Consider the following 288,358-nt stretch of genomic DNA (forward strand, 5'->3'; position numbering starts at 1 on the left):
GCTTGATGTTACTGTGAAAATTTGGATCCAGACCTATTATTCTCATTAGGAATCAGACTGCCCTACTGGCTGGAGGAAAAGAATATGGGTGGGTACCTGGGAGTAGAATAAATGACACTCTTTAAGTGGCAGTATTCACATTTTTATTGAGCAGTAAAAAATATATGTGGTCAACATTGTTACTTTCATTTGCAAATAAAAGAGTTGGGAAGTATAGAAACCTGTACTTAACTTTTTATCAAGAGTACTTATCATCAAATTACTCCAATCCAGGCTTCAGCAGGTCTGGAATTTTCTTTCCAATGGATAGGAGTATGTGGTGGGAATTCCAGTTGATAACATTTTTATTAAAAAAAAAAAAAAAAAAAAAGAATCAGCATAGTCAAGTTGTCTTAGTGTTACGGATTTCTGGATTTTGTCGTTGGAGGAGGTCAGGATCTTCCCAAGGCCTGGGTCCTCGAATATTCTTCCAGTCATCAAAAGCAGAGTCCTTTATTTTCTATAGAGCCACAAATATTAGAGGATAAATATTAGTATAGGAGCCCTGTGGGTTTGATTAGGACCTCAGTGAATGAATGAATAAATGAGTAGAAAGAATTCAACAGGCCCTCACTTATAATTCTAGTAAATAACTGCATATCAAGCTTAATAATTAAAGAAATGTCATATTTCTTAAAATTTTTCTTACTTCCTATTGATGTTACTGCCTATCTTTCCCCTCATCAGAATTAAACTATTAAAACAGAAAAAGTCTGTATTTTTTTAAAATTTATTTTATTAAATTATAGTTGATTTACAATGTTGTGTTAATTTCTGCTATACAGCAAAGTGATTCAGTTATACATATATATGTACATATACACATACATTCTTTTTCATATTCTTTTCCATTATGATTTATCACAAAATACTAAATATAGTTCCCTGTGCTATACAGTAGGACCTGGTTGTTTATCCATTCTATATATAATAGTTTGCATCTGCTAATCAAAAACTCCCAATCCATCCCTCCCCCATGCTCCCCCTTGGCAACCACAAGTCTGTTCTCTATGTCTGTGAGTCTGTTTCTGTTTTGTAGATGTGCTCATTTGCATCATATTTTAGATATCATAATAAGTGATATCATATGGTATTTGTCTTTCTCTTTCTGATTTACTTCACTTAGTATGATAACCTCTAGGTCCATCCATGTTGCTGCAAATGGCATTATTTCATTCTTCTTTATGATTGAGTAGTATTCCATTGTATATATTAACATGTACCACATCTTCTTTATCTATTCATCTGTTGATGGACATTTAGGTTGTTTCCATGTCTTGGCTATTGTGAATAGTGCTGCTATGAACATAGGGGTGCATGTATCTTTTAGAATTATAGTTTTCTCCAGATATATGCTCAGGAATGCTGGATCATATGGCAACTCTATTTTTAGTTTTTTGTGGAACCTCCATACTGTCTTCCATAGTGGCTACACCAATTTACATTCCCACCAACAGTGTACAAGGGTTATCTTTTCCCTAAACCGTCTTCAGCATTTGTTATTTGTAGATTTTTTTAATGATGGCCATTCTGACCTCTGTGAGGTGGTACCTCATTGTAGTTTTAACTTGCATTTCTTGAATAATGTACATGTTTTATTTTTGAGAGCACAAAGAAAGGGAAGAAGCTGGGAAAACAAAACTCCAGGTCTGAACACTAATCCAGCATAATAATGACTAGCATGGGTTAACATGGGTGATGGCAGTAAATGAAGAGAACAAAAGTGGAGACTCTAGAGTCTGCTAGAAGGAATAGAGACCAAGATGATTTGTTCTGCACCTAAGAAATGAGCCTGGGCTTAAAAATGAAAAGATATTCCCCATAGCTGCCATGAGCAAAGCTCTTTTGGGGCAATAAAAACTAGCTTCAACCACAGTTTGGATCACCATATCTTTTGTTAGTGTGAAGTGTCTCTCAAGCACAGGAATGAAAATAGGAAAAAAGGGAAGAACATAAACCTTTCTTTACCCTTCTGACACCACTCTGACAGTAACTTTCATATATCTGCTTTGGTTATTCTGGAATAATTAAGTGAACAAGATAGAAAAAGAAACACAGAGAACACAGGATAGCTTTTATTCAGAGACAGAGAAAATGATATCAATTTACCTTGACACTTGGATACTAAGCATTACTCTTTTACTAACAAGCTATATAACCCTGGGCTAGTGATTTGAGCTATCTGGGCACTAATTCTCTCAAAAGTAATAATGAAAAGGCTAGACCAAATGGTCTATATGATTTCTTCAGCTCTCAAACTCTACAGCTTCTAAAAGAACTTTAAGGAACGTCCACTCCCAAACAAACCCTCCATAGCTATATACTGACAAGTAGCAAATTAGAGGTTTTGACAAGATAATGGGGAAATAGTGAATGAACCATTCTCTAAATTTCACTTACAGTTTTACCAGGAGTTTACTAAATCTAAATAGATGAACAAAATTCTACTAATTTAGTGTTCAAGAACAGAGTAAATTATTTTCAAGTATAGTTATGAAATGATACAAAGTTATAAAAAGGTTTTAAGAAAGAATAATGGCCTTCACTCAGATAACATAAGACCTATATGCTCAAGAGAATTTGAGGATAATTCTTAAATGGGATGCAAGGTTGGCAGAACAACTTCATGCAAAAGTGGTCCAGTCCCAAACTAAACTAAAAAACAACAACAATAAAACAAAAACAAAAACAAACAACCACAACAAAAAAGTGGTCTAGTCTTAAGCTCTGACAAGATCCTCTGGGTAAACAATTTGGAGACTGAATGCCACAAAGTTTGAGGGGTTTAGGAAACATCAAAACCTTTCCACAGATCCCCCCTTACGAAGCATAAAATCAAGCTCAAAATGATCAGCCAATGATTGAACTGCTAAGATAAGAATCAACACTCTTCACACGTCTCTTCAATGTATATTATTCACAATGTCCACCTTTCAATCAAAAATTACCAAACATGAAAAGAAATGGGAAAATATGATCAGAGATGGAGAACACCCTCTCTCTCTACATCCTATAATAAAACATGCTATTAAGCTCTTTGATTTCGTTAATAAGATAGGTGGAAAATGACACCTTGTTATAATTTTAATTAACATTCCCATTATAAGTTGAGCATCTCTTTATCTGTTTAAAAATGATATTTATTTCCTTGTCTCTGAACTCATTACATGCTCTGCCCATGTTCCTACTGATCAACTGAGTTGTTGCAATTTTCCATACTGATTTGCTCTTCATATTTAAATAAATTAATTCATCATGTTAAGATAAACAATATTTTTAGAATTTCACATTTAACTAGTAACTTTATATGCACTATTTTTTTTTTAGATTGAACTTTTGAATTTTTTTGTATGAATTCTGCAATCTTTACTTTTAAAGCTTCTGGGTTTTCTATCATATTTAAATAGGCTTTTCTGACTCAAGACCACTAAAAAGAATCTTCATTGTTTACTCCTAGTACTTTTAGCCTTTTGTTTTTTATTTTTAAATTCTTGATCCATCTAGAATATGGATATGAAACAGTATATGAAATATAGATCCATCTTTATTTTCTTTTCAAATGACTACATAGTTGTTCCAATAACATATATTTAAGGTAAATATTTTTTTCCTGCACTGATAATAATTTGAATTTACCTTAAAGCAGATAGAACCAGTCACTGACCAGGAAGATTGCTACATTAGCATACTGTACCTCATACTCTGATTCCAATGACACTTTATTCATTTTCAGTTTTTTTTCTAACTCAGGATCAATCTGTAGAAAAGAAAGAGTAGCCATAAGTTATTTAAGTCTGTTAGATACCATTTTCAATTTAAAAAAGTAATATAAGGCATGGCTGGGATGGCATGGCAGATTACAAAAACATGGGAAAATCTCCACAAACCATCCGATTGCATAATGATAACTAATATAGTACTACCACCACTACAACAACTAATAGCAGCTAATATTTACTGAGGACTTGGTATATGCCACGTACTTTGACATTTATTACCTCCTTTAATCCTCAAAAAATCCTTTGACATAAGTATTAGTATTATGATCAAAGTAAGGATAATGGAATACAGGTAGTTTGAATAACTTGTCAAAGAGGCAGAACTTGGCTTTGAATCTTGGCCCTCTGCCTCCAGAGTCTATGCTATTAACCACTACACTAAATTATGTTATTACATAGAATCATTACAAAAATACTAATAAATATAACACTGCTCTTGAAAACAAAAAAGAACACTTTATATATACCAGAAATTAAGAAGTTAGCTATGAAGAAATTAGACAGGATTCCACAGTGGTAAACAGAAACTGATGCCATGTTATCTGTGTGTAGCAAAGTCTTTAGGAAAGAAGAATGTGATTGCTGAAATTAATTAACAACCATCACCACCAACAAAACCCAAATTAAATTCAGTGGAATAGCTGAATAATGACTAAACACAGCTTAAGACACAAGAAACACAACCTGAGGATTCCACTAGAATGATGCACAAACAGATGGGATAAATGAAAGAAAAGGCATATAATGAAAGCTAGATCCAAAACAGGTCTATTAGGGGTTTCAGAATTACAGAATAAAGAGAATGGAGGAAGGGCAATAACTAATCAATAATTAATGAATAATATATTAAAAATACATGATTCCTCAGACTGAAAGAGCACAATAAAAAATAACCACAACAGGAATTCTCTGGTGATCCAGTGGTTAAGATTCATTGATTTCACTGTTGTGGGCTGAGGTTCGATCCCTGGTCAGGGACCTAACACCCTATAAGCCATGAGGTGCAGCCAAAATAAGTAAATAAATAAAATTTTAAAATAACCACAACAAAACAAAGACAGCCCACTCTTAATCAACTAATAGTAAAGCCTTAGGATATTAAGCATAAAAAGAAAATCTCAAAAGTAAAAAGAGTGAAAAGACAGCTTACTTACAAAGAGATGAGGATTAGAAAAAAGACTGTTCATCAGCAACTTAAAACGCTAAAATAAAATGAAATTATATCTACAATGTTGATATTAAAAGAATTACTTTGAATCTCAGTTTTATTTTGACTATTTTCTCTCTTCTTCCTCGGCTTCTACTTGATTGGGTTTTTCTCAATCAGTATTTTGAGTGGTGGAAATACATACAAACATATCAACAATCTCAGTAACTGCTGAACTCGTCTATTAACTAATAAAGATTTTCTGACTGACATTTTTAGAAATCCAGTTACATATTACTTACAAAAAATGCACTTAAAAAAAAGAATGAAAACACAAGGTTGAAGGCAGAGGTTACAAAAAATGATACACTACACACACACACATACAAAACTGGTGGGGGCAGGAGGATCAATACGTAACAATATTTTTAATGGACAAAACAGAATTCAAGGCAAACAGCATCAGAAAGGAACATTTAGGACTTCCCTGGTGGTCCAGTGGTTAGGACTCTGCGCAATGCGTGGGTTTGATCCCTGACTGGGGAACTAGGATCCTTCATGCATGAGGCACGGCCAAAAAAAAAAAAATTCAATATTGGAAAATGGAACAATTTTTAAAGAAAATGTTAGAATTATTAAATATTATGTGACTATATTGATTTGAAATTTATGCAGCAAAATGGATAAAAATTTAAGAAATAAATACACAAAACAACCTAAAGGAGCTTAACATACCTCTCCCAGAAACTAACTGATCAAGCAGATTATAAATAAGATTACTGAAGATGAGTAAAATGATTAACAATTTCTTTCTAATAGATATATATAGAATTTTGAGCCCAGCAAATTTGGATTACTATTTTCTCCTCAAACACACAAAAAATATTAATAAAAATTAAACTTATTATAGGGCATAAAGGAAAACTAGGCAAATTCACATATAAAAAATCGTCATACATAACATACTCAAAGACTACAATCGATAACATTTAAAATCAATAGCAAAAAGATAACTGCAGAAAGAATCCATATATATGGAAGCTGAAAACGTTTTGAAATACATTAACATGTTAGAGAAGAAATCAAAATGAAAATTACAAAGTATTTACAAGTGAAGAGTCATCTGTTGCATGATCTTATTCATTCTAATAGGTTTAATCTTCTTGTGTATAAAATTTCTTGGTAGAGAACATTTCACACACATAATGACATTTTCGTTCCTTTCTATCTAAACCCACTTAGTTCAGATTAGCTCAAGATGGCAGAGTGGAAGGACGTGAGCTCACCCCTTCTTAAAAAAATGCCAAAATCACAACTACTGCAGAATAACCATTGACAAAAAAACACTGGAACCTACTAAAAATGATACCCTACATCCAAAGACAAAGAAGCCACAAGATGGTAGGAGGGGGCACAATCGTGATAAAATCAAACCCCATACCCATCAGATGGGTGACCCACAAACTGGAAAATCCCACAGGAGTGAAAATTCTGAGCCCCAAGTCAGGCTTTCCAGCCTGGGTGTCCGGCAATGGGAGAAGGAGTCCCCAGAGAATCTGGCTTTGAAGGCCGATGGGGTTTGATTGCAGGACTTCCACAGGTCTGGGGAAAACAGGAACTCCACTCCTGGAGGGCACGCATAAAGTCTTGAGGGTACCAGGACCCAGAGGAAAAAAGCAGTGACCCCAGAAGAGACTGGGCCAGACCTACCTGCTAGTATTGGAGGGTCTCCTGTGGAGGCAGGGGGTGTCTGTGGCTCAGTGCAGGGACAAAGACACTAGCAGCAGCAGTTCTGGGAACTACTCATTGGCATAAGCCCTCCCAAAGGCCACCATTAGCCCTACCAAACAGCCTGTAGGCTCCAGTGCTGGATCACCTCAGGCCAAATAACCAATGGCACGGGAACACAGCCCTGCCCATCAGCACACAAGTGGCTTAAAGTCTCCCTGAGCACAGCCCTGCCCACCAGAGGGACAAGACCTAGCTCCCCACCACTGGGAACCAGTCCCTCCCATCAGGAACCCTGCATAAGCCTCTTAGACAGCCTCATCCACAGAGGGCAGACAACAGAAGCAAGAACTACAATCCTGCAGCCTGTGGAATGGAAACTGCATTCACAGAAATTTAGTCAAAATGAGAAGGCAGAGGAATATGTCCCAGATGAAGGAACAAAATGAAACCCCAGAAGAAAAATTAAGTGGAGTGGAGATAGCCAACCTACTAGAAAAAGAATTCAGAATAATGATAGTGAAGATGATCCAAGATCTCGGAAAAAGAATAGAGGCAAGGATTAAGAAGATGCAAGAAATGTTTAACAAAGACCTAGAAGAATTAAGAACAAACAGGGATGAACAATATGATAACTGAAATGAAAAATACATTAGAAGGAATCAATCGTACAATAAGTGAGTCAGAAGAACAGGTAAGTGACCTGAAAGACAGAATGGTGGAAATCATTGCCATGGAATAGAATAAAGAAAATAGAATGAAAAGAAATGTAGACAGTCTTAAGAGACCTCTTAAATGCACCAACATTCCCATTATAGGGGTCCCAGAAGGAGAAGAGAGAAAGGACTTGAGAAAATATTTGAAGAGATAATAGCTGAAAACTTCACACAGTCATCCAAGTCAAGGAAGCACAGAGAGTCCCAGGCACATAAACCCAAGGAGGAACATGCCAAGACTCCTAGTAATCAAATTGACAAATACTAAAGACAAAGAAAAAATATTAAAAGTAACAAGGGAAAAACAACAAATAACATACAAGGGAACTCCCATAAGGTTATCAGCTGATTTCTCAGCAGAAACTCTGCAGGCCAGAAGGGAGTAGCACAATATACTGTATTTAGAGTGATGAAAGGGAAGAACCTACGACCAAGAATACTCTACCCAGCAAGCCTCTCATTCAGATTTGATGGAGAAATCAAAAGCTTCACACACCCCAATGTTCACTGCAGCACTATTTACAATAGCCAGGTCATGGAAGCAACCTAAATATTCATTGACAGACGAATGGATAAAGAAGATGTGGTACATATATACAATGGAATATTACTCAGCCATAAAAATGAATGAAATTGGGTCATTTGTAGAGATGTGGATGGACCTAGACACTGTCATACAGAGTGAAGTAAGTCAGAAAAACAAATATTGTAAATTAATGCATATTTGTGGAATCTACAAAAATGTTACAGATGAACCGGTTTGCAAGGCAGAAATAGAGACACAGAGGTAGAGAACAAACATATGGACATCAAGAGGGGAAAGGGTGGGTGGGATGAACTGGGAGATTGGGACTAACATATATACACTAATATGTATAAAATAGATAACTAATGAGAACCTGTTGTATAACACAGGAAACTCCACTTTGCTGTAAACAAGAAACACAACACTGTAAAACAACTATACCCCAATTAAAAAAAAAAAAAAAAAAAAAACACTTTACAGACAAGCAAAAGCTAAGAGAATTCAGCACCACCAGACCAGCTCTGCAACAAATGCTAAAGGAACTTCTCTAGATGGGAGAGAAACCAGAAAGTTAAAACAACCTTGTACCTACATAGACTGCTATATCAAAACCTCACAGCAGGGATTTCCCTGGTGGCAGGGTGATTAAAAATCCACCTGCCAATGCAGAGCACATGGGTTCAAGCCCCAGTCTGGGAAGATCCCACATTCCACAGAGAAACTAAGCCCATGTGCCAAAATTACTGAGCCTGTGCTCTAGAGCCCACGAGCCACAACTACTGAAGCCTGTGCACCTAGAGCCTGTGCTCCGCAACAAGAGAAGCCACCGCAATGAAAAGCCTGCACACCACAACAAAGAGTAGCCCCTGCTGGCCACAACTAGATAAAGCCCGTGCGCAGCAACAAAGAACCAATGAAGCCAAAAATAAATAAACAAATTAATTAAAGACAAAAACAAAAAACCCTCATGGGAACAGCAAACCCCAAAACTATAATAGATACACACACAAAAAAGAAAAAGCAACCCAAACAGAACAATAAAGATGGCCATCAAACCACAAGAGAACAAAAGAGGAAGGGAAGAAAAAAGACCTACAAAAACAAACCCCAAACAATTAAGAAAATGGCAACAGCAATTTACATATCAATAATCACCTTAAATGTAAACGGATTAAATGCTCCAACCAAAAGATATACACTGGCTGAATGGATACAAAAACAAGACCCGAATATATGCTGCTTACAAGAAACCCACTTCAGACCTAGGGACACATACATACTGAAAGTGAGGGGATGGAAAAAGGTATTCCATGCAAATGGAAATCAAAAGAAAGCTGAAGTAGCAATACTCATATAAGGCAAAATAGACTTTAAAATAAAGACTGTTACAAGAGACAAAGGACACTACATAATGATCAAGGGATCAATCTGAGAAGATATAACAATTGTAAATACATATGCACCCAACATAGGAGCACCTCAATATATAAGGCAAATACTAACAGCCATAAAGGGAGAAATCGACAGTAACACAATAGTGGGGGACTTTAACACCCCACTTATATCAATGGACAGATCATCCAGACAGAAAATTTAAAAACACAGGCCTCAAATGACACATTAAACCAGATGGACTTAATTGATATTTAACAATAATTCCATTCAAAAGCAGCAGAATACACATTCTTTTCATGTGCACATGGAACATTCTCCAGGATTGACCACATGCTGGGCCGCAAAGCAAGACTTGGTAAACTTAAGAAAACTGAAATCATATCAAGCATCTTTTCCAACCACAATGCTAGGAGATTAGAAATCAACTACAAGAAAAAAAACTGTAAAAAACACCAACACGTGGAGGCTAAACAATATGCTACTAAACAACCAATGGATCACTAAAGAAATGAAAGAGGAAATCAAATAATACTTAGTGACAAATGAAAACAAAAGCACAATGATTCAAAACCTATGGGATGCAGCAAAAGCAGTCTAATAACCAACAGGGTGGGAACACAGCCCCGCCCATCAGCACACAAGTGGCTTAAAGTCTCACTGAGCACTGCCCTGCCCACCAGAAGGACAAGACCCAGCTCCACCCACTACTGGACGGGAACCGGCCCCTCCCCTCAGGAAGCCTGCACAAGCCTCCTAGACAGCTTAGAGCAATACAATCTTACCTCAGGAAACAAAAAAATTTCAAACAACCTAACCTTACAGCTAGAGCAACTAGAGAAAGAAGAACAAACAAAACCTCAAGTTAGTAGAAGGAAAGAAATCATAAAGATCAGAGCAAAAATAAATGAAATAGAGATGAAAAAAACAATAGCAAAGATCAATGAAACTAAAAGCTGGTTCTTTGACAAGATAACAAAATTGATAAACCTTTAGCCAGACTCATCAAGAAAAAAATGGAGAGGACTCCAATCAGTAAAATTAGAAATGAAAAAGGAGAAGTTAAGATGGACACCACAGAAATATAAGGATCATAAGAGACTACTACAAGTGACTATATGCCAATAAAATGGACAACCTGAAAGAAACAGATAAATTCTTAGAAAGGTACAAGCTCCCAAGACTGAACCAGAAAGAAACAGAAAACATGAACAGCCCAATCACAAGTACAGTAAGTCCCCTACATACGAGCCATCAAGTTGCCAACTTTCAAAGATGCAAACTTATGTTCGCATGTCTAATCACATAAGTTACTTCAAGTGTCTGGTGTACATTGTCACATGCATGCATCCTCTACAAGTGGTTGTGCTTTTGTGTACCTTACTGTACAGTACTGTATATAGTACAGTAATACAGTATCTTTATTTCAAGCCCAGGATGTCTAGAAGCAAGTGTAAAAGCAGCGGGTGATATAGCTGGTACCGCTAAGAAGTGTCAAGAGATAACAATGGAAACAAAAGTGAAAAAAATTGAGAGTGAAGCGAGGTGAAAAGATGGTAGACGTCACTCGTTCTTATAACGTGAATCATTCAACCATCGGCACAATTCTAAAGAACAAAGACAAGATCATGGAATATAAGAAGTGTGCTGTGCCGATGATGTTGACAATAATATCGAAGAAGTGTGGAAGAATGATGGAGGAGATGGAGAAACTTCTCAGTGTATGGATGCAGGATCAGCAACAGTGTTGAGTCCCACTCAGCTTTATGCTGATTCAAGACAAAGCTAAAAGCCTTTACGAAAACCTGAAGAAGAAACACAGCAAAGAATCAGAGGGCACATCTTTTAATGTCAGCAATGACTGGTTTCATTGGTTCAAGGTTAGAGCCAAACTTCACAACGTAAAAGTAAGTGGCAAGGCAGTGAGTGCAGATACAGTAGCTGCCCGGGAATTTCCTGAAACTCTTTGAGAAATTACTGATGAAGGCATGTATTTAACAGAGCAGGTTTTTAATGTGGATGAGATAGGACTGTACTGGAAGAGGATGGCAGACCAAAGTTACATCAGTAAGGAGGAAAAGTTAATGCCAGGCTATAAAGCAGCAAAGGGCAGACTAACTCTGTTGTTTGGTGGCAGTGCTTCCCGCAATATGAAGCTGAAGGCTCTCTTAGTTTATCATTCAGAGAACCCAAGGGCCCGTTAAAACAAAGCCAAGGGATCACTTCCTGTTGTGTGGAAGAGTAACCCCAAAGCCTGGGTTACAGAGGCCATTTTCTACGACCGGTTTTTCCACCAGTTTATCCCGGAGGTAGGGAAATATTGCTTGGAGAAGGACATCCCATTCAACATTCCTTTGCTGCTTGACAGTGCTCGGGGCCACCCCCCATTCACGGATGACTTTCATCCCAACGTCAAAGTAGTGCATCTGCCACCAAATACTATATTGTTCACCCAACCTATGGACCAGGGAGTTATAGTGACTTTCAAGAAATATTATTTACATCACACTTTTCGCAGTAAAGGCGAGTGACAGGAATCAGGAACAACCTTGCGACAATTTTGGAAGGACTACAACACCTACAAGGCCATAAAAACACTGACTTTGCATGGCGTGAGGTTACGGCCATCACCATGAATGGGGTTTGGAAGAACCTTTGCCTGCAGTTTGTTCACGATTTTCTTGGATTTGAGAAGGTGGATGAGGAGCACAAAGAGATCTTCAGCAACTTAGTGACCCTAAGCGAGAAGCTGGAGCTAGATCTGCAACAGGATGGCTTCACTGAACTCCTTGCTGTGCAACACAAGGAGGTTACAGTACTAATGAAGACCTGATGGAATTGGAGGCCCAAAGAAAGGACAAAGAGAGACAAGAGGAAGAAGTAATTGAAGAACCGAAGAGATTCACAACAAGGGAAATGGCAAGGGGATTTTCTTTATTTGAGGAGGCACTGTTAGGTTTTGAGGCATAGGACCCAAACATAGAATGGTGCACGAAGGTTGCAGCAGACGTTCAGAATTCAGCCCAGTGCTACTGTATCATCTATGACAAGAAAAAAACAGCTACTACCCAGACATCAATGGATCGTTTTTTCAAGAGAGTGGATAGAACTGAATCCAGCAAGGAACCAGAACCTGTGCCATCAACATCAGGCGTGAGTGAAACTGCACCTTGCCCTCCATCTCCTATTGCTGACGATCCTTCCTCCTATTGCTCTACCATCTCCCACCTCCTCTCCCTCCTCCAGTCAGTAATTCTTCTTGCCTGTTCACTAGATGCCAGCCCCTGTATGTCAGCTGTTGTACTGTACTACTGTACTTTTCAAGGTACTGTACTGTAAGATTAAAAATGTTTTATTTTTTTGAGATGTTTGATTTTTACATATTATTTGTGTGAAAAGTATTATAAACCTATTACAGTACAGTACTATATAGCCGACTGTGTTAGTTAGGTACCTAGGCTAACCTAGGCTAACTTTGTTGGACTTACGAACAAATTGGACTTACAAATGCACTCTTGGAACAAAACTCGTTCATGTGTAGGGGACTTACTGTACTGAAATTGAAACTGTGATTAAAAAACTCCCAACAAACAAAAACCCAGGACCAGATGGCTTCACAGGCGAATTCTATCAAACATTTAGAGAAGAGTTAACACCTATCCTTCTGAAACTGTTCCAGAAAAATTGCACAGGAAGGAAAACTCCCAAACTCATTCTATGAGTCCACCATAGCCCTAATACCAAAACCAGACAAAGATACCACAAAAAAAGAAAATTACAGGCCAATATCACTGATGAACACAGACACAAAAATCCTCAACAAACTACTAGCAATCTGAATCCAACAATACATTAAAGGCTCATACACCATGATCAAGTGGGATTTATCACAGGGATGCAAGGATTTTTCAGTATCCACAAATCAATCAGTGTGATACACCACATCAACAAACTGAAGAATAAAAACCATACGATCATCTCAATAGATGCAGAAAAAGCTTTTGACAAAATTCAGCACCCATTTATGAAAAACACTCTCCAGAAAGCGGGCATAGAGGGAACCATACCTCAACATAATAAAGGCCATATACAACAAACCTACAGCTAATATAATATTCAGTGTTCAAAAGCTAAAAGCAGGGACTTCTTTGGTGGTCCAGTGGGTAAAACTCCGCACTCCCAATGCAGGGGGCCCGGGTTCAATCCCTGGTCAGGGAACTAGATCTTGCATGCATGCCGCAACTAATAGTCTGCAGGCCGCATCTAAAAAGTCCGCATGCCGCAATGAAGAGCCCGCGTGCTGCAACGAAGACCCAGCACAGCCAAAATAATAATTAAAAAATAAATAAATATTTCAAAAAAAGCTGAAAGTATTTCCTCTAAGATCAGGAAGAAGACAAGGATGTCCACTCTCGCCACTTTCATTCAACACGGTTGTGGAAGTCCTAGCTGTGGCAATCAGAGAATAAAAAGAAATAAAAGGAATCCAAATTAGAAAACAAGTAAACTGTCACTGTTTGCAGATGACATGATACTGTACATAGAAAATCCTAAAAACGCTACCAGAAAACTACTACAGCTCATCAATGAATTCGGTAAAGTTGCAGGTTACAAAATTAATACACAAAAATCTGTTGTATTTCTATACACTAACAACGAAAGATCAGAAAGAGAAATTAAAGAAAAAATCCCATTCACCACCACATCAAAAAGAATAAAATACCTAGGAATAAACCTACCTAAGGAGACAAAAGACTTGTACTCTGAAAACTATAAGACGCTGATGAAAGAAATCGAAGACGACACAATAGAGGGAAAGATATACCATATACTTGGATTGGAAGAATCAATGTTGTCAAAATAAGTATACTAACCAAGGCAATCTAGATTCAATGCAAACCCTATCAAATTACCAATGGCATTTTTCACAGAACTAGAACAAAAAATCTTAAAATTTGTATGGAGACACAAAGGACCCTGAATAGCCAAAGCAATCTTGAGAAAGAAAAATGGAGCTGGAAGATTCAGGCTCCCTGACTTCAGACTAAACTACAAAGCTACAGCCATCAAAACAGTATGGTACTGGCACAAAAATAGAAATATAGATCAATGGAACAGGATAGAAAGCCCAGAAACAAACCCCTACACCTATGGTCAATTAATCTATGACAAAGGAGGTAAGACTATACAATGGAGGAAAGATAGTCTCTTCAAGAAATGGTGCTGGGAGAACTGGACAGCTACCTGTAAAAAAATGAAATTAGAATGCTCTTTAACACCATACACAAAAATAAACTCAAAATGGATTAAAGACCTAAATATAAGGCTGGACACTATCAACGTATTAGAGGAAGACATAGGCAGAACACTCTCTGACATAAATCACAGCAATATCCTTTTCAATCCATCTCCCAGAGTAATGGAAATAAAAACAAAAATAAACAAATGGGACCTAATGAAATTTAAAAGCTTTTGCACAGCAAAGGAAACCATAAACAAAACAAAAAGACAACCCACAGAATGGGTGCAAATATTTGCAAACAATGCAACAACAAAGAATTAGTCTACAAAATTTATGAACATCACATGCAGCTTAATATCATAAACACAAATAACCCAATCAGAAAATAGGCAGAAGACCTAAATAGACATTTCTCCAAAGAAGACATACAAATGGCAAGAGGCACATGAAAAGATGTTCAGCATCACTGATTATTAGAGAAATGCAAATCAAAACTACAGTGAGATATTACCTCACATAAGTCAGAATGGCTATCATCAAAAAATCCACAAACAACAAATGCTAGAGAGGGTGTGGAGAGAAGGGAACCCTCCTACACTGTTTGTTGGAATGTAAATTGGTGCAGCCACTGTGGAGAACAGTATGGAGATTCCTTAAAAAACTAAAAATAGAGCTACCATATGATCCTGCAATCCCACTCCTGGGTATATATCTGGAGAAAAACATGGTCCAAAAGGATACACGCACCCCAATGTTCATTGCAGCACTGTTTACAATAGCCAAAACATGGAAGAAACCTAAATCTCCATGGACAGATGATTGGATAAAGAAGATGTGGTACATATATACAATGGAATATTACTCTGCCATTAAAAAGAATGAAATAATGCCATTTGCAACAACAGGGATGGACCTAGAGATCATCATATTGAGTGAAGTAAGTCAGACAGAGGAAGACAAATATTGTATGATACTGCTTACCTGCAGAATCTTAAAAAAAAAATGATACAAACGAACTTATTTACAAAACAGAAACAGACTCACAGACTTAGAGAATGAATTTATGGTTACCAGTGGGGGGAAGGCTGGGTGGTGGAAGGGATAGTTAGGGAGTTTGAGATTGACATGTACACACTGCTATATGTAAAATGGATAACCAACAAGGACCTACTGTATAGCACAGGGAACTCTGCTCAATATTATGTAACAACCTAAATGGGAAAAGAATTTGAAAAAGAATAGATACATGTATATGTATAAATGAATCACTTTGCTGTACACCTGAAACTAACACAACATTGCTAATCAACTACAGTCCAATATAAAATAAAATTTTTTTAAAAAAACCATGTAGTTCATTTTGCTGTCCAATTTTATGGGCTATGATATCCAAAATATTACTTTAAAAGTAGCTACAATTACAGATATTCCTTTATTGTTCCTAGCTTTAATAGCAATGTTTTTAATGTTTCTCTATTAAGAATATTTACTATGATTACTGCTTGTTAAAGAAAATTCAACAAGGTAGTTAGATCAACACCCAAAAATCAAAGGGCATGGATCCACATACAAAATTAATATAGTTTCTTTATGCAAGTAAACACCAATTAGAAAATGTAAGAGAAAGAAGAATACATAGCCAGAATAGTATCATCTATTTAGAAAATTAAATTCATAGCTAAAAACATTTTGAAAAAGTAAACGAGATGCCCAGATGGTTTCACTGGCAAATTCTATAAAATATTTAAGGAAGAAGTAACACCAATTCTACATAATCACTTCCAGAAAATAAAAAAGAGGAAACACTTCCCAATTCATGTTATGAAGTCAACATTATCCCAATACCAAAACCAGACTGTTGGGGAGGAACAATTTTCCCTTCTTCCCTTCTAGGGTCGTTGGCTAGTTTAATAATTAAATTGACATAAAACAGATTTAACAGGAGAAAAACATTTAATTATGTATGTATTGGAGCCCCACAAACACATGAGACTCACAGGCAGTCAAATTAGACTTATATGCCATCCTGAGCTAAGGGGGTAGGGGTCTGGGGCTTCAAAGAGGAAGCAGATAATCCACAGGAAGATGAGAAGACCAAATGTTTGGTAAACAAACGTTTCCATGCCATGCAGATAAGTCCTTCTGATATAAAAAGTTCTCTCTCATAATAGCTATCTTCCTGGTACAGGCTTCCTACCTAAATCCTTTTGGGCAGTTAAGGAAGAGATAAAAAGCTTTTCCTGAGTCTGTTGGGTCATAATTGCCTTCAGCTCAAAACAATCCACATGCCAAAGTGGCACATTTTGGGGTGGTGTATTCTGCTCCCCATCAAGACCAAAAGAGTAGAAGGAAAAAAAAAAAAAAATCTGTAGACCACAACAGTCTGTAGTGCAACTTCTAGTGGAAGAGTAAGACTACAGCTCCCAAACTAATGGAACAACAGCAAAATAATAAAATGTTATTAACCCAAAAGAGAACAACAAGACAGAAATAATTATAACAATAGAACATAAAAGGCATATTTAAACCCAAATATATTTTAAAATTACATTAAATGTAAATGTATTTAATGAGCCAATTAAAAAACAAAACTATTAAAACATATTTTCTGTTTATAAGAGATACATCTAAAACTTAAGTTTACACAAAGGTTGAGATTAAAAAGAAAGCTGGTGAAGCCATATTAATATTCAACAAAATAGGTAAGGGGAAAAAGCATTATTACCGCGCAAAGTTTCATTACAATGAAAATTCAATTCACGGAGAAGACATAATAATTCTGAAATTATATGTACCTAATACCACGGTGAAATAGGCAAACAGTCATAATGAGAGATGTTAACACAATTCTCTTGGTAAGAGAACAGATATAAAAAGTCAAAAACACAGAATTTTGAAAAAACACAAATAACAAACTTGACCAAATGGATGTATAAACTTTTAGTATGTACCCAACAACATACTTTTATCATGTACCCAACAAGCATATATCATTCATACCAACTGATCATGTGTTAGCTCATAAAGCCAGTCTCAACAAGTATCAAAAGAAAGAACTCAATGAAAATTTTCTTTGATCACAACACACTCAAGTTAGAAATCAATAAAAAATAGTAACTAGAAAATTCCCTGTTTATAAGTTAAGGAAAAACACTTCTAAATAGCTCATGGATAAATAAAAACAAATTTAATTTGATTGATTATGAATATATTACATATTAAAACTTTCATGAGATAGCCATGGCCATGCTTAAAAGGAAATTCATCACATTACAAGCTTATATTACAAAAGAAGATGGAATTAATCATTTCTTAATCGCAGTTTCGAGCGTCAGGATGTCTTTGGTTTATGATTCTCTGCCCAGGCAGTCCATGGCTCAGGGGTCTGTGAGCTAGTCTTGCCCTAGAGAAACAACCTGAGTTTCTACATTAATAATGATATCTAAAATAGCAGTTTTAGTACATTAATGATGTTACTAACAACAGCAATTTTTTAGTCATCTGACTCTGGTTGATTAGTGTTCAGTTAGCTCAAGATTGAGGTCAGATGGGACAAGAAAGGGAATAGAGTTCTGGATAGAGAGATTAATCAAACTCAATACAGGAACTTTTAGGGGGACTCAGTTTCATCATCACGAAAAATTCAAATTCACCACATAATTAGGTAACAATTCATAACACACCCACCAAAATTGCTTTAAAAAACAAAATGAGGAAAAAAAACCCAACCTATAATAGCAAGTATTGGCAAGTATTTGGAGCCTGGGGAACAAAAAACTGTTGGCAGTGATGACTGAAAGAAAAACGCACAATATAAGCGCTCTCGGTTGAGTATCCAGTGTCTCATTGAGGACTATAGCCCACGAGACAACCTCCCAGATGGATCTGAAGAACTGCTCTGAAGAGGTAGGGGAAGAGGCTAGTATATAGATAGCATATATATGGCTAAGGAATACGTGCAATCAAGCATACATCTCGGTAGAAGGTTATTGCTAGTCATGAGGAAGAGACATCTCAGTTAATGATTTTAGTGCTCTTCTGAGTATGGGAAGATGCAAGAATCCAGGTTCATAAAAAATATTTTCCAAAATATATCTAACTAAGGGCCTGTTTTGCCTGTTTTGCCAAAGCAGAGTGTCTCATCCTGTTCTTTGTCCTGAATTCCTTTCAGGGTGTATTGTAAAGTCAGTGATTGTAGTGGCTAATGACTTGATCCCTATGAGGCAGGACACAGATGGGCCCCAGGCTGAGCAGCTCGAGATTGTCCCGTTGGGGGACAGGAGCAATGAGGAGCTGAGCCCTGCCCAGATAAATGATAAAGAGACCACATATTTCTCATTCTCGAGGTCAAGGAGACCTTCCCGACTACGCAAGCGCAGAAAGGCTCCTCGGGGGTCAAAAAGGGAGGGGGCATCACCCCATAGTAAGTGATGTCAACCTACCCATAGCCCTCTTCGTTAGAATCCATCTTGGCTAAGAGATGTGCGTGCACACAGGGGAGGACCCTGAGATAAACAAATATGGACTAAGAGCCAGGCAAAGGCAAGATGACTGGCCAGAGGAAACCCAGAAGAAATGCCCCATGTAAGTGATTCAAACTACCACGGGGGCGCGACTCTTTCTCTGAGTCCACCCGTGTTAAGTTTTTTCACACATACTCTTTTTCCTCCTAATAAACACTTTGTTTCACTACTTCCATCTCTTTGTGGAAATTCACTTCTACAAAGCCGACTGGCCACTGGCCTAGTGGCTAGGATTCACCACTCTCACTGCCACAGCCTGAGTTCAGTCTCTGGCCAGGGAACTGAAATCCTGCTTCAAGCCACTGCTGTCCAAGGCCACCCAAGATCACCTACAGAACTGGATGGAGGACGACATTCTTTGTTTTAAAGCAGCAGTGCAGAATGTGAAAGGAAGCAGAATATGACACCCCAAAATATGTCTCTTTGGCATAAGGATTATCTTGAGCTGATTGTTTTTAGGAAACACCAGACACGCAAGCTCTGAAAACCAGTACAAGTTACCCTTTTGTGAGGGACACATACATTTATAAAGGAAATCTCTATTTATAAGTGTCTCCCTTCTAGTACCAGGAAGAGAAGGATGGTTCTAAATCACAACAAACTTCTACCAATCGAGAAGGCACCCACTTAAATCTGTGTAACAACCTTACCCTTTTACTGTGTTTTTCCCAGTAACCTCTCATAACTGCCCTCCCCCTCCAACATCCTTCTTCTGTCTTCAGATAGTATTTAAGGTGATGGTGGGGAAAGTTTTACTCACTTTTCCTGGGTATCTCCCATGTATACAAGAGGCATACATGTTATTAAACTTCTGTTTGTTTTTCTCTTGTTAATCTGTATTTTATTACAGAAGGATCTCAGCCAAGAATGTAGAAGGGTAAAGGGAAAATTATTTTTTCTCCCCTACAATTGATTCAATCACTCTGAAAAACAGTTTGGAAATTATCAAATAAAGGTGATAATCCAGCAATTCCTTTTTTGTACACATGCAGCAAGAAAAATATACAAGAATGTTCACAGCAACATTATTTTCACTAACCAAAACTGCCAAGCCACCCAAATGTCTTAAGAGTAACATGGATAAATAAATTATGGTATAATTAGTGGAATACCATACAGCAATGAAAAAATCATGGGGTCAGCAACTATGGCCCATGGGCCAAATCTAGTCTAATATCCTTTTTTGTCAGTAAAGTTTTATTTGAACACAGCCATGCTCATTTGTTTTTGTCCATGGCTGCTTTTATGATACAACACCAGATTTCAATAGCTGTGAAAGAGTGTAGCTCACAAAGCCTAGAACACTTACTACTTGGCTCCTTACAGGAAAAGCTTGCTGACCCTGAACTTAGAGCTAAAATAGAGATGAATTTCACATACATAATACTGGGGGGAGAAAAAGACAATCAACACAATGATAAGGCAACCTACTGAATGAAAGAAAATAAGTGCAAATCATATAACTCATAAAAGGTTAATATCCAAAATATATAAAGAACTCATACAACTCAGTACCACCCCACCCAAAAGCAAATCTGCTTAAAAAATGGGCAGAGGATCAGAACATTTTTCCAAAGAAGACATACAGATGACCAACAGGTACATGAAAAGATGCTCAACATCACTAGTCATCAGGAAAATGCAAATGAAAACTACAATGAGATATCACCTCATACTTGTTAGAATGGCTATTATCAAAAGGACAAGAAATGACAACTGATGGAGAGGATGTGGAAAAAGGGAGTCCTTGTGCACTGTTGGTGGGAATATAAATTGGTACAGCTACTGTGGAAAACACTATGGAGATTCCTGCAGAAAATGGAAAATAGAGTTACCATATGGCCCAGGAATTTCACCTCTGGGTATTTATCTGAAGGAAATGAAATCACTATCTTGAAGAGGTATCTGCACCCCATGTTCACCACAGCATTATTCACAGTAGCCAAGACATGGAAATAACCTAAGTGTCCATCGATGGGTAATGGATAAAGAAACTGTGATGTGCATATACGCAATGGAATATTATTCAGCCATAAAAAAAATGAAATCTTGCCATTTTTGACAACAGGGATGGACCTCCCATTTTGACAACAGGATTATGCTAAGTGAAATAAGTCAGGCAAAGAAATACAAATACTGTTTGATTTCACTTATATGTGAAACCTGAAAAATAAAACAAATGAACAAACATAACAAAACAGAAACAGAGTTATAGACACAGAGACAAGTAGTTGCCACAGGGAAGGGGGAAGGGAGGAGGAGAGAAATGGGTAAGAAAATTAAGAGGTACAAACTACCAGTTACAAAATAAATGAGTTATGGGTATGAAACATACAGTGTGGGGAATACAGTCAGTAATGATCTCACTTGTATGTGGAATCTAAAAAAACACACAAACAAAAAAACCAAGCTCATAGATACAGAGAACAGACTGGTGGTTGGTACTGTAATTATTCTCATTTTCATTATCTGAATCCTAAAACACATGGTCATGATATTTACAATGTTAAAAATTAAACAAGCACTATTTCTTTACAAACTACAACAGTCAAGCAAAGGTTTAAAAAAAAAAGACTGTTAATGCTCAGGATTACAATGCACTTAATTGTACACTTAAATCATATTACTTGGAGTGATGCAAAAGCAGATGATCTATTACTGTGGATCCACAGTTGTTAGCATTAGGAGTCAGGAGAAAAAAAGAGCAACAGCTATAATGAAGGCAGATGAGTTATGTCATATCTATTTCACACTAGAAATTGAAAGCTATTGCTTTCAGCTTATTTGTTTAAGCCCACCTCATGGGTTCTGTACTTTCCTTTCAACCTTCCACACCCACGACTGAAAAGCAGGAATTTTTACATCCTGGGACACTGGATTTTCAGTCCTAAAATCAGGACAGTTCCAGGCAACCTAAAATGGCTGGTCACTCTGAATCAATACCGTCTTTTTCCACCCTCCTCAAAACTTCTCAGCTGTACTTATCCTTGATCTTTCTTAACTGAATTTGTCCTCTCAGCCACAGTCTTGACCCCCAGCCCTTGACCTCAGCAATCTTTCCCTTGACTCCTCCTTAATCTCAACCTCTCAACCCGTGTAACAACTGTCAACCTCAACCAATCTTACCTTCTCAATTCCTCTCAAATTTAATCCACCTTACCCTCTCAACCTTATTTGAACTCAACCTCACCTAAACACTGACTCTTGACTTCACCTGAGTCTGACTTCTCAACAGCAACCAACCTGGACATCTCAATCTCAGTAAGTCTTGTTCTCTGATCCTTCTCACCTCAACTTTGTCCTCTCAGCCTCCTTCCATAGACCTTGACCAATCTCATCCTCTTAACTTCAATCAACCTCATTTCTTCCAACTTTGTTCTCTTTACTTCGACTCCCTCGTCTAGACCTCTTCTGTTACTGCAATCTCCCTCTCTCTCTTGCTACGAAAATTTACCCAGTCCTCAAAAGCAAAGCCTCAAGTCATCTGATATTTACTCAGATTTTAATATCATATATGTCACTATCAATTTGCTGCTAAAAATTTTTCCGGAACCCATTCATTTCTATCTTCATTGCAAATGTTTTATTTCAGATTCCATTATTGTTCATCTATACTACTGTCAAAGTGTCTTAACAGGTCTCTCCATCTCCACTTGAAACAATCTCTTCCCTCCTATCTTGCTCCCCCAATCTCCACTCTATGTTAGCCACTCTATGTTATATAATACTAATCATTTCCATCATTTACCTAACTCTTACTCATTCTTAACCTTAATTCAAAGGTTGATACCTCTAGCAGACCTTCTCTGATACCCCTTTCCCAAGTCTAAACCGTATGCCTCTCCTCGAAGTTCTCGTAATGTTTTACGCAGAGTTCTAATATAGCATTTCACTGGGCATTGTTATGTTGTATGTTTGGATACATGTTTATATTAGATGTCTCCCAGCCTTGATGATGCTATAAGCTTTATAAGAACCAGTTTCTTGAATCTTTATCTGTAGGATCTAACACATGATAAACACATGACAAATATTCAATTATTTTTCAAATATGTACATGACATCCCATTTCCAAAAGTCAGATTATTATAACTTTCATCTTAAAGCAAAAGGGAAAAAATTCCTTAATACAATAATTGGGATGCTAACAGAAACTTTAAAACTCAGTTATAATTGCTCTATTCCCTCATAGAAATTATATATTCCTTTTAAATTTACTATTTATTCTAATACCTACTGTCTTTAAGACTAGCTAGCGTTGGTATTTCTCTTAAACCATAAAATTAACTGAAAAAATGGAATAGGCCTTTAATACTCTCCCACCAACATTACTGAGGTCTGCTAATGAAATACAGCTGACCCTTGAAAACACGAGTTTGAACCTCAAGGGTCCACTTATACAAGGATTTTCCTCAATAAATAACAGTTGGCCCGCCATATCTGCGAGTTCTGCATCTGTGGATTCAACCAACTGCAGATCGTGTAGTACTGTAGTATTTATTGAAAAAAATCTGGGTATCAGTGGACCAGCACAGTTCAAACCCATGTTGTTCAAGGGTCACCTGTACTTGGGAAAAAACCCTCAAATATCAGATGTGTGCCACAAACAAAAGCTACATACTTATGAATGAATTAACCAGAATTGTTCTGTAACAACAGACCTGAATTTGACAGTAATTGTGTAATCACAGAGGTGGGAATCCTAGTTCTACCCCTAAATAGCGACATGACCTTAAGCAAGTTACTTAAGCTCTCTGAGCCTCAGATTCCTCACCTGTAAAAATAAAGACAGTAATATATCTATGCAGGAACCAGTATAGTCCTACCACAAATGCATACCTGTAAAAAGGATCGCTATGAAGAGATAGGTATCACTATAATGAAAGATAATTTTCCTTTCTTTTAGTATTAGTTACTAAAGATACACATCAATATAACTTATAATTTACTGGTATGAATACAAAATAGCTAATTTACAATTAGAATAATAAAATGGAGTGAAATTATTGTCCCATGTTCTTTAGTCCCTTCTAGATCCTAAAAATGGCTACACCAGAGCATATTTTGTGGGAAAAAGCTAACAGTACTGCAAGGTTTCTAGTGAGTGAGGAGAAAGATTACTAAATTCTTTACATTTCATGATTCACTTCCATGTGATCATTAATGTTATTTTAAAGAGTAAGAAACAGCCCAAAGATCATATATCAGCCCTGAAAAGCATGATAAAACTCAGACTGCTTAGTATATTGAGTATACATGATATCATCTCACACCTGTCAGGATGGCTATCATCAAAAGAACACAAATAACAAATGTTAGTGAGGATGTGGAGAAAAGGGAACCCTCCTACACTGTTGGTGGGAATGAAAATTGGTGCAGCCACTGTGGAAAACAGTATGGAGGTTTCTCAAAAAACTAAGAATAGAACTACCATATGACCCAGAAATTCCACTCCTGTGTATATATCCCAAAAAAAAAAAACAAAAACACTTGATTCAAAAAGATACATGCACCCCAATGTTCATAGCAGCATCATTTACAATTGCCAAGGTATGGGAGCAACCTAAGTGTCCATCAACAGATGAATGGATAAAGAAGATGTGTGTGTGTCTGTGTGTGTATATATATATATATATATATACATGTATGTTTTACTTAGCCATAAAAAAGAATGAAATTTTGCCATTTGCAGCAACATGGATGGACTTGGAGGGCATTATGCTAAGCGAAATAAATCAGACAGAGAAAGATAAATACTGTATGATATCACGTATATGTGGATTCTAAAACACATCACAAACTAGTGAATACAACAAAAAAAGAAGCAGACTCACAAATATAAAAAACAAACTAGAAGTTACAAGTGGGGAGGGGGGAGGGGCAACAGGGGTGAGGGCGTGGGCAGTACACACTGTTGGGTGTAAGACAGGCTCAAGGATATAATGTACGACATGGGGAATATAGCCAATATTTTGTAATAACTGTAAATGTAAAGTAACCTTTAGAAATGGTATAAAGACATTTTTTTTAAAGAGTCCAAAGATCATATATCAGAGAGCCTCCCATCAAGCCTCTTAGATAGCCTCAACCACCAGAGGGCAGACAGCAGAAGCAAGAAAAACTACAGTCCTGCAGCCTGTGGAACAGAAACCACATTTACAGAAAGATAGACAAGATGAAAAGGCAGAGGGCTATATACCAGATGAAGGAACAAGAAAAAACCCCAGAAAAACAACTAAATGAAGTGGAGATAGGCAACCTTCCAGAAAAAGAATTCAGAATAATGATAGTGAAGATGATCCAGGACCTTGGAATAAGAATGGAGGCAAAGATTGAGAAGATGCAAGAAATGATTAACAAAGACCTAGAAGAATTAAAGAACAAACAAACAGAGATGACCAATACAATAACTGAAATGAAAACTACACTAGAAGGAATCAATAGTAGAATAACTGAGGCAGAAGAACGGATAAGTGACCTGGAAGACAGAATGGTGGAATTCACTGCTGCGGAACAAACTAAAGAAAAAAGAATGAAAAGAAATGAAGACAGCCTAAGAGACCTCTGGGACAACATTAAACGCAACAACATTCGCATTATAGGGGTCCCAGAAGGAGAAGAGAGAGAGAAAGGACCAGAGAAAATATTTGAAGAGATTATAGTCGAAAACTTCCCTAACATGGGAAAGGAAATAGCCACCCAAGTCCAGGAAGCGCAGAGAGTCCCATACAGGATAAACCCAAGGAGAAGCACGCTGAGACACATAGTAATCAAATTGGCAAAAATTAAAGACAAAGAAAAATTATTGAAAGCAGCAAGGGAAAAACGACAAATAACATACAAGGGAACTCCCATAAGGTTAACAGCTGATTTGTCAGCAGAAACTCTACAAGCCAGAAGGGAGTGGCATGATATACTTCAAGTGATGAAAGGGAAGAACCTACAACCAAGATTACTCTACCCGGCAAGGATCTCATTTAGATTTGATGGAGAAATCAAAAGCTTTACAGACAAGCAAAAGCTAAGAGAATTCAGCACCACCAAACCAGCTCTACAACAAATGTTAAAGGAACTTCTCTAAGTGGGAAACACAAGAGAAGAAAAGGACCTACAAAAACAAACCCAAAACAATTAAGAAAATGGTCATAGGAACATACATATCGATAATTACCTTAAACGTGAATGGATTAAATGCTCCAGCCAAAAGACACAGGCTTGCTGAATGGATACAAAAACAAGACCCATATATATGCTGTCTACAAGAGACCCACTTTAGACCTAGGGACACATACAGACTGAAAGTGAGGGGATGGAAAAAGATATTCCATGCAAATGGAAATCAAAAGAAAGCTGGAGTAGCTATACTCATATCAGATAAAATGGACTTTAAAATAAAGAATGTTACAAGAGACAAGGAAGGACACTACATAATGATCAAGGGATCAATCCAAGAAGAAGATATAACAATTATAAATATATATGCACCCAACATAGGAGCACCTCATTACATAAGGCAATTGCTAACAGCTATAAAAGAGGAAATTGATAGTAACACAATAATAGTGGGGGACTTTAACACCTCACTTACACCAATGGACAGATCATCCAAAATGAAAATAAATAAGGAAACAGAAGCTTTAAATGACACAATAGACCAGATAGATTTAATTGGTATTTATAGGACATTCCATCCAAAAACAGCAGATTACACGTTCTTCTCAAGTGCGCACGGAACATTCTCCAGGATAGATCACATCTTGGGTCACAAATCAAGCCTCAGTAAATTTAATAAAATTGAAATCATATCAAGCATCTTTTCTGACCACAACGCTATGAGATTAGAAATGAATTACAGGGGAAAAAGCATAAAAAACACAAACACATGGAGGCTAAACAATACGTTACTAAATAACCAAGAGATTACTGAAGAAATCAAAGAGGAAATCAAAAAATACCTAGAGACAAATGACAATGAAAACACGACAACCCAAAACCTATGGGATGCTGCAAAAGCAGTTCTAAGAGGGAAGTTTATAGCTATACAAGCCTACCTAAAGAAACAAGAAAAATCTCAAGTAAACAATCTAACCTTACACCTAAAGAAACTAGAGAAAGAAGAACAAACAAAACCCAAAGTTAGCAGAAGGAAAGAAATCATAAAGATCAGAGCAGAAATAAATGAAATAGAAACAAAGAAAACAATAGCAAAGATCAATAAAACTAAAAGCTGGTTCTTTGAGAAGATAAACAAAATTGATAAGCCATTAGCCAGACTCATCAAGAAAAAGAGGGAGAGGACTCAAATCAATAAAATCAGAAATGAAAAAGGAGAAGTTACAACAGACACCGCAGAAATACAAAGCATCCTAAGAGACTACTACAAGCAACTTTATGCCAATAAAATGGACAACCTGGAAGAAATGGACAAATTCTTAGAAAGGTATAACCTTCCAAGACTGAACCAGGAAGAAGCAGAAAATATGAACAGACCAATCACAAGTAATGAAATTGAAACTGTGATTAAAAATCTTCCAACAAACAAAAGTCCAGGACCAGATGGCTTCACAGGTGAATTCTATCAAACATTTAGAGAAGAGCTAACACCTACCCTTCTCAAACTCTTCCAAAAAATTGCAGAGGAAGGAACACTCCCAAACTCATTCTATGAGGCCACCATCACCCTGATACCAAAACCAGACAAAGACACTACAAAAAAAGAAAATTACAGACCAATATCACTGATGAATATAGATGCAAAAATCCTCAACAAAATACTAGCAAACAGAATCCAACAACACATTAAAAGGATCATACACCACGATCAAGTGGGATTTATCCCAGGGATGCAAGGATCCTTCAATATACGTAAATCAATCAATGTGATACACCATATTAACAAATTGAAGAATAAAAACCATATGATCATCTCAATAGATGCAGAAAAAGCTTTTGACAAAATTCAACACGCATTTATGATAAAAACTCTCCAGAAAGTAGGCATAGAGGGAACCTACCTCAACATAATAAAGGCCATATATGACAAACCCACAGCAAACATCATTCTCAACGGTGAAAAACTGAAAGCATTTCCTCTAAGATCAGGAACGAGACAAGGATGTCCACTCTCACCACTATTATTCAACATAGTTCTGGAAGTCCTAGCCACGGCAATCAGAGAAGAAAAAGAAATAAAAGGAATACAAATTGGAAAAGAAGAAGTAAAACTGTCACTGTTTGCAGATGACATGATACTATACATAGAGAATCCTAAAACTGCCACCAGAAAACTGCTAGAGCTAATTAATGAATATGGTAAAGTTGCAGGATACAAAATTAATGCACAGAAATCTCTTGCATTCCTATACACTAATGATGAAAAATCTGAAAGAGAAATTATGGAAACACTCCCATTTACCATTGCAACAAAAAGAATAAAATACCTAGGAATAAACCTACCTAGGGAGACAAAAGACCTGTATGCAGAAAACTATAAGACACTGATGAAAGAAATTAAAGATGATACCAATAGATGGAGAGATATACCATGTTCTTGGATTGGAAGAATCAACATTGTGAAAATGACTATACTACCCAAAGCAATCTACAGATTCAATGCAATCCCTATCAAATTACCAATGGCATTTTTTATGGAGCTAGAAAAAATCATCTTAAAATTTGTATGGAGACACAAAAGACCCCGAATAGCCAAAGCAGTCTTGAGGGAAAAAAACGGAGCTGGAGGAATCAGACTCCCTGACTTCAGACTATACTACAAAGCTACAGTACTCAAGACAATATGGTACTGGCACAAAAACAGAAACATAGATCAATGGAACAAGATAGAAAGCCCAGAGATAAACCCACGCACCTATGGTCAACTAATCTATGACAAAGGAGGCAAAGATATACGATGGAGAAAAGACAGTCTCTTCAATAAGTGGTGCTGGGAAAACTGGACAGCTACATGTAAAAGAATGAAATTAGAATACTCCCTAACACCATACACAAAAATAAACTCAAAATGGATTACAGACCTAAATGTAAGACTGGACACTATAAAACTCTTAGAGGAAAACATAGGAAGAACACTCTTTGACATAAATCACAGCAAGATCTTTTTTGATCCACCTCCTAGAGTAATGGAAATAAAAACAAAAATAAACAAATGGGACCTAATGAAACTTCAAAGCTTTTGCACAGCAAAGGAAACCATAAACAAGACGAAAAGACAACCCTCAGAATGGGAGAAAATATTTGCAAACGAATCAACGGACAAAGGATTAATCTCCAAAATATATAAACAGCTCATTCAGCTCAATATTAAAGAAACAAACACCCCAATCCAAAAATGGGCAGAAGACCTAAATAGACATTTCTCCAAAGAAGACATACAGACGGCCAAGAGGCACATGAAAAGATGCTCAACATCACTAATTATTAGAGAAATGCAAACCAAAACTACAATGAGGTATCACCTCACACCAATTAGAATGGGCATCATCAGAAAATCTACAAACAACAAATGCTGGAGAGGGTGTGGAGAAAAGGGAACCCTCTTGCACTGTTGGTGGGAATGTAAATTGATACAGCCACTATGGAGAACAATATGGAGGTTCCTTAAAAAACTAAAAATAGAATTACCATATGACCCAGCAATCCCACTACTGGGCATATACCCAGAGAAAACTGTAATTCAAAAAGACACATGCACCCGAATGTTCATTGCAGCACTATTTACAATAGCCAGGTCATGGAAGCAACCTAAATGCCCATCAACAGACGAATGGATAAAGAAGTTGTGGTACATATATACAATGGAATATTACTCAGCCATAAAAAGGAACGAAATTGAGTCATTTGTTGAGACGTGGATGAATCTAGAGACTGTCATACAGAGTGAAGTAAGTCAGAAAGAGAAAAACAAATATTGTATATTAACGCATGTATGTGGAACCTAGAAAAATGGTACAGATGAGCCGGTTTGCAGGGCAGAAGTTGAGACACAGATGTAGAGAACAGACATATGGACACCAAGGGGGGAAAACTGCGGTGGGGTGGGGATAGTGGTGTGCTGAATTGGGCGATTGGGATTGACATGTATACACTGATGTGTATAAAATTGATGACTAATAAGAACCTGCAGTATAAACAAACAAACAAAACAACTAATACTAAACTTTCATTGGGTTATTTGTATGGAAATATGTTAATATAAATGTTTCAGACATTACATGAAAAAAAAAAAGATCATATATCAGTCTTTTATTTTTTTAACAGCTGTTTGTATTATTTTTATTTTATTTAGTTAGTTATTTAGTTATTTATTTTATTTTTTGGCATCACCATGCAGCATGTGGGATCTTAGTTCCTTGACCAGGGATCAAACCCATGCCCCCTGCATTGGAAGCGCAGAGTCTTAACCACTGGACCGCCAGGGAAGTCCCCATATATCAGTCATAAAAAGCAAGGTAAAACTCAAGACAGTTTAGTTTACTGAGTATTCGTGTCTCATAAACCAGAACATACATGTACACATGTCAAACTCCAATGACAGTTCTTACTTTAATCTTCACAGCATCATAACGGATTTGGGAAAACTCACGAAGACCAAAAGAACCTCCAACAATCAGCAACTGAAACAAGACAGGGAAACAATTAAACAAAATAGAAGGGCAGAATTCAGTCTATCCATACATTAATTATCTGAACACCAACAGTGGCAGATTATACAAAATCCTATAGATTATTTTCCCTGGTAAGTTACCATTCATCTTTTCAGGGTAGACATAGTACAGACTATCACTGGGAAACATTTTAGCACATGAGCAAATACCAAAATCATTACCCCCACCTGTACTTGACCTTATGATCTAAATATCACCATCAGAAGCATTATATTAGTTGATTCTTACAAAAGACCTATGAGCTAAGGGAAAAAAATACACTTAATAGATGAGGAAATAAAAGCACAGCCAACTAAATGATTTGCCCATGACTGTAATGGGTAAATCCAGGAATAAAATCCTGACCCTGCTTCTTCAATACTAGAATTCTTTCAATTTTATGATTTTGCAAAATAGGCCAATTAGAGAGCATTTTTCTCCATTTTCTAACCAAGTGATAAAACAATCTCATGAAATATGTTACCCTTCTCAGTATGTGGTACACCTTAAAAGAGCCCATGAATTGCCATTGCTGCTTTAGCATCTCCTCTGATAATCTAATGGGCTTTACTCTCATCCTAAAGCTGTAAAAGTCTAGCAATTTGGAAAAAAATTAAGTTTGATCCCTACCATCAATATATTAATATTACCAATTAAAGTAATACAAACAGATTAAAACACTGTAAAATATAAAATTCTATAATTTTGAAGTTGGAATACTGACAAAACCTTGAGGCTATGAATTAAAAAACCCAATAAATCTGACCACATAAAAATTTAGTCTCTTACCTGCAAATAAATGAAATAAAAATGACATAAAATCAAAAGATAACAAACCAGGAAAAATAGCTGTTATATATAACCAGCTAATACTTCCAATGTCAATATGTAATCATTCTTTGTATAAGTAAAGTAACTTTTTTGTTTCTTGGTTTCAATGAAAATGAGACACGCTGGGACCTGGAACCTGGGACCCTTTGCTGCAGTGCTTGCACCTGGACAAACTTCTCCAGCAACAAAATGCAAAGAAAGTATAAGGGACTAAAACTTACTGCAAGCATGCATAGTTGGGGCAAATTATGCACAACAAGATACAAAAAGACCAAAAACCCAACTGCCACTTCTGAAGAGCCAGGAGCAAAAACAGGGTGTCAGGAGCAAAAGCAGGGTACTGCGCATGCCCCTGCACTCACCACCACCAAAGGGGTGGGCAGACCACCTAAGCCACCCCTTTAGCCCCACCCATGGACACATCCCTACCCTCACCCCATATAAGGAATCAGCTGGCCCGCACCCTCGGGGATCAAGCAAGGGAACCTGTTACCTGTTTTTGCTCCCCCCTGCTAATAAAGCCTTGCCTGAATTTCTTGTCTGGCCTCTTATCAATTTCTATTGATTAAAGAAGGCCGAGAACCCCGGTTGGTAACAAAAAGACACACCTGTGATTTTCCTAACTCCTCTCAGCCTCCCTTTATTCATTCTTCCTCACCTTCCCATCTCAAATTGTTGGAGTATCTCAAAAGGCTCAGTCTTCACATCTTTTTTACCTATTCACAACCAACAGAGTCCCTAGGTGATGCCATTCAGTTCAACGGATTTAAATAGGCTCTATAACTTAACAACTTCCAAATGTACATTTTCAGTGGGAAACATCCCACTGAAGTGAAGACCTGCCCTCCTACTTGACATCTCCACTTGAAAGTTTAACAGGTATATATAAATTAACATGAAAAAAATTCTTGATTTTTTACCCCAACACTCTTTCTGCCCCAATCTGCTGCTACTCAATCTTCCACATCCCAATTAAGGTCAAATACTTTCATCCAATTACTCAAGCCAGCTTCTCTGGAGTCATCTTTAGCTCCTCTAATTCCTATCTCACATCTAATCCATCCCTGAGTCCTGTCAAAATATTTCTTGAATCTGACAATTTCTGACTATATCTTCTTCTAATATTCTAGTCCAGGCCACCATCATCTCTTTTCTGCACCACTGCCATCACAATACCCACATGTTACATAATAAAGAATTTGTCTAGTCTTGGTCCTGGGTTCTTGGGAGGGAGTTACTCACTTGGAATTTCCTGAGTGACAGGAGCATGTTTGTTATTGGGACCACATCTGAGTTTATACCAATGAGGTGACTCATTGTGGGTCCCTAGATAGTCACAGCATAGAGGTTGGCCATGCTGGAATGATCAACCATGTGACTAGAGGGTGGGGGCCTTGAGCCATGTGATAGCAACCTGACCTCCTGACCTCCAAGGAGGAAAGGGTGGGGCTGGAGATTGAGTTCAGTTACACAGCCAATGATCCAATCAACCATAGATGATGAAAATCCCAATAAAAAACTCTTGATGAACTCTTGGTTGGTGAACACATCAATGTGCTGGGATGGTGGCATACCCTGATTCCACAGGGAGAAAACAGGGAAACTCTGCCTTTGGGACCCTCCCCAGACCTTGCCCTAAGGGTCTCTTCTTTCAGCTGTTCCTAATTCATAACCTTTATGATAAAACACTAATCCTACGTATAGTGCTTTCCTGAGTTCTGAGTCATTCTACTGAATTACTGAACCTGAGGGGCTATTAGGAACCACTGAATTAGTAACCAGTTGATCAGAAGCACAGGTGGCCTCAAATCACAGAGCTTTCAGCTGGTGTCTGATAAGGGGAGCTTTATGGAGAACTGTGCACTTAATCTATGAAGTCTGCACTAATGCTACATAGTTAGTGTCAAAATTGCACTGTACTACCGACCACTCACTACCATGGTATCTACACTCCTAGCTAAATATCTTCATTTCTGCACTAGATTCCAATCATCTTATATACTGAAGGGCAGTGATTCATCAAAAATCTTGCTCACCACACTGCATGATTCATCATAAAAAATGTTATTATTCCTCCCATCTTATTAAATTTCTCTAGACCTTACTTCCCCATCAGTTATTATCCCATTTCTTTGTTCTTACCTGCAGTAAAATTTCTCAAACAAGTTGTCTATGCTTGCTGCTCTTTCCACTTTCTCTTAGACCCATTCCAACCATCACTGATATCCATGTTACTAAATGCAATGTTTAACTCTCTGTTCTCATCTTATTTCATGAGCAAAATTTGACACTGTTGATCACATTTTCATTCTCTTCCCTTAAACCTGGTTCTCCTTTTACCTCACTGAGAACCCTTCTTAGTCTCCTGTATTGGTCCCTCCTGTACACCCCAACCCTCTGAACTTGGAGTACCCCCAGGGCACAGTGTTTGGTCTTCTCTACCTACATTAACTTCTACCCACAAGCTTAACGCAAGCATGGTGGCTGCTAAAGTAGAAGACCTAAAGAGAATACAAAGTTTACTAACATACTATACAGAATGTCCAAGATAAAATAAAACTTCACTTGTTATAAGAAGAATTAGGAAACAGCAACTTGAATTAGGAAAGACTATCAAGTGATGTTAACAAAAATTTTAAAGGTACCATCATAAAAGTGCCTCAAAGAGCAATAAACAAATGAAAAACCAGAAAATTTCAGCAAAGACCAAAAAAAAAAAACCAAAGAAAAAGGTGACGTCAGTGAAACAGAGTAAGAATCTCCAAAAACCCTCTCCATTAAAGCAATGAGAACACTGGCAAAAGTTGTCAAATCTACTTTTTCAGAACTTTGGAAATTAAAAAAGGCCTGCAATAATGTTGGGAACATTTACATAAGAAGAATGACTCAATCTCAGTTAAAGCAGAAAGCTTGGTGGCATTTTTAACCTACCTATTCCCACATCTCGACCCCAGCTCCTTGGTAAACATGAAAAACAACAGTCTAAAATCATGATATAAAGCAGTAACCATTGGAAGGGGCATAATGGGGTGGAGCTCCTTAAAGTCTTACTCCCTGAGAATTTTCATTATTTGACCAGTCTGGTGGTTCCCTGGAAGACCCACTCGCAAGGCTGTCTTTAGTTTTCCTGATTTGGAGCTCAACTAGTGCAAACAGACTTCTCCCTGGAAGTGTTTGCTGAAAAAATTCAGAGGCCATTGTTTAACATCATACTGCCTGAGGTGGTAGATAACAGGGCAAGGAATAGTCTAACCAAAAAACTCAAAAGGAAAATATGAGGCATAAGGTGTCCATAGAGGACTCTGAAAAGCTCAAACATATTCCTGACACTCTGGAAGGACATGCACATAAGCAGAACTGTCCACATGCCCAGAGCAGTGTGTAAGCTCAGGAGAGATCTGAGAAGGCCCTAAACACTCACCTATGGCTAACCTTGAGGCTCTGAGCAAGCAAGAAGTAACAGCTTAAAGCAGAGTTTGTAACCTGCCTGAGTATTGAAGGCATACCCGATCAAGCACACAGAGCCCTTTGACAAACACTGGGAAACTTACTGGTTCCAGGTGTTTAAGAAAACCTCTGCCCAATAAAAAGAAAAACAGCCCCATTTAAAAACGGGCAAAGGACTTGAATAGACATTTCCCCAAAGAAGATATACAGATAACCAATACTCCATTGTATGAACAAATGTCCTGCATTATTAGTCATTAGGGAAATGCAAATCAAAACCACAGTGAGATACCACTTCACACCCACTAGTAAGGGTTTAATATAAAAAAAAAAAGTGGACAATGAAAACTGTTGGCAAGAATGGAAAAATCAGAAGCCTCGTATATTGCTGGTGGGAATGTAAAATGATGTAGTTTTTGGGAAACAGCTTGGCAGTTCCTCAAAATGTTAAACATGGAGTTACCATATGACCCAGCAATTCTACGACTAGGTATTTACTCAAGAGAAATGAAAACACATCCATACAAAAATCTGTACATGAATGTTCATAGCAGCATTATTCATAATAGCCAAGAAATGAAAACAACCTCCTAAATGTTCATCAACGAAAAATAAATATTCCAACTGATGGAATATTAGCCATTAAAAGGAATGAAGTTTTGATACTTTACATGAATGAACCTTGAAAGCATTATGCTAAGTGAACAAAGTCAGTCACAAAAGACCATAAGTTGTATTATTCTATGAAATCTATAGACAAAAGTAGATTAGTGGTTAACTAGGATGGGAGAAGGGTAGGGGACAACAGGAAGTGGCTACTAGTGAGTATGGTGTTTCTCTTAGGGTGATGAAAATGTTCTAAAATTAGACTGTGGCGATAGTTACATAACACTGAGTAAACTAAAAACAACTGAACAGAAAACATTAAATGGGCTAATTTTTTAGAATGTAGAAACCAGTAGTCACTGGTCAGATTAGAAAGGTAAATTCTGGGGACTAAATGCGCAGGTTGGAAACTGGAACAACAAATATACTCTCTTTTTCAAGTGGTTTGGGAGAGCAGGGAAGGAGCGTATTATTGGCCTATACCTGGTACTCTAAGTCCTCTTCTGTATGTTGCTGAATAAAGATTCTTATGAAGCAAGCATTAACATTTATCTAAGAGAGGAAATAATTTCAACTTGAAGTATAGTAGTATACTATAGTAATTACGGAATATTTGACTGATACATGATGAAGATGATGTATCTTTTGAGTTCTTTCTAGTAGTGTTGGGTTTCAGAGTACTGAATTCAACGTTTTCCTCTACAAAAGTAGTTATATGTCTAGGACCCATATTTTGAAACAGTACAGACCTAGGTCCAGTATAGTACAGGTCCAATATAGACACAGAGACCAGTATAGAGAAATACACTTGGGACGAAGTCTACTGTGGTAGTCTCCATTCCATGAAATAAAACAAATGTGGGAAACCTTAAAAGGTACTTTAATACTACTGGTTTTAAGAGCTTAGCTTTGAATGATTTTGAAAGATGAGAAATAAAATCAAACTGTCTTCCAGTGGGACATGCATGTGACCGCAAGTTAGTGACTACAATCACAGTATTTCTGAATGGATCTCTATTTTGTGGCAGGGGAATCTACAGGGAGGATAGTTTTTACACATTCCCTGTCAGCTACACAAATATAATTACTGCATTGTCTTATAAACAGTTTTCTTTAAACTTTAAAAAAGATAGATAAAAAGGAGTTTCCAAAGTTTAGAAAGAAATCCACATTCATCAAAGATGAGTAAAAAACTCATTACTTTTCTAAGGCCCTTCTTTCGTTTAGTCCTGCTTAAATGCAAAAGCTGGTAACTTCACCTGTACCAAATCCATACCAAAGTAATAAACTATTTAAAAGAAAGTGGACTTTGTCCACATGCTTTATATTTAAATTGTTTCATTTACTATGACATCAAGGCTTGCTGAAGCAAAGTAACTTGCCAAGGTCAAACTGAAAAGAAAATGAGTGGTCTCGCTCGACTCCAACTCGGGTTGGTGTTGTGTTAAGCCAACATCGATCTAAATTTTCAAGACGAATGCAACCTTCTGGGAACTCCGCGTAGGAGTGGATGCAAAGAAATAGACACCAAAACTGCTTTCAACGTGCTTTAAAAATATCAACTATAATTCAGCGACCATCTTTTGAGGGCTGCTACAATGCGCTACATTCAACTCACAAGGATTTAACTCATAACAATCCTGGAAGAATTAAGCCAGCTCACAAACTAAGAAGCTGAAACCTGAAGATGCCCGAAAATGTATAGTTAAATTAAGTAAATACAACTAGTTCCAATGATCCAGAGTATCGTCAAGCTGTAGCTAGGGGCGGGCGCGGGGGGCGGGGGGCAGGAAGGAAGTTTAGTAATCATCCAGACTTGGGTTAAAATCTGGTTCTGACATCACTCTCAGAAACACATCCAGGTAACTACCAAAGAGGTAAGAGGGGGCCTCGAGATCCCACTACCAGCGCGGGGAGAGACTAGGAGACTAGGACGGCCTAAACGCCAGCCCCTTCCTAGCCCAGACTGCCGTTCCGGGTCGCACGCGTTACAGTTTCACCGCACTCTCCTTCCAGCCAAACTTGTGGTCCCACCCCTTCCGGAATCCCTCCCCCATTTTTTTCTCACGGCGCTCACCAACATTGGAACTCCGTAGCGAAGGGTCTTATTCTTGCGCAGGGCGCGCTTCACCGCGTGGGCGAACATGACTGAACTCTCCGACCCACTTGGATGCCCACCCAAACAGGCCAGCGTGGCCTTCCGAATCTCAGTGGCTCTGGGTCCCTCCCGAGGAGTACGTCCTTTACTAACCTCCTTTCCTTTGCCTCCCAGTGCAGGGCCCTTCCAGCTAGGTCTCCGCCAGGCAAAAGCAATCGATCCGTAGTAACACACTCACGCTTCCCCCCGGAAATACGAGCGTCAGAGGTTTGGTCCGGCAAGCTGGTTTGCAATCGGGACTTAGGGACTTACGTCGTGTTTGTAGTAATCGTCAAACGATATAGAAACCTGTACCTCCTGTGTTCTGGGTCTCTTCTCAGAACACTCCCTGGCACATAAAATCAGCTCAATAAAATCTCTTTTAAAAAAGTTACTTTGAAGCCAGTACTCTAGCTTCTATAGTTATGTGTGGGATGGGTAGTTTACCAGCTTAAAAAAGATGGGGGGGGGGGGGGGAAAGTGCTGCGAAAGTTTAGGTTTACCGTTAACTGGTGTACTGTCTTGCTATCCGTGAATTTTTAATGCTAGTGCTTTTATTGCCAGGTTGCGTGTAATCTTCAGTCATTTATGAATGTCTAGTTTCCACTCATTCATCAACCATACAGCACACCTTTCTGTGGGACACAGAGAAGAAAAGATATGATCCCTGCCTTAAAGAGGCTGGCAAACTAATGGGCGCACGAATGAACCATGGGTAGCTTGGGAAACAGAACCCCCCCCCATGTGTGCATTTGCCAGGGTGAGTAAGAGAAAGTCTCAACTGTCAAGTGTTTGAGATGACATAATAGTATAGAGTGCAGGTGACATGACTCACATTTCCCATGCTATCCCTGAAATCTTTCCATCTATCCCTGCCTCTTTATTGCCACTGAAATATTCCTGGTTTAATCCCTTATCATCTTTCCATCTATTAAATTCGCCCCGAAGTGTCTCTAGAAAAGAAATTCCTGATCTCCTTCCTGCCTTTAGGCTGATCTAGTTAACACTCATATCTAGGCCCAAAAACAACAACACAAACAAACAAAAACCTTAATTATAGGGACTTCCCCGGCAGACCAGTGATTAAGACTCTGCACTTCCGATGCAGAGGGCGCCGGTTCTATCCCTGGTGGGGGGAACTGAGATTCCCACATGCCATGGGTGTGGCCAAAAATCTTAAAAAACAAAAACAAAAACAAAACCTTAATTATGAACTCAAGTGTATCTCCCACATTGCTGACAGTTATCTAAGAGACATAAATAATGATGAGATTCTCTTTTTTCTTTTCTGCCTACAATAGTCACTCCAATTTTCTTAGCAAGTAATTGAAGGGCGTTTGTAATATGACTTTGGCCTGCCTTTTCTGCCACTGTTCTTCATTCACTCCATGCTCCATCCTGGAGGAGATATTAACTCCCTGAGTAATGCATGAACTTCCACATCTTCCAGATGCCGTTTTAGGGACACCAGGTTCTTGAAGCCTCCCTTACTCCACAGGCAATGTAAATTATTTCCTCTTCAGAGCTCCACTAGTCTTTGACTAAAATATATCACAGAGCTCTATCACACTGTATTATCGGTTTTGGTGTACAAAGTCATTGTTGTCCAAACAGTATATAAGAAAGATGAAAAAAAGAAGAGTGGAAAGAATACTTCAGGGTTTGAATTTGAACTTTGGGGTTTTGTTTTGGGTTCTGGGGCTGAGCAAATGTATCAACCCTCACCCCTAAAGCATCACCTGAACTGAACCAGGAAGATTTTAAAGTGATCAGGGTAAGGTTTATTAAAGTAAGGCTGCTAATCCCTTCCCTTACCCCTATTTCTCCAATCTTCCCCTACCCCAATCTCTCCAAAAAAGAGACACCTTGCAAACCTGGGAACTGGAGCAGTAAGAAAGGTGGGAGACTTAGCCTGAGAGGTTAAGTCACACTACACAGTTGGTAGTGCTGAGAGAAAATTATTTAGATTCATGGGAAAGAGTCTGGAGCAGTTGTAGAATACAGGAGAATTTAGGATTGCAGAGATGGTCTTGTGAACAAGGTTGCTATGGTTTATGAATAGTCTCCTTCAGTGCTGTGATTCCTTTGTATTTTATTTTGAATTGTTTGACTTACACTTTTTGTTGTATGTTTGTTTGTTTAACTCATCTCTGTGAAGAGACAGAAACATATAGGGCCATAGGATTTATTAGAGAATATATTGTGAAGTGTGCAAAAATTTGTATATGGCATTGCCTCTCGCCTTATTCACTTCCTTTCAATACTTCAGAACTCATACAGCATCCAGGTTGGTCAAGTGTATTACTTCTCCAAGTTTTCCTCATATCTTAAATGTCAAGGACACTGTTCTAAAAGTCCAGACCTAGTCCTACCTTTTCACTACATAAAATGTCACGTTATGGATCTGACTCCAATAAAGGCTGGCACTCAACGAATAGTTAATAATGGATTAAATCATATACGTGTATTCTAGGTAATACAATAGCTAATAATCTGTTATCCTTTTCAGATAAAGCATATATTCAATTTAAGTGAATATAGGTCTTCAGTCTCCCATTTATTCCATCATCCAAATAAGCACTTATTAAGAACCTTGAAATGATCCCGAAGGAGCAACTAAATAGTAAGTATTACAAGTATGCTGGAAATTTTTCATGAGATAAAATATGGGACAGTGTGGCATTTAAGCACTTAAGAAATGTTTTGCCGAAAGCCTGCTTTCAGTTTTAAGCTTCGTTGGATTCGCTGGCAAAATTACCACTCATTAGACACAAATAAACAGCTTTAATCCACTCTTTAATGAAAGCTGATTTAACTTAATTTTAATATACAATCATTAGAAGGAAAGGAATAAGAATATTAGAGAAATATAACAGGGTATGCATCACTGAATTGAGCCAACACCTACTTCCAGATCCAAACAGAAGCTGGGAAGTCCTGAGTAACAGCAATCTGGAGCCCCAGTTGGGAAGGGTCCCGGGTGGTGCGTCCACCCCACGGGTGAGACTTCAGATTAGAGTTCTGGGGGCTTCCGTTTGTAATTCCAGGCCACAAACTGAAATCAGTTTGCGTGCAAAAATGCAGCTCGGGATTCACTTTAACAATGCTGTTGATTTCACCATGTGAGTCACAAGATTTTCCAGACTCCAGGGGACTGGCCAGGTCCTCAGGGCTCAAGAAATTGCAGGACCCACTCCCTTTCTTATTGTAAGCACCATTTGACTTGCTAGCAGCACTTGTTAGGTGTGCAAGCAGGCGCGCAGTCCAGGCAAGGTCACAGGTCGGTCAGAGGCCTGCTGCTGCCTCTGAAGGCTGAACAAGACTATTTTACTAGTTTTCCCAACAACAAATAACATGTATCCTCACCTTAAGCATCACTACTGTATACCTCAGTTTACCTATTTGTTAAATCAAAGTGATATTTGTCGTCATTTTTACAATTCTCACAAAAAACACAAGATAGCTCATCAGTATGGCTTCTGTTGCTTTCCCATAAATATGACTCAAATCCCATCTGTGTGTTTCTAGTGTTAATAAACAGAAAAATAGTTGACCCAGCCATCTTAACTGCCACACTTCCATGTGGCAGTTTATAAGAATTTACATCCAGAAAACAAGGCATCTCCACTGTCCATGCCAGTCCCTCAGCACTAGTATGTTCTTGATATCTAGCCAAGTTACATAATCCTCCAGTATCTGCTCTACCATCACTTAACTCACGCAAGTATATGGGAGTGTTGTTATCAAAATCACCAATCTTGAGAGCTTTAATAACGAAGTTAGGTTGTAGAACTATGGCCAAATTTAATGGCTGTGGTACAGAAAGATTACTTCATGAATCATCTGGTTTCATAATTGATATCTAGTATATAATTTAATTCACTAAAAATCTTAAAATTTTGGAAGAGCAAGATTCCAGACTCATTTTACAGGTGCACAAATTGAGGCTCAGAAAGGTTAAGAAGCTTGCACAATAGTTAACATTTGTACTATTTGTACACTAGTACAAATGTCCCAACTTGAACTAAACTTCCTATCACATTTGACAATACTGACTATCTCCTTGAAATTCTCTCCTCCCGTGGCTTCCATGAATGTTTGGCTCCCATGGATCTTCTCCAACTTTGAGACTTCTTTTTGTCTTCTTCAGCCTTACAAACCTTAAACTGGGGTCTTTAGCTCTCTTCCATTTTTTTTTATTTGTCCCAGTGACTCTCAAACTGTAGTGTGCACAGGATCCCCTGGAGACTTTATCAAAACACAGATTGCTGTGTCCCATCCCCAAGGCTTCTGATTCAGTAGATCTGGAATGGGACCTGAAAAACTGGATTTTCTAACAAGCATCCAGATGCTGCTGTTGCTGGTGGTGGTCCAGAGACTACAGTATGAGAACTATTGCTGTATCCTCTTTTGCTGGGTAAACTCAACTTTCACTTTGGCTTCAAATTTTATCACAGTGTGGATGACTTCTGGTACATTTCCAGTAACCTAAATGGTTTTCTAACACCTCAAAGTCAACATTCCACAAAGATCTCCTTCTGGACGGGGTAGGAGTCGTTCCCTCCATTCTATCTAATTTCTATGGCTAGAACTAGAGAGTTGGCTACTGAGTTTCCAATTCAGTCCAATTTCAAACCACTTAAAATTAGTACTTTGCATTATTCAACTAGGAAATTCACTGTTTTGCCCTTTATTGCATATTTCTCCTATGATAGTGATCATTAACATCTAGTTTTAGAATAATTCATGTTTTGTCTTACTATTTTTATATTTAATTATTTATTTATTTATTTATCTGTGCTGGGTCTTAGTTGCAGCATGCGAGATATGCGTTGTGGCGTGCGGGGCTCTTAGTTGCGGCATGCAGGATCTAGTTCCCTTGTCAAGGATTGAACCCAGGCCCCCTGCATTGGGAGTGCTGAGTCTTAACCCCTAGACCACCAGGGAAGTACCATATCTTATTACTTTTTATAGAGTATAGGCTATGGGATGAATGGGACTGTGTCTAATACATTTCTGTCCTCCATGACTTTTTTCATAGTCCTAAACCATAATTCATAATTTTTGGAAAAACAAATGAAATGGCAACTGGAAAGGTGGCAAGAGTTTCCCATACCATGCTATACGGTGAAGAATCCCCCATTACTGATTCCTAAACCAAACAAAAATCTGCTCCATAACACTTTGCAGAGAATCAAAGGTAACTCTTCTATACAAAAGTGCTAGAGATCTCTTCTGTACAGATTAGTGAAAGCAAAAGGAATTCAAAGTTAAATGCATTGTCTTGAAGTACACTTACTACCTTGGTTAAAAATAAGTTTCGGGCTTCCCTGGTGGTGCAGTGGTTAAGAATCCGCCTGCCAATGCAGGGGACATGGGTGTGAGCCCTGGTCCGGGAAGATCCCACATGCCACGGAGAAACTAAGCCCATGCGCCACAACTACTGAGCCTGTGCTCTAGAGCCCGCGAGCCACAACTACTGAAGCCCGCGCGCCTAGAGCCCATGCTCCGCAACAAGAGAAGCCACTGCAATGAGAAGCCCGCGCACCACAACAAAGAGTAGCCCCCGCTCGCCGCGACTAGAGAAAGCCCACGTGCAGTGACAAAGACCAAATGCAGCCAAAAATAAATAAATAAATAAATAAATAAAATTTTTAAAAATTCAAAAAAAAATAAGTTTCATGAGGTAGAGCAAATCAGGAAACTTCTAACTTTCCAATTGCCATGGGACTAAAGCCCATCTGAAAGCTTTCTGAATACTGTCAGTTAAGCTAACTAGGGCTTCCTTTTTGGGCAGGTGAATGTGTGCTTTTGTGATATAAGTCAACGGTGAAACAGAATCTTATCTATTGAAATTTATGTTAAAAAACCTTTGCAGGAAAACATATTTAGAAATGTAAAGACAAATCTTTGAATTCAGGGCAAGTAAAGTGTACTTTAAAATGAAGATAAATTTTTTGGAAAGGAAACCATTAAAAAATGGCCTAACTGTATGTGTGTTTTAAGTGCTTGAGTAACATCGGTTGCCCTGGTTTAAGAAAAAAGTAAAATATCATTGTACTATAAAGTTTCCTATACATCAAAACACAATGCACATCCAATAAAAATAGAACATGACACCTCAAAAGTAAATCGGCTTCCTAAAGTACCACTTCAATATCATATAACACTATTTTTAAAATTAAAATTTTTTTCAATTTTATGGAGATAAATTGACACATAACATTATATAAGATTAATGTGAACAACATAACAACTAGATATACATATATATTGTGAAATGTTTACCACGATAAATTTAGTTAACATTCATCACCTCATATAGGTACAATATTTTTCCTTGTGTTGAGAACTTTTAAGATCTATAACACTATTAGTAATACTACTTTGCATAACCCCCCAAATCAAAAAGGGTATCAAAATAGAAATTATAAGTTATATGGCAAGTAAGAAAAAGGAAAAAATTTCATATGAAATGCTATTATTTAAGATGACAGAAAATAAATATCTGACTTACACACACACAAAAAAAAAGAACCAAGAGAAAGTATAAAGAGAGAATTAGTCAAAAGAAAAGCTAAAATAAAAGAAATGGAAAACAAACAAAACCAGAAGAATGGATCAATAAAACCAAAAGCTGGTTATTACAAAGAATCAATTAATAGATTAAGGGAAAAAATTTAATGTTAGGGATGAGACAGAAAATAAAAACGTGTAAAAGAAAATAAAAGGGATTACATGAGAATTTCAAGTTATCTTCTATTACAGTAAATAAATTGAACAGCTAGAGAAATTGATGTTTTAGTGATAAAACATAAAGGATCATTTAAAAATCGAAAATTGGGACTTCCCTGGTGGTGCAGTGGTTAAGAATCCACCTGCCAATGCAGGGAACACGGGTTTGAGCCCTGGTCCGGGAAGATCCCACATGTGCGCCACAACTACTGAGGCCAACTGCCACAACTACTGAAGCCCATGTGCTGAGCCGGTGCTCTGCAACAAAAGAAGCCACTGCAATGAGAAGCCCGTGCACCACAACGAACAATGAAGAGTAGCCCCTGCTCACCACAACTAGAGAAAGCCCATGCGCAGCAGTGAAGACCCAACACAGCCAAAAATAAATAAATAAATAAATAAATTTATTTTAAAAAAAAAGATCAAACATAACAAGTACTATGGAAATTGCAAATTTACCATTAAGAAGAACTAGGCAGTTGGCTGTGACACAGGAAGAAACATTCATGTTAATTGAGCCAAACCATATCTTGCAAAAGTCTAGTGCAAAATTTTATTCCTCCTCTATTAAGATCTTCTTGGGAACTATTATATAGGTACTTTTACTGGTTCCTTAAAGGAATTTATCATTTCATGGTTTCAAGAGCCTTTTCCCCAACACTGTATGATCACAGACCTGATATCAACTTCCTTTGCCAGTTGTTTGAAGGTTTTTGGAAGAATTTGAGTTCTTATGGCTTGTCCTTTATGTCCTCCCTAGGTGCAAAGTTCTTTACTGTCTACATATGTTGGGTATCCCTCAAACAAAAAATTATCACTTTTTGTGGAGCCCCAGAGTTGATGCCCAGGGAAAATTTAGAAACCCAAGAGGAAGGATTGGAGTCTAGAGTGATAATGAGAAAATAAGGCAAATTTGAAAACAAACGTAAATGAGTAGTTGGTATTAGAATGGACTGATGGGTGGAGAATCTAGATGTTAAAGGTTTAATCCTTGGAGGTTTCTGCAGAGATGCAGGTTGGGCTATGGGGAGAAGGTCTCTGAGGGGCATTGTGGCCTCCAGGAGGCGGTGCGGAGAATGCATCTAGGGAACCAGGTCTAAAGTGCCCCCGGGACCAAACAAGCTTGAAAATACAGAAGGCATCTGAGGAAATAACACTAAGTTGAGAATTTAGCCCAAAAATCAGTGGGGGAGGAAATACACAAACTTTAAAGTTTGTAGGAAGACCCTAAGGTAAAGAATCTGGTATTTTTGAGTAACTGAAAGGCCAAGGAGGAGAGGGATCAGAGAGAAAGCATGGAGTGTGGAGTGAAATGAGTTTGGAGAAAGTAGGCAGGAATTAGATCATGCAGTGCATTATAAGTGGTGACGAGTATTTTGGACTGAATCCTACGGGCAGCTGGAAACTTCTAGGGGATTTCTAAGCAGGGGAGAGATGGGAATATAAGCCACCCCACCCCCCTCGCTGTCCCCCAGAGCCAGGTGAACAAGGGGTGTCCCATGGGTGGCAGCTGCAAAAACCAGGCCACCAGACATAAAAAACTAAGTCACCAGCAGTATGGTGGAATAAAACTCCCCTCCAGGAGACACTGGTGCACTGGAGTGTAGCAGAGGGAGAGCTTTAAGATAGTGCCCGCCCTCCAAGGTCTCTGAAAAGGATTATAGTCAGCCCTTAGATGAATGTTTAGTTAGAGGCCTGCCCCTCAGGTCGCAGTCATAATGATTAGCTAATAGGCTTCCTTCACAGAAAGATCAAGCTTTTGGGTCTGTTGCCTTTTGCTGTGTCCTGGGGGTGGTAGCTGTTTAAGAACTCTTTCTCTGTTGGCTACAATCCTGTGGGACCCAAGAGGTTAAGCCCCACTGTCCTCCAGAGCCAGGCAATGTAGAGGTATCTCCTGGCAGCAGCCACAAATATCTGGGTGCCAGACAGAGGAGTATGAGCTCCTTTCTAGGTGACATCAATTATTACAGTCCCATGGGACAGGAACACAAACTCCCCTGGCCTCCAGAGCCAGGCAGTTAAGATGCATGCCTTTGGCAGCAGCCGCAAAGATCTGGGCAGCAGACGCATGTAAGAGCTCCCTTCCAGGAGATACTGGTGCTCTGGAGCATGGCAAAGGGAGAGTGCAAAGATGGCACCCGCCAGTCTCTGTCCCTGGAGAGTATTCCAGCAGGCTCCCAGATGTATGTGTTAAATTAGATGCCTGCCCCTCAGGCTGATGCTTTAATATAAGCAGGTGAGCCTCCTTCACTTTATTTTTTATTTTTTTAAAGTTTTATCTATACAATTTTTATTTTATATTTTTTAATTACAATGTTTTCTTCCAAGGTTATTGAGATGTAATTGACATACAGCACTGTAAAAGTGTACAGTATAATGATGTAACTTACATCATGAAATGATTACCACAATAAGTTTAGTAAACATCCATCTCATAAAGATACAATATTAAACAATTAGAGAAAATTATATTTTCCTTGTGATGAGACCTCAGGATTTACTCTCTTAACGACTTTCATATATAACACACAGCAGTGTTAATTATATTTATCCTGTGGTACACTACATCCCTGTATTTATTGATCATAAAACTGGAAGTTTGTACTTTTTGACTACCTTCATCCCTCCCTGCAACCCTGCCTGCAGTAAGCACAAATCTGATCTCGTTTTCTGTGAGTTTGTTTCTTTGTTTGTCTGTTTGTTTTGAGGTATAATTGACCAACAATGCTATATTAGTTCCTGGTATATAGCACCGTGATTCCATATTTCTATACATTTCAAAATGATCACCATGGTAAGTCTACTTACCATCTGTCACCATACAAAGACATTACATGATTATTGACTATATACTCCACAGAGTACATGTCATACCCATGACTCATTATTAATTTTGTAACTGGAAGTTTCTACCTGTCAATCTCTCCTCCCCTGCCTCCCCTCTGGCAACCATCTGTTCTTTGTATCTATGACTATGTTTCTATTTTGTTATGTTTGTTCATTTGTCTTGATTTATTTATTTATTTATTTATTTTATAAATTTATTTATTGTATTGATTTTTATTTTTGGCTGCATTGGGTCTTCATTGCTGTGCACGGGCTTTCTCTAGTTGCAGCGGGCAGGGGCTACTCTTCATTGCAGTGCGTGGGCTTCTCATTGTGATGGCTTCTCTTTGTTGCGGAGCATAGGATCTAGACACGCAGGCTTCAGTAGTTGTGGCAAGCAGGCTCAGTAGTTATGGCTCATGGGCTCTGGAGCGCAGGCTCAGTAGTTGTGACACACGGGATTAGTTGCTCTGTGACATGTGTGATCTTCCCAGACCAAGGCTCGAACCCGTGTCCCCTGCATTGGCAGATGGATTCTTAACCACTGTGCCAACAGGGAAGCCCTGTCTTGATTTTTAGATTTCACATAAAAGTGAAATCATATAATATTTGTCTTTCTCTGGTTGACTTATTTCCCTAAGCGTAATACCACCTAAGCCCATTCATGTTGCCACAAATGACAAGATTTCATTCTTTTTTATGGCTGAGTAATATTTTACTTTATAGATGTATTGTGTGTATATATATATAAAATACATACCACATATATATATAAATACCTATATATATAAATACCAATATATATATAAATACACACATATATATATACACACACACACATATATATATATATACACACATATATATCACATCTTCTTTTTCTATTCATCTATGGATGGACCCTTAGGTTGCTCCCATATCTTGGCTATTGTAAATAATGCTGCAATGAACATTGGGGTACATATATCTTTTCAAATTAGTATTTTCATTTTCTTTGGATAAGTAACCAGGAAGGGAACTGCTGGACTGTACGGTAGTTCTATTTTTCATTTTTTGAGGAACCTCCATACTCTTTTCCATAGTGGCTGCACCAATTTACATTCCCACCAACAGTGCACGAGTGTTCCCTTTTCTCCACATCTTGCCAACACTTGTTATTTGTTGTCTTTTTGATGATAGCCATTCTGACAAGTGTGGAATATCCCTAATGATTAGTGATGTTGTAAACCTGAAACTAACAGAATGTTATATGTCAATTATACATCAATACAAATTATTTAAAATGTACTGGTGCAAGGGGCAACATCATCTTTAAGGAGTTCAGTTGAGTCCCTCATCTGTAGAACAGTTTGATGGTACATTGTCACAGACCAGTGTTTGTTAAGAGCTCTGAGGATAATGAGTTCTCCCAAGTAACAGAGGTCAGGGGCTGCACTTAAGAGCCTGAAACTAGGGGACCAGAATTAGCATCAAAATTGCCAATATTGGAGGGGCAGCTGAAGTGATTTACCTTTTACCTAAGGACTTTTGAGGTGCTAACAGACAATGTCATTCTAAGACAAACAGATGAGTAGCCAAAGAGAGTGCTGCTTAACATCTATAATCAGAAGAAGGCAAAGTTGGAGGACCAGGAGACTGAGAATGGTTGCACCAAAAAAAAAAAAAAAAAAGAAAAAAGAAAATAGTGACGCCTGCTCAGTTCATGGAACAAAGCCAATTTTCAAATACAAAATCTGTTGACTAAAGAGATCGCTGGGTTCCTAGGAGGAAGGACATATCAACATCATGACAAATAGATTATGTAGTGATTCTCCCAGTCCTTTCCTCAAGAAACCTACAACCATTTCCTTGGGAGACAATATGGTAGGGATAGAGAAACAACTAGAATTGAGAAGATTAATGGACACAGTGTCTGCACTGATATTGATGCTCAGACTCCAAAGCATTTTCATGGACCCTGAAATAGTGGGAGCTTATGACATCAGGAAATAAGAGGAGTCCTAGCTGGCATACATTTTACAATGTGTTCAGTGGTCTGCAGTCCAACCCAGTGGTCATGCCTCCAAGTCCCCAGGTATATAATTGGGATTGGTATCTTAGGCAGTGGGGATAATGTCCTTATAAGGCCCTTGGCATGCGGAATAAGGGCTATCATCATCACTGTGCAGGTGGAAGCCTCTTAAACATCCTTCTGGCCCTGGCCAAGATAGTGAATCAAAGTCAATATTGTGTTCACGGTGGGAAGATGGACACAAGGGTCACCTTTAAAGACAAAAAGAGGCAGCAGTGGTTGTACATATCATATCTCCATTGAAATCACCAGTCTGGCCCTAACAGAAACCTAATCAATCCTAATGAGTGATTGTAGACAACCAACTTACAATTTTATAATTTCTTATAATTTTAAGGGATCTAGATCAACAGTCAAAGATAATATTAATGACAAGCTGAAAAGGAGAGTTTCCATTATATCCAAAAGGAGGGGAGAAGTGGCAGTTTGATTACAGTGTCTATCTTCTGAACAAAAATATAGCACAGCTAAGATAACAACATGGACTAGGGACTCCAGACTTGAGGCAAACCCTCCCTAACCTGAAAAACTTCATGGAGCACAGACTAGTGGTCAGGTGCAACAGACATCACACCTCCAGTACAATCCCTGTTCCAAAGATACAAAGCTCCATATTTGGGGGTGCAGATGTAGGCTTCTCTGGGGGATCCCTTCACCAGACAAAGGACACCGGAAATGGGCTAGCTCAGGGAATGAGAGACGTGAGTACAAAACCCCTCCCCCCAGTTACAACTCGGCATTAGCCCAGCCTGTGACCACCATCCCCTCCACAGGAGAATCTGAGAGAAAGACAATGTCTCTGTCTTCCTCCTTATACACCTCCAAAGAAAACAAGAAAAAAGGGGTAGATCTGGGAGACAGATTACATGGAGGCCAAGTGAGTGTGAACACTAGCCAGGAACAGGGACAAGTCCTCTCGGGGTCTCCAGCCACAGTCAGCGGCACCCTCCTGCCCAGCGAGCAGACCGGCTCCTCCAGCACCCTGCTTCCGGAGACGGGGGTGGGAGGGGATTTCCACCCTGGGTCTGAAGACGAGCTCTGCTATGCCATGGAGCAAGTGGAAGAGTTCATCGGTATGAAAGCCACAGGCTTCACCTCAGGCAACCAGCTGGAAGCATTTAACTGCATCCCCGTGGACAGTGCCGGGGCAGTGGAGTGTGATGAACAAGTTCTGGGAGAATTTGAAGAGTTCTCCCCAAGGATCTATGCACTGAATGAAAACATATCCAGCTTCCGCCGGCCACGCAGGAGTTCTGATAAGTGAAGCGAGAGGACAGACAGTAGGACCAGGGTAGAGTCACTGCTTGAAATGAGGATAAAGCTGCACTGGTCACCCTTTGTAATAATTATGACACAAAATGAATATCAATGAAGGCTATTCCTCAGAAAAATAGACTTTGTGAATTGAGGAGGAACTCAGGATCACTGTGTATCAGTGGGCCAAAGTTAGATTTTGCTTGCAAGATTTGCTTTTCAGGCCTGACAATTGTTTAAAGGCAAAAGTCACTCTCTAGCTCGAGTCACTTTATAGGCATTTGTCTGCTTTTTTATTGACACTTCTATGTTATCTTCAGAGGGAAGATGATAATACATAAATAATATAGTGAACTCGCCTTTAGTTTCTCATAAGCATTTGCCCTCACCATAGTTTATGAAACTTTGGGGAAATTGAATATTCAGTAAAGGTCTCCAGGATCTTTGGCCATCCATTAAGTTGATGAATAAGAAGCACATTGTTCTCCTTATACACAGGCCCACGTGCCCCGTCCCTGCCCCCAGGCTCCACAGTCAACCTAGCTGTCGTCCCATCTGCAGAGTAGATGCTTGTGCATCTTGAACGACTGAGAACACCACATTCACTGGTTCTTTAATGCAGTCACCATGACCTTCCAGCTCTTCCAGTCAGCCATACCCTTGATGCAGCCCTCAGATTAGATGAAAAACCTCACCTCTGGTGGATCCCAGGGGACCCCCAAGGACCACAAGGTTACTATAGTCAGATGGCATCCAGCTCCACTTGGGAGTCAAAGTTTTTATGTGGGTAGATGCTGTTGTCAAAAGCTGGGTGTGTTTTCTGGCAATGCACTCACCATATAGAAATCCTTATATGTAAATCCCATGTAAATTTATCACATTTCAGTTGGAAAGGAAGGCATTATATATGATGAAATATATATGGAGAGTCAGGCTGTCCAATGTGCAAACTGCAAGGCAGTTGAGGTAGTTGGATTAAGAGACTAGATGAGGCATAGAATACTACTGGTATGTGTGCAATGGAATAAATACGAAGTTATGTTTTTGAGGTCCATTTTCATTCCTGGAGCTCAGATTTCATTTGCTATTGCTATGTACTTTATATACCCAAGGACATTGCCTCAGGGTTGCAAGCTCTTTAAGGAAATTTTGTGCTTATATCCATGTATTGTATAGAAGAACACAAATTGAGTTTTCCTCAAAAAAAAAAAGCAGTTCAAGATTTTAGAGATAGCATGATAACCAAAGAGAAAATCACATACACTCAAATGTATGAGACTATAAATTACATAGCTTGAGGGAAAAGAAAGTCCTTCACAAATGCAAACAGTTCCATAATGATACCAGCAGTTAATGGAAAAATGGAAGTAAGAGAGAAAAAAGGTTACAAGGACCACGGTTATCATGCTTTGGCAAATGGACTGCTCAATTTGAAACCAAAGTGCTCTCCTTCTGGGAAGACACAGTTTAGTTTCAACAAGTGCCTTTGGATCAGCAAGAAATAAAGGTGTTGGAGATTGGTTCAAGATGGCGGAGAAGGACGTGTGCTCATTCCCTCTTGCGAGAGCAAAGGAATCACAACTAACTGCTGAACAATCATCGACAGGAAGACACTGAAACTCACCAAAAAAGATACCCCACATCCAAAGACAAAGGAGAAGCCACAATGACACATTAGGAGGGGTGCAATCACAATAAAATCAAATCCCATAACTGCTGGATGGGTGACTCACAAACTGGAGAACACTTATACCACAGAAGTCCACCCACTGGAGTGAAGGTTCTGGGCCCCACGTTAGGCCTCCCAACCTGGGGGTCTGGCAATGGGAGGAGGAATTCCTAGAGAATCAGACGTTGAAGGCTAGCAGGATTTGATAGCAGGACTTTGACAGGACTGGGGGAAACAGAGACTCCACTCGTGGAGGGCACACACAAAGTAGTGTGCGCATCGGGACCCAGGGGAAGGAGCAGTGACCCCATAGGAGACTGAACCAGACCTACCTGCTAGTGTTGGAGGGTCTCCTGCAGCAGTGTGTGGTGGCTGTGGCTCACCGTGGGGACAAGGACACTGGCAGCAGAAGTTCTGGGAAGTACTCCTGGTCTTGAGCCCTACCAGAGTCCTTCATTAGCCCCACCAAGGAGCCACGTAGGCTCCAGTGTTGGGTCACCTCAGGCCAAACAACCAACAGGGAAGGAACCCAGCCCGACTCAACAGCAGACAAGCAGATTAAAGTCTTACTGAGCTCTGCCCACCAGAGCAACAGCCAGCTCGACCCACCACCCGTCCCTCCTATCAGGAAACCTGCACAAGGCTCTTAGATAGCCTCATCCACCAGAGGGCAGACAGCAGAAGCAAGAAGAACTACAATCCTGCAGCCTGCGGAACAAAAACCACATTTCACAAAAAGATAGACAAGATGAAAAGGCACAGGGCTATGTACCAGATGAAAGAACAAGATAAAACCCCAGAAAAACAACTAAATGAAGTGGAGATAGGCAACCTTCCAGAAAAAGAATTCAGAATAATGATAGTGAAGGTGATCCAGGTCCTTGGAAAAAGAATGGAGATAAAGATCGAGAAGATGCAAGAAATGTTTAACAAAGACCTAGAAGAATTAAAGAACAAACAAACTGATGAACAATACAATAACTGAAATGAAAAATACACTAGAAGGAATCAATAGCAGAATAATTGAGGCAGAAGAACGGATAAGTGACCTGGAAGACAGAATGGTAGAATTCACCGCCATGGAACACAATAAAGAAAAAAGAATGAAAAGAAATGAAGACAGCCTAAGAGACTTCTGGGACAACAATAAACGCAACAATATTCGCGTTATAGGGGTACCAGAAGGAGAAGAGAGAGAGAAAGGACAAGAGAAAATATTTGAAGAGATTATAGTGGAAAATTTCCCTAACATGGGAAAGGAAAGAGCCACCCAAGTCCAGGAAGCGCAGAGAGTGCCAGGCAGGATAAACCCAAGGAGGAACACACCATGACACATAGTAATCAAATTGACAAAAATTAAAGACAAAGAAAAATTATTGAAAGCAGCAAGGGAAAAACAACAAATAACATACAAGGGAACTCCCATAAGGTTAACAGCTGATTTGTCAGCAGAAACTCTACAAGCCAGAAGGGAGTGGCATGATATATTTAAAGTGATGAAAGGAAAGAACCTACAACCAAGATTACTCTACCCGGCAAGGATCTCATTCAAATTTGATGGCGAAATCAAAAGCTTTACAGACAAGCAAAAGCTAAGAGAATTCAGCACCACCAAACCAGTTCTACAACAAATGATAAAGGAACTTCTCTAAGTGGGAAACACAAGAGAAGAAGAGGACCTACAAAAACAAATGCATAACCATTAAGAAAATGGTAATAGAAACATACATATCGATAATCACCTTAAACGTGAATGGATTAAATGCTCCAACCAAAAGACACAGGCTCACTGAATGGATACAAAAACAAGACCCATATATACATGCTGTCTACAAGAGACCCACTTCAGACCTAGGGACACATACAGACTGAAAGTGAGGGGATGGAAAAAGATATTCCATGCAAATGGAAATCAAAAGAAAGCTGGAGTAGCAATACTCATATCAGATAAAATAGAATTTAAAATAAAGAATGTTACAAGAGACAAGGAAGGACACTACATAATGATCAAGGGATCAATGCAAGAAGAAGATATAACAATAATAAATATATATGCACCCAACATAGGAGCACCTCAATGCATAAGGCAACTGCTAACAGCTATTAAAGAGGAAATCGACAGTAACACAATAATACTGGGGGACTTTAACACCTCATTTACAATTATGGACATGTCATCCAAACAGAAAATTAATATGGAAACACAAGCTTTAAATGACACAATACACCAGATAGATTTAATTGATATTTATAGGACATTCCATCCAAAAACAGCAGATTACACTTTCTTCTCAAGTGTATATGGAACATTCTCCAGGATAGATCACATCTTGGGTCACAAATCAAACCTCAGTAAATTTAAGAAAATTGAAATCATGTCAAGCATCTTTTCTGATGACAATGCTATGAGATTAGAAATCAATTGCAGGGAAAAAACGTAAAAAATACAAACACATGGAGGCTAAACAATACATTACTAAATAACCAAGAGATCACTGAAGAAATCAAAGAGGAAATCAAAAAATACCTAGAGACAAATGACAACGAAAACACAACGATCCAAAACCTATGGGATGCAGCGAAAGCAGTTCTAAAAGGGAAGTTTATAGCAATACAAGCCTACCTCAAGAAACAAGAAAAATCTCACCTAAAGAATCTAACCTTACACCTACAGGAACTAGAGAAAGAAGAACAAACAAAATCCAAAATTAGTAGAAGGAAGGAAATCATAAAGATCAGAGCAGAAATAAATGAAATAGAAACAAAGAAAACAATAGCACAGATCAATAAAACTAAAAGTTGGTTCTTTGAGAAGATAAACAAAATTGATAAACCATTAGCCAGACTCATCAAGAAAAAGAGGGAGAGGACACAAATCAATAAAATTAGAAATGAAAAAGGAGAAGTTACAACAGACACCACAGAAATACAAAGCATCCTAAGAGACTACTACAAGCAACTCTATGCAAATAAAATGGACAACCTGGAAGAAATGGACAAATTCTTAGAAAGGTATAACCTACCAAGACTGAACCAGGAAGAAATAGAAAATATGAACACACCAATGACAAGTAAGGAAATTGAAACTGTGATTAAAAATCTTCCAACAAACAGAAGTCCAGGACCAGATGGCTTCACAGGTGAATTCTTTCAAACATTTAGAGAAGAGCTAACACCCATCCTTCTCAAACTCTTCCAAAAATTGCAGAGGAAGGAAAACTCCCAAACTCATTCTATGAGGCCACCATCACCATGATACCAAAACCAGACAAGGATACTAAAAAAAAAAGAAAATTACAGACCAATATCACTGATGAATATAGATGCAAATATACTCAACAAAATACTCGCAAACAGAATCCAACAACACATTAAAAGGATCATACACCACGATCAAGTGGGATTTATCCCAGGGATGCAAGGATTCTAAAATATATACAAATCAATCAATGTGATACACCATATTAATAAATTGAAAAATAAAAACCATATGATCATCTCAATAGATGCAGAAAAAGCTTTTGACAAAATTTAACACCAATTTATGATAAAAACTCTCCAGAAAGTGGGCATAGAGGGAACCTACCTCAACATAATAAAGGCCATATATGACAAACCCACAGCAAACATCATTCTCAATGGTGAAAAACTGAGTGCATTTACTCTAAGATCAGGAACAGGACAAGGATGTCCACTCTCGCCACTATTATTCAACATAGTTTTGGAAGTCCTAGCCACAGCAATCAGAGAAGAAAAAGAAATAAAAGGAATTCAAATTGGAAAAGAAGAAGTAAAACTGTCACTGTTTGCAGATGACATGATACTATACACAGAGAATCCTAAAGATGCCACCAGAAAACTACTAGACCTAATCAATGAATTTGGTAATGTTGCGGGATACAAAATTAATCCACAGAAATCTCTTGCATTCCTATACACTAATGATGAAAACTCTGAAAGAGAAATTAAGGAAACACTCCCATTTACCATTGCAACAAAAAGAATAAAATACCTAGGAATAAACCTACCTAGGGAGACAAAAGACCTCTATGCAGAAAACTATAAGACACTGATGAAAGAAATTAAAGATGATACAAACAGATGGAGAGATATACCATGTTCCTGGATTGGAAGAATCAATATTGTGAAAATGACTATACCACACAAAGCAATCTACAGATTCAGTGCAATGCCTATGAAATTACCAATGACATTTTTTATAGAACTAGAACAAAAACTCTTAAAATTTGTATGGAGACACAAAAGACCCTGAATAGCCAAAGCAGTCTTCAGGGAAAAAAACGGAGCTGGAGGAATAAGACTCCCTGACTTCAGACTATACTACAAAGCTACAGTAATCAAGACAATATGGTACTGGCACAAAAGCAGAAATATAGATACAGAACAGGATAGAAAGCCCAGAGGTAAACCCACACACCTATGGTCAACTAATCTATGAAAAATGAGGCAAGGATATACAATGGAGAAAAGACAGTCTCGTCAACAAGTGGTGCTGGGAAAAGTGGACAGCTACATGTAAAAGAATGAAATTAGAACACTCCCTAACACCATACACAAAAATAAACTCAAAATGGATTAGAGACCTAAATGTAAGACTGGACACTATAAAACTCTTAGAGGAAAACATAGGAAGAACACTCTTTGACATAAATCACAGCAAGATCTTTTTTGATCCACCTTGTAGAGTAATGGAAATAAAAACAAAAATAAACAAATGGGACCTAATGAAACTTAAAAGCTTTTGTACAGCTAAGGAAACCATAAACAAGACGAAAAGACAGCCCTCAGAATGGGAGAAAATATTTGCAAATGAATCAATGGACAAAGGATTAATCTCTAAAATATATAAACAGCTCATGCAACTCAATGTTAAAAAAACAAACAACCCAATCAAAAAATGGGCAGAAGACCTAAATAGATATTTCTCCAAAGAAGACATACAGATGGCCATGAAGCACATGAAAAGCTGCTGAACATCACTAATTATTAGAGAAATGCAAATCAAAACTACAATGAGGTATCAACTCACACCAGTTAGAATGGCATCATCAGAAAATGTACAAACAACAAATGCTGGAGAGGGTGTGGAGAAAAGGGAATGCTCTTGCACTGTTGGTGGGAATGTAAGTTGATACAGCCACTATGGAGAACAGTATGGAGGTTCCTTAAAAAACTAAAAATAGAATTACCATATGACCCAGCAATCCCACTACTGGGCATATACCCAGAGAAAACCATAATTCAAAAAGACACATGCACCCCAATGTTCATTGCAGCACTATTTACAATAGCCAGGACATGGAAGAAACCTAAATGTCCATCAACAGATGAATGAATAAAGAAGATGTGGTACACATATACAATGGAATATTACTCAGCCATAAAAAGGAACGAAATTGGGTCATTTGTAGAGACGTGAATGGATCTAGAGACTGTCATACAGAGTGAAGTGAGTCAGAAAGAGAAAAACAAATATCATATATTAATGCGTATATGTGGAACCTAGAAAAATGGTACAGATGAACCAGTTTGCAGGGCAGAAATAGAGACACAGATGTAGAGAACAAAGGTATGGACACCAAGGGGGGAAGTGGGGGGGGTGGTGGTGGTGATGAATTGGGAGATTGGGATTGGCATATATACACTAATATGTATAAAATGGATAATTAATAAGAATCTGCTGTATAAAAATATAAATAAAATTTAAAAAAAAAGAAATAACCATGTTAGTAAATGGTAATTCATCTTCGATTTTAGTAGATTTTGGTGCCAAGTGCAAATGCAGAAACGCATGTTTGACAAGGGTAGAGTAAACTGGGACTCAGATCTGTCCTGGATGAATAGGTAGATCACTTTACCAAATAAACTACATGGATAAGAAATACTCGTTAACAGAACTGTATAAAAGATGGACAAATTACTATGTTGCAGGGTGGCAATCCTATTGATTCCCTTCTGCATCCTTTCTCTACCCTTAGGTAGTTACCCTCATCTGTATTTACAGAAAGAGATTTGGTCCAGGGCCTAGGGCATTTAAATAGTATGAATGTAACATCTATCACTTATGAGACCCTCTTCTAGTCATTTAATGTAAATTTTAACCTCTGTACATGTTTTATGTAGCTATTTTCACCCTGTACTTTATAGACAGGATGGACTCAGGTCATTCCTAACATTTTAAATGTGACATACTCTGACATTAGTAACCAGAGGTTTGAAGAAGTGATATATCAGTGATCAATGGCTCCATGTGTGATGGTTTTAAAATAATGGTACAATGCCAAAGTTATTATACTTGGAATACCCCAGGTTTTGCACAACCCAAGATAATAGTGAGAATAATGAGAATGTTAGAGTTAGTGTGTATTATGTGCCTAACGTGTTCCAGGCCCTTCTTAGGTCCTTTCGTTTTTACTATCACAAAACTTTGGAAACATACTTTTCATCTCTCAATGTAACATGTAAGATATGACCTTGCATCTCTGAAAGCCTAAGACTTCGTGCCAGACTTCATACTTAGCAGGTTGTTGAACTACTGCTGACATTCACGTGTTTATGACAAAAGTTTTTTTTATCTTTCTTCTGTATCTGTCAAGATTTTTTTTCATGCTTATTTAACAGTAGCAAAAAATGAACCAAAAAAAAAAATGGTGTTACATAACCAATTGGGGAAATGCCCAATAAACTGTTAAAAAGTGCACACTGGTGCAAACATGATTTGCTACAGACACATCTATAAAACATTAGAATCCACACCTTAAATAAGTACATGTTCTTTTTAGTGAATCTAAGAGTTACCACTATCATCTATAGGAATGGTGTGAATATGAATAGTCGTTAAATGATAAATGCGTTTAAACACACAAACCCTTTTTAATTCATTTTATTTCAGGATGACAACCTTGGAATAGCTGTAGGATTATATAATTATCGGAGTGATTATTCATTATTTCTTCCAGTAAGTGCCAATGTGACTTTCTTCATTAGTGTTTCTTGTGTTCAAGGTTTTTCCGATTTTTAACATTTTTTTCCTCTTCTCTCTCTTCTAGAACATCTTTTACATGAAAAATGATACCAACAAACATTGTAGAAAAGAGAACGGTGAAACAAACACACAGTGCAGCTATACCCATGTCTACACTAGTTATTATTTTGCCTCGAAGACCTGATTCTCTGTCAGGTGGAGGGCCACTGTCTATACTACCACCTGCTCCTCTGGAGCTACAATTTGGTGGTTTCCCACCTTGCTGACAGTGACAATGTTTTCTGTTGTTGCACACCCCTCTGTAACTGCATTTCTTGACATTACAGTCAAAACCAAGGTCTTGAAAAAAAGTACAATTTTGGCCCTTACAGTAGCTTCCTGGGCCACATGTTGCACCATCCATTACAAGCCCCATTTCTGCTGCCCATGACACATGGTGGGCATCGAACCCAAAGTAGCTTTCTAGTTTAACATCATGTACTATTATATGACAAAATGTAGTGTGCTGACCTCCACCAGGAACTTCGTTGATACCACCACAGTGCAGCATTCCACAGAAAATATCATCTGCTTCACAAGGAACACTTTTACTTCCTCCTCAAGTCAACCTCACACCACAGTTCCCAAATCGGTCACCTATGATATTCAATGTTTTATAGCATGCTGGTGCAGCATCTTTTATTTTGTAGCCAAAGAGGGCTTGACACTGCATATCACGGTCACTACAGTCTCCTCTCACACAAACAGCTAATGGCGAACATGGGATTCCATCCTGGATATAAGTGTCTGTTGGACAAATATTCGATATCCCATTACAGTATTCTGGTAGGTCACAAATACCAAGAGTATCTCTGCAAAGAGTTCCAGGTTGAGCATATTTACACTTAACGCAGCAACCTCCTTCATTGCAATCACTGCCAATGGTGAGGACACAATGGTTCTGACAACACGGATCCCTAGCACAGTCTTTTAAGGTGCCAGTCACATTCTTCCCTCTGATTTATGATCTTGTCACCACAGCGAGGAGCTTCATAAGGAAAATTGTTGAACGGTACGTTTTGTTGACTCAAACAGGGATCCCACGTAGAAATCCGTCAGTGCAGTTTGTCATAAGTACAGTTGCTCATCACATCTAGAAGACCAGGCTCACGAGCCATGACACAGCGATGTCTTCAAAAACAATGACAACCAGCTGAATCATGTGGACAGCCGAGAATATGACATAGTACATGTGCTGAAATAGTAGCACCAAAAAATATGTGATAACTTGCTAGGAATACATACGATGATCTCCAGTTGGGATTGCATATTCCATTTTGGTGGGCAAAATACTGAGTGTCATGGACTTTATTTCCAGTAAAAAGGATTGAGGTATCATGAGAATATTGTCTAAACACATACATTTTCCAATAACCAAAGTGAGCTATAGCATCTGCAATACCACTAAACTTTGACTGAGTTATATCAAAAGCATCTCTACTATTCCATATGCACAATGTACATACATGAACTTTGAGAAGATTATGCATGTAAATTGTATGGACTATGTTGTTTAAAATCATTATATTCTCAACTATATGTGTATGATTAGTGTTCATAAGATATAAGGTATGAGAAACTGTGTAGTGAACTTTTAAGTATTTTCTATGCAGCCACCACAAATACACAGGAGCTGCTCTAGGCATCTCAGCAATCATTGCCTCCTCATATGCTTGATTTGTATCATTCCCTTCAATTGTACATTTCTCATGCTCAGCTGATATGTTGTGTGACACAAGCAAAGAAATCAGATGTTCAAATTTGGAAGAAGCCTCCAGTGGTTTGATTTTGTAAGTGAAGTCATCCACCTGCAGCATGACATGCAGACCCCCACAGCAGGTGTCCAGTGTACCCATGGACCCAGGAACCCCTTCCAGGTAGCTAAAGTAGTAACAGTCTCGGGGGATAAAAGGGTAGTCCTCCTGCATGGTGCCTTGGTCATTATCGGTGATAACAGGAAAATGTCTGGGCAGCAAGCTCTTCTTGACTCTCATGTGAAGCACGTGTCTTTGGCCACTGAAGCGAACCTTGTAGGAGAGCTGGCCTTGTGTTGTGGCTCCACGCACTCTGTGGGACACCTTCCTGGGGATCACAATTTCAGAGGAAGTGAAGCGCCAACCTGGGGGGTCATGGGAGCAGCAGGTCGGAAACAGGAGTAGCCAGAGCAGAGGCAGCCAGAGATCACCTGCCAGGTGGGCCTGGGCCCAGGCAGGCCCCATGAGTGAGGAAGCCTGTGACCAAAGAAATGCACTCCAGCGGGAGGCAGGCAAGACTATCCCTGCAACAGCAACTCCTAAACAGCAGTCTAGTCCTGAGGAGAGCAGAGAGAGGCTGGAGGCTGGGCATCCCCAGAGAGGTGGAGGAGGGAGGGGGAAGCTCTTATATAACAATGGTGTATTCACGAGGGGGAGGGGCTGTGCTAAGTGATCCTGGGGATCCTGGCACAGGGCTCTTAGAGAGGAGGAAACATGGGAGAAATTAGGAAAAGTGAAGTGTATGTCTTGGGCTGAGTGGTCCCACAGTCTCTTGGAGAAGTCACAGGGGAAGAATCAGTGGGTGTGGTGCAATTTTAAGACAGTGATTGCATTTTTTTCCTGAAACCAAAATGAGACAAGGCTTCAATTTGTAATTAAGAAATTACGAAATGGAGAGGAGAATGGAAGCTTCTTTTTGTAAGAATTTTGAGGAGAGACTCAGATCCTCTCATACTTTATAAAAATGGAATGTGTTGGGGGTGATTAACGGAACAAAAGAATAAATAGTGTCATGAGTAGAAAAGGTAGGGTGGATAATAATTGTTTCTAATAAAGTTAAACTTATACTTGCCCTACATCTCAGTGATTCTAGCCATAGGACATTCCCCACAGCGATTCGTATGTGGATATTCATAGCAGCATTATTCACAAGTTTATTCCACAGACTGGAAAAAAATAACCAGTACTGAATAGATGAATGGCAAACAAACTGGCATACTCATTCAGTACGATAATCCTCAGTAAATCTGAACAAGTTTCCGACATGTGTAAAAACATGGATGTATCTATCTCATAGATATTATGATGATAGAAAGAAATCAGACCAAAGAAACTTCATATAGGACTTCATTTGTATGAAGTTCTGGAATAGTCCAGAAAATAATATAGGGGAACAGAATTTAAATCACTGTTTTCCTGATGTGAGGTAATGGAGGGATGGAGGGAACTTTCTGGAGTGATGGGGAACTTCTGAATCTTGACTGGGGTGTGCTCAAGATGAACGTTTGAAATCCTAACCCTCAAGGTGGTGGTATTAGCAGGTGGGGTCTTTGGAAGGTGATTAGTGCTTTTATAGAAGAGGCCTCAGAGAGATCCTTCACCCTTTTTGCCTTGTGTGGTTACAGTGAGAAGGCATCATCTATGAGCCAGGAAGTGGTTCTCACCAGACACTAAATCTGCTGGTGCCTTGATCTTGGACTTACTAGCCTTCAGAACTGTGAGAAATTAAGTATTCTTGTTTATAAGCCACCGAGTCTAAGGTATTTTAATATAGCAGTCCAAACAGACTAAAACAGGATGGTGCTTACAAGTCAAAACTCATCAAGCCGCATCCTTAAATCTGTGCATTTTATTGTATGCCGAGTATACCTCAAAAGAATTGATGTATAAAAAAATACTGACTTTAGCTTCTTTTTAGCTCTTTCCAGAAGAGTGCATCATTATCATGATCATCACTGTTTCATACATCATTTTCTTTGTCTTTTCAAAAATCATTTCTACATAGAATTGCTTGTAAATGGAATCAACTCAAAATAAGGAAGTTACCATGAACAGCTTATCTCTCTTGACTAATCCTCTTGTCGATCATATTAACACACACATTAATATTTAGAAAAGAAGAATGTACTACTGTGTAAATGTGTTGTATGCAATACTGGAGGATTTTCCAGCGCACCCAGGAATCTTCAAAAAGATACAAGTATGCTTTAACTCAGCCTGAGGAGAATTCACCACGAGAAAAAACGTAATTTCTTTTCTTATTTTTAAACTGAAGTATGGTTGATTTACAATATTATATTGTTTTCAGGTGTACAACACAGTGATTCAATATATTTATAGATTACACTCATTTAAGGTTACTACACTTTAAATATATGACGCCAGATGCCACTCCCTTCTGGCCTCCAGAATTTCCACAGAAACTTCAGCTGTTGGCCTTCTGAATTAGTGTTTTCCTTTTCTTCTTATATATACCCAGGTGTGGAATTGCTGGGTCATATGGTAGTTTTACTTTTAGCTTTTGATAAATCTCCATACTATTTTCATAGTGGCTGCACCAATTTACATTCCTACCACCAGTGCATGAGGGTTCCCTTTTCTCCACATCTTCACTGACACTTGTTCCTTGTCTTTTTGATAACCATTCTGAAAGTTGTGAGGTCGTATCTCATTGTATCTTTGATTTGCATTTCTCTAATGATTAGTGACGTTGAGCATCTTTTCATGTGCCTGTTGGCCATCTATATGTCTTCTTTGGAAACTCTTCAGGTCCTCTGCCCATGTTTTAATCAGCTTATTGGGTTTTTTTTCTTTTTTTTCATGTTGAGTTGTATATTGTGGATATTAACCCCTCATCAGATATATCATTTGCAAATATCTGTTCCCATTCATTAGGCGGCCTTTTCATTTTGTCGATAGTTTCTGCCACTGTGCAAAACCTTTTTAGTTTGATTAGGTTCCATTTGTTTATTTTTTCTTTTGTTTCCTTTGCCAAAGGAGACATATCCAAAAATATATTGCTAAGAAGAATGTCAAAGAATGCACTCTCTCTGTTTCCTTTTAGATGTTTTATGATTTCAGGTCTTACATTTGAGTCTTTAATCCATTATGAGTTTATTTATACATAAAGGGTGAGAAAGTTGTCCTGTTTGATTCTTTTGTATGTTCCTGTCCAGTTTTCCCAACACCATTTACCAAAAAGGTTATCTGTTCCCCATTGTATTTTCTTGCCTCCTTTGTTGTAGGCTAATTTCTGTATAAACGTGGGTTTTTGACTACTGTAGTTTTGTAGTATAGTTTGAATTCAGGAAGTGTGATACTTCCAGCTTTGCTCTTCTCTCTCAAGATTGCTTTGGATATTTAGGGTCTTTTGTATTTCCATGGAAATTTCAGAATTATTTGTTCTAGTTCTGTGGAAAATGCTATTGGTATTTTCATAAGGATTGCACTGAATCTGTAGACTTCCTTGGGTAGTAAGTTCATTTCAACAATATTAATTTTTCCAATCCATAAGCATGGTATATCTTTCCATTTGTTTGTATTGTCTTCAATTTTTTTCATTAATTTCTTATAGTTTTCCGAGTACAGTCATTTTACCTCCTTAGATTTTATTCCTAGGTATTTCATTCTTTGGATGTGATTGTAAATGGGATTGTTTTCTTACTTTCTCTGATAGTTTGTTGTTAGTGTATTGAAACACAACAAATTTTTGTATATTAATTTTGTATTATGCAACTTTACTGTATTCATTGATGAGTTCTAGTAGTTTTCCAGTGGTGTCTTTAGGATTGTCTATGTATAGTATCATGCCATCTGCAAACAATGACAGCTTTACTTCTTCCTTTCAATTTGGATTCCTTTTGTTTCTATTTCTTGTCTCATTGCCGTGGCTAGGACTTCCAATACTATGTTGAATAAAAGTGGTGATAGTGGTCATCCTTGTCTTGTTCCTGATCTTCGAGCCTCTTTCACTTTAAGTCTGGGTGTGATTGGCTGATGGATGAGCTGAGCCCTGGTGCTCTTCTCAGTGCATGGGCCCTTTAAGAAATGTCTCCCAGATTACTACAGTCTTGTGGGTCCTGTTAGTCTTCAAAGATGTTGGGGGTCATCTCTCTGGTGCAGGTCCTAAAAGTTGAGGTTACTGATGTGGAAATAAAACCCTTTGCTCCTCAGGGAGAAGCTTCGGGTTTTGAGTTTTCTCTGGGTTGTGTGCCACTGTGCTGGGGGTGGGGTTTATGGCAAGATTGTATCCCAGCCTCCTGCCCAGTTTGAGGTGGTTTTCCTCTTGTTTGCCTGATGTGGTCATCACTTAGCCAGTCTTTAGGTTTTTTTAAGAGAAAATTGTTCTGTATGTAGCTGTAGACTCAGTGTGTGAGAAGAAGTGAGATCAGGATTTTCCTATGTTGTCATCTTGAACCAGAACCCTCTGTTGTTGTTTTGCTTCCTTCCTTGTTCTTGGCTATTTTCTAGATAGTTCTGATTACCTTTGGCTATCTCAATCATTTCTGTAGGTTTGGGAGTAAAGGCAGAAATTAGAGGGACAGAGATCCCACTGTAGTAGTAGTGGCAGTGTAACCAGTGTTTTTTACTTTCTGTATTTTGATGCTTTGACATCTGGGGCCTTCCTGACCCTGAATGGACTACTCCTCCCAGTGTTAGTCAATTTTTAGAGATAGTGAACAACTCTCCCATGAGCACAGTTTTCAAATACAAACCAGACAATCCAGAGCCCACCTTCCAACTACCTCCTTTCTGAGCTCTCACACTTAGGGCCATTATCCACATGCCCTAATCACCCCAAGGCCAGGTACCAGATAGCTAGGGACAGCCCCTATGCCACAGAGACCATTGACAGTATTCAAACTAGCCAATCCTAAGCCTGCTTACCTGGCCTTGTCTGTTCCTTCTCATGGAAATCACAATAAAGTCTCTTGCCCACAGTTCCTCCCTCTCCCTCTGCCCTGTGACCAGCATCAGTGCTTCCCTGTGTGGCCCCCATGGCATAGTGTGTCCTCTTTTCTTGGAAACTGTGAGTAACAAACTATCTTTTCAATGTCAGTTTTCTCCTGACCTTTTGGCCTTACTATACCTCAAGTTCTATTAATGCACAATATTTAAAACAGGTAGGAGAAAACTACCAATCCTTTCTTATTCCCTATCTTTTTTCTGCACCTGAAGAGACACTCTTTTGTGTGTGTGTGTGACTAGTACCAAATAATTTTTCCAGTAAGTTATTTTTCTACATAGATTACTTTCCTCCAAACTCAAAAGGCAAGGGCAATGTGGTGGAGTATAAGGAGCCAGAAAATGTTCTTGTTCTGGTTTCAAACCTTGACTGTTTAGGTTTTAACATTAATAATGATATTAACTAGAGACAGTTAACTTCACATCTCCAAAGTTCTATTTTTCCATCTTTAACATACGGTAATAATTTCAATCCAATGAGATCATTTAAGCATGGAATGAAATAACTTCCATAAAGTGCCTGGTGAGTTCTTAATATTGTTATAACTTTTAGGTGAATCCTTGAATTTTGGATGGTATCCTGGCTATGATGGGTGCTTCATGAAGTCTGACAATGGTCACTCTTCAACTCATTTCCAAAATTACAGCAGGGGAAATTTTCATTGAACTTTCCCTGGCTTCTCTTTCTTGTAGGATAAGAGATTTTTAAAAAGAGCCTTTCCTAGGAAATGTGTCAATGCTCAATTTGGGACTCCAAGGGATCAACATTTGGGAGCTTTCTTCTCTCGTTTTCACTCTTAAAAGTCTATCTCAACCTGCGATAGTCCTTGGCAGCAGTCCTCAAACTATAGTGTAGCAGGACCTCAGTTTTTGTAAATAAGGTTTTACTGGAAAACAGCCACACCTTTTTGCATATATATTGTCTATGGTTGCTTTCATACCAAAACTGCAAAGACCCAAGGCCTGCAAGCCTAAAATATTTACTCTTAAAAGTCTCGTTTTCACTCTTAAAAGTCGATCTCAACCTGCGATAGTCCTTGGCAGCAGTCCTCAAACTATAGTGTAGCAGGACCTCAGTTTTTGTAAATAAGGTTTTACTGGAAAACAGCCACACCTTTTTGCATATATATTGTCTATGGATGCTTTCATACCAAAACTGCAAAGACCCAAGGCCTGCAAGCCTAAAATATTTACTCTTAAAAGTCTCGTTTTCACCCTTAAAAGTCGATCTCAACCTGCGATAGTCCTTGGCAGCAGTCCTCAAACTATAGTGTAGCAGGACCTCAGTTTTTGTAAATAAGGTTTTACTGGAAAACAGCCACACCATTTTGCATATATATTGTCTATGGTTGCTTTCATACCAAAACTGCAAAGACCCAAGGCCTGCAAGCCTAAAATATTTACTATCTCGTCCTTTGAGAAAAAATCTGCTGACCCCTGGTCTTCGCTGTTTGAAGTTTGGTTTCTTCCTGTGTGGATTAAAAATGACCACAAATTCTTTGCCCTGCTTCTATCAGGAGGTGGGGTTTAGGTCCCATCCGATAATGACTCTAGGCTTGGCCATGGCCTGGTCTGGCCAATAAAACATCAGCAAGTGTGACAAGTACAAAGGCTTGACTAGTGCTTTCCACATTGGGACTTGCCTTCTTAGAACAATTCCCTGAGAACCCCCTCTTCCCCTGCTATGAAGAGCCCAATCTAGTCTATTGGAAAATGAGAGGCCATGTGGAGAAAAAGCAAGGCACCCTTGGTTATAGCTAGCACTAAGTACCAGACAGGAGAGAGAGGCCATCTTGGACTACTTACCTTTCTTCTGCCATCAGATGAATGCAGTTCCATGTGACTCTAGGTGGTAGCAGAAGAAACAGTCAATTCATAGAATCTTTTTAAAAATAATTTAAAAAAATTTAAGCCATTAAGTTTTGCAGTGGTTTATTATGTAATTGATAACTTACATACCTTCTTTGCCCATCAAGGGAGAAAATGGCCATTCTGTACACATTACAGTTAGACACTAGCACTTTGACTCCAGGTCTGGTCTTTGCTTAAGTCATATGACACAGCAATAATGACTTTTCATATCAGAGTCAGCTATATACAAGGTAACTTGGGCAAAAGTCAATATTCAGTTCTGACAAATCCTTTCACATCCTGTGGCACAAACCCTTTTCTGTCTTCTATGTATCTTGTAAGGTTTTGGGGGATGGAGGGAAGACAAGTCAGATAGCAAATGTTGGTAATTGCTTTCAAACTTTGTATAAAACGAATGGTACTACTACTGCTATTGTTGTAGAACATTTAACCTAATGCAGTCAATTCCCTATTATCCATAATGGAAGGCTATGCCAGCATGGTTGAACCAAATTCAGTATAATTAATACACTTTAATTTCCTGGAATGATGGAAAAGAAATAGACTCCTCACTGGCTTGAAGGGAATTCCCACGTCTGGCACTAATTAGCAATGTATCTTGAGCAAGTTATTAACTTCTTTAAGCCTTGAGTTACCCTATCTATAAAAATAGAATTATTGATACTGACTCGCATAGTTGTGAGAATTCACTGACATTTATAAGTTATGGAAAAGGATGGCCCAATGTAGTGTCTGGAACCATGGAGAGTAGAGACAGCATAGTGTCATGGTTATGTATGTAGATTCTGGAGCTAAACTGCCTGAGTTTAAATCCCAGCTCTGGCACTTAATAGCTGTGTAATTTAGGCAAATTAATCTATGTCTTGCTTATCTCATCTGTAAAATTGGGATAATAGCAGCAGTTATAGAGTTGTTGTGAGGCTTAAATAAACACATGTAAAGGGCTTAGCACAGTAGCTAAAATAAGATTAAGATTGAAATAAATTGATGAGAGCTTAATAATTGTTAGCCAATTATTATTAGTAGTACATGATAGAGCCCTTATCTCCTAATCTTCTATGTCAAAGTTAAGCCTCCAATTGATCATTTAGATTTCTTTTTCTCTTTCCATTGCTCTGTCAGAGTGTTACCCTAGGAAGTTGGTGGTTAAATAAGGAGATATTTATTCAACAACCCCCAAAATAAGGTGGAAAAGATTGTAAAGATTTACTGACAAATGCAACAAGTTTTTGTTGAATGCCAATACTAAGTTAGGCACAGTTAGATACACTATTATTTCATGTACTGTATCTGGTATCAAATAGCAAAGCTTAAGAGAGATTATCATCTGTTTTGATGGCATCATTAACATATTTAATTTATAATGGTATTCCTTAGAAAATATGGTTTTATGTCCATATGTCTTCCAAATTGCTATAGGGCATCTATTTGATCTGAGAAACTGACTGCTGTTTAGATCCAGGCATGCAATATGACGTTAGGATCAAAGTAGACAGGAAGCAAAATAAAATAAGGTTCATAAGGAAAATAATCTTATAAAGACTAACATGTCTTGGAGGTAAAATGCGCATGTATTTTACACAACAAAAACAATGTTCAACGTCAAAAACAGTAATAAGAAACTCATATTCAAATCAGCATTGCCGATACAGAATTAAAATGGGATTCAATTTTGTGATTCCATTTGCAAATCTGCAAACTAGTAAGAAGGATCACCCATTTTCCTGTGACTGGTCAAGCAATTTAATGATTACAGTAAATACAAAGTTCTTTTGTAAATGACTCTGTTAATGATTGACTTGCATTTGAAACCACATTTCAGCTCTCTCCCTTTCCCCTTTTCCCCTGCAAAAAGAAAGAGAATATGAACAGTAAGGAAAACATTTAGAAACAAGACCTAGTGGTTGCTATAAGTTGATTCTTTAGACACAACAATGCTTTCTTATCATATAGGTTATTACAGTATCATCAAGTGTATCAGGTAAGCAGATCAAGTGCTTTGGAGCCTCTCTATAAATATCAACATCAGGCAAGAGACTATGGCTGTTAAGAACTTGGTTCTGATCAGAAGAGAATTCCTTAAAATACTGTCTTCCTTTTGATAGCAATTGCCCTTTTGGATGTTAGTGCTTGTCTCAAAAAGATTTGCAGATAAAAAGAGAAACAGCAAAAGGGGCTTACCCCAGGATAGCAACCAACTGTAAACCTATTATAAATGAGAGGTAAAGAGCTTCACAACTCAATCTACTATTTCTAGGTGATATCAGAAAAATACTTTAACATCAAGATCACCAACAAATACTCCCCCACTTTCAGATGATGAGCTATTTCAGATTAGAGTGACCATATTTAATTTATATTTGTATTTTCAGCACCTAGCACATAGTAGGCACTCATTTGTTGAATGAAGAAAAGAACTCTCATCTGTCCAAAGATAAATTTCAACTAAAATAGATTAGAATAAAATCTTTATTGGCTTCACATGAAATTACATGAACTCTACTCTCCCACATAGTTGAGAACCTTATGTTGTTTCATTTTAAAAAATATTTTAAAAATTGCTCATCTACACAACAAAAACAATGTCCACTGTAAAAAAAAAAAAAACTTTTCTAGTTTTGAACTATTGGAATCAGTCTCAGAAGAGCTCATCTGATTGAATTTGATACAAGGTCTTTCTCAGATTACTCTGTGTAATCTCCCAATTCTGCATGATGCTTGCAATACCCTTCAGCTGTCAAATCAGTTCTTCTGATTTTTATTCAAGGCCCAAAGAAAGAAGATGGAAGTGGACTGAGATAAAAAGGATAGTTTTGTCTATGTTCATATAGTGGATACATTCAAGACATATATATGAGACAGAAAGGGCACCTCTGCCACAGACTGTCTTTGATCTGGGTTAAGTTAGTTCATGTCTCTGAACCTTGATTTTCTCATCTTTAAGACAGATTCATCCTAGAATCTTTCAGCTCCAATGTTCTATGATTTGGTTTTAATTTAATAGATGCACACACTGACATGCTCACTAATACATTTTGCTGGAGTTTGCAAATCAGAAGCCAAATACTGCTCCACTTCTTATTCCACATCTATACTTGAGGCAGAAGCTAATGGAGAGCTGGGCTCCAAAAAGGCCCAAGTGAAATTCTCATTTTTGGCTGGAGCAATGCCCGTATGTAATTCAATAATTTAAATAGTGTCTAGGTTTAAATGCCAGAGCGTTTTTTTTTTCTGACACTGCACACTGGAATTACATGATGAACTCTGTTTTACTGCTGCTGTAGTCCCACCCCTAGAGATTCTGCTTAATTGATCTAGGTGCAGCCTGGGCATCAGAATTTTTATCAGCTCTCTGGGTGATTCTAACCTGAGAAAAGGGTGACTATTGGCATACAGCAGTGATTCTCAAACTTTAATGTGCATCAGTCACCTGGAAGGAGTATTAAAACAGATTGCTGGGTGCCCTACTCAATTTCTGATTCAGTAGGTCTAGGGTAGAGCCCAAGAATTTGCTTTCCTAACAAGTTCCCAGGTAATGCTGATGTTTTTGTCCAGAGACCTCACTTTGAGAACCACTGCCAGTAAGGAAATATTGGTGGTGGCACCTGAAGTCCTAAGTTTAAATCCTGATTCTATTATTACCACCTATGCAATCTTAGTAGAACAATTTATTCTCTGTAGTGTCTTTTTAACAATATTTAGACTTCAGAGTTGTGAGGCATGAAGAAACAGTGTTACCAATCAGGGTTTAGTTTAGTACCTGGCACAGAATGTAGTAACAGGTATTAATTTCCTTTTTCTATTATACATGTCTAGATGGTGTGATTAAGTTAAATCAATAGCATTGGTTAAAACTTGGCAGGAAAAGAAAAGAGAGACGACTGAAGCAAACAATGTCTTATTAGAATTGTATGTATAATATAGGATGATAAATGTAGAGAAGTGTTTTGAGTAAATGTCTTAAAAAAGATTTTCATTCAATTTTTAAAACTTTGAACATAGTAATTTAGGTGGGAAGAATATTAGCTACAATCGATAAAGTGATAGAAATGTTAGATTCAATCTATAAATAGGATGAATTTTGTAATGACCTACAATGGGCTCCAATACTTCATCATAATAATTTAATTTTCTAGAGAATCAGAAATAAGAATATAATTGAAGTAGCATACTTGCCTAAACCTTTACTATATTGATCTTTAAATGCTATTTAATTCCAGAGAAAACCTGAATTATTAAAGTGCATTGGAATCCCTATTATCAACCAAAGCAAAACCTCTACCAATGATGGGATAGGATAGGTGTTTTTATTTACATATACCAACAAACAAAAAACAAAATAGCTTTCCTTCCTGCTTGCCATTTGCTTCCTTTTGTATGTCTCAAGGTCCTCTCAGGAGTTAATGTCCAAACCCCGAAAGGAATCCTGGGAGGAAAGCAGGCCCATTGCAGAAGCTGCTGCACATTCCTCCAGATACAGGGAGGGCACCCGAGGTTGTGCCTCCACAGAGGGGCTGGTTGAGGTCAGAACTGGAATACTGTTAGGGTTTTGTTTCTCCATGGAACCTATGAATGCAGTTGTCTAAGTGAGTCTCAGAGGTACTGAACAGTTCAGGTCTGAAGTCAGAAATCCTCTTAGGATTGTTTACAGCAAGTTTCTTCTTATGCCAATAGGTGACCCAGAGGCAAGGTCTTAACTGGGGTTTTTATTTTTAAAAGCCTTCCCTTTCCACTCTGGCCTGATGCCATTATGTGACAGCTTTTTCTGAATTCCTAAAAAAAAAAAAAAAGAAAAAAGAAAATGTGTCTGCACGTCTTTGTAGCTGCATCATACTCTGAAAAGTACCATTTCTTTTATTATTGTTCTCAACTATTACTTAACCTGATGATATACTTTTAACTTCTCATCTATTTATGAATTCTCTTGACTGTGAGCTCCTCAAGGGTCCTTAACTTGTCCCCTTCCTCCACGGAACTTTCTCAAGTGCCTCTATTCTCAGTAACCGTTCCCTTTGGTTTGCAATATAAATTTGACACTAACTTACATTGCCCTGCCTATAGAGGTAACTGTATATTATTTTATGTGTAAAGGTGTTCTCTTCTCAACTGGAACCCAAAAAAAACCCTTTAGGAATGGAGGCTATGTATTTTGCTTCTTTGTAAAAGTCATAACAAAGCTGATGTCCAATCAACATTTATAAAATTCTTACCAGATCATCCATGCTAAAAATTGGACACAACTGACTGCCTGAGGGAAAGTCTTCATACTCTTGCTGTCAAGATTATATAAAGCCTATAGCCTGGCCAGTATATTTAGAGGATGCAAATGATCTTCTTTAAGCCAGAAAATTAAGTCTTGGTTCAGCTCTCCTTAGTGCTTTAAAACCAACCTTCAATACCACATGAACAGGAGGGTTCCCACCTCATTTATATCCTTGGTATTCCCTAACATCCATTCATCCATAAGGTTTCCCCTTGAAACATCCACCAAACTTCCCTAGCCCCTAAAACAAACAAAACTCTTTTCTTCCCCTTCCCCGCAAAATGATTTATTCATTAAAAGCCATAACCAGCGTTCAGAACCTCTCAAAAAACAGTAGCAATCCAAACCCTTTCAACTTAACTGGATTGAAGCAGAGCTGATTTCATGCCCATCCTGCTGGGAGCAGCTCCTTTCTCAGATTTTGCCTGTTAGGAGAAACAGGAAAGACTGGTAGACAGCCTGAGTTTTTTCACTGGGTTGGTTTGGCCCCATCGCCATAGTTATAGCTCTGACCACAGTCATTCCAGCTGATCCTTTAACAGGTCTGTAAGGTACCAAAACAGTCACTAGGGTAGCCCAGAGATTAGTAAGGTTTATATTTACATCTCCCGAGTTTTTTAAACAGACTGACTTGCACGAAGCTGGATTATGGCATTTTACCTCAACTTCACCACAGCTATTATGAGAAGAAATATTGTTCTAAGATTTTTAATTAGTTGCATCCTCTCTTAAGGCTCACTCTCTCACTCCCGCTATGTATCGAATTCTTCAATTGAGATTATCCCTTAATTCTTACATCAGAAACCCAGAAACCAGAGTTGCTTTCTACCTCTTTAATTCTCCATAAGGCATCACTATTATACTATCATATATGAATACGTATGTGTGTGTGTGTGTGTGTGTGTGTGTATATATATATTTGCTTTTTTAAAAAAGTAGAAATTCTCTTCTCATTCACCTTTGTTTGATACAAAGTAGGTGCCCAAGTAGGTAGTTAGAAATTAAATAAAGGCCACAAAAACTTCCCAACGAAGATCATTAAAGAGAAAAATCCTTTCTTCCTCTTATTACAGCTGATCTTTGACACATGCCAGGTAAGAAAAAAGGAATCACGCATGGTGATGGGAAGACTGGACCTCTTCCTCTCTGGGTTGCAGCTGAACTTCTATTGGTGGTCCTAGTAAAATATATAACTCTTCATTTGTTCTAAGCAAGTCCTTCTTTCAGCTTTCCTTCAAACAATGCCTTTACTCTCCCACGAGAATATGAGGATTTAGAGATTTCGAGCAGCAAGGTTCTGGTTGGGTAGCAGTCCCTTTAAATTGTGTGTTGGCTATGTAGAGAGAGGGAAAGTTATAGGAGAATGGCAGGGGAGGAGGGTGAGAGAAAGAGAGAAATGTATCTTCTTCTTTGGGAGCACTAGAAGAAAGCAAGCTTTTCAAAGTCGTTGCCGGTATCTCATGAAGGCCCAGGCTGCTACCATGATGAGGGCAAACACTGGCACCACCACCACAGTTATGGGAATACCACTTGGCTCCCCTTCACCGTGATGTCCTATAGGCCCATTCTGCACCTGTAACTGGAAGGGGAAGAAAAATGTTAACTCTAGTGACCAATGTGTGTTTACCACAACTGAAATTGTCCAAGCTGACACATTACCTGGGTCTACAGTCTCTATACCACCCAAAGCTGTAAACCCCAAGCACTATCGAACAGGAGTCCTCTCTGTTTGTCCTGAGTTGATACAACAATCTCACCAATTCTTTGGAAACAAAATAAATCTGATGGGGGGGCATTTAACCTTGCTGTACTACTGACCTAAAGGGACCCCTGAGATAACCTCTTTCTATTTCTGTACTGTCTCCACCAAGCTATTTGTGTATCATACCAGGAAAATGAAGATATGAGGTGAAGCCTGTTGATCCTATATTGAGCCTGGAAATTACTGGGCAGGGGCAGGGGGTGTCCATCTTTCTAGAAAGATTATCAGTCATCGGAGTGCAATAAGAGCAGATCTGAGCAATGTTAACACAGGTGCAATGCCATTATTTAGAAATACTTTCCAATTCCCAAAAGGTACCCACTCCTTCCGAAGGTGGGGTCCTGTCCTTCATCCCCTATTCTGTAATACTAGGCAAAGATAAAGGTGAAACCTATATGGAACGGAGGTAAAAGACTCAAAGGTAAATAAGTAAAAATAAATCATATCCTAACAGTTATAATTTTTCATTGCCTAAGCATTCCCTTTTGAGGCTGGTGGTCTTTCTTCATTTCAATCAATTTTGTAAAAGGTAGCCTTTCTTAACATTACCTTTTTTTTAAACCGTTTTTTAAAATTGAAGTATAGTTAATTTACAATGTTGTGTTAGTTCCAGGTGTACAGCAAGGCGATTCACTTATATACATATTCTTTTTCAGATTCTTTTCCATTATAGTTATTACACGATATTGAATATAGTTCCCTGTGCTACACAGTAGGTTCTTGTTTATCTATTTTATACATAGTAGTGTGTATATGCTAATCCTAAACTCCTAATTTATCTCTCCCCCCCCCTGCCCCCACTATCCCCTTTGGTAACCATAAGTTTGTTTTCTATGTCTATGAGTCTATTTCTGTTTCATAAATAAGTTCATTTGCATCACTTTTTAAGATTCCACATATAAGTGATATCATACAGTATTTGTCTTTCTTTGTCGGACTTACTTCACTTAATATGATAATCTCTAAGTCCATCCATGTTGCTGCAAATGGCAATATTTCATTCTTTTTTACGGCTAATATTCCATTACACACACACACACACACACACCCCACATCTTCTTTATCCATTCATCTGGACACTTAGGTTGCTTCCATGTCCTGGCTATTGTAAATAGTGCTGCTATGAACATTGGGGTACATGTATCTTTTCGAATTAGATTAACATTAACTTTTAATAGGTAACTGGCAGCAACTGCGATGCCATCTTTAGTTTGATTTAATCTCCTCATTACAATCCATGAAACTCTGACCCCCTCAATCTGAAAAGACAAGACTGAACAAACTACCTTTTCTATCCTCTATCCCACCTCTACATCTTTCATTCATTTCCTAGTGAGATGTCCTGAGAGAACACGCTCAATAGAAAGACATAGTTTTTAGAGCTAGGCCAATTCCTTGACCAGAAGAATCTGTTTTGTTTGGAGTTATTTTGGATGTTTCCTAAAAAATGAACCTTGGAAATCACTTCTCACATGCCTTCAAAAAGAACTCTAATCATTATCTAAAGTGTATGCCTACATTTGCTTGCCTTTACCTATTGCATACATTCTCCCATGCTTTCGAAACAAAGAAGAGCCAAGGCAGAAGCAGCTGAATACCAATATGTCTCCTATCAACCTGTTTTCTAATCCACCACACTGAGATTCTGCTTGCAACCCCAGCTGTTTTCTCAGATATCTTTCGTGCCTTGCCCTCTCCACATTTTTTACTATCTCCTGTTGAACTCTCCAGCCTTTGAAGCCTCACTCAGGAGTTAATGAAGCAAAGACAGCATCAGTTCAAGAGGGAGTAACTTTAAAGGTACAATTAAACTGTGTTGTAAATGCATTCCAAAGTCCTTCGTGCTATGGGAGGAATTATGTCCACTCAGGCTTCTCTTCTCATCATCCAAATTATAAAACACTAGGAACTAAGGAATGGATGTAGAATAGGTGCTAACTTGACTGAATTCTGAATCCCATTTCCTTTTTCCTGGAGCTCCCCTTTGAGCACTAGTGCTTTGGTCAAGAGGATCCCCAAGTTGATAAGAAAAGGGTTCATTGTGGTGATAGGGAAAAGCACATAGTGGGTATCAAAAAACCCACCATCATTGCACTTAGAGTTTCATAAATAAGAATGTTCAAGGGCAGACATATGTTTCCTTCCCTAGTAAGAAATAAAATTGATTCTGGTTGTATTTTTCCCCATTTATTTTAATTTGGTTGTCAAGCTTTATCTTTAGGGCACATTACCTTGAAGCTAGGACCTGGGTTGCAAACATACTGTTATAAATTTCCTTTAATGATAAGCAGAAGTCTCAGAAGACCCCTGCCTGTATCAGACAAGTTCTTCAAAAGAATGACAGTGAAAGGAAAAAAGCCAAACACGCTACTGAAAATTACACCACATGATTTATTCACAACGTTACAAAAGCCTGGTGGCAGCAAATGACACCTACCCTGTGCTGCACTCTCAGGGACACAGCATAGCCTGCATTACGAAAGAGGTCTACAGCATCCTGGTGCAGCAGGTTCTTTAGGTCTTGGCCATTTACCTGCCAAAAACAGCAAGGAAAAGTAGTAAGAGACGTAGAATGTGAACTCTCATAAGTCAAAGATTTACTTTCATGTGACCAAAGATTTAAAAAACAAACTCCTACAGAGCAAATTCCAAGGGCTAGAAGAAGGGGTAAAGTTACTTAGAACTCAGAGTAACTTTTTTCATTTTTGAAGCTATGTTTTCCTAGAACTGAGGTTACATGGGCCATCTGAAAAGCACCTAAGTTTAAAACAACAACAACAACAAAAGGAATCTCTCCTTTCTCTGAGCTCCTACTGCCTGCCCTGTTTTGACACTTGGTATTCTGTTACTGTATTTGTATGTCTTCCACGAGCATCAACCTGCTTCCCTACAGCTAACATGGTCTCCCAGGTTACCACTCTATCCTTTATATGTCTAATCCCTGGCATGGCCAGCTTCAGCTCTAGAAATACAACTCTGAAAAGCTCTTCCACAATTTAGTTTGATGTGGTACAAATCTACTAGCTCCTTCTATTGTTCTTGTTTTCTTTTGAACAATTTCCCTTGATTCCATGGATATCCCTATCCTCCTCAAATTTACCAAAAACTGTATTTCTGTGATGATACAAACTTCTAAAATGTTTCGGTGAAGTTGAGTCCTACTACTTAAAGGTGAGAGATGTGAAGGACTCTGGTATTAACACTTCTCAGTGTCAGGAGTGACACTGGCCACAAGTGGTATCTATTCTATGCTGCACTCAGTGACACAGCATAGCCTACTTTATGCAAAATCTACGTATCTTTTATACATGTCAATGTCAGCAACGGCAGCAAGAACATCTAATATATTTGGTAGGTTCTGTGCTATATGCTTTACATACATTATCTCATTGAGTACTCACAATAATCCTATGAGGTAGACACTATTTTTATCTTGTTTTCACAGATGAAAAAACTGAAGCTTAGCAAGGCTACGTAATTTACCCAAAGTCATAGTAAGTGTAGAAGCTAGGGCTAGGGGTTTTATATCTTGGAAGGAAGACTAAAGTGCCCTGGCCTTTTACTGCTCCTTCTGCACTATTATTCCTCCACCTTGACTCACAAGCTATTCTTTCCTCAGCTGAAGATCAAGTCACTGACTTATTCAACCTTCTCATCTTCCTTGTCACAGTTTTCCTTCTCCAAGAGGTTCAAAATTGTCCCTCCACTCTATTTCCTGCCAATATCCTTTTGAATTAATCTATCAACACTTTGGCCTTATAAACTGTCTACCTTTCCAAAGTGAAGAATTCCAGCTCTATTCCATTCTAATCACCAATTGGCATAAGCCTTCAACGTCAACATTAGGCATGCTACAGCTCCAATATCTCAAACTCTTAAAAAAAACAATTTCTACTTTCTTCATACTTCCTATACCTCTGTGAATTCCCTCTTTATCCTCATCAAAGCATTTTACACATCTAGGAGTTCCTATTATTTCAAAAAAGCACTTGGAAAACTATTAGAATCCCTCATCCCCATGATCTTCTGCCATCTTTCCAGTCCTGGGCAACACACTGCATTTACTTTTCCTTGTCATCAGTGCGTTTAATATTCCTAGAGAAAGATACACAGTCACATTCTCTACCACAGACGCATATTAGCTGGCTCCTGCTGCATCCTTACAACCCTTCTCATCTGGTGAACTCCCTAATAAATATGCAGTGGTAGCTGTTCCAAGACCTTTCCTACCATCCAACTCCAACTCCAATCACATCTCTCTTCTCAGCAGATTCCTTTGCCTTATCTTTGTTGAGAATACCGAGAACTTCTGACAAACACTCCTCTCCATTTTCTTTCCTTTCCCCTCAGTTCCTTGATATCTCTTAGTGCTGCTTTCCCCTTATTTCTGAATTAGTGTTCCTTTATCTAGGCTAACCCATTTACTAGTGCTCTTGATCATATTCCTTCTAGCCTCCTTACAGAACTTAAGCAGTCACCTACCCTCTTGATTCCTTAATTATTATTGTTCTCTGCTCCTTCTCAACTAAAGTTACCCTCATCTATTAAAACACACACACACAAGTATTTCTTGGAACCCACCATCACCCTCTTCCCATCTTCTTTCTCTCCTCTTTCTTTGCCAATCTTTTTGAAAGAACTGTTTCATGCACTGTCTCCACTTCCTCACCCTCCGCTCCCTCTATTTCCTTGTGCTCTCAATATATGAGGTGGGGGGGTGGGGGTGGCAGGGAAGAACATGCTGCCCCTGCAGGTCAGCAGTAACTTCCAACCACCAAATCCTATAGCCCTTTTTCAGTGTTCAGACCACCTCCTCCCTTCTGCAGTTCTCTCCTGTCTTAGCTTATGAACACTTGGATCTCTTAGTTCTTGCACTATTCTGTACCCCTTCCTTCTTTTTTTCTTTCCCCCTTCCTTCTTTTTTTTTTTCCCCCTTCCTTCTTAAGGTAAATAAATATTCCTCAGTATCAGTAGTCTTTTGTCCTCTTCTCTCCCATGGTGAATTTTCACAATTTCAACTATAATCTGCTAGACAATTCCCACATTTTCATCCCTACTTCTACTTCTGGATTTGCCGGTTTCCTGCTGGGTACCTATTCTGCCAGCTGGGGCATATTCTGTTAAGACCCCAACTCAACATATCCAAAGCCTCTTTTTTATTTCCCACAAAACCAAACTATCCTGACTTCTTTCTTATTGACACTACCATTCCTTCAGACTAAAATTTTGGTAATATTTAAAAACTCTCTCTACTCTGTCAATCTTTACATACAATATATTGCCAACTCCTGTAGTCTAACATAATAACATTACTCATATGTTATTTTCTTTCTATTGCCTCTCACTTTAGGTTATGAATACTCTTAGTTGAACTACTGGGATCGCCTTCTCTCTAATTTACTTTCCTCTGGGTCCGCCCTCATTCTAACCTACTCAAACATTACGTCTCCAGATCAATCTTCCTAAAGTATAATTCTGTTCATGCCACTTTATTGCTCAAAAACAAAAACAAAACTGGGAGCAGGGGAGGAAAGAGTGCATGCCTGATTTCTCATTCTGGTATGCAAAGTCCTCCAGGAAATGAAGGACTGGAAACCTACGTTTCCAGTGTAATCTTTCATTACCCTTTCATACATCCTATGCTTTAGCTAAATCACACAACTCACTGATCCTGGGACATAAAACATACATTCTTATCTTCACACCTGTGCTCAAGCTATACCCATCATCTGAATACCTTTTCTTTTTAAAAAATTCTATTTATCTCCCAAGACTGATCTTAAATACGATCAGTCATGCTACCTATAGTGTAGAAATGAATACAGGGTTTTCTAGTTGATAGACTGTGATTTCATGCTACCAAGCCACCTTCTGATTATGTTTTGGTTTTTTGGGGGGTAGATTTGTCAAAGGGAGAGAACTTCAGAATTTCTAGAACCATCACAGTGAATTCTCAGACTCAGTTTTCTAGTTAATTCCTGGTAGAGAGAGAATAGGTATGAGATTGCTGATGGTAGTGGGCATACTCACTTAACTAAACTTGCCCATAGGGTAACTGCATTTCTCATTGTAAAGAAATAGGTATTTTCTCTCAGAGGCAGACAAATAAGTTAGTGATGCAGTCTTGTCAACAAATGCCAAAGATGTCATAGCTCCATATCAGAGCCAAGTTTCATAATGATATGAATGCAAGTGGGAAAACTGAGTCACTACATGACATTCAATGACAGGAATACTGAGCTCAAAATAATCTTTGCTGTAGCAGTCAGTTTTAATAGCCGGGAATCACTGTATATTTATTATCATGTCTGGAGCTGTCTATCCATTTTACATGTACTAACTTATTTAATCTTCACAATAGTCCTATAAGTTAGGAACCCCATTTTATAAGTAATAAAACTAGAGAGGCTATGCAACCTGTCCATGGGCATACAGAATGAAGGTAGCAAAGCTAGGATTCAAACTCAAGCAGCCCAGCCCCCAAACCTTCACTAACAACACTAAACTTTAGAAATTTACATTGTAAGCAAGAATTTTATTTCTGCAGCCTATCGCTATCCATCACATTAATGTTGTAAATTAAATTTTTATTGGTTTTGGAGTTTCAGTTTTATGTGTTATACTATACCTTTAAAAAATTTTAGAGTTGTATGAAAACACACGGTGTTTATATGTTAATATTTTTATTCATTTTTATATATTGAAGTAGCATTCACATTAAAAAAGCAATTTAGTTAAGTGCCACTTCATTGACAAGGCCTTTCTAGATAACTGCACTAGATGTGAATGATTTACTTCCTCAATCTCCATACTATGTAACTATCTTAAAGCTCAAACTGAACGCTGTCTTATAACACTTTACTTTGGACTGTAAATAACTTAGGCTGGATCTCTACTCATCATTATAACCCCTATAATACCTGAATACTGCTCTGAACAACATTTGAGTATAATAAATGCCACACGATTTCCTGAGGTTTGGCTGCAGAGTATACTCTGCAAAAGCCATAACTACACAAAGCCTGGGTGACATTTATTGATATTACACAAAGCTGAAAGGCCTAGACTCTAATAGCAGCTCTAGCTGCCAATGACTCAGTGTGTAATCTTGGTCCTCACGTGAGTTACCTTTTGCCAGCAGGGAAGAAAGACACTGGGTGACATCAGGCAAAAGAGCACAGGCCAATTATACCTTTCAACCCTCCTAGTTAATTCTAAAGGTATCCTAATATATGAGGTCAGTTACTCTAATTGCTTTAAAAAAAAAAAAAAAAAGAGGGCTTTTAGAAATGCAAAGGGAATTTCTTTTTTAAAGAACCATTTCTCATCCTTTGCCCAAGTATGCTGGAGGTAAACCAGCTCCATAAAACAAATGATGATTCTTTCTCAATTGACAATATATCTCTTTACTCCAAAGCCAAATTTGCTGTCCAATATTTACCTCCTCTAACTGTTTTTACAGATTCCAGCTCATACTGACTAACCTCCAAGTTCTGTAGATTTTTACCCCTAAATACATGTGGAATCCACTTTCTCTTTATCACCATCCTTACTAATATAGACCAGAGGTTCTCAAAGTATGGTCCCAGGACCAGCAGCATTAACTTGGGAACTTGTTAAAAGTGCAAATTATTAGGTCCCATCCTAGCAATCTGGTGAAGTTTGAGTTAGCTTTAACCTAACTGCCTGAAAGTCTTCTCCACACCCTGCCTACTTACCCTACTTAATACATAGTCTATGCATCCACAGATTCCATCAGTGATTTTCCATTTATTGAGTAGTGATTTTTCAAATATAAGTCTGTTGACCCATTCCAAAAGATAGTGAAGTCAATCCAGTGGGTCAAGACCAGTATTTAATTTTAAGTAAGTGAAATTAGAAGAAAACACAACATACTAGAATGCATCATATATAGAAGAAATAGGTATTATTTTGTTAAACTTTGCTTCAGTTATGTGTGTGTGCATGTGAGTATTTCCTATTATGGGTCATAATTCAAAATGTTTGAAAGACACTTGCCTACAGCAGTGCTTCTCAAACTTTATTCATGGGCTTACCCGAGGATCTGTTATAATGCAGATTTTTATCTGAGTGGGTCTGGGTCTGAGGAGCTTCCTGAGACTCTGCATTTGTAATCAGCTCCCAGGTGACGGCCAGATTCTTTGGACCTCACTTTTACTACCAAGAGCTATTCAACTGAGAAATTTTAGAATACTGCTAAACTTGCTACTTCAGTTTCCTTAACTCATAGTATTGTAAGTTATATTAAACTTGAGATATGACAGATTTGCAACATGCTAGAAAATTTTGCTAACTGAATGTTCAGCGTGTTGGGATTGTGGTATTCTAGTTAACCGATGGGGAGTCATACAATTTTTTGCTTTAACTGTGGTTGTTATCAATCTATGAGTTTCCTATTTCTTGCCTTAGGAAAGGAGTAAACTGAGTTAAAATATGTTTTCTTGGATGATTAATAATTTTGGATTGCCTTAGGATAATCTAACATTATCTTAGGATAATGTAAGAGTTACTGGAGCACTAACTATAGGATAATACAAATACAGATGTATAAAATACAGAGAAAGAATGGGCTCAATTTAATAAGCACTGACCTCAGATTATACTCTGGATATTTTCATTTTCCCCCAAAATCTTGAAGTGAATTACAATTTTGGGGGAGGGGTCCTCTTTTTTTCATTAAAGTTGAAGGAAGAAAAAAAATAGATTATCTAGTTCCAATTAATCAAGCGAAACCAAAAAAGTTATAATTCATTCACAGAGCAAATAATTTACTAGATGCTTACTCTGTGCCAGCTACAGGCCTACATGCTGCGGATAGAGATGAGAAGACAAAGACTCTTCCTTAAAGGTACTTTGTCTAAAGGATTCTGTATATTTCAATGTCTCTGTAGCTGATTGGATGAGGGTTTCTGGTGGGTCTTCCCCATTGATCTAAGAGCACAGACTGGTCTTTCATTTTATTTTAATTTTCCATGGCACCTGGCACAGTGCTCTGCAGGCCATAAAATACAATAGTTAATACATGTTGATGACTACTCAACTCTTTTATTCACCAAAGTAAGAATTGTGTTTGAAGAGAATATGAAATGCAGCTGACTAACGGCCCAATCCATGCCATTCTGTTATATAATAGGTTTGGTCAAAATGGAACATTAATCTGTATCCTATAATAATCAGCTACATCACCCTGAAGTTATAAGTTTCATTAAACATGTAGAGTTCACTGAGAATTGACTATTCTTGACTATCTACCTCCCTTCATTTAGGTAGACACACAGGAGAAATGAGAAACCTAGATAGCTTAATTTATTTTTTTACAAAAATATAATTTCCCCGGGTTCTCTGATAACCTATATAAATATTAAAGCATTCTCACCATCACACACACACACAAATGAACTTTGGGTAAGGACTCTCCAACCCTCATCTCAACTTCAGATCTTTTCTTCTAGGTAATATCTGTTTTTGTTTCATGGTTGTCAGATACAACAGGGTCTTAAAAATCATTTACATTCATCCACAGTGATCACAAAAAATTAAATTTCACTTTTGATGAGAAAGGAGAAACTGCATGATAAATCATGAAGTTATTTAATTTTAGAACTTGAAATTAAGATAAAACATGGGCATTATTTAGGGAGAAATGGAAAGATTAAATTAATAGTCAATAATAACTCACCTGAAATCTAGACCACTTAATGATACTTCTATTAGTTACCCAAAATGGATATGTACTAAGGAAAGGACATATTCTTAGTCTGATTATCTGGCAACAGTTAAAAGAAAGAGTTGGAGCAAATTTTACAACATGGAAAAATAACCATGTGAGGAAACTAGGGAATCCCATAAAGAATAAATGAGAATATAGGCTAATAAATAATTTAGCAGCATTTTACAGAGACTCCAAAGCCAATTATAAATGAGTACTTAAGTACATCAAAGAGATAAAGTGAGCTCAAGAACAGACGGAACCATTTAATGGTTAATACGTAACAAGTTCACTTAAGGATACAGTGGGAATAGGATGGTGAGGCGATATTTCTTAAGAAATAGGATCTAGAATTTGAATTTTGGAGCAAACTGTTGGCAGGGAAACTGGAGTCAGGGAATATAGCCCTAGATAGAATAGAGAATATGCTGGCCTTTTCCTCTTGCATAAGCTCCATCTTTTTCTCTTTCTCTGTCGTCTTTTTTTCTCTCCGTTTTCAGTCTTATATTATTGCCTTTTCTTTGCCTGGCATTTCTTCCTCTCTTCTTTCACATACTTTTTCCTTAATTGGCTAGAACATAACCTTGAATCAATGTCGTACATATATTTGTAGTATTTTATATCTTGTAGAGATCTTTGTAATAATTCTTTTATTTTGATAAAGTCAAGTCCTCTTTGCTAAAAATTTTAAAGACAAATGAGCTCAGTTTTTTAGATATCTACTTTTCTTTTCATTGACATTTATCTCCTACCATACCTTTTTAAAAAACTTGAGTGGCCTTCAAATAATTTATTTTCTCTCTGAGGTGATGGCTCACATAAGAAAGGCTCCTTATCTTGGCTTGTGTCTAATAAATTCTCTCACATTGAGGTTTATGTCTTTTTGTTCCCTAATTCTACCCTTAATAGAAAAGACTAATTTCAATTTTTATACAGAACCATACATAAACTCTATTATTAAATAACCATGTAACTTTCTGTTTAGGATAACGAACCCTAGCTCCTCACTTATCTTTTAGGAGGCAATATAGTACATGGGTTAAGAGTAGAGGTTCCAAATTCACAGACCAAGTCCTCTGCCATACACTAGTTGAATGACCTTGAGCAAGCTGTTTGACCTTACCAAGCCTCAGCTTCCTTAGCTGCAAAATAGGCATAATAATTGTACCACTTCATAGGGTTGCTACAATATTAAATAAGTTTAAAGTTCTCAGCATATTGCTTGGCATAGAGTGCTCAAAACTTTCTAACCATTCTCATTTTTCAATAATTTACCTTTAACCAAAGCTTTTTGAGTAATATGGCTCTCTTCTTAACCCCTGTATTTTTCAAGTCCCTCTTCACCATGGAGCCTAGTTCCCAGTGTTCTGGAGAGAATGCAGTTATCTGTCAAAATATTAAACTGCATAGTTTCTAACTACATACTATACTTTAATCTTAACAACCCATTCTCAAGTTTTCCTTACTGTATTTCCTGATCCAAAAGGGCAGGCAGGAATCTTCCCAAGGAAGGAGTTGGGGGTAGGAACTAGGGTCTAGGGAGCCAGGGACAGTGAAGGAGGCGGAAGCCAGTTCTCACCGAGAGGATCTTATCACCCTCCTGGAGCCGCCCATCCAGGGCTGCAGCCCCGTTCTCTTTGATGCGGCTGACGAAGATGCCACTGTCATTGGAGACATACTGCTGATCTGTGCCACCGACGATGTTGAAGCCCAGCCCTAAGAAAATCATGGAGGAGTTGTAAAGGAGATAGGGGTGAAGAAGAAGGAAAGGGATTAGAGAAGATGAGGAGAAGGAGAAAGGAAAGGCCTTGTGGCAAGGGTGGGGGTTGGGGAGTGGGGGGGGGGTAGGAGGTGGGGAAGTTAAGACTGTGATGTAGCTGGTGGCTAGTCATGGGCAAGGTCAATGATTAGTATCACCAACAGAGGTCAAGAGTACAGGGAGTTGCCCACTCAGACCAGGCAGGACTAAAAATACAAACACAATGATCAACATGGTTAGGTGAATATAAAAAGAAAGATCTATACTGAGCTCAGTGAAAAAATAATGGTGATTCTTTTAAGATGTGCTTCTGCTCACATTTGATTTTGATTCTGTTGGTGGCATTCAGAGGACCCAAATCTTGACTTTCCTGCTTAGAAGAAGCTATGCTTTTAACTAATCAGCAAATGAACTGTTCCTTATTTAGTGGGAGAGAGACTCTTAAACAAACCATCCCCTCAATACTTCTCCTAACTTCAGGAGAGTTTGTGGATGGTGGTGCTTTGGAAGAAATGACCTTGGGAGTTCATTTTTTTTTTTTTTCTAGTTTGAATTGAGGGGGCAGTACTGTAGGCGTTGGCAGAAAACCTGGGAACTAAAAAGGTAACTTATGCTTCATGACAGGACTAAATCACCAAATTCACTCTTCTTTCCTTTTATACCTCAAGTACAAATAACCATATCCTTGGGTACAGTGATTGCCAAGTTTTATTCACTATAGATAACTGATAACCTATTGATTAGCAACTACCAATTTCCCCCTTTTCCTAGCCCCCGACAATTACCATCCTATTCTTCACTTCAATGTGTGATTATTTTAAACAAGGATAAAATTTCAGTTATGCAAGATGGAAGTTATGGAAATCTGATGTACATCATTGTGCCTCATAGATAACAACAGCCTTATTAGACACGTAAGAATCTGTTGAGAGTAGATCTCATTTAAGTGTTCTTACCACAATAAAATAAAATTGAATTAAAAAAAGAATGAAAATTGACTACCAAGGTAATTTTTCCATGGACCAAACACTAAGTTGTGGGAAGGACTTCATTTTACAAAACGATTTATAAAGGGATTTTAGCTATGCAATAAAAAGAAATGAAAGAAAAGGGAACTTCCCTAGGGCTTTCTTTATGTCAGGTACTGTAGAATTCAAAGCCACAGTGCAAAGAGAAAGGAGATAGTTAGGAAACAATTGAAAAACAAATATCTGGCGGCACAATTGGAAAAAATAGCCATAATCAGTAGCCTTCTACTGGTTTCAACAGAAAACAGATACTTAAAAAGGTGAGAGGAAAGCTTATAAGTGAACCTCACAGTATTAACATAAGCACTAGCGAATCGATCTATGATTTAAGGAAACACATGACCAAAGAAGGAAGCAGCAGGAAATGTCTAATTGAAATATCATACCTCGTATACAGTGTACCTATAGCTAGAGAATGAAAAGAAGAATACGTAATAGAAAGAACTTCCACTGGAAGATGACTATTTCAACTTCTTTAAAGGGTAGGGTATGAAAATTTTACGTTACTAAATGGTTTCCCTCAGAAAACTCTTAATTTGAATCATAGTGGGTGGGAGGTATTGGAAAGGGGATGGGAGGTAGTTAATTTAGATCAGATGGAAAGGTAGGTGGACCTTGATTATAAAAGGCTTTGAAATAACTTTAAGACTGTGACAGGTTTGAGCAAGGTGGTTGAGGCCAACCAGCCTCTCTCACTACTGGAAAAAACTATCTGGAGAAAATCTTTCAATGAAATCCAACATCCTCACCAAACACTAGAGCTGCCTCTGGGAATCCTGGGAACAGGAAGTATGTGTTAAGCAGCTGAATGCAATATAGTAATTAGGAAGAAAAGGGACTCTGCTACTGCTTATTTAAAGCTACAGAACAGTGATTAAAAAAAGGAGAGTGGATGGTGACCTAAATTGGAAGGAAATCCAAAACAGAGGGGATATGTGTACATGTATAGCTGATTCATTTTGCTGTACAGTAGAAACTAACACAACATTGTAAAGCAACTATACTGCAATAAAAATTAAAAAAAAAAAAAGGAGAGTGGAAAAAAATCTTACCAAAATTTTCTATAAACAAACAAGTGTAGTCTACTCCCCCCATCACATTATATAGGCATGTTTATAACCATGCTTATTGCTACTTCAATTGTAAATGAACCACACCAATTAATATGAGAACTTCTGGACTGACATGAAGTCCCTTTCTACGGTTACAACATTTACAAACTGAACTTATCTATAATTTGAAGCATCGCTGCAATAAACAGGAGTCGCCGAAGAAATGAGTAGCAATACTACCAGTTTAAACCTGGGCCCCATGGATACCTACGTAATCCTCAGTCCACTTATTCATTAAAAATTATTGATCATTTACTGTGTGTCAGGCACTGCATTATATTCTGAGGAAAACATAAAGCTAAACTGGATAGTCCCTGCTTCAACAACAAATAGAAATTTATCCTTTTTCCTGTCCCTTTTAGATTTTGCAGAAGTAAATTAAAGTCAGAAGACCTGGCCACAAATTCAACTCCATAACTCACCTGGTATGCGGACTAAAACAAGTCAGTGTATCTCTGATCCTCAGCTTCTTCTTCTGTAACATAAGGATGATAAATTCTGTCCTCTCTACCTCAAAAGGTAGTTCTTAGCATCCAATAACATAAAATCTGAAAAAATCCTTTATAAACTATGTAGTGGTTGCTATATGGAGTAGCTGCACTAAGAGTAGTTGTCAATAAACTAGTAGTGCCTGCGACAACCCCAAACTAGATAGTCTGATGGAGAAAGGATGAATAAATATAAAGTACAAATGTGAAAAGTCTTGAAATATAGGAAGACAGAGAGATTAAAAAGTCCACCCATCTATTAATAAGACAAGAATGGATTGGAACTCAAACTTATTGAAATTAAGGATGTCTCTTACCTGTGACCCACACATCTCCCTCATGAGTAGTTTCTAGCAATGGCGGTATTTAAAATATGCAGTAACCAGGCCAGCACATGCACCCACCAGATGACAGCTAGAAACAAACAGAAGGGGAAGGGCTATCCCAGTATATAACTGCTGATTATTGGCTACGTCCTAGGAAAATCTTCTATAAATAGGGTGGATCACATATCTTGATTTGTCTGGGAGTCTTGATATACACCTGTTGTCTCTGTAATTAAAATAGTCCCCTTCAATGTCAAAAGCATCTCAGTTTGGACCAATGTGATCATCCTATCAAGGGTAATGTTAAGAATATGTTAATTGCCGCATGTTTTCTGGTACTGAGGAACTGATGGTAATTTAGCTGTTCATCCTTTGGGACAGGGGTCCCCAACCCCCAGGCCGCGGACTGGTAGTGGTCCATGGTCCGTTAGGAAACGGGCCGCACAGCAGGAGGTGAGCGGCGGGCAAGCGAGCAAAGCTTCATCTGCCTCTCCCCATCACTTGCGTTACCACCTGAACCATCCCCCCTCCCCCCTCACCATCTGTGGAAAAATTGTCTTCCACGAAACCGGTCCCTGGTGCCAAAAAAGTGGGGGAGCGTTGCTTTGGGGAACAGGTAACTGAGAGATAATTAAAATTTAGAAGCACTGAATAATCATACACAAAGTAACAGAGTTTTAAAATGTAATGTTGATATTAATAGTATAAAATCTTCTTAAAAACACATTCATGCAGAACAGTATTACCTATTTACAAAAATGCATGCATATTTAAGGACATGTAAAGACACATTATCTGTGAGGGAAGGATACAGGGTGAGGTTTAGGGATGAAAGGTAAAAATAAAACCAAAGAGGGACCTTGCACGTACTGATGAGGACAATGTATTATGGAGCTGAAGAGTATAATTAATTCAGTTCTTGGCATCTACTATCCAAAAGGGGTTGAAGGGAGAGGGAGAAAGAAAAAGAAGGGGACTCAATAGACTTTTTAAAAAAGTGAGTGAATGAAAACATACTCCATAGTGAACCCTGGTTATAATGTGCCAATAAATTTTTAAAATGTGGCAAGATTAAAATGGATTGCTTGGCCTCTAATTTGGAAGAGAAGTCTAAACACAAAAAAGTACAGAGGGCATAAGAATGACACCATCATAGGACTGGGAGAGAAAGAAAATGTGCCTAGTATAAGAGCCCTGTAAAATTAAACAAGACATGCCGTCTTGTGGACTCCTCCTGTCTCCAGGTCTGGATCTTGAGCTTGTTTACAAATAAGAGCAGCAACAGCAGCAGCAACAACTAATATTTATTAAGTGTTTAATACATACCAGGTACTATGCTATGTACTCTATGTACATTATCTCATTTAGTCTTCTCAACAAACATATGAAGTGTTTATCACTCACATTTTACAGGTGAATTTAAAAAGTGAGGCAGGAAGAGATTAAGTAACTTTATAAAAGGTCACACAGTTAACTCTTTGCAAAGCCCAGACACTAAGTTAGGATGTTTGATTGCTAAGTGTAAGTTTTAAACCATTTTGCTGTACTGTATCTTTGTAGAAAATATGAACAACTGCTTTAGAAAAAAAGTCTGCAAAGTCAACTTGTTTTGGGGCTGGCTTGAATAAGCAATGCTGGGATAATGGCTGTAGAACAGTCCTCAGGGATAATATATTCCAGAGGAAGAATTGGTCAGTCTGGAGTTCTGTCACCTTAGTCAGGGTCCCTATTGCTTACTATCATGATAGAGAAGGAAAAATCCTTCATTTCCTTCAGATTCTTCTCTTTAAAATCTAAAGGTTATAAAGTAAAAGAGCAGTGTTTCACAATCTGTTATTCTGGAAAAAATAATTCATTAAAATGAAACAAAACAGTCCATTAACCCCAATGATGATAGGCACTGTTGAGTTATGAACACTAGATTGACAAACACTCTACTTTCCCCCTATCTACCTGCAGGGTTTTTCTATCCCAAGATAATCTCACTAATTTTCCCTAGACACCAGTCAAGCTCTATTGGTCACACAACCCACTATTCATCTAATCATTTTGTGGTAAAATATATGTAACACAAAATCAAGCACCACTGGACAAACAACTTACTGTTTGTTTAGAGGTAAAATATATGCAACATAATATTTAACACTTTAACCATTTTAAAGTGTATGATTCAGTGGCATTAACTACATTCACAATGTTGTGCAACCATCACCACTATCCATATCCAGAACTTTTTCATCATACCAAATAGAAATTCTATATACATTAAACAATAACTCCTCACTCCTCCCTCCCCCAGCCTCTGGTAACCTCTATTATACTTTCTGTCGCTACAAGTTTGCCTATTCCATATACCTCATATAAGTGGAATTATAAAATATTTGTTCTTTGTGTCTTGCTTATTTCACTTAGCATAATGTCTTCCAGGTTCATCCATGTTGTAACAGGTATCAGAATTTCATTCCTTTTAAAGGCTGAATAATATTCCATTGCATGTACATACTACATTTTGTTTAGTCAACTGTCAATGGACGTTTGGTTGTTTCAACATTTTTGCTATTGTGAATAATGCTGCTATGAACAGTGGTGCACAAGTGTCTGTTTGAGTTCCTGTTTTCAATTCTTTTTGGTATATATCTGGAATTGAATTGCTGGATCACATGGTAATTCTATGTTTAACAATTTGAGGAACTGCCCAACTGTTTTCTACAGCAGCTGTACCACGTTTTAAATTCCAAAAAGCATTGCCCAAGGTTCCAATTTCTCCACATCCTCATCAATGTTTGTCATCTTCACTTTTGGGGGGTTTTGGGATAGTAGTCATTCTGATGAATGTGAAGCGGTATCTCACTGTGGTTTTGATTTGGATTTCCCGAAGGCTAGTGATGTTGAACATCTTTACATGAGCTTATTGCCCATTTATATATTTTTGAAGAAATGTCTCTTCAAGTTCTTTGCTTATTTTTGAATCTGGTTGCTTTGTTGTTGTTGTTGTTGTTGAGTTGTAAGAGTTCTTTATATATTCTGGGTGTTAATCCATTATCAGATATATGGTTTGCAAATATCTTCTCCCATTCTGTGGGTTATCTTTAACTCTCTTTATAATGTCTTTTGAGTCATAAAATTATTAATTTTGGTAAAACCCAATTAATCTTTTTTCTTTTGTGCCTGTGCATTTGGTGTCATATCGAAAAAATCATCACTGAATCCAATGTCATGAAAAATTTTCCCTATCTTTTCTTCTAAGAGTTTTAATCTTAGCTCTCATATTCAGGTGTTTGATGCATTTTTAGTTAATTTTTGTATATGATGTAGGACAAGGATCCAAATTCATTCTTTTCCATGTGGATATCCAGTTTTCCCAACATCATTTGTTGAAAAGACTGTCTTTCCCCTCACTGAATGGTCTTGGTACCCTTTCAAAAATCATTTGGCCATATATGAGAGGGCTTATTTCTGGGCTCTCTATTCTGCTCCACAGCTCTATATATCTGTCCTTATGTCAGTACCACACTGTTCTGAATACTGCAGTTTTGTACAAGTTTTGAAATCAGGATGTTGTGAGTCCCTCAACTTTGTTGTTTGTTTTCAAGATTACTCTGGCTATTACGGAGTCCTTTGAAATTTCATATGAGTTTTAGGATGGGGTTTTCTATTTCTGCAAAAAGGCAGATGAGATTTTGATAAAGATTGCACTGAGTCTGCAGATCGCTTTGGATAGTACTGTCACCTTGACAATATTAACTCTTCTAATCCATGAATGTGGAATGTATTTCCACTTATTCATGCCTTTAATTTCTTTCAGCCAAATTTTGTAGTTCTCAATGTACAAGTTTTTGTCTCCTTGGTTACATTTATTTATGAGTATTTTATTATTTTTGATGCTATTGTAAATGGAAATGTTTACTTAACATCCTTTTCAGATTGCTCATGTATAGAAACTCAACTAATTTTATGTGTTGATTTTGTATCTTGCAACTTTGCTAAGTTTATTACTAATTCTAAGTTTTTTTGGTGGAACCTTTAGAGTTTTCTACATAAGATTGTATCATTTGTGAACAGAGACCATTTACTTCTTCCTTTCCAATTTGTATGCTTTTGATTTCTTTTTCTTGCCTAACTGTTCTGGATAGAATTTCCAACACTATGTTGAATAGAAGTGGTGAAAGCAAGCATAGTTGTCTGGTTCCTGATCTTAGAAGAAAAGCTTTCAATCCTACATCATTGACTATGACGTACCCATATATGGATTCTTCATATATGACCTTTATCATGTTGAGGAAGTTCCTTCTATTCCTAGTTTATTGAGTGTTTTTAACGTGGAAAGGTGTTGAATTTTCTCAAATCCTTTTTCTGTATATTGAGATGATCATGTGGGCTTTTTTTCCTTCATTCTATTAATATGTTGTATCACATCAACCAGTTTTCTTATATTGAACCATCTTTGCACTCTTGGAATAAACTGCACTTTGTCATGGTATATAATCCTCTTAATAGGCTGCTGAATTAAAACCATGTAGCTCTATGATCACCATAGCTTTCTGTGTGGAGACAATTTCTAAATCACCACCACAGGGAGTAAGACCCAAATAGAATCTAGCAGCTTCACTGGTTGGAGGAAATGGGGATCAGAGTTTGGGGAGGGTGAGGTTGCTGGAAGTTGCAGGGCAAAGTTCTGGAAAGGAGGAAGTTAGACAAAAAAAAAAAAAAAAAAAAAGAGCTCCAGGTATTTGCATGAGTCTTTCCAAGAGGCCATGTATACATTGAGTGGAACTCCACAAGGCTAGACAAATAAAAACTAGTAAGTTATAGGCTGAACAATTCTCAGAGTTCACGCAAGGCAGGGAGACTTTCAAATTTTGACCAACCAGAATCGAAATCCTCAGTGATTCACTAGGAAATTCAGTGGAGACCCACTTAGAACATTTGGAGGGCTCAAGTATCGCTGAAGTGAATGCTACTTTCGACTCACCCTAGAAAAGTTTACAAACAGGTCTAAAGAGGTGAAACTGACCTGCAAGTTACTTAACTGCCTACCAAAACAAATTCAACAATGTAATATTAAAAATGTTAATGTAAGAAAACAAAATGCAGACACTGAACAATGTTAACAATCACAACATCCAGAATCTAATTAAAAAATTTTAACATGCTAAGAAGCAAGAAAACATGACCTAGAATCAAGAAAATAACTGGTCAATAGAAACAACCAGAAATAATAGAGGATGAAACTAGCAGACAAGGATGTTTAAAAGGCTATTGTAACTATGTGGAAATAATTAAAGGAAGTCAAACATAATGAGAAAATGGAAGTTTTTCCCCCAGTCTTGAAGTCGACTTCATTTTGAGCTGATTTTTGTGCATGGTGTAAGACAGTAGGCCAGTTGCATTCTTTTGCATGCGGCTGTCCAGTTTTTCCAACATCACTTATTGAAGATACTATCCTTCCTCCATTGTATATGCTTAGCTCCTTTGTCATAAATTAATTGACCATATATGCATGGGTTTATTTCTGGGCTCTCTATCCTGTTCTACTGATGAAAATGGAAGACTTTTTTAGGAAAATGAAACTTATAGGTTTGAAAACTAGAATATCTGAAAGGAAAAATACACTAGATGTGAGTAACAACAGATTTGATACCACAGAATAAAAGATAAGTGAGAAGACATAATAGGGAAACCACAGTAACACGTGGGATAACAGGACATGGTTTAATATATATGTAACTAGAGTTCCAGAAGGAGAGGAAAAAAGGGAGATAGAAAAAAATGTCTGAAGAAAACAATTGGCTCAAATTTGATGAAAATATAAACAAACAGATCGAAGAAGCTCAACAAACCCCAATCAGGATAAATACAAAAGAAAAAAACAGTAAGACATATCATAATCACATTGCTCAAAACCATGTATAAAGAGAACATCTTAAAAGTAGTTCACAGGGAAAAAGGACATCTTAAGTACAAAGGAGTAAAGATAAGAATGACAATAGACTTCTGCTCAGAAACTATGCAAGCCATAAGTCAATGAAGCATCATCTTTAAAATGCTAAAAGAAAAATACAAGTTAACTTATAATTCTATGTCCAGTGAATACAGCCTTCAAAAAGTAAGGCAAAATAAACACTTTGTCAGCAAAACAAAAGCTGACAGAATGTGTCTTAAGCAGATTTACATTATGATAAATATTAAAGGAAATTCTTCAGGCAAAAACAAAATACTGAATGGAAACTTTGATCTCTATGAAGGAATGAATACCACCAGAAATCATAAATACATGGGTAAATGCAACTTAAAATTAAAAGAATGAACATAGATAAACTAAGCAGCTGGACTGACCATATTAATAAAAAGTAAACTTTGGAAAAAGGAATATTACAAGGGATAAAAAGGGGCATTTCCTAATAAAAAAGGAGTCAATTCATAAGAAGACGAAACACTAGATATGAATGTACCCAATAACAGAATTTGAGTATCAATGAAACAAAAACTGAAATGAGAAAAAGACAAGTCAAAAAGGACTATTGTAGATTTCAACATTTCTCCCTCAGTAATTGATAGAACAAGCAAACAGAAGAGTCAGTAAAAATATAGAACACTTGAACAACACTAAGAATGAACTTGACCTAATTTACATTTACAGAACAACATACTCAGCAACTATAAAATAAACATTCTTTTGTAGTGCAAAGGGAATGTTCACAAGGATTGATTGTAGGTCAAGAAAGTAAGTCTCAATAAGTTTCAAGACAGAAATGAATTAGAAATCAACAAAAATAACTGTATTAGTCTTCTTGGGCTGACATAACAAAATACCACAGACTGAGTGACTTAACAGAAATTCTGTTCTGGAGGCTAAGGAAGTCCAAGATCAAAGTACCAGCAAGACAGATTTCATTCTAAGGTCTCTTCTCTTAACTTGTAGGTGGCCACCATCTTGCTCTCTGGTCCTATGACTGCTTTGTTATACACAAGGAGAGAGTGAGCTCTCTGGGTCTCTTTCTATAAGGACACTAACTCTATAGGATCGGGGCCCCATCATCCATCATAACTTCATTTAACCTTAATTACTTCAGTAAAGGCCCTGTCTCCAAATACAGTCCCATTAGAGATTAGGGCTTCAACATGTGAATTTTGGAGGGACACAAACATTGTCCTCAACAATAAGATATCTAAAAGATCCCTAAATGTTTGGAAAACAAATAACCTATGAGTTAAAGATGAAATTATAAGGGAAAATAGAAAACATATTAGTTGAATGACAAATCAAAATATATTAAAAATTGTGGGAAACAATAAAAAACTAAATAAATGAAGATACACCATGTCCTGGACTAGACGTCTTAGTTCGTTTAAGATACAATTCTCTCTAAATCAAAATGGATTTTTATTTATTTATTTTTATTTTTTTATTGACGTATAGTTCATTTACAATGTTGTGTTAATTTCTGCTGTAAAGTGATTCAGTTATACATATATATATATACACACATTCTTTTTCATATTCTTTTCCATTATGGTTTATCACAGGATATTGAATATAGCTCCCTGTGCTATACAGTGGGATCTTGTTATTCATCCATTCTATGTATAACAGTTTGCATCTGCTAATCCTAAACTCACAATCTATCCCTCCCCTCCCCTCCCTCCCCCTTGGCAACCACAAGTCTGTTCTCTATGTCTACGAGTCTGTTTCTGTTTCGTAGATAAGTTCATTTGTGTCATATTTTAGTTTCCACATATAAGTGATAGCATATGGCATTTGTCTCTTTCTGACTTACTTCACTTAGTATGATAATCTCTAGATCCATCCATGGTGCTGCAAATGGCATTATTTCATAAAATGGATAATTTTAATGTAATCCCAATCAAAATCCAACAGAGATATATTTGTAGAAACTGACAAGCTGGTTCTAAAATTTACATGGAAATTAATATTCTGGGGTGTCTTTTTTTGAAACTTATATTATTAAAGTTCTAGAATAGTCAAAACATTTTTGAAAAGAAACAAATAAAATTGGAAGACTCACACTTTATTTCAAGGTTTACTATAAAGCTACATTTGTCAACCTACTATGGTATTTGTATAGAGAAAGACAGGCTAATGGAATCAAATTGAGATCAATATTGGGCCCACATATAAATGGTCAACTGATTTTTGATACAGATAATGTATTTCAATGGTGAAAGGATAATGTTTTCAATAAGTGTTGGGACAACTGTGTATCTATATGAGATAGAGATAAAAATGAATTTTAATGATTAACCTCAAACCCATGCAGAATAAATTAATTTGAAATGTATCTTGGAACTAAATGTAAAAGCTAATATATAACATTTCTATTAGAAAACATAGAAGAAGATGTTCTTTACCTTGGGGTACTTAAGATTTCTTAGACATTACACAAATAGCACAACCATAAAAGAAAAAAAAAAAACTTGACAAACTGTTCTTCATAAAACTTAAAGCCTTCTACTCTTCAAAACACAAACCCTACTTCCCAAAAAGGAAAGGCAAGCCAAACCGAAAGAAAATATCTGCAACACATATACATGACAAAGGACTTGTGCCCAGAATATATAAAGAACTCTTACAATCCGATAATAAGAAAACAAACAATCCAATAAAAATGGGTAAATGACTTAAACAAATACTTCAGAATATATATGAATGGCCAATAAACATATAAAAATATGCTCATCATCATTAGTTATCAGGGAAATGCAAATAAAAAACCACTCCACAACCCCTACGATGGCTAAAATAAAAAGGAATGATAATATCAAATGTTGGCAAATGTTGGATGTGAGATAACTGGAACTGTCACACATGGCTGATAGAATTGTACAATGACACACATACTTTGAAAAAGTTTGGCAGTTTCTTTTAAAGCTAAACACACACTTACCCATAAAACCCACCAAACCCACTCCCAATTATTAGGTATTTAACCAAGGCAAATTAAAACACGTGTTTACACAAAGAGTTGCATACGAATACTCACAGCAGATTTATTTTTAATAATCAAAACCCAGAAGCAACCCAAAAGTCCATTAATAGGTAAATGGATAATCATAATGTGGTATATTGTGGTATATTTACACAATGAAATACTACTCAGTAATAACAAATAAATGCATAGATGAGTGAAAGAAGCCTAAATACACTCCATATGATCCCATTTCTATGACGTTCTATATTAGGCAAAACTGATCTACAGTGATAGACATCAGATCAGTGGTTGCCTAGAGGATGGGGTGAAAGGGCCCACTGCAGGAACACACAGAGAATTTTCTAAAGTGATGAGTCATAATTACACATGTGTATATTATTTGTCAAACTTCTTAGAACTTTACACTTAAAATGAATGCACTTTATTACAAGTCAATCATACTGCAATAAAATTGATTTAAAAATGAATCTGGTAATTCTTAAGTGCAAAAATGCAAGTATCCTACGCAACTATCATTGACTCTTATTATTAATCAATAATAAAAGACAGTCTAAAATTACTTGAAGCACCAATTATTTGGTGATAATTGGGCAAAAAATGTGATTCCAGTACCCTACTTCTCACACAGTATCTTTTCAATGCAAATATGATAAAATGATTTTTTTTTAATTCTAAGCACAGTCTCAAGATGTTAATGTGAATGAAAGTTGAAAGTTAAAAAGAAGTGAAAAATGCTGATATAGAAGATGAAGTTTAAACTCAAAATCCTCATAACCTACCTTTCTAGCCAGCTTTGGACCCTCCCTGCTCTACACTATACAGTAACAACAAAATTTAATAATTGCCCTCACCAAAGAAGATATACAGATGTCAAATAAGCACATGAAAAGATGCTCCACATCGTATGTCATCAGGCAAATGCAAATGAAAACAACAATCGGATACCACTACTCACCTATCAGAACAGCCAAAATTCAGGACACTGATAACACCAAATGCTGGTGAGGATGTGGAGTTACAGGAACTTTCACTGACTGCTGGTGGGAATGCAAAATGGTACAGCCACTTTTGAAGACAGTTTGGCAGTTTCTTACAAAACTAAACATACTCTTACCATATCATCCAGCAATTGCGTTCCTTGGTATTTACTCAATGGAGTCAAAAACTTATGTCCACACAAAAACCTATGCAAGGATAGTTACAGCAACTTTATTCATAATTACTCAAACTTAGAGGAACCAAAACTCCTTCAGTAGATGAATGGATAAAGTGTAGTACATCCAGAGAATGGAATATTATTTAGCACTAAAAAGAAATGGACTATCAAGCCATGAAAAGATGTGGGGATCCTTAAATGCATATTACTCAGTGAAAAAAGCCAATCTGGAAAGGCTACATACTATGATGATTTCAACTATATGACACTCTGGAAAAGGCAAAGATCAGTGGTTACTAGGGTTAGGAGGGAAGAGAGGGATATATAGGTGAAGCACAGAGGATCTAAGGTAGTGAGAATACTCTGTATGATACCATAATGATGGACATAGGTCATTATACATTTGTACATTCCCATAGAATGTACAACACCAAGAGTGAACCCTAATATGAACTATGGACTTTGGGTATTTACAATGTGTCAATCAATGTAGGTTCATCAACTGTAACAAACGTACCACTCTGGTAGGGGATGTCAATAATGGGGGAAGCTATGCATATCTGGGGATGGGGGATATGGGAAATCTCTGTACCTTCTCAATTTTGCTGTGAAACAAAAACTGCTCTAAATAAATAAAGTCTTAATTAAAAAAAATAATAATTACCACCTCCCTGCTTTTCACCCTTCCACACACACAGCTGTTCCATGTCTCCAAGATTTTCGATGTCTTCTCCCTTTTGCCTAGAAACACATTTCACTGAAATTACTTGTTTAATTAACTCTTTACACTATTGCAGTAATCATCAATAGTTCCAATGATGACTAAAGCTGCTATAAACATCCATGCACAGGGGATTGTTTTTTTTTTCATTTTTGTATCTCCTGTGCCCACACAGTACCTAGGACACATACAAACCTCAGTTGGTGGCAAGCGACTGTTAAAGCCATTGGAAGTAACACCTAAGCCAGGAATTCCTAACATTTCTAATTCTGGGGAAATGCAGCAAGGTTAATAACGTCTCTGTGAGCCTCTAGCAGGCTTTTTCATAACCTGAAAAAGAAGGCACAAAAGAAAAGGAGGGAAATATAGAAGGGGAAGCCCAATGTCCCTAAAATGCCTATGACATAGGTTACCCTGCCTTTCCTGGATGACTCAACTCTTGCTCCTCTGACATCTATTTTCCACACAGCAGCAGTAATGACAGGCACCATTAAATTAATTAAATGAGTTATCTTTGGTAAACTGCTTAGAAGAGTGCCTGATACAGAATCAACACTATAAAAGTATCTGTAAAACAAAACAAAACAAAACCCCCATTTAATTCTCACAACAAGTCTGAATAGGTGCTATTAATACTCTCATTTTATAGCTAAGGAAATCAAAGTATATAGAAGTGAGGTAACTTGCCCAAGGCACATAGCTAGTAACACAGGCATTCTGGCTCTTAATCACTATGCTCTACTACTCACTGCAATTATATTAAAATTCAGTTCTCTTTGTATCCACAGTGCCTAGCACAGAAACTTGCCCTACAGTCATTGCTCAATAAATGTGCAGACTGAAAGAAAGAATGAATGAATGATTCAAACAAGTGATTCAAGAGGTTAAATGACTAGGCATCTTTTCACCCAAAACTATTATATTCTCTGGAGACTCTCTGGTCCAAAGATGAAATACGTCAGTTGTTATTTGTTACTTCTCCCAAAAGAGAGTAACATGACAAAGAGAGAAAGAGGGAAAACCTTAAACCTCAAAGAAACAGAAAGATGGCGCAGCACCAAAAAGTGTATTACGCCCATGGTCAGTCCCTGTCCATCCTGGTGCCCCATCTGATGGAGGCGACAAAGAATATGGCCTGTGTGAATGAAAAAAATATTGCCTGCAACATTGTAAACAAAGGTTGGTGCAGCCATCAAGCCATCACATTATAGCTGTCCGCGACAGTGAGCCCTGAGGAAACTCAGGATTGAAACAGCATGCTTGCCATCAAGCAGTCAGCCACCGCAGCCACCTCCAATGATGTACCCTGAGGAGACTCAGGGTGAGAAAGCACAGGATACTGGCTCCAGATAGCTGAGGTGCATATCAAAGGAATGATTTCAGTGAGCCCAGACTTTTGCACCTTCCCATACACAGAAAAGCACTAAATTCCTTAACTTGAGATGTCTGGTTTTCTTTACTTAACAGTAATCTTTTGATGTTCTGACTACCTGGTCTTTGTTGCAAAAACTCCTATGTATCCTGGCTCCTCCCTTACCCCTTCAGAGCAGACTCAGAGCTATCTGAGAGGCTGCGTCCCAGGCTTAAGTCCAGTTTTGTCTGCTAAATAAAACATAACTCTCAACTTTTAGGTTGTGCTTTTTTTTTTTCAGTCAATACCGACCAAAGATGTTTCAGGCAGTACGTGCCAGGATGTACATCAGGGCCTCTTTTTATTGCTCCTAAGCTTCTCTTTCAAATATCTAGGTAGGCATTTGATCTACCTATTCCTCATCCCTCCAGAATCTGGCTTCTCCAGCTGGCTCTCCTGTGGACTTGATGGTTTATTGCAACCAGATTACAACTAGTTATACTAATTATCGTTTTAATTTGTTCTCTTTGTTTCCAAATTATTTGTGCTTTTTGTCTCTCTGCTGCACTATGACTTTGTTAATGTTACTAGCCGTATTACTTATATCCTATTTTATAAGATTGTTGTCTCCTGCATTACCCCAGGCCCCCAACAAAATTAGTGATGTCTTGAGAGTTAAACCTATATAACTCTATATAGAATAATTGTAATAGTGCAACTCTAGGTATGGGAAGAAGCAACAAGGGAAAACATTTCCTGGATCATAATAAGCTAGTAAGACGGGGGGATCCAGAGAATTTTAAATTATCAACAGGGCCTAATCCAGAAATTGGCACCTTGAGTGGCATACCAACAGAATCTTTGCCTGATCTAGGAATGAGCCTTCCTAGCACTGTGGGACAAAAATCAGTCATGAAATGTCTCCCAAACGTTGGTCGAATTTATGACCAAGGGGAGGGACTGTGTGTGAAAAGTGTTGCCTGCCATTTTGGTGAACAAAGGATGTTGCAGCCATCAAGCCATCAAATTACAGCTGCTCCTGACAGTGAGCCCTGAGGGAACTCAGGATGGAGACAAAGGGGCTGACCCACTGCCAAGCCCTGAGCCACTGCAGACACGCCCAGTGGTGCACTTGGAGGGGACTCAGGATGGGAAAGAACAGGATACTGGCCCTAGATAGCTAAGGTGTGTATCAAAGGAACGATTTCAATGAGCCCAGACTTGCATCTTTCCATACATAGAAAAGCCCTAAATTCCCTAACTTGAGATATCTGGTTTTCTATCATTAACGGTAATCTTTTGATGTTCTGACTACCTGGCCTTTGTCTCAAAACCCCTATATATTCTGGCTCCTCCCTTACCTCTTGGGAGCAGTCCCTCAGAGGTATCTGAGAGGCTGTCTTCTGGGCTTGAAGTCCTCAGAAAGAATGCCAAATAAAACATTTAGATTGTGCATTTTCTCAACATTTAGATTGTGCATTTTCTTCAGTCGACAGCATCCTTATTCTCTCACTCCAGGATAAGCCCTTTTGCAAGCACTGAATTTGTATGTCCGGTCTCTACTAGATCATGTCTCTACTTGCTCCCTTGCTTTCAAAATGTTTTGATCTCTTAATTTTTGCCTGATATTACAATTTGTACCCTGTTGCCCTCTTTCCAATTTTCTCTTATTCTGCTTCTTCTTGCCCAATATATGGTAAGCTGTACATAGCAACAGGCATGAAAACACCATAGTTTTGTACAAGGGGAGAATGACATTATCTAATTCGTTTCTAAGACACTTCCTAAAGGCATTGAATATTTCCTTTGGTCTTTTGTCCGAAATGTTCCACTGAGTCTGACTCTACTGGGAACATATCTTATGAAGGTCCATAAGTCTTTGGATATTCTACCTCTTGAGGATAGGTAGCACATGCCTACCATAATTATCCTCCCACTGAACTGCAAAATTCTTAAAAATAGGGATCATTTCTTATTCTTTATCCTAGTATCAATGATTCCTAATCATAGTGTACATAGTAAACACTGAATGAATATTTTTTAAAACAGCTTCCCTTTATTTCTGAGCCTCCTGAAACCAAGTTTGTTCTGATTCAATCAATCAAGTATAGATAGTTTTCCTCAATAAATAATTTTGCATTTACTCAAATACAATCATTGGCTACTTTGTTGCCTAGTCACATGGCTTTACAAAATGTTTCTATAGTTGAGCATCTATCAGCTTGCCTTTCTACTTCTATCTTGAAAAAATTCATAATAAGATTGATCCTTGAAGCAATCTTTAGAGACACATTCTTTGTATCATATACTTTTCTCACTCTCTGTGTTTTTCCACTTATTCCATCTCCTTGTTTCTGGAATGTTAGTCAGTTTCCTACCATTATATCACATTATGACCAAACTGATTCTTCTCTCTTAAATTGTATTTAGTGGAGAACCTTGTTTATGACTTTTTGAAAGCTGAAATAGACCATGTTACTGGTTATCTTTATATAACAACATCCTATTATACTTTTCTGATGTTCATCAATTTGCCTAGTCATTTCATGAACATTTACTGACCACTTCGTGTCATGTACCAGGCAAGGCATTAGGAAAACAAGAGATGAAATATACATCCTTTTAATCAGAAGAGCTCAGACTGAAGTAGAGGGAAGACGAGACACAAGTAAGGAAGCAAATATAGAAATAACGCTATTTTTTTCTCTCTGTGTTCCCACAGGACTCTGTGATCTTTCTAGGATCGTTCAGAGCCTGGATTTTTAAGTCACATAGACCTGGATCCAATTCTTTTTTTTTTTTTTTAACATCTTTATTGGCGTATAATTGCTTTACAATGGTGTGTTAGTTTCTGCTTTATAACAAAGTGAATCAGCTATACATATACATATATCCCCATATCTCTTCCCTCTTGCATCTCCCTCCCTCCCACTCCTCTAGGTGGTCACAAAGCACCGAGCTGAGCTCCCTGTGCTATGCGGCTGCTTCCCACCCACTAGCTATCGGTTTTACATTTGGTAGTGTATATGTGTCCATGCCACTCTCTCACTTTGTCCCAGCTTACCCTTCCCCCTCCCCGTGTCCTCAAGCCCATTCTCTAGTAGGTCTGCGCTGGATCCAATTCTTAACTCTGCCACTTAAAGAGCTGTGTGATGAGAGTCAAGGTTTTCTCCTTTGCAAAATGGGATAATAACTGTTTTATTTATTCCTTGTTGGGAGTAGATGAGACAAAGTGCTTAGTTTGGCAATACATGACAGACAATAAATGGTGTCTGAGATTCATAATAAGGGGGCATCTAGCCTGGGTAAAGAAGGCTTCCTGGAGGAGGTGACTCTTGAATTGAATCTTAATCAATGAATAGGAAGGGGAAGGAATCAAGATGGAATCTTAGAGAAAGTTTCCACACCAGCATTGAGAACTTTTCATAATCCAGTCTCTACCTATCTTAGCAACCTCTTCTCCCTTAACTCTCCTAAATGAACCCTTCCTTCTATCCAGGCTGGTTTATTCACTGATCTCAGAATATGCTTACTTATTTTCTTTTCTCTATTTCTTCTTAGGCCATCCCTGGTTGTGGCACTAGCCTAAAGCTTGTCTATAAGAGCAACATAAGTTCCACCTTTTTGTAATTGATCAGTCTGGCCCCCACCGATGCCTCCATCCTTTCACCTTTTCTAGCACAGGGTTAGATTAACATACTTCCCTACACACTTCCTTTGCCCTCCTATTACATCCATGCCCATCATAGTCCTTAACCATCTGCACCTTTGCACTGAGATTTAACTTTTTACATGTGAATGTCATATCTCCATTGGAACATAAATTCAATGAGGGCTAGACTTCACATAATCAAGAGAAAATAGGGCAAGGATACAGCACTTTATTCTCAGATCTATTTGGCATATGAAGGGTCAGAAAACTGTTAGCAACAGTCTCAGGGTTAAACACAAAGCACATGGCAGGTCTGTGGAGGCTTAAATGCTTGGACTTAATTGAGGTTTCCTGTTTTTAGGTTCTCACCTTGATACGCTGTCAGCTCTGTCAATAGCCAACTATAAAAACTTTCCACTGCGGATTGTGTTAGTCATAAGATGCCTCAAATCATTCTGGAAATAAGGCATGATATAACAAAATAAAGGTCAGGAGAAAGGCTGGGAGCCAACTCCTTAGACATAGCTACTATACTGGGAGGTAGTATATGGAACACTATAATCAACAGATCTGGGTTAAATTCCTGGCTTTTGAAACTTACTGGCTTTAGAACTTGGGCAAATCCTTAACCTCTCTGAGAGACAATTTCCTCAATTAATAATGTGGATTAATCACCATTCACGGTGGTTGCGAAGAAAAAAAATTTACGTATATATAAAAAGTAACTAGCACACTGCCAGAAGGAGAATACTTCCTTAATTATTCATTATTAGAACACTGTACCAACCCATTACCCTCTGCAACTCCTTTAAAGAAAGTAGAAAAATAGAGATTCTGTTCCCTCTTTAAAGGTGGTAATCGGGAGCAACTTGCTGAAACTCACTGATAACTCAGTCCTGAACAAGGAATCCTAATATCCAACATGAAGTAGGGTTGTCTTTATGGCCAATATGTACCTGTTACAGTGAAAAAAGCTAAATTAGATTCTTGTCATACTTCTTAGAGTAACTGAGTCTTTCCAACATTAAGAACTCTCAATTTGATAAAAGTGGGAGGCTTCGATACTATAATCAAGCTGGATGCCCATAGAAAGAAAAGAGTGTTCCATAAAGGATAAAAAGTAAACTCTTCAAACCCTTGAGGGCATTTCATTTGAGATTGTGATTGATTCTTCAGACCACCTACTGTTGGTTCAAAATGGCAGGAACCATAAAAAACACATGGAATGGGCCAAAGAATCATGAACTCTTGGAAGTGGAAGAAACTTACAAAGTCATCCAGCCTAAGCCTCTCCTTACACGGCTGAGGAACTAGGCATAGGATAGATGCCAAGCTACGTACCAAGCTTCCTTTTGCCTCACCAGATACTCACTTCCTTGTCATAATTTCCCCAAGATTTTATTTCCCTTGCAGTAAGCAAGATCAGACAGAATAGGTTCATTTGCCTTGCAAAATGGGCCTAAACACTGGAATTACCCAAGACTCTTGCCCCTGACCGAACACTGACACAAACAGGCAAAAGTATATACATTCTTGCAGTTACCTGATTAAACTATCAGGTCCCTACAAAGGACGCTGTACTGAAACAAAGAGTGACAATGCTGCCTACAAACAGAAATGCATACTTGGAACTAGAGGCTTTTCATATTTCTTCTATAGAAAGAAAGAACGCTATGGGACTACCAAAATTACTGGAAGCTTCTAGTGGTGATAACTGACTTCTTCCCTATGTATCTTCATGATGGCACAGTGAGGAAAAGCGGAGTTAGACTGTGAGACTTCTTAGGAATACCACACAGCAGGTAACTAGCTTTGGGAGGTGATAAACAGAAACTTGGAACCTCGTTAAATGAACCAATCAAAGTTCAAATGACTGTTTTTATCCAAGTTTGTGGCTCTACTCATCTAAACTTTTAAGTTTATCAACTTATATGAGTAAAACATGAAAATGTTTAGAAAAAATTAAAAGTCACTAGGTGAATAAATTCATTCATTTTTGAATAAACGCACATACAAAACAGTAATTAAACAACTCTGAGGTGAGATATATTAGCATATACAATTATCTTAATCAGTCCCTTGACGTTTGTCCTAATTCCAATAATGCAGAAAAATGGTAACACTAGGAACTTCAGGTCTGCAAGATCAATAGGATCAGAAATTTCAGTGAATAGTGAGCTGAACATTAATCAACGCTGTTATGTAAATACCAAAAAAGGTGAAGTGATATTACACTAAACTTTTAAAATATTTAGTGACTGGAATATGCAAGAGAATATCAGAGTTCTGCTCTGCTCCAGTCAGGAGATCCTGAAAATACTGTGGATACTGCAGCAAAAGGACCATGTCAAAATACGTTAAATTCTTAAGCAAGAGACAAGAATCAAACTTCAAATCACATCACAAGAGAGCTAATATAACAACTAGGGATATTTAGGCTGTAGAAGGAAAAGACAAAACAGGAGAACAACCAGATGCCTTTAAATACTTGCAAGGCTATCAGAAAATGAACTACCATTGTTTCAGTTGGCCCTAGGAGAAGAACAAGTACCAATGGATGAAAAGCACAGAAAAACAGATTTTGGTTTAACAATAATTTTCCATGTTAGCCTCAAAAGTCAATAACCATTAACAGGGAGAGAAGGAGAAATTTACATAAAATAAGAAAAATGTACCTAAGAGACTTGGGCATACTGAATGAGCCTTTGACAAAAGGTTAGGAGATCGTATGAAGCATGACATTAAACCATGCAGATTAGCAATAAATTACACTCTCATAAGTAAAGTTGATTTACAATTTTTTTATAACAAGAAAGAAGACAAAGCATGGATGATTCAGAAAGCCATATTTTATGAAAAATAATCTATGAGTGGTGGTCAAGCTACTGCAAAATTCCAGATGGGAAAAGATGGACTGGTCTAAGTAGTGGCGATGGAAACAGAAAGGAGTGAAAGACTTAAAAAACTATTTCCGACAGAGCTCATGGTACTTGATGAGTTGTTGGAGACTCTTGAAATAACAGTATTTAGCAAGATTTACTGTGTTAACCTAACCATTTATCTACTAACAATAAAAACAACAATAGTAGTGAACACACAGTGCTTAGCACACAATGTTCTAAATATTTTACATAGATTAACTGATTTCATTCTCATAACCACAGGAAGCGTACTCTATTATCATGCACATTTTACATATGAGAAATTAAGTCTTACATCAGTAAAGTTAGTTAATAAATATCAAAGAACTAGTAAGAGGTTAGATACCATTTTTGGACCTACATAAGCCCAAAGCTAAAGCTCTTAATTGATACACTAGACAGCTGTAAAGGAAAGGCAACAAAAACCAAAGTGGGCAGCATGTAGTACTATTAAGAGCCTAGTGGAGTGAAGTGCGTCAGGCGATAAGAGCACTGTAGGTGAAAGTCAGGATTTGGTAGTATCAGAATCCCATGACGGGCTTGTTGGAAGGAAGGAAGGGATGAAAAGGACCAAAGAAACACCTGCATTGAATCCAAATTCACAGAGATGGGTCCTAGGAATTAACCTTTTTTTTTTAAAAAAAAGAAAAACCAAAAAACCTTGGATAATTTTGAGGCGAAACCAGCTTTGGGAACATCTGTAGTAGATCTCTAAGGTCTCTTTCTGGTTTAACATTCCAGTTAAACCGTCTAAATGAATTTCCCAGAAATGAAAGGAGGGAGGGAGGGATACTAGCACCAAGAAAACGGCTATGCATTTACAGTCCACACCGTTTATGCTCCCATTTTTACTAAACTGTCTCTCATAGAAACAGGGATAGAGCAGGCAAATGGAAGGAAGGGTGTGGTGTTCACGGGTGCTGGCTAAAAAGCAGGCTTTCCCCCAGGATTTTCTAGTACCATTAGCAGGAAGAAACTCTTCCTGACTATAAATACATGTGGTAATCCGACAGCAAAATGAGGTGGACTCCTCAGATCCGTCTCAGGCTAACGTTGGATGCCAATATAGCCTTCTATGTGCTCACAAGCGTTGCATGAAATATCTCGGTTGGGGCCTGCCTTCTCCGAGGCCAAAAGAATCCGGCTCTGCATAAGAGGTGTCCTCTCTGCAATTACAGCCTCAAGTACCCTACTCCCAGCAATGATCACTTCTGCACATACCTGAGGGTCCTCTAGTGAGATTGATCTCCTCCTCAGTAAGCAAGTAATCCACTCTTCCGTTCATATTTTACTCTTGTCTGGCTTCCCAACCTGGGTCAGCGAGGGTTCGCGCAGGCGAAGGTGAAAATCACCCCGGCGGCGGCCACAGCACCGCACTTTCGGTTTCAGTAGCCCCCGAACCGGAAGAGGAAGCCAGGAGAGCGGCGAGCGCCAGGAATGCTGGGAGTCGTGGTTCTGGCTGCCGCTCTGAAGCGTTATCTCACCTGGTGGTCAAAGCAAACTGAGAGGTGAGTAAGGAGCGCATTTCTATCCTGATTTACTATTCGGGGCGGAGTGGTGGTGGTGGAGTGGTAGGCGGGGGAGCAGGTAGGGATAGGAAAGGTAAGAGACATAAATGAATTGATATTGTCAAGGAAAAATGAAAACTAAGATCTCCTGCCATCACAGAAAATCTCACCGAATGTAGAAAAAAAATTATATTATTCAGTAAGCCCTGAACCAGACTGGGATGGGTGTCACAGGCAATTGCTAATGCGATTGCAAAGAAAGAAATCTCACCCTTCTTTATAGACAAGCAGATACAATCCATTACGTGCATGTTCTCATGTAATAGTACTACGTAACCACACCGGTTGCTGTACCTTCTTTGGTAGGTCACGCTTGGGGTAGCCATTTGTGTTCGTTAATTGCCATTATAGAAGGGAAAAAGAAAACTTTTCTATTTCTGTGACAAGAAGGTACTTTTAGCTTGGAGCAACGAGCCTAGGCTAACTTCTATGGTGCAAGGATATGGGGCACCATCTTCCTGGATATTTAGATTTCAAAGAGTTGGCTCCCAGGACCTTAAGAAAAACTACTGAGTTGTACCTGGTAAGGGCTTGTTTAGCTTTTAAAAAGACTTATATACATATAAAAGAGATATAGGAAGGATTTATAATTACAAATTTGTTCAAGAAAATTCTCTATGAAAGGGTAGAGAGGTAAAGGTCTCTTCCTTTTGGTAACAGGGAAAACAGGGAAAATTCAATCTTTTAATTTTTTTAAGTCCCTGCAGTAAGACTGGTAAACACAGTAGCTTCTGGTTTGATTATTTAATCTGAATTGGAATGCCTTAATTGGAATTAACTTTTCAATCTTCCATCAATCCCTGTGGTCTAACTCCAGGTGGTTTCTCAAACCAGAAGCTACTGTGTTTATCAAACAAAACAAGAAAGAGGCAGATTAGGCAGGAAGGCCTCTTATTTGCCAATCCTGAGAGAAGTTAATATGGAATAGTGGAAAGAACACAGGAGGTGATGTTAGAAGACCTGATCTCAAGTTTCAGCTTCATCTTCCAGTTGTCTGGCTTTGAGCAGGTAACCTAATATCTCCCAATTGTGTTTCCCCATCTTAAAAAGGGCATGATAATAGATCTTTAAAATGTTTTTGAAAAGAGTAAATGAGATGAAAATTTTTAAAATGACTTCTCAACTTCAAACTCAGATTCATGCCATCCTCAACTTCCAGCCCTCCTCAACACGTGTTAGTTGAATGAGTGAATAAAGTGATCATAATAAAAAACAAAGTATGATAAGTGAAAAAAAAAGTAAGTAGGTGATATTGGAATGCCAAGAGAGAAGACATCAGATAGAAATGGGAAAAGAAAATCAAGAAACTCATTAATGAAGAAAGTTTGAAGAAAAATAAAAGTTTCTTGTAGACTATGTGGGGGTGGGGGAGTCACTACTCTGTACCTGGGAAGATTGCCCTTTTCACCTGAGCCCTCAGTTTCAAAAGAAACACAAAGAGCAGTAAAAGAAAAAAGGTCACCAAATAAGTTTAGGAAGGGCTGGTAATAAGTGGAGTGACAGATAAGGCATGTAAATTGTCTTTATACCTTAATGTAAGTATAGTTTTTAAGAATGAGGAACCTTTAATATGTAGGAAGGCAGATAACAGAGGAAATAGGAGTTTCCACTAAGAGAAAACAATTGAGAAAAGCTATGGAATCAGGGTAGTCATGGTGTTACTGAACACAAGTGCATGTGCCTGATGACGCACAGTGAGGCCAAACAATACCAAAACGTCGGAGCTTGGAACAGAGAATGGTTTACTGCAGGGCCATGCAAGGAGATGGGTGGATCATGCCTTAAAAACCCCAAACTCCTTGAAAGCTTTCAGCAAAGCCCCTTTATAGGAAAGGTGAGGGAGGGGCGTGGTTAGTTGTTGCAAACTTCTTGGTGTCAGATCCTTTTGTTCTTGAGGTCAGGTCATGGTCAGGTGATGGTGTTCCTGTAAATTTCCCCCAAACAAATGTTATTCTCTGTTCTGACAAGAAAGGGCAAGGTCCCAAGGCATAACTTTCACCTTTCACCCTCCGAGGTCCAGGTCCTGGCTAAGAGGAGGGGGCCCCTGCGGGGGCCAGTTACCCTGCCCAGGAGCGTTCGTCCAGCACCCAGTCTGGGTCCTCCCGCCAGTACCCAGGCCCAGCTAAATAGGCAGATCTCAACTGGCAGTGCCCTCAGGGCCAGGTCCCCAGTCCCTGCCCAGCCATCATCACTGAGGGAGCCAGGTGCCTAGGACCCAATTGGTCCTCAGGTGCCTCAGGCTGCCTAAATGGGGGTAGGGAGCCAGGTCCAATGGACCACAACCCATGCAGACTGCCACTGCCATTAGGTCGCAGAGGTGGGGATGGGGGAGAGGTTCATCACCACCTCAAGGCCTGGGCCCGGCCAGCGGGTGACCTTGGTGAGGCCTATGGAGCCCTGCAGGACACAGCCCCCTGCCTGTTCCCTGGGCCTCCCAGCTCACCCACCAGCCTGAGGCCAGGTGAGCTGTAGGGCCCGAGGGAGAAGGCCAGGATCCGCCTCTTACCTCACTCTCTGCCTGGTGACCACCACTCACCCGAGGGTTGGCCTAATGGGCCCCCTAACCACCGTGCTAGTGGTCTCGCAGTAATGGTTGCCTGGTAACGGCTGCCTGCCAATGGCTGCACGCCCCACTCTATTACAGTTCCCCCCTTTTCTTTGATATTCCTCAATCTTGAGAAGAACATGTAGGTATGTTTTGGATAGAGTGGTTAATCATGAACTTGGCAGAGGAACTCGGTTTTAGGGGGACTTGGTTTCAACCTCCAATTCTGTTTCACCCTTCCCCAAGTCTTTCAGGGAATGGGGTGATGACCGCTCTAGCTACTTCCTGCTAAAATGGGACACAGTCCTACCTTGATTTGGGGCATGGATACCGAGTTGGAAATAATCCCAAGTTCCAAGTCCTGGATCCAAGTCTTGTATAAGAAAGATCTCATTCCCTGAGGAATTCAGGAGAATAAGCCTGAAAACCAGTATGGACCTGGTATACTGGGGGAGACTTGTTGCCACGTAGCCAGACTCACAGAAGTATAATTTACCAAATTGCTTTAAGTCATGAGTAACTTCATGGGAAGGGCTTCCCTATATCTGGAGAACACAGATAAAAATCAGTAATATTCCAGACAAAACGCATAATCATTATAACCATATACACCAGTTTACTCAGTAACCAATCCTTTTGTTATCTTTTTATGAAGCCATCAAGTCTTCCATTAGGATTTTAAATTTCTTACCCAGTTCAGTGGTATAATCTGAAATTTATTAGAGAACTGCACTTATCAAAAAAGTCCTCCCTATGAATCTTCTTGAAGATGAAGCACTTTTGCAAAGCATCAGCTTAACTGTCTATTAAAGACTTAAAAAGGCAAGGTTAAAGATCTGATCACAATGTGTTGACAAAACTTAATTTGCTATGATATAACCAGAGTTATGGCTGATAGATTATACCAGGACATATGTACATTTCAGAAACTTTATATAATTTGTAGAATATCTATAGTAGTAACATTTATCTGTACAGTATAATAAAGGAAGGCTTATCACTCCTTTGACAATGCTTCCCATGTAACTCAATGTACCAAATAATACTAGTTAAATATTCCTCCTTGAGATGCCTTAGGGGCCCCCTAACAAATCCCAAAGTTAGCTGGAGGTCAAAAGAACTTTAATTAAAATTTGATATTTGGGAAGTTTGTCAAAAAGTTTCAAAACACTTGGTCAAATAAGATCATCAGTCACTGTAAGACAATACTTGTTTCTTATCCAAAGTGAGAAGAGAACTTAAAAGCAAATACAGATCACGTAAAGGAAGGAAGTTCATATAACCTGTTATCAAAAGCAGCATTCTAGGTAAACTTGCTCTCTTAGCAGAGAGGAACCAAATCTAGTCTTGCACCAGCTTACTTTTAATATTGATAACAAAATCCATTTACCTAAGTTTAATCTAATCTCAGCCTGACCATGCATAAAAGTCCTTTTTTACTCAAAACATATATCCTACTTTCCTACTGTAAACTGAAATGTTTTTAAAAATTATTTTAGTAGCTTTAATTACATATTTAGATTAGAATCCTCAACTCTTAAGTACCTTAATTTTTAGTGAAAACCAAGAGGCAAGTAATTGTGAACTGTTTGTCATACCAGCATTTTCTGATTGGAAACTTATGCTTTGGTTTTCCTCTCCTAAGAAGGCAAAGGTAGGTAAACTTAGATTTTCCCAGCAACCAATGTTCCAATATTTTATCCTATTTGAAATGACCTAGATGGTCAATGAATTCTTGCCATTTAACTTAGTTCAGTTTCAAGTTACCAGTCTGGAGAGGCTATTTTAGATAGACTTAAAGTTTCATCATATCAAGTTATTTTTCTTGCTGACAAATTTGCAACAGATATAAGGTCTTATTTGATATCTAAATAACCTAGGTACAACAGAAGTATTATACTTAACAAACCAACAAGCTTAAACTAGCATCAGTGCCAGATATCAATTCAGTACTGAACATTTCCCAGATCATGAGGACCTGAAATTCATTTTGGCCAACTTTCTAAATATTAAGAAGTATTTCATTTGTAAGCACTTACTTTTGAGTCAATTAAATAGAGCTCATTTACAAGTTAACTTAGCCATATTATAACTGAAAGTGGTCCAGTTCTGGAGAATGCACCTCAAGGGGCTGCATTCAGGAAACAAATTTCTTGAGTTTCCCATAGCCAGCACACTTACACACAAGACAAATGCAAACACACACACAAGGAACAAAATCTAATTCCTGCAGGACAAAAACAAAAGGGTGAAGTTCAACAATTTCCTCAACTTTTTCTTTTTTTTTTTTTAATTTATTTTTGTCTGTGTTGTGTCTCCCTTGTGGTGCGTGGGCTTCTCATTGCGGTGGGCTCTCTTGCTGCAGAGCATGGGCTCTAGGCACGCGGGCTTCAGTAGTTGTGGCTCGCAGGCTCTAGAGCGCAGGCTCAGCAGTTGTGGCGCACGGGCCCAGTTTCTCTGCGGCATGTGGGATCTTCCCAGACCAGGGACCGAACCCGTGTCCCCTGCATTGGCAGACGGATTTCCAGCCACTGCGCCACCAGGGCAGCCCCCTCAACTTTTGCAAGCAAAGATCCCTCTTTTTAACAACAAACAACATGCAAATGGAAAGATAGGGGATCATGACCGCATGTGTCATGGCAATTGATCTGGCAAACGCAAAACCAAAAAAGAAAAAAACACCAAAAAACAGTTGGAATAAGTTAAATTTACTTAGTTAACTCCGAGCTCTCTCCTAGAAATATTTTTATTTTCTCAGGGTCAGAATTCTGAAAAAAAAGTATTTCATCAAGCCAGCTTTCTCTAACTACATGTGCAAAAAGAACCAGTTTTGGAATTTCAAAAGGGTTTCATCTTAACCAAATTTTCTGCAGAGTCTAAAGAACATAGTGGCCACACAGTGGTAAAAAAATCTTCTTTCTTACACCCTAGGGGTGGAAGCTCTATAAGATGGAATAGAGCTCTGCTTATCATGGCAGGTGTTATTAAATATCAAACAAACAAATGCAATGCAAAATGGTCTCTCAGGATCACAGTTCCCTAGCACCAAAAAGGAGATTCCCACCCATTGCAAAGGGAAAATCCCAACCAATGTTCCAACACAGGTGAAACCCAATGCAATAGGGAAGGATACCTGGTGTCATCACTTGTGAGCTACGTTATTCACCAAAGACGTCTCAACTAGCCAATACAAGTACTGATTCACACACATACAACATAACAAATAACAAACATGGTCCCACAAACAAAAGCACAAACCAGAGTGGCTCACCCCAAAATGACACACACAAAAACACAAACAACAAATAAACTACAGTCACACAGACAGAAAATCAGAGGAGGTGTAGTCTAAAATTCCAATTCCACTCACAGATCAAGGCCTCCAAACAGAGTGGCCCAGCTCTCAAAAGTGAACGGACCTAAAGTGGCTCACTTCCTGCAAGGGAAGCAGCCCAAATGGAGTGGAGAGAATTCCCAGCCTGAACAAGGGGGAGCGACTTACCCCAAGTGACACCAAATGTGGACCATAGCTCTGGATGTTTCTCTGCTCCAAACAGCCTTGTGCTGTGGGGCGGCTGGCGCCTGTCAGGGAGAGTCCCTCCCAGTTCCCCGGAGCAAAATGAGCTCCAGCACCTGCTGGGAACTTGGGAAGGGGCTGCCCCTGGCCGGGGTCAACCTGCCATGGGAACAGACCTCCTGGCTGGCTCGCGATAATGAGCATTTGGGGAAAAGAAAATAGAACATAATCTATGAGTGAAAAGCAGAATGGGTTGGTAGGTGATGACACAAAAAATAGGCTAGAAACAGATCATGAAAAAAAAAACACCAGTACAGAGATATACACTTAATTCTATATGCGATAGGCTAAGGAAGTTTATTTCTCTCACATTAAAGAACTCTGGAAATAGACAGTATAGGACTGATATTGAGGCTCCTCAGTCACCAGGCATCTTAAATTATCATGATGAAAACAGAATTACTAATCCCCTATACCTCCTTTAGTCTTTCCTCTTCCTGGGTAACTGGATTTGCCCAATTCAAATAAAAATATTCAGAATAATTCTTTTATTTTCCCCAGCTTCTAGTATTTATTTTTAATTGAAGTATAATTGATTTACAATATTATATTTGTTTCAGGTATACAACATAGTGATTTTATATTTTTAAATGTTATAAAATGATTACCACAATAAGTATAGTTACCATCTGTCAACATACAAAATTATTACAATATTATTGATGATATTCCTTATGCTGTACATCCCCATGACTTATTTATTTTATAACTATAAGTTTGTACTTCTTAATCTCCCTCATCTATTGTACTCACTCCAAGGCCTTCCTCTCTGCAATCACCAGTTTGTTCTCTGAGGCTGTTTATGTTATGTTTGGTCATTTGTTTTGTTCTTTTAGATTTCACATATAAATGAAATCATATAGTATTTGTTGTTATCTTTCTGATTTATTTCACTTAGCATTATACCCTCTAGATTCATCCATATTGTTGAAAATGGCAGGATTTCATTCTTTTTTATGGTTAATATTCCATTAAACGCACACATACCCACACATATATGTCACACATCTTTTTTATCCTTTCATATATTGATGGACACTTAGGTTGTTTTCATATCTTGGCTACTGTAAATACTGCTGCAGTGAACATAGGGATGCCTATATCTTTTCAAATTAGTGTTTCTATTTTCTTTGGAAAAATACCCAGAGGTGGAATTCCTGGATCGTATGGTATTAATTTTTTGAGGGACTTCTATACTGTTTCCCATAGTGGCTGCACCAATTTTGCACCACTGTTGTCCCACCAACAGTGCACAAACCTTCCCTTTTCTCCACGTCCTTGCCAATGCTTGTTATTCCTTGTTGTTTTTGTTTGTTTGTTTTGTTGTTTTGTTTTTTGCTTTTGTTTTTGTTTTTGTTTTTTGATGATAGCCATTCTAACAGGTGTGAGGTCATATCTCATTGTGGTTTTGATTTATATTTTCCTGATGATTAGTGATGTTGCACATCTTTTCATGTGTCTGTTGTCCATGTATATGACTTCTTTGGGAAAATATCTATTCAGGTTCACTGCCATTTTTAATCAATTGTTTGTTTTATTTTTTGATGTTAAGTTGTATGAGTTCTTTGTATATTTTGGGTATTAACCCCTCATTGGATATATCATTTCCAAATATCTTCTTCTAATAAGCAGGTGGCCTTTTGTTCTGTTGATAGTTTCCTTTTCTGTGCAAAAGCTTTTTAGTTTGATTAGGTCCTATGTGTTTATTTTTTCTTTTGTTTCCCTTATCTGAGGAGACATATCAAAAAATGTTGTTAAGACTGATATCAAAGAGCATGCTGCCTATGTTTTCTTCTAGAAGTTTTATGGTTTCAGGTCTTACATAAGTCTTTAATTCATTTTGAGTTTATTTTTGTGTATGGGGTGAGATAATCCACTTTGATTACATGCGCCTGTCCAGTTTTCCCAACACCATTTATTGAAGAAGCTGTCTTTTCTCCATTTATATTCTTGCCTCTTTTGTTGTAGATTAATTGCCCATTTAACTGTGGATTCATTTCTGAGCTGTCTGTTCTGTTCCATTGATCTATGTGTCTGTTTTTGTGCAAGTACCATACTGTTCTGATTACTGTAGCTTTGTAGTATAGTCTGAAGTCAGGGAGCATGATTCCTCCACCTCTGTTCTTATTTCTGAAGATTGTTTTGGCTATTTGGGGTCTTTTGTTTTTCCATACAAATTTTAGAATTATTTATTTTAGTTCTGTGAAAACTGCCATTAGTATTTTGATAGGGATTGCATTGAATCTGTGGATTCCTTGGGTAGCATGATCATGTTAACAATATTAGTTCTTCCAATCCAAGAGTATGGTATGTATTCCAATTTTTGTACGTCTTCAATTTCTTTCATCAGTGTCTTATAGTTTTCCTGAGTACAGGTCTTTTACCTTGTTTGTTAAATTTATTCCTAGATATTTTATTTTTTATGTGATTATAAATGGGATTGCTTTCTTAATTTCTCTTTCTGATAGTTTGTGTTAGTGTATAGAAATGCAACAGATTTCCGTATATCAATTTTGTATCATGCAACTTTACTGAATTCATTGATGAGTTCTAGTAGTTTTTTTTTTTTTTTTTTTTGGTGGTATCTCTAGGATTTTCTGTATATAGTATCATGACATCTGCAAACAGTGAGTTTTACTTCTTCCTTTTCAATCTGAATCCTTTTATTTCTTTTTCTTGTCTGGTTTCTGTGGTTAGGACTTCCAATACTATGTTAAATAAAAGTTGCAAGAATGGGCATCCTTGTCTTGTTCCTGATCTTAGAGGAAATGCTTTCAGCTTTTGACCATTGAGTATGATACTGACTGTAGGTTTGTCATATGGACTTTATATATTGAGATATGTTCCCTCCACACTCAACTTTGTTGAGATTTTTTATCATAAATTGTTGAATTTTGTCAGAAGCTTTTTCTGCATCTCTTGAGATGATCATATGATTTTTATTCTTCAATTTATTAATATGGTGTCTCACATGAAATGATTTGTGGATATTGAACCATCCTTGCATTCTACAAACAACATATGCTGGAGAGGGTGTGGAGAAAAGGGAACCCTCTTGCACTGTTGGTGGGAATGTAAATTGATACAGCCACTATGGAGAACAGTATGGAGGTTCCTTAAGAAACTAAAAATAGAATTACCATATGACCCAGCAATCCCACTACTGGGCATATACCCAGAGAAAACCATAATTCAAAAAGAAACATGCACCCCAATATTCATTGCAGCACTATTTACAATAGCCAGGTCATGGAAGCAACCTAAATGCCCATCGACAGATGAATAGATAAAGAAGATGTGGTACATATATACAATGGAATATTACTCAGCCATAAAAAGGAACGAAATTGGGTCATTTGTTTAGACGTAGATGGATCTAGAGACTGTCATACAGAGTGAAGTAAGTCAGAAAGAGAAAAACAAATATCGTATATTAATGCATATATGTGGAACCTAGAAAAATGGTACAGATGAACTGGTTTGCAGGGCAGAAATCGAGACACAGCTGTAGAGAACAAACGTATGGACACCAAGCGGGGAAAGCGGCGGGGTGGTGGTGGTAGGGGTGTGATGAATTGGGCGACTGGGATTGACATGTATACACTGATGTGTATAAAATTTATGACTAATAAGAACCTGCTGTATAAAAAAGTAAATAAAATAAAATTAAAAAATTAAAAATAATCGTAGCAATTTTTTTTGGATCCACCTCTTACAGTAATGAAAATAAAAACAAAAATAAATGAATGGGACAGAATCAAACTTAAAAAGCTTTTGCACAGGAAAGGAAACCATAAAAAAATGAAAAGACAACGTATGGACTGGGAGAAAATATTTGCAAACAATGCTACTGACAAGGGCTTAATTTCCAAAATATATAAACAGCTTTTACAATTCGTAACAAAAAACAAACAATTCAATCAAAAAATGGGCAGACCTAAACAGACATTTATCCAAAGAAGACATACAGATGGCCAATAGGCACATGAAAAGATGCTCATCATCTCTAATTATTAGAGAAATGCAAATAAAAACTACAGTGAGGTACCACCTCACAAATGTCAGAATGGCCATCATTAAAAAGTCTACAAACAATAAATGCTGGAGAGGGTGTGGAGAAAAGGGAACCCTCCTACACTGTTGCTGAGAATGTAAATTGGTGCAGCCACTATGGAAAACAGTATGGAGATTGCTCAAAAAACTGAAAACAGAGTTGCCATATGATCTAGCAATCCCACTCCTGGGCATATACTCAGAAAAAACTATAATTCGAAAAGATACATGCACCCCTATGTTCATAGCAGCACTATTTACAATAGCGAAGACGTGGAAACAACCTAAATGTCCAATGACAGATGAATGGATAAAGAATATGTGATATATATGTGTGTGTGTGTGTGTGTGTATGTGTACAACATGGATGGACCTAGGGATTAAGGACCTGGAGATTATCATAGTAAGTGAAGTATATCAGAAAGAGAAAGACAATTGCCATATATCACTTATATGTGGAATCTAAAATATGACACAAATGAACTTATCGATGAAACAGAAACAGACTCACAGATATAGAGAACAGACTTGTGGTTGCCAGGGGGGAGCATGGGGGAGGGATGGATTGTGAGTTTTTGATTAGCAGATGCAAACTATTATATATAGAATAGATAAACAATAAGGTCCTACTGTATAGCACATGAAACTATATTCAATATCCTGTGAAAAACCATAATGGAAAAGAATATGAAAAAGAATATAGATATATCTGAATCACTTTGCTGTACAGCAGAAATTGACACATTTAAAATCAACTATATTTCAATAAAATAAATTTAAAAATATACTCTAGATTTTTTTTTGAGTATATAAAGATTTCTCTCTTTATTTAACCATAAAATAATTTGTTAATCTTGCACAAGACATGCAACAGAAAATAAGCACATTCAGAGATAGGTACGTTTTAAAATAGTAAATATACCTCTATCTAATTCTTTCGTTTTTTTAAAATTTTATTTTATTTTATTTTATATTGGAGTATATTTGATTTACAATGTTGTGTTAGTTTTCAGGTGTTATAGCAAAGTGATTTAGTTTTATGTATACATATATCTATTCCTTTTCAGATTCTTTTCTCATATAGGTTATTACAGAGTATACATATTCTGAATCTTAATGCCTTATAAGATATATGGTTTGCAAATATTATCTCCCATTCTACGGATAGCCTTTTAACTCTGTTTTTAGCATTTTTTGATGCACAGAAGTTTTCATTTTTGTGAAGTCAAATGTCTATATTTTTCTGTTTTTTACCTGTGCCTTTGACATAATATCCAGGAAATCATTACCAAATCCAATGTCATGCAGCTTTTGTCCTACGTTTCTACTATGAATTTTATTATTTTAGGTCTTACATTTAGGTCTGTAATCTGTTTTGTATTAATATTTGTATATGGTGTTAGGTAAGGGTCCAATTTCATTCCTTTGCATGTGGATATTGTTTCCCTAGTACCATCTGAGAAATGGCTGTCCTTTCCCCATTTAGTGGTTTTGACACCCTTGTCAAAAATCAATTGACCGTATAAGTGAGGGTTCATTTCTTGGCTCTCTATCCCATGCCATTAATCTCTATATCTGTCTTTATGCCTATACCACACTGTTGCAATTACTGTAGCTTTGTAGTAAGATTTGAAATCAGGAAGTGTGAGTCCTCCAGTTTTGTTCTTCTTTTTCAAGATTGTTTTGACTATTCAGTGTCTCTCAAGATACCATGTGACTTTTAGGATGGGATTTTCTATTTCGATAAAAAACATAATTGAATTAGATAAAGTTTACATTGACTCTGTAGATCACTTTGGGAAGTATCGAAATTTTAACAATATTAAGTAATTGAATCCATGTACACAGGATGTGTTTCCATTTTTATATGTCTTCTCATATTCTTTCAGCCATGTTTTGTAGTTTTCAATGTACAAGTCTTTCATCTCCTTGTTGAAGTTAATTCCTTAGTAATATTTTATTCTTTTTGACACTATTGTAAATGAAATTGTTCTTGTCATTTCCTTTTCAGATTGTTTATTGTTAGTGTATAGAAATGCAACTGATTTTTGTTAACTTAGAGTCCTGCTACTTTGCTGAATTAGTGTATCAGTTCATTTTTAGTTTATTAGTTTATTATTATCATTTATTAGTTCAGATAGTTATTTTGTGGGATCTTTAGGATTTTCTACATATAAGATCTTATCATCTACAAGCAGATAATTTTATTTCTATTGTACCTTGGTTACCTTTTATTTCTTTTTCTTGCCAAATTGCTCTGGCTGGAACTTCCAGTACTATGTTTTTTCTTTTTTTTAATTAATTAATTTATTTATTTATTTCTGGCTGCATTGAGTCTTCGTTTTGTGTGCGGGCTTTCTCTAGTTGAAGTGAGTGAGGGCTACTCTTCGTTGTGGTGCAAGGGCTTCTCATTGCAGTGGCTTCTCTCGTTGCAGAGCACAGGATCTAGGTGCACGGGCTTCAGTAGTTGTGGCTCACAGGCTCAGTAGTTGTGGCTCCCAGGCTCTAGAGCGCAGACTCAGTAGTTGTGGCACACAGGCTTAGTTGCTCCACGGCATGTGGGATCTTCCCAGACCAGGGCTCGAAGCCATGTCCCCTGCATTGGCAGGCGGATTCTCAACCACTGCGCCACCAGGGAAGCCCCTCCAGTACTATGTTGAATAGAAGTGATAAGCAGGCATCTTTGTATAATTCCTGATCTTAAAGTAAAGCCTTCAGTCTTTCAGCATTGGGTATTATATTTTCTGTGTGTTTTTCACATATGGCTTTTAGTATGTTGAGGAAATTTCCTTCTATTCCTAGTTTGTTGAATGTTTTTCATGAAAGGTTGTTGAATTTAGTCAAATGCTTTTTCTGCTTCAATTGATATCATCCTGTGGTTTTTTCTCCATATATAATATATACCAATTGTAATATGTTATCTATAATATATATAAAATCTATTCATACACATTAATACACACACATATATATATATATATATATATATAGGGGTGTTGATAGGGTTTCATATATTGAAATATCCTTGCATTCCAGGAATAAAGCTCACTTGGTTATGGTGTATAATCCTTTTAAGATGCTGGTGAATTCGGTTTGTTAGTATTTTGTTGAGGATTTTTACATGCATGCTTATAACGATATGGGTCTGTCATTTTGTGTTTTGCAGTGCCTTTGTCTGGTTTTGTTATCAGATAATGCTGGTGTCATAGAATGAGTTAGGAAATGTTCCCTCCTCTTCAATTTTTTGGAAGGTTTAAAAAAGATTGGTATGAGTTTTCTACTTTAAATGTTTAGTAGAACTCATGCGTGAAGCCATCAGGTCTAGGGCTTTTTTTGGTCAGGAGATTTTTTATTACTGAGTCAATTTCCTTAATAGTTACAGGCCTATTTGGGTTTTCTGTTTGTTCATGATTTAGTTTTAATAGGTGTGTGTGTTTCTCAAAATGTGTCAGTTTCCCCTAGGTTATCCAATTTGTTGACCTACAATTGTTCATAATACTCTCCTATACTCCTTTTTATTTCTGTAGAATCAGTAGTAATGCCCCATATTCTTATCTGCTTTTAGCAATTTGAATCTTCTCTCATTTTTCCTAGTTCATGTAGAGAAAAGTTTGTCAAATTTTTGGATCTTTTGGAAGATCCAACTTTTGGTTTCATTGATTTTCTTTATTTTTTTCTATCTCCACTTTGTGTGAAAGGAAACTGTAGTGATACTGATGTAATACACCATATTAATAGAATGAAGGATAAAAATCATATGATCATTTCAACAAATGCAGAGAAAGCACTTGCAAATTTCAACATCTTTTTATGATAAGAAGAACTCTCAAAAAATTAGGTATAGAAGGAATGTACCTAAACATGATAAGGCCCATATATGACAAGGCCACAGCTAATATCACACTCAAGAGTGAAAGGCTGATAGCTTTTCCTCGAAGGTCAGGCACAAGACAAGGATGCCCAGTCTCACCACCTGTGTTCCACATAGTATTGGAAGTTCTAGCCACACCAATTAGGCAAGAAAAAGAAAGAAAAGGCTTCCAAATTGGGAATAACAAAGTAAAACTCTCTCTGTTTACAGATTACATAAACTTATATGTAGAAAACTGTAGTGGAGAAAAGGGAACCCTCTTGCACTGTTGATGGGAATGTAAATTGATACAGCCACTATGGAGAACAGTATGGAGGTTCCTTAAAAAACTAAAAGTAGAACTACCATATGACCCAGCAATCCCACTACTGGGCATATACCCTGAGAAAACCATAATTCAAAAAGAGACATGTACCACAATGTTCACTGCAGCAATATTTACTATAGCCAGGACATGGAAGCAACCTAAGTGTCCATCGACAGATGAATGGATAAAGAAGATGTGGCACATATATACAATGGAATATTACTCTGCCATAAAAAGAAACGGAATTGAGTTATTTGTAGTGAGGTGGATGGACCTAGAGTCTGTCATACAGAGTGAAGTAAGTCAGAAAGAGAAAAACAAATACCGTATGCTAACACTATATATGGAATCTAAAAAAAAAAAAAAGGTTCTGATGAACCTAGGGGCAGGAGAGGAATAAAGCCACAGACGTAGAGAATGGACTTGAGGACACGGGGCTTGGGGAAAGGGTAAGCTGGGACGAAGTGAGAGAGTAGCATTGACATATATACACTACCAAATATAAAATAGATAGCTAGTGGGAAGCAGCTGCATAGCACAGGGAGATCAGCCTGGTGTTTTGTGACCACCTAGAAGGGTGGGATAGGGAGGGTGGGAGGGTAGCACAAGAGGGAGGGGATATGGTGATATATGTATACATATAGCCGATTCACTTTGTTATACAGCAGAAACTAACACAACATTGTAAAGCAATTACATGCCAATAAAGATGTTAAAAAAAGAAAGGAAAAAGAAAAAAACTGTAAAAACTACACCAAAAAGTGTTAGAACTAATAAACAAATTCAGTAAATTTGCAGGTTATAAAATCAACATTCATTTCTGTACACCAAGATCAGTTGCATTTCAGACTTTCTGAGATACAAATTAAGAATATAACCCCTTTATAATAGCTTCAAAAATAATCAAATACTTAGAAATAAATTGAACCAATAAGACAAAATAGCTATACACTGAAAGCTATAAAATATTAATGAAAGAAATTGAAGACGAAACAAGTAAATGCAAAGCTATCCCATATTTATGGATGGGAAGCATTAATATTGTTAAAATGTCCATACTACCCAAAATGATCTACAGATTCAATGACATATCTATCAAAATTCCAGTGGTATTTTTCACAGAAATAGAACAAATAATCCTAAAATTCATATGAAACCACAAACAACCCTGAATAGCCAAAGCAATCTTGATAAAGAACTAAACTGAAAGCATCACACTTTCAGAATTCAAACTATATTACCAACTATAGTAATCAAAACATAATGTTATGACATAAAAACAAATACATTCACCAGTGTAAAAGAATAGAGACACCAGAAATAAATTCACACATTATGGTTAAATAATCTTTGACAAGGACACCAAGAAAAAACACAACGGGGAAAGGATAGTCTCTTTAATAAATGGTGTAAAAAAAACTGGATAATTACAAGCAAAAGAATGAAATTGGGCCCTTAGACCATACACAAAAATTTACTTCAAATGGATTAAAGCCTGAAATGTAAGACTTGAAACCGTAAAACTCCTAGAAGAAAATATAGGGGAAAAGCTCATTGATATTGGTCTGGGTTATGATTTTTTAGATCTGACACCAAAAGCACAGGCAACAAAAGCAAAAATAGACAGTGAGTCTACGTTAAACGAAAAGGCTTCTGCACAGCAAAGAGAATAATGAAGAAAATGGAAAGGTAGCCTATGGAATTGAAGAAAATATTTTCAAACTATGTATCTGATAAGGGATTAATATCCAAAATATATGAAGAACTCATGCAACTCAAAAGCAAAAACAAAACAAAGAAAAAAACAAACAAAACCCCATTAAAAATGGGCAGAGAAACTGAATAGACATTTTTTTTCTACAAAGTTGTACAAGTGGCCAGCATCTCTGAGGATTAATAAATACAAAGCTGAGTGTCTGTACTTTATAAACATTTCTCCATTCTACCTAGAGCTCTGGCTCTATCCATCTTCCTCCTGCTAAGTAAGCTCCAGATGAGTCTATTTTATGCTGTTTTACATACTGATGCTTTTTCCTCAGTCTCTGTCTCATAGGGTCTCTTGCTGTCTGCCATAGACATCAGCCCACCTTTCAAAGGCCTCATTACTCCCACCACACCATGTCCATGTGCAGAAAGCAACCTTGCAGATAAAGTCCAAATGGAGATGGAGATCTCAAACAGGTCAATCCTAGGCTCTAAGCACTCAACTTTTCCCTGCCTCTCCTCCTCAATGTCCCTTGCTTTCTCTTTCCTGGTTAAGAGGAGTACAGAATCTTCCTGTAGGCAGCAGTCACACTCTGGGCTTCCAGGAAGAGGAAACTAAATGAAAGAAAGGAGAGGCAGTATCTGGGAACATTTTCACTTAAACTCCACTTTCGCTTCTGTAAGCCTCTTTCAATTGAAGTGACTATGCATGTATGTAAATGTTTGATATGTAAACATGTGATTATACACACATCCCTTATTTGGATCAGAGCTGAGATGCCAGCTGTGAATGAGATGCATTATTCTAAGGGCCTTATCTATATTTACTTTTTTCACCCTCCCAGATAAGGAAAATGAGACCCAGAGTGGTTAAGTAACTTGCGCTAGGTAGAGACTAGTGTCAAGTTAGAGGAGACTTCCCAACAAAGCTTCCTTTACTGTCATTGAATAGATGAGGATACAGAACACAGGCTTAACCACATCCTTGGCTTCATGTGTAGCTTAAAGATTTATAGGAAATAACTTTATTGGGGTTTCTACTTGGAGTTGGGATATAGCCATACCTACCTAATGGTTGGGGTAGCCAAGCCATTGGGAGGGAAAGAAGGACCCCATTAGTGATGAAGGAACCAGACACCCTGCGTTGGAGTCAGCAGCGATGCCTGAATGGCAATGGCAATGAGTCTACCCTTGAACATGCCTTCAGCCAGCAACCCCCACTCCTTTAAGCAAGCATGTGTAAACCCAGGGGGAAGAGTGGACACTACATTAAAGCGCTGTGCCACCAGACCCTAAGCAACTCCCCTTCCAAAAGAGTTGAATACAAAAGGAAGTGCCTCCTTACCAACAGCTGATTCAGAGGTGAGTAGCTCCGGGTGGCATCAAGATGGACAGCAGGTACCCAAATCCTAACCGGAGTTGGAGCACAGCAAGGTAGCACCACCACACTGGGACTGTCAGGAGAGTTGGTCAACCCAGGATGGTAGGTGTGCAGAGGACAGAGAGTGAGAGCTGACAGACTCAAGATGACCACAGAACAGAAATGCAGAAGAGGCCCTAGGAGCCCAGCTTCTAAGATGACATCCTTCAGAGCAGAGGGCAAGTTCTGATGATGTGTACCATGACCCTGCCCTTTGGGGAACACCTAAGAGACACGAATGAGGAAAGCCTATGATCCTGCCATTTGCCAGATCGGGGCTGTTGAAGACCAAGGAGCCAACTGCTCAGATGATCATATCCAGGACCCCTAACTGGGATGTCCTCAGGTACATTTATGTTCTGGATGCACAAATATATACATGTATGTGTGTACGTATAACATAATTTCTTTCCGTGTAAGATATATGCTTTAACGCCTTCCTTTCTTGGGTCTCAGTTTCCTCTTCTGTAAAGTCAGATCATACTTCGATTCCTTTCAGCTCTACTGTTTTGTCTGAGTAAGTGATTTGGGTATTTTGCTGAAAATCTTTCAGCAAAGATCACTATTCTTCTATAATGGCCCTCATTTCTGTTTGTTAATTCCCATCCTGGTGGCTACCCCCCAGGTTTATATCCTTACCCCCTTATTCCTGGACTATCTGCTCACCGGTCTCTCAATTTCACCCCTCCCTCAAGTGATTACTACCACATTCCTCTTTTCAACCTTACACTGTCAACGAATTTTTTGATTCTGCAATCTTCAGGGGTTCCCAATGCCAATGTGAAAAAGGTTCTCCACAGTATGACCTTAACCAACTTAGTTTTCTCTCTCCAGTTACCACTCCATTTCTCTACCTCCCTCAACTGCAAAATATTCCTCAGAAGTTTTCTATATTAGCTGTTTTCACTTCCTTACTTGCCATTTTGTCTTTAATCCACTCCAATTTGGCTTTATCCCTACTCCTCCTCTGAAATGACTTTCATGGATGACCTTCATGTCGCCAAACTCAAGAAAATAAGAAAGAGCTGCAAGCTAGAAAAAAATGAAGCATAATGGGTTTATGTAAGACAACAGGGTTTTTGAAAAGCATGAAGTCAGCATTGGTAGCATATACTATATAAAAGAGGGTAGATAAAGTTGAGAAAGTATTGGATTAGAAACTAGTGGATCACTGATGATACCAGTGAATGGGTAAGGAAGAAGCTGAAGCAGCAAATTCGATATATTTTTTAAGAGGTTCATAAAAGAAGGAAAAGAGAAAATTATTAGTGTATACCTGGTACTTTAAAACCCTCTTCTGTATGTTGTTCCATAAAGATTACTAATATTTATCAGAGGATACAGTCCACTTTAAAGTTATTACAGTAATTATGGGACATATATAATAATATGCTGTTCTTTACATAATATTCCTACAAGGAAAAGAGGATGTATAATATTTACTTAAGTTCATTCCAGTAGTTTTGTTGTGTTCAAGAGTATTGAATCCAATATTTTCTGTCCGCTTGACTCCAACTGTGCCAACAGGTCAATTAGTATATTTGACAGGCCACCAGGGATAAGGTTTATAACCCTTCCCAAACACAGACTATTTTGTGTTTTAAATTAAGTGGGCTCTCTCCTTCGCCTCATTAGTATAATTAACTCAGATTGGAAGGCCTACCTCGTGTTCCAAACCTTTATCCAAATTATGCTGTTTATGGACAAGACTGAGGATTGCAAAAGCAAACAAAGTGCCCAAGGTCACACAGCAAATAAAGAAGGTTATCTGGATTCCAACTGGGGTATTACTAATTCCAAGACCTAATCCTTCCAGTGTTATACTACTGTCTACTTGCATTCCCTTGAGCAATGGAACAAGACCCCATTCGCAGGACACTCAGTGTAGAATGGGACACAAATACATAAAGAACACAATTGAATATCATATATGCAGTGATACACGAAGGGTACGTACAAAGAGCTGTAGAAACACAAAGGATACCTTGTAGTTTTGATTTGGATCTCTCTAATAATTAGCCATGTTGAGCGTTTTTGGTCATCTGTACATCTTTTTTGGATAAATGTCTATTTAGATCTTCTGCCCATTTTTTGACTTTTTTTATTGAGCTGCATGAACTGTTTGTGTATTTAGGAGATTAATCCCTTGTTGGTCACTTCATTTGCAAATATTTTCTCCCATTCTCTGGGTTGTCTTTTCATTTTATTTATGGTTTCCTATCACCTCACACCAGTCAGAATGACCATCATCAAAACGTCTACAAACAATAAATGCTGGAGAGGGTATGGAAAAAACGGAACCCTCCTGCACTGTGGGTGGGAATGTAAATTGCTACAACTGTTATGGAGAACAGTATGTAGGTTCCTTAAAAAACTAAAAATACAACTATCATATGATCAAGCAATCCCAGTCCTGGGCATATATCTGGAGAAAACCATAATTCGAAAACATACATGCACGCCAATGTTCACTGCAGCACTATTTACAATAGCCAAGACATGGAAGCAACCTAAATGTCCATCAACAGAGGAATGGATAAAGAAGATGTGATACATATATACAATGGAATAGTACTCAGCCATAAAAAAGAATGAAATAATGCCATCTGCAGCAACATGGATGGACCTAGAGATTATCATACTGAGTGTAGTAAGCCAGACAGAGAAAGACAAATATCATATGACATCACTTATATGTGAAATCTAAAAAAAAAAATGATTCAAATGAACTTACTTACAAAACAGAAACAGACTTACAGACTTCGAAAACAAACCTGTCGTTACCAAAGGGGAAAGGTTGGGTGAGGGATAAATTAGGAGTTTGGGATTAACATATACACACTACTATATATAAAATAGATAATCAACAAGGACCTACTGTATAGCACAGGGAACTCTACTCAATATTCTGTAATAACCTATATGGGAAAAGAATCTGAAAAAGAATGGATATATGTATATGTATAACTGAATCACTGTGCTGTACACCTGAAACTAACACAACATTGTAAATCAACTATAATATAAAATAAAAATTAAATTAAAAAAAAAAAGAATCATCTGAAGGTCTTGTTAAAATACTGGTTCCTGGCCCCTTTCCCCAGAGATTCGGATTCAGAAGATATGAGGTGCGGTCTAAAATTTGCACTTTTAACAAGTTTGCAAGAGATGCCGTTGATGCAGGTCCAAGGACCACCCTTTGAGAAGTACTGCTCTACTTCAGTGCTTCTCAGACTTTCCTATGGGAATGACACTGAGAGCAGTGAAGGGGGAACTAGACCCCTGAGAGAAGTGGGGCATGGGATAAACGGACTCATTAAAAACTCAGAATTCCGTTGGGGAAAAAAAAGAAAAGAAACACAAAGGATAACACAGCTACCACTTTGGGAGTCCCTACCATTTGGCAGACAGGGTGCTAAACACTGTATATGTCCTTACAACAACTGCGTGAAATACGAATTAAGCCCATTTCACAAGCTAGGAAACTGACTCATGGAGATGCCGAAAATTGTACAATTATTAAGTAACTAGATTTAGTCCCAGTGATCCTGAGAAGAGTCATGGTGTAGTAAGTAGAAGAAAGCAGGCTTTGTAATCACCCAGATTTAGGTTAAAATCTGCCTCTGATATGTTAATTTTGTTGCCTCCAGCAACCCTCTCACCCTGGAGAAGGACTGCCTAAAAACTCCCAGTCCACGGACCAGTCTTCTGGCCTTGTGCATTACACATACCCTGCGGTCTCCATCTGGCCAAGCCTAAGGCCCCACCCCTTCCAGAATCCCGCTGGACACTTCTTCCTCCAGACTCTTACTGTCACCTCTTCAATTCCATCACCACCGTGGGGACTCTGAAGCGAAGGGTCTCGTTCTTGCGCAAGGCACCCATCACCGCATGGGCAAACATGACGCCCTGCCAGACAAGCCCTGCGAGGCCTCCCGAATCCCAGAGGTTCAGAGTCCCTCCCAACAAGGATATCACAGACTCCTGGGCTTAAGGCGGCCTCTTTGTTCGTGGCCCTCTTCAGATACGCCTCTATCAGGCAAAAGCAATCAGTCCGTCATCACGTACTCATACATCTGTCCTGAAATTGCAGCGACCACAGTTTGGTTCCAGAATGTAGGCTTGCAATTGGGATTTAGAGGCTCATATTGAGTTCGCCCTCCCCAGCAAACTGATAGGGAAACTGGTAACTCCCATGTTCCAGGTCTTGACCAACCTCTTCTCAAAGCACTCCCTAGCACATAGCTGCTAGATAAAATCAGCCAAGAAAAAAAGTTGGTTTGGAGGTAGTGTATTAACAGCCTGTATAACTATTTGTGGGATGGGTAGTTTACCAGATTAATTTTAAAAAAAAAAGTGCTATGAGAGTTTAGGTTGAATGGTAATTGGTGCAATGTCTTGGTCAATGAACCTTTAATGCTAGTGCTTTTACTGCCAGATAGCCTGTAATCTTCAGTCATTTATGAATGTCTAGTTTCCACTCCTTCAGCAACCACCCAGCACACTTTTCTGTGGGTCATTAGAAGGCTAGAGGAACACAGAGATGAAAAGATGATCCCTGCCTTAAAGAGGCTGGCAATCTAATGGGCATGCAAATGAACATGTGCCTGGAGTACATCAGTAGCTTGGGAAACAGCCCCATGAGTGCCATTTGCCAGGGTGAGAGAAAACCTCACCTATCAAGGGCTGTTTGAGATGACATAATAGTATAGAGTGCAGGTGACAGACTCACATTTCCCATGCTATCACTGAAATCTTTCCATCTGTTCCTGCCTCTCTATTGCCCCCGAAACATTCCTGGCTTAATCCCTCATCATCTTTCCACCAATTAAAGCTGCCCCTAAGTGGTCTCCAGAGAAGAAACTCCTGATCTCCCCCCTGCCTTTGCGCTGATCTAATAATAGCCATGTCAACAGAACTACAATGTCAAATATGGAGGAAAAAAAGAAAAGAAAGAAACTTACGATTTTCAAGTCTATCTTTGACACTGCTGAAAGTTACATAAAAGATATAAATGATGATAGGATTCTCCTGCTTTTGCCTTCAGTGTTCATTCTGATTTTCTTAGCAGGGAATATCAGGCTTTTTGTAATATGACTTTGACCTGACTTCCTGCCACTACCCCCTATTCACTCCATAACTCCATCCTGGAGGAGACACCATTCCTCGAGTATTCCTTGAACTTCCGCAACTTCAAAATGCAGCTCCAAGGGAACCAGGATCATGAAGCCACCCCTTCTCTGCAGGTGGTGTAAGTTAATCCTTCCTCAGAAACCTGGACTCATATATATCACAAGGCACATATCATAGTCTGCTTATTTTTAATGTATAAAGTCGGTGACTTCAAGATGCATTGATATAAGCAACATGAAAAGAGGAGAGAGCCTTACTGTTTCAATCCCCAGCATCTAGAAAAGTCCCTAGGATATGGCAAGTGCTTAATAAATGTTCACTGAATGAATAATGATGTAGTTGATTTCATTAAGTCTTCTATGTCAGTGCCTTGATCAAGTGGGTGCTGTGAAGGAGCTTTGAGGCACACTTTGTTTGAAGACAACTTCTTCCCTGTTTTGGAAAAAACACAGCTGGAATGAGCCAGGTAGGTGAGTTGAGGTTTTAAGGCCTCTGATTCCATACTGCCCATTAGAAGAGCCTGAACTATACCAAGTGGGGCCTGTTTGACATCCTTGGAGTTGCACACTTGGACTAAGACACTCTCTAGGGCACAAAAATGCACAGCCACTGCAAAAAGCCTTAATACACGTTGGGAAATGTTTCTGAAATTTTAGCACAGGATTGTTCAAAACAATCCTCTTCATAGCTGACTCCCTAGCTGCCTTTAATTTTACTTCTTTTGCTGCCCATGTGCCACATTCTACATTTCATCTGCCTGTTTCTTTATTTAGATGTGAAATGTAAGAACATCTGAAGGAAGGCTTTGGCTCCAATCAGATGCATGCCTCAACCCAGCAGGCAGAGAGATACTTGTATGTAAGTCAGATCATGTCATTTTTCTGCTCAAAACCCTCCAACAGCTCACCATTACCTTTAGAGAAAAGCCAAAGACTTTAAAATAGCCAGAAAGCCTATGATCTGTCCCTTCTTCCTCCCTTTACCTCTCATTTCATCTCTCCTGGTCCTCTCCCTCTGAATCACTTGGCTTCAGTACTACTTACCTCCTATGTTTCTCCAATCACACTCCCAATTCAGGACCTTTGCGCTGGCTGTTTCCTCTGCTTGGAATCCACTTAACCCAGATATGCACATGACCAATTTCCTTACTTACTTCAGATGTTTATTCAAGTGTCATCTTCCCTATTTAAAATTTTAACCTGCTGTCCCTTCCCCTGTAGATTCCCAAATTCTGTCATCTTTCTTTACTTTTTTCCCTATAACACTCATCAGTTTCTAACATACCATAGAATTTAGTTATTTACATGTTTATCATGTCTACATCTGGCTGCTAGAATACCAGGTCCCTGAGAGCAGGGAACTTTTTCTGTTGTTAACATTGTTGTATTCAAAATGGGAGAAATTTGAAATGTTGCCTGGCTCATAGTAGTCACTCAGTAAATAGTTGTCACATTAATTAATCCTTGCCATCTCTTCTCTGCTGGAATTTGTCCGTAGTAGAAGCCCCCTGATCTGCCTGACTGGTGACTTCCTAACATTTTATTCAGTCCAGGATCTCTAATGTTTTTGCTGCCAATAAAGCATTTGGTGCCCTTCCTTAACCTCATACGGTGATATAAACAAAAACTGATCGGCAATTGCTTTGCAAAATTCCCACAGTTGGGGACAGTATTTAAGTCGGCCTCATCCTGACCAGCCTCAGACGAAATATTTCCATTCCTAGCATTTTTTTTCTTCATAGAACTTATTTTCACACTGAACCATTGTGCCTGTCAGGAATGTAATCCCTAGTACCCAGGTGTACTTTTGTGCATCGCTATGTACCATAAAACTGATTTGAGCAAAGAGGCTGGAACCTGAATTTAAAGTTGATATCCATTAGTGGATGAGATCAAAGTGAACTTAAAATGAGCCCATTCCCGGCAAAAATTCAATGAAAATCATGGTGAGTCAGGGTGTATAACCTTTTAATTCATCTGATTTTTATGTTACAGAGATTGGAATTAAGCTCAGGCTAATTCTGATTTCTAGAGAAACAAACTACAATTTGGCTCAGCACCAGGGACGCCCTCCAGTCATGGTATTACAGTTCCTTGTGCTAGGGATCACAGCTAAGCCTGCTCTCAGATGTTGGAGGCAGGCCGCAGTTTGCCCAGCAAACCTTCAGAGACTTCCTCTCCTCTAACTGACTTGTCAAGTGCCGGGAACTAGTCTCCAAAAGAGAAGAACTGTTCTACGCTGGTACTCTTTTCCCAGTCCCCTCCCCTATGCCTCGTTGTCTACCTGATGCGGCAGCACTGGAGCTTTGGGGCAGATATAGCCATGAGTGATGGTGGGTGGTCTGGGAATGGCAGTGTGAAATGTAATTTAAGAAACCAGCTCCATTGCGGCGGGGGGGAGAGGTACATTCTCCGTAACAGGTAAAAGAATAAATAGTCACAGGAGTTTGATTTCACTGGATATGGACTGGGATATGAAATGAAGAAAATGGGGCTTGGGATTTGGGAGTGGAGCCAGATGGGTTGGAGGTTGAGAGGTAAATGCTCATTTTCTTCCCATTACAAGTTCCAGCAAGACACCCACCTACCCACACATACACACACACACAAAAGAGCACAGTGTCACAAGACCACAAGACATGTCAGTGAAATGAAATCCATTCCCTCCTTGAGGTCTGTGATCTGACACAGATCTGGGACAATCCCTAGAGATCTAATCTAGTCACTTAATGTTCAGGAAGATAATGAAATGGAGCCAAGGAGGTTAAGGCTAATCCTGGGATCACACACTGGACTCTGCACACCTGGTGCTTACAGACATCACTTATACACAGATACGCTCTCCCTCACCCAGGCTTTGTACCCAGGGGACAAACACACTCCCTAACATTTATGTGTCCCTGACTTGTCTGTTTTTGTGGAGTCATAGAAAATATTGTACATATGGCCACTACCTTTCTCCTTGTTCACACACATCCATTCATTTGATAAACATTCTTAGCACATACTCACCTAGCATTGTTACAAATGCCAAAAGCACTGTACCAGCTCTCAGAGGCTTGTTTCCTCACCTACGTTCACAAATAGAGACACGCAGACTTTATCACCTTTGGGAAAAACATAATGCTTCCCACTCAACCCTTTAAACTGAGGGTGAACAGGACTGTCTTCAACTGGTAGTCAGGGTAACTGAATTTCAGTCCAGAATCTTTCACTAACCAGCTGTGTGACCTTGGGCACGTCGCCTTTCTTCTGTGGCCTCATCTCTCTTTTTTGAACAGTGAGGATCTGTGTCAAAGATGGGTGATCTTAAGCTTCTTTCTCATTTTCACCTTCTCTAACTCTCTGACACTTTAATAAATGTAGGCCCTGTACCAGTTGTCAGAAAAGCTGAAGTTATTAGCTGGGGGAAATTGATGAAGAACCTGGATTTTTTTTTTTTTTAGTGGACTGTAGGAGATAGTATTTTGTGAGGCTGCATCAGAAACAGTGGCCTGAGCCCGCGGGACGGTATAGCTTGGCTATCTGTACAGGCCTCTCTGGTCTTCACGTACAACTTCAGAGAAAGTTCATGGTAAGAGCAATTAACAGAGCATAGCAAAGGAAGAAGGGGAAAAGGGTGACAACTGTGGTGGCTTCTTGTCCTTCTTTGATGGGGAAGGATGAGGGAGGCAGCAGGTAGGGGAGCGAAGGCTGCCCTTGAGGCCTTCACAGTGTTGTAAAATCCAAGGAACTGGTTAGGAGTAGACACCTTTACAAGGGTTTTGTCAAGATTTTTTCCTGTGTGTTTGAAAAGTGTCATACTCCAGTATAAGTAGTCTGCTCACTCAGGCCCCCTCCCATAAAAAAATCACCAAATAAGCCTTACAGAACCTCAGTGCTGAACCTTTGCTAGCGAAGTGCTGGAATTTCTGCAAGTTGGGCGTCTTCTCCCAGACAGTGTCCAACGTAGGGTTTGGAGTTTCTTATCTTGTTCTCCCAGTGCCTGAGGAAAACTTTGATTTGCCCAAAAGAGATTCCCCAGGTCAAGGGAAATGCTCTTTGCAAGGCCATTGTCCTTCCAGTGCACACGAGTGAACACACCCCTGGGGACACGATACAGACTGGTAACATATACTGAGGGCAGGCCTCAGAGCTAACTCCCAGGGCTGCTGCCCCAGATGGCCTCTTCCCACCTAGGCACCCACCGTGGGGGATTGGCTGGTGCACTTGTGTGTGCGTGCGTGTGTCTATATGTGTGTCAGTATGCTTGCGGAGCAGCAGGTTCAAGGACCAGCAGGAAGATTTGATCATGATTTCCTAGAGGCACCTGATGCCAAGAAGCCCTGGTTTCTTGTGGTTAATACACCTTGGCAAGGGGAGGGGAGCCAAGAAGGAATAGGAGAAAGGTGAGCACGAAGTGTGAAGGCAGAAGGATATAGATGAAGACAGAGAGTAGAGCCCAGCTCAGACAGAGGGGGTTGGCACCTCCTAGAAGCACCAGATGTGGAAGACGTTCTTATCTGTAGTTTCATTGTGGAATCCAGGGTATATGTGGCTCTCCTGGGCTGCAGGCATCAGCCAGTCTTTGGAGAGGCAGCTCTACACAAGGAGGATGCAGTAGCTGAGGTAGCCAAGGCAATTCACCCAGTCTGGAATCTCCTGGTCTCACAGGAGGTAAAGGACAATGCAGAGAGAGAGAACAAGGCAGGACTGATGACTATGGGACCCCTCTGGAGAGTGTACCCTGCACCAGAGCTGGACTTTACTTAAGAGGTGGACCCCCAAATTCAGTGCTCTGTGGTCTTAGCACACCCTCCAGTGGTGATGGCAGTGACTCCAAAGCTTTCCCACACCAGGATGATTTCTGTTGGGAACACCACAGACTACTTATGCCTCTCAACACTTTTGCCCTCAAATTCTAGTCTCCACTTTCCCAGTCTAGAGGAAATCGAAAATGCCATTTCAGAAACCTTTTGTCCACCTTCCTTCTATCATTTGGTGACGCTTCCAGCCGGTTAAATATTGTTTAAGGGTCAAAAGGCAGAAAACAAACCAGAGAAATATTTTAGAAACAATTACCAGAAGCAGTGATTTAGGATAGAATATCTATCATCTGTAAACAGACTGTTTTTCCGCTACTGGTCAATAATAATAGCCACTCTTTTATCACCTATGTTTCCTTTCCTGAGTTCCTTACATACCTCACTTAGGTTAACTGACATAAAACAACCACAAAACTCCAATTCACAGACAAGGTGACTGAGACTCAAGTGGGTTATGTAATTTGTATAATATTTGTACACAGTTTGTAATCTGACAAACTGACAGAGCCAAGATTCCAATTCAGGTCTATCAGTTTGCATGCTTTCCCACTGAACTTTGCTGTCTACAGAAGAGAAAAGATTATTTAGATAGATTTTTCCTTTTTTTAAAAAAAATTTTCCTTCTAAACCTTTATTTCAACAATCAATTATAATATAAAAAGCATTTATTATACAAAACAAGATTTGAGAAAAAATACAGAAACATAAGTTTAACTGTTACTAATTTAATAGACTGCTGAGCAATGCTGTTAAAATACTATCCTTGATGTGACATTTTGATAAGAATTTTTGTTGTTACTAACAATTCCTTCCTATTTAATAATAGCTAACATCTGTAGAGAGCTTTCTCTATGCATAATTATTGGCATCATTAGCTTGACATCAGTTAGCTCCCATCAACTCTATGATGTCTCTACTGTGATTATTATTCCCATTTTCCACAAGAGGAAACTGAGGCACCAAGTAGATCATCTTTCCAAGATAATACTTGTGTATTTAATTTATAGAATATAACATTCCTCACTATGATTCCTCACTGGTTCCCTGTGGCAGAATGAACTTCTGAGGATGGGTGTGCTGGTTTGCAGGAAATGGGGAAAAGCTAACTTGCTGTGCACTTGAGAGTAATGAGTTTGAAGTGGGATGGGGAGAAGGGAATGAGCTGGGAGGCAGAGCAAGAGAAGACCCAGAAAGAGAAAAGACAGGATCCATCAAGGCTGGGCCCTATAGAGGGAAATGGCTAAGTTAGAAGAGGATACAGTACCCATGACGGACTCTGTGGGAACCAGAAATTTAGTAAGTGTAATTTTTGTCACTTGTTGTATGGTATGCAGTGTAAACATTCTCTTCTTTATGAAATCTTCAGTAAATTTTACATTGATTACTAATACTTTGTGTCAGAAAGCTGAGTTTTCTTTAGGGTGGAGAACTCAAAGACAATGATAAAACATAACCAATCAACTATAAATTGAAATGCTCCCATGGATTCTTAAAGGCTTACTGTCTTAAATCGGTATATTCATTCCTTACCAGGAGCTTGGCAAGACCTTACAAGGAAAAAGAACTTGCACATCAGGTCAGCTCTGAAAGCATTGTCTTTGGTATTGTGGTGGAGAGAGGAGAGAGAAGAGGAGATCAGGCAGGATACTTAAATAGTCTCTGCCCTTGAGGTTTACAGTCTTACCAAATCCTAATGCCACCCCTATAAGTGTCCTATAGCCATATGAGTGCTGAACTCATTTATTAGTTATAATAATTTTTAGTGAATGCCTTAAAATGCTATATATACAAGATCATGTCATCTGCAAACAGAGAAGCTCTGAAAACCAGTACAAGTTATCCTTTTGTGAGGGACACATACATTTATAAAGGAAATCTCCATTTATAAGTGTCTCCCTTTTAGTACCAGGAAGAGAAGGATGATTCTAAATCACAACAAACTTCTACCAATCGAGAAGGCACCCACTTAAATCTGTGTAACAACCTTACCCTTTTACTGTGTTTTTCCCAGTAACCTCTCATAACTGCCCTCCCCCTCCAACATCCTTCTTCTGTCTTCAGATAGTATTTAAGGTGATGGTGGGGAAAGTTTTACTCACTTTTCCTGGGTATCTCCCATGTATACAAGAGGTATACATGTTATTAAACTTCTGTTTGTTTTTCTCTTGTTAATCTGTATTTTATTACAGAAGGATCTCAGCCAAGAATGTAGAAGAGTAAAGGGAAAATTATTTTTTCTCCCCTACAATTGATTCAATCACTCTGAAAAACAGTTTGGAAATTATCAAATAAAGGTGATAATCCAGCAATTCCTTTTTTGTACACATGCAGCAAGAAAAATATACAAGAATGTTCACAGCAACATTATTTTCACTAACCAAAATTGCCAAGCCACCCAAATGTCTAAGAGTAAAATGGATAAATAAATTATGGTATAATTAGTGGAATACCATACAGCAATGAAAAAATCATGGGGTCAGCAACTATGGCCCATGGACCAAATCTAGTCTAATATCCATTTTTGTCAGTAAAGTTTTATTTGAACACAGCCATGCTCATTTGTTTTTGTCCATGGCTGCTTTTGTGATACAACACGAGATTTCAATAGTTGTGAAAGAGTGTAGCTCACAAAGCCTAAAACACTTACTACCTGGCTCCTTACAGGAAAAGCTTGCTGACCCTGAATTTAGAGCTAAAATAGAGATGAATTTCACATACATAATACTGGGGGGACAAAAAGGCAATCAACACAATGATAAGGCAACCTACTGAATGAAAGAAAATAAGTGCAAATCATATAACTCATAAAAGGTTAATATCTGAAATATATAAAAAACTCATACAACTCAGTAGCACCCCCCCCAAAAAAATCTGCTTAAAAAAATGGGCAGAGGATCAGAACATTTTTCCAAAGAAGACATACAGATGACCAACAGGTACATGAAAAGATGCTCAACATCACTAATCATCAGGAAAATGCAAATGAAAACCACAATGAGATATCACCTCATACTTGTTAGAATGGCTATTATCAAAAGGACAAGAAATGACAACTGATGGAGAGGATGTGGAAAAAGGGAGTCCTTGTGCACTGTTGGTGGGAATATAAATTGGTACAGCTACTGTGGAAAACACTATGGAGATTCCTGCAAAAAATGGAAAATAGAGTTACCATATGGCCCAGGAATTTCACCTCTGGGTATTTATCTGAAGGAAATGAAATCACTGTCTTGAAGAGGTATCTGCACCCCATGTTCACCACAGCATTATTCACAGTAGCCAAGACATGGAAACAACCTAAGTGTCCATCGATGGGTAATGGATAAAGAAACTGTGATGTGTATATACAATGGAATATTATTCAGCCATAAAAAAAATGAAATCTTGCCATTTTTGACAACAGGGATGGACCTCCCCATTTTGACAACAGGATTATGCTAAGTGAAATAAGTCAGGCAAAGAAACACAAATACTGTTTGATTTCACTTACATGTGAAACCTGAAAAACAAAACAAATGAACAAACATAACAAAACAGAAACAGAGTCATACATACAGAGAACAAACAAGTAGTTGCCATAGGGAAGGGGGGAAGGAGGAGGAGAGAAATGGGTAAGAAAATTAAGAGGTACAAACTACCAGTTACAAAATAAATGAGTTATGAGTATGAAACATACAGTGTGGGGAATACAGTCAGTAATGATCTCACTTGTATTTGGAATCTAAAAAAACACACAAACAAACAAAAAAAACCAAGCTCATAGATATAGAGAACAGACTGGTGCTTGGTACTATAATTATTCTCATTTTCATTATCTGAATCCTAAAAAACATGGTCATGATATTTACAATGTTAAAAATTAAACAAGCACTATTTCTTTACAAACTACAACAGTCAAGCAAAGGTTTAAAAAAAAAGACTGTTAATGCTCAGGATTACAATGCACTTAATTGTACACTTAAATCATATTACTTGGAGTGATGCAAAAGCCGATAATCTATTACTGTGGATCCACAGTTGTTAGCATTAGGAGTCAGGAGAAAAAAAGAGCAACAGCCGTAATGAAGGCAGATTAGCTATGTCATATCTATTTCACACTAGAAATTGAAAGCTATTGCTTTCAGCTTATTTGTTTTAAGCCCACCTCATGGGTTCTGTACTTTCCTTTCAACCTTCCATACCCACGACTGAAAAGCAGGAATTTTTACGTCCTGGGACACTGGATTTTCAGTCCTAAAATCAGGACAGTTCCAGGCAACCTAAAATGGCTGGTCACTCTGAATCAATACCGTCTTTTTCCACCCTCCTCAAAACTTCTCAGCTGTACTTATCCTTTATCCTCTCTTGATCTTTCTTAACTGAATTTGTCCTCTCAGCCACAGTCTTGACCCCCAGCCCTTGACCTCAGCAATCTTTCCCTTGACTCCTCCTTAATCTCAACCTCTCAACCCTTGTAACAACTGTCAACCTCAACCAATCTTACCTTCTCAATTCCTCTCAAATTTAATCCACCTTACCCTCTCAACCTTATTTGAACTCAACCTCACCTAAACACTGACTCTTGACTTCACCTGAGTCTGACTTCTCAACAGCAACCAACCTGGACATCTCAATCTCAGTAGGTCTTGTTCTCTGATCCTTCTCACCTCAACTTTGTCCTCTCAGCCTCCTTCCATAGACCTTGACCAATCTCATCCTCTTAACTTCAATCAACCTCATTTCTCCCAACTTTGTTCTCTTTACTTCGACCCCCTCGTCTAGACCTCTTCTGTTACTGCAATCTCCCTCACTCTCTCTTGCTACGAAAATTTACCCAGTCCTCAAAAGCAAAGCCTCAAGTCATCTGATATTTATTCAGATTTTAATATTATATGTCACTATCAAATTGCTGCTAAAAATTTTTCTGGAACCCATTCATTTCTATCTTCATTGCAAATGTTTCATTTCAGATTCCATTATTGTTCATCTATACTACTGCCAAAGTGTCTTAACAGGCCTGTCCATCTCCACTTGAAACAATCTCTTCCCTCCTATCTTGCTCCCCCAATCTCCCCTCTATGTTAGCCACTCTATGTTATATAATACTAATCATTTCCATCATTTAGCTAACTCTTACTCATTCTTAACCTTAATTCAAAGGTTGATACCTCTAGCAGACCTTCTCTGATACCCCTTTCCCAAGTCTAAACCGTATGCCTCTCCTTGAAGTTCTAGTAATGTTTTACACAGAGTTCCAATATAGCATTTCACTGGGCATTGTTATATTGTATGTTTGGATACATTTTTATATTAGATGTCTCCCAGCCTTGATGATGATGCTATAAGCTTTATAAGAACCAGTTTCTTGAATCTTTATCTGTAGGATCTAACACATGATAAACACATGACAAATATGCAATTATTTTTCAAATATGTGCACGACATCCCTATTCCAAAAGTCAGGTTATTATAACTTGCATCTTAAAGGAAAAGGGAAAAAATTCCTTAATACAATAATTGGGATGCTAACAGAAACTTTAAAACTCATTTCATAATTGCTCTATTCCCTCATAGAAACTATATATTCCTTTTAAATTTACTATTTATTCTAATATCTACTGTCTTTAAGACTAGCTAGCATTGGTATTTCTCTTAAACCATAAAATTAACTGAAAAAAATGAATAGGCCTTTAATACTCTAATTTCCTACCAACATTACTGAGGTCTGCTAATGAAATACAGCTGACCCTTGAACAACACGAGTTTGAACTTCGAGGGTCCACTTATACAAGGATTTTCCTCAATAAATAACAGTTGGCCTGCCATATCTGCAAGTTCTGCATCCGTGGATTCAACCAACTGCAGATCGTGTAGTACTGTAGTATTTATTGAAAAAATTGCCAAGATATGGGAGCAACCTAACTGTCCATCAACAAATGAATGGGTAAAGAAGATGTGCGGTGTGTGTGTGTGTATATATATATATATATATATATATATACACACATGTATATATATATATAATGTAATCTTACTTAGCCATAAAAAAAGAATGAAATTTTGCCATTTGCAGCAACATGGATGGACTTGGAGGGCATTATGCTAAGTGAAATAAATCAGACAGAGAAAGACAAATACTGTATGATATCACGTATATGTGGATTCTAAAAAATACAACGAACTAGTGAATACAACGAAAAAAGAAGCAGACTCACAAATATAGAAAACAAACTAGTGGTTACCAGTGGGGAGAGGGGAGGGGCAATAGGGGTGAGGGCGTGGGAAGTACAAACTGTTGGGTGTAAAACAGGCTCAAGGATATAATGTACGACATGGGGAATATGGCCAATATTTTGTAATTACTGTAAATGGAAAGTAACCTTTAAAAATTGTATAAAAAATTTTTTTAAAAGAGCCCAAAGATCATATATCAATCTTTTTTTTTTAACAGCTGTTTTTATTATTTTTATTTTATTTATTTTATTTTTTGGCCTCCCCATGCAGCATGTGGGATCTTAGTTCCCCAACCAGAGATCGAACCCGTGCCCCCTGCGTTGGAAGCGCAGAGTCTTAACCACTGGACCGCCAGGGAAGTCCCCATATATCAGTCTTAAAAAGCAAGATAAAACTCAAGACAGCTTAGTTTACTGAGTATTCGTGTCTCATAAACCAGAACATACATGTACACATGTCAAACTCCAATGACAGTTCTTACTTTAATCTTCGCAGCATCATAACGGATTTGTGAAAACTCACGAAGACCAAAAGAACCTCCAACAATCAGCAACTGAAACAAGACAGGGAAACAATTAAACAAAATAGAAGGGCAGAATTAGGTCTATCTATACATTACTTATCTGAACACCAACAGTGGCAGATTATACAAAATCCTATAGATTATTTTCCCTGGTGAGTTACCATTCATCTTTTCAGAGTAGACATAGTACACACTATCACTGGGAAACATTTTAAAACATGAGCAAATACCAAAATCATTACCCCCACCTGTACTTGACCTTATGATTTAAATATCACCATCAGAAGCATTATATTAGTTGATTCTTACAAAAGACCCATGAGCTAAGGGAAAAAAAATACACTTAATAGATGAGGAAATAAAAGCACAGCCAACTAAATGACTTGCCCATGATTGTAATGGGTAAATCCAGGAATAAAATCGTGGCCTTGCTTCTTCAAGACTAGAATTCTTTCAATTTTATGATTTTGCAAAATAGGACAATTAGAGAGCATTTTTCTCCATTTTCTAACCAAGTGATAAAACAATCTCATGAAATATGTTACCCTTCTCAGTATGTGGTACACCTTAAAAGAGCCCATGAATTGCCACTGCTGCTTTAGCATCTCCTCCAATAATCTAATGGGCTTTACTCTCATCCTAAAGCTGTAAAAGTCTAGCAATTTGGAAAAAAATTAAGTCTGATCCCTACCATCAATATATTAATATTACCAATTAAAGTAATACAAACAGATAAAAACACTGTAAAATATAAAATTCTATAATTTTGAAGTTGGAATACTGACAAAACCTTGAGGCTATGAATTTTAAAACCCAGTAAATCTGACCACATAAAAATTTGGTCTCTTACCTGCAAATAAATGAAATAAAAATGACATAAAATCAAAAGATAACAAACCAGGAAAAATATCTGTTATATATAACCAGCTAATACTTCCAATGTCAATATGCAATCGTTCTTTGTATAAGTAAAATAACTTTTTTGTCTCTTGGTGTCAATGAAAATGAGACACGCTGGGACCTGGGACCTGGGACCCTTTGCTGCAGTGCTTGCACCTGGACAAACTTCTCCTCCAGCAACAAAATGCAAAGAAAGTATAAGGGTCTAAAAATTACTGCAAGCATGCACAGTTGGGGCAGATTATGGACAACAAGATACAAAAAGACCAAAAACCCAACTGCCACTTCTGAAGAGCAGGGAGCAAAAACAGGGTGTCAGGAGCAAAAGCAGGGTACTGCGCATGCACCCTACACTCAACACCACCAAAGGGGTGGGCAGACCACCTAAGCCACCCCTTTAGCCCCACCCATGGACACATCCCTACCCTCACCCCATATAAGGAATCAGCTGGCCCCCACCCTCAGGGATCAAGCAAGGGAACCTGTTACCTGTTTTTGCTCCCCCCTGCTAATAAAGCCTTGCCTGAATTTCTTGTCTGGCCTCTTATCAATTTCTATTGATTAAGGAAGGCCAAGAACCCCGGTTGGTAACAAAAAGACACATCTGTGATTTTCCTAACTCCTTCTCAGCCTCCCTTTATTCATTCTTCCTCACCTTCCCATCTCAAAATGTCTGAGTATCTCAAAAGGCTCAGTCTTCACACCTTTTCTACCTATTCACAACCAACAGAGTCCCTAGGTGATGCCATCCAGTTCCATGGATTTAAATAGCTTCTATAACCTAACAACTTCCAAATGCACATTTTCATTTCACATCCCACTGAAGTGAAGACCTGCCCTCCTACTTGACATCTCCACTTGAAAGTTTAACAGGTATATATAAATTAACATGAAAAAAATTCTTGATTTTTTACCCCAACACTCTTTCTGCCCCAATCTGCTGCTACTCAATCTTTCACATCCCAATTAAGGTCAAATACTTTCATCCAATTACTCAAGCCAGCTTCTCTGGAGTCATCTTTAGCTCCTCTAATTCCTATCTCACATCTAATCCATCACTGAGTTCTGTCAAAATATTTCTTGAATCTGACAATTTCTAACTATATCTTCTTCTAATATTCTAGTCCAAGCCACCATCATCTCTTTTCTGGACCACTGTCATCACAGTACCCACATGTAACATAATAAAGAACTTCTCTGGTCTTGGTCCTGGGTTCTTGGGAGGGAGCTACTCACTTGGAATTTCCTGAGTGACAGGAGCGTCTTTGTTATTGGGACCATAACTGAGTTTATGCTAATGAGATGACTCATTGTGGGTCCCTAGATAGTCACAGGATAGAGGCTGGTCATGCTGGGATGATCAACCATGTGACTAGAGGGTTGGGACCTTGAGCCATGTGATAGCAACCTGACCTCCTGACCTCCAAGGAGGAAAGGGGGGCAGGAGATTGAGTTCAGTCACACAGCCAATGATCCAATCAACCATAGATGATGAAAATCCCAATTATAAAATCCCAGTGAAAAACTCTGGATGAGCATCCTGGTTGGTGAACACATCAATGTGCTGGGATGGTGGCATACCCTGATTCCACGGGGAGAAAACAGGGAAACTCTGCCTTTGGGACCCTCCCCAGACCTTGCCCTAAGGGTCTCTTCTTTCAGCTGTTCCTAATTCATAACCTTTATGATAAAACACTAATCCTAAGTATAGTGATTTCCTGAGTTCTGATTCATTCTACTGAATTACTGAACCTGAGGGGCTATTAGGAACCACTGAATTTGTAACCAGTTGATCAGAAGCACAGGTGGCCTCATATCACAGAGCTTTCAGCTGGTGTCTGATAAGGGGAGTTTTATGGAGAACTGTGCACTTAATCTATGAAGTCTGCACTAATGCTACATAGTTAGTGTCAAAATTGCACTGTACTACCGACCACTCATTACCATGGTATCTACACTCCTAGCTAAATATCTTCATTTCTGCACTAGATCCCAATCATCTTATACACTGAAGGGCAGTGATTCATCAAAAATCTTGCTCACCACACTGCATGATTCATCATAAAAAATGCTATTATTTCTCCCATCTTATTAACAAATTTCTCTAGACCTTACTTCCCCATCAGTTATTATCCCATTTCTTTGTTCTTACCCGCAGTAAAATTTCTCAAACAAGTTGTCTATGCTTGCTGCTCTTTCCGCTTTCTCTTAGACCCATTCCAACCATCACTGATATCCATGTTACTACATGCAATGTTTAACTCTCTGTTCTCACCTTATTTCATGAGCAAAATTTGACACCATTGATCACATTTTCCTTCTCTTCCCTTAAACCTGGTTCTCCTTTTACCTCACTGAGAACCCTTCTTAGTCTCCTGTATTGGTCCCGCCTGTACACCCAAACCCTCTGAACTTGGAGTACCCCAGGGCACAGTGTTTGGTCTTCTCTACCTACATTAACTTCTACCCACAAGCTTAACGCAAGCATGGTGACTGCTGCTAAAGTAGAAGACCTAAAGAGAATACAAAGTTTCCTAACATACTATACAGTATGTCCAAGATAAAATAAAAATTCACTTGTCATAAGAAGAATCAAGAAACAGCAACTTGAATTAGGAAAGACTATCAAGTGACATTAACAAAGATTTTAAAGGAACCATCATAAAAGTGCCTCAAAGAGCAATAAACAAATGAAAATTTAGAAAAAATCTCACCAAAGCCCCCCCAAAAACAAAAAAAGTGACATCAGTGAAATGGCAGAGTAAGAATCTCCAAAACCTTCTCCATTAACACAATAAGAACACTGGCAAAAGTTGTCAAATCTACTTTTCAGAACTTTGGAAATTAAAAAAGGCCTGCAATAATGCTGGGAACATTTACGTAAGAAGAATGACTGAATCTCAGTTAAAGCAGAAAGCTTGGTGGCATTTTTAGCCTACCTATTCCCACGTCTCGACCCCAGCTCCTTGGTAAACATGAAAACCAATAGTCTAAAATCATGATATAAAGCAGTAACCACTGGAAGGGGCATAATGGGGTGGAGCTCCTTAAAGTCTTATTCCCTGAGAATTTTCATTATTTGACCAGTCTGGTGGTTCCCTGGAAGACCCACTCACAAGGCTGTCTTTAGTTTTCCTGACTTGGAGCTCAACTAGTGCAAACACACTTCTCCCTGGAAGTGTTTGCTGAAAAAATTCAGAGGCCATTGTTTAACATCATACTGCCTGAGGTGGTAGATAACAGGGCAAGGAATAGTCTAACCAAAAAACTCAAAAGGAAAATATGAGGCATAAGGTGTCCATAGAGGACTCTGAAAAGCTCAAACATATTCCTGACACTCTGGAAGGACATGCACATAAGCAGAACTGTCCACATGCCCAGAGCAGTGTGTAAGCTCAGGAGAGATCTGAGAAGGCCCTAAACACTCACCTACGGAACACTCACCTATGGCTAACCTTGAGGCTCTGAGCAAGCAAGAAGTAAAAGCTTAAGGCGGAGTTGTAACCTGCCTGACTACTGAAGGCATGCCCAATCAAGCACACAGAGCCCCTTGACAAAGACTGGGAAACTTACTGGTTCCAGGTGTTTAAGAAAACCTCTGCCCAATAAAAAGAAAAACAGCCCCATTTAAAAATGGGCAAAGGACTTGAATAGACATTTCCCCAAAGAAGATATACAGATAACCAATAATCCATTGTATGAACGAATGTCCTGCATCATTAGTCATTAGGGAAATGCAAATCAAAACCACAGTGAGATACCACTTCACACCCACTAGTAAGGGTTTAATTAAAAAAAAAAAAGTGGACAATGAAAACTGTTGGCAAGAATGGAAAAATCAGAAGCCTCATATGTAAAATGAGGGAATGTAAAATGATGTAGTTTTTGGGAAACAGCTTGGCAGTTCCTCAAAATGTTAAACATGGAGTTACCATATGACCCAGCAATTCTACTACTAGGTATTTACTCAAGAGAAATGAAAACACATCCATACAAAAATCTGTACATGAACGTTCATAGCAGCATTATCCATAATAGCCAAGAAATGAAAACAACCTAAATGTTCATCAATGAAAAATAAATATTCCAACTGATGGACTATTATTTAGCCATTAAAAGGAATGAGGTTTTGACACATGTTACATGAATGAACCTTGAAAACATTATGCTAAGTGAACAAAGTCAGTCACAAAAGACCATAAGTTGTATTATTCTATTAAATCTATAGACAGAAGTAGATTAGTGGTTAACTAGGATGGGACAAGGGTAGGGGACAACAGGAAGTGGCTACTAGTGAGTATGGTGTTTCTCTTAGGGTGATGAAAATGTTCTAAAATTAGACTGTCGTGACAGTTGCATAACACTCAACTGAACAGAAAACATTAAATGGGCTAATTTTTTAGAATGTAGAAACCAATAGTCACTGGTCAGATTAGAAAGGTAAATTCTGGGGACTAAGTGGGCAGTGTGGAAACTGAAACAACAAATATATTCTTTGTGAGACAGGGAAAAGAGAGTATTATTAGCCTATACCTGGTACTCTAAGTCCTCTTCTGTATGTTGCTGAATAAAGATTCTTATGAAGCAAGCATTAACATTTATCTAAGAGAGGAAATAATTTCAACTTGAAATATAGTAGTATACTATAGTAATTATGGCATATTTGACTGATACATGATGAAGACGATGTATCTTTTGAGTTCTTTCTAGCAGTGTTGGGTTTTAGAGTACTGAATTCAACATTTTCCTCTACAAAAGTAGTTATATGTCTAGGACCCATATTTTGAAACAGTACAGACCTAGGTCCAGTATAGTACAGGTCCAATATAGACACAGAGACCAGTATAGACAAATATACTTGGGAAGAAGTCTACTATGGTAGTTTCCATTCCATGAAATAAAACAAATGAGGGAAACCCTAGAAGGTACTTTAATACTAGTCGTTTTAAGAGCTTAGCTTTGATGATTTTGAAAGATAAGAAACAAAATCAAACTGTCTTCCAGTGGGACATGCAGGTGACCTCAAGGTAGTGACTACAATCGCAGTATTTTTGAATGGATCTCTATTTTGTGGCAGGGGAATCTACAGGGAGGATAGTTTTTACACATTCCCTGTCAGCTACATTGTCTTATAGTTTTCTTTAAACTTTTAGAAAGATAGATAAAAAGGAGTTTCCAAAGATGAGCAAGAAATCCACATTCATCAAAGATGAGTAAAAAAAACTCATTACTTTTCTAAGGTCACTTCTTTCCTTTAGTCCTGCTTAAATGCAAAAGCTGGTAACTTCACCTGTACCAAATCCATACCAAAGTAATAAGCTATTTAAAAGAAAGTGGACTTTGTCCACATGCTTTATATTTAAATTGTTTCATTTACTATGACATCAAGGCTTGCTGAAGCAAAGTAACTTGCCAAGGTCAAACTGAAAAGAAAATGAGTGGTCTCGCTGGACTCCAACTCGGGTTGGTGTTAAAAGTGTTAAGCCAACATCAATCTAAATTTCAAGACGAATGCAACCTTCTCGGAACTCCGCGTAGGAGTGGATGCAAAGAAACAGACACCAAAACTACTTTCAACGTGCTTTAAAAATATCAACTATAATTCAGCGACCATCTTTCGACGGCTGCTACAATGCGCTACATTCAACTCACAAGGATTTATTTAACTCATAACAACCCTGGAAGAATTAAGCCAGTTCACAAACTAATAAGCTGAGGCCTGAAGATGCCCGAAATTATACAGTTAAATTAAGTAAATACAACTAGTTCCAATGATCCAGAGTATCGTCAAGCTGTAGCTGGGGGCGGGCGGGCGCAGAGCCGGGGAGGATGGAAGTTTAGTAATCATACAGACTTGGGTTAAAATCTGGTTCTGACATCACTCTCAGAAGCACATCCAGGTAACTACCAAAGAGGTAAAAGGGGGGCTCGAGATCCCACAACCAGCGCGGGGAGAGACTAGGAGGCTAGGACGGCCTAAACGCCAGCCCCTTCCTAGCCCAGACTGCCGTTCCGGGTCGCACGCGTTACAGTTTCACCGCACTCTCCTTCCAGCCAAACTTGTGGTCCCACCCCTTCCGGAATCCCGCCCCCACTTTTTTCTCACTGTGCTCACCAACATGGGAACTTAGTAGCGAAGGGTCTTAGTCTTGCGCTTCACCGCGTGGGCGAACATGACTGAACTCTCCGACCCGCTTGGATGCCCAGCCAAACAGGCCAGCGTAGCCTCCCGAATCTCAGTGGCTCTGGGTCCCTCCCGAGGAGTAAGGTCCTTGACTGACCTCCTTTCCTTGGCCTCCCAGTGCAGTGCCCTTCCAGACAGGTCTCCGCCAGGCAAAAGCAATCGATCCGTAGTAACATACTCACGCTTCCCCCCGGGAAATTCGAGAGTCAGCGGTTTGGTTCCGGCAAGCTGGTTTGCAATGGGACTAAGAGGCTTAAATCGTGTTTGTAGTAATCGTCAAAGGATATAGAAACCTGTAGCTCCTGTGTTCTGGATCTCTTCTTAGAACACTCCCTGGCACATAAAATCAGCTCAATAAAATCAGGTTTGAAAAATTTACTTTGTAGCCAGTACTCTAGCCTCTATAGTTATTTGTGGGATAGGGATGAGGCAGGAGATAGATGGGCTCCAGACTAGGCATTTACAACTGGCCTCCTGTTGACACCTCCTGGGGTGAGAAGAAGATGAGCTCCAGGCCGGACATTCATTACCAGCCCCCTGTTTGCAATTCCTGAGGCAAAAGACAAACGGGATCCGGACTACATATTTATGACCAGACTCCTGTCTATATTTTGAGATCTGCACTTAAATATAAGAAACAACAACAGGAATAGGGTAGATAACCGGACATTGGACACTTTTATGGCAGGGACAGAGAGGGGCTAAACCCTGTTAAAAGATCAAGAGGTCATACATTTCCCATCCTTGGGGCAAGGGAGACATTGCACATGCGCAGAAAGGCTCCTTGGGGGTTAAAAAGGAGGGGGCACTACCCCATAATATGTGATGCTAAGGCCATCCCATAGGCCTCTGGGCTGTAATCCATCTTGGAAAAAAGTTGCCCACTTATGTTGGGGAGGGTCCTAGGGCAGGTCAGGTATGAAAAAAGAAATCAGATAATTGGCCAAAGGTAAACAAAGACCTGGAAGAACCTCCCTGTATAAATGACTTAACTGCCTCTTTACTGTGCTTCTCCTCATTAGGGAGGCTGCCCACACCCTTTCTCTCCGTGTGCATCTCTGCCTTGCTTCTGTCCTAACTAAACAAACTTTCTCTGTGTGCTCTCCCACTTGTTGTTGTGCTGTGTCTCTAATAATAAATTTGTACCTGTTTTTACAGTTTTTGTCTCCATGAGAAATGCATTTTTCACTGGGGGCAAGAGCCAGGGGGTGTGGTGGCCAGGATTCCTGGTTTTCATCCAGGCTACCCAGGTTCAGTTCCTGGGCAGGGAATTAAGATCTCGCTTCACACCACCCCTCACTGCTGCCTCTCTGAGATCAGGTAGTTCACCAGCTTAATAAAAATAAGGGGAAAAAGTGCTATGAGAGTTTAGGTTGAATGGTAATTGGTGTAATGTCTTGGTATCAGTGAACCTTTAATGCTAGTGCTTTTACTGCCAGATAGCCTGTAATCTTCAGTCATTTATGAATGTCTAGTTTCCACTCAGTCACCAACCATCCAGCACGCCTTTCTGTGGGTCATTAGAAACCTCGAGGAACACAGAGGTGAAAAGATGATCTCTGCCTTAAAGAGGCTGGCAATCTAATGGGCATGCAAATGAACCACGGGTAGCTTGGGAAACAGACCCCCACGTGTGCCATTTGCCAGGGTGAGTCAGAGAAAGCCTCAACTGTCAAGTGTTTGAGATGACATAATAGTATAGAGTGCAGGTGACATAAGACTCACATTTCCCATGCTATCCCTGAAATCCTTCCATCTATCCCTGCCTCTTTATTGCCACTGAAATATTCCTGGTTTAATCCCTTATCATCTTTCCATCTATTAAATTCACCCCTAAGAGTCTCTAGAAAAGAAATTCCTGATCTCCTTCCTGCCTTTAGGCTGATCTAATTAACACTCATATCTAGGCCCACCCGGTCTAAAACAACAACACAAACAAACAAAAAACCTTAATTATAGGGACTTCCCTGGCAGACCAGTGGTTAAGACTCTGCACTTCCAATGCAGAGGGCACCGGTTTGATCCCTGGTTGGGGGGAACTGAGATCCCACATGCCATCGGTGTGGCCAAAAAACTTAAAAAACAAAAACAAAACCTTAATTATGAACTCAAGTCTATCTCCCACACTGCTGACAGCTAAGAGACATAAATAATGATGAGATTCTCTTTTTTTTTTTTTTTCTGCCTACAGTAGTCACTCCAATTTTCTTAGCAAGTAATTGAAGGGCGTTTGTAATATGACCTTGGCCTGCCTTTTCTGCCACTGTTCTTCATTCACTCCATGCTGCATCCTGGAGGAGATATTAACCTCCTGAGTAATGCATGAACGTCCACATCTTCCAGATGCCGCTTTAGGGACACCAGGTTCTTGAAGCCTCCCTTACTCCACAGGCAATGTAAATTATTTCCTCTTCAGAGCTCCACTAGTCTTTGACTAAAATATATCACAGAGCTCTATCACACTGTATTATCGGTTCTGGTGTACAAAGTCATTGTTGTCCAAACAGTATATAAGAAAGATGAAAAAAAGAAGAGTGGAAACAATACTTCAGGGTTTGAATTTGAACTTTGGGGTTTCGTTTTGGGCTCTGGGGCTGAGCAAATGTATCAACCCTCACCCCTAAAGCATCACCTGAACTGAACCAGGAAGACTTTAAAGTGATCAGGGTAAGGTTTATTAAAGTAAGACTGCTAATCCCTTCCCTTACCCCTATTTCTCCAACCTTCCCCTACCCCAATGTCTCCAAAAAAGAGACACCTTGCAAACCTGGGGATTGGAGCAGTAAGAAAGGTGGGAAGACTTAGCCTAAGAGGTTAAGTCACACTACATACTTGGTAGTGCTGGGAGAAAATTATTTGGATTCATGGGAAAGAGTCTGGAGCAGTTGTAGAATACAGGAGAATTTAGGATTGCAGAGATGGTCTTGTGAACAGGGCTGCTATGGTTTATGAATAGAGTCTCCTTCAGTGCTGTGATTCCTTTGTATTTTATTTTGAATTGTTTGACTTACACTTTTTGTTGTATGTTTGTTTAATTCATCTCTGTGAAGAGACAGAAACATATAGGGCCATAGGATTTATTAGAGAATATATTGTGAAGTGTGCAAAAATTTGTATATGGCATTGTCTCTCGCCTTATTCACTTCCTTTTGATACTTCAGAACTCATACAGCATCCAGGTTAGTCAAGTGTATTACTTCTCCAACTTTTCCTCATATCTTAAATGCCGAGGGCACTGTTCTAAAAGTCCAGACCTATTCCTACCTTTTCACTACATAAAATGTCACCTTATGGATCTGACTCCAATAAAGGCTGGCACTCAGCTAATAGTTAATAATGGATTAAATCATATACATGTATTCTAGGTAATGCCATAGCTAATAATCTGTTATCCTTTTCAGATAAAGCATATATTCAATTTAAGTAAATATAGGTCTTCAGTCTCCCATTTAGTCCACCATCCAAATAAGCACTTATTAAAAACCTTGAAATGATCTTGAAGGAGCAAATAAATAGTAAGAATTACAAGTATGCTGGAAGATTTTCATGAAACAAAATCTGGGGCAGTGAGGAATTTAAGCACCTAACAAATAATATATATTCTCACTTTAAGCATCACTACTGTATACCTTAGTATATCTATCTGTTAAATCAAAGTGATATTTTTCATCATTTTACAATTCTCACAAAAAACACAAAATAGCTCATCAGTATGGCTTCTGCTGCTTTCCCATAAATATGACTCAAATCCCATCTGTGTGTTTCTAGTGTTAATAAACAGAAAAATAGTTGACCCAGCCATCTTAACTGCCACACTTCCATGTGGCAGTTTATAAAAATTTACATCCAGAAAACAAGGCATCTCCACCGTCCATGCCAGTCCCTCAACACTAGTATGTTCTTGATATCTAGCCAAGTTACATAATCCTCCAGTATCTGCTCTACCATCACTTAACTCATGCAAGTATATGGGAGTGTTTTGTTATCAAAATCACCAATCTTGAGAGCTTTAATACTGAAGTTCGGTTTTAGAACTATGGCCAAATTTAATGGCTATGGTACAGAAAGATTACTTCATGAATCATTTGGTTTCATAATTGACATCTAGTATATAATTTAAGTCACTAAAAATCTTAAAATTTTGGAAGAGCATGATTCCAGACTCATTTTACAGGTGCACAAATTGAGGCTCAGAAAGGTTAAGAAGCTTGCACAATAGTTCATATTTGTACTATTTGTGAACTAGTACAAATGCCCCAACTTGAACTAAACTTCCTATAACATTTGACAATACTGATTATCTCCTTCTTGAAATTCTCTCCTCCCATGGCTTCCATGAATGTTTGGCTCCCATGGAGCCTCTCTCCAACTTTGGGACTTCTTTTTATCTTCTTCAGCCTTATAAACCTTCAACTGGGGTCTTTAGCTCTCTTCCATTTTTTTAATTTGTCCCAGTGACTCTCAAACTGTAGTGTGCAGAGGATCCCCTGGAGACTTTATCAAAACACAGATTGCTGTGTCCCATCCCCAAGGCTTCTGATTCAGTAGGTCTGGAATGGGACCTGAAAAACTGGATTTTCTAACAAGCTTCCAGATGCTGCTGGTGGTGGTCGTCGTCCAGGGACTACACTATGAGAACTATTGCTGTATCCTCTTTTGCTAGGTAAACTCAACTTTCACCTTGGCTTCAAATTTTATCACAGTGTGGGTGACTTCTGGTACATTTCTAGTAGCCTAAATGGTTTTCTAACAAACACCTCAAAGTCAACATTCCACAAAGATCTCCTTCTGGAGGGGGTAAGGAGTCTTTCCCTCCATTCTATCTAATTTCTATGGCTAGAACTAGAGAGTTGGCTACTCAGTTTCCAATTCAGTCCAATTTCAAACCACTTAAAATTAGTCCTTGACATTATTCAATTAGGAAATTCACTGTTTTGCCTTTATTGCACATTTCTCCTATGATAGTGATCATTAACAATCCAGTTTTAGAATTATTCATGTACTTGTCTTATTACTTTTTATAGAGTATAGGCTATGGGATGAATGGGACTGTGTCTAACACATTTCTGTCCTCCATGACTTTTTTCATAGTCCTAAACCATAATTCATACTTTTTGGAAAAACAAATGAAATGGCAACTGGAAAGGTGGCAAGAGTTTCCCATACCATACTATACAGTGAAGAATCCCCCATTAGTGATTCCTAAGCCAAACAAAAATCTGCTTCATAACACTTTGGAGAAAATCAAAGGTAACTCTTCTATACAAAAGTGCTAGAGATCTCTTCTGTACAGGTTAGTGAAAGCAAAAAAATTGAAAGTTAATTGCGTTGTCTTGAAGTACACTTACTACCTTGATTAAAAACAAGTTTCATGAGGTAGAGAAAATCAGGAAAATTCTAACTTTCCAATTGCCATGGGACTAAAGCCCATTGAAAGCTTTCTGAATACTGTCAATTAAGCTAACCAGGGCTTCCTTTCTGAGCAGGTCAATGTGTGCTTTTATGATATGTCAACGGTGAAACCGGATTTTATCTATTGAAATTTATGTTTAAAAACCTTTGCAGGAAAACATATTTAGAAATGTAAAGACAAATCTTTGAATCCAGGGCAAGTAAAGTGTATTTTAATCTGAAGATAAACTTTTTGGAAAGGAAACCATTAAAAAAATGGCCTATCTGTATGTGTGTTTTAAGTGCTTGAGTGACATCTGTTGCTCCAGTTAAAAAAAAAAGTCAAATATCATTGTAGTATAAAGTTTCCTATACATCAAAACACAATGCACATCCAATAAAAATAGAACTTGACACCTCAAAAGTAAATCTGCTTACTAAAGTACCACTTCAAAATCATGTAACACTTTTTTTAATTTAATTTTTTTTCAGTTTTATTGAGATAAATTGACACGTAACATTATATAAGATTTATGTGAACAACATAACAACTGGATATACATATATATTGTGAAATGATTACCACGATAAATTTAGTTAACATTCATCACCTCATACAGTTACAGTATTTTTTCCTTGTGTTGAGAACTTTTAAGATCTATAACACTATTAGTAATATTACTTTGCATAACCTCCCAAATCAAAAAGGGTATCAAAACAGAAATTATAAGTTATGTGGCAAGTAATAAAAAGGAAAAAATTTCATATGAAATCTATTATTTAAGATGACAGAAAATAAATATCTGACTTACAAAAAAAAAAAAAAACCAAGAGAAAGTATAAAGAGAGAATTAGTCAAAAGAAAAGCTAAGACAAAAGAAATGGAAAACAAACAAACAAAACCAGAAGAATGGATCAATAAAACCGAAAGCTGGTTAGTACAAAGAATCAATTAATAGATTAAGGGAAAAAAATTAATGTTAGGGATGAGGCAGAAAATAAAAACATGTGTAAAAGAAAATAAAAGTTATTACATGAGAATTTCAAGTTATAGTCTATTATAGTAAATAAATTGAACAGCTAGAGAAATTGATGTTTTGGTGATAAAACATTTATTTAAAAGTCGACTTAACAATTACTATGGAAATTGGAAATTTACCATTAAGAAGAACTAGGCAGTTGGCTGTGACACAGGAGGAAACATTCACGTTAATTGAGCCAAACCATATCTTGCAAAAGTCTAGTGCAGGGGCTTCCCTGGTGGTGCAGTTGTTAAGAATCCTCCTGCCAATGCAAGGGACACGAATTCGATCCCTGGTCCGGGAAGATCCCACATGCCGCGGAGCAACTAAGCCCGCGCACCACAACTACTGAGCCTGCGCTCTAGAGCCCGTGAGCCACAACTACTAAGCCCGCGCCTAGAGCCCGTGCTCTGGAACAGGAGAAGCCACCGCAATGACAAGCCTGCCACCACAACAAAAGAATAGCCCACGTCGCCGCAACTAAAGCAACGCACAGCATCGAAGACCCAACGCAGCCAAAAACTAGTTAATTAATTAATTAATTTTTAAAAAGTCTAGTGCAAAATTTTATTCCTCCTCTATTAAGATCTTCTTGGGGACTATTATATAGGTACTTTTACTGGTTCCTTAAAGGAATTTACTATTTCATGGTTTCAAGAGCCTTTTCCCCAACACTGTATGATCACCAACCTGATATCAACTTCCTTTGCCAGTTGTTTGAAGGTTTCTGGAAGAATTTGAGTTCTTATGGCTTGTCCTTTATGTCCTCCTTAGGTGCAAAGCTCTTTACTGTCTACATATGTTGGGTATCCCTCAAACAAAAAAAGTATCACTTTTTGTGGAGCCCCAGAGTTGATGCCCAGGGAAAATTTAGAAACCCAAGAGGAAGGATTGGAGTCTAGAGTGATAATGAGAAAATAAGGCAAATTTGAAAAGAAGCGTAAATGAGTAAGTAGTTGGTATTAGAATGGACTGATGGATGGAGAAGCTAGATGTTAAAGGGCAGTTGGAAACTTCTAGGGGATTTCTAAGCAGGGGAGAGATGGGAATATAAGCCACCCCACCCCCCTCGCTGTCCCCCAGAGCCAGGTGAACAGGGGATGTCCCATGGGTGGCAGCTGCAAAAACCAGGCCACCAGACATAAAAAACTAAGTCACCAGCAGCATGTAAAACTCCCCTCCAGGAGACACTGGTGCACTGGAGTGTAGCAGAGGGAGAGCTTTAAGATAGTGCCCGCCCTCCAAGGTCTCTGAAAAGGATTATAGTCAGCCTTTAGATGAATATTTAGTTAGAGGCCTGCCCCTCAGGTCGCAGTCATAATGATTAGCTAATAGGCTTCCTTCACAGAAAGATCAGGCTTTTGGGTCTGTTGCCTTTTGCTGTGTCCTGGGGATGGTAGCTGTTTAAGAACTCATTCTCTGTTGGCTACAATCCTGTGGGACCCAAGAGGTTAAGCCCCACTGTCTTCCCGAGCCAGGCAATGTAGAGGTATCTCCTGGCAGCAGCCACAAATATCTGGGTGCCAGACAGAGGGGTATGAGCTCCTTTCTAGGTGACATCAATTATTACAGTCCCATGGGACAGGAACACAAACTCCCCTGGCCTCCAGAGCCAGGCAGTTAAGATGCATGCCTTTGGCAGCAGCCGCAAAGATCTGGGCAGCAGACGCATGTAAGAGCTCCCTTCCAGGAGATACTGGTGCTCTGGAGCATGGCAAAGGGAGAGTGCAAAGATGGCACCCGCCAGTCTCTGTCCCTGGAGAGTATTCCAGCAGGCTCCCAGATGTATGTGTTAAATTAGATGCCTGCCCCTCAGGCTGATGCTTTAATATAAGCAGGTGAGCCTCCTTCACTTTATTTATTTTTTATTTTTTTAAAGTTTTATCTATACAATTTTTATTTTATATTTTTTAATTACAATGTTTTCTTCCAAGGTTATTGAGATGTAATTGACATACAGCACTGTAAAAGTGTACAGTATAATGATGTAACTTACATCATGAAATGATTACCACAATAAGTTTAGTAAACATCCATCTCATAAAGATACAATATTAAACAATTAGAGAAAATTATATTTTCCTTGTGATGAGACCTCAGGATTTACTCTCTTAACGACTTTCATATATAACACACAGCAGTGTTAATTATATTTATCCTGTGGTACACTACATCCCTGTATTTATTGATCATAAAACTGGAAGTTTGTACTTTTTGACTACCTTCATCCCTCCCTGCAACCCTGCCTGCAGTAAGCACAAATCTGATCTCGTTTTCTGTGAGTTTGTTTCTTTGTTTGTTTTGAGGTATAACTGACCAACAACGCTATATTAGTTCCTGGTATATAGCATAGTGATTCCATATTTCTATACGTTTCAAAATGATCACCATGATAAGTCTACTTACCATCTGTCACCATGCAAAGACATTACATGATTATTGACTATATACTCCACAGAGTACGTGTCATACCCATGACTCATTAATTCTGTAACTGGAATTTTCTACCTCTCAATCTCTCCTCCCCTGCCTCCCCTCTGGCAACCATCTGTTCTCTGTATACCTATAACTGTGTTTCTATTTTGTTATGTTTGTTCATTTGTCTTGATTTTTATTTATTTTTATATTTTTATAAATTTATTTATTGTATTGATTTTTATTTTTGGCTGCATTGGATCTTCGTTGCTGTGCGTGGGCTTTCTCTAGTTGCAGTGGGCAGGGGCTACTCTTCGTTGCAGTGCGTGGGCTTCTCATTGCGATGGCTTCTCTTTGTTGCACAGCATGGGCTCTAGGCACGCGGGCTTCAATAGCTGTGGCGCGAGGGCTCCGTAGTTGTGGCTTGCAGGCTCTAGAGCGCAGGCTCAGTAGTTGTGGCACCCAGGCTTAGTTGCTCCATGGCATGTGGGATCTTCCCGGACCAGGGATTGAACCCATATCTCCTGCATTGACAGGCAGATTCTTAACCACTGCACCCCTAAGGAAGCCCTGTCTTGATTTTTAGATTTCACGTACAAGTGAAATCATATAGTATTTGTCTTTCTTTGGCTGACTTGTTTCACTAAGCATAATACCCTTTAAGCCCATTCATGTTGCCACAAATGACAAGATTTCATTCTTTTTTTATGGCTAAGTAAAATTTTACTTCAGAGATGTATTGTGTGTATATATATATAATACATACCACATATATATAAATACATACATATAAAAATACATATATATATATATATATATCACATCTTCTTTATCTATTCAACTATGGATGGACTCTTAGGCTGCCCCCCTATCTTGGCTATTGTAAATAATGCTGCAATGAACATTGGGGTACATATATCTTTTCAAATTAGTATTTTCATTTTCTTTGGATAAGTAACCAGGAAGGGAACTGCTGGACTGTACGGTAGTTCTATTTTTCATTTTTTGAGGAACCTCCATACTCTTTTCCATAGTGGCTGCACCAATTTACATTCCCACCAACAGTGCACGAGTGTTCCCTTTTCTCCACATCTTGTCAACACTTGTTATTTGTTGTCTTTTTGATGATAGCCATTCTGACAAGTGTGGAATATCCTTAATGATTAGTGATGTTGTACACCTGAAACTAACAGAATGTTATATGTCAATTATACATCAATACAAATTATTTAAAATGTACTGGTGCAAGGGGCAACATCATCTTTAAGGAGTTCAGTTGAGTCCCTCATCTGTAGAACAGTTTGATGATACATTGTCACAGACCAGTGTTTGTTAAGAGCTATGAGGATAATGTGTTCTCTCAAGTAACAGAGGTCAGGGGCTGCACTTAAGAGCCTGAAACTAGGGGACCAGAATTAGCATCAAAATTGCCAATATTGGAGGGGCAGCTGAAGTGATTTACCTTTTACCTAAGGACTTTTGAGGTGCTAACAGACAATGTCATTCTAAGACAAACAGATGAGTAGCCAAAGAGAGTGCTGCTTAACATCTATAATCAGAAGAAGGCAAAGTTGGAGGAGCAGGAGACTGAGAATGGTTGCACCAAAAAAAAAAAAAAAAAAAATAGTGATGCCTGCTCAGGTCATGTGGCAAAGCTAATTTTCAAATACAGAATCTGTTGACTAAAGAGATCGCTGTGTTCCTAGGAGGAAGGACATATCAACATCATGATAAATATATAATGTAGTGATTCTCCCAGTCCTTTCCCCAAGAAACCTACAACCATTTCCTTGGGAGACAATATGATAGGGATAGAGAAACAACTAGAATTGAGAAGAAACAACTAGAATTGTGTTCACTGTGGGAAGGTAGACACAAGCGTCACCATTAAAGACTAAAAGAGGCAGTAGTGGTTGCACGTTTCACATCTCCATTGAAATCACCAATCCATCCTTTACAGGAAACTTATCGATCCAAATGAGTGATTATAGACAACCAACCCTCCCAAGTATAATGTCTTATTGTGGCTGCTATGTCAGATATACTATCATTGCTAGAGGATATTAAAATGGCCTCAAGTGCATAGCATGCTGCCATTGATTTGGTAAACTAGTTAATTTCTGTTTGCATCAGAAAAGAGCATCAAAAGAAGGTAGCATTCATGTGGCATGGATAACCATATTTGTATATTTGCCTCCAGGGCCATGTCCACCTTCCTACATCTGGCATAATATTATCTGAACAGATTTAGACTCTCAGAACATACAGAAGACATCATACTGATTCATTATATCAACAGCATCATGCTGATGGGACCAGGCGAACTTGAGTTGGTTAGTTCATTAGAGGTCTTATAAGGAGATATACATTCCAAGGTTAGGAGATAAACCTTACAAAGATTCAGGGACAATTCACATTATTGGAGTATTTAGGGTTACAGTGGTATAGGTAATATTCAGACATACCCCAAGAGTAAAGGCAAATTGTTCATGGTGCCTTCCCTACCACAAGGAAGGTGATGGCTGATATATATGCTTCTTTGCATTTCTGAAGCAAACATTTCACACCTATGAATACGATGCTGGATGATAATGAAGGTGACCATCTTTGAGTGGGAACACAAGGCAAGAAAGGGCCTTGCTTTCTTGCTAGCCTGTGTAAGCAGAAACCATAATTTGGGCCATAAAGTCTGGCACAGCTGATGTCTTTGACCCTGTGGGAAACTGGTGGTAGGGGTAAAGAAGTGGTGTGGAATCTGTGGCAGGCCCCAAAGGAGAATCACAACGTAGGCCGTAGGGTTTTGAAACAAGGCCATGCCATCAGACTATGGAGAAACAGCTCTTGGTGCATTGGGGGAACCTGAGCAAAATGAGCTTTTTGTCCATGTGGCCCCATATGAGCACATGTCCTGAATCGTCGAGTATCAGCTAGGTTTCTTTGGGTCTGCCAATCCATAAAATCGTATGGATCTGGCAGCAATCCACAGAAAACTCAAAATAGAACATCCAGTACCAAGCTCATACAAGAGAAGACATATGTACACTGTATGAGCAGGGGTCATCATATCACTCACCATGGTTTCACCAGTCACTTCACTCAGCTTCCATATATGCCCACATGGGGGTTTTGTTCAGTCAGCTAAATGAGGAATAAAATGCCTGACTTTGGTGTATGGATGGGTAGGCTTGGTATGTGGGTTCAAACCAAACATGGAAGATGACTGCATAACATTCCTCTTCAGGGCTGACTCTAAAAAGAGAGAAATAACAAAAAATCCCATTCTTGGGCAGTTTTATGGCTAGTACCTTGGTCGTCTGCCTTATGTGGAAGGTCTCCAATTAGACTACTTCAGGTGGCTAAGAGCCTTGTGAGCTGGTCAGGGCCTGAAATAAAAAGGACTAGAGTGTCAGAGAAAAGGTGTTCTAGGGTAGAGCTATGTGGCTGCTCATATAGCTGCAATCAGGAAGTGTGAAGGTTTTCTTTTTTAAGTATAGTTGATTTACAGTACTGTGTTAGTTTCAGTTGTATAGCAAAATGATTCAGATATATATCTCTATATATCTCTATACATATCTATCTATCTATCTATCTCTATATGGTGCAGATTATTTTCCATTATAGGTTCTTAGAAGATATTGAACAGAGTTCCCTGTACCATACAGTAAATCCCTTTTGCTATCTATTTTGTGTACAGTAGTTTGTATCTGTTAATCCCATACTCCTAATTTATCCCTCCACTCCCTCCCTTCCCCCTTTGGTAACCATACACTTGTTTTCTATGTCTGTTAGTCTGTTTCTGTTTGCCGTATAGATTCATTTGTATTATTTTTTAGACTCCACATGTAAGTGATATCATATAATATTTGTCTTTTTCTGCCTGACTTACTTCACTTAGTATAATATTATCTAGGTCCATCCATGTTGTGGCAAATGGCAATATTTCATTTTTTATGGCTGAGTACTATTCCAGTGTATACACATACCACAGTTTGTTTTCTTTTTAATCTTTTGGCCATGCCACACAACATGTGGGATGTTAGTTCCCTTAACAGGGGTCGAACCCGTGACCCCTGCACTGGCAGAGCAGAGTCTTAAGCCCTGGACCACCAGGGAAGTCCCATGTACCATATCGTCTTAAACCAATTGTCTGTAGATGGGCATGTGGGTTGTATCCATGTCTTGGCTATTGTAAATAGTGCTGCTATGAACATTTGGGTGTGTGTATACTTTTGAATTAGTGTTTTCATTTTTTCCGGATATATACCCAGGAGTGGAATTGCTGAATCTTATGGTAGTTCTATTTTTAGGTTTTTAAGGAACCTCCATACTGTTTTCCATGGTGACTGCACCAACTTACATGCCCACCAACAGTGTACAAGGGTTCCTTTTCCCCCACATCCTCTCCAGCATTTATCATTTGTAGACTTTTTAATGATGGCCATTCTGACAGTTGTGAGGCGATACCTCATTGTGGTTTTGATTTGCATTTCTCTAATAATTAGCGATGTTGAGCATCTTTTCATGTGCCTGTTGGCCATCTGTATGTCTTCTTTGGAGAAATGTCCATGTAGGTCTTCTGCCCATTTTTGATTGGATTTTTGTAGCACAGCTTCATGCCTATCAAGAAGCTTCCATCCTGGAAAAGGCCCTGAGCAACCAGGCAGACAAAATGACTCAGCCAATCAACATTAGACAATCTTCACCATTGACCACCACAGAACTGGCACAATGGGCACATGAACAGAGTGGCTATGGTGGCAGAGGTAGTGGCTACAGTGAGCTCAATAGCATGAACTCCCACTTGCCAAGAAAGTCAGTCCAGGTACTACCGTCTCTAAATGTCCAACTTGCCAACAACAAAGATCATTGCTGAAGTCCTGAGAAGTCACTATTTCTCAAGAAGACCTAGCAGCTAATTGGTGGGAAGTCAACTACCGTGGGCCCCTTCCAATCTGCAAGGACCAGCGTTTGGCCCTCGCAAGAATAGATAGCAATTCTAGATGTGATAAGTAGCCTTTTGTGCCTGCAGAGCCACAGCCAGCACCAGTATTGGGGGCTTGCTTATGAAATGTGTGATCTTTAACCATGGAATCCCACGTGGCTTAGGATGTGAACAGAGACCTCAGCCTTCAGTGAATGAGGTAAAGGAATGGGCCCATCCCAATGGAATCCATTGTTTGCATCACATCAAATATTCACTGGCAACCACCCACACACTGCACTGCAATGACCTACTGAAGGCACAGCCGAAACATCAGCTCAGAAACAATATCCTGGAAGGATAGAGTGCCATCCTTCAGGGTACAGTGTGTATGTTCAATCAAAGACTGCTACATGGTACTGTATATCCATTATGAGGAATATATGGGATCGGGAAGCAAGGAGTAGAAGTTGGGTGGCCCTACTTACCATGACTCTTAATGATCCACTGGTGGTTTTTCTGCTTGCCCTCCCAGCAACTGTGTGTGCTCCAGGGTTCTAGGTAGGTCTTGGTCCACAAAGAATGCACCTTTGCCAGGGACACAGCATGAATGGCATGGAACTACAAGGTACAGCGGCCATCAAGGCCCCTCAGTCATCATATGTCCAAGGACTAGCTTGTGAGAGCAGGAGTCACCATTACGGATGGAGTCATTGACCCGGAGTAGCAGGGGAGTTAAGGCTGCTATTCCTCAGTAGAGGCTTGGAGGATTACCTGTGGAACCCAGGTGATACTCTTGCCAGACTCCTGGAACTCCCTTGCTTGGGCAATGGTAACTGGAATGGACTTGTGCAACAATCTTGGCCTGAGAGGTCTCAGACTCCTCGAGGATAAAGATGCAAAATTTTTAAACAAACAATAAACAGAGTCCCCTGTTTTCCCCGTATGTTCTATTCTGCCCCATCTACTTTCTCCTTTCTTATACTCATACCCCATGAGTATCTAAAACTACCACAAGGATTGCAGAAACAGTTTTCAGCAATGGTGTTCTGTTGGTTATCGGGACTCCTTCAAGGGGCAGGATAATAGGAAAGTGCCTCATGCACTCGTCTTGGTTAAAGGTGAAACTGCTGCTAAAGTTAAAATATAGGACAGTTCCTCCAATTCTTCCTCTTACAGAAACCCTGAGCCTGCTTCAGTTGTGAAGCCACCTGGTCTGCTGTTGTTCTCTGTTATGCCTCAACTCAGTGAAGGCTTTACCCTCTACTGGAGTCACAGAAATCTTTAAAAAAAAATAAGTTGGTGCCATTGCTTGGGAGAGGGCGGAAATTTTTCCAGCACTGCCTGGTGGGGTCAAAAACAGAACCGATCAAAGAACCCTAATTTTCTTTGGTGTGGAGGTAAGTCCTCCTCCTCTTCTCATTTTTTTTTTGTTTTGTTTTTTTGTTTCTTCACAGTTGGAGTTGCAGGGCCATGAATCTCTTGAAGGTCAAATTTTGTCAGACTGAGGTCAGTAATTTTCTTCTGCTTTCTGGAGAACTTTGGACAAGCAGAGAATTAGGCATTTTTCCTAAGATAGGTCATGTCCCTCCTTCTACCTCAGACTTCTTTTACCAGGGCAAACTCCTCTTTTACCCAAACTGCTGGTCAGATTTGCTCTAGAAATATGGTCTGCCAGAAAGATCCTTACTCTATTAATTTCTTCTCGAAGTTGCATGGTTTCATTGAGTAGGATCTCAAACTGTAGTGGCCCTTTGGTTTCTTGGGCATGTCAGACTTGTGAGTGTGGCAGCTTAGAAGAAAGGGCATTAGAATAGCCATCACACCATGGGCAGTCTACCTCAGTTTGAGGTAGGAGATAGATGGGTCCCTGGGCTGCACAGGTGGTGTTTGTCAAGTGGAGTAAAAGTGAAGCTTTGTTCTCCCCCAGACACTCCAAGGACAAAGCTAGTGGCAGAAGCTGAGCTCTGCTGAAGTAAAGAGATAAGATGACCACTCCTGAGGTCAAGGAAAACTTCCCTGTCTGCACATGCACAGGAAGGCTTCTTGGGGTCAAAAAGAGAGGGGCGCCACCCCCTAATAATCTGTGGAGATAGCCCCACTGGCCTCTGTGGTGGGATCCATCTTAGCAAAAAGTTGCACGTGCATGTTGGGGAGGGTCCTAGGGCAGGTCAGGTGTGAAAAAAGCAACAAGATGATTGACCAAAGGTAAACAAAGACCCGGAAGAACCATCCTATATAAGTGATTTAAATCACCTCTTTCCTGTGCTCCTCATCATTAGATTAGAGAGGACACCCTTTCTCTCCTTTCTCTCTGGGTGTGTATTTCTGCCTTGCTTCAGTATTAAATAAACAAACTGCTTCTCCAGGTGCTCTCCCACTTATTGAGCTGTGTCTCTAATAATAAACTTTGTACCTGTTTTTGCAGTTTTTGCCTCCTTGAAACATTCTTGCTTTCAAATGGGGGCAAGAGCCATGGAGACTTTGCTTCTAGCTTCTAGCCCCTGGTGGTCTAGTGGTTAGGATTCCTGGTTTTTCACCCAGGCTACCCAAGTTCAATTCCTGGGCAGGGAACTAAGATCCCTCTTCAAGACAGCTCACTGCTGTCTCTCTGAGGCCAAGTTGGTACAAAGAAGCCAAGAAAAGAAAGATTTTGAACAGATTCTGATATTCTGTGACCCCTAGTATACAACTTTCACGTTGCTTCTTCCTGTCCCAGAGACCTTGTCTTTCTATGTCTACCTATGTTCGTGGGTCTCACAAGCCCACTCCTTTCTCACCTTCCTCCTATCCTCACCCCTGTTTTCCTTTCTGCCCCCTTGATTCTCTTCTTCACCTTCTGGTGCTCCCGCTTACCTTTGTTCTGAAACTTCACCCTTTCTTGATATGCCATAGCCCTAGCAATAGGGAAAAAAAATCTTCTAAGGCTATCCCTGAGCATGTCTGCCCTTACTTGACTGGGAATAATCCAACCACGTTAACTTGGCTGTAATGATTCAGTCTCACATATCTGGCACCAATTAGAAACTGCTTTTAAGGAATACCCATGTTGGACCTTAACACGAGACAGCCACCTTTTAAAAGTATTGCCTATACCTGAAATATCAAATGTTGTTTAGAAACATAAAATAGACTGAAGATCACACTCATCCTCAGGGTAAAACACTTAGGTCAAGATTTTGGAGATAGCCTGGTAACCAAAGAGAAAACATACACAATTGAGTGTATGGTACTACAAATTAAACACCTTGAGGGAAACAAAAGGTTCTTCACCAGTGCAAAAAGACCAATAAGGATATGAGTAGGTATCAGAAAAATAGAAATAGAGAAAAAAAGCTACAGGGGCCACAGTTTTCACCTTTTGGCAAATGGACTGCTAATTTGAAACAAAATCACCCCGCCCACACACCCCGACCCACAGGAAGAAAGATACTTTGTTTTCATCAGGTGCCTTTGGATCAAGGAGAAGTAACCATGTTAGTAAATGGTCATCCAACTTCGATTTTAATAGATATTGTTGCGAAGAGCGAATGCAGTAACATATGTTTGACAAGGGTGTAGTAAACTGGGTCTCAGACCTGTCAAGGATGAAGATCCAGATTACTCTACTGGATAAACTCTGTGGACAAGAAATGCTGCCTAAGAGAACTCTATAAAAGTTGGACAAATTAAAATGTCACAGGGTGGCAAGACCATTGATTCTCTACTGCTGCATCCTTCCTCTTCCCTTAGGTAGCTACCCTCATCTGGACTCCATATTTAGAAAGGGATTTGATCCAAGGTCTGAGACATTTTAATAGCATGAATATAACACATCTTACTTATGAGACCCGCTTCTAATACTCTCTGATGAAACGATTGCTTCCTGTTTCCTTTTATGTAAGTTTTTGTTCCTGTACATATTATACATCAGGCACGCAGTTCCATCCTGTACTTTATAGACAGGCTGTGCTTAGGCAATTCCTAGGATTTTAAATGTGAGATGATATGACATTAATAACTAGGGCCCATAAGAAGTGATAAATCAGTGATCAATGGCTCCTTGTGTGATGGTTTTACAATAAAAGATATCAAATGCCAAAGTGCTTATACTTGGAATACTTCTGTTTTAGCACTACCCAAGATAATAATGAGAATAATGAGAATGAAAGAGTCAGCATTTATTAAGTGCCTAACATAGTCCAGGCCCTTCTTAGGGCCTTTCTTTGGACCATCACAAAACCCCAGAAAAGTACATTTCATCTCTCAGTGTAACATGTCAGATATAACCTTGATCCTCTGAAAGCCTATGACTTTGGGCAAGATCACGTACTTAGCAGGTTGTTGAACTACTGTTGATATTCATGCACTTATGACACAAAATTTTTGATCTTCCTACTGTATCTGTCAAGGTGTCTTTTATGCTATCTTTTATGTTAGGCTTATTTAACACTAGCAAAAACATGAACCAATAACACAAATCTAGTACATAATCAACTAAAGGAACGTCTAATAAAGTATTAAACAAGTACATACCAGTTCAAACAAGGAGTGCTACAGGCATATCTGTGAAACTTTAGTATGCACAACATAAATAAGTATAGGTCCTCTTGTTGGTGAATCTAACAGTTCACACTATCATCTACAGGAGTAGCAAGACTATGACCAGATATAAAATATTAAATGCATTTAAACACACAGACCCTTTTTAAATTGCCAAGTCATTTTATTTCAAGATAACAACTTGGGAAGAGCTATAGAATTATGTAATTAATCCTGTAAGAGTGATTATCAATCATTTCTTCCAGTAAGTGCCAAAGTAATTTTCTCCATTTTGTGTGTTCCAGTTTGTATTTACTTAGGTTCAAGGGATTATTTTTTCCAACAGTTTATTTTTCATTTGCCATAATATCTTTCACATGGTAAAAGGCACCTATAACCACTGAAAGCAAAAGAAGGAAAAGACGAAGAAGCAGTAGAGCTGTTCCTCTGTTTATATTCATTAGTACCCTGGCTCGAATACCTATTTCTCTGTCAGGTGGGGGGCCACTATCTACACTGCCACCTCGTCCTCTCTCGCTACAATTTGGTGGTTTCCAACCTCGCTGACAGTGACAATGTCTTTGGTTGTTGCATACCCCTCTGTAAGTGCACTTCTTGACATCACAGTCAAAACGCATGTCTTGAGAAAAAGTACAATTTTGGTCCTTACAGTATGATCCTGGGCCACATGATGCACCATCCACTACAAGCCCCATTTCTGGTGAGTCTCTCCCATAGTGGGCATCGTACCCAAAGCAGCTTTCTGGTTTAATACCTTGTAGTACCATATGATGAAATGTAGTGTGCTCCCCACCACCAGGAAGTTCCTCCACATTAGCACAGTGCAGCATTCCACACAGAACATCATCTTGTTCACATTTTACAGGTTTTCCTCCTCCTCGAATCAACCTCACACCACAGTTCCCAAATCGGTCACCTATGATATTCAATGTTTTATAGCATGCTGGTGCAGCATCTTTTACTTTATAGCCAAAGAGGGCTTGACACTGCATATCACGGTCACTACAGTTTCCCTTCACACAAACAGCTAATGGCGAACATGGGGTTCCATCCTGGATATAAGTGTCAGCTGGACAAACATGCGTTGTCCCATTACAGTATTCTGGTAGATCACAAATACCAAGAGTATCTCTGCAAAGAGTTCCAGGTTGAGCATATTTACAATTCCAGCAGCAACCTCCATGATTGCAAGTACTGCCAAGGCTGAGGGCACAATTGGTATTGCAACACGGATCCTGACTACAGTCTTTTAAGGTGCCACAGTCACATTCTTCCCTCTCATCTTGGATCTTGTCACCACAACGAGCAGCTACATAAGGAAAATTACGGTATGGTACATTTGGTGCACTCAAACAAGGATCCCACATAGAAACCCGGTGATGCAGTTGGCTATATGTACAATTGCTCATCATATCTAGAAGACCAGGCCTAGGAGCCATGATGCAGCGATGTCTTCGAAAACAGTGACAACCTGGACCATCGTGTACACAGCCCGTAACATGACCTATTGCATGTGCTGCAACAGTTGAAGCTAAAAATATGTGATAATTTGAAACAAATACAAACGATGCTCCCCAATTGGGGTTGCATATTCCTTCTTGGCTGCTATAATATGTGGACCCAGCGATTTTATGTCCTGTGAAAAGCATTGAAGTATCATGAGGAATTTGTGAAAACCATCCCCACAATTTCCATAAACCAAATTGAGATACTGCCTCTTCAGCACTAGGCCAATTATATAAATCCATCCTATCCATGCCATCCCATATGCACATAAGACGAATAAAAACGTGAAGTTGACCCTGGTAGAAAATGCTATGCAATATGTTGTTTATAATCACTACATTCTCTATTATACGTGTATGATTAGGGTTCTGAACAACTAATGAGTTAGAAACTGTGTAGTGAAGTTTTAAGTATTTCCTATGCGGCCACCACAAATACACAGGAGCTGCTCTAGGCATCTCAGCAATCGTCGCCTCCTCATATGCTTGATTTGTATCTTTCCTTTCAATCTTACATTTTGCATCCTCTGCTGGTGTTTTTTGTGACACAAGCTGAGAAATCACATGCTCGAATTTGGAAGAAGCCTCCAGTGGTTTGATTTCGTAAGTGAAGTCATCCACCTGCAGCATGCCACGCAGACCCCCATAGCAGGTGTCCAGTGTGCCCACGGACCCAGGAACCCCTTCCAGGTAGCTAAAGTAGTAACAGTCTCGGGGGATAAAAGGGTAGTCCTCCTGCATGGTGCCTTGGTCGTTATCGGTGATAACAGGAAAATGTCTGGGCAGCAAGCTCTTCTTGACTCTCATGTGAAGCACGTGTCTTTGGCCACTGAAGCGAACCTTGTAGGAGAGCTGGCCTTGTGTTGCGGCTCCACGCACTCTGTGGGACACCTTCCTGGGGATCACAATTTCAGAGGAAGTGAAGCGCCAACCTGGGGGGTCATGGGAGCAGCAGGTCGGAAACAGGAGTAGCCAGAGCAGAGGCAGCCAGAGATCACCTGCCAGGTGGGCCTGGGCCCAGGCAGGCCCCATGAGTGAGGAAGCCTGTGACCAAAGAAATGCACTCCAGCGGGAGGCAGGCAAGACTATCCCTGCAACAGCAACTCCTAAACAGCAGTCTAGTCCTGAGGAGAGCAGAGAGAAGCTGGAGACTGGGCATCCCCAGAGAGGTGGAGGAGGGAGGGGGAAGCTCTTACATAACAATGCTGTATTCATGAGGGGGAGGGGCTGTGCTAAGTGATCCTGGGGATCCTGGCACAGGGCTCTTAGAGAGGAGGAAACCTGGGAGAAATTAGGGAAAATGGAGTGTATATCTTGGGCTGAGTGGTTCCACGGTCTCTTGGAGAAGTCACAGGGGAAGAATCAGTGGGTTTGGTATAGTTTTAAGACAGTGATTGACTTTTTTTCCTGAAACCAAAATGAGACAAGGCTTCAATTTGTAATTAAGAAATTACAAAATGGAGAGGAGAGTGGAAGCTTCTTTTTTGTAAGAATTTTGAGGAGAGAATCAGATTCTCTCATACTTTATAAAAATGGAATGTGTTGGGGGTGATTAACGGAACAAAAGAATAAATAGTGTCATGAGTAGAAAAGGTAAGGTGGATAATAATAGTTTCTAATAAAGTTAAACTTATACTTGCCCTACATCTCAGTGATTCTAGCCATAGGACATTCCCCACAGCAATTCGTATGTGGATATTCATAGCAGCATTATTCACAAGTTTATTCCACAGACTGGAAACAAACAACCAGTACTGAATAGATGAATGGCAAACAAACTGGCATATTCATTCAGTGGGATAATCCTCAGTAAATCTGAACAAGTTTCTGATATGTGTAAGAACATGGATGTATCTATCTCATAGATATTATGATGATAGAAAGAAATCAGACCAAAGAAACTTCATATAGGACTTCATTTGTATGAAGTTCTGGAATAGTCCAAAATAATATAGGGGAATAGAATTTAAATCACTGTTTTCCTGATGTGAGGGAATGGAGGGATGGAGGGAACTTTCTGGAGTGATGGGAAACTTCTGAATCTTGATTGGGGCGTGCTCAAGATGAACGTTTGAAATCCTCACCCCCAAGGTGGTGGTATTAGCGGGTGGGGTCTTTGGGAAGTGATTAGTGCTTTTATAAAAAAGGCCTCAGAGAGATCCTTCACCCCTTTTGCCCTGTGTGGTTACGGTGAGAAGGTGTCATTTATGAGCCAGGAAGTGGTTCTCACCAGACACTAAATCTGCTGGTGCCTTGATCTTGGACTTACTGGCCTCCAGAACTGAGAAATAAAGTTCTCTTATGTATAAGTCACCCAGTCTATGGTGTTTTGCTGCCTCAACATAATATAACATAAAATTGGTTCCTGGAGGTACTGTTGTAGGTAACAGTTACCTGAAGTTGTGTGAATGGCATGGAACTAGGTATTGGATAGAGATTGGAAGAGTTTTGAGCGGCAGACTAGAAAGCCTACAGTGCTGTGGACAGACTCTTGGTGACAGCCTAGAAAGAAAAAAGAAAAGTTGTATAGAAAATACCTTAGAAAATACCTAAGTAATCTTGAACAGATTGGTAGGATATGGACTGGAAAGGCCATCCTAATGAGGCAGAAATGGGGATTATGTTATTGGACAATGGAGGAAAAGCCATTTGTTATCAAGTAGCAAAGAAATTGGCTGGAGAGGGTTTGGCTGGAGTGGGTTCATGTCCTAGTGTTTTGTGGAATGTAGAACTTTAGAGCATAAGTTGGATATTTAGCTGGGGAAATATCTCAGCAAAGTGTTGAAGGAGTGGCTGGCTTATTTCCTTTTGCTATAAGCTTCTAGTAAAATGTAGGAAGAGAAAAGTGATTTAAAGACGGAATTGTTCATCAAAGAACAGTGGAACTTAAAAGATTTGGAAAATTCCCAGGCCATCCATATAGAAAAGACAGAGAAAGCATGGTCTGAATAGAACACTAAGGATGTGGTCAAGCAAACCACTTGATAAGATTAGTAAGTCATCTCCACAAGTCAGGAGCTATGAACAAGACAATAGCAGAATCACCCACTTGCTCCACAGGGTGATCCAGAGATCATCAGATCAATTTCATAGGAGGGGTCTCCAGTGCCTTCAGGACCTTTTCATGCCTTATCAGAGGCATGACAGAGTTGCCACACACTTGGGTTCCATTCCCAGCACTCCACAGCACAGGCAACAGTAGCCACTCCTCTAGAAGGCACAGGCAGCAGGCTTTGGCAGTGTCCACGCTGGGCAGTCTCCATTGGTGTGCAAATTCCACCCAGATTTTGAAGGATGGATATTACTGGAGCTGAGGGTCTATGACGCTGGAGAGGCGGCCACCTTAGAGAGCACACACTAGGGTAGTACCCAGCAGAGCCATGGGGGCAGGTCACTTCCAGGATCCCAGACTAGTAGAACTATTGCACATTATTTAAGCCTGGGGAGCCACAGGCATATGACTTCAGTCCATGAGAACTACAGTGTGGGCTGTGCTCAGCAAAACCATGGGGCAGGCCTCCAGGAGTCTTGGGTGTCCAACCCAGAACTGCCACCCTTGTGTGTCTGGAAGGCAGAACCTCCACTCCAATGGATCCAGAAGTGAAACAAAATCCCCAGTGTGCCTAGAGGGAAGAACATGGAGCCAAAGAGGATTAATTATTCTCTTGCCTTAAGATTTTGGACATACTTGGGACTGGTCGTTCCTTTCTTCTTTCCTATTTCTCCCTTTTGGAATGAGAGTGTCTGTCCTGTGCCTGTCCCACCATTGTATTTTAGAAGCATATAACTTGTGTGACTTCTTTAAAAAATTATTCAGGGAGTTCCCTGGTGGCCTAGTGGTTAGGATTCTGGGATTTCACTGCTGTGGCCTGGGTTCAATCCCTGGTCAGGGAACTGAGATCCCAGAAGCCGCATAGCATGGTGAAAAAAAATTATTCAGAAATATCCCTATATAATTGAAAGACAAAGATTGAGGCTTTGGGGAGTACCTTCAAGATGGAGGAGGAGTAAGACGTGGAGATCACCTTCTTCCCCACAAATACATCAAAAATACATCTACATGTGGAGCAACTCCTACAGAATATCTACTGAACACTGGCAGAAGACCTCAGACTTCCCAAAAGGCAAGAAACTCCCCACGTACCTGGTCACGTGGCTGACATGGTCTTTGTGCTCCGGCCAGGTGTCAGGCCGGAGCCTCTGAGTTGGGAGAGACGAGTTCAAGACATTGGATCACCACAGACCTCCTGGCCACACTTAATATCAATCAGTGAGAGCTCTCCCAGAGATCTCTGTCTCAACGCTAAGACCCAGCTCCACTCAAGGACCAGCAAGCTACAGTGCTGGACACCCCATGCCAAACAACTAGCAAGATAGGAATACAACCCCACCCATTAGCAGAAAGGCTGCCTAAAATCATAATAAGTTCACAGACACCCCAAAACACACCACTGGATGCGGTCCTGTCTACCAGAAAGACAAGATCCAGCCTCATCCACAAGAACACAGGCACCAGTCCCCTCCACCAAGAAGCCTACACAAGCCACTGAAACAACCTTACCCACTGGAGGCAGACACCAAAAACAATGGGAACTAGGAACCTGCAGCCTGCGAAAAGGAGACACCAAACACAGTAAGTTAAGCAAACGAGAAGACAGAGAAATATGCAGCAGACGAAGGTAAAAGTAAAAACCCACCAGATGAAACAAATGAAGAGGAGATAGGCAGTCTACCTGAAAAAGAATTCAGAGTAATGGTAGTAAAGATGATCCAAAATCTTGGAAATAGAATAGAGAAAATACAAGAAACGTTTAACAAGGACCTAGAAGAAGAAAAAAACCAAACAAACAATGAGGAAAAACACAACAAATGAAATTTAAAATTCTCTAGAAGGAATCAATAGCAGAATAACTGAGGCAGAAGAACAGATAAGTGACCTGGAAGATAAAAATAGAGGAAATAACTACTGCAGAGCAGAATAAAGAAAAAAGAATGAGAAGAATTGAGGACAGTCTCAGAGACCTCTAGGAAAACATTAAATGCACCAACATTTGAATTATAGGGGTCCCAGAAGAAGAAGGGAAAAACAAAGGGAATGAGAAAATATTTGAAGAGATTATAGTTGAAAACTTCCCAAATATGGGAAAGGAAAGAGTCAATCAGGTCCAGGAAGCACAGAGAGTCCCATACAGGATAAATCCAAGGAGAAACATGCCAAGACACATATTAATCAATGTATCAAAAATTAAATACAAAGAAAAAATATTAAAAGCAGCAAGGGAAAAGCAACAAATAACATACAAGGGAATCCCTATAAGGTTAACAGCTGATCTTTAGCAGAAACTCTACAAGCCAGAAGGGAGAGGCAGGACATATTTAAAGTGATGAAAGGGAAAAACCTACAACCAAGATTGCTCTACCCAGCAAGGATCTCATTCAGATTTGATGGAAAAATTAAAATCTTTACAGACAAGCAAAAGCTAAGAGAATTCAGCACCACCAAACCAGCTTTACAACAAATGCTAAAGGAACTTCTCTAGGCAGGAAACACAAGAGAAGGAAAAGACCTACAATAACAAACCCCAAAAAATTAAGAAAATGCTAATAGGAACATACTTATCGATAATTACCTTAAATGTAAAAGGATTAAATGATCCAACCAAAAGACATAGACTGGCTGAATGGGTACAAAAACAAGACCTGTATATATGCTGTCTACAAAAGACCCATTTCAAACCTAGGGACACATACAGACTGAAAGTGAGGGGATGGAAAAAGATATACCATGCAAATGGAAATCAAAAGAAAGGTGGAGTAGCAATTCTCCTATCAGACAAATACACCTTAAAATCAAGACTATTACAAGAGACAAAGAAGGACACTACATAATGATCAAAGGATCAATCCAAGAAGAAGATATAACAATTGTAAATATTTATGCACCCAAAATAGGAGCACCTCAATACATAAGGTAAATGCTAACAGCCATAAAAGGGGAAATCGACAGTAACACAAAAATAGTAGGGGACTTTAACACCCCACTTTCACCAATGGACAGATCATCCAAAATGAAAATAAATAAGAAAACACAAGCTTTAAATATCACATTAAACAAGATGGACTTAATTGATATTTATAGGACATCCCATCCAAAAACAGCAGAATACACTTTCTTCTCAAGCGCTCATGGAACATTCTCCAGGATAAATCATATCTTCGGTCACAAATCAAGCCTTGGTAAATTTAAAAAATTGAAATCTTATCAAGTATCTTTTCTGACCACAACACTTTGAGACTAGATATCAATTACAGGAAAACAATCTGTAAAAAATACAAACACATGGAGGCTAAACAATACACTACTTAACAACCAAGAGATCACTGAAGAAATCAAAGAGAAAATCAAAAAATACCTAGAAAAAAATGACAATGAAAACACGATGACCCAAAATCCATGGGATGCAACAAAAGCAGTTCTAAGAGGGAAGATTATAGCAATACAATCCTACCTCAAGAAACGAGAAACATCTCAAATAAACAACCTAAACGTACACTTAAGGCAATTAGAGAAAAAGAACAAAAAACACCCAAAGTTAGCAGAAGGAAAGAAATCATAAAGATCAGATCAGAAATAAATGAAAAAGAAATGAAGGACACAATAGCAAAGATCAATAAAACTAAAAGCTGGTTCTTTGAGAAGGTAAACAAAATTGATAAAGCATTACCCAGACTCATCAAGAAAAAAAGGGAGGACTCAAATCAATAGAATTAGAAATGAAAAAGAAGTAACAACTGACACTGCAGAAATACAAAGGATCATGAGAGATTGTTACAAGCAACTCTATGGCAATAAAATGAACAACTTGGAAGAAATGGACAAATTCTTAGACAAGCACAAACTTCCGAGACTGAACCAGGAAGAAATAGAAAAAATAAACAGACCAGTTACAAGCACTGAACTTGAAACTGCGATTAAAAATCTTCCAACAAACAAAAGCCCAGGACCAGATGGCTTCACAGGCGAATTCTATCAAACATTTAGAGGGAGAAAAAGAAAATGGCAGAGTAGAAGGATGTGCTCTCACTCCCTCTTGCGAGAACACCAGAATCACAACTAGCTGCTGGACAATCATCGACAGAAAGACACTGGAACTCACCAAAAAAGATACCCCACATCCAAAGACAAAGGAGAAGCCACAGTGAGATGGTAGGAGGGGCGCAATCAGAGTAAAATCAAATCCCATAACTGGTGGGTAGGTGACTCACAGACTGGCGAACACTTATACCACAGAAGTCCACCCACTGGAGTGAAGGTTCTGAGCCCCACATCAGGCTTCCCAACCTGGGGGTCCGGCAACGGGAGGAGGAATTCATAGAGAAACAGACTTTGAAGCCTAGTGGGAATTGATTGCAGGACTTCGACAGGACTGGGGGAAACAGAGATCCCACTCTTGGAGGGTGCACACAAAATAGTGTGCGCATCGGGACCCAGGGGAAGGAGCAGTGACCCCGGGGGAGACTGAACCAGACCTACCTGCTAGTGTTGGAAGGTCTCCTGCAGAGGCAGGGGGTGGCTCTGATTCACCGTGGGGACAAGGACACTGGCAGCAGAAGTTCTGGGAAGTACTCCTTGGCGTGAGCGCTCCCAGAGTCTGTCATTAGCCCCACCAAAGGGCCCAGGTAGGCTCCAGTGTTGGGTTGCCTCAGGCAAAACAACCAACAGGAGGGAACCCAGCCCCACCCATCAACAGTCAAGTGGATTAAAGTTTTATTGAGCTCTGACCACCACAGCAATAGTCAGCTCTACCCACCACCAGAGCCTCCCATCAAGTCTCTTAGATAGCCTCAACCACCAGAGGGCAGACAGCAGAAGCAAGAAAAACTACAATCCTGCAGCCTGTGGAACAAAAACCACATTCACAGAAAGATAGACAAGATGAAAAGGCAGAGGGTTATATACCAGATGAAGGAACAAGATAAAACCCCAGAAAAACAACTAAATGAAGTGGAGATAGGCAACCTTCCAGAAAAAGAATTCAGAATAATGATAGTGAAGATGATCCAGGACCTCGGAATAAGAATGGAGGCAAAGATCGAGAAGATGCAAGAAATGTTTAACAAAGACCTAGAAGAATTAAAGAACAAACAAACAGAGATGAACAATACAATAACTGAAATGAAAACTACACTAGAAGGAAGCAATAGCAGAATAACTGAGGCAGAAGAACTGATAAGTGACCTGGAAGACAGAATGGTGGAATTCACTGCTGCGGAACAGAATAAAGAAAAAAGAATGAAAAGAAATGAAGACAGCCTAAGAGACCTCTGGGACAACATTAAACGCAACAACATTCGCATTATAGGGGTCCCAGAAGGAGAAGAGAGAGAGAAAGGACAAGAGAAGATATTTGAAGAGATTATAGTCGAAAACTTCCCTAACATGGGAAAGGAAATAGCCACCCAAGTCCAGGAAGTACAGAGAGTCCCATACAGGATAAACCCAAGAAGAAACACACCAAGACACATAGTAATCAAATTGGCAAAAATTAAAGACAAAGAAAAATTACTGAAAGCAGCAAGGGAAAAAAGACAAATAACATACAAGGGAACTCCCATAAGGTTAACAGCTGATTTCTCAGCAGAAACTCTACAAGCCAGAAGGGAGTGGCATGATATACTTAAAGTGATGAAAGGGAAGAACCTACAAACAAGATTACTCTACCCAGCAAGGATCTCATTCAGATTTGATGGAGAAATCAAAAGCTTTACAGACAAGCAAAAGCTAAGAGAATTCAGCACCACCAAACCAGCTCTACAACAAATGCTAAAGGAACTTCTCTAAGTGGGAAACACATGAGAAGAAAAGGACCTACCAAAACAAACCCAAAACAATTAAGAAAATGGTCATAGGAACATACATATCGATAATTACCTTAAACGTGAATGGATTAAATGCTCCAACCAAAAGACACCGGCTTGCTGAATGGATACAAAAACAAGACCCATATATATGCTGTCTACAAGAGACCCACTTCAGACCTAGGGACACATACAGACTGAAAGTGAGGGGATGGAAAATGATATTCTGTGCAAATGGAAATCAAAAGAAAGCTGGAGTAGCTATACTCATATCAGATAAAATAGACTTTAAAATAAAGAATGTTACAAGAGACAAGGAAGGACACTACATAATGATCAAAGGATCAATCCAAGAAGAAGATATAACAATTATAAATATATATGCACCCAACATAGGAGCACCTCAATACATAAGGCAACTGCTAACAGCTATAAAAGAGGAAATCGACAGTAACACAGTAATAGTCGGGGACTTTAACACCTCACTTGCACCAATGGACAGATCATCCAAAATGAAAATAAATAAGGAAACAGAAGCTTTAAATGACACAATAGACCAGATAGATTTAATTGATATTTATAGGACGTTCCATCCAAAAACAGCAGATTACACTTTCTTCTCAAGTGCACACGGAACATTCTCCAGGAAAGATCACATCTTGGCTCACAAATCAAGCCTCAGTAAATTTAAGAAAACTGAAATCATATCAAGCATCTTTTCTGACCACAACGCTATGAGATTAGAAATGAATTACAGGGAAAAAAACGTGAAAAGCACAAACACATGGAGGCTAAACAATACGTTACTAAATAACCAACAGATCACTGAAGAAATCAAAGAAGAAATCAAAAAATACCTAGAGACAAATGACAATGAAAACACGACGATCCAAAACCTATGGGATGCAGCAAAAGCAGTTCTAAGAGGGAAGTTTATAGCTATACAAGCCTACCTAAAGAAACAAGAAAAATCTCAAGTACACAATCTAACCTTACACCTAAAGGAACTAGAGAAAGAAGTACAAACAAAACCCAAATTTAGCAGAAGGAAAGAAATCATAAAGATCATAGCAGAAATAAATGAAATAGAAACAAAGAAAACAATAGGAAAGATCAATAAAACTAAAAGCTGGTTCTTTGAGAAGATAAACAAAATTGATAAGCCATTAGCCAGACTCATCAAGAAAAAGAGGCAGAGGACTCAAATCAATAAAATTAGAAATGAAAAAGGAGAAGTTACAACAGACACCGCAGAAATACAAAGCATCCTAAGAGACTACTACAAGCAACTCTATGCCAATAAAATGGACAACCTGGAAGAAATGGACAAATTCTTAGAAAGGTATAACCTTCCAAGACTGAAACAGGAAGAAACAGAAAATATAAACAGACAATTCACAAATAATAATATTGAAACTGTGATTAATAATCTTCCAACAAGCAAAAGTCCAGGACCAGACGGCTTCACAGGTGAATTCTATCAAACATTTAGAGAAGAGCTAACACCCATCCTTCTCAAACTCTTCCAAAAAATTGCAGAGGAAGGAACACTCCCAAACTCGTTCTATGAGGCCACCATCACCCTGATAACAAAACCAGACAAATATACTACAAAAAAAGACAATCACAGACCAATATCACTCATGAATATAGATGCAAAAATCCTCAACAAAATACTAGCAAACAGAATCCAACAACACATTAAAAGGATCATACACCACGATCAAGTGGGATTTATCCCAGGGATGCAAGGATTCTTCAATATACACAAATCAATCAATGTGATACACCACATTAACAAATTGAAGAATAAAAACCATATGATCATCTCAATAGATGCAGAAAAAGCTTTTGACGAAATTCAACACCCATTTATGATAAAAACTCTCCAGAAAGTGGGCATAGAGGGAACCTACCTCAACATAATAAAGGCCATATACAACAAACCCACAGCAAACATCATTCTCAATGGTGAAAAACTGAAAGCATTTCCTCTAAGATCAGGAACAAGACAAGGATGTCCAGTCTCACCACTATTATTCAACGTAGTTTTGGAAGTCCTAGCCACGGCAATCAGAGAAGAAAAAGAAATTAAAGGAATACAAATTGGAAAAGAAGAAGTAAAACTGTCTCTGTTTGCAGATGACATGATACTATACATAGAGAATCCTAAAAATGCCACCAGAAAACTGCTAGAGCTAATCAATGAATTCGGTAAAGTTGCAGGATACAAAATTAATGCACAGAAATCTCTTGCATTCCTATACACTAATGATGAAAAATCTGAAAGAGAAATTATGGAAACACTCCCATTTACCATTGCAACAAAAAGAATAAAATACCTAGGAATAAACCTACTTAGGGAGACAAAAGACCTGTATGCAGAAAACTATAAGACACTGATGAAAGAAATTAAAGATGATACCAACAGATGGAGAGATATACCATGTTCTTGGATTGGAAGAATCAATATTGTGAAAATGACTATACTGCCCAAAGCAATCTACAGATTCAATGCAATCCCTATCAAATTACCAATGGCATTTTTTACGGAACTAGAACAAAAAAATCTTAAAATTTCTATGGAGACAAAAAAGACCCCGAATAGCCAAAGCAGTCTTGAGGGAAAAAAACGGAGCTGGAGGAATCAGACTCCCTGACTTCAGACTATACTACAAAGCTACAGTACTCAAGACAATATGGTACTGGCACAAAAACAGAAACATAGATCAATGGAACAAGATAGAAAGCCCAGAGGTAAACCCACGCTCCTACGGTCAACTAATATATGACCAAGGAGTCAAGGCTATACAATGGAGAAAAGACAGTCTCTTCAATAAGTGGTGCTGGGAAAACTGGACAGCTACATGTAAAAGAATGAAATTAGAATACTCCCTAACACCATACACAAAAATAAACTCAAAATGGATTCGAGACCTAAATGTAAGACCGGACACTATAAAACTCTTAGAGGCAAACATAGGAAGAACACTCTTTGACATAAATCACAGCAAGATCTTTTTTGATCCACCTCCTAGAGTAATGGAAATAAAAACAAAAATAAAAAAATGGGACCTAATGAAACTTCAAAGCTTTTGCACAGCAAAGGAAACCATAAACAAGACCAAAAGACAACCCGCAGAATGGGAGAAAATATTTGCAAACGAATCAACGGACAAAGGATTAATCTCCAAAATATATAAACAGCTCATTCAGCTCAATATTAAAGAAACAAACACCCCAATCCAAAAATGGGCAGAAGACCTAAATAGACATTTCTCCGAAGAAGACATACAGATGGCCAAGAAGCACATGAAAAGATGCTCAACATCACTAATTATTAGAGAAATGCAAATCAAAACTACAATGAGGTATCACCTCACACCAGTTAGAATGGGCATCATCAGAAAATCTATAAACAACAAATGCTGGAGAGGGTGTGGAGAAAAGGGAACCCTCTTGCACTGTTGGTGGGAATGTAAATTGATACAGCCACTATGGAGAACAATATGGAGGTTCTTTAAAAAACTAAAAATAGAATTACCATATGATCCAGCAATCCCACGACTGGGCATATACCCAGAGAAAACCGTAATTCAAAAAGACACATGCACCCCAATGTTCATTGCAGCACTATTTACAATAGCCAGGTCATGGAAGCAACCTAAATGCCCATCGACACACGAATGGATAAATAAGTTGTGGTACATATATACAATGGAATATTACTCAGCCATAAAAAGGAACGAAATTGACTCATTTATTGAGACGTGGATGAATCTAGAGACTGTCATACAGATGGAAGTAAGTCAGAAAGAGAACAACAAATATCGTATATTAACGCATGTATGTGGAACCTAGAAAAATGATACAGTTGAACCGGTTTGCTGGGCAGAAGTTGAGACACAGATGTAGAGAACAAACGTATGGACACCAAGAGGGGAAAACCGCCGTGGGGTGGGGATGGTGGTGTGCTGAATTGGGCGATTGGGATTGACATGTATACACTGATGTGTATAAAATTGATGACTGATTAAAAAAATTTTTTTAAATTAAAAAAAAACATTTAGAGAAGAGCTAACACCTATCCTTCTCAAACTCTTCCAAAATATTGCAGAGGGAGGAACACTCCCCAACTCATTCTATGAGGCCACCATCACCCTGATACCAAAACCAGACACAGATGTCACAAAGAAAGAAAAACTACAGGCCAATATCACTGATGAACATAGATGCAAAAATCCTCAACAAAATACTAGCAAACAGAATCCAACAGCACATTAAAAGGATCATACACCATGATCAAGTTGGGTTTATCCCAGGAATGCAAGGATTCTTCAATATATGCAAATCAATCAATGTGATACACCATATTAACAAATTGAAGAAGAAAAACCATATGATCATCTCAATAGGTGCAGAAAAATCTTTTGACAAAATTCAACACCCATTTATGATAAAAACCCTCCACAAAGTAGGCATAGAGGGAACTTACCTCAACATAATAGAGGCCATATATGACAAACCCACAGCCAACATCATTCTCAATGGTGAAAAACTGAAACCATTTCCACTAACATCATGAACAAGACAAGGTTGCCCACTCTCACTACTATTATACAACATAGTTTTGGAAGTTTTAGCAACAGCAATCAAAGCAGAAAAAGAAATAAAATGAATCCAAATCAGAAAAGAAGAAGTAAAACTGTCACTGTTTGCAGATGACATGATATTTTACATAGAGAATCCTAAAGATGTTACCAGAAAACTACTAGAGCTAATCAATGAATTTGGTAAAGTAGCAGGACACAAAATTAATGCACAGAAATCTCTTCCATTCCTATACACTAACAATGAAAGATCAGAAAGAGAAATTAAGGAAACAATCCCATTCACCACTACAACAAAAAGAATAAAATACCTAGGAATAAATCTACCTAGGCTGGTAAAAAGCCTTTACTCAGAAAACTATAGGATGCTGATGAAAGAAATCAAAGATGACACAAACAGATGCAGAGATATACCATGTTCTTGGATTGGAAGAATCAATATTGTGAAAATGACTATACTACCCAAAGCAATCTACAGATTCAATGCAATCCCTATCAAACTACCAATGGCATTTTTCACAGAACTAGAACAAATAATTTAAAAATTTGTATGGAAACACATAAGACCCTGAATAGCCAAAACAATCTTGAGAAAGAAGAACGGAGCTGGAGGAATCAGGCTCCCTGACTTCAGACTATACTACAAAGCTACAGTAATCAAGACAGTATGGTACTGGCAAAAAAACAGAAGTGTAGATCAATGGAACATGATAGAAAGCCCAGAGCTAAACCCATGCACATATGGTCACTTTATCTTTGATAGAGGAGGCAATAATATACAATGGAGAAAAGACAGCCTCTTCAATAAGTGGTGCTGGGTAAACTGGACAACATGTAAAAGAATGAAATTACAACACTCCCTAACATCATACACAAAGATAAACTCTAAATGGATTAAAGACCTAAATGTAAGGCCAGACACTATAAATCTCTTAGAGGAAAACATAGGCAGAACACCCTATGACATAAATCACAACAAGATACTTTTTGACCCACCTCCTAGAGAAATGGAAATAAAAACAAAAATAAACAAATGGGACCTAATGAAACTTAAAAGCTTATGCACAGCAAAGGAAACCATAAACAAGGCAAAAAAACAACCTTCAGAATGGGAGGAAATATTTGCTAATGAAGCAACTGACAAAGGATTAATCTCCAAAATATACAAGCAGCTCATGCAGCTCTATATCAAAAAAACAAACAACCCAATCAAAAAATGGATGGAATACCTAAATAGACATTTCTCCAAAGAATATATACAGATTGCCAGCAAACACATGAAAAGATGCTCAACATCACTAATCATTAGAGAAATGCAAATCAAAACTACAATGAGGTATCACCTCACACCAGTCTGAATGGCCACCATCAAAAAATCTACAAACAATAAATGCTGGAGAGGGTGTGGAGAAAAGCGAACCCTCTTGCACTGTTAGTGGGAATGTACATTGATACAGCCACTATGGAGAACAGTATGGAGGTTCCTTAAAAAACTAAAAGTAGAACTACCATATGACCTAGCAATCCCACTACTGGGCATATAACCTGAGAACACTATAATTCAAAAAGAGTCATGTACCACAATGCTCATTGCAGCACTATTTACAATAGCCAAGACATGGAACCAACCTAAATGTCCATCAACAGATGAATGGATAAAGAAGATGTGGCACATATATACAATGGACTAGTACTCAGCCATAAAAAGAAACAAAATTGAGTTATTTGTAGTGAGGTGGGTGGACCTAGATTCTGTCATACAGAGTGAAGTAAGTCAGAAAGAGAAAAACAAATACCATATGCTAACACATTTATATGGAATCTAAAAAAAAAAAATGGTTCTGATGAACCTAGGGGCAGGACAGGAATAAAGATGACGACATAGAGAATGGACTTGAGGACATGGGGAGGGGGAAGTGTAAGCTGGGATGAAGTGAGAGAGTGGCATGGGCATATATACAGTATCAAATGTAAAATAGATAGCTAGTGGGAAGCAGCTACATTGCACAGGGTGATCAGCTCTGTGCTTTGTGACCATTTAGAGGGGTGGGATATGGAGCGTGGGAGGGAGATGCAAAAGGGAGGGGATATGGGGCTATATGTATACATATAGCTGATTCACTTCGTTATACAGCACAAACTAACACAACATTGTAAAGCAATTATACTCCAATAAAGATGTTAAAAAAATAAAAAATAAAAAAAAATAAAAATAGTAGTGGGAAAAAAAAAAGATTGAGGCTTTCACTGAAGGTGGTTTGAACTTATCTGGGCCATTATGTGACTGATGCCACCTTTCAATCATCTTTTCTTCCTATTTCCTCAGGTCATGATCTCCCAACGTCCAGTGTAGCATCTCACTTATTTCTAGAGTGATTAAAGTTCTGGAGGCTTAAAAGTCTGAGATCAGGGTGCCATTATGGTTGAGATGAGAGCTGTCTGGTGAGAGCTGTCTTCAGGGTTGCAGGCTGCTGAATTCTCCTTGTATCTTCTCATGGCTTAAAGAGACTTGTGTGTGTGTGTGTGTCCCATAAGAAGTTTATTGTGTCTTCAAGACCCTACAATGTAGACTCTTCTCCCAGAGAAGGGTCTTTCAGAGACAGGGACCCGTTATCCATATGAGTTGCTCATTTGTCATTTTCATAAACAGCTGGAATCCTCCTCTTGTATTTCTTAACCTCCTGGATTCCCCATGTGTACACATGATAAAACACTACAAATGGCAATGTGATGTGAAGGATGGACACCCAAGTGCAGTGCAGTGTGTTGAGGATGCGCTTGTTGAAACACTGCAGTAAGCATGCTGCTGGAGAAGGGGAACAAGGTCATCATGTGCTGCATACCCATCACATTCCCAGACTTGCAGCAGACCACGATCACAGTGGTGCCTGAGTCATCTCACCCACTACGGTTGTGGGAAGCCACCTGACCTTTTTTTTTTTTTTTTTTTTTTTTAGTATTTTCTTTTCCACTTCCAAGGTAATCAAGGCAGAAGAAAAGAGAACTTACTGTCTTATCAGACAGTAGAAGGTATTTTGTTGAATAATATAAAGAGTTAACAGTCTGGCACTGTGTCATCTTAAACATGAAAGGATGTTGTAATGAGACATATTGAATATTCCAGTAAAACTATTGTGATGATAGTCTCTCTGCTAAAAGACCCCCACATGTTTTTCAAATTAAAACATAAACAGTATTTGAGTATTGATATCTTTATTCCCGTTTTGCCAAAAAGAAAACAAAGAACATGAACAATTTATCTACTAGTCAGAAAAAAAAAGGTTTATAACTAAAAAAGAAAAACAAAAACAAATCTTTACTCACTAAGAGCTGTTGATTGCTCAAATCACTTAAATTAGAGATGTCACTGGGATTTTAGCAGTAAATAAAGTAATTCCTAAACTCTTTGGTTATAGAATACTCAAAACATACAAAAGTGTTGCTTTTCTATACAGCATAACTGAAATATAGTTTAACCAATGGTTTACAAGGTGGTCAAATACCATAGCTGTAAACCATTTATGGAGTCATAAATTATGTATTTCCCACACTTTTGAAAAGCTTTCAGCTGGTATCAATCTTTTGTTTTTATCTTTGAAGTATGACTGCTGTAAAATGACAATATTCTTTAGCCTGCCACACAAAAAGCATTAAGCGTTAATTTATAGAATGAAAAATAAGCAAATTTTCTACTGTTCTTAAAGTATAATCTAGTTCCTTCATTTAAGTGCAGGGTGCAGGAAGTGAAAACCCATTGTGTGAATCTACCTCTCACTCTAAGGATGAGGGCATGAGGCTCAGAGAAGGGCAGTGACTTGGCCAAGGTCACACAGCAAGCAGAATCTAGGTCTCTGACTCCCAGTTCAGAGAGGTCCGGGGGTCTGGGATGGAGCTTGTCCATCTTGGATCTCTAGCCCCCAGCCCAAACTAGGCAGACAAGGAATCATGTTAATCTCAGAGAGTAGATGATGGGGACACATGAACACGTTTCAGAAGGGCCCTGGGGGCTCTGACTGCTTCAAACACACAGCCTGGAAGGGAACAGCCAAGCCAGGATTGAAGTGACTGTTGCATTTCTATACACTAACAATGAACAATCAGAGAAATTAAGGAAGCAATCCCATTTACTGTTGTATCAAAGAGAATAAAATACCTAGGAATAAACCTACATAAGGAGGTAAAAAACCTGTACTCGGAAAACTGTGAGACACTGATGAAAGTAATTAAAGGTGACAGACAGAAAGATATACTATGTTCTTGAATTGGAAGAATCAATATTGTTAAATGAACACACTACCCAAGGCAACCCACAGATACAATGCAATCCCTATCAAATGCCTGACTTCAGACTATACTACAAAGCTACAGTAATCAAAACAGTGTGGTACTCTCTCAAAAACAGACACATAGATCAATGGAACAAAATAGAGAGCCCAGAAATAAACCCACAAACCTATGTTCAATTAATCTATGACAAAGGAAGCAAGACTATACAATGGAAAAAAGACAGTCTCTTCAATAAGTGGTGCTGGGAAAACTGGACAGCTACATGTAAAAGAATGAAATTAGAACATTCTCTAACACCATATACAAAAATAAACTAAAGAATTTACACATTCATATCATGGATGGTGCTCTATCCTCTGGGAATATAATCACTTCTGCCTTGGTATCAGGAGCAACTTAAATGAGTTAAAATAGTGAACTTGAAAATTTGGCTCTTTTCCTGTACCTGGAGCATACCAAAAATACCAAGATGAAGTATTTTGGTCAGATTCCCAGATAAGAAACCTGATTCAAAAAGGTCAAAGAGGGGGCTTCCCTGGTGGCACAGTGGTTGAGAGCCTGCCTGCCAGTGCAGGGGACATGGGTTCGAGCCCTGGTCTGGGAAGATCCCACATGCCACGGAGCAACTAGGCCCGTGAGCCACAACTACTGAGCCTGCGCGTATGGAGCCTGTGCTCCGCAACAAGAGAGGCCGCGATAGTGAGAGGCCTGCGCATCGTGATGAAGAGTGGCCCCCGCTTGCCGCAACTAGAGAAAGCCCTCACACAGAAATGAAGACCCAACACAGCCAAAAATAAAATAATAAATAAATAATAAATAAAATTTAAAAAAAAATGTCAAAGAGAAATTAGAGAAATCTAATATTATAACAAAAAAGCTCTTCTCTAGGATTTTCTATATTTCTCTTTGGTAAGGTTACAGGCAGGAAATAGGTAGTTAACAGTTCAAACTAAATAATACCATTATTCTCATTATTATATCTATATAGTTGTCAAAATGTATGGAGTACAAATCAAAAAATTTTTCCTGATTTTCTATGCAAATCTGAGCCAGATTTTCTCAATCCCAAGTGTCTTATACAGCCTCTTCAATAAGTGGTGCTGGGAAAACTGGACAGCTACATGTAAAAGAATGAAATTAGAACACTCCCTAAAACCATACACAAAAATAAACTCAGAACAGATTAAAGACCTAAATGTACGGCCAGACACTATAAAACTCTTAGAGGAAAACTTAGGCAAAACACTTTTTGACATAAATCACAGCAAGATCTTTTTTGACCCGCTTCCTAGAGTAATGAAAATAAAAACAAAAATAAACAAATGGGGTCTAATGAAACTTAAAAGCTTTTGCACAGCAAAGGAAACCATAAATAGGATGAAAAGACACCCTCAGAATGGGAGAAAATATTTGTAAATGAAGCAACTGACAAGAGATTAATCTCCAAAATATACAAACAGCTCATGCAGCTCAATATCAAAAACACAAACAACCCAATCAAAAAATGGGTGGAAGACCTAAATAGACATTTCTCCAAAGAAGACATACAGATGGCCAACAAACACATGAGAAATGTTCACCATCACTAATTATTAGAGAAATGCAAATTAAAACTGCAATGAGGTATCACCTCACACTGGTCAGAATGGCCATCATCAAAAAATCTACAAACAATAAATGTTGGAGAGGGTGTGAAGAAAAGGAAACCCTCTTGCACTGTTAGTGGGAATGTAAATTGATACAGCCACTATGGAGAACAGTATTTTTTTAAATATTATTTTCTATTTCTATTTGTATTTTTATTTAGCTGTGTCAGGTCTTAGTTGCGGCACGTGAGATATTTGTTGCCGCATGTGGGATCTTTTAGTTGAGGCATGCAGGATCTTTAGTTGCAGCATGTGAACTCTTAGTTGTGGCATGTAGGATCTAGTTCCCTGACCAGTGATTGAACCCGGGCCCCCTGGAGTGGGAGCACAGAGTCTCAGCCACTGGACCACCAGGGAAGTCCCTTATGGAGAACAATATTGAGGTTCCTTAAAAAACTAAAAGTAGAACTGTCATATGACCCAGCAATCCCTGTCCTGGCCATATACCTGGAGAAAACCATAATTCAAGAAGAGACATGCACCACAATGTTCATTGCAGCACTACATACAATTGCCAGGACATGGAAGCCACCTAAATGTCCATCAACAGAGGAATGGATAAAGAAGACGTGGTACATATATACAATGGAATATTACGCAGCTATAAAAAGGAACAAAACTGGGTCATTTGTAGAGACATGGATGGACCTAGAGACTGTCATACAGAGTGAAGTAAGTCAGAAAGAGGAAAACAAATATTGTATATTAACGCATATGTGTGGAATCTGAAAAAATTGCTATAGATGATCTTATTTACAAAGCAGAAATTGAGACACAGATGGAGAGAACAAACATACAGATACCAAGGGGGAAAGGGGGGCATGCGATGAATTGGGAGATTGGGATTGACATATATACACTACTATGTATAAAATAGATAACTAATGAGAACCTACTGTATAGCACATGGAAACTCTACTCAATGCTCTGTGGTGACCTAAATGAGAAGGAAATCCCAAAAAAAAGGGGATATGTATATACATATAGCTGATTCAATTTGCTGTACAGTATAAACTAACACAATATTGTAAAGCAACTATACTCCAATTATAAAAAAGTGGGCAGATTTAAATAGACATTTCTCCAAAGAAGGCATACAGATGTCCAACAAACACATGAAAAGATGCTAAACGTCACTAATTATTAGAGAAATGGAAATCAAAACTAAAATGAGGTATCACTTCACATCTGTCAGAATGGCCATCATCAAAAAATTACAAATAATAAATGCTGGAGAGGGTGTGGAGAAAAGGAAACCCTCTTGCACTGTTGGTGGGAATGTAAATTGATACTGCCACTATGGAGAACAGTATTTTTTAAAAATATTTTTTCTATTTCTATTTATTTATTTATTTGTTTACTTACTTATTTACTTATTTATTTATTTATATTTATTTAGCTGCGTCAGGTCTTAGTTGTGGCATGTGGGATCTTGGTTGTGGCATGCAGGATTTTTTAGTTGAGGCATGCAGGATCTTTAATTACAGCATGTGAACTCTTAGTTGCAGCATGTGGGATCTAGTTCCCTGACCAGGGATCGAACCCAGGCCCCCTGCATTGGGAGCATGGAGTCTTAGCCACTGCACCACCAGGGAAGTCCCCTATGAGAACAGTATTGAGGTTCCTTAAGAAATTAAAAATAGAACTACCATAAGACCCAGCAATCCCTCTCCTGGGCATATAACTGGAGAAAACCATAATTCCAAAAGATACATGCACCCCAATGTTCATTGCAGCACTATTTACAATAGCCAGGACATGGAAGCCACCTAAATATCCATCAACAGAGGAATGGATAAAGAAGATATGGTACATATATACAATGGAATATTACTCAACCATAAAATGAATGAAATAATGCCATTTGCAGCAACATGGATGAACCCAGAGATCAGCATACTAAGTGAAGTAAGTTAGAAAGAGAAAAACAAATATTATATATTAACGCATATATGTGGAATCTAGAAAAATGATACAGATGAACTTATTTGCAAAGCAGAAATAGAGATACAGACGTAGAGAACAAACATATGGACACCAAAGGGGGAAAGGGGAGTGTGGGATGAATTGGGAGATTGGGATTGACATATATACACTACTATGTATAAAAGAGATAACTAATGAGAACCTACTGTATAGCACAGGGAACTCTACTCAATGCTCTGTGGTGACCTAAATGGGAAGGAAATCCAAAAAAGAGGGAATATATGTATACGTATAGCTGATTAATTTTGCTGTACAGCAGAAACTAACAGAACATTTTAAAGCAACTATACTCCAAAAAAAAAAATAATACATACACAAAAGATAAAGAGAAGGTAATCAAAGCATAACACTACAGAAAATAAAAGAAAGGCAGCAAGGAAAGAAAAAAAGAATAATGGAAAGACAAAACAGCCAGAAAACAATAAGATGGCATTAGTAAGACCTTACCTATTAATAGTTACTCTAAATGTTAATGGATTGATCTTTCCAATCAAAAGATATAGACAGGCTGGATGGATTGAAAAAAATAAGACCTAATTATATGCTGCCTACAAGAGACTCACTTCAGCTTTAAGGACACATATAGGCTCAAAGTGAAGGGATGGCAAAAGATATGCCTTGCAAGTGGAAACCAAAAGAGAACAGGCATAGCTATATTAATATCAGACAGAAAACAACTTTAAGCCAAAATGGTAACAAGAGACAAAGAGCATCCTTATATAGTGATAAGGGGGTCAATCATCAAGAATACATAACAATCTTAAATATATATGCACCCAACGTTGGAGCAACTAAATATAGTAAGCAAATACTAACAGACATGACAGGAGAAATACAAAAGTATAAAATAATATCAGGGGACTTCAATACCCCAATTTCAACAATGGACTGATCATCCAGGCAGAAAATCAACAAGGAATTGTTGGACTTGGCCATTTTTACACCAAATGTAACTAACACATACACAACATTCCATCAACAGCAGCAGAATACATATTCTTCTCAAGCACACATGGAACATTCTCCAGGATAGATCACATGATAGGAAAAATAAACATTTGTTAGCAAATTTAGGAAGACTAACATCATACCAAGTATCTTTTTCAAACTGATGGTATGAAATAAGAAATCATAACAGTGGGAAAGCTAGAAAATTCACAAATTTGTGGAGATTAAACAACCTGCTCCTGAACAACCAATGGGTCAGAAGGTAATCAAAAGGCAAGTCAAGAAATATCCTGAAACAAAAAACATGGAAGCAAAACAGATAAAAGCTTATGAGATACTGCAGAAGCAGTTCAAAGACAGAAGTTTATAATGATAAAACCTACATTAAGAAATAAAAACTATCTCAAATAAACAACCTCACTTTACAGCTTAAGGACCTAGATAAAGAAAAAAATTAAGCCCAAATTTAGGAGAAGGAAGGAAAAAACAAATATCAGAGCAGAAATAAATGAAATAGAGACCAGAAAAAACAATAGAAAAGATCAGTGAACATAAGAGCTAGAATGTTGAAAAGATAAGCAAAATTCACAAACATATAGCTAGACTACAGGAAAAAAAGGGAGGACTCAAATAAATGAAATCGGAAAGGAAAGAGGAGGGATTACAACTAATACCACAGAAAGACAAAAAAATCATGAAAGACTAAGATAGACAATTACATGCCAACAAACTGGATAACCTACAAGAAATGGAGAAATTCCTAGAAAAAATCTACCAAGACTGAATCATGAAGAAAGAAAATCTGAACAGACTAGCTATCAGTAAGGTGACTGAATCAGCAATTGAAGCCTTCCAACAAAGAAAAGCTCAGGACCAGAAGGTTTCACTGGTAAACTCTACCAAACATTTAAAGAAGCATTAACAATCTTCTAAAACTCTTCCAAAAAATTAAAGACAAGGGAACATTTCCAAACTTATTTTATGAGACCTGCATTACCCTGATAAAAAAGCCAGGTAAAGATATAACAAGAAAAAAATTAACAGATCAGTATCCTTGATCAGTATAGATGAAAATTTCTCAACAAAATGTTCACAAACCAAATTCAAAAGCAGAGCACATTAAAAGGATTATTCAACATAATCAAGTGGGATTTATCCCAGGGAAACAAAGATAAATGAATGTATGCAAATCAGTCAAAGTAATACACCACAATAATAGAAAAAAATATATGATCATCTCATATAGATGCAGAAAAAGCATTTGACAAAATAAAATATCCTTTCATTATAAAAATGCTCAACACATTAGCTATATAAGGAACATACCTAAGCACAATAAAAATCATGATTAGTATATACCCACAGCCAACGTCAGACTCAATGGCGAAATGTTGAAAGCTTTTCCTCTAATATCAGACACAAGGGTGCCGGCTCTCACCACTCCTATTAAACATTGTACTGGAAGTCACAGCCAGAGCAATATGACAAGAAAATGGAATAAAAGGCATCCAAATAAAAAAGGAAGAGTTATAACTGTCACTAGTTACAGATGACATAATACTATACATAGAAAGTCCTAAAGACTACACCAGAAAAACAAAACAAAACAAAAACAAAAAACCTGCTAAACCAATCAATGAATTCAGTAAAGTTGCAGGATACAAAATCAACATAGAGAAAATAGTTGCATTTTTAAAACCAATGGTAAAAATCTGAAAAAAAAGAGAAAGAAAACAGTCTAAAACACAGTAGCATCAAAAATAATAAAATACTGAAGCTTCATTAGACTTATCATTCACCAAGTCTACATGCTGGCTAATATACAAAATAAATTGGGTCCTGTCTAAAGTTCTATTTCCAAGGAACTTAAGACATCAGGTAGCCCAGCTTTATTGACTTCAACAGTATTTCTATGGCTACTGGTATCTATGAAGTGCAGCAGGATTTTAGGACAATATTTCTCCATATACAAAAGTTGCTGATTAGGCCTGAACCAAGATGGTGGAGTAAAAGGACGTACTCTCACTCCCTCTTATGAGAACACCAGAATCACAACTAGCTGCTGGACAATCATTGACAGGAAGACACTGGAACTCACCAAAAAAGATACCCCACATACAAAGACAAAGGAGAAGCCACAATGAGTCAGTAGGAGGGGCACAATCACAGTATAATCAAATCCCATAACTGCTGGGTGGGTGACACACAGACTGGAGAACACTTATACCACAGAAGTCCACCCACTGGAGTGAAGGTTCTGAGCCTCAAGTCAGGTTTCCCAACCTGGGGGTCCGGCAATGGGAGGAGGAATTCCTAGAGAATCAGACTTTGAAGGCTAGCGGGATTTGATTGCAGGACTTCAACAGGACTGGGGGAAACAGAGACTCCACTCTTGGAGGGCACACACAAACTAGTGTGTGCATCGGGACCCAGGGGAAGGAGCAGTAACCCGAGGGGAGACTAAACCAGACCTACCTGCTACTGTTGGAGGGTCTCCTGCAGAGGCGGGCAGTGGCTGTGGCTCACCATGGGGACAAGGACATGGCAGCAGAAGTTCTGGGAAGTACTCCTTGGCATGAGCCCTCCTGGAGTCTGCCATTAGCCCCACCAAAGGGCCCAGGTAGGCTCCAGTGTTGGGTTGCCACAGGCAAAACAACCAACAGGGAGGGAACCCAGCCCCACCAATCAACAGTTAAGTGGATTAAAGCTTTACTGAGCTCTGCCCACCAGAGCAAGAGTCAGCTCTACCCACCACCAGTCCCTCCAATCAGGAAACCTGCACAAGCCTCTTAGATAGCCTCATCCACCAGAGGGCAGACAGCAGAAGCAAGAACTACAATCCTGCAGCCTGTGGAACAAAAACCACATTCACAGAAAGATAGACAAGATGAAAAGGCAGAGGGCTATGTACCAGATGAAGGAACAAGATAAAACCCCAGAAAAACAACTAAACAAGTGGAGATAGGCAATCTTCCAGAAAAAGAATTCAGAATAATGATAGTGAAGATGATCCAGGACCTCGGAATAAGAATGGAGGCAAAGATCGAGAAGATGCAAGAAATGTTTAACAAAGACCTAGAAGAATTAAAGAACAAACAAACAGAGATGAACAATACAATAACTGAAATGAAAACTACACTAGAAGGAATCAATAGCAGAATAACTGAGGCAGAAGAACGGATAAATGACCTGGAAGACAGAATGGTGGAATTCACTGCTGCAGAACAGAATAAAGAAAAAAGAATGAAAAGAAATGAAGACAGTCTAAGAGACCTCTGGGACAACATTAAACACAACAACATTCGCATTATAGGGGTCCCAGAAGGAGAAGAGAGAGAGAAAGGACCCCAAAAAATATTTGAAGAGATTATAGTCGAAAACTTCCCTAACATGGGAAAGGAAATAGCCACCCAAGTCCAGGAAGCACGGCGAGTCCCATACAGGATAAACCCAAAGAGAAACATGCCGAGACACATAGTAATCAAATTGGCAAAAATTAAAGACAAAGAAAAATTATTGAAAGCAGCAAGGGAAAAATGACAAATAACATCCAAGGGAACTCCCATATGGTTAACAGCTGATTTCTCAGCAGAAACTCTACAAGCCAGAAGGGAGTGGCATGATATACTTAAAGCGATGAAAGGGAAGAACTTACAACTAAGATTACTCTACCCGGCAAGGATCTCATTCAGATTCGATGGAGAAATAAAGAGTTTTACAGACAAGCAAAAGCTAAGAGAATTCAGCACCACCAAACCAGCTCTACAACAAATGCTAAAGGAACTTCTCTAAGTGGGAAACACAAGAGAAGAAAAGGATCTACAAAAACAAACCCAAAACAATTAAGAAAATGGTCATAGGAACATACATATCAATAATTACCTTAAACGTGAATGGATTAAATGCTCCAACCAAAAGACACAGGTTTGCTGAATGGATACAAAAACAAGACCCATATATATGCTGTCTACAAGAGACCCACTTCAGACCTACGGACACATACAGATCGAAAGTGAGGGGATGGAAAAAGATATTCCATGCAAATGGAAATCAAAAGAAAGCTGGAGTAGCAATTCTCATATCAGACAAAATAGACTTTAAAATAAAGACTATTACAAGAGACAAAGAAGGACACTATATAATGATCAAGGGATTGATCCAAGAGGAAGGTATAACAATTGTAAATATTTATGCACCCAACATAGGAGCACCTGAATACATAAGGCAAGTACTAACAGCCATAAAAGGGGAAATCGACAGCAACACAATCATAGTAGGGGACTTTAACACCCCACTTTCACCAATGGACAGATCATCCAAAATGAAAATAAATAAGGAAACACAAGCTTTAAATGATACATTAAACAAGATGGACTTAATTGATATTTATAGGACATTCCACCCAAAAACAACAGAATACACATTTTTCTCAAGTGCTCATGGAACATTCTCCAGGAGAGATCATATCTTGGGTCACAAATCAAGCCTTGGTAAATTTTAGAAAATTGAAATCGTATCAAGTATCTTTTCCGACCACAACGCTATGAGACTAGATATCAATTACAGGAAAAGATCTGTAAAAAATACAAACACATGGAGGCTACACAATACACTACATAATAACGAAGTGATCACTGAAGAAGTCAAAGGGGAAATCAAAAACTACCTAGAAACAAATGACAATGGAGACACGACGACCCAAAACCTATGGGACGCAGCAAAAGCAGTGCTAAGAGGGAAGTTTATAGCAATACAAGCCTACCTCAAGAAACAGGAAACATCTCGAATAAACAACCTAACCTTGCACCTGAAGCAACTAGAGAAAGAAGAACAAAAAAACCCCAAAGCTAGCAGAAGGAAAGAAATCATAAAGATCAGATCAGAAATAAATGAAAAAGAAATGAAGGAAACAATAGCAAAAATCAATGAAACTAAAAGCTGGTTCTTTGAGAAGATAAACAAAATTGATAAACCATTAGCCAGACTCATCAAGAGAAAAAGGGAGAAGACTCAAATCAATAGAATTACAAATGAAAAAGGAGAAGTAACCACTGACACTGCAGAAATACAAACGATCATGAGAGATTACTACAAGCAACTCTATGCCAATAAAATGGACAACCTGGAAGAAATGGACAGATTCTTAGAAATGCACAACCTGCTGAGACTGAACCAGGAAGAAATAGAAAATACGAACAGACCAATCAGAAGCACTGAAGTTGAAACTGTTATTAAAAATCTTCCAACAAACAAAAGGCCAGGACCAGATGGCTTCACAGGTGAATTCTATCAAACATTTAGAGAAGAGCTAACACCTATCCTTCTCAAACTCTTCCAAAATATTGCAGAGGGAGGAACACTCCCAAACTCATTCTACGAGGCCACCATCACCCTGATACCAAAACCAGACAAAGATGTCACAAAGAAAGAAAACTACAGGCCAATATCACTGATGAACATAGATGCAAAAATCCTCAACAAAATACTAGCGAACAGAATCCAACAGCACATTAAAAGGATCATACACCATGATCAAGTGGGGTTTATCACAGGAATGCAAGGATTCTTCAATATACGCAAATTAATCAACGTGATACACCATATTAACAAATTGAAGGAGAAAAACCATATGATCATCTCAATAGATGCAGAGAAAGCTTTCGACAAAATTCAACTCCCATTTATGATAAAAGCCCTGCAGAAAGTAGGCATAGAGGGAACTTTCCTCAACATAATAAAGGCCATATATGACAAACCCACAGCCAATATTGTCCTCAATGGTGAAAAACTGAAACCATTTCCACTAAGATCAGGAACAAGACAAGGTTGCCCACTCTCACCACTATTATTCAACATAGTTTTGGAAGTCCTAGCCACAGCAATCAGAGAAGAAAAAGAAATAAAAGGAATCCAAATCAGAAAAGAAGAAGTAAAGCTGTCACTGTTTGCAGATGACGTGATACTATACATAGAGAATCCAAAAGATGCTACCAGAAAACTACTAGAGCTAATCAATGAATTTGGTAAAGTAGCAGGATACAAAATTAATGCACAGAAATCTCTTGCATTCCCATACACTAATGTTGAAAAATCTGAAAGTGAAATTAAGAAAACACTCCCGTTTACCATTGCAACAAAAAGAATAAAATACCTAGGAATAAACCTACCTAAGGAGACAAAAGACCTGTATGCAGAAAATTATAAGACACTGATGAAAGAAATTAAAGATGATACAAATAGATGGAGAGATATACCATGTTCTTGGATTGGAAGAATCAACATTGTGAAAATGACTCTACTACCCAAAGCAATCTACAGATTCAATGCAATCCCTATCAAACTACCACTGGCATTTTTCAGAGAACTAGAACAAAAAATTTCACAATTTGTATGGAAACACAAAAGACCCTGAATAGCCAAAGCAAACTTGAGAACGAAAAATGGAGCTGGAGGAATCAGGCTCCCTGACTTCAGACTATATTACAAAGCTACAGTAATCAAGACAGTTTGGTACTGGCACAAAAACAGAAATATAGATCAATGGAACAGGATAGAAAGCCCAGAGATAAACCCACGCACATATGGTCACCTTATCTTTGATAAAGGAGGCAAGCATATACAGTGGAGAAAAGACAGCCTCTTCAATAAGTGGTGCTGGGAAAATTGGACAGATACATGTAAAAGTATGAAATTAGAACACTCCCTGACACCATACACAAAAATAAATTCAAAATGGATTAAAGACCTAAGTGTAAGGCCAGACACTATCAAACTCTTAGAGGAAAACATAGGCAGAACACTCTATGACATAAATCACAGCAAGGTTCTTTTTGACCCAGCTCCTAGAGAAATGGAAATAAAAACACAAATAAACAAATGGGACCTAATGAAACCTAAAAGCTTTTGCACAGCAAAGGAAACCATAAACAAGACCAAAAGACAACCCTCAGAATGGGAGAAAATATTTGCAAATGAAGCAACGGACAAAGGATTAATCTCCAAGATTTACAAGCAGCTCATGCAGCTCAATAACAAAAAAACGAACAACCCAATCCAAAAATGGGCAGAAGACCTAAATAGACATTTCTCCAAAGAAGATATACAGATTGCCAACAGACACATGAAAGAATGCTCAACATCATTAATCATTAGAGAAATGCAAATCAAAACTACAATGAGATATCATCTCACACCGGTCAGATTGGCCATCATCAAAAAATCTAGAAACAATAAATGCTGGAGAGGGTGTGGAGGAAAGGGAACACTCTTGCACTGTTGGTGGGAATGTAAATTGATACAGCCACTATGGAGAACAGTATGGAGGTTCCTTAAAAAACTACAAATAGAACTACCATACGACCCAGCAATCCCACTACTGGGCATATACCCTGAGAAAACCATAGTTCAAAAAGAGTCATGTACCAGAATGTTCATTGCAGCTCTATTTACAATAGCCAGGACATGGAAGCAACCTAAGTGTCCATCATCGGATGAATGGATAAAGAAGATGTGGCACATATATACAATGGAATATTACTCAGCCATAAAAAGAAATGAAATGGAGGTATTTGTAATGAGGTGGATGGAGTTAGAGTCTGTCATACAGAGTGAAGTAAGTCAGAAAGAGAAAAACAAATACAGTATGCTAACATATATATATGGAATCTAAGGGAAAAAAAAAAAAGGCCATGAAGAACCTAGTGGCAAGACGGGAATAAAGACACAGACCTACTAGAGAATGGACTTGAGGATATGGGGAGGGGGAAGGGTGAGATGTGACAGGGTGAGAGAGTGTCATGGACATATATACATTACCAAATGTACAATAGATAGCTAGTGGGAAGCAGCCGCATAGCACAGGGAGATCAGCTCGGTGCTTTGTGACCACCTAGAGGGGTGGGATGGGGAGGTTGGGAGGGAGGGAGATGCAAGAGGGAAGAGATATGGGAACATATGTATATGTATAACTGATTCACTTTGTTATAAAGCAGAAACTAACACACCATTGTAAAGCAATTATACTTCAATAAAGATGTTTAAAAAAAAAAAAGAAAGTGAGGGGATGGAAAAAGATATTCCATGCAAATGGAAATCAAAAGAAAGCTGGAATAGCTATACTCACATCAGAAAAAATAGACTTTAAAATAAAGAATGTTACAAGAGACAAGGAACAACACTACATAATGATCAAGGGATCAACCCAAGAAGAAGATATAACAACTATAAATATATGTGCACCCAACATAGGAGCACCTCAATACATAAGGCAACTGCTAACAGCTATAAAAGAGGAAATCAACAGTAACACAATAATAGTGGGGGAGTTAAACACCTCACTTACACCAATGGACAGATCATCCAAAATGAAAATAAATAAGGAAACAGAAGCTTTAAATGACAAAATAGACCAGATAGATTTAATTGATATTTATAGGACGTTCCATCCAAAAACAGCAGATTACACTTTCTTCTCAAGTGCTCATGGAACATTCTCCAGGATAGATCACATCTTGGGTCACAAATCAAGGCTCAGTAAATTTAAGAAAACTGAAATCATATCAAGCATCTTTTCTGACCACAACGCTATGAGATTAGAAAGGAATTACAGGGGAAAAAAACGTAAAAAACACAAACACATGGAGGCTAAACAATACGTTACTAAACAACCAAGAGATGACTGAAAAAATCAAAGAGGAAATCAAAAAATACGCAGAGACAAATGACAATGAAAACACGACAATCCAAAACCTATGGGATGCAGCAAAAGCAGTTCTAAGAGGGAAGTTTATAGCTACACAAGCCTACCTCAAGAAGCAAGAAAAATCTCAAGTAAACAATTTAACGTTACACCTAAAGGAACTAGAGAAAGAGGAACAAACAAAACCCAAAGTTAGCAGAAGGAAAGAAATCATAAAGATCAGAGTAGATATAAATGAAATAGAAACAAACAAAACAATAGGAAAGATCAATAAAACTAAAAGCTGGTTCTTTGAGAAGATAAACATAATTGATACACCATTAGCCAGACTCATCAAGAAAAAGAGGCAGAGGACTCAAATCAATAAAATTAGAAATGAAAAAGGAGAAGTTACAACAGACACCGCAGAAATACAAAGCATCCTAAGAGACTACTACAAGCAACTCTATGCCAATAAAATGGACAACCTGGAAGAAATGGACAAATTCTTAGAAAGGTATAACCTTCCAAGACTGAAACAGGAAGAAACAGAAAATATAAACAGACAATTCACAAATAATAATATTGAAACTGTGATTAATAATCTTCCAACAAGCAAAAGTCCAGGACCAGACGGCTTCACAGGTGAATTCTATCAAACATTTAGAGAAGAGCTAACACCCATCCTTCTCAAACTCTTCCAAAAAATTGCAGAGGAAGGAACACTCCCAAACTCGTTCTATGAGGCCACCATCACCCTGATAACAAAACCAGACAAAGATACTACAAAAAAAGAAAATTACAGACCAATATCACTCATGAATATAGATGCAAAAATCCTCAACCAAATACCAGCAAACAGAATCCAACAACACATTAAAAGGATCATACACCATGATCAAGTGGGATTTATCCCAGGGATGCAAGGATTCTTCAATATCTGCAAATCAATCAATGTGATACACCGTATTAACAAATTGAAGAATAAAAACCATATGATCATCTCAATAGATGCAGAAAAAGCTTTTGACAAAATTCAACACCCATTTATGATAAAAACTCCCCAGAAAGTGGGCATAGAGGGAACCGACCTCAACATAATAAAGGCCATATACGACAACCCCCCAGCAAACATCATTCTCAATGGTGAAAAACTGAAAGCATTTCCTCTAAGATCAGGAACAAGACAAGGATGTCCACTCTCACCACCATTATTCAACATAGTTTTGGAAGTCCTAGCCATGGCAATCAGAGAAGAAAAAGAAATAAAAGGAATACAAATTGGAAAAGAAGAAGTAAAACTGTCACTGTTTACAGATGACATGATACTTTACATAGAGAATCCTAAAGATGCCACCAGAAAACTACTAGAGCTAATCAATGAATTTGGTACATTTGCAGGATACAAAATTAATGTGCAGAAATCTCTTGCATTCCTATACACTAATGATGAAAAATCTGAAAGAGAAATTAAGGAAACACTCCCATTTACCATTGCAACAAAAAGAATAAAATATTTAGGAGTAAACCTACCTAGGGAGACAAAAGACCTGTATGCAGAAAACTATGACACTGATGAAAGAAATTAAAGATGATACCAACAGATGGAGAGATATACCGTGTTCTTGGATTGGAAGAATCAATATTGTGAAAATGACTCTACTACCCAAAGCAATCTACAGATTCAGTGAAATCCCTATCTAATTACCAATGGCATTTTTTATGGAACTAGAACAAAAAAATCTTAAAATCTGTATGGAGACACAAAAGACCCCAAATGGCCAAAGCAGTCTTGAGGGTAAAGAACGGAGCTGGAGGAATCAGACTCCCTGACTTCAGGCTATACTACAAAGCTACAGTACTCAAGACAGTATGGCACTGGCACAAAAACAGAAACATAGATCAATGGAACAAGATAGAAAGCCCAGAGGTAAACCCACACTCCTATGGTCAACTAATGTATGACAAAGGAGTCAAGGCTATACAATGGAGAAAAGACAGTCTCTTCAATAAGTGGTGCTGGGAAAACTGGACAGCTACATGTAAAAGAATGAAATTAGAACACTCCCTAACACCATACACAAAAATAAACTCAAAATGGATTCGAGACCTAAATGTAAGACCGGACACTATAAAACTCTTAGAGGCAAACATAGGAAGAACACTGTTTGACATAAATCACAGCAAGATCTTTTTTGATCCACCTCCTAGAGTAATGGAAATAAAAACAAAAATAAACAAACGGGACCTAATGAAACTTCAAAGCTTTTGCACAGCAAAGGAAACCATAAACAAGACCAAAAGACAACCCTCAGAATGGGAGAAAATATTTACAAATGAATCAACGGACAAAGGATTAATCTCCAAAACACATAAACAGCTCATACAGCTCAATATTAAAGAAACAAATAACCCAATCCAAAAATGGGCAGAAGACCTAAGTAGACACTTCTCCAACGAAGACATACAGATGGCCAGAAGCACATGAAAAGCTGCTCAACATCACTAATTATTAGAGAAATGCAAATCAAAACTACAGTGAGGTATCACCTCATACCAGTTAGAATTGGCATCATCAGAAAATGTACAAACAACAAATGCTGGAGAGGGTGTGGAGAAAAGGGAACCCTCTTGCACTGTTGGTGGGAATGTAAATTGATACAGCCACTATGGAGAACAGTATGGAGGTTCCTTTAAAAACTAAAAACAGAATTACCATATGATCCAGCAATCCCACTGGTCATGGAAGCAACCTAAATGCCCATCGACAGACGAATGGATAAAGAAGATGTGGTACATATATACAATGGCATATTACTCAGCCATAAAAAGGAACGAAATTGGGTCATTTGTTGAGACGTGGATGGATCTGGAGACTGTCATACAGAGTGAAGTAAGTCAGAAAGAGAAAACAAATATCGTATATTAATGCATATATGTGGAACCTAGAAAAATGGTACAGATGAACCGGTTTGCAGGGCAGAAATTGAGACACAGATGTAGAGGACAAATGTATGGACACTAAGGGGGGGAAAGCCACGGCGGGGTGGTGGTGGTGGTGTGATGAATTGGGTGATTGGGATTGACATGTATACACTGATGTGTATAAAATTGATGACTAATACGAACCTGCTGTATAAAAAAATAAATAAGATTCAAATTTAAAAAATAAAATAAAATAAGATACTTAGGAATAAATTTAACCAAGGAAGTGAACTCTCTACACCAAAAACGACAAGACTTTGATGAAAGAAATTGAAGCAGACACTAACAAATGGAAAGATATGCTGTATTTATATATTGAAAGAATTAATATTGTTAAAATGTCCATAGTAACCAAAGTAATCTACAGATTGAATGCAATCACTATCAAATTAGAATGGTATTTTTCACGGAAATAGAATAAACAATCCTAAAATTTATATGGAACCAATAAAGAGCCAAATAGCCAAAGGAATCTTGAGAAAGAAGAACAAAACTGGAGGCATCATGCTTCCTGATTTCAGCTACATACAAAACTATAGTAATGAAAACAGTATGGTACTGCCATAAAAACAGACACACAGATCAATGGAACACAGTAGAGAGCCCAGAAATAGCCCCCCACATATAGGATAAACTAATATTTGACAAGGGAGCCAAGAATAATCAATAATAGTATTGGAAAAACTGGATAACCACATGAAGGAGAATAAAATTGTAACCCTACCTTACAGTACTCACCAAATGAACTCAAAATAGATTAAAGATTTAAACATAAGACCTAAAACCGTTAAATTCCCAGAAGAAAATAGGGGAAAATTCCTTGACCTTGGTCTGGAACCTATTTTCTGGATTTGACACTGGAAGTACAAACAACAAAAGCAAAAATTAAAAACTGGGACTACATCAAACCAAAGACACAGCAAAAGAAACAATAAAATTAAAAGGCAACCTATTGAATGGGAGAAACATTTGCAAATCGTATATAATATCCAAAATATATAAAGAACTCATACAACTCAATAGCAAATGCTCCCAAAACAAAAAACAAACAAAACAAAACCACAACTGGAAAATGGGCAGAGGAACTGAATAGACATTTCCCAGAAACAACATATAAGTGGCCAACAGGTACAGGAAGAGGTCCTCAACATCACTAATCATCAGGGAAAAGCAAATCAAAACCACAATGAGATATTACCTCACACCTCTTAGGATGGTTATCATTGAGAAGAAAAGAGATAACAAGTATTGGTGAGAGTGTGGAGATATATTTAAGATTGTTATATCTTAACCATTGTGTATTGTTGGTGAGAATGTAAATAGAGCCACAGAGGAAAACTGTATATGAGTGCTTCAAAAAATTAAAAATAGAACTAACATATGACCCAACAATCCCACTTCTGGGTATATGTCCAAAGGAATTGAAATCAAGAATCATAGCTATATCTGCACTCCAATATTCATTCCAGCATTATTCACAATAGCCAGATAGGAAAACAACCTATGTGTCCATCAACGGATGTTTAGGTAAAGAAGATGTGGTATACATATACAAGGAATACTATTCAGCCATAAAAAAGAAGGAAATCCTGCCATTTGTGACAACTTGGATGAACCATGAGGACCTTGTGCTAAGTGAAATAGATCAAAGAAAGACAAATTCTGTATATCACTTATACATGGAACCTAAAAAAGCTGAACTCAGAAAAATCGACAGTAGAGTGGTGATTAACAGGGCTGGGGGAGAGGGAAAGGGGGAGATATTTGTCAAAAAGTGCAGACCTCTAGTTACAAGATTGACAAGTTCTGATCTAATGTACAGCATGGTGATGATAGCTAAAAATACTGTATTATATACTGGAAAGTTGGTAAGAGAGAAGATCTTAAATGTTTTCACTACACACACACAAAGGTAATTATGTGATGGGATGGAGGTATTAGCTAATACTGGTAGTTATTTTTTAAATACATAAATATATCAAGTAGACACATTGTTCTCTTTAAACCTACATACAAATAATATCTCAATATGGCTGAACAAACAAACAAACAAAAATACCGCCAAAAATCCATCAGGCAAAATGTTGCATAAATTCATAGGACATCTAAGTGTTCTGAAGAGGATTGTTCCTGGGCACAGAAAGGAGAACCCAGAAAAAAATTAGTTTTGAGTAGTCATGTTTGTCTATCACCCTTTCAAAATTCTTGAATTTAATTCTTCTTTTGTGTCTCATTTGCCAATACTTGTCCCAGATCATATTATCTTCTGCTTAAAGGAGGGCAATGGTGGTATTTTGTGAGGACAAAGGAGGTTGGTAAGTTTAGGTGTCTTTGATATGGGTATAGAATGTGGAGACAACTGGAGGCTGATGCATGGTATTTTTCTAATTGAAAAGCTATCATAAGATTTTTAAACTAAGCATGATTTCAAAGTCAGTAAGATTATTAAGACTACCATGACCCAGAAGATAAATTAATAGTCTATTAGCAAATATATACTTTTGGTAGAATTAGAATCTACTGTTATTACAAAAAAGGAGCAAAGAAAAAATTATGCCAAGCAAAACAAACTTGTGTAAAGAGGTCTGGCTATATATGAAAAGGAGAGATGGATTTCACAATAGTTGTAATTCACAACAGTGTCTATGCCAAAAAATGAAACATGACCATGTTTTGCTAACTGGTAGTCTTGAAATGATTTGTATGTTTTAATGAACTATTCTGTGTTTTGTGAAATCATGCAGATTTTTAAAGTTTTGTGTTCAGAATGACATCAGCAAAATGTCAGACTAAGGAAGCTCTATGCTCTCATTACCCCCACAGAAAAGTTGAAAGAAAAAAAACCTAGAAACTATCTGAACCAACATTTTTGGAGCTCTCGGAAAATATCAAAGGTGTAACAGTACCCAAGGAAATGCCCAATCAAGACAAAGCCTTTTTCAAATATTTCTAGAAATTCTTGGACACCTCTGTCCAAACATAAGCTCAGTATGAGATAGAGAAATGAGTGTTCAGTGAGCACAAAAAACCAGGAATAGTCTTTGAAAAATTTGTTTGGAAAAGTCTCAAATGGCCTTAAACAATCAATTTTTTATGTTTTGTTTTGTTTTGGCTGCACCACGTGGCATGTGGTATCTTAGTTCCCTGACCAGGGATTGAATCCGTGCCCCCTGCAGTGGAAGCATGGAGTCTTAACCACTGGACCGCTAGGGAAGTCCCAATAATAAAATTTTTAAAAAGCATCACTGGGAATGATGAGAATATAACTTCCAGAATTACCACAGTATAATAATAAAATGCCCAATGTTCGATAGCAACAACAAAAAAATCACAAGGCATGCAAAGAAACAGTAAAACATGGCTCATTCAAAAGAACAAAATAAATTAACAGAAACCATTCCTGATGGAGCCCAGACATCAGACATACTAGATAAAGACTGTAAAAACAACTGTCTTAAATATATTCAAAGAGGTAAGGGAAAACATGGACAAAGAGACAAAGTAGGACATTATATATTTATAAAAGGGTAAATTCACCAAGAAGATATAATAATTATAAAAATATATGCAAAATGCAACATAGTTCCAGAATATATGATGCAAGCATTTACAAAATTGAAGTGAGAAATATAGTTTTACAAAAACTGTTGGAGACTTCAATATACCACTATAAATATTTGATATAATGGGACAAAAAGTTGATAAGGAAGTAGGATTTGAACAAACCTTGAACCAATTGGATCTAACAGACATACAGAACACTCCACACAACAAGAGAAGAATACACATTTTTAAAGTTTTTAGTTTTGTTGTTTGTATGTCTTTTGGTTTTAATGACATATATTTGGCATCTAATATTGTATTAATTTTAGGTGTACAACATAATGATTTGTATATGTATATACTGAGAAATTATTACCACAATAAATTTAGATAACATCCATCACTACATACAGTTAGAAATTTTTTTCTTGTGACTAGAACTTTTAAGACCTACTTAGTATTGTTAACTATAGTCACCATGCTGTACAATACATTCCCAGGAATAATTTGTCTTATAACTGGAAGTGCGTACCTGTTGACCACCTTTACCCATTTTGCCCACCCTCCATCTCCTGCCTCTAGCAACCACCAATCTATTCTGCATATCTATAAGTTTGAGTTTTTTTAAGAGTCCACATATACATGAAATTATACAGTATTTGTATTTCTCTGTCTGACTTATTTCACTTAGTGTAATGATGTTAAGTTTCATCCATGTTGGCGCAAATGGCAAGATTTGCTTTTTTTTATGGCTGAAGAATACTTACTTTATCCATTCATCCCCTGATGGACTTTGTTCTTCTCCTTCAATATTATGTTGAATATTCTGGGGCTTTGCTTCTGCATATAAACTTAATCAGTTTGTCAGTATCCACAAAATAAAAGGTTGGCATTTTTATTGGGATTGCACTGGAGTCCTAGATCAAGTTGGAAAGAAGTGACATTTTGACAATATTTAGTCTTCTTACCCATGAACAGGGAATACCTCTCCATTTACTTAGATCTTTGATTTTTTTCATCAGAGTTTTGTAGGAAAATTCAAAAATCCCTTGAGAAGGATCAATCAAGATGGTGACATAGGAGGACATGAAATTCACCTCTCCCATTAACACATTAAAAATACATCTACATGTGGAACAATTCTCACAGAAAAATAATTGGAAACTGGCAGAAAGACTCCTCTACAGTCAAAGCTATAAGAAATATCCAAGTGTAATCAGGTAGGAAGGGAAGAAAAGCAAACACGTTGAGACTTGTGCCTCTGGGAGGGGACTCAGAGAAAAAGGGAGAATGCACCAGTGGAGATCCACCCTGGGGAGTGAACAGTGAGAAACAGAGATTGGGGGCCCTATTCCTGGGGGCCTATACAGGGATGATGAACCCCCTTGGCTGGTTGGAGGACTTGTGAGACTAACAGAAGGGCTGTGGGAAGCCTGGACTCTGCCTGTGAGGAGAGTGTGCTGGCTTGCCCCCAAGGCAGGCCGGAGAGGGCAGGTAGAGGTTTCCCACAACCCCAGCCTGTTTCTTGGTACGCCTCAGCTTGAGCCAAGCAAACACTCCAGCCCTGCTTACTCCATGACACAGCATGGCACTGGATCTAGGGCTGCCATAATTGGAAAGAAAACTTGACTGTGGGATGCAGAGGTGACCTGGTCCTTGGGTGGAGCCTGGGTGGGGCAGCAGCAGCCACTGTTGGTGCTTATGCAAGCAAGCATCAGAAGAGACCCAGAACTCTGACAGTGGCCTCTCCACCACAACTCATACCCCAACATACGCCAAGAGTCCATGCAGGCCCTGCCTTCCCTGCAGTGCAGCTCCACAACAGGGCAGGGGTGGTGGAGGCTGTGAAGAGTGATCAGCTGTGAGGGTCAAATGGAACTTGTACCCAAGACTGAATCTGAGCAGAGTGAGGGAAACAATTACAGGTGCCTGCAAATCAGAGACAGCTCAGACCTCTCTCTGTGGCCGACATGAACAGAGAGTCCACATGGTATCCCCTTGTTTCAGCAATCCCTCTGGGGCAAGGGTCCCTGTGCTGGGAGAGGGGAAAGAACTCACTTAAGGGAACAGAGCCAGCTTGGGCCTGACTCTCATGGCTTCTGCTCCAGCAACTTGAGATCAGACCCCACTCTGGATAGGGCAGTGATGGCCACAGAGCAGAGGGGAAGTCCTGTCTCACATCCAGGTCCAGTTCTAGCCCTTCCTTCTCTAGCCCAACCCACTACCAGGGTGATAGCTGCCAGCACACCGTGAGGAAAGACATGACTTACATCCAGGTTAAATCTAGCTTTCATACCAAAGGCAATGGGCACATGTAGTCTGTATAGGGATGCTGCCACATTAGAAAACCCCTTCAAGGCTGAAATATGTAAATGATTCACATAAATTCATAAAGGTAAAGGAAGTTAAGAAAAATGAAAAGGCAGAGGGACTACTCTCAATTGAAAGAGCAAGAAAAACACATGAAAAAATAAATAATGAAACAGAAATAAACAATTTACTAGATAAAGAACTCAAAACATTGGTAATAAAAATGTTAACTGAATTAGGGGAAAGAATTGATGTAAACAGCGAACATTTTAACAAGGAACTAGAAAATATGAAAAGAACCAACCAAAAATGCATAATTCAATAGCTGAAATAAACACCACACTAGAAGAAATGAATAATAGACTAAGTGATACAGAAGACCACAAGTGATCCAGAAAATAGAATAATGAAAATCACCCAATCAGAACAGCAAATAGAAAAACAAATTTTTAAAAACAAAAGCAATTTAAGAGACCTCTGGGGTAACATTAAACATACCAACATTTGCAGCATAGGGGTCCCAGGAGAAGAGAAAGAAAAGAGAATTGAGCATGTATTTGAGGAAATTATGTCTGAAAAATTTCAAAACCTGAAGGGAGAAACAGATATCCAGGTACAGGAAGCAAAGAGGATCCCAAACAAGGTGAACCTGACGGACCCTCAAAAAGATGTTATAATTAAAATGGCAAAATTTAAAGATAAAGAGACAATTCTAAAGGTAGTAAGAGAAAAACAAAGAGTCTTATACAAGGGAATCCCCATAAGGCTATCAGCTGACTTCTCTTCAGAAACTTTGCAGGCCATAAGGGAGTGGCATGATATATTCAAAGTTCTGAAAATGAAACACCTGCAGCATAGGAAACTCCACCAAGGAAGACTACCGTTCAGAATAGAAGGAGAGATAAAGAACTCCTCAGACAAGTAAAAACTAAAAGAGTTCATCAGTACTAAACCTACCTTAAAATAAATGTTAAAGGGACTTTTCTAATTGGAACAGAAGTAAGAATCTATAAGAAAGGGGAAATCCCACTAGAAAAGGCAAATGTCTAGTAAGGACTGAGGATCAACCACTTAATTAAGCTAGTATATAGATTAAAAGACAAAAAATTCCAAAATCAACTATAACTACAATAAAGAGTAAAGGGAAAAACATGAAGCTGTAAAATATGATATTAAAAACACAAAGTGTGGGGAAGGGACGCCAAAAATGTGGATCTTTAAGAATGTGTTTGAACTTAAAGGACTACCTGTATAAAACAAGTAGATATAGTTATAGATCAATATATGTGAATCCCGTGGTAACCACAAATAAAAAGCTGACAATAGATACACAAAAACAAGAGAGAAAGAAACACAAGCATACCCCTAAAGAAAATCATCAAACCACAAGTGCAGGACCTAAAGGAAGAAGAAAAAACAGGGAAGAACTATGAAAACAAACAGTAAACAAGTTAAAAATGGCAATCAGTCCATAGCTATCCATAATTACTTTAAATGTCAATGGACTAAATGCTCCAATCAAAAGATATAGGGTGGTTGTTTGGATAAAATAACAAGACCCATTCATATGCTGCTTACAAGAGACTCACTTCAGAACTACAAACACAGACTGAAAGTGAGGAGATGGAAAAAGATATTTCATGCAAACGGAAATGACAAGAATGCCAAGGTAACAATACTCATATAAAACAAAGTAGACTGAGTAATATTCCATTGTATATATATACAACATCTTCTTTATCCATTCCTCTGTTGATGGACATTTAGGTTGCTTCCATGTCCTGGCTATTGTAAATAGTGCTGCAATGAACATTTGGGTGCATGTATCTTTTCGAATTATGGTCTTCTCCAAATATATGCCCAGGAGTGGGATTGCTGGATCATATGGTAGCTCTATTTTTAGTTTTTTAAGGAACCTCCATACTGTTTTCCATAGTGGCTGTACCAGTTTACATTCCCACCAACAGTGTAAGAGGGTTCCCTTTTCTCCACACCCTCTCCAGCATTTATTGTTTGTAGATTTTTTTGATGCTGGCCATTCTGACCAGTGTGAGGTGATACCTCATTGTAGTTTTGATTTGCATTTCTCTAATAATTAGTGATGTTGAGAATCTTTTCATGTGCTTTTTGCCCATCTATATGTCTTCTTTGGAGAAATGTCTATTTAGATCTTCTGCCACTTTTGATTGGGTTGTTTGTTTTTTTGATATTGAGTTGCATGAGATGTTTGTATATTTTGGAGATTAACCTTGTTGGTTGCTTTGCTTGCAAATATTTTCTCCCGTTCTGAGGGTTGACTTTTCATTTTGTTTATTGTTTCCTTTGCTCTACAAAAGCTTTTAAAGAAGATGTGGTACATACATACAATGGAATATTATTCAGCCATAAAAAAGAACAAAATAATGCCATTTGCAGCAACATGGATGGACCTAGAGATCGTCATACTGAGTGAACTAGGTCAGACAGAGAAAGACAAATATCATATAATATTGCTTATATGTTAAATCTAAAACAAGGGGTGCAAATGAACTTATCTACAAAACAGAAATAGAGTTACAGATGTAGAAAACAAACTTATGGACACCAGGGGGTAAGGAGGGGGAGGGATAAATTGGAAGATTGGGATTGAAGTATACACACTACTATATATAAAATAGATAACTAACAAGGACCTACTGTATAGCACAGGGAACTCTACTCAGTACTCTGTAACGGCCTATATGGGAAAAGAATCTAAAAAAGAGTGGATATATGTATATGTATAACTGATTCACTTTGCTGTACACCTGAAACTAACACAACATTGTAAATCAACTATACTCTAATAAAAATTAAAACAAACAAAACAAAACAAAAAAAATAAACTTTTTTTTAAAAGGCTACAACAAAATACAAATATGGGCATTATATAATGATAAAGGAATCAGTACAAAAGAAGACAGTAAACTCATTAACACATATGCACCCAATACAGGAGCACCTAAATATATAAAGCATATACTAACAGACATCAATGAAGAAACTGACAATAATACAATAATAGTAGGGGACTTTAACACCCCAATTACATCAATGAATATATCATCCAGACAGAAACTCAATAAGGCAACAGTGGCCTTAAATGACACAATAGACTAATTGGACTTAATAGATATCTACAGGACACTCCATACTAAAACAGCAGAATACTCATTCTTTTCAAGGGCACATGGAACGTTCTCCAGGATAGGTCACATGTTAGGCCACAAAACAAGTCTCAACAGATTTAAGAGGTTAGAAATTATATCAAGCATTTTTTTTACCACAACTTTGTGAGACTAGAAATCAATTACAGAAAGTAAAATGGGAAAGAACTAACATGTGGTGACTAAACATTATGCTGCTAAAAATCCAATAGGTCAAAGAGGATATAAGAGGAAGAAATCAAAGCAGATATCCGAAAATACTTCAGGCAAATGAAAATGAAAACAGAACTCACCAAAAACTATAGGATTCAATGAAAGCAGATCTAAGAGGAAAGTTTACAGTGATACAGACCTTCTTCAAGAAATAAGAAAAGTTTCAAATAAACAATCTAACCTACCAACTAAGGGAAGTAGAAAAAGAAGAATAAAAAACAAAGCCCAAAGTCAGCAGAAGGAAGGAAATAATAAAGATCAGAGAGGAAATAAATAAAGTAGAGATAAAAAAATAGAAAAGATTAATAAAACCAAGAGCTACATTTTTGAAAAGATAAACAAAATTGATAAACCTTTAGCCTGACTTACCAAGAAGAAAAGAGAGAGGACCCAAATAAACAAAATAAGAAATGAAAGATGAAAATAACAACCAATACCACTGAGATACAATCATAAGAGAATACCACAAACAGTTGTATGCCAACAAGTTGGACAACCTAGAAGAAATGGACAAATTTCTAGAAACATACAATGTGTCAAGTCTGAATTGAGAAGAAATAGACAATTTGAACAGACTGATAACTAGTAGTGAAATTGAATTTATAAATTAAAAAACTCTCAGCAAACAGAAGTCCAGGACCATACAGCTTTACAAGGGAATTTTACCAAACATAAAGAAGAACTAATACCTATCCTTCTCAAATTATTCCAAAAAATTGAAGAGGACTGAACACTCCCAAATTCATTCTACAAGGCCATCATTACCCTGTTGATTGGATATTACAGTCCAATATCTTTGACAAATATAGGTGCAAAAATCTTCAACAAAATATTGGCATACCAAATCCAACAATATATAAAAAGGATCATACACCATGATAAAGATAGATTTATTCCAAGGACTAAAGATGGCTCAATATCTACAAATCAATCAGTGTCATGAACCACATTAACAAAATGAAGGATAAATATCACATGATCACCTCAAGAGATAAAGAAAAAACATTTGACAAATTTCAACATCCATTCATGATAAAAACTCTAGTCAAAGTCAGTATAGAGGGAACATATCTCAACATAATAAAGGCCATTTACAACAGCCCCATAGCTAACATCATACTCAACAGTGAAAAGCTGAAAGCCTTTCCTCTAAAATCAGGAACATGATAAGGAAGTTCACTCTCACTACTTCCGTTTAACATAATATTGGAAGTCCTAGCCACAGCAATCAAACAAAAAAAAGAAATAAAAATTATCCATATTGGAAGGAAAGTAGTAAAACTGTCACTATTTGCAGATGACATGGTACTACATACAGAAAGCCCTAAAGTCTCCACCAAAAAATGATTAGAATAAATGAATTCAGTAAAGTTGCAGGACAGAAGATTAATAAACAGAACTCTATTGCTTTTCTATACACTAATTATGAACTATCAGAAAGAAAGCAAGAAAACAATCCTGTTTAAAATCACAATGTGAAGAATAAAATAACTAGGAATAAACTTAACCAAAGAGGTGAAAAAACTATACTCTGAAGACTGTAAAACACTGATGAAGGAAATTAAACCTGAAGTAAAGAAATGGAAAGATATCCCACGTCCTTGGATTGGAAGAACTGATATTGTTAAAATTGTCATACTACCCAAAGCAGTCTACAGATTTAATGCAATTCCTATCAAAATACCCATGACATTTCCCACAGAACTAGAATTAAATAATCCTAAAATTCATATGGAACCACAACATACCCTGAATAGCCAAAGAAATCTTGAGAAAAAAGAACAAAGCTGGAGGTATCACCTTCCTGATTTCAGACTATACTAAAAAACTACTGTAATCAAAACAGTATAGTTTAATGGAACAGAATAGAGAGCCCAGACATAAATCCACACATCTATGGTCAATTTTTCTATGACAAAGGAGAGAAGAATACACAATGGAGAAAAGACAGTCTCTTCGATAAGTGGTGCTGGGAAAACTGGACAGCTATGAGTAAAAGAATGAGATTAGAACATTTACTCATACCATATACAAAAATAAACTCAAAATGGATGAAAGACCTAAATGTAGGACCTGAAACCATAAAACTCTTAGAAGAGAGCTTTGGCAGAACACTCTTCAACATAAATCCTAGCAATATTCTTTTGATCTGTCTCCTAAGGCAAAAGAAATAAAAGCAAAAAGAAACAAATGGGACCTAATTAAACTTAAAACTTTTGCACTGCAAAGGAAACCATAAACAAAACTAAAAGACAACCTACTGAACGGGAGAAAATATTTGCAAATGATGTGACTGACAAGGGGTTAATATCCAAAATATATAAACAGCTCATACAACTCAATATCAAAAAAACCAAAAAAATTTGGCAAAAGATCTGAACAGACATGTTTCCAAAGAAGATATACAGATGGCTAACAGGCACATGATAAGATGCTCAACATGGCTAATTATTAAAGAAATGCAAATCAAAACAAGATATCACCTCACACCTGTCAGAATGACTGTCATCAAACACTAAATAAAAAATGTTGGAGAGGGCTTCCCTGGTGGTGCTGTGGCTAAGAATCTGCCTGTCAATGCAGGGGACACGGGCTCGAGCCCTGGTCCAGGAAGATCCCACATGCCACAGAGCAACTAAACACGTGCACCAAAACTACTGAGCCTGCGCTCTAGAGCCCATGAGCCACAACTACTGAGGCTGCACACCACAACTACTGAAGCCCACACACCTAGAGCCTGTGCTCTGCAACAAGAGAAGCCACTGCAATGAGAAGCCTGTGGCACACCGCAGTGAAGAGTAGCCCCCACTTGCTGCAACTAGAGAAGGCCCATGCACAACAAAAAAGACCTAACGCAGCCAACAATATAAAAAAAAATGTTGGAGAGCATGTGGAGAGCATGAGGAGAAGAGGGAAACCGTACACTCTTAGTGTGAATGTAAATTGATGCAGCCACTATGGAAACAGTATGGAAGTTCCTCAAAAAACAGAAATTTTTGAGGAACCAGCAATTCCACTTCCGGGTATATATCCAGAAAATAATGAAAATACTAATTCGAAAAGATACATGCACCTCAATGTTCATAGCAGTACTATTTACAATAGCCAATACATGAAAGCAACCCAAGTGTCTATCAATAGATGAATCGTTAAAGAAGATGTGGTATGCATATATATATATAAATGTAATAGAATGGAATATTACTTGGTCATAAAAAATAATGAAATTCTGCCATTTGCATGAACATAGATGGACCTAGAGAATATTACGCTTAGTGAAATGTCAGACAGATAAAGACAAATATATGATATCACTTATATGTGGAATATAAAAAATAATACAAATGAATGTATATAGCAAAACAGAGAGACTCACAGATATAGAAAACAAACTAGTTGTTACCAGTGAGTAGATGGAAAATGGTAGGGACAAATAGTAGTATGAGATTAAAAGATACAAACTACTATGTATAAAATAGGTAAGCAACAAGGATATATTTTACAACATAAGGAATTATAGCCATTATCTTGTAATAACTTTTAATGGAGTATTATCTGTAAAAATACTGAATCACTATGATGTATACCTGAAACTAACATAATATTGTAAATCAACTATACTTCAACTAAAAAATGGAGATCTGATAGAAACAATAACTGCTGCATCCTTTAATGTTGGCACTCTATGTCCATATTCCCACTCCAAACACAACGTTGTCTTTGATTTACTATGCTGCTAGGGTTAAAGGGACATTTACAAGTCTTCCACCTGTAGTGTGATGATGATAGTTCTTATTCCAGAGGCCAAAACCCTACGAGGAGGTTATTTCAAATGCCAAAGGTATCAATCCCAGTTAAATGCCTTGGAACCTGGGGAAGTGACCACTGGGTAGGACAGCAGACCACTGAACCCACTGTAAGCTGGACTTCAGCCTAAACTCCATTTATTGGCTGGCGTCCATAAGCTCCCACTATAAGAGGGTCCACGATGATACTTTGGAGCTCTGAGTATCAATATCAATGCAGACACATTGTCCAATAACTCTCTCAAAGTCTAGGTATTTCTTTATCCCTAGCGTACAGACTCCTAAGAAAATGGCTATAGGTGTGGGGGGAAGGACTGGGAGAACCATTACATTATATATATACATGATGTTGATGTGAGCTTCCTAGGAACCTAGTGATTTCTTTAGTCAACAGATTCTGTATCTGAAAATCAGCTTTGTTACAGGAACTAAACAGGGTTTATGATTTTTTATTGTCACAACCATTCTTAGCCTCTTGCTCTTCCATTTTTGCCTTCTTCTGATTATAGATGGTAAACAACACCCTCTTTGTTTACTCATATTTTGCCACTTGAGATACCATGATTTGTTACCACCTCAAAAGTTCCTACAAATAAATTCCTTTAGCTGCCTCTCCAACCTTGGAAATTTTGTAGTAATTGTGGTCCTAAAGCTTCTGGCTGTTAAGTACAGCATCCTGGCTTCTGTAACTTCAAGGGTCCTAATTTTCCCAATGGCTGTTAACACCTATCTGTGACAAGCTGTCCTATCAACAAACTGCACTACAAAAGAGACACAACTGAACTCCTTTGAGATGCTGCTGCCCCTTGCACCACTGCATTCTTTTTTTTTTTAAGCTTTTTAAAATTTTTTATTTATTTTATTTTATTTATTTTTGGCTGTGTTGGGTCTTTGTTGCTGTGTGTGGGCTTTCTCTAGTTGTGGCGAGCGGGGGCTCCTCTTCTTTGCAGTGCACAGGCTTCTTATTGCGGTGGCTTCTCTTGTTGCGGAGCACGGGCTCTAGGCCTGTGGACTTCAGTAGTTGTGGTGCGTGGGCTCAGTAGTTGTGGCTCATGGGCTCTAGAGTGCAGGCTCAGTAGTTGTGGCGCATGGGCCTAGTTGCTCCACGGCATGTGGGATCTTCCCGGACCAGGGCTTGAACCCTTGTCCCCTGCATTGGCAGGAGGATTCTTAACCACTGCACCACCAGGGAAGCCCCACCAGTTCCTTCTTGATGGGTCTTCTGGCCTGACATAATACATGCAATGTGGCATGCCCACTTCCCTTGGCCTTGTTCTTCCAACTTTCATAATAAAGAAAGCATTTCCACTTTGCTTGGGATGAGCTATCACTATCTCCCTGTATTTAATTGTTTCCCTAGCAATGAGTGTGCCTCATCTGGGGTGGGGTCCTTGCCAGGGTGACAAATCCCACATCTCAAGAAAGTGCCCCAAATCAATGAATTCATGCTTACCTTGATTTATATCTAGCACCCCTTTATATAATAACATCTCATAAGCCAATCTCAGATGTTTTCCCTTTCTTTAGCCACTGTATGCTACCTAATTCTTGCAGCTACATTAGTGTGTAATCTCATCCCTCCCTCATCAGGGTGTTTATATCTTCAGCCAGATTATACTGAGTATGGCACAGCACTACAGATATTAGGGCATCCAGGAAGAGAAATGGGGGACAGTTTTTTTGGGTTCATATCAATCAGAGCCAATATCTTCAGGGGCATCCACCTAGATGTCACTATCTCATGTATAATGGTCCTGGGCTTTCCCACCTGAGCCATGACTTGCAACAGACTTGCTCTGGATGAGCATGTAAAAGTTTGGAGCTCTTGGATTCTATCTATACCTGTGAGTGCTCCCCAGCTACAATTTCTCTTCCTCTCCAGGAGATAAAGGCCACTTGTGTTGAATGGTTTCCGAGGGAGTTGATTTCTTTATAGCACTTCTGAGGTGCACTCTTTGCACCTTCACCAAAAATCTCCCTGCACTCTTCACCCTGTGATATACCTTTTGATAGCAGTAGGCACCATCACTGTAGGGAATTCCATCCTGCATATATACATCTTTTGGGCACTGATGAGATGTCCCATTGCACCACTTCGGAAGGTCACATTCATTGACCTGATGTCTACAGAGTTCCCCTGATGGTATGAACTTGCAGTCTTTGCAACAAAGCCCAAAAGCACAAGCGGCCCCAGGCCTCAGAGTGCAGTTCAACAGACAACAGGGATCTTGTTCACACTACTTTATAGATCCACAGTCACACTTCTCCTTCAATCACACCATTCCCACAGCACTTCAGCATAAAGACTGCCCCTGGAATTGGAGGATTGTGCAGACGTGATCCCTGGTTTAAAGCGGTCTTTGTAAAACCTGCATAACTACAGTTCATGAATCTCTCTGCTGGCACTCTGATAGCATTCATGATGCAAGCACTTTTGCCTACACAAACAGAATTCTTCATCATGCTGCATACCCAGAGTATGACCTAACTCATGAGCTACAGGGGGGACAAAAACAGACCAGGGACCTTCTTTGAAATTATTAACTCCAATTGAGAGGAAGATGACATATTCCTGCCACATAGGCTACACCAAGGACACTTACAAGTGAAATTTTAATGAAAATATTTGCATCATCATACTGTAGCCAGGAAAAACTGATTTGTTTCCATTGAGAGAAATTCTCTATCTTTATTAGTAATTCGTGTCCTCTCTCTTTTTTTTTTAGTGTGGGTAAAAGTTTATAAATTTTATTGATATTTTCAAAGAACTAGCATTTGGTTTCATTGATTTTTCTCTATTAATTTTCAATTTCATTATTTTCTGCTTTAATTATTATTATTTCTTCTTTTCTGCTTACTTTGGATTAAATTAGATAGCAGATTATTAGTTCAGATCTTCTTTCTAATATACTCAGTCAGTGTTATAAATTTTCCTAAACACAGCTTTTACTGTATCCCATTAATTTTGAAAAGCAGTAGGATTTCCAATCTTTGAAATTTGTTTCAAAATGTGTCCTATTTGGTAAATGTTCTATGTGAGTTTCAGAAAAATGTGTTCTGCTGTTGTTGAATGAACTATTTTATAAATATCAATTATATCCAGTTGATTGATGGTGCTTTGAGTTCAGCTATATCCTTCCTTACTGATTTTCTGCTGGCTGGGTCTATCAATCACTGATAGAGAGTTGTTCACATCTCCAAATATAATAGTGCATTTGTCAGTTTCTTCTTGCAGGTTTATCATTTTTCACCTAAGTATTTTGCCACTCTGTTGTTAGGAACATACACATTAAAGATCGTTATGCCTTTTGGAGAATTGTCCACTTTCTCATTATTTAATGCTCCTTCGTATACCTGAACATTTTCCTTGCTCTGAATTCTGCTTTGTCTGAAATTAATATAGCTATTCCAGCATACTTTTGATTAGTATTAGCATAGCATCATTCTTCATCCTTTTACTCTTTATCAATGTCTTTATGTTAAAAGTAGGTTTCTTGTAGACAACATATAGCTGGTTCTTATATTTTATATACTCTGATAGTTTCTGTCTTTTAATATGTGTATTCACATTTAAAGTGATTATTGACATAGTTGATTAATATCTACCATATTTGTAAAAGTTTTCTATTCATCACTCTTTTTCTTTGTCTTCTACTGTTTCTTTTTTTTTTTTTTTGGCCTTCTGTGGTTTTAATTCTGAAAAACTTTCTCATTCAAATGAAGTCTATAAAACTTAATTCCCTTATGTGCCCTTCCATCCCCTTTACAGTATAATTGTCTTAAATATTTCCTCTATATGTATTGAGAACTACATTAGACAATATAATTTTTGCTTCAGCTATTAAATATAATTTAGAAAATTTAAGAGGAAAAAGTCCACTGTATTTACCCATATTTTTACTCTTCCATTGTCCTTCTTCCTTCCTGATATTGCAAGACTCCTTATTTTATAATTTCTGTTCTGTTTCAAGAATTTTCTTTAGCCATTGTTTCAGGCAGGTCTGCTGGTGACAAATTCTCTTAGTTTTCCTTCATCTGAGAGTGTCTTTGTTTCCTCTGCATTCGTGATGGATATTTTCACTGGATATAAAATTATGTATTGACATTTTCTTTTAATTCTTGTGAAATATTTTGCTTCTTCCTTCTGGCCTATGTGGCTTCTAATGAGAAATCTGCTATCTTTCAAGTTGTTCTCCCCCTATGGATATGATTATGCAAGACAATGTTTCTCTCCAAGTATTTGCAAGATTTTTTCTTTGTCTTTAGTTTTCAAAATTATGATTATGATGTTAACTGGCATGGATTTCTTTGAGTATATCCTGTTTGTGATTCTCTGAGCTTCTCAAATCTGTAGGCTATGACTTTTGCCAAATTTTAGAAATCTTCAGTCATTATTTCTTTGAGTACTTTGCACCGCTGCTCTATTCTTCTCTCCTTCTGTAACTGTGATAACGTGAATGTTAGATCTTTTGTTGTAGTCCTAGAGGATCCACATATTTTTTCCATTCTATTTTCTCTGTGCTTTTCAGATTTAGTAATAAGTCTTTCTCTGTATTCAATATCACTACTTACTTCCTCTCTTTTCTCTATTTTGTTGTCGAGCCCATCCATTGACTTTTTGGCTTCAGGTTTTGTATTTTTCAGTTATAAAATTTCCATTATTTTCTTTTTTTATATCTTATACTTCTTTGGTGAGACTTTATTTTCCTGCAGCTTTCTACTTTTTTCCAATTGTTTTGATCATATTTGTCATTGTTCATTGAAGCATTTTTTTTGTTGGCTACTTCAAAATTCTTACCAGATAATACCAACATCTGCATCATCTCAGAGTTGGCAGCTGTTGATTGTCTTTTCTCATTCAAGTTGAAATTTCCTACTTCTTTATATGACAGGTGAATTTCCATCATATTCTGAACATTTTGGGTGTTATATTATGAGACTCTAGATCTTATATAAATATCAGGCCCCCTCTGAGAGTGTACTAGCAGAGGAAGAGAAGTGTTTCATTGTTATTGCTAGGTAGTGGTAGATGTCCAGGTCTCCACTCTGTTTCCATTGACATGCTGAGGAGAAGGGGAACCTCATACTGTTAAAGTATGGAGTACATTCATTACCCCTCTTGGCCTCTGCTGACACCACCCTGATTGGGAGATTTAAGAATGCCTCACTATCACTGCCCAAGTGGACTCCAATAACACTGTGCAATGGGAGCCTCATTACTACATGATGAGAATGAAAGTCCCTGAAGTCTGTTTGACCTTCTCTGACACCACCCTAATGGGAGGTTCCTGAGGCACCTCCTGAGCTGGGTGAGATTGGACGTCTAATCTCCCCAGATGGCCTTTGCTTATGAGGATGCATGTGGGGCTACAATTTTTCCCATGACATTTGACTGGAGTAGGATGGTTATTTTCTAAAAGATTTCTGTCTTTCCAGGCTGCTCATTTCTTGTTTCTTTGGCTAGAGAGAGCAAACTTGTCTTGGGGTTTTGTTTGTTTGTGTCTATTGCATTTCAGGGTTGCAGCCTTCTCCAAACAGCAATGAGGATAAAAGAAAATGAAGAAAAATCACCACCATATTGTTCCGCAGGTCCCAATGTCCCTAGCTGGTCTGTATTCTTTGCTCCACCTTTCTGAACCTTCTTATGTTTGTTTTATATATAAAGTACAGTACTTTAACCAGTACTGAGCATAAGCAATAGGGAGACAAGTGTTTACCTTTTCTGGAACCAGAAGTCCTTAATGCTATTGGGTTGGCCGAAAAGTTCATTTGGGTTTTTCCATATGATGATATGGAAAAACCCGAACGAACATTTTTGCCAACCCAATATTTTAAAAAGCATTACTCCTTCTTAAAGCAAGCAAGACCAAGTCAAAACTACTTTGGAAGATTTCAATTCTTTCTCACCTAGATCGTCCAGGATATTTTCTGTCTATCTGAAGCAGGTGCTCTAGTCTTCCTTTCCGGGGTTGAGTTTCCTTGCTCTGCTTACTGGTGCTACTGGTTTGGTACTAAAACTTTTCCATGATTGAGCGTCTGTAGTTTCCTACTTTCTTATTTCTTGGGTATGTTTTCTTCATTGTTAATCACCTCATGCATAGGAGCAGATTTTATCCACTGAGTTTAGCGGCAGACAAACTCTTTTTAAATCTACCCCTCCTAAGAAAGGATGTCTCTACTTCTGCCTGAATGAATGAAACAGTTTATGAAAAGGAACATCCCAAACAGATTTCTGAGGAAACCAGCATGGATAGAAAGAACTTTTCCTGAGAGTAAATAGAAGGGGACTGTCATTAAAAATGCTTCTAATTGATAATTATCTCATAGAGCTCTGAATCCAGTTAAATTAAGAGATGACAAGACTCATTGGCCAAGAATCCCCTTAAAACAGAATTTACCCAGATTTAGAGTTAATATTTTATTGAATCAGATTTTATTCTATACAACATTTATACAGTTTAAATCATCTTATAGATTATCTATTTTGCCAAATACCATACTCTAAATTATCTACCAAACCATTTTGAGCATGTCTTTCTCAAAATATTACAGTTTAATAGGAGATGCAACTTTTAAAACTTGTATACAAAACAAAATAGCAAGATTATAAATTGTATAATACAAAAACTTATTGAATATTGTGACTATAAGGGGAATTACAGAATATCAATGTTTTCTACATTATTTAGAAAATATTTGATATTAGACATAGAATTTTATCTTGACCTAGAATGTGAGTATAATTTAGTCCAATAGTGAAAAGTGATTAGACAGTCTAGGCCAATGCAATAGCATGAGTAAAATTATGAAGCAGAAATGAATCTACACAGATTGGAGTTAAAGAGACTATCTAATTCCAATTATATTGAAGTCAGACATAAATTTGTATAGAAATGGTGGAGCCCGAGGAAGACATCCTTGAGAGCCAGTTGTTTCTGGAGAAGTGAAAGATCCTTGTTGCTAAGCAGCTAAATCTAGAACTTGGTCACCTAAGAGACAAAAGTGGGAAAGCTTATGTTTCCCTTTATTATGTGAGGTCTCAACTACCAATCTTTGTTCACTGATAAGTGTAGTACAAGCCATCTAGAAGGAAAAGAGCATGGAAACTACTGTTACTTCCGTTGGTAAGTCATTCATCAAGTTTGCCTCTATGCATAATTTGGTAATCAGAGTAGTATGTTGAATAGTGTAAAGTTTCTTCACTTTGTCTTTTTTTTTTTTTTTCCTTTTTAAAGATGGGAGAGACTTGAGCATGAGGAGGGAGTGCTATGTTACAGCTAGGGTGAACAACTATTCCAGTTTGCCTAAGACTGAGGGGGTTGCTGTGATGTGGGACTTTCAGTTTTAAAACCAGGACAGTCCTGGGCAAAGCAGGATAAGTTGATTATCCTAACTGCCAGTAAAGAACAGGTAAAATAGGAGAAAACAGAGTTGACAGTAGGAAAATTTATAGACTTAGTCCTTTAGTAGGTAGGAGATACGATCTGGAACAGAAAATATCACAAAATTTTGGCACCATTTGTGTAAGTGTTGTTAAGGAACTTCTAAGGATGTCCTCTGAGAGTTTAATCCAATTTCCTTAAAGACAAAAATTGCATGTCATGACCCATTTAATTAACTTCATGACTCTAATGAATCAGACATTAGCGACAGACTGCATTCAGGCATAATATTCAGACATAATAGAGTAGGAGGGGAAATGGGTAGGTAGAGGTTTTCAGAAATTTGAAATAGCTGTGAGAAAAAAAATAAACAGTTGATAAAATATATGGAAGAGGGCTATTGTCTACTCTGAGCCTCCAATAATTTTAGAGAATATGGATTTTTAATGGCACCACTTCATAGTATTAAACATTTAGAGTGATGTTCTTTTAGGAGTTTGGGTCTCTGGGGTCCTAGAAATAATACAATGGGACAAAGATTATGACAAAGATACTTTGAAGCATTTTCCTATTGTATCCTCTCAAGATGAGCTCTAAGCAAAAGAAAATATTACATAGGTTTTTTGTTTGTTTGGCTGCGTAGCATGTGGGATCTTAGTTCCCTGAATAATATTACATAGGTTTTTTGTTTGTTTGTTTTGGCCACACAGCATGTGGGATCTGTGCCCCCTGCAATGGAAGCGTGGAGTCCTAACCACTGGACTGCCAGGGAAGTCCTGACATAGGTTATATAGCCCTCTCCACAGCGCTGTTTTAATTAGCCTTTCCCACTTTCCACCCTCATATCTACAACAACTCCCAATAATAACTAATAAACATACTAACAAATACAGAGAACAAATATGGAAGTTATGATTTCACCCAATTCAGAAATCTTTTTCCTTAGAATTATTTATATAGTTGTATTTGTCTAGGAACTTTGTTTTTCTCCTGTGGGATACTTGCACCTTGGAATAAAGTGCCTATCCATTAGAAATGGAATGTGTTCTGATGGATCCAAGCTCTGTAGGCAGATTAATGCTAAGGATACTGGTCAGATTAAAACAAGTCCTCCCCACCTACCAGTATCCTCATAGCAAATCCAGGATAAATAATAAACTTAAATAGAAAGGAAAAGGAAGTCTATGTGGTTAACTATTTAACTCCATGATTGAAAGGCAATTAGAATGTATTTTCAGCTACTGACACTATATATAAATGAGGAAACTAGAATATTAGAGATGTGTAAATGTAATGTCCAGGAGAATAAAAAAAAAGCAATAATGCATAGGAGAATTTGAAATATTAGCAGACTTCTTACCTCCATCCCTTAGGGTGGGAAGCCAGGACAAAACATTCTAGTTCCAATTGTGCATTCTCTTTTTAAGATTGTCACAAACACATTGTTTTGAGAGTCTCACCCCAGTAGTGTATAGTAGTTTTGATGTAGATGTGGGAAAAGTGACAGTTTGATCTAGTTTTTGTTTATTTTGCAAAATGGTGTTATAGTAGAGCTTTAGGGAGTTAAAGGTTTTGACATAAAGTGGTTGAAGTGACAGAACTGGTAACCTAGGTTCAAATAGAATGGAATAGAAGACAGGGGCATGAGACTGAGAGGGATGGAAGATAATGAAAGACAGAAGTATTTGGATTTTCTTTGAGTTTGAGAAATAGGTATCGTAAGAGTAAGGGAGAGCTGGAAGGATTAAAATTATTGGTAAATTGCTTAGGATGTAAGAAATAGTTTGTGTTTTTTTTTGGTGATGACAGTGTATAAATTATGACTGTAGGTGGGTAAACTAAAGTACATTGAAGATGAATTGAAGAGGTTAAAAAGCATTGACAGGAGGATCTCAAAATGGCAGAGTAGGAGGATGCTGAGTTCACCTCCCACCATGAACACATCAAAACTACATCTATATGTGGAGCAACCCTTTCTTAAAATAAACTGGAAACTAGCAGAAAGGTTCTTCTATAACCAGGGATGTAAAGAAAGATCCACATGGAGCAGGGTAGGAAGAGAGGGGAAGTGATCAGGTCAGGATCCAGGCCCCCAACAGGGAATACATAAGATGAGGGGGATATCATGGGCTTGGAAATCCTCTCTGGGAAGTGAGGGGCTCAGGCCACATACTGGGAACCCAGTCCTGGGATCTGATACTGGGAAGACAAGGCCCCTTAGCTGGATTGAAAACCAGTGGGACTTAGTGGAGGGCTGTAAGAAACCAACACTCAGTTCATGAAAAGCTCACACACAGGCTTGCTTACTCCCTAAAACAAGGTGGAATAAGCAGACCAAAACTGCCTGAAGCTCTGGTTGGTTTCTGTGAATGCTGTAGCATGTGCCCCAGCCTGCACTAGGTGCCTGCTCCAGCTCTTCTTGCTCCAGCATAGCTCTGCATTAGGGCGAAAACTGCCATTGTCGAGGACAGTGTACCTTGGAAGGGATGGAGCTGGCTCAGACCCAGCACTGAATATGAAAAGGGAAAGGGAAGCCATTGCTTGTGTGAGTGGAGGTGGCAGATAAGTAGCTGCTTGGAGCTATGGCTGGTGTGCCAGGACCATCCCAGCACATGACCTGGCCCACATCAGGAGCACTCTCTGGCACATCTTGCTCCAGCACTACTCCCCACTGGGGCAAAGATGCTATTGTCAAGGGGAGAGTGCACACATAGAGGAAAGAGAACCAGCTCAGACTGGACACTCAGAGTTGCTACTCCAACACCTTGGGACCCACCCACACCCCTGAGAGGGTGGTGATGACCACCGAGCATAGGAAAAGCCCCAGCTCACACCTGGCTCTGGCTTTAGCCTCTCCATCTCCAGCCCTACAAAACACCATGGGGGTGGCTGCCAGTATAACATGAGGGAAGATGAGACAAGTGCTCACTTCAGATCCAGGTCTCCCAGCAAAACCACCAGGCACACACAGACTGCAAAGGGATGCTCTCACACAAGGACACATCTTCAAGACTGGGATAGGTAACTGTTTCACTTAATTTCATAGAGACTAAGAAAGTTAAAAAAAACGAGAAGTCAGAGGAATTTGTTTCAAATGAAAAAAACAAGGGAAAAAACCCTGAAAAAATAACAATGTAAAAGAGATAAATAAATTACTAGATAAAGAGTTCAACTCTTTAGTCTTAAAGCATTAGCAATAAGACTGCTAAACAAACAGGGGAAAAGAAGAGATGAAAACAGATTTAAACAAAAATTTAGAAAATATAAAAAAGAGCCAGTCAGAGATGAAGAATACAATAACTGAAATGAAAAATACACTAGAAGGAATTAACAGCAGACAAGGTGATACAGAAGAACGTAAAAGTGACATGGAAGATAAAATAATGGAAATCACCTAACCAGAACAGAAAAAAGAAAAATAAATTTTTAAAAATGAGGATAGTTTAAGGGACCTCTGAGACAATGTTAAGTGTACTAACATTTGCATTACAGAAGTCCCAGAAGGAGAAGAGAAAAAGAAAATGGTTGAAAATGTATTTGATGAAATTATGGCTGAAAACTTTCTGAAGCCGAAGAAAGAAACCAATCTCCAGGTACAAGAAGGACAGAGTCCCAACCAAGAGAAACACAAAGAAACTCACAGCAAGGCATATCATAATTAAAATGACAAAGGTTAAAGATAGAGAATTTTAAAGGCACTATGGAAAAACAAAGAGTAACATACAAGGAAATCCCCACAAGGCTATCAGCTAAATTTTCAGCAGAAAATTTGCAGGCCAGAAGGGCCTGCATGATATATTTAAAGTGCTGAAATAAAAAACCCTACAACTTAGGATTCTCTATACAACAAGGTTAACATTCAGAATTGAAGAAGAGATAAAGAACTTCTCAGACAAGCAAAAACTAAGAGTTCATCAATACTAAACTGACTCTACAAGAAGTGTTAAAGGGTCTTCTCTGAGTGGAAAAGGTAAAGCTAAAACAAGAAGTAAGAATTTATAGGAGAGGAAAAGTCCAAGTAGTAAAGTCAACCGTATAGTAAAGGCTGTGGCTCAATTACTTAAACAAGCTAGTACAAAGCTTAAAAGACAAAAATTGTAAAATCAATGATAACTACAATAAACAGTTAAGGGATAGACATGAAGATGTAAAATATGACATCAAAAACACAAAACATGGGAGAGAGGAGTAAAAAATGTAGATCTTTTAGAATGTGTTTGAACTTAAATGACTATCAGTTCAAAACAAGCAGATATAATTATCAGTCAATATATATGAACCCCATGGTAACCACAAATCAAAAAAACTATAATAGATACACAAAAACTACAGAGAAAGGAACACAAGCATACCACTAAAGAAAATCATCAAACCACAAGGGAAGAAACTAAAAGAAAAGAAAAGAACAGAGAAAAACTACCAAAACACCCAGAAAACAATCAACAAAATGGCAATAAATCCATACCTATCAATAATCACTTTAAATGTCAATGGACTAAATACTTCGATCAAAAGACATAGGGTGGCTGACTGGATAATAAGACAAGGCCTATCTATATGCTACCTACAAGAGACTCACTTCAGTACTAGAGACACACACAGACTGAAAGTGAGGGGTTGAAAAAGATAGTTCATGCAAATGGAAATGAAAAGAAATCTGGGTAACAATACACATATCAGACAAAGTAGACTGTAAAACAAAGTCTATAACAAAAGACAAGGCATCTCAAATAAACAACCTAACCTATATCTGAAAGAATTAGAAAAAGAAGAACAAAACAAAGCCCAAAGTCAGCAGAGGAAGGAAATAGTAAGGATCAGAGAGGAAATAAATTAAAAAGAGATAAAGATTAAAAAGATCAATGAAACCAAGTTCTGTTTTTTTGGTTTTTAAAAAATTTATTTATTTTATTTATTTTGGCTGTGTTGGGTCTTCATTGCTACGTGTGGGCTTCTCTAGTTTCGGCGAGTGGGGGCTACTCTTCATTGCATTGCGCAGGCTTCTCATTGTGGTGGCTTCTCTTGTTGCGGAGCACAGGCTCTAGGCACATGGGCTTCAGTAGTTGTGGTTCGTAGGCTCTAGAGCGCAGGCTTCAGTAGTTGTGTCGCACGGGCTTAGTTGTTCCACGGCATGTGGGATCTTCCTGGACCAGGGCTCGAACCCGTGTCCCCTGCATTGGCAGGCGGATTCTTAACCACTGCACCACCAGGGAAGCCCCAAGTTCTGGTGTTTTGATAAGAAAAAGAAAATTCACAAGCCTTTAGCCAGATCATTAAGAAAAAAAGAGAAAGGACCCAAATATACAAAAAGAAATGAAAGGGGGGCTTCCCTGGTGGCGCAGTGGTTGAGAGTCCGCCTGCCAGTGCAGGGGACATGAGTTCGAGCCCTGGTCTGGGAAGATACCACATGCCGCGGAGCAACTGGGCCCGTGAGCCACAACTGCTGAGCCGGCATGTCCGGAGCCTGTGCTCTGCAACAAGAGAGGCCGCGATAGTGAGAGGCCCATGCACCGCGAAGAAGAGTGGCCCCCGCTCACCGCAACTAGAGAAAGCCCGTGTGCAGCAACAAAGACCCAACACAGCCAATCAATCAATAGAAATGCTGTAGAATTATTAAAAAAAAAAAAAAAAAAAAAACCTCGGGGGTTAGTTCTGTGAAACACTGCATAAAATTATAAAAAAAAAAAAAAAAAGAAATGTAAGGGGAGAAATTGCAACTGATATCACAGAAATTCAAACTATCATAAGAGAATACTATGAACAGCTATATGCCAGCAAATTGGACAACATATAAGAAATGGATATATTTCTAGAAACATACAATTTTCAAAGAATGAATCAGGAAGAAAAAGATAATCTGAACAGACCTATCACTAGTAGTGAAATTGAATTAGTAATCCAAAACTTCCCAGAAAACAAAATTCCAGCACTTGAAGCCATCACAGGGGAATTCTGCGAAACAAACAAACAAAAAGAAGAACAAATACCTATTTTTCTGAAACTATTCAAAAAAATTAGAGAGGACTGAACATTCCCAAATTCATTCTATGAGGCCACAATTACCCTGATACCAACACCAGATGAAAACACTGCAACAAAAAAGGATATTACAGGCCAATATCTGTGAGGAATATAGATGCAAAAATCCTTAACAAAATATTAGCAAATCAAATTCAACAATATACAAAAGGATCATATAACATGATCAAGTGGGATTTATTCCAGGGATGTAAGGATGGCTCAATATCTACGAATTCATCAATGTCATACAACACATTAACACAACAAAGAATAAATGTCACATGATCACCTTAACAGATGTAAAAAGAGTATTTGACAAAATTCAACATTCATTCATAATAAAAACTCTCATCAAAGTGGGTATAGAGGGAACATATCTCAACATAATAAAGGCCTTTTATGACAAACACATAGCTAACATCAAATACAATGGTGAGAAGCTGAAAGCCTTTCCTCTAAAATTGAGAACCAGACAAGGATGCCCACTCTCACCACTAATATTTAACATAGTATTAGAAATCCTGGTCACAGCAATCAGACAAATAAAAGTATTCAAATTAAAACGGAAGTAGTAAAACTGTCATTATTTGCAGGTGACATGATATTTTGTATAGAAAACCCTAAAGTCTCCACCAAGAAAAACTATTAGAAGTATTAAATGAATTCAGTAAAGTTGTACGATAGAAGTTTAATAGATAGAAATTGGGTGCTTTTCTATACGCTATATGAACTATCAGGAATAGAAAGCAAGAAAATAATCCTATTCAAAATTGCATCATAAGTAATAAAATACCTAGGAATAAACTTAGGCAAGGAGATGAAAGACGTATACTGTGAAAACTATAACACATTGATGAAGGAAACTGAAGATGATGCAAAGAAATGGAAAGATATCCCATGCTCTTGGATTGGAAGAATTAATATTGTTAAAATGGCCATACTACCCAAAGCAATCTACAGATTTAATGCAATCCCTATCTAAATACCCAGGACATTTTTCATAGAACTAGAACACATAATCCTATAATTTATATGGAGTCACCAAGGACCCTGAGTAGCCAAAACAATCTTGAGAAGAAAGAGCAAAGCTGGAGATATCACCCACCCAGGCGTCAGACTGTACTACAAAGAAACAGTAATTAACACAATATGGTGCTAGCACAAAAACAGACAATGGAACAAAAGATCAATGGAACAAAATAGAAAGTCCAGCAGTAAACCCTCACAGTTAATCTACAACAAAGGAGGCACAAAGGAACATTGAGGAAAAGACAGTCCCTTCAGTAAGTAATTCTGGGAAAACTTGAAAGTTACAAGTAACAGAATGAAATTAGGACATTTTCTCACACCATATACAAAAATAAACTCAAAATGGATTAAAGACATAAGTGAGGAGAGATCAAGATGGCAGATGTGAAGTTCACCTTCCCCCATGAACACATCAAAAATGCACCTGCATTTGGAGCAATTCTCACTGAAAACTAACTGGAAAGTGACAGAAGGACTCCTGTACAACCGGGGCTGTAAGAAAGATACACATATATTTGGGTAGGGTGGGAAGAAAAGTGATAGGGTTGGGACGTGTGCCCCTGGGAGGGGACTCAGAGGAAGAGGGAGATTCCACAGGTGGACATGGACATCCACTCTGGGAAGTGATCAGATCAAGCCACAGACTTCGCGTCCTAGTCCTGGTGTCCTACGTGTAGGAGACAAACCTCCCTGGCTGGTTGGAGAACTTCTGGAACAAATAGAAAGGTTGTAAAAGCCTGGATTTCACTCGTAAGGAGTGTGCCAGTCCTGGCTTACACCCAGGCATGGTAGAAAGAGGTCTTCCTTAGCAGCTGCCAGGTTTTCAGTGACCACATCACCACACTCCCCAACCCAAACTGAGCTAATGCCCTGGTCAGATCACTCCACACCACAATGTGGCACTGAATCAAGGAAGATTTGACCTTGGGAAGAAGAGGCGACCCAGTCATGGGGTGGAGCCCAGGGGGGTGAAGCCCAGGTTGGGTAGTGACAGCCATTGTTGGCACTTACACCAGCACCCCAGAAGCAGCCCAAACTTTAATGGTAGCATGGCTGCAGGGTATCTTGTGAATGCCACCTATAAACACAACCCTCGACACGACCCTGCCCACCAGAGACACAAGACCCAGCTCCACCCACCAGTGGGTAGGCATGAGCCCTTCCCACCAGGAAGCCTGCACAAGCCCCTGGACCAACCTCACCCACTAGGGGGCAGACACCAGAAGCAAGAAGAACTACAAACCTTCAGCCTGAGGAATGGAGACCACGGGCACAAAAAGTGAGACAAAATGAGACAACAGAAAAATATGTTCCAGACGAAGGAATAAGAAAAACCCCAGAAGAACAACTAAGTGAAGTGGAGTTAGGCAATCTACCTCAAAAAGAATTCAGAGTAATGATAGTAAAGATGATTCAAGGGGCTTCCCTGGTGGCGCAGTGGTTGAGAATCTGCCTGCCAATGCAGGGCACATGGGTTTGAGCCCTGGTCTGGGAAGATCCCACATGCCGCAGAGTGACTAGGCCCGTGAGCCACAACTACTGAGCCTGCGCGTTTGGAGCCTGTGCTCCACAACAAGAGAGGCCGCGATAGTGAGAGGCCCGCGCACCGCGATGAAGAGTGGCCCCCGCTTGCCGCAACTAGAGAAAGCCCTCGCACAGAAACGAAGACCCAACACAGCCATAAATAAATAAATAAATAAATAAAAAGTGCCTAGGAGAGCACCTCACCCAGAATATTTTAAAAAAAGAAAAAAAAAGAGTTAAAAAAAAAAAAAGATGATTCAAAGTCTCAGAAAAAGAATGGAGGCACAGACCGAGAGGATACAAGAAATGTTTAATTGAGAGCTAGAAGCTGGATTTTCCTGGTGGTCCAGTGGTTAAAACTCCATAATCTCAATGTAGGGGGCATGGATTCGATCCCTGGGGGGGAACTAGGATCCCACATGCTGCACGGCACAGCCTAAAAAAAAAACTAGAAGCTTTAAGGAAAAAACAAATAGAGATAAACATTAAAATAACTGAAATGAAAAATACACTAGAAGAAATCCATAGCAGAATAAATGAGGCAGAAGAACAAATAAGTGAGGTGGAAGACAGATTGGTGGAAATCATTGCTTTGGAACAGAGTAAAGAAAGAAAAATGAAAAGAAATGAAGACAGTCTAAGAGACCTCAGGGACAATAGCAAACACATCAACATTTGAATTATATGGGTGCCAGGAGGAGAAGAGAGAGAGAGAAAGGGCCTTAGAAAATATTTGAAGAGATAATACCAGAAAAGTTCCCTAACATGGGAAAGGAAACTCTCACCCAAGTCTAGGAAGTACAGAGAGTGCCATACAGGATAAACCCAAGAGGAACACAACAAGGCACATACTAATCAAAGTGACAAAAATTAAAGACAGAGAAAATATCAAAAGCCACAAGGGAAAAGCAAAAAATAACATACAAGGGAATCCCCAGAAGGTTATCAGCTGATTTTTCAGCAGAACCTCTGCAGGCCAGAAGGGAGTGGCACAATATATTTAAAGTGATGAAAGGGAAAAACCTACAACCAAGAATACTCTACCCAGCAAGGCTCTCATTCATATTCAACAGAGAAATCAAAAGCTTTTCAGATAAGCAAAAGCTAAAAGAATTCAGCACCACAAAACCAGCTATAAAATAAATGCTAAAGGAACTACTCTAGATGTAAAAGAAAAGGCACAACAAGAAACAAGAAAATTATGAATGGAAAAGCTCACCAGTAAAGGCAAACATACAATAAAGGTGGGAAATCATCCACACACAAATATGATATCAAAACCAGCAGTCATGAGAAGAGGAGACTACAAGTGAACGATATTGGAAATGCATTTAAAATTAAGAGAACAGCAACTTAAAACAATCTTGTATACATATATATAGACAATCTTGTATACATAATATATATATATATATATATATTTAAACTTCATGGTAACTACAAACAAAAAATCTGCAATAGATACACACACAAAAAAGAAAAAGCAACCCAAACATAACACTAAAGATAGTCATTAAATCACAAGAGAAGAGAACAAAAGAGGAAGGGAAGAAAAAAGACCTATAAAAACAAATACAAAACAATTAACAAAATGGCAATAAGAATATACATATCAATAATTATCTAAAATGTAAATGGATTAAATGCTCCAAACAAAAGACACAGACTGGCTAAATGGATAAAAGAACAAGACCCATATATATGCTGTCTATAAGAGACCCAATTCAAATCTAGGGACACATACAGACTGAAAGTGAGTGGATGGAAAAAGATATTTCATGCATGGAAATCAAAAGAATGCTGGAGTAGCAATACTCATATCAGACAAAATAGACTTTAAAATAAAGACTGTTACAAGACACAAAGAAGGACACTACACAATGATCAAGTGATCCATCAGAGAAGAAGATATAACTATTGTAAATATATATGCACCCAACATAGGAGCATCTCAATATATAAGGCAAATACTAACAGCCATAAAAGGAAAAATTGGCAACAACACAATACTAGTGGGGGACTTTAACACCCCACTTACATCAATGGACAGATCATCTAGACAGAAAATCAATAAGGAAACAAAGGCCTTAAATAACACATTAGACCAGATAAACTTAATTGATATTTATAGAACATTCCATCCAAAAGCAGCAGAACACATATTCTTCTCAAGTGCACATGGAACATTCTCCAGGATAAATCACATGCCGAGCCACAAAGCAAGCCTCAGTAAATTTAAGAAAATTTACATCATATCAAGCATCTTCTCTGACCACAAGGTTATGAGATTAGAAATCAACTACAAGAAAAAAAAAACTGGAAAAAAACACAAACATGTGGAGGCTAAACAATATGTTACTAAACAACCAGTGGATCACTGAAGAAATCAAATAGGAAATTTTAAAAACCTAGAGACAAATGAAAACAAAAACAAGATGATCCAAAACCTATGGGATGCTGCAAAAGCAGTTTTAAGATGGAAGTTTATAGCAATACCAATTTACCTCAGGAAACAAGAAAAACCTCAAATAAACAATCTAACCTTACACCTAAAGGAATTAGAGAAAGAAGAACAAACTAAACCCAAAGTTAGTAGAAGGAAAGATATCATAAAGATCAGAGTCAGAAATAAATGAAATAGAGATGAAGGAAACCATAGCAAAGATCAATGAAACTAAAAGCTAATTCCAATTAAAAAAAAATTGAAAAACCTTTAGCCAGACTCTTCAAGAAAAAAGAGGGAGAGGGCTCAAATCAATAAAATTAGAAATGAAAAAGAAGTTACAACGGACAACACAGAAATACAAAGGATCATAAGAGACTACTTCAAGTAACTATATGCCAATAAAATGGACAACCTAGAAGAAATGGACAAATTCTTAGAAAGGTACAAACTTCCATGACTGAACCAGGAAGAAATAGAAAATATGAACAGACCAATCAGAAGTCCTGAACTTGAATCTGTGATTTTAAAAATCCCAGCAAACAAAAGTCCAGGACCAGAAGGCTTCACAGGTGTGTTCTATCAAACATTTAGAGAAGAGTTAATACCCATCCTTCTCAAACTCTTCCAAAAAATTGCAGAGGAAGGACTACTCCCAAACTCATTCTATGAGGCCACCATCACCCTGATACCAAAACCAGACAAAGATACCACAAAAAAGAAAATTACAGGCCAACATCACTGATAAGCATAGAAACAAAAATCCTCAACAAAATACTAGCAAAAAATCCGACAATACACTGAAAGGATCATACACCATGGTCAAGTGAGATTTATCCCAGGGATGCAAGGATTTTTCAATATCCACAAATCAAGCATTGTGATACACCACATTAGCAAACTGAAGAACAAAACCCATATGATCATCTCAATATACGCAGAAAACGCTTTTGACAAAATTCAACACCTATTATGATAAAAACCCTCCAGAAAGTGGGCATAGAGGGAACCTAACTCTACATAATACAGGCCATATGACAAATCTACAGCCAACATCATACTCAATGGTGAAAAGATGAAAGCATTTCCTCTAAGATCAGAAACAAGACAAGGATGTCCACTCTCACCACTTTTATTCAAGATAGTTTTTGAAGACCTAGCCAAAGCAATCCAAGAAGAAAAAGAAATAACAGGAATCCAAATTAGAAGGAAGAAGTAAAACCATCATTGTCTGCAGATGACATGATACTATATGGAACATCTTAAAGATGTTACCAGAAAACTACTAGAGCTCATCAATGAATTCGGTAAAGTTGCAGGATACAAAATTAATACAAACAAACCTCTTGTGTTTCTAAACACTAAGAATGAAAGATCAGAAAGAGAAATTAAGGAAACAATCCCATTTACCATCTCATCAAAAAGAATAAAATACCTAGGAATAAATCTACCTAAGGAGGCAAAAAACTGATGAAAGAAATTGAAGGTGACACAAACAGATGGAAAAATATACCATGTTCTTGGACTGGAAGAATGAATATTGTAGAAATGACTATACTACCCAAGGCAATCTACAGATTCAATGCAATCCCTATTAAATCACCAAAGGCATTTTATACAGAACTAGCACAAAAAAATAAATAAAATTTGTAGGGAAACACAAAAGACAACGAATAGCCAAAGCAATCCTGAGAAAGAAAAAAGGAGCTGGAGGAATCAGGCTCCCTGTCTTCAAACTAAACTACAAAGCTACATTAATCAAAACAGCATTGGACTTCCCTGGTGGCACAGTGGTTAAGAATCCACCTGCCAATGCAGGGGACATGGGTTCAAGCCCTGGTCCGGGAAGATCCCACACGCCGTAGAGCAACTAAGCCCATGGGCCACAACTACTGAGCCTGTGCTCTAGAGTCCATGAACTGCAACTATTGAGCCTGTGTGCCACAACTACTGAAGCCCACGCACCTAGAGCCTGTGCTCCACAACAAGAGAAGCCACTGCAATGAGAAGCCTGTGCAGCTCAACGAAGAGTAGCTCCCGCTCACCACAACTAGAGAAAACCCACACACAGCAATGAAGACCCAATGCAGCCATAAATAAATAAATAAATTTATTAAAAAAAAGTTCTATTAAAAAAAAAACTGCATGGTACTGGTATAAAAACAGAAATATAGATCAATGGAACAGTATAGAAAGCCCAGAGATAAATCCACACACCTATAGTCACCTAAACTATGACAAAGGAGGCAAGAATATACAATGGAGAAAAGACAGTCTCTTCAATAAATGGTGCTGGGAAAACTGGACTAAATGTAAACAAATGAAATTAGAACACTCCTTGACACCATACACAAAAATAAACACAAAAATGGATGAAAAACCTAAATGTAAGGCCAGATACTATAAAACTCTCAGGGGAAAACAAAGGCAGAACACTGTTTGATATAAATCGCAGCAAGATCTTTTTCAATCCACCCCTAGAGTAGTGAAAATAAAAACACACATAAAAAAATGGAACCTAATTAACCTTAAAAGTTTTTGCACAGCAAAGGAAACCATAAACAAAATGAAAAGACAACCCTCAGAATGGGAGAAAATATTTGCAAATGAAGCAACCAACAAGGGATTAATCTCCAAAATATACAAACAGCTCATGCAGCTCAATATCAAAAAAACCCCAAACAACCAAATCAAAAAATGGGTGGAAGATCTAAATAGACATTTCACCAAAGAAGACATACAGATAGTTTTTAAAAGCACATGAAAAGATGCTCAACATCACTAATTATTAGAGAAATGCAAATCAAAAGTACAATGAGGTATCACCTCACACCAGTCAGAATGGTCATCATCAGAAAGACTGCAAACAATAAATGCTGGAGAGGGTGTGGAGAAAAAGGAACCCTCCTACACTATTAGTGGGAATGTAAATTGGTACAGACGCTATGGTGAACAGTACTGAGGTTCTTTAAAAAACTAAAAATAGAACTATCATATGATCCAGCAATCCCACTCCTGGGCACATATTCAGAGAAAACCATAATTCTAAACGGTACGTGCACCCAAATGTTCATTGCAGCACTATTTACAATAGCCAAGACATGGAAGCAACCTAAATGTCCATCAACAGAGGAATGGAAAAAGAAGACGTGGTACATATCTACAATGGAATATTACTCAGCCATAAAAATGAATGAAATAATGCCATTTGCAGCAACATGGATGGACCTAGAGATTGTCATACTGAGTGAAGTAAGTAGAGAAAGACAAATATCATATGATATCACTTATATGTGGAATCTAAAAAAAGGGGTACAAATGAACTTATCTACAAAACAGAAATAGAGTTACAGATGTAGAAAATAAACTTATGGTTACCAGGGAGTAAGGGTGGAGGGATAAATTGGAAAATTGGGATTGACATATACACACTATTATATATAAAATACATGACAAATGGGACCTACTGTATAGCAGGGAACTCTACTCAGTACTCTTTAATGGACTATATGGGAAAAGAATCTAAAAAATAGTGGATATATGTATATGTATAACTGATTCACTTTGCTGTACACCTGAAACTAACACAACATTGTAAATCAACTATACTCCAATAAAAATTTTTGAAAAAAGAATATATATAGGTGAAAAGACAGTCTGTTCAATAAGTGGTGCTGGGAAAACTAGACAGCTACATGTAAAAGAATGAAACTGGAACATTCTCTAACACCATACACAAAAATAAAGTCAAAATGGATTAAAGACCTAAAGGTAAGGCCGGATATTACAAAACTGTTTGAGGAAAACATAAGCAGAATACTCTTTGACATAAATCACAGCAATATCTTTTTGAATCCACCTCCTAGAGTAATGAAAATAAACCCAAAAATGAACAAATGGCACCTAACTAAACTTCAAACATTTTGCACAGCAAAGGAAAACATACACAAAATAAAAAGACAATCCTCAGAATGGAAGAAAATATTTGCAAACATAGCAACCAACAAGGTTAATCTCCAAAATATACAAACAGCTCATGCAACTCAATATCAAAAAAAAAACAAACAACCCAATCAAAAATGGGTGGAAGACCTAAATAGACATTTCTCCAAAGAAAACATATAGATGACCAACAGCCACATGAACAGATGCTCAACATCACTAATTGTTAGAGAAATGCAAATCAAAACTACAGTGAGGTATCACTTCACACCAGTCAGAAAGGCCATCATCAAAAAAATCTACAAACAATAAATTTTGGAGAGGGTGTGGAGAAAAGGGAACCCTCCTACACTGTTGGTGGCAATGTAAATTGGTAAAACCATTATGGAGAACACTATGGAGGTTCCTTTAAAAACTAAAACTAAAACTACCATATGATACAGCAATCCCACTCCTGGGCATATATCTGGAGAAAACCATATTTTGAAAACACATGCACCCCAATGTTCATTGCAGCACTATTTATAATAGCCAAGACATGGAAGAAACCTAAATGTCCACCAACAGAGGAATGGATAAAGAAGACGTTGCACATATATACAATGGAATATAGCCATAAAAGTGAATGAAATAATGCCATTTGCAGCAACATGGATGGACTTCGAGTTTATCATACTAAGTGAAGTAAGTCAGGCAGAGAAAGACAAATATCATATGATATCACTTATATGTGGAATCTAAAAAAATGGATACAAATGAACTTATTTACAAAACAGAAACAGACTCACAGACTTTGAAAACAAATTTATGATTACCAAAGAGGAAACCAGGAGGGCAATAAATTAGGAGTTTGGGATTAACATATTAATACACACTATTATACATAAAATACATAATATATACACACTATTATATATACAATACATAATCAACAGGGACCTACTGTATAGCACAGGGAACTCTACTCAATATTCTGTAATAACCTATATGGGAAAAGAATCTGAAAAAGAATTGATATATGTATATGTATAAATGAATCACTTTGCTGTACACCTGTAACTAACACAACAATGTAAATCAACTATACTCTATTATGAACTAAAAATTAGATTAAGTAAAACCAAAAAGACAACATATTGAATGGGTGAAAATATTTGCAAATGATATGACTGATAAGGGATTAGTATCCAATGTATATAAACAGCTCATACAACTCAACATCAAAAAACCAAACAACCCAACTTAAAAATGGGTAGAGAACTGAATAGATGTCTTTCCAAAAAGGAAATGCAGATGGCCACAGACACATGAAAAGATGCTCAACATTGCTCATCACCAGGGAAATGCAAATCAAAACCACAATGATATCACCTCATACTAGTCAGAATGGGTATCATCAAAAAGAAGACAAATAACTAACGTTGGTGAGCATGGGGAAAAAAGGAAACACTCATACACTGTTGGTAGGAATGTATGTTGGTGCAACCACTGTGAAAACAGTATGAAGTTTCTCAAAAAACTAAAAATAGAATAACCATATGACCCAGGTATTTCACTCCTTGGTGTATATCCAAAAAAAACCCACAAACACTAATTCAAAAAAATACATGCACCCCATTGTTCATAGCAGCATTATTTACAATTGCCAAGACATGGAAACAACCCGCGTGTCCATCAACAGATGAATGGATAAAGAAGATGTGGTATATACAGACAATGTAATATTACTCAGCCATAAAAAAAGAATGAAATTTTGCCATTTGCAGCAACATGCATGAACTTCAAGGGCTTTATGCTAAGTGAAATAAGTCAGACAGAGAAAGATGTATACTGTATGATATCACTTATATATGGAATCTAAAAGCACAAAAAACTAGTTAATATTACATATGAGAAGCAGACTCACAGATATCGAGAACAAACTAGTGATTACCAGTGTAGGATGGATAGAAGGGAAATATAGGGATGGGGATGTGTGAGGTACAAACTATTCAGTGCAAGATAGGTTCAAGGATGTACTGTACAACCCAGGGAATATAGCCAATATTTTGTAATAACTTTAAATGAAAAGTAGCCTTTTAAAATTGTATAATAATAAAAAATATTAATTGAATGTTCTTGATTCAAACTGATATTTTCTCAAATTAACTCTTAAAATTAAAAAATAGATAATTTAATATCTGAAATAAATGAATAGCAGACTAAGTGAAAAATAAGAATACATAAGTGATCTGGAAAATAGAATAATGGTACTCACCCAATCAGAACAGCAAACAGAAAGACAAATGGAAAACTAAAAGCAATCTACGACATCTTTGAGATAACGTTAAGTGTGCCAACATTTGCATTATAAGGGTTCCAGAAGAAGAAGAGAGAGAGGGAATCGAAAATGTATTTCACTAATAAAAGCTGAAATCTTCCCAAACCTAAAGAATAAAACAGATATCCAGCACAAACAAGATGAACCCAAACAGACCCACACCAAGGCATATCATAATTAAAATGGCAAAAGTAAAAGAGACGATTCCAAAGGCAGCAAGAGAAAAACAAAGAATCAGTTACAAGGGAACCCACAGGAGGCTATCAGATGATTTCTCTACAGAAACTTTGTGGGCCAGAAGGTAGTGGCATGATATATTCAAACTACTGAAAGAGAAAAACCTGCAAAGTAGGATACTCTATCCAGCAAGATTATTGTTTAGAATAGAAGGAGAGATAAAGAACTTTTCAGACAGGCAAAAACTTAATAAATTCATCAATAGTAAACTTACCCTAAAGTGAATGCTGAAGGGTCTTCTCCAAATGGAAATAGCAGTAAGAATCTACAGGAAAGGGGAAGTCCCTCTAGGAAAGGCAGATATATAGCAAGGCTTAAAGATTGCTTAAATAAGCTAGTACGTAGATTAAAAGAAAAAAATTATAAAAGCAACTATAACTATAATAAAATAGTTAAGGGTTAAGCATGAAGATGTAAAATATGATTTTGAAAACCCAAAATGTGAGGAAAGGGAGTAAAAAATGTAAGTCTTTTATAATGCTTTTGGACTTGAATGACTATCACTTTAAAAGAAGTAGATACAATTATGGGTCAACACATATGAACCACATGGAACCACAAAACAGAAACCTACAATAGATACACAATATAAAAAAGAAAGGAACCCAAGCATACTATTAAAGAAAGTGATAAAACCACAATAGTGGAAACAAAAAGAAGAAGAAACAAACAGAAGAACTACAAAAACAACTGGAAAACAAGTAATAAGATGGCAATTAGTACATATCTACACCCATATCTACATAACCAATAGTTACTTTAAATATCAATGGACTAAATGCTCCTATCAAAAGACATAGGGTGGCTGATTGGATAAAAAATAGAAAAGAAGACCCTTCAATATGCTACCTACAAGAGATACGCGCCAGGGCTAAAGACACACACAGATCTAAAGTGAGGGGATGGAAAACATATTTCATGCAGTTATGACAAGAAAGTGGGGATAGAAATAATTATATGAGATGAAATAGACTATAAAACTAGGCTATAAAAAAGACAAAGAAGGGCATTATATTATGATAAAAGGATCAATACAAGAGATATTACACCCATTAACATATATGCACTCAATACAGGAGTACCTAAATACATAAAGCAAATACTAACAGACGTAAATGGAGAAAATGACAATAATACAATAATAGCAGAGGAGTTAAACAATCCACTTACATCAAGGGACAGATCATCCAGACAGAATATCAATATGTAAACAGTGGTCTTAAATGACACAAGAGATCATCTGGACTTGATAGATATCAACAAGACATTATATTGAAAACCAGCAGAATACACATTCTTTTCAAGTGCACATAGAACATTCTTCAGGACAGATCACATAACTAGGCCACAAAACAAGTCTCAACAAATTTAAGAGGATAGAAATTATATCGAGCACTTTTTCCAAGCACAGTGGTATGAAACTAAAAATCAATTACAGAAAGAAAAATGGGAAAAACACAAACACATAAAAACTAAAAAACATGCTGCTAAAAATACAATGTGTCAATGAATAAATGAAATAGATTCAGAAAACACCTCAAGACAAATGAAAATAAAACCACAACTTTCAAAAATCTATGGAATGCAGCAAAAGCATTTTGAAAAGGCAAGTTTATAGTGATACCAGGTTACCACAAGAAACAAGAAAAATCTCAAATAAGCAACCTAATCTACCATCTAAAGGAATTAGAAAAGAAGAAAAAACGAAGGCCAAAGTCAGCACAAGGAAGGAAATAATAAAGATCAGAGAGGAAATAAATGAAATAGAGACCAAAACAAACAAACAAAAAACAGTGGAAAAGATCAATAAAACCAAGAACTGGCTTTTTGAAAAGAAAAGGAAATTGATAAGCCCTTTGCCAGGCTCATTAAGAAAAAAAAGAGAAAACCAAATAAACAAAATAAGAAACGAAAGAAGAAATATAACAACCAATACCACAGAGATACAAAAAAACATAACTGAGTTCTATGAACAGTTATATGCCAACAAGTTGAACAACCTAGAAGATATGGACAAATTTCTAGAAACATACAACTTGCCCAGACTGAATCAAGAAGAAACAGATAATTTGAACAGACCAATACTTAGAAGTGAAGCCGATTTTGTAATTAAATATGTCCAGCAAACAAAAGTCCAGGACCATATCCACACAGAGGAATTCTAGCAAACAAATAAAGAGGAGCTAACACCTATCCTTCTCAAACTATTCCCAAAAGTTGAAGAGGAGGAAAGACTCCCAAATTCAATCTACAAGACTGTCATTACCCTGATACCAAAAACAAAAACACTACAAAAAATAAAAATAACATGCTAATTTCATTGATGTATATAGATGCAAAAATCCTCAACAAAATATTAGTAAACCAAATCCAACAATATATAAAAAGGATCATATACCATGATCAAGTTGGTTTTGTTCCAGGGTCACAAGATGATTTAACATTCTCAAATCAATGTGACACAGGACATTAACAAAAGGAGGGATTAAAAAATCACATGATCATCTCAATAGATTCTGAAAAACCATTTGACAAAATTCAACATCCATTCATGATCAAAACTCCCACCAAAGTTGGTATATTGGGAATATATCTCAACATAATAAAGGTCATTTACAGCAAACCCACAGCCAACATCATACTCAATGATGGAAAGCTGAAAGCCTTCCCACTAGATTCAGGGACAAGACAAGGATGCCCACTCTTGCCACTTAACACAGTATGGGAAGTCCTAGCCACAGCAAACAAACAAAAGATAACCAAATTGGAGGGGAGGAGCTAAAACTGTCACTATTTCCAGATGACATGATACATTATACAGAAAACTTGAAAGTTTCCACCAAAAAGCTCTTGGAACTAATAAATGAATTCAGCAAGGTGGCAGGATACAATGTTAACATACAGAAATCTGTTGTTTCTATGCACTAGCAATGAAATATCAGAAAGAGAAAGTAAAAAACCATCTCATTTTATATCCCATCAAAAAAAGAATAAAATACTTAGGAATAAACTTAGCCAAGTAGGTGAAAGATCTATACTCTAGAAACTAGAAAACAATGATAAAGAAAAGTGAAGATAATTCAAAGAGATGGAAAAACATCCTGTGCTCTTAGATTGGACAAACTGATATGGTTAAAATGGTCATACTACCCAAAGCAATCTACAGATTTAATGTAATCCCTATCCAAATACCCATAACATTTTTCACAGAACTAGAACAAAAAATTTTAAATTTGTATGGAAACCCAAAAGACCCAGAATAGCCAAATCAATCCTGAGAAAGAAAAATGGATCTGGAGGAATCAGGCTCCCTGACTTCAGACTATACTACAAAGCTACATTAATCAAAACATCATGGTACTGGCACAAAAACAGACATAGAGATCAGTGGAACAGAATAGAGATCCCCCAAATAAATTCACAAACCTATTGTCAATTTATCTATGACAAAGGAGGCAAGAATATACAATGGAGAAAAGACAGTCTCTTCAACAAGTGGTGCTAGGAAAATTGGACAGCTACATGTAAAAGAATGAGATTAGAACATTTATTCACACCATATATATAAAAACAAACTCAAAATAGTTTGAAGATCTAAATGTAAGACCTGAAACCATAAAACTCCTACAAGAGAACATTGGCAGAACACTCTTCGACATAAATCGTAGCAATATATTTTTGGATTCAACTCCTAAGGCAAAAAAAAAAAAAAAAAAAGCAAAAAGAAACAAATGGGACCTAATTAAACTTAACAGCTTTTGCACAGCAAAGGAAACCATAAACATAAAACCATTAAAAAAAAACCTGAATGGGTGAAAATATTTGCAAATGCTGTGACTGATAAGGGGTTAATATCCAAAATATATAAACAGTTCATACAACTCATTATCAAGAAAACAAACAAATGGGCAGAAGACCTGAATAGACATTCTTCCAAAGAAGACATACAGATGGCTAACAGGCACGTGAAAAGTTGCTCAACATTGCTAATCATCAGGGAAATACAAATCAAAACAAGAATGAGCTATCACCTCATACCTCTCAAAATGGCTATCATCAAAAAGACCACAGATAAAAAATTCTGGAAAGGGTGCAGAGAAGATGGAACCCTCCTACACTGTTGGTGGGAATCTAAATTGGTTCAGCCACTATGGAAAACAGTATGGAGGTTCCTTAAGAAACTAAAAATAGAACTACCATATCATCCAGCAATCCCACTCCTGGGTATATATTCAGAATGAATAAAAACAATAACTCAAAAAGATACATGCAATCCAATGTTCATAACAGCACTATTTAAAATAGCCACCCAAGTGCCCAAACACAGACTAATGGATAAAGAAGATATGGTATATACATAGAATGAAATATTACTCAGCCATGAAAAAGAATGAAATTGTGACATTGAAATGAAATTGTGTTAATGAAATTGTGACAGGGATCTAGAGAATATTCTGCTTAACGAAATAAGACAGAGAAAGACATACTGTATGATATTACCTATATGTGGAATCTAAAAAATAGTACAAATGAATGTGTATGCCAAACAGAAACAGACTCACAGATATAGAAAAAAACTAGTGGTTAACAAAGGGGAGAGGAAGAGAGAAGAACAAATTACGGGTATTAACAGATACAAACTACTATGTATGAAATAGATAAGAAACAAGGATAGATTGTATAGCACAGGAAATTCTAGCAATTACTTTGTAATAACCTATAAGGGAGTATAATCTGCAAAATACTGAATCACTATGCTGTACACCTGCACAAATATTGAAACAAATATAATATTGTAAATCAATTATACTTCTATTTTAAAAAAAGACCAAAATATAAGACCTGAAACCATAAAACCTGTAGAAGAAAACAGGCAGAACACTCTTTGACATAAGTCATAGCAGTATTTTTTTTGATCTGTCTCATCAGGCAAGGAAACAAAAGTGAAAGTAAACAAATGAGACCTAATTGAACTTAAAAGCTTTTGCACAGCAGAGGAAACCATCAACAAAATGAGAATACAACCAACTGAATGGGAGGAAATATTTGCAAATGATGTAACCAGAAAGGGGTTAATATCCAAAATATATAAACATTTCATACAACCCAATCAAAAAATGGGCAGAAGACCTAAATAGGAATTTTTCCAAAGAAGACATATGGATGGCCAACAGGCACATGAAAAGATGCTCAACATCGTTAATTATTAGAGAAATGTAAATCAAAACCACAATGAGATATCACCTCACACCTGTCAGAATGGCTGCAAATAAAAAATGCTGGAGAAGGTGTGAAGAAAAGGGAACACTCCTACACAGTTGGTGGGAATGTAACTAGGTGTAGCCACTACGTAAAAGAGTATGGAGGTTCCTTAAGAAACTAAAAATAGAACTACCACGTGATCCTGCAATCCCACTCCTAAGTATATATCCAGAAAAGACGCGAACATCAATTCGAAAATATACATGCACCCCAATGTTCGTAGCAGCAGTATTTACAATATGCAAGACATGGTAACAACCCAAGGGCCCATCAACAGACAGTCGGCTTAAGAGGATGATACATATATATGTGAATATTACTCAAACATAAAAAGAATGAAATATTGCCATTTGAGGCAACATGGATAGACTTAGAGAATATTATATTTAGTGAAGTAAGGCAGACAGAGAAAGTAAAATATTATATGATATCATTTATGAATGGAATCTAAAAAATAATACAAATGAATCTATATACAAAACAGAAACAGACTCACAGATAGAACACAAACTTATGGTTACCAAAGGGGAATGGGAATGGGGAGGGATAAATTAGGAGTATGGGATTAATAGATACAAACTACTCTACATAAAATAGATAAGCAACAATGATTTACTGTATAGTACAGGGAATTATATTCAAGATCCACTAATAACCTACAATGGAAAATAATCTGAAATTATCTATCTATCTATCTGAATCACTTTGCTGTACACCTGAAATTAACACAATATTGTAAATCAACCATACTTCAATTTAAAAAAAAATCTTGACTTAAAAAACAAATACAAAAACAAAAAAACCTCATTGAAAAACCCTCCTGGTTTTCAGATGGGTTGTCTATATACTTGCTACCATTAGTTATGATGAAGGCAGGGTTTTTGACAGAGAATAATTCTATCAGGTGTCAAAGTCCTTGAAATTTTTGCAAGAATTATAGGGAGTGGTTGATGGAAGAATGAGAAAGGAAGGTTAAAACTTACTGTAGTTGAACGCAGCTGGATAAATGGTTTGGATTTGACTTTGTGCGATAAGGAAAACAGGAATCCAGCCTGTGAACCACAAAGCACATATGACTTCTGTGATTTGGGTTTCTCTAGAGTGAGCTTTAGGGCAAGCAGTAAATTCTGTGGAAGCTCAAGTTTAATAAGGTAAGTATGTGTAGGGAGTTTTGTGAAGAGGTTGAGGATTGATTTTGGCTCTCTCTCTCTCTCTATTTCATCAAGTGAAGACTGCAGAAATAAAGGGGAAGTCGTATGGAGGGATGATATAGAGGAATTTGAATCAGGGTAAAAGAAGTATTGACTAGAAATGGATTTAGAGTCCAGGAGATGACTGGTACTGGGTCAGGCATCTTCATTTTCATATCTCCCATGCAAGGCTTCTCAGATTAGCTTGGCTTAGTTGCTCTTCCTATGTTTACTCATAAGAAACTGAACTTACCTTTGTCAGTACATTTATCACAGTCATGTATGAAATCAAATTTTTGAGCCTGAAGCATCTACAAGAGGAGAGGCCACTTTAAGAAAAAGAATAGAAAATTACAATAAGTATAAAAATGAACATTTATTTAGCATGAAGAAGAAATCACAACAAACAATAAATTTTAAAAGTTTGAAAATACTGTAAACGTCACAAAAATTTAAAAACCCAATACTTATATTAACTTCCTGACACACTTCTATGTTTTCCTAGTTTTATAATTGCTTTCTCTTTAATTGCTTCCCTTATAAGTATTATTTTGTTATATTTTCTCTGGAGAGAACAGAAAGTTAATTGCCTATCCCTAGCATATTTGATCAAAATTTATTCTTTATTATTGACAGTTTAGAAAAAATTCAGCTTTACATCTTGTTATTGGTAATACAATAAAAAATTACATAAATTATTGAGTTTCAGGAAACATCAAGTCTTTAACATATGAGCTGTAATATTTCAGGGCACTTAAAATTTTCTTGTGTAGTAACTAATTTTGAACACTTTTATATTGATGACTCTCATAAACTGCATTACTAAGCACCTCCCAGGTGTTTATGGAGGTCTATACAATAAGGATCCCTGAATCATTACCTTTATTAGCCTCAGATTAATCTGGTTCAGATCCTATTATAATAATCTGATGATTTGTCTGTTTTCCATAGGCTCGTTGCTTTTTAGCCTTTTTTTGTCACTTAGCTGAGACTATGATGTTGTCTATGGACACTCTCCTCAGCCAAAGAAGAGGGCATATAATATATAAATATTGAATACAATGTTATAGATCCCTCTAAAGCTTATTCTTGCTCCTGCCACATCTTTCTTCACTCAGTTGATAATTTAATGCTCTATATTTTTATTTCCCTAGTATCTAGAACAATATCCTATACTTTGTAGGCTCCAGACATATAAATAATTGCTTAATGAATTACGAAACAAATTAATGAACGTTGCCAGTCAGACTGTATGCCAGGTACAGAAATTCTTCACTTTCAAAAACTGTTGGTAAATATATTTGAGCAGATATTGGGAATTTTCCCTTGCAATCCTAAAATACCAGGCACTCTGATGCCTTTGCCCCAAGAAGACAGAGTTCCTTTTCCCAAGCCTTTAAATTTCATGAATTCTCATTATCCCTTCATAAGTCATTTCCTCTTGTCTTTGGTATTCTCCTATAGGTATCTGGGGAGAACAACCTTGTCCTCCTCATTCCTTTAGAAGATGTCAGTTTTTATGATTTTTTTCTCTTATAAAAATTATATTCAAATATGAATACATTTTAAGTGGCATTCATCTACAACCCAAGTACTTCACCACCCCTCCTCCCTTTTCCATTTTTCACTGTAGAGAGAAGTATACTAGGTCTTATAGGGGATACTAAAATGAGCTAAAATCATAAATCCTGCATTCAATGATCTTGCAGTCCCATAGAGTTATGAATGAACGAGAATATAGCAAGGAGACAAGTAGATAACTTGAGATAAAGAAAGTCTAAAGTAAATCGTAAGACTGGTGCAAATTGACATAAGAATTGTTGTAATTGTTTCTGACCTCTCCACTTTTGACAGGGGAAGGTGACAATAGTTATGCAAGGACAACAGGCATAAACCAACATAGTCTTGGACAAATTAAGATATAGAGTCACTGTATTCTGAAGTTTCTTTAGTTTTGCTTTAACTTTTTATTGTGGAGATTTTTATACCACCTATTTGTATGGAGATAATTGTATAATGAAAACCCGAGTACTTATCATCCAACTCCAACGACTATCAACTATCAATATGGCCAATATTGTCTTATCTATGCCCCCTCTAACTTCACAACCCCCATTTACTGAAAGCAAATCCAAAGCTTTTTCTTGATTCATTAATCAGTATTTCGTCATTCAAATTCTTTCTCTCCTACTTTTCTTACCCAATCCCACCACCATCCCCACCCTTCTTTTTATTTTCACTTTCAGCACTGCAGCTCTGATGGTGTAACTCTGGCAGGACACAGATCCTTAAAGGTCAGTTCAGAGGGAGAAGCCAGATCAGCAGTGCCTCACATTGTTTTCCTCTGAACAGATGGCTCCATAATGGCTGCTCCATAATGGTGATTGGTGAGGCCAGGGTGTCCATGAGAGTTGTTGTACTGCTCTCGCTTGAGGTGTCTCTGTTCCCTTCAGGCCTCTCCCAGGCTAGGCGCTCACAAAGCCTCAGCTCCCCAGATGTGGTGATCCCCTTGAAGGTTACCAACAGGGGCAGAGGTGCAAATGCTCCAGGCTGGCTCTCCTACAGCCTGCAGTTTGGGGGCCGAAGACATGTTGTCCACATGAGGGTTAAGAAGATTTTGGTCTCCAGACCCCTCCCAGTGTTCACCTACACGGAAGAGCACGCCCTTCGCCAGGATCATCCTTTTGTTCCTAATGACTGCTATTTTCATGGTTATGTGGAGGGGGTCCCCGAGTCCCTGGTTTCCCTCAGTACTTGTGCTGGGGGCTTTCAAGGAATGCTGCAGATAAATGACCTTACTTATGAAATCCAGCCCATCAGGCACTCTACTACATTTGAACACCTGGTTTATAAGATAAACACTAATGAGGCAGAATTCTCACCTATGAGATGTGGCTTAACAAATAAAGCAGCACACCAACAGTTGGAATTTGAAGAGGCTGAGAAATCAACTCTGAAACAAAATTCTACTTATAACTGGTGGACCCATTTATGGTTTCTGGAGCTGGTTGTGGTGGTAGATCACAATTTCTTCATTTATTCTCAAAGTAATTTCTCAAAGGTGCAGGAGAATGTATTTGTTGTTGTCAACATAGTGGATTCCATTTATCAGCAGTTGGGTACTTATGTGATTTTGACTGGGATTGAGATTTGGAATCATGAAAATGTTTTCCCAATGATAAGCATAGAACAGGTTCTGGAGAATTTCTCTCAGTGGAAACAAATCAGTCTTTCCCAGCTACAGTATGATGCTGCACATATTTTCATTAAAAATTCATTTATAAGTGTCCTCGGTATAGCCTATGTGGCAGGAATATGTCGTCCTCCTCTTGACTGTGGGGTTAATAATTTCAAAGGAGACCCCTGGTCTGTTTTTGCCCTCACTGTAGCTCATGAGTTAGGTCATACTCTGGGTATGCAACATGATGAAGAATTCTGTTTGTGTGGGCAAAGTGCTTGCATCATGAATGCTATCAGAGTGCCAGCAGAGAGATTCACGAACTGTAGTTATGCAGATTTTACAAAGACCACTTTAAACCAGGGATCATGTCTGCACAATCCTCCAATTCCAGGGGCAGTCTTTATGCTGAAGCGCTGTGGGAATGGTGTGATTGAAGAAGAAGAGAAGTGTGACTGTGGATCTATAAAGCAGTGTGAACAAGATCCCTGTTGTCTGTTGAACTGCACTCTGAGGCCTGGGGCTGCTTGTGCTTTTGGGCTTTGTTGCAAGGACTGCAAGTTCATGCCATCAGGGGAACTCTGTAGACATCAGGTCAATGAATGTGACCTTCCAGAGTGGTGCAATGGGACATCTCATCAGTGCCCAGAAGATGTATATGTGCAGGACGGGATTCCCTGTAGTGATGGTGCCTACTGCTATCAAAAGAGATGTAATAAGCATGATGAACAGTGCAGGGAGATTTTTGGTGAAGGTTCAAAGAGTGCATCTCAGAGCTGCTATAAAGAAATCAACTCCCAGGGAAACCGTTTTGGCCACTGTGGTATAAATGGCACAACATACCTAAAATGTCATACTTCAGATAGCTTTTGTGGGAGAGTTCAGTGTGAGAATGTGGGAGACATTCCCCACCTGAGAGATCACTCAACTTTGCAGTACACTCACATCAATGGTGTCACCTGCTGGAGTATCGACTATCACTTAGGGATGAATACACCTGATGTTGGTGAAGTGAAAGATGGTACCATGTGTGGTCCAGGAAATATCTGCATACACAAGAAGTGTGTCAATCTGTCTCTCCTGTCACAAGTCTGTTTCCCTGAGACCTGCAACATGAAGGGGATCTGCAATAACAAACATCACTGCCACTGTGGCTATGGGTGGTCCCCGCCCTATTGTCTACACAGAGGCAATGGAGGTAGTGTTGACAGTGGCCCAGCATCTGCCAGAAGAGTTTTCTTGCCACTAGTTGTGACTCTTAGTTCGTCTGTTTTGCTTTTACTTTTACCTGCTGTATTTATATACCTTCGAAAACATTTTGGATCCAAGAAGACTAAGACTCACTCTTCCGATTAAGAACGTGCCTAAAATTTAATAGCCTATACATTATTAAGTTTTAGTCTATTGGCAGTATAAATATTCCTACATGCATGAAACTGAGCACATTTCTGACAGTTTACAGAAAAATGCAGAGACCTTGCCTTCTGTCAGTATCAGAAATATTGCCATCAAACAAAGATAATTCCTAACATTTTCCTATCTACTGTTCATTGTTGTAAGCAGCAAATAAAGCTCATTTCCCCCTAAGTTAGTCCTCTTTGTGTTTCTTGAGCACAAATATGACTCATAGAAAAGGCAGGGCACAGACATCTGAGGCCCCAGGGGTGAGTCTTGCCTCTTTTCATTCCCAAAGTGTGCAGAGGATGTATTTGTTGTTGTCAACATAGTGGATTCATTTATCAGCATTTGGGTACTTATGTGATTTTGATTGGGACTAAGATTTGGAATCATGGAAATATTTTCCCAGTGAAATGCATAGAACAAGCAAAGACTGCAATGCAGTTCATGCCATCAGGGGAACTCTGTAGACATCAGGTCAATGAATGTGACCTTCCTTAGTGGTGTGATGGGACATCTCATCAGTGCCCAGAAGATGTATATATGCAGGGCAGGATTCCCTGTAGTGACAGTACCTACTGCTATGAAAAGAGATGTAATAAAGTTGGAAAAATCACTTACATTTTCTAACACTGTGCTACAAAATCTGAAAAGAAGGATAATAATAACGCTTTCCCACACAACCTCTTGGGGTTATTTGATAACCAAAAGAGAGAAAGGAATGATTTCTTGTTAAAGTATAAACAAATTGATTGTTTAACAAAAACTCCTGACCCTGTTCCCTCAGCTTCCCAGCCAAGCTTGTCTGCTCTAACTCTTTGCCTTAATTTGGCAGTTTGGGTATCCTCTTGGGGGTATTTTCTTTGAATACCAGAATATAATCTCCCTGAGGGCAGGGTTGTTTTAACTGTTTTTGCTGACTGTTGAGTCCCAATAACCTAGAATATGCCTAGTACACAATAAATGTTTGAATGGATTATTAATTGCATGAAGTTAATTAGGAAATGTAAAAATAATATTGATACTTTTGTCTTCTTTTTAAAACTACTGTAGCTCTTGTTCAAAATTGTACTTTGAATATCTAAAATGTGTATTTATAATGCGCCTTTTGTACTTGTCCATCGCCATCTTTTTGTCCCCAATTTATCATCTCCTCAGTCTATTCTCAGTATTTCTGGAAGTCTTGTCTCTTGAAAACACATTTCTAAATCAGATACCTTCTGTATATGGTCCAGATAACTTCTAAATGCCACTCTTTGTCAACTGAAATAACCTTTTTTATATCATTTTCCATTATGCTTTGCACACTTTGCATCCTCTAGCTATTTTCTGTTTTAAATATACTTGGCTGTGTCATGCCTCTGCGCATCTGTATATCAATTCCCATTCCCAAAATTCTGTTTACCACCCTTCCCAACCCCCTTGCCTTGGAAAACTCCCATTTTTCTCTCAACAGAGGTTAAACATCACATCTTTGGAAAAGTATTACCTTTTGAAATGTCATGTGTTCTACTTGTGTGCTTCTGTCACTTTGTGGTCATCCCTTTGATACACTCTAGGAATAGATGGTAACAATGTATCACCCAGAGACAGAGAGAAGAAAAGGACATCTAGTGGGACCATAGAAACTGGGAAGCAAGAACCAAGAAGACAAACTGATTGTTTAGTTTTAGAATGTAAATCAGAGAATGACTCACGTGTTTTATGTATACATGTTCATATGGAGACAAAAGGCAGCTGCTCCAATTTACTCATTCTCTTTTGAAATTGTTTTTTGTATAAAAAATTTTTAATTTTGTTACAGTCAAATGTGTCAATCTAATGTTCTTTTATATTTACTGGGTTTTATATTTTCGCTTGAGATAACTTTGAGATAATCCTTTTTATTTTCTGGGATTATGTTGACTTCAGTTTTCATGCTTAAATTTGGAATTTATTTTGCTATAAGAAATTAAATAGAAACCCAACCATATGTTTTTTCAAATGGCTAGCCAGTTAGCCCAATACACTTTATTGAATAAGTCATTGTTCACTGCTTTACTGGTAAATTAAGATTCTGTATTATATTTTAAAGTTAATTTGTTAGAGTCATATTATTTTCCTTGCAAATTTTTACAAGAAGCTGCAACTTTTGCAATATTTCTAATTTGAGGAAAAGCTGCATTGTTATTTTATGTTGGCTGAGTTAATTAGGGCTGAGTATGTCAATTATATCAAGATTAGAGGATAAAATTAACCTCCTTATAACAAACATAGAGTCTTACCTACTCTCTAAATTTGGGTTCCCCAAAAAGTATGTGCTGAAACCAGGGTTTATGTGGAGTTAGTTTATTTGGGAAGCACAAAAAAAAGTATATTATGAGCAAGTTTCCACTGTGGGCTACTGAAGCCATTCCCTGTGGACTCTCTAAGTCATGTGAAACACACCTTGGAATATTCCTCCATGGGGTAGGAGAAAGCTGTCAGGAAAAGAAGTGAGATACAGCATTTGACATAGGAAACTGTCAGAGAATGGAAATTGTCTCCTGCAGCTGCCAGTGAACTTAGGTGGAACAGGGGGATGTAGAGTGGACCATCATATACTGTACCCAGATTCTCTAGAAAATAGATGCTGAGGCAAGGATTAAATGCATATGTATCTTCTGTAGTATGGTGATTCCTATACAGACTAGTGGCTTCCTACTTTACAGGAGTGTATTTGGCCCATCCATGGAGCAGGCTAGGAGCAAAAAGGAGTTAATACATCTGGAAGCAACTCTTAACCAATGAGAAATGTTTTGCAAATAAATCTCACAATTTCCCCAGTCCTCATGGGACAATTCTGAGGTATCTGACAGTGTCTCTCAGAGAGTCCACAGTAGAATTGTGTCCTAGTTGCTCATGTGGTCACTCACCCATTAGTGTATGCTTGATTTGCTTTTATCCCTTTCCTGTCTCAGTTTCCCACTCCTCTACCATGCCCTCAAATCTTGGAATTTTATCCCAAATAAACTGTTCATACTCAAATTCTTGTCTCAGGGTCCATTTCTAACAGTTGGTACCAGAAGTGTTCCTTAAAAGAAGGATCTATAAGACGTGAGATTTTAGAATTGGGTCAGTTACTTAGATTGCGACTAGAACACATAGTCCATCCAGTAGAAACTGGTGTGCTGCAACATTGTAAACTAAGACTCTCACTTGTGGTGTGCTGGGATGAGGTACAGACAGAAGTAGTGCCCTGGATTATACATTAGTCCTAGTATTTGAATTAGAAATGCAAGAATTATGAGGTTAGTTAACTAGTGAAGAAGCCATGAAGAAAGAAAATTACAGGTTCAGGTTAAAAAACTTGGGTGTGGTGTGACTGTCCCAAGACCTCTACAAAAATGTTTACAGAGAATCTCATCCTACAGACTGTACTGAAAATAATACCCAAGATTTGTCATAAATGTGCAGAATTATAAAGATCACTGGGTTTAGATGTCTGGTATGTTTCCCTATGTAAAAATCAAAGGTCCTATTAGAAGAGAATTGTTATCCTAAGATTTTGGATGAGGACATCTGAGGGGATGCATTTGAAAACTTAAATTGTGAGGTTTTCTTGAACACTCTGGGCCAGGGGAACTCATTCCTTAACCCTTGCTAGAAGAGAGCAGTCTCTCATTGCCTGGAGACCATGCTTCACCAAAGACTACGCTTACCCTCCTGAAGATCTGTCCTTAATTTCCCCTCATAGCATCTAGACCTATAACTAGGGTCAGTCCTCAAAATGGCCCAAGTGGGGCTGTACAGTTCTCAGTATGAGAGGAACTGGATCCTTTCTCAAGAGAACATAGGGAACTGGCTAATATATGCCATTAGAAGCCAGGAGGATACATATAGGAATATATCCTGAGGATACTGGATCAGGAGAAATAGAATATAAGATTATATAGGAGAAAGCTTTTACTTGTTAAATTTTTTTAATTTTTAATATTTTATTAATGTCATTCATTCTTCCATGAATGCTATAGATTTTAGCCTAATGAAATATCTTTTTCCAATACTTCTAATTGCCCATGCTCTTATTTCTATTCATGTTTCATTAAAAACAATTTTTTTTATTGGAGTATAGTTGATTTACAATGTATTAGTTTCGGGTGTACAGCAAAGTGAATCAGTTATACATATACATATAACCACTCTTTTTTTAGATTCTTTTTCCATATAGGTCATTACAGAGTATTGAGTAGAGTTCCCTGTGCTATACAGTAGGTTCTTATTAGTTATCTATTTTATATGTAATACTGTTTATGTGTCAATCTCAATCTCCCAATTTATCCCTCCCCACACTTATTCCCTGGTAACCATAAGTTTGTTTTCTACATCTGTGACTCTACTTCTATTTTGTAAATAAGTTCATTTGTACCCCCTCTTTTTTATATTCCACATATTAGTGATATCATATGATATTTGTCTTTCTGTGTCTGACTTACTTCACTCAGTATGACAATCTCTAGGTCCATCCATGTTGCTGAAAATGGCATTATTTCATTCTTTTTTATTGCTGAGTAACATTCCATTGTATATATATACCACATCTTCTTTATCCATTCCTCTGTTGATGGCCATTTAGGATGCTTCCATGTCCTGGTTATTGTAAATAGTGCTGCAATGAAAATTGGGGTGCATGTATGTTTTCGAATTATGGTTTTCTCAGGGTATATGCCCAGGAGTGGGATTCCTGGGTCATATGGCAGTTCTAGTTTTAGTTTTTTAAGAAACCTCCATACTGTTCTCCATGGCATCTGTACCAATTTACATTCCCCCCGGCGGTGTAGGAGGTGATACCTCACTGTAGTTTTGATTTGCATTTTCTAATAATTAGTGATGTTGAGCATCTTTTCATGTGCTTGTTGGCCATCTGTATGTCTCCTTTGGAGAAATACCTATTTAGATCTTCCCCCATTTTTTTGATTGGGTTATTTGCTTTTTTTGATATTGAGCTACATGAGCTGTTTGTGTACTTTGGAGATTAATCCCTTGTCAGTTGCTTTATTTGCAAATATTTTCTCCCAGTCTGAGGGTTGTCCTTATATAGGGAAAACTTTTAAATAAGGAAGTTCTTAGGACTTAACATTCTTGCAAAGATGCCCAGAGCTTATCCTTACGTTCTGCTGGAATTATTGCATCTTCATGGCTTGGAAATGTTGGTGGACTATAATAATTGAGGTGGAAATGCTAGAACTACTTTGGCAGTTAAGTGAATTTTGGGGTCAGAATATTCAGGGAAGAAGGCTTGTTAGGAAATGGATTTATTACAAATGACCAGAGAAATCACTGCTGATCCTGTTTATCTGGAGGTCCTAGAGGACACTATCTTCACTCAAGCAGTAAGAAATTCACTTGTCAGAGGAAAGTAGGCATCATTGGGACCTCAGTGGTAGCTGTCTTTGTAGGCCAGATATCATGGCCTACAATAATAGTAGAAAAAAGGAGCCAGCCCTTAACTAAAAACAACATGGTGGACATAATTACTGTAATGGGCAGTAAGACTGTAATTGCAAACATTGGGCCCTGACATAAGTGTATTTGATGCCATGTCTAATAGATTTTGGTTCTCCTAGGGATGAGATAGCTGGGCTGGTAATGAGGGCATTTATTACCTTACACAGCCAAAAAAAGATCAAAAGCTGGTGATCAATAGACTAATGAAACTTCTGCAATGGGCATCTCTTGTCCAGTTTTCAGACCTAAGTCAGAATATCACTGATCTATTTATTGCCAATTAAAGGAGAGACCAGGTATTTTTTAGGAAGGACCCTGAAATGTCATCACAAATATATATACAATAAATATTCCCCTAACTTGTTCCCCCAACAGGACCTTGTTTCCCAAAGGGGCATGTTCATCAAGTGGATACACATGTACCAGAGTAACCACTCAATGGGGAAAGAGGGAATACTCAGATCTTTTTAGGACTATCAGATGCAAGGTCTGACCTGACACAGATACCACAGAACCCAAAATGCCTCATGAAGGAGACCATGAAAGAAATAAAATCCTGATCCAAGGGCATCTCACAATGGGTCCAATGGGCGCATGAACCCATTCTGTGGTAATTTCCCTGGGTCCTGAGTGCCTAAACTCAGAAGCTGACAGTATCCTCAAAGTGGTTTTTTGGTCTATGGAGTAAAAGTTATCATGGAAGGAAATACCGAGTAAGAGGACCTAAAAATTTCCCCCACACCCATGCACCTCCAGCCAAAATAGTAAAACAGAAGGACTAATACATCATGAGTGAAAGAGAACATCACTAATGACTTAAAGGTTGAAGAGTGGTGATCCACATCACATTCCCATTTAATTTACTGCTTTTCTGCTGCAAAGATCAAATGAGTCTTGGTGAATTACCATAAACTTACCCAAGTAGAGGTCTCAAACATGCATAGCGTGCTGGGTATATTAACTTTACTGGAAGAGATCAGCACAGTATCTGGCACATGATATATACCCATTGATCTGACAGATACATTATTTTCAGTCTCTATCAGGAAGGAAGATCAAAACCAGTTAGCATTCTCTTGGGATGGAAAGCAGTATACATTCAAAATCTCACTTCAAGTCTATGTTAACCCTTCTCTTCTCTGCCACAATATAGCTTGAAAATAATTTGATCATCTTGACACTCCTCAGAACATCACACTTGTCCACTATATCTACGGTATCAGGTTAATCAAGGGAATCCCCATAAGGTTATCAGCTAAATTTTCAGCAGAAACTCTGCAGGCCACAAGGGAGTGGTATGATATACTTAAAGTGATGAAAAAGAAAAACCTACAACCAAGATTACTCTACCCAGCAAGGATCTCATTCAGATTCAATGGAGAAATCAAAAGCTTTTCATACAAGCAAGAGCTAAGAGAATTCAGCACCACCAAACCAGCTTTACAACAATGCTAAAGGAACCTCTCTAGGTGCGAAACACAAGAGAAGAAAAAGACCCACAAAAACAAACCCAAAACAATTAAGAAAATGGTAATAGGAACATACACATCGATAATAACCTTGAGTGTAAATGGAGTAAATGTTCCGAACAAAAGACACAGGCTGGCTGAATAGATACAGAAAAAAGACCCATATATATGTCGTCTACAAGAGACCCACTTCAGACCTAGGGACACATACAGACTGAAAGCAAGGGGGTGGAAAAAGATATTCCATGCAAATGGAAATCAAAAGAAAGCTGGAGTGGCAATACTCATATCAGATAAAATAGACTTTAAAATAAAGACTGTTACAAGAGATAAGGAAGAACAATACATAATGATCAAGGGATCAATCCAAGAAGAAGATATGACAATTATAAATATATATGCACCCAACATAGGAGCACTTCAGTACATAAGGCAAATGCTAACAACCGTAAAAGGGGAAATTGACAGTAACACAGTAAAGGTGGGGGACATTAACACCCCACTTACACCAATGGACAGATCATCCAAACAGAAAATAAATAGGGAAACAGAAGCTTTAAATGACACAATACACCAGATAGATTTAATTGATATTTATATGACATTCCACCCAAAAGTGGCAGAATACACTTTCTTCTCAAGTGCACATGGAACATTCTCCAGGATAGATCACATCTTGGGTCACAAATCAAGCCTCAGAAAATTTAAGAAATTGAAATTATATCAAGCATCTTTTCTGATCAAAATGCTATGAGATTGGAAATCAATTGCAGGAAAAAATAACACTGTAAAAAACACAAATACATGGAGGCTAAACAGTGCAGTACTAAATAACCAAGAGATCACTGAAGAAATCAAAGAGGAAATCAAAAAATACATAGAAACAAGTGACAACAAAAACACAACGACCCAAAACCTATGGGATGCAGTAAAAGCAGTTCTAAGAGGGAAGTTTATAGCAATTCAATCTTACCTCAAGAAACAAGAAAAATCTCTAACCTTACACCTAAAGCAACTAGAGAAAGAAGAGCAAAGAAAGCCCAAAGTCAGTAGAAGGAAAGAAATCATAAAGATCAGAGCACAAATAAATGAAATAGAAATGAAGAAAACAATAGCAAAGATCAAAAAAACTAAAGGTTGGTTCTTTGAGAAGATAAACAAAATTGATAAACCATTAGCCAGACTCACTAAGAAAAAAAGAGAGAGGATGCAAATCAATGAAATTACAAATGAAAAAGGATAAATCACAACTGACACTGCAGAAATACAAAGGATTATAATAGACTACTACAAACAACTATATGCCAATAAAACGGACAACCACGAAGAAACGGACAAATTCTTGGAAAGGTACAATTTTCCAAGACTGAACTAGGAAGAATTAGAAAATACAAAAACACATATCACAAGTAATGAAATTGAAACTGTAATTAAAAATCTTCCAACAAACAGAGTCCAGGACCAGATGGCTTCACAGGCGAATTCTATCAAATATTTAGAGAAGAGATAGCACCTATCCTTCTCAAACTCTTCCAAAATATTGCAGAGGGAAGAACACTCCAAAATTCATTCTACAAAGCCACCATCACCCTGATACCAAAACCAGACAAAGATATCACAAAAAAAGAAAATTACAGACCAGTATCACTGATGAACATAGATGCAAAAATCCTCAACAAAATACTAGCAAACAGAATCCAACAACACATTATAAGGATCATACACCATGATCGAGTGGGATTTATCCCAGGAATGCAAGGATTCTTCAATATATGCAAATCAAACAATGTAAAATACCATATTAACAAATTAAGGAATAAAAACCATATGATCATCTCAATAGATGCAGAAAAGCTTTTCAAAAAATTCAACACCAATTTATGATAAAAAGTCTCCAGAAAATGGGCATAGAGGGAACCTACCTCAACATAATAAAGTCCATATATGAGAAACCCACAGGAAACATCATACTCAATGGTGAAAAACTGAAAGCATTTCCACTAAGATCAGGAACAAGACAAGGATGCCCACTTTTGCCACTCTTATTCAACATAGTTTTGGAAGTCTTAGCCATGGCAATCAGAGAAGAAAAAGAAATAAAAGGAATCCAAATTAGAAAAGAAGAAGTAAAACTGTCACTGCAAATGACATGATACTACACATAGAAAATCCTAAAGATGCCACTAGAAAACTTCCAGAACTAATCAATGAATTTGGTAAGGTTGCAGGATACAAAATTAATGCACAGAAATCTCTGGCATTCCTATACATTAACAACAAAAAATCAGAAAGAGAAATTAAGGGAAAAGTCCCATTTACCATCTCAACAAAAAGAATAAGTACCTGGGAATAAACCTACCTAAGGAGGCCAAAGACTTGTACTCAGAAAACTATAAAACACTGATGAAAGAAATCAAAGATGACATAAACAGATGGAGAAATATACCATGTTCTTGGATTGGAAGAATCAATATTGTGAAAATGACTGTACTACCCAAAGCAATCTACAGATTCAATGCAATCCCTATCAAACTACCAATGGTATTCTTCACAGAATTAGAACACAAAATGTTACAATCTGTATGGAAACACAAAAGACCCTGAATAGCCAAAGCAATCTTTTTTTTTTTTTAAACATCTTTATTGAAGTATAATTGCTTTACAATGGTGTGCTAGCTTCTGCTTTACAACAAAGTGAATCAGTTACACATATACATATGTTGCCATATCTCTTCCCTCTTGCATCTCCCTCCCTCCCACCCTCCCTATCCCACCCCTCTAGGTGGTCACAAAGCACCGAGCTGATCTCCCTGTGCTATGCGGCTGCTTCCCACTAGTTATCTATTTTACATTTGGTAGTGTATATATGTCCATGACACTCTCTCACCCTGTCACATCTCACCCCTCCCCCTCCCCATATCCTCAAGTCCATTCTCTAGTAGGTCTGTGTCTTTATTCCCATCTTGCCACTAGGTTCTTCATGACCTCTTTTTTTTTTTTTTCCCTTAGATTCCATATATATGTGTTAGCATACTGTATTTGTTTTTCTCTTTCTGACTTACTTCACTCTGTATGACAGACTCTAACTCCATCCACCTCATTACAAACACCTCCATTTCATTTCTTTTTATGGCTGAGTAATATTCCATTGTATATATGTGCCACATCTTCTTTATCCATTCATCCGGTGATGGACACCTAGGTTGCTTCCATGTCCTGGCTATTGTAAATAGAGCTGCAATGAATATTTTGGTACATGACTCTTTCTGAATTATGGTTTTCTCAGGGTATATGCCCAGTAGTGGGATTGCTGGGTCATATGGTAGTTCTATTTTTAGTTTTTAAAGGAACCTCCATACTGTTCTCCATAGTGGCTGTATCAATTTACATTCCCACCAACAGTGCAAGAGTGTTCCCTTTTCTCCACACCCTCTCCAGCATTTATTGTTTCTAGATTTTTTGATGATGGCCATTCTGACCGGTGTGAGATGATACCTCATTGTAGTTTTGATTTGCATTTCTCTAATGATTAATGATGTTGAGCATTCTTTCATGTGTCTGTTGGCAATCTGTATATCTTCTTTGGAGAAATGTCTATTTAGGTCTTCTGCCCATTTTTGGATTGGGTTGTTTGTTTTTTTGTTATTGAGCTGCATGAGCTGCTTGTAAATCTTGGAGATTAATCCTTTGTCCGTTGCTTCATTTGCAAATATTTTCTCCCATTCTGAGGGTTGTCTTTTGGTCTTGTTTATGGTTTCCTTTGCTGTGCAAAAGCTTTTAAGTTTCATTAGGTCCCATTTGTTTATTTGTGTTTTTATTTCCATTTCTCTAGGACCTGGGTCAAAAAGGATCTTGCTGTGACTTATGTCATACAGTGTTCTGCCTATGTTTTCCTCTAAGAGTTTGATAGTGTCTGGCCTTACACTTAGGTCTTTAATCCATTTTGAGTTTATTTTTGTGTATGGTGTTAGGGAGTGTTCTAATTTCATACTTTTACATGTACCTGTCCAATTTTCCCAGCACCACTTATTGAAGAGGCTGTCTTTTCTCCACTGTATATGCTTGCCTCCTTTATCAAAGATAAGGTGACCATATGTGCGTGGGTTTATCTCTGGGCTTTCTATCCTGTTCCATTGATCTATATTTCTGTTTTTGTGCCAGTACCAAACTGTCTTGATTACTGTAGCTTTGTAATATAGTCTGAAGTCAGGGAGCCTGATTCCTCCAGCTCCATTTTTCGTTCTCAAGATTGCTTTGGCTATTCGGGGTCTTTTGTGTTTCCATACAAATTGTGAAATTTTTTGTTCTAGTTCTGTGAAAAATGCCAGTGGTAGTTTGATAGGGATTGCATTGAATCTGTAGATTGCTTTGGGTAGCAGAGTCATTTTCACAATGTTGATTCTTCCAATCCAAGAACATGGTATATCTCTCCATCTATTTGTATCATCTTTAATTTCTTTCATCAGTGTCCTATAATTTTCTGCATACAGGTCTTTTGTCTCCTTAGGTAGGTTTATTCCTAGGTATTTTATTCTTTTTGTTGCAATGGTAAACGGGAGTGTTTTCTTAATTTCACTTTCAGATTTTTCATCACTAGTATACAGGAATGCAAGAGATTTCTGTGCATTAATTTTGTATCCTGCTACTTTACCAAATTCATTGATTAGCTCTAGTAGTTTTCTGGTAGCATCTTTTGGATTCTCTATGTATAGTATCATGTCATCTGCAAACAGTGACAGCTTTACTTCTTCTTTTCCGATTTGGATTCCTTTTATTTCTTTTTCGTCTCTGATTGCTGTGGCTAACACTTCCAAAACTATGTTGAATAATAGTGGTGAGAGTGGGCAACCTTGTCTTGTTCCTGATCTTAGTGGAAATGGTTTCAGTTTTTCACCATTGAGGACAATGTTGGCTGTGGGTTTGTCATATACGGCCTTTATTGTGTTGAGGAAAGTTCCCTCTATGCCTACTTTCTGCAGGACTTTTATCATAAATGGGTGTTGAATTTTGTCGAAAGCTTTCTCTGCATCTATTGAGATGATCATATGGTTTTTCTCCTTCAATTTGTTAATATGATGTATCACGTTGATTAATTTGCGTATATTGAAGAATCCTTGCATTCCTGGAATAAACCCCACTTGATCATGGTGTATGATCCTTTTAATGTGCTGTTGGATTCTGTTTGCTAGTATTTTGTTGAGGATTTTTGCATCTATGTTCATCAGTGATATTGGCCTGTAGTTTTCTTTCTTTGTGACATCTTTGCCTGGTTTTGGTATCAGGGTGATGGTGGCCTCGTAGAATGAGTTGGGGAGTGTTCCTCCCTCTGCAATATTTTGGAAGAGTTTGAGAAGGATAGGTGTTAGCTCTTCTCTAAATGTTTGATAGAATTCGCCTGTGAAGCCATCTGGTCCTGGGCTTTTGTGTGTTGGAAGATTTTTAATCACAGTTTCAATTTCAGTGCTTGTGATTGGTCTGTTCATATTTTCTATTTCCTCCTGGTTCAGTCTCGGCAGGTTGTGCATTTCTAAGAATCTCTCCATTTCTTCCAGGTTGTCCATTTTATTAGCATAGAGTTGCTTGTAGTAATCTCTTATGATCGTTTGTATTTCTGCAGTGTCAGTGGTTACTTCTCCTTTTTCATTTCTAATTCTATTAATTTGAGTCTTCTCCTTTTTTCTCTTGATGAGTCTGGCTAATGGTTTATCAATTTTGTTTATCTTCTCAAAGAACCAGCTTTTAGTTTCATTGATTTTTGCTATTGTTTCCTTCATTTCTTTTTCATTTATTTCTGATCTGATCTTTATGATTTCTTTCCTTCTGCTAGCTTTGGGGTTTTTTTGTTCTTCTTTCTCTAATTGCTTTAGGTGCAAGGTTAGGTTGTTTATTCGAGATGTTTCCTGTTTCTTGATGTAGGCTTGTATTGCTATAAACTTCCCTCTTAGAACTGCTTTTGCTGCATCCCATAGGTTTTGGATCGTCGTGTCTCCATTGTCATTTGTTTCTAGGTATTTTTTGATTTCCCCTTTGATTTCTTCAGTGATCACTTCGTTATTAAGTAGTGTATTGTGTAGCCTCCATGTGTTTGTATTTTTTACAGATCTTTTCCTGTAATTGATATCTAGTCTCATAGCGTTGTGGTTGGAAAAGATACTTGATACGATTTCAATTTTTTTAAATTTACCAAGGCTTGATTTGTGACCCAAGATATGATCTATCCTGGAGAATGTTCCATGAGCACTTGAGAAAAATGTGTATTCTGTTGTTTTTGGGTGGAATGTCCTATAAATATCAATTAAGTCCATCTTGTTTAATGTATCATTTAAAGCTTGTGTTTCCTTATTTATTTTCATTTTGGATGATCTGTCCATTGGTGAAAGTGGGGTGTTAAAGTCCCCTACTATGATTGTGTTACTGTCGATTTCCCCTTTTATGGCTGTTAGTATTTGCCTTATGTATTGAGGTGCTCCTATGTTGGGTGCATAAATATTTACAATTGTTATACCTTCCTCTTGGATCGATCCCTTGATCATTATATAGTGTCCGTCTTTGTCTCTTGTAATTGTCTTTATTTTAAAGTCTATTTTGTCTGATATGAGAATTGCTACTCCAGCTTTCTTTTGATTTCCATTTGCATGGAATATCTTTTTCCATCCCCTCACTTTCAGTCTGTATGTGTCCCTAGGTCTGAAGTGGGTCTCTTGTAGACAGCATATATATGGGTCTTGTTTTTGTATCCATTCAGCCAGTCTGTGTCTTTTGGTGGGAGCATTTAATCCATTTACATTTAAGGTAATTATCGATATGTATGTTCCTATTCCCATTTTCTTAAATGTTTTGGGTTTGTTATTGTAGGTGTTTTCCTTCTCTTGTGTTTCTTGCTTAGAGAAGTTCCTTTAGCATTTGTTGTAAAGCTGGTTTGGTGGTGCTGAACTCTCTCAGCTTTTGCTTGTCTGTAAAGGTTTTAATTTCCCCATCAAATCTGAATGAGATCCTTGCTGGGTAGAGTAATCTTGGTTGTAGGTTTTTCTCCTTCGTCACTTTAAGTATATCCTGCCACTCCCTTCTGGCTTGCAGCGTTTCTGCTGAAAGATCAGCTGTTAACCTTATGGGGATGCCCTTGTGTGTTATCTGTTGTTTTTCCCTTGCTGCTTTTAATATGTTTTCTTTATATTTAATTTTTGATAGTTTGATTAATATGTGTCTTGGTGTGTTTCTCCTTGGATTTATCCTGTATGGGACTCTCTGTGCTTCCAGGACTTGATTAACTATTTCCTTTCCCATATTAGGGAAGTTTTCAACTATAATCTCTTCAAATATTTTCTCAGTCCCTTTCTTTTTCTCTTCTTCTTCTGGGACCCCTATAATTCGAATGTTGGTGCGTTTAATGTTGTCCCAGAGGTCTCTGAGACTGTCCTCAGTTCTTTTCATTCTTTTTTCTTTATTCTGGTCTGCAGTAGTTATTTCCACCATTTTATCTTCCAGGTCACTTATCCGTTCTTCTGCCTCAGTTATTCTGCTATTGATCCCATCTAGAGTATTTTTAATTTCATTTATTGTGCTTGTCATTGTTTCTTGGTTCCTCTTTAGTTCTTCTACGTCCTTGTTAAATGTTTCTTGCATTTTGTCTATTCTATTTCCAAGACTTTGGATCATCCTTACTATCATTATTCTGAATTCTTTTTCAGGTAGACTACCTATTTCCTCTTCATTTGTTAGGTCTGGTGTGTTTTGACCCTGCTCCTTCATCTGCTGTGTGTTTTTCTGTCTTCTCATTTTGCTTATCTTACTGTGTTTGGGGTCTCCTTTTCACAGGCTGCAGGTTCGTAGTTCCCGTTGTTTTTGGTATCTGTCCCCAGTGGCTAAGGTTGGTTCAGTGGGTTGTGTAGGTTTCCTGGTGGAGGGAACTAGTGCCTGTGTTCTGGTGGATGAGGCTGGATGTTGTCTTTCTGGTGGGTTCGTCCACGTCTGGTGGTGTGTTTTGGGGTGTCTGTGGCCTTATTATGATTTTAGGCAGCCTCTCTGTTAATGGATGGGGCTGTGTTCCTCTCTTGCTAGTTGTTTGGCATAGGGTGTCCAGCACTGTAGCTTGCTGGTCGTTGAGTGAAGCTGGGTCTTGATGTTGAGATGGAGATCTGTGAGAGATTTTCGCCGTTTGGTATTACGTGGAGCTGGGAGGTCTCTTGTGGACCAGTGTCCTGAAGTTGGCTCTCCCACCTCAGAGGCACAGCCCTGATGCCTGGCTGGAGCACCAAGAGCCTTTCATCCACACGGCTCAGAATAAAAGGGAGAAAAAATGGAAAGAAAGAAAAAAAGAGGATAAAATAAAATAAAATAAAGCAATTATAATAAAAAATAAGAAAAAAAATTATTAAGAGTAAATTTATTAAGAAAAAAAATTTTTTTTAATTTTTAAAAATAGATTTATTAATTTTTTATACTAAAAATAAGAAAAAATTATTTAGAAAATATTAAGAAAAAAATTTTTTTAATTTTTTAAAATAAAAAATATGAAAAAACTTATTAAAAATTTTTTTTAAAAATAGAAAATAAGGAAAAAATTATTAAGAAAACATTTATTGGGAAAAAAAAATTTTTAAGCCAAAAAAAAAAAAACAAAAACGGACGGCCCTAACCCTAGGACTAACGGTGAGAGCAAAGCTATACAGACAAAATCTCACCCAGAAGCATACACATCTACACTCACAAAAAAAAGGAAAAGGGGAAAAGTTAATATATCCTGCTCCCAAAGTCCATCTCCTAAATTTGGGATGATTCGTTGTCTATTCAGGTATTCAACAGATGCAGGCACATCAAGTTGTTTGTGGAGCTTTAATCCACTGCTTCTGAGGCTGCTGGGAGAGATTTCCCTTTCTCTTCTTTGTTCGTACAGCTCCCGGGGTTCAGCTTTGGATTTGGACCCGCCTCTGCATGTAGGTCGCCTGAGGGCGTCTGTTCCCCGCCCAGACAGAACGGGGTTAAAGGAGCAGCTGATTCGGGGGCTCTGGCTCAGTCAGGCCGGGGGGAGGGAGCGGTACGGAGGAGGCGGGGCGAGCCTGCGGCGGCAGAAGCCGGCGTGACGTTGCAGCAGCCTGAGGCGCGCCGTGTGCTCTCCCGGGGAAGTTGTCCCCGGATTACGGGAGCCTGGCCGTGGCGGGCTGCACAGGCTCCCGGGAGGGGCGGTGTGGAGAATGACCTGTGCTCGCCCACAGGCTGTTTGGTGGCGGCAGCAGCAGCCGCCTTAGCGTCTCATGCCCGTCTCTGGGGTCCGCGCTGATAGCCACGGCTCGCGCCCGTCTCTGGAGTTCGTTTAAGTGGCGCTCTGAATCCCCTCTCCTTGCACGCCGCGAAACAAAGAGGCAAGAAAAAGTCTCCTACCTCTTCAGCAGCTGCAGACTTTTTCTCGTGCACCCTCCTGGCTAGTTGTGGTGCGCTAGACCCTTCAGGCTGTGTTCACGCAGCCAACCCCAGTCCTCTCCCTGGGATCCGACCGAAGCCCGCGCCTCAGCTCCCAGCCCCCGCCCGCCCCGGCGGGTGAGCAGACAAGCCTCTCGGGCTGGTGAGTGCTGCTCGGCGCCGAGCCTCTGTGCGGGAATCTCTCCGCTTCTCCCTCTGCGTCCCTGTTGCTGTGGGATCCGCGCTGATAGCCGCGGCTCGTGCCCGTCTCTGGAGCTCGTTTAGGTGGCGCTCTGAATCCCCTCTCCTTGCGCGCCGCGAAACAAAGAGGCAAGAAAAACCAAAGCAATCTTGAGAAAGAAAAATGGAGCTGGAGGAATCAGGCTCCCTGACTTCAAACTATACTGCAAAGCTACAGTAATGAAGACAGTATAGTGCTGACACAAAAACAGAAATATAGATCAATGGTACAGAATAGAAAGCCCAGAGATAAACCCACACACATATGGTCACCTAATTTATGACAAAGGAGGTAAAAACATACGATGCAGAAAAGACAGCTTCTTCAATAAGTGGTGCGGGGAAAACTGGACAGCTACATGTAAAAGTATGAAATTAGAACACTCCCTAACACCATACACAAAAATAAACTCAAAATGGATTAAAGACCTAAATGTAAGGCTGGACACTATAAAACTCTTAGAGGAAAACATAGGAAGAACACTCTTTGACATAAATCGTAGCAAGATCTTTTTTGACCCACCTCCTAGAGTAATGAAAATAAAAACAAAAATAAACAAATGGGACCTAATGAAACTTAGAAGCCTTTGCACAGCAAAGCAAATCACAAACAAGACAAAAAGACAACCCTCTGAATGGGAGAAAATATTTGCAAATGAAGCAACGGACAAAGGATTAATCTCCAAAATATACCAAGAGCTCATGCAGCTCAATATCAAAAACAACAAACAACCCAATTAAAAAATGGGTGGAAGACCTAAATAGACATGTCACCAAAGAAGACATACAGATAACCAAGAGGCACATGAAAAGATGCTCAACATCACTAATTGTTAGAGAAATGCAAATCAAAACTACAATGATGTATCACCTCACACTGGTCAGAATGGCCATCATCAAAAAATCTACAACAATAAATGCTAGAGAGGGTTTGGATAAAAGAGAACACTTTTGCACTGTTGGTGGGAATGTAAATGGATACAGCCACTATGGAGAACAGTATGGAGGTTCCTTAATAAACTAAAAATAGAACTACCATAGGACCCAGCAATCCCACTACTGGGTATATACCCAGAGAAAACCATAACTCAAAAGGACACATGTACCCCAATGTTCATCGCAGCACTATTTACAATAGCCACGACATGGAAACAACCCTAATGTCCAACGACAGATGAATGGATAAAGAAGATGTGGTACATATATACAATGGAATATTACTCAGCCATAAAAAGGAACAAAATTGGGTCATTTGTAGAGATGTGGATGGACCTAGAGTCTGTTATACAGAGTGAAGTAAGCGAGAAAGAGAAAAACAAATATTGTATATTAACACTTATATGTGGAATCTAGAAAAATGGTAGAGATGAACCTACTTGTAGGGAAGGAATAGAGTCATAGACATAGAGAATGGACATGTGCACACATTGGGGAAAGGGGAGGGTGGGACTAATTGGGAGATTAGGTTGCCATAAATACACTACCATATGTAAAATAGCTAGTGGGAACCTGCTGTATAGCACAGGGAGCTCAGCTCGGTGCTCTGTGATGACTTAAATGGGTGGGATGAGGGGTAGGAGGGAGGTCCAAGAGGGAGGGAATATAGGTATACATAAAGCTGATTCACTTCATTGTACAGCAGAAACTAACACAACATTGTAAAGCAATTTTACTCCAATAAAAAATAATAATAAATGTTAGCTACACAAACACTAATCATAAGAAAGTACAGTTGATAAATTGACACCAGAAAAAGTTGACTTCAGGACAAAAAATTACTACCAGAGATTGAGAGGGAAATTTCGCAATGATAAAAAGGTCACTTCATCAAGAAAACGTAACAGTCCTAACTGTATAGGTGCATAATAATAAAAACATAATAAACATAAAGTTTAAAACTGGCAGATTAAAAGGAGAAATAAACAAGGCCATTATATGTGATATGATGATTTCAACACTCCTTTCTCACTAATTGATAGAACAAGTAGAATATCAGTAAAGATATAGAAGACTTGAACAGAAGTATCTACCAATTTGACTTATGTGATATTAGGAAACATTCTACCCAACAATAGGAGAATACACATTCTTTTCAAGTGCACATGGAACAGTCACTATGCTGGTCTATGAAATAAGTCTCTGGAAATTTAAGAGGTTTAAAATTATACAAGGAATGTTCTCTGAACAAAATGTAAATAAATTAGAAAAAAATAACAAAAAATTTAGGAAACTCACCCAAATATTTCGACATTAATCAACACACCTTTAAATAACTTGTGGGTGACAGGACAAATCATGAGGGAAATTAGACAATATTTGAACTGAATGAAAATAAACTTACTACATGTCTAGATTTATATATTTAAATATTCAAATAAAATATAGAATATGCAGTTACTATAGAATATTGCCTATTCTAGGATTTCATATAAATTTAAATAGTATGCATTCTTTTGAGAATTGCTTCTTCCACTCAGCATATTTTTGGAGATTCATTCCTGCTACCTATTCATGAAGTCTCGGTAGTTTTGTCATAAGAAAAGACATATAGATCAATGGGACAGGATAGGGAGTCCAGAAAGAGATCCATGCATACATACTCTATTGATTTTATGGCAAATTTACCAAAGTAATTCAATGAGGAAATGAAAGTTATTGACTCTGGCACAACTGAATATTCTTTTTTGGACTTTATTATTACTATTTTAAATTAAAATATAGTTGATTTACAATGTTATTAGTTTCAGCTGTACAACATAGTGACAATATTTTTATAGATTATACTCCATTTAGAGTTATTATAAAATAGTGGATATATTCCTTGTGCTTTACATTACATTCTTGTATCTTATACATCCTTGTATCTTATTAATTTTATACCTAGTAGTTTGTACCTCTTAATCCCTTTCCTCTGTTTTGCCCCTCTTCTCACCCCTCCCCTCACTGGTAACCACTACTTTGTTCTCTGTATCGATGAGTCAGTTTCTATTTTGTTATATTCATTCATTTGTTTTATTTTTTTGATTTCACATTTAAGTGAAAATATACAGTATTTGTTAGGTTGGTTCCATATCTTTGCCATTGTAAATAATTCTGCTATGAACATTGGGGTACATATATCTTTTCAAATTAGTGTTTTAATTTTCTTTGGATATATACCCAGGAGTGAAATTTCTGATCATATGGTAGTTCTATTTTTACTTTTTTTAGGAACCTCCATACAGTTTTCCATAGTGGCTGTACCACTTTACAGTCCCATCAACAGAGTACCAGGGTTCCCATTTCTCCACATCCTTGCCAACATTTGTTATTTGTGGTCTTTTTGATGATAGCTATTCTGAGAGGTGTGAGGTCTTATTGCATGGTGATTTTGATCTGTAGTTCCCTGATCATTAGTGATGCTGAGCATCTTTTCATGTGCCTGCTGGCCATCTGTATGTCTTCTTTGGAAAAATGTCTATTCAGGTCTTCTGCCCATTCTTTAATTGGGTTGTTTGTTTGTTTGTTTTTTATATTGAGTTTTATGAGCTGTTTACATATTTTGGATATTAACCCCTTATCAAACATATCATTTGTAAATATCTTCTCCCATTCAGTAGATTGTTTTTTCACTTTGTTGATGGTTTCTTTACTGTGCAAAAGCTTTTAAGTTTAATTAGATCCCATCTGTGTGTTTTTACTTTTAGTAAAAGTTAGTTGCTTTAAAAGAAAGCAACAGATTTCTTTTGTTTCTTTTGCCTGAGGAGACAGATCCAAAATAAAATTTATTTTTAAGACTTATATAAAAATGTGTACTGCCTATGTTTTCTTCAAGGAGTTTAATGGTTTCCAGTCTCACATTTAGGTCTTTAATCCATTTTGAGTTTATTTTTGTATATGATGTGAGGAAATGTTCTCATTTCAATATTTTACATGTAGCTGTCTAGCTTTCCCAGCACCCCTTTTGAACAGACTGTCTTTTCCTCAATGTACATTTGTGTCTTCTTTGTTGTAGATTGTGACAGTTTGCTTCTGGGCCCTCTATTCTGTTCCATTGATCTATATTTCTGTTTTTGTGCCAGTACCATACTGTTTTGATTACTGTAGCTTTGTAGTACACTCTGAAGTCTGGGATGGTGATTCCTCCAGCTGTGTTCTTTTTTTCCTCAAGATTGTGTTGTCTATTCAAGCTCTTTTGTGGTCCCATATGAATTTTAGGAGTATTTGTTCTAGTTCTGTGAAAAATGTCATGAGTATTTTGAAAGGAATTGCATTAAATCTGTAGATTGCTTTGGGTAATATGGCCATTTTAATATTAATTCTCCCATCCAGGGACACAGGCTATCTTTCCATTTCTTTGTATCATCTTCAATTTCCTTCATCAGTGTTTTATGGTTTTCAGAGCACAGGTCTTACACCTCCTTGGTTAAGTTTAATAGGTATTTTATTCTTTATGGTGTAATTTTAAACAAGATTGTTTTCTTGCTCTGTCTTTATGATAGTTCATTATTAGTGTGTAGAAAAGCAACAAATTTCTGTGTATTAATCTTGTATCCTATAACTTTATTGAATTTATTAATTAGTTCTAATCATTTTTTGGTGGAGACTTTAGGATTTTCTCCATATATTACCATGTCACCTGCAAATAGTGACAGTTTACTATTTTCTTTCCAATTTGGATAAATTTTATTTCTTTTTCTTGTCTTATTGCTGTGGCTAGGACTTGCAATAATGCGTTAAATACAATGGAAATGGTGAGAGTGGGTATCCCTGTCTTGTTCCTGATTTTAGAGGAAAAGCTTCACCACTGAGTATGATGTTAGTGTCGGTTTGTCAAAAATGGCCTTTATTATGTTGAGATATGTTCCCTCTATACCCAACTTGATGAAAGTTTTTGTCTTGAATGGGTGTTGAATTTTGTCAAATGCTTTTTCTGTGTCTATTGAGATGATCATGCGATTTTTTTATCCTTCTGTTTGTTAATGTGGCATATGACAATGATTTTTTTCATATGTTGAATCATCCTTGCATCTCTGAAATAAATCCCACTTGATCATGGTATTTAATCCTTTTTACATATCGTTAAATTCAGTTTGCTAATATTTTGTTGAGGGTTTTTGCATCTATATTCATCAGAGATATTGGCCTGTAATATGGCCTGTTTTTGGAGTGTCTTTGGTTTTGGTGTCAGGGTAATGGTGTCAGGCCTCATAGAATAAATCTGGGAGTGTTTAGTCCTTTTTAATTTTGGGGAATAATTTGAGAAGGATAGGTATTAATTCTTCTTTATTCGTTTGGTAGAATTCCCCTGTGAAGTCTTCGAGTGCTGGACTTTTGTTTGCTGGGAGTTTTTGGATTACTAAGTCAATTTCACTACTAGTGATTACTCTGTTCAGATTATCTTTTTCTTCCTGATTGCTTCTTGGAATATTGTATGTTTCTAGAAATGTATCCATGTCTTCTAGATTGTCCAATTTGTTGGCATATAACTGTTCATAGTATTCTCTTATGATTGAGTTTCTGTGATATTTGTTGTAATTTCTCCACTTTCATTTCTTATTTTGTTTATTTGGGTCCTCTCTCTTCTTTTTTTTTTTTTTAAAACTTATTTATTTATTTATTTATTTATTTATTTATTTATTTATGGCTGTGTTGGGTCTTCGTTTCTGTGCAAGGGCTTTCTCTAGTTGCGGCAAGTGGGGGCCACTCTTCATCGCGGTGCGCGGGCCTCTCATTATCGCGGCCTCTCTTGTTGCGGAGCACTGGCTCCAGACGCGCAGGCTCAGTAATTGTGGCTCACGGGCCTAGTTGCTCCGCGGCACGTGGGATCTTCCCAGACCAGGGCTCGAACCCGTGTCCCCTGCATTGGCAGGCAGACTCTCAACCACTGTGCCACCAGGGAAGCCCTCTTCTTTTTTTTTAAACATCTTTATTGGAGTATAATTGCTTTTAGTTTAATTGATCTTTTCTATTGTTGTTTCTTTCTTTCTTTTGGTCTCTATTTTATTTATTTCCTCTCTGATCTTTATTGGTTCCTTCCTTTTGCTGACTTTGGGCCTTGTTCTTTTCTAATTCCTTTAGATGGTAGATTAGGATGGTTATCTGAGATTTTTCTTGTTTCTTGTGGTAGGCCTGTATCACTATAAGCTTCCCTCTTCGAATTGCTTTTACTGCATCCCATAGACTTTTGAAAGTTATGATTTCATTTTCATTTGTCTTGAGGTATTTTCTGAACTTCTATTTAATTCCTTCATTGACACATTGCATTTTTAGTGGCGTGTTTTTTTTTAGTTTTCATGTGTTTGTGTTTTTCCCATTTTTCTTCCTGTAACTGATTTCTTGTTTCATACCATTGTGGTTGGAAAAAATGCTTGATATAATTTCTATCCTCTTAAATTTGTTGAGACTGGTGGCCTAGGGTGTGATCTATCCTAGAGAACTTTCTATATGCACTTGAAAAGAATGTGTATTCTGATTTTTTAAACACCTTTATTGGAGTATAATTGCTTTACAATGGTGTGTTAGTTTCTGCTTTATAACAAAGTGAATCAGTTATACATATACATATGTCCCCATAGCTCTTCCCTCTTGCATCTCCCTCCCTCCCACCCCTCTATGTGGTCACAAAGCACTGAGCTGATCTCCCTGTGCTATGCGGCTGCTTCCCACTAGCTATCTATTTTACGTTTGGTAGTGTATATATGTCCATGCCACTCTCTCACTTTGTCCCAGCCTACCCTTCCCCCTCCTCGTATCCTCAAGTCCATTCTCTAGTAGGTCGGCATCTTTATTCCCATCTTGCCCCTAGGTTCTTCATGATCTTTTTTTTTTTTAGATTCCATATACATGTGTTAGCATACGGTATGTGATTTTCTCTTTCTGACTTACTTCACTCTGTATGACAGGCTCTAGGTCCATCCACCTCACTACAAATAACTCAGTTTCGTTCCTTTTTATGGCTAATATTTCATTGTATATATATGCCACATCTTCTTTATCCATTCATCTGTTGATGGACACTTCGGTTGCTTCCATATCCTGGCTACTGTAAATAGAGCTACAATGAACATTGTGGTACATGACTCTTTTTGAATTATGGTTTTCTCAGGGTATATGCCCAGTAGTGGGATTGCTGGGTCGTACGGTAGTTCTATTTTTAGTTTTTTAAGGAACGTCCATACTGTTCTCTATAGTGGCTGTATCAATTTACATTCCCACCAACAGTGCAAGAGTGTTCCCTTTCCTCCACACCCTCTCCAGCATATGTTGTTTGTAGACTTTTTGATGATGGCCATTCTGACTGGTGTGAGGTGATACCTCAGTGTAGTTTTGATTCACATTTCTCTAATAATTAGTGATGTTAAGCATCTTTTCATGTGCCCATTGGCCATCTGTATGTCTTCTTTGGAGAAATGTCTATTTAGGTCTTCTGTCCATTATTTTTTTTATTGGGTTGTTTTTTTTTTTGTTATTGAGCTGTATAAGTTATTTGTATATTTTTTGAAAATAAGCCCTTGTCGTTCATGTTGTTTGCAAATATTTTCTCCCATTCAGTAAGTTGTCTTTTCATTTTGTTTATGGTTTCCTTCACTGTGCAAAAGCTTATAAGTTTGATTAGGTGCCATTTGTTTATTTGTAGGTTTTTGATTTGTGGTTACCATTGGGTTCAGTATATTATTACATCTACTTGTTTTAAACTGATAGTCATTTAAGTTCAAACACATTCTAAAGGATCTGCAGTTCTTACTCCCTTCCCCAAGGTTTTGTGTTTTTGATGTCATGTTTTACATCTCTATACCTATCACTTAATTGTTTACTGTGTTATAGTTGATTTAAAAATTTTTGTATTTTAAACTTTGCACTAGCTTATTTAAGTGGTTGATTCACACCCTTCAGTATATGTTTGCCTTTACTAGTGGGATTTTTCTTTCCTAAAAATTCTTACTTCTTGTTGTAGCCTTTCCTTTTCCACCTAAATAAGACCTGTTAACACCTCTTGTAGGGTTGGTTTAGTGCTGGTGTACTCTTTTAGTTTTGCTTGTCTGAGAAGTTCTTTATCTCCTTCAATTCTGAATGTTAACCTTGCTGGATAGAGAATCCTAGGTTGTAGGTTTTCCCCTTTCAGCACTTTAAATATATCATGCCACTCCCTTCTGGCCTATGAAATTTCTGCTGAAAATTCAGCTGATAGCCTTATGGGGGCTTTCTTGCATGTTACTCTTTGTTTTTCTCTGCAGCCTTTAAAATTCTCTACCTTTAATTTTTGTCATTTTAATTATTATATGCCTTGTTGTGGGTCTCTTTGCGTTCATCTTGGTTGAGACTCTGTGCTTCTTGTACCTGTTTCTTTCTTCAGCTTCAGGACATTTTCAGCCATAATTTCAACAAATATATTTTTGGCCATTTTCTTTTTCTCTTCTCCTTTTGGGATCTCTGTAATGCATATATTAGTACATCTGACATTGTCTCAGAAGTCTCTTAAAATTTGTTTTTTTTTTTTTTCTGTTCTGATTAGGTGATTTCCATTATTCTACCTTCCAGATCGCTTATGTGTTCTTCTGTATCACTGTGTCTGCTGTTAATTCCTTCTAGTGTATTTTGCATTTCAGTTATTTTATTCTTCAACTCTGGTTCTTTTTTTTTTTTTTCTAGTCCCTTATTAAAATTCCATGTTCATCTATTCTTTTCCCAAGTTCAATTAGCATGCTTATTGCTAAAGTTTTGAACTTTTATCTGGTAAATTATTTATCTCTTTTTCATTAGTTGGTTTTTTTTCTTATTCTTTTATTTGAAACATATTCCTCTGTCTTCTCATTTTGTTTAATTTTCTCTATTTCTATGAAATTAGGTGAAACAGTTAACTGTCTTGGTCTTAAAGACATGTCCTGTGTGGGGGCATCCCTATGCAGTCTACATGTGCCCAGTGGCTTTGCTGGGAGACCTGGATCTGAAGTGAGCACTGGCTGTGTCATCCTCTGGGGTGTGCTGGCCACCACTGCCTTGGTGGGAGGTATGGCTGGAGTTTCAGGGGCTAGAGTCAATTCCAGGTGTGAGCCTGAGCCTCTCCTATGCTTAATGTTCAGCACTCCCTGTCAGGAGTGGAGGCAGGGCCCAAGGGGCTGGAGCAGGAGCCCTGAGGGAGTTGGGTTTCTCCAGGTTGTGATGGCAGTCCCCACCTTGGTTTGGGGTGTGGCTGGGCCCTGAGGGCTTGGGACTATACTTCTGGGCTCATTTCACTTTTTCCCAGGTGTGCGTACCCTGGTTAGAGGCTAGGTCAGGGCTGGAGGGGTTGGCATCACATTACTGAGTTTATTTCGCCCCCCACTCTCTGAGTGTGCACAGGGACACACACTCCAGTGATGGTGGTTTCCGTCATGGAGTTAGTTTTGCTCCCTCCCAAGTGTGTGCACTGATGCATGTGCTGGCAGTGGCTGCCTCTGTCTTGGTCAGAGGCAGGGCCAGGGTCTGAGCCAGCTCCATTCCCTCCAAGTGTGTGCACTCTTGTTGGCAATGGCAGCCTCTACCTTAGTGGAGAGAAAGAGTGGCTGGAGCAGGAGCTCAGCGCAGGCTGGGGAGGGGAGCTGGGAACAGGTGCCGGGGAAGATCTGGCAAGCCAGCCAGAACCCCAGGCAGTTTTCAATCTGCTGCCTCCACAGTGACTGTGAGTGAGCAAGTCTGTGCATGTGTTCTTTAAGAGCAGAGTCTCGGTTTCTTACAGTCATCTGGTTAAGTCTCACTGGTTTTCAAACCAGCTAAGGGGGCTCATCTTCTTGGTGTTGGACCCCAGGGCTGGGGTTCCTAAGATGTGGCTCAAAGCTCTCACCCCCCAGGAAGATCCCCGAGCCTGTGATATCCCTCTCCTCTTGTGTGTCCCCTGCTAGGGATGTGGGTCCCAACCAAATCACTTCTCCTCCCTTCCTAACAGACTCTGTGTGGATCTTTATTTACAGTCTTGGTTGTGGAAGAGCTTTCTTGCTAGTCACCAGGTCTATTTCAGTGAGAGTCTCTCTATATGTAGTTGTAGTTTTGATGTGTTGATGAGGGAAGGTGAGCCCAGCGTCCTCCTACTCTACCATCTTGATCTCTGCCACAACTGAATATTTTTATTTAAAAAGAAAAAAGAAAACCTGCCACCACCTTCCACAGTAAACAGAAATAAACTCAAGATGCATCACAGATGCAAATATAAAAGTTAAAACAAAAGAACTTTCTCCAAAATAGGGGGAAATCTATGTAATATTAGGGTAAGCAATGATTTTATACAGCATACAAAAAGCACTAACCATAAATAATTGGTAAATTAGATTTAATCAAAATTAAAATTCTCTGTTCTCCCAAGACACTGGTGAGAAAATGATTGGGAGAAAATATTCAATGTACATATACATGAAAACACTTCCAAAAGAAGACATAAAAATGGTTAGTAAATACATGAAAAAAATGCTCAACATCATTAGTCATAAGGGAAATGCAAGTTAAACCACAAGTATATACCACTACAAATCTACCAAAATGGTAAAATTAAAAGTCTGATGGCACCAGGAGTCTGGAGGGTATAGTAACTGGAGTACTCAACCATTGTTGGTGGGAGTGTCAACTGTTATAACTACTTTGGAACACATTTTTGGCAGTTTCTTATAAGATTAAATATACACTTATTCTATGCCCAATAACTCTACTCTTAGATGTTTACCCAGAAAAAATTAAACACATGTTCTCCAAAAGACTTGTATATGCATGTCCATTGCAGCTTTACTTACAAATAGGTAAAATACTGGAAACAACCCAAAGATTCATTAACAGATGATTGAAAAAACAAGTTTTGTTAGAATCATATAATGGAATACTGCTGATACAAGCAACAACATGGATGAATCTCAGAAAGGAAAAAAAAAAGCCAAGTGAACAAAGCAAGACTCAGATAATACTATTTGATTGAATTTATATGAAATTCTATAATAGGCTACATTCTATAGTGACAGAAATCATATCAGTGGCTGCATAAGGTAGAGGATAGGGGCACTGACTGCTCAGGGGCACAAGGAAATTTGGGAGGTAATGGTATTGTTCCATATGTTGATACATATGTATTATGTGTCAAAACTCATCATACTGTTACACTTAGAGTGGGTGCATTCATGATATTGTATATAAATTATACATGAATAAGTTGATCAAAAATCATGAATTCATATTAATACTTTCTTTCAAAATGAAAGATAATAAAATTTTTATTTGACTTCTTTGATTGCTTACTTGTAACTTTTTTCTGTTACATTAACTTTGCTACTTTTTGCTTTATCCTATGCTGTATATCAAATACAGTCAAAGTAATTATACCAATATTATTACTAACAATAAGACTGTTTGAAAGTCACTTGAAATGATTCTTTTGTCTGTGTGGTTATGTCATCAACATGATATGTGTTTAGGTTAATTTATTTGTTTTCAATTTTGAGTAATTGGTATTTTAGGGGTCAATTTTTATTTATATCAGTCATTTACATGACCCCAAACTGAAACCATATAACCAATGCTGTTCAAATAAGTCTTATTTCTATTCTGGACTCTCCCCCATCTTATTTTCCCTATTCCCCTCTAAGTAACCATTTTATTAACTTTTGGTTTATTTTTCCAATCTTTCTTTTTTTGCAAATAAAAGAAAATAAATGTGCCTATTTGAACCAATCCTCTTTCTTACAAAAAGAGCAGATGTATATTACATGTAATGTGATGAATATAGCGTTGTATCCCTTAAGAACAGGTCCTGGAGATCATGTCGTATCAGTGTGTGGAAATCTTGCTTATCCATTTTAAATGGTGCCAAGTATCCATTGTGTGGAAGTATCATATTTTATTCAATTAGTCCTCTGTGGGTAGGCATTGGTGTGGGTAGGCTTCCTATCTTTTGCCATTATATGCCACAAATAACCTTATACCAAAGTAATTTCAAAGTTTTGAAGTATATCTTTAGGATAAAATTCCAGAAGGATTGCTGAGTGCAAGGTTAAGTGCACATGTATTTTTGCTGAATATCAACAAATTCCACTCCATAGAGGTTCTACCAGTTGTCTTTACCACCTGCACTGTATGTGAATTTTGTTCCCCATAATCTCACCAACAGAGTGTGATACATTTGGTAGCTTAAAGAGGGCTGCAACTTCTTTGACACTACTCCACTTGAGATGTGGGGTCTATTTATATCTCTGTAACGGTTAATTCTATGTATCATCTTGACTGGGCTAAGGGATGCCCAGATAGCTGCTAAAACATGATTTCTGGGTGTGTCTGTGAGGGTATTTCTGGAAGAGATTAGCATTTGAATCAGTAGACTGAGTAAAAAAAGGTCACCCTCACCAGTGCAGGTGGGCATCATCCAATCACTGAGGGCCTGAATAAAACAAAAAGGCAGAGGAAGGGTGAATCTGCTTTCTCTGCTTGAGCTGAGACACCCCTTTTTTCCACCCTTGGACATCAGTGCTCCTGGTTCTCAAGCCTTCAGATTTGGACTGGGTCTTACACTATCAGCTCCTCTGATTCTTAGGCCTTAGACTCAGAATGAATTACACCACCAGCTTTCCTGGTTCTCCAGCTTGCAGATGGCAGACTGTGGGACTTCTTGGGGTCTATAATCACGTGAGCACATATTCTATCGGTTCTATTTCTCTAAAAAACCCGGACTAATACGGATTTTGATACCAGGAGTGGCTTTAGAGGAACAGAATTTTAAAGATGAGTTTTCTGAATTGGTTCTGGCATTTCTGAAATTGGCTCTTTAATCTGATTAAAGACTGTAATGACTCTTTCCAGTAGTAAAGAGAGTACTGATAGTCTGTGGTGAACTGTTGATTAAAGATAGGTAATATATCTGCATTGGAAACTCCTAATCAACCACTATATGAAGCAAAGAGAGAAGTGGATACTTTTGGACATTTTTTTAAAACTAAGGGATAAATGACATTGGTTGGTTGCCTAATGTTGCTGGACAAAGTGGTGAAAGAAAAGCATGAACCCAGGGATTCCAATTCCCAGCTCAGGCACTCCGTAAGTGATCTAAGAGCTCCTATGCACGCCCTGAAAGACAGCCTTATCTCTAGGAGTCACAGGGTTGAAACTGGTGAAAATGAAATACAGAAACTCATTTTGAGACAGGCTGCATTACAACACAAATTGAACTCCCAGCCTCACTGTTAAAGTGAAGGGACTGATTAGGAAAGAACGAGATCCTGTAAGTTGGGATGGGATGTGTGGGAAGACCCTGATGAAATTGTGGAAACTGAGCCTTCTCTAGTGAGTCTTCCTGACCAGGGGAAGAGTTCTCCCCACCCCCACCCAGTAGCAGCAGCCTCCCCACCCACAGTGGTAGCAGCTTCTCCATCGGTATCTGAGGGGATTAATCCTGCATTGCCTGAGGAAACAGTAATGGCCTCCCCTGAGAGAGCTGCCATGCAAAACAATGCTGATTCTCCTCAGGACCCACCCCACTACCCACTCTGCTTCTGGACCTACAACTAGAGTCAAGACTTAGCAGACCTCTAGAGGTGAGGTACAAAGTGTGACCCATAAGGATGTGTACTACACTTCATAAGAACTATTTGAGTTTTCTAATCTATAAAAGCAGACGTCCAGGGAACATGTGTGGGAATGGACTCTGAGGGTGTAGGATAATGGTGAAGGGAACATAAAGTTGGATAAGGCTGAATTTATTGACATGGGCTCACTAAGCTGAGATTCTGCATTTAATGTTGCAGCTTGGGGAGTTAGAAAGGGCTCTAACTGGAAATACCCAACGTCTCTTGGTTTAATGTAAAGAAAGGCATTCAGAGGCTTAGAGAGACTGAAATGTTAGAGTGAACTTGTCATTTAAAACTTACTCGCCCACACTGAAGGGGTCTAGAGGACATACCTTTCACTAATATTTTGAGAAATAAATTTATGAGGGGAGCCCAACATACTTGAAGGGCTCCATGATGGCTCTTCTCTGGAGGACAGATCTTAGAGTGGGAACCACGGTCACTCAATTGGGAAACCTAAATGCAATAGGAATATATGTATCCTAGGGTGGCAGGGGCCAAGTGGTGGCACTCAACCCAGAGTGACAAGACAAGGAAGGCAAGATTACCATAATGAACAGTAGAGCCAAAGCAGCAATCAGAAAAGTCAGACTCATGCAAACCTTTGGTCTTGGTGAGTTAATCACGATGCTCCTAGAAGAGAAATAGAAATTCTCTCTTGATCTAAATAAGCAGAAAAGCTCTAAGTCAAGTGAACAAAAGTCACTTAACTCAGAAAAACAGAGTCACAGCCATTCAATCAATTCCCAGAGTTAAGCCAGTTTATGGACCCAAAACCCCTTGAATGAATGGGAGGCCAGTTCCCCTTGAGGAAGGACCCTGATACACTAATGAAAATTTATACAGTTAACTTTTCTCCCAGCCTTCCCTAGAGGGACCTGTGGCCCTTTACCAGGGTAACTGTACATTGGGGGAAAGGAAATAATCACACCTTTCAGAGACTACTAGACAGTGGATCTGAACTGACACTGATTCCAGAAGACCCAAAACATCACTGTGGCCCTCCAGTCAGAGTAGGTGCTCATGGAGGTCAGGTGGTCAATGGAGCTTTAGCTCAGGCCCATCTCACAGTAGGTCCAGTGGCTCTCTGAACCCACCCTGTGGTTATTTACCCAGTTGCAGAATACATAATTGGAAAAGACATATTACCAACTGGAAAAATCCTCACATTGGTTCCCTACTTATGCAGTGAGGGCTATTATGGTAGAAAAGGCTAAGTGGAAGCTATTAGTACTGTCTCTACCTAGGAAAATAATAAACCAAAAGTAATACCACATCCTTCGAAGGATCACAGATACTACTGCCACTATCGAGGACTTGAAGGATGCAGGGGTGGTGATTCACACCACATCCTCATTCATCTCTATTTGGCCTGTGCAAAAGACAGGTGGATCTTGGAGAATGACAGTGGATTACTTTATTGTAAGCTTAACCAGGTGGTGCCTCCAATTGCAGCTGCTGTACCAGATATGGTTTCATTGCTTGAGCAAATTAACACATCCCGGGGTGCCTGGTATGCAGCTATTGATGTGGCAAATGCCTTTTTCTCCATACTTGTCCATAAGGCCCGCCAGCAGCAGTTTGCTTTCAACTGGCAAGGCTAGCAATACACATACACTGTTCTCCCTCAGAGGCATATTAACCCTCCAGCCCTATTCATAATTTAGTTTGCAGGGATCTCAATCACCTTTCACTTCCATGGGATATCATACTGGCCCATTATATTGATGATATTATGTTGATTACACCTAGTGAGTGAGTAGTAGTAACTACCCTAGGCTAATTGGTAAGACATTGGTGTGTCAGAGGGTGGGAAATAAATCTGACTAAAATTCACTTCTACCTCAGTGAAATTTATAGGGGTCCTGTGGTATGGAGCATGTCAATATATCACTTCTAAGATGAACAGGAAGTGGCATCTGGCTCTCCTACAACCAAGAAAGAGGCTCAATACCTAGTGGTCCTCTTTGGATTTGGGAGGCAACATATTCCTCATTTGGTGTGTTACTCCAGTCCATTTACCAAGTGACCTGAAAAACTGTTAGTTTTGAGTGGGGCCCAGAAGAAAAGGCTCTGCCCCAGGTCCAGGCTGCTGTGCAAACTGCTCTGCCACTTGGGCCATATGATCCAGCATATCCAATGGTGCTTGAAGTCTCTCTGGCAGGTAGGGACACTGTTTGGAGCCTTTGTCGGGCTCCTATAGGTAAATCACACTGCAGGCCTTTAAGATTTTGGAGCAAGCCTGTGCCATCACCTTTGGATGACTATTCTCCTTTTGAGAAACAGCTCTTGGCATATTAGTGGGCCATAGTAGCTACTGAATGCTTGATGATGGGCCACCAAGTTGCCCATCATGAACTGGGTATCATCTGACCCACCATGCCATAAAGTGGGCCTGCACAGTACACTCCATCATCAAATGGAACTGATATATACAAAGTCAGGCGCAAGCAGGGGAGCCTCATGGGGAGTTCCCTGTGATCAGTTGACAGGGGAATAGAAGATCTGGTCTGGTTTAGAGATGGTTCTGCATGATATGCATGCACCACCTGAATGTGGACAGCTGCAACACTATGGCCTTTCTCTGGGACATCCCTGAAGGATAGTGGTGAAGAGAAATTCTCCCAGTGGACAGAACTGTGGGGAGTTCACTTAGTTGTGCACATTGCTTACAAGGAGAAAAGGCCAGATCTGTGATTATATACCAATTCATGGGCTGTGACCAAAGGTTTGTCTGCATGGTTAGGGACATGGAAGGAACATGATTTGAAAATTGGTGACAAAGAAATATGGGAAAGAGGTATGCGGATAGACCTCTCTGAATGGTCAAAAAACATGAAGGTATTTGTGTCCCATGTGAATGCTCACCAAAAGCTTAGCAGAGGATTTTAATAACCAAGTGGATAGGATGACCCATTCTGTGGATATCAGTCAGCCTCTTTCCCCAGCCACCCGTCATCACCCAATGGGCTCATTAACAAAGTGGCCATGGTGGCAGGGCAGGGTTGGCAGTTATACATGGGCTTCGCAACATGGACATCCACTCACCAAGGATGACCAAGCTACGGCCACCACTAACTGCCCAATCTTCAGTGGCAGAGACCAACACTGAGCCCCAAATATGGCAACATTTCCTGCGGTGATCAGACAGCTACCTGGTGGGTGCATACCAGAAGAGGGTTCATTACACTGGACTGCTTCCAGTACAGAAGGGGAAGCATTTTATTCTTACTGGAGTAGACACTCTGGATGTAATTTGCCCTCCCTGCACCCAATGCTTCTGCCAAAGATACCATCCATGGACTTACAGAATGCCATATCCACCACCATGGTATTCCACACAGCACTGCCTCTGATCAAGGAACTCACTTCATAGGGAAAAAAATGTGGCAATTGGTCCATGCTTATAGAAGTCACTGGTCTTACCATGTTCCCCAACATCCTGAAGCAGCTGTCTTGACAGAATGGTGGAATGGCCTTTTGAAGACTCAGTTATAGTGCCAGCTAGGTGGCCATACCTTGCAGGGCTGGAGCAAGGGTCTCCAGAATGCTGTATATGCCCTGAATCAATGTCCAATATATGGTGCTGTTTCTCCCAAACCCAGGATTCATGGGTCCAGGAATCAAGGTGGAAATGGAATTGACACCACTCATTATTAACCTTAGTGACCCACTAGCAAAATTTTTGCTTCCTGTTCCCATGACTTTACACTTTGCTGGCCTAGAGGTCTTAGTCCTAGAGGGAGGAACGCTTCCACCAGGAGACACAACAATGATTCTATTAACTGGAAGTTAAGACTTCCACCCGCCATCATCAAAACATCTACAAACAATAAATGCTGGAGAGGGTGTGGAGAAAAGGGAACCCTCTTGCACTGTTGGCGGGAATGTAAATTGATATAGCCACTTTGGAGAACAGTATGGAGATTCCTTAAAAAACTAAAAATAGAACTACCATACGACCCAGCAATCCCACTACTGGGCATATACCCTGAGAAAACCATAATTCAAAAAGAGTCATGTACCACAATGTTCATTGTAGCTCTATTTACAATAGCCAGGACATGGAAGCAACCGAAGTGCCCATCAACTGATGAATGGATAAAGAAGATGTCACACATATATACAATGGAATATTACTCAGCCATAAAAAGAAACGAAATTGAGTTACTTGTAGTGAGGTGGATGGACCTAGAGCCTGTCATACAGAGTGAAGTAAGTCAGAAAGAGAAAAACACATGTGTATGCTAACACATATATATGGAATCTAAAAAAAAAAAAAAAAAGGCTCTGAGGAACCTAGGGGCAGGATAGGAATAAAGACACAGACGTAGAGAATGGACTTGAGGATGTGGGGAGGGGGAAGGGTAAGCTGGAATGCAGTGAGAAAGTGGCATGGACATATATACACTACCAAATGTAAAATAGATAGCTAGTGGGAAGCAGCCACATAGCACAGGGAGATCAG

At 38.2% G+C, this 288,358-nt stretch overlaps 5 protein-coding genes and 2 pseudogenes across 10 annotated transcripts; 2 read left to right on the plus strand and 5 right to left on the minus strand.

Annotated features, from left to right (window-relative positions):
• Positions 1-353: 353 nt before the first annotated feature.
• Positions 354-37,926, minus strand: LOC133084415 (cytochrome c oxidase assembly protein COX16 homolog, mitochondrial). Its single transcript, XM_061180982.1, has 4 exons — positions 37,717-37,926; positions 30,654-30,725; positions 3,734-3,796; positions 354-499 (listed from the first exon to the last, which is right to left on the minus strand). The coding sequence occupies exons 1-4, from the start codon at positions 37,783-37,785 to the stop codon at positions 383-385; spliced, it is 321 nt and encodes a 106-aa protein (XP_061036965.1). The 5' UTR covers positions 37,786-37,926; the 3' UTR covers positions 354-382.
• On the plus strand, positions 37,784-50,716 carry LOC133084719 (UV radiation resistance-associated gene protein-like; annotated as a pseudogene).
• Positions 50,717-59,335: 8,619 nt separating this feature from the next.
• Positions 59,336-60,524, minus strand: LOC133084721 (disintegrin and metalloproteinase domain-containing protein 20-like; annotated as a pseudogene).
• Positions 60,525-60,534: 10 nt separating this feature from the next.
• LOC133084722 (disintegrin and metalloproteinase domain-containing protein 20-like) lies at positions 60,535-67,936 on the minus strand. Its single transcript, XM_061181488.1, has 3 exons — positions 67,902-67,936; positions 61,003-61,458; positions 60,535-60,571 (listed from the first exon to the last, which is right to left on the minus strand). The coding sequence occupies exons 1-3, from the start codon at positions 67,913-67,915 to the stop codon at positions 60,535-60,537; spliced, it is 507 nt and encodes a 168-aa protein (XP_061037471.1). The 5' UTR covers positions 67,916-67,936.
• Positions 67,937-69,519: 1,583 nt separating this feature from the next.
• SYNJ2BP (synaptojanin 2 binding protein) lies at positions 69,520-151,150 on the minus strand. 6 transcript variants are annotated; one of them, XR_009699440.1, is made up of 8 exons: positions 150,921-151,128; positions 143,864-143,935; positions 112,611-112,845; positions 109,409-109,671; positions 86,302-86,438; positions 77,430-77,525; positions 74,189-74,809; positions 69,520-69,812 (listed from the first exon to the last, which is right to left on the minus strand). XR_009699440.1 is itself a non-coding variant. In XM_061180979.1 (7 exons), exons 4-7 carry the CDS (start codon positions 109,470-109,472, stop codon positions 74,669-74,671), a joined length of 438 nt encoding a protein of 145 aa, XP_061036962.1. In that variant the 5' UTR covers positions 109,473-109,671; positions 112,611-112,845; positions 143,864-143,935; positions 151,087-151,150; the 3' UTR covers positions 69,520-74,668. The 6 variants fall into 6 exon arrangements, 4 of the variants coding, with proteins under 4 accessions (XP_061036962.1, XP_061036960.1, XP_061036963.1 ...); XR_009699439.1 differs by having other exon boundaries at positions 69,520-72,740; XM_061180979.1 differs by having other exon boundaries at positions 69,520-74,809; positions 151,087-151,150.
• Positions 151,151-169,606: 18,456 nt separating this feature from the next.
• On the minus strand, positions 169,607-170,780 carry LOC133084723 (disintegrin and metalloproteinase domain-containing protein 30-like). Its single transcript, XM_061181489.1, has one exon. It carries the CDS (start codon positions 170,717-170,719, stop codon positions 169,607-169,609), a length of 1,113 nt encoding a protein of 370 aa, XP_061037472.1. The 5' UTR covers positions 170,720-170,780.
• An 80,713-nt stretch (positions 170,781-251,493) lies between these two features.
• Positions 251,494-253,724, plus strand: LOC133084724 (disintegrin and metalloproteinase domain-containing protein 21-like). Its single transcript, XM_061181491.1, has one exon. The coding sequence runs from the start codon at positions 251,568-251,570 to the stop codon at positions 253,722-253,724; it is 2,157 nt and encodes a 718-aa protein (XP_061037474.1). The 5' UTR covers positions 251,494-251,567.
• The last annotated feature ends 34,634 nt before the right edge of the window (positions 253,725-288,358 follow it).

Source organism: Eubalaena glacialis, chromosome 2 (assembly GCF_028564815.1).
Source record: "Eubalaena glacialis isolate mEubGla1 chromosome 2, mEubGla1.1.hap2.+ XY, whole genome shotgun sequence".
Taxonomy (NCBI): domain Eukaryota; kingdom Metazoa; phylum Chordata; class Mammalia; order Artiodactyla; family Balaenidae; genus Eubalaena; species Eubalaena glacialis.

Excerpts from the sequence above, each read along its gene's own strand:
- LOC133084724 (XM_061181491.1), top strand. The coding sequence starts at position 251,568 with ATGGTGATTGGTGAGGCCAGGGTGTCCATGAGAGTTGTTGTACTGCTC.
- LOC133084415 (XM_061180982.1), bottom strand. The coding sequence starts at position 37,785 with ATGTTCGCCCACGCGGTGAAGCGCGCCCTGCGCAAGAATAAGACCCTT. Across the intron at positions 3,797-30,653 it reads ATGATGCTGTGAAGATTAAA|ATTGATCCTGAGTTAGAAAA; the intron begins GTAAGAACTGTC and ends TCTTTTCTACAG. Across the intron at positions 500-3,733 it reads CATTGGAATCAGAGTATGAG|AAAATAAAGGACTCTGCTTT; the intron begins GTACAGTATGCT and ends GTGGCTCTATAG.
- LOC133084723 (XM_061181489.1), bottom strand. The coding sequence starts at position 170,719 with ATGGCTCCTAGGCCTGGTCTTCTAGATATGATGAGCAATTGTACATAT.
- SYNJ2BP (XM_061180979.1), bottom strand. The coding sequence starts at position 109,472 with ATGAACGGAAGAGTGGATTACTTGCTTACTGAGGAGGAGATCAATCTC. Across the intron at positions 86,439-109,408 it reads TCTCACTAGAGGACCCTCAG|GGCTGGGCTTCAACATCGTC; the intron begins GTATGTGCAGAA and ends TGATTTTCTTAG. Across the intron at positions 74,810-77,429 it reads CCCTGAGAGTGCAGCACAGG|TTACAGGTGCAGAATGGGCC; the intron begins GTAGGTGTCATT and ends TTCCCCTTCCAG.
- LOC133084722 (XM_061181488.1), bottom strand. Across the intron at positions 60,572-61,002 it reads ATGCCTAGAGCAGCTCCTGT|CACATGTACTATGTCATATT; the intron begins GTATTTGTGGTG and ends CTACTATTTCAG.